Source organism: Doryrhamphus excisus, linkage group LG2 (assembly GCF_037039965.1).
Source record: "Doryrhamphus excisus strain RoL-2023G ecotype Guam linkage group LG2, RoL_Dexc_Guam_v1.1, whole genome shotgun sequence".
NCBI lineage: Eukaryota > Metazoa > Chordata > Actinopteri > Syngnathiformes > Syngnathidae > Doryrhamphus > Doryrhamphus excisus.
This window is the reverse complement of record NC_136358.1, coordinates 6,783,157-6,986,194: the sequence shown is the minus strand read 5'-3', so window position 1 is coordinate 6,986,194 and position 203,038 is coordinate 6,783,157. Positions and strand designations below refer to the sequence as shown.

General features: G+C 40.7%; 6 protein-coding genes across 8 annotated transcripts; 2 read left to right on the top strand and 4 right to left on the bottom strand.

Moving 5' to 3' along the window:
* The first annotated feature begins 6,820 nt into the window (after nt 1–6,820).
* On the top strand, nt 6,821–7,931 carry rpl34 (ribosomal protein L34). Its single transcript, XM_058067103.2, has 5 exons — nt 6,821–6,909; nt 7,302–7,373; nt 7,446–7,545; nt 7,619–7,722; nt 7,794–7,931. Exons 2-5 carry the CDS (start codon nt 7,309–7,311, stop codon nt 7,876–7,878), a joined length of 354 nt encoding a protein of 117 aa, XP_057923086.1. The 5' UTR covers nt 6,821–6,909; nt 7,302–7,308; the 3' UTR covers nt 7,879–7,931.
* Nucleotides 7,932–13,710: 5,779 nt separating this feature from the next.
* On the top strand, nt 13,711–14,892 carry ostc (oligosaccharyltransferase complex subunit). The gene is made up of 4 exons (XM_058067598.2): nt 13,711–13,918; nt 14,191–14,284; nt 14,382–14,579; nt 14,658–14,892. The coding sequence occupies exons 1-4, from the start codon at nt 13,780–13,782 to the stop codon at nt 14,674–14,676; spliced, it is 450 nt and encodes a 149-aa protein (XP_057923581.1). The 5' UTR covers nt 13,711–13,779; the 3' UTR covers nt 14,677–14,892.
* A 372-nt stretch (nt 14,893–15,264) lies between these two features.
* etnppl (ethanolamine-phosphate phospho-lyase) lies at nt 15,265–22,922 on the bottom strand. The gene is made up of 12 exons (XM_058067131.2): nt 22,756–22,922; nt 22,506–22,624; nt 21,624–21,783; nt 19,931–20,005; nt 19,750–19,843; nt 19,360–19,476; nt 19,093–19,175; nt 18,800–19,025; nt 17,657–17,811; nt 17,367–17,587; nt 17,235–17,290; nt 15,265–16,402 (listed from the first exon to the last, which is right to left on the bottom strand). Exons 1-12 carry the CDS (start codon nt 22,812–22,814, stop codon nt 16,355–16,357), a joined length of 1,413 nt encoding a protein of 470 aa, XP_057923114.2. The 5' UTR covers nt 22,815–22,922; the 3' UTR covers nt 15,265–16,354.
* Nucleotides 22,923–23,779: 857 nt separating this feature from the next.
* col25a1 (collagen type XXV alpha 1 chain) lies at nt 23,780–124,071 on the bottom strand. The gene is made up of 37 exons (XM_058067133.2): nt 123,330–124,071; nt 123,171–123,240; nt 76,895–76,939; nt 74,599–74,606; nt 67,128–67,154; nt 65,667–65,693; nt 58,142–58,213; nt 57,356–57,472; nt 56,641–56,676; nt 51,564–51,590; nt 48,275–48,319; nt 47,350–47,394; nt 47,003–47,029; nt 45,631–45,675; nt 42,755–42,787; nt 42,607–42,642; nt 41,085–41,129; nt 40,075–40,137; nt 39,524–39,592; nt 37,947–37,991; nt 37,798–37,842; nt 37,112–37,189; nt 36,934–36,957; nt 35,816–35,860; nt 35,694–35,738; nt 35,531–35,611; nt 35,406–35,468; nt 34,882–34,932; nt 34,102–34,128; nt 33,930–34,010; nt 32,781–32,834; nt 32,656–32,709; nt 31,963–31,989; nt 31,111–31,164; nt 29,121–29,198; nt 26,725–26,763; nt 23,780–26,374 (listed from the first exon to the last, which is right to left on the bottom strand). Exons 1-37 carry the CDS (start codon nt 123,600–123,602, stop codon nt 26,372–26,374), a joined length of 2,004 nt encoding a protein of 667 aa, XP_057923116.2. The 5' UTR covers nt 123,603–124,071; the 3' UTR covers nt 23,780–26,371.
* Nucleotides 124,072–124,159: 88 nt separating this feature from the next.
* Nucleotides 124,160–132,056, bottom strand: larp7 (La ribonucleoprotein 7, transcriptional regulator). The gene is made up of 13 exons (XM_058067017.2): nt 131,898–132,056; nt 131,520–131,716; nt 131,355–131,455; nt 130,497–130,580; nt 129,506–129,670; nt 129,333–129,435; nt 129,016–129,270; nt 128,594–128,741; nt 128,377–128,519; nt 128,202–128,293; nt 126,892–127,051; nt 126,732–126,823; nt 124,160–126,662 (listed from the first exon to the last, which is right to left on the bottom strand). Exons 2-13 carry the CDS (start codon nt 131,713–131,715, stop codon nt 126,585–126,587), a joined length of 1,617 nt encoding a protein of 538 aa, XP_057923000.2. The 5' UTR covers nt 131,716; nt 131,898–132,056; the 3' UTR covers nt 124,160–126,584.
* An 897-nt stretch (nt 132,057–132,953) lies between these two features.
* adamtsl3 (ADAMTS-like 3) lies at nt 132,954–195,734 on the bottom strand. 3 transcript variants are annotated; one of them, XM_058067028.2, is made up of 25 exons: nt 195,382–195,734; nt 165,627–165,743; nt 152,769–152,896; nt 149,666–149,711; nt 149,351–149,590; nt 148,977–149,103; nt 148,807–148,881; nt 147,385–147,542; nt 147,025–147,136; nt 146,817–146,955; nt 146,694–146,744; nt 145,987–146,194; nt 145,769–145,916; nt 144,759–144,843; nt 142,525–142,820; nt 141,355–141,487; nt 138,877–139,264; nt 138,205–138,358; nt 137,348–138,134; nt 137,147–137,274; nt 136,326–136,410; nt 135,586–135,790; nt 135,067–135,176; nt 134,750–134,970; nt 132,954–134,683 (listed from the first exon to the last, which is right to left on the bottom strand). In XM_058067028.2, exons 1-25 carry the CDS (start codon nt 195,445–195,447, stop codon nt 134,574–134,576), a joined length of 4,317 nt encoding a protein of 1,438 aa, XP_057923011.2. In that variant the 5' UTR covers nt 195,448–195,734; the 3' UTR covers nt 132,954–134,573. The 3 variants fall into 3 exon arrangements, with proteins under 3 accessions (XP_057923011.2, XP_057923013.2, XP_057923012.2); XM_058067030.2 differs by lacking the exons at nt 165,627–165,743; nt 195,382–195,734 and adding an exon at nt 155,078–155,133; XM_058067029.2 differs by lacking the exons at nt 165,627–165,743; nt 195,382–195,734 and adding an exon at nt 155,078–155,114 and having other exon boundaries at nt 152,769–152,917.
* Between the last annotated feature and the right edge of the window lie 7,304 nt (nt 195,735–203,038).

Below are 203,038 nucleotides of genomic sequence, written 5' to 3'. Positions count from 1 at the left end.
CCTGGTTCATAGAGATGGAGAGAATAAAATTCAAGAGAAATTGGTCAAGGATACAGGAGTGGGGCACACAGGTGGACTCCCCAGGGCCGTATCCCTCCCAGTCGACCCGATACTGCACCCCCCCCAACCCCTCCTTCTAAACTAAAGTCTAATATGATCTTCATCGTGTAATCTGGCAGGCCATCGATCATGTGTGGCGGAGGCGGAGCTTCAACTAGCGGACACAGTAGGCTTGTGGAGATAGGTTTCTCGGGGAGACATGATGGAAGACTGGGTGAACCTTGAGTCATGGTGGCAGCTTGAGATGGACAGAGGAGGGGAAGATGATGGAGTCGATGACAAAGGTCTTACAAATGTAAGTGCCAGCTCCTTACAGGTACCTGGTAAGTGTAAGTTTTGTGACGATCCTGTGACGATCTTCCAACTGACTGGCCGTTGAACTGAGGGTGGTACCCTGACGCCTTGCAGATCGACGTCCCCACCCAGGAGGCTTACTTAGGTCCCCTGTCCGAGACCAAGTTTACAGGGATGGCATGAAGACAAAAGATGTGCCTCATCAATAGTTGGGCTGTTTCCATGGATGACGGAAATTTTGGCCGGGCGGTGAAGTTTGGCCAACCTTGAGAATCAGTCGATGACATGGAGGATGACTGTTTTGCCACGAGAAGGTGGGAGACGAGTGACAAGGTCCAAAGCAATGTGTGACCTCTCGACAGGAGGGAATGGGCAATGGGAGGACCTGTTCTTGGCACAGACAGAACAGACCGCCACAAACACCTTGCTGTCCTGTCTGATGCCATAGAAGGCCACCAAAACCTCTTAGCCACTACAAAGTGGGTGCGCCAACTTACATTAGCATCTCCACTGAAGAACCTCCAGTCTCCGCCAGCATTAATAGCTGCCGGACATCCCTGCAGTAACTCCACTCCAACTGCCGCTGCAAAGACCCAAAGGCATCAGGCTTGACATTACGTGAACAAGGTCTGTAGACCAGAAAGCTAACAAACACAAGGGTAAAAAAAAGAGGCACAGGGTGCAGGTAAGGAACAATCTGCACAGAACAAGTTCCATCAACTAGCATATGAAGGCCAGGTGTGCAATGGTGGCTCCACCGCCACCTCCCGGACAACATGCACTGCAATAAAGGGCGAAAAGGCGGCAACAGAGCAATCACACAGAAGATGACAAATCAGATAATGATGGAGCTTTGAGAGCATTCAAAATTAATCAATGAACCCATGATTGGATTCTCATAATAAACAAAAAGCAAAAAAATCTCATAAATCATGTGTTTGCATGTTACACCACTATTTTTGTCCTTACCCCTGCTGGAAAGGTCCAATTGTGCACCATTGGGTGACAATGAAGTCACATTGAGGCCTTTGTGGCCTGCTATTTAAAGCTATGCCAATGGCCATGCATGCTCTATAGGCCTAACATTGCTCCTTGGCAGAGCCTCTCCCCCTCTGGAAACCCTTGGCATTAGGGCCAAACACTGTGACTTGGATTCGCAGTGCGGGTGTGTGTGTGTGTATGAGACACTAATGGCCTGCTGCTGTATAATAAATCATGATTCACTGACCTCATTGATTGACCCTCTCCCTGCTCCTCCCGACTGGCCTCCTGTTATCTAACAGAGAGCGCGCGGGGTGATTGCATTAAAGAGCGTTACCTGGCACCCCATCAATGTTTTGTCACCTTTGCAGTTATTAGCATGAATTTAAAAAGGTCCCATATTTAAAGGGACAACTGGCTCAAGATGGTTCACATGTTACCGTAAGCACACTATTAAAAAGTCAATTTTGCATAATAGGGCACATTGGAACTGCATTCCTTCAATAAAAAGTTTGCAGATGTAATCGTCCAAAGCCCAGAGGAGCCTCAGAGGACTGTTGTGATTCACTTCGGTGCTCAAGCCGCGGGGCCTCCCTCATCAACTATCCTCTTGATTCAACTGACTGGTGAGCGGACACATAAGTCAATGAGAGGCCCGAGGAATCTTTATGTCACTGACACTATTTTTCTTAATTAAATGTACTAAACGTGACGTCTGTGGTTTCTCAGAAAAGTCCATCTAATCAGCACGCTTTGTCCTCGTGCCAGCAACCCATCAATAGTTTTCTCATTTAACCAGATCCCTCCAGGCTGTCAGCTGTTTTTTTTTTTTTTTTTACCCCGACAATGGCCCGTCACCACTCCCGATGTGGCCAGCATAAAAGTGATGACTTGTCATGGGTTATGGAGGAAGGGGGGGGGGGGGGGGATTTGGACGGGGTGATGCTTGTTTTGATTTGACAAAAAGAGAAATTTCCATGGCGGCGCTGCCTCGCCAAGCCCCTCCATGCCCGGCCCATCACTCGCCTAAATCCGAGCCTTTGTGCTCCACATAGTTGTATGGATTTGTCAGCAGTGGGGCAGGGGGCAGCGGGGGGTAGATAGAGCGATGATAAGCAAGCAAGTTTTTCCGGTGAACAGGGAAGGACAATTGACCTCAGCTGGACATCGAGCTAGCGTGATTGCAAAAGTCTATCAATAACTATTTTCAGTCACAAGTGAAGCTTCCCCCATGGATTAAATACTGGAAACCTCACATCAGCCAACCAAATAGGGCGGGGGGTGTCCAAAGAGCGGCCCAGGGGCCATCTTTGGCACACTGCTCATTTTTTAATGGCCCTCAACATATTCTGAAATTAAAATTCCTTAAATATTAACTCATTCAATACCAAAGACGTAGTTAAATATTTTTATCAACCGGAACGCCGGACCCCAACAATGTATTTATACATCTTTAACCTATTTTTAAAGCAGGAGGCAAAAAGAGGTGATGGTCCAACCCGCCACTAATGCATTTGGCTGCAGAGCAATTTTAAGCCATAAAAACAGCCACTGGGTGGCAGAAGTGCATTTGTTAAGAGCCCAGCAGAGGTCATGTGGACGGAAACAACACATGACAGGAACTGGGAGTGCGTGGAGAAGTGTAGCATGCAGAAGGACATGCATTAGAGGAAAATTCTAACACATGCACGCTCACACATGTACACACTGTTAGATTGTAAATGGTTCATGGTGTTATATTTATAATCATTTTGATGTAATAAAAACTTGGTATAGTTGTTTAGATATTTGTATATTTTCACAAAAAGCTGTTTTTCTCCCTTTTGTATTCAGGAAACGATATTTTCCTAAAATGTACATAGGTTTTACTGCTGATGACAGGCAGTAATAGCAGATTTTACAATAAGGCAAATGGTGCTAACATGAGAGCCATTGTTGGCTGCAGTATTAACAACAAAGGACGTGCTAACTTTGCCGTAGCTGCTGTGTTGAGAAAATGAGACATTCATTCAAAGTTATTGCATGCTGTGTGTGCCAATGGGTCTGAATATTAGTAGTTTCTCCCTTTGATGAAATAACCACTTAACTGCAAATTGTCATTTTCATCCTTTCATGCAGCCAAACTTTCAAGCGCTTGTGCCGCATGGGTGACATGTTGACATAGTGACTGGTGAATAACTTGGCCATACACTTTGCACAGCTTGCGTGGTGATTGATAAGTGGCAAACGGCTCAGAAGAATTGCCAAGGAAATGCCTGTGTAGACTGCATTTAGAGGTGAAAACAACATAAAAAAACAGAGAGCTGTTAATGGCTGAAAAAGACTGATGGCAGTCTTTGGAGTGGAGTTTGCATGTTCTTCCTCTTTGTGCGTGGGTTTTCTCCGGGTACTCCGGTTTCCTTCCCACATTCCAAAAACATGCTAGGTTAACTGGTGACTCCAAATTGTCCATAGGTATGAATGTGAGTGTGAATGGTTGTTTGTCTATATGTGCCCTGTGATTGGCTGGCGACCACCCGCCTCTAACCAGAAGACAGCTGGGATAGGCTCCAGCATACCTGAGACCCTAGAGAGGATAAGCGACTTGAATTCACTTATCAAGGTCAAGTCTGGAACCAATTAACCGCGATAAACGAGGGATTACTATATTCACAATGACAAATGTGTGCTGCCTTGGAGTATTTAAATGGCTGTAGGAAAAGTGAAAGCTGAAGGACGGATAAAACAGTTGCGTCGGAGAGATTAACAAATTGATAATCCTCCAGCAGGTTTGATGGCTAAGTGCTGGAGCTGATTAGACAGCAGTTGAAAGTGAGATCCTGCTTTTAGAAAACATATTTAAAAAATACCCTATTATGCAAATGTGACATTTTATGATGTTCCAACCATAATATGTGTCCCTTGAGCATGTTTATAAGTACATTTATCATCTTGTTGACTTGTTTGCTCAACTTTTGACGGAAAAGGCAATCAAATACTTGCTTTTTTATTATGTCATGAAGAAAAAAAATCTCCTACCTCATGGACGTGATATTGTCTCTGACCCACCCACCAATCTAAATAATTACTATTTTTTGTAATTTTTTGTTATTTTTCTGATGATCCGTGTTTCAGATCATCAAACTAATTTACATATCAGTCATTGACAACACAACTGAAATGTTTCATTTCTGTATTTTGTGTTCAGTTGTGTTGTCATTGACTGATATGTAAATTAGTTTGATGATCTGAAACACGGATCATCAGAAAAATAACAAAAAATTACAAAAAACTTTTACATATATAATATTTACATTTTTTTGATTATATGAAACATTTAAGTGCGACAAACCTCACACCACCATGAACTAACCCACCTGTCACACACAAACACACACACACACACACACTGTAGTCTACCCTTAGGTTGTTTTATGAATTGTGTTATTTTAAGTTGTTGTCTTGTTTAAAGTAATACACATAACATAAACAGTATAGGGAAGTTTATCTGTTCCGTTGACCATCTGAAGCAACCAATAAATACTGTGTTATCAATCTGATTCACCACTCCGTCTCTTCATTATTCTCTACCTCACTCCACCACAGCTAACACAACAGCGTCCTGTAGCTGCTGACTGATGGAGCAACTCTGCCCCCCATATGTTCAGACCTTGTACACATGACAGTGAGGCGGAATACCACATTGTATGGACTCTGTCTGAGAGCAGTGAATAGAACATTGAGAAGAGACGGCAAACAGTAGCAGAGGTTGTTACCTGCTCACACTATGTACTATGTGCATCTATGTACTATGGTAAGCAGGTGCAGAGGTACAGTATGCACCCGAAAAATTGAATTAAGTGCACAATAGAGCTTCTTGGAGACATACACTTAAACACAGCTCATTAGCATTAAAGTTGCAGAACAGCATGTTCTCACTCGGACTTACTAAAACCACTTTTATTGTCTAAATTCCAGCATATTCGGACACACTTTCAATTCACTACTGGCATCTCTGACAATTCTTTAAAGTGAGTGAAAAATACTAATTTTGGACCTTTAAAACTCTCTAATTTGTAATAGCAAACATTATTTGGGTGCCACAGTCTCCACTAAATTCCGAGAATATGCATCTTGTGACTACCTGTCTTTAAAAGGACAAAAACAGCAAAAGTATTGACCTGGTTTCTCCATCCTTCAGTTCACATGCCACGTCTTTATGACCTCTGACTCCCTGAAAATGGACATTCAATATTTCATGGGCGTGTGAAGGGAGGGGCTACCACAATCTTATGTGCGAGGGAAAATGGCTCTGAGACAGGATACATCAAAAGGTTAATCCTGATGTCATCTGCCCCACTGGTGCAAGTAGGACAGACGGGGTCGAAATATGCACCAGCTTGGATGACAAAACAGGAAGGAAAAAAATGGAAGGGGCGGAGCTCGACTGGAAAAATATTTCATTCCGCTCTGATGTCATCCTGGAAGGCAAAAGTTGAGCTGTAATTCTATTTTAATCGCAGTGGATTTATTAAACAGGAGCAGCAGGTTTAAATCTCAGCAGATTACATAGTATACCCAAGGAGAAGTGCAGGGGAGGAGGGGGAGTAGAGTTGGTGTGTGTGTGGGGTCGCTGTGGATTGCATAATGGGGTGTACTTTAGGTGAAGCGCTTCACTAATCAGCAAGCCCCTCCCCAAAAAGGAAACAGTGAAGCGTAACATAAAACAGCAGAAAATACCTTGGATAACAATCTAAAAGGGATGTTCAATTAAGACACGGATTAAGTTTGCAGATGTTACTTAGGTTAATCCCACATCTGGATCTAATCATGTCTGTGCCTTTATAGATAGGGCGTGGCATGTTGCCACCTCTAGAGGTCACCGGCATTGATGCAAAAAACCCACTAATAATTCATCATAAGTTATCATTATGTAATATACACTCATGATCAAAATCTTAAGACGTGATGAAAAATTGCAAGATTGTATATTTTACACTGATTAACAAGAATGACACAGCTGTTTGTTCCTGACTCCTTTTGGGAAGATTTTATTTCTATTTTTAGGGGGGGTTTCAGGGTGTTTTGGAGGCTATCTTCTTAAACATTGATTAGCTGGTGAACAGCCTATTTCACTTTAATACTTGTTTACAATAAATGTCTTCTTTTTGCATCTTGAAGCTGTATTAGATCCTCCTTAAGATCCAACGCTGCGATTTTTCAACTGGTCTTCAGATTTGCATCAGGAATATATATATGGACTAAAAGATAATAGCGTTAAGGGTTAAAAATTACTGTTTTTGCTGTGTAAATTTCTTCACAGTATATTTAAATAATTTACATAAATCTAACATTTTAATATGTTTTATTTCAATAGAACATTATTTCATTATTTGTTTTATTTTACTCATTACCATTATTAATTTAACTTATTATTTTAGTAGCATATTCTGATACCCGTGCATTAAATGCAAGAACACCATGCAGTGCGCTACTCCGTTCGTCAGGGGGCAGTGCAACAACCTGGCATCGCCTGGTCGCTTAAACATTCCCCTTCAGTCTTTGCTCTTCCTCTTCCGGTCGCGGCGACAGCAGGTATGGCGGCTCGGAGAACGCTGTGATACACAACAGTATATGAATCCGCTTTAATCCGGCATTTAGGCATGGTCACTGTTATTACATTAAAACGAGATATTTAGCCTTACATAAGTTCTTTTGATTGTGGTGACAATTTTTCCGTTTGGTGGGTTATAAGTGTTAGTATTGACGTGACTCTTCTGGTTCGATACGAGCGTTACCAAGTCACAATATTAGCTTTTCGTAGAAGCTTTATGTGGTTAAAACTACTGTCACTGGTGTATCTGAGTGTAATTAAACGCGTACATATATATATTCATGCTGCGTACAACTGACAACAGTTGGCATTGCTATCGTTTACTGTTGTTAGCATGTTAGCATCACAGTAACATAAGTGTGTTGATTCGCAGCTTCAAGATGGTGCAGCGTCTAACATACCGACGTAGGCTGTCCTATAACACAGCATCCAACAAGACCAGACTGTAAGCGGCATCCTTCCATTGGAGTCTGCAGCACGCAACAGCGTGTGACATTTCCCCATTGGTTTCTTGCAGGTCCCGGACGCCTGGTAACCGCATTGTGTACCTCTACACCAAGAAGGTTGGCAAAGCCCCCAAGTCAGCTTGTGGCATCTGCCCAGGAAGACTCCGTGGAGTAAGTTGCTAGTATAACACAGGTTGAAATTATGATGAAAGCAATTTGGCAATAACATATCCCCCCTTACTAGATCCGGGCTGTTAGACCTCAGGTTCTAATGAGACTCTCCAAGACCAAGAAGCACGTCAGCAGGGCTTATGGAGGCTCCATGTGCGCCAAATGTGTGCGCGACAGGTAAGTCAGTCAAAAGTGAACATAAACATTGCGGGTGATTCAAGGATTCTAACTTTTTATTTATTTTTTAGGATCAAGCGGGCTTTTTTGATTGAGGAGCAGAAGATCGTGGTCAAGGTGCTCAAGGCCCAAGCGCAGAGCCAAAAGTCAAAGTAAAGCGTGTATTTGTGTTGCTACGATATTAATAAAAAAACAAAAATTACAATACACTTTCTTGGTTTGGATTATTTGTTAGCTCTAATACTTGAAGAGCAAGGAATGCTTTTCCAATTTTAAGATGCTAAAACTGGAATGGAGATCAGAGATTTTTTAAAAAGCACTTGAATTGTAGGAAGTGTGGCATTTGTTAGTAAATATGTTGAATGTACATTATATATTTAAACTTTCTTGGTTTCCCAATTTTGTGTAACATTTAATTTATCTTTCACACACGTTTCCAAATGTTCAATAATTGGCATCATCTTTGGCACACATTTGATATGACAGGATGTCCACTTGCAATAAAACGTGCTTCAATTTTGGGTATACACAAATTTAAAAAGTGGGTTTTTAAAGCTGTACTTTTGTTTTCCGTTTTTTTAAATAAAAAATACAGAATAGGAACTACTACTGTACATGGAGAAAATATATAATTCATACATATTTAAACAATCTTCCCAAGTTGCCAGTTATATAATTTGTTTTAAATATATTTCAATAGTTATATAGAACCATAAAACACGTTGTACACGTTTAAAAATCGTGCTATCCAAATAACGCGAATTGGTACGTTTTTTTACATATTAGCCTTAGAGCGGGAAATACTGTACATGTACACATATGAGATATTTAGTACTGATGAATAATATATGGACGTGAATATTTTGGTCCATTTGTGTTGGTAATAATCTGTTGTTTTAAATTAGGTTTGTGGTTCTATTTTATTCCCCACATTTAATCTAAAGAGGATAAACGGTAGAAAATGAATGTACGAAGAGCCAAGATTAACCAGTCCGGGCCAAAGAAAGGAAGCGCCATTCACTTCACTTCCGGTGTTGTGCCGAGTTTTGCATGCCTGCCGGATTTTGCATCCACCTCGCGGGAGCGCGCACGCTCAGTTAAAACCGAAAATATGTGACGCTGCGGGGTTTTTTCGCCACAGGACTTCACGATAATGAAGATATTATACTTTGTGTCTCCTTTATCAGTTACTATGAGATACCTAAAGCACACAGTATATGAAAACTTCGATTTATTGGCTTGGTATTTGTTTGGTATGTCAAGCATTCGACGCATGCGTATCCAGGAATACGGTGAGTGGAGCGGGTTAGACATTTACAATGTAATTGTGGCGCTTTGTAACACATTTCTTCCGCCAATAATATATTTCTGCATAACTAATGACAAATATGAAATGTGCAAGTATTTACCTATTCATTTTGTGGCCAGGAGCTGACGTAATTTCTATGAGGCAGTCGATCTCACCCGTTTGACATACTTTGGACTGTAAAATGACAAATAAAAGTGTTGAACTTGGGGGCTCCACTCATTCATTCATTATGTGGCAACACCATGGTTATTTGGTGAATTTTAAATTCCCCATCAGCAAATATGGGTGCATGCATTTTATGGCAGGGCTGATTTTTGACCTGCCGAGATTTGCATGCACCCCTATTTGGACTAAGATGAGTTCTACATGTCTATCATTTGAACAAAAAAGTTCCCCAATAGCAAATATGGGGTGCATGCATTCTACAGCGGGTGGATTTTGACCTGCCGAGATTTGCATGCACCCTCCACTTGGACCAGTATAACTTCTACATATCTATAGTTCACATGATTTACTTTAAAGACATCCACCTCTCATGTGGATGTCATCATTTGAAAAAAAAAGTTTCCATATTGGAAATATTCTATGGCAGGGCAGATTTTTGTCCTGCCGAGATTTGCATGCACCCCCTATTTGGACTAAGATAACTTCTACATGTCTATAGTTCACATGATTTACTTTAAAGACACCCACCTGTCATGTGGACTTCATCTTTGGACCAAAAAAATTCCCATATAGAAAATATGGGGTGCATGCATTTTACGGCAGGGCAGATTTTTGACCTGCCGAGATTTGCATGCACCCCCTAGTTGGACTAAGATAACTTCTACATGTCTATAGTTCACATGGTTTACTTTAAAGACATCCATCTCTCATGTGGACTTCATCTTTGGATCAAAAAAGTTCCCATATTAGAAATATGGGGTGCATGCATTTTACGGCAGGGCAGATTTTGACCTGCCGAGATTTGCATGCACCCCCTATTTGGACTAAGATAACTTCTACATGTCTATAATTTGAACAAATAAGTTCCCCAATAGCAAATATGGGGTGCATGCATTCTACAGCGGGTGGATTTTGACCTGCCGAGATTTGCATGCACCCCCTAGTTGGACTAAGATAACTTCTACATGTCTATAGTTCACATGATTTACTTTAAAGACATCCACCTCTCATGTGGATGTCATCATTTGAAGAAAAAAGTTCCCATATTGGAAATATGGGGTGCATGCATTTTACGGCAGGGCAGATTTTTGACCTGCCGAGATTTGCATGCACCCCCTATTTGGACCAGCGTAATTTCTACATGTCTGTAGTTCACATGATTTACTTTAAAGACATCCATCTCTCATGTGGACTTCATCTTTGGACCAAAAAAGTTCCCATATTAGAAATATGGGGTGCATGCATTTTACGGCAGGGCAGATTTTTGACCTGCCGAGATTTGCATGCACCCCTATTTGGACTAAGATAACTTCTACATGTCTGTAGTTCACATGATTTACTTTAAAGACATCCATCTCTCATGTGGACTTCATCTTTGGACCAAAAAAGTTCCCTAACAGCAAATATGGGGTGCATGCATTTTACGGCAGGGCGGATTTTGTGCCTGCCGAGATTTGCATGCACCCCCTATTTGGACCAGCGTAACTTCTACATGTCTAAACAATGGATGGTGTAGATCATTACCAAGCACACAACAGGGGGTGCATGCAAATTTCAGCAGGCCAAAATCCGCCCTGCCGTAAAATGCATGCACCCCATATTTCCTATATTGGAACTTTTTTGGTCCAAAGATGAAGTCCACATGAGAGATGGATGTCTTTAAAGTAAATCATGTGAACTATAGACATGTAGAAGTTATCTTAGTCCAAATAGGGGGTGCATGCAAATCTCGGCAGGCACAAAATCCGCCCTGCCCTAAAATGCATGCACCCCATATTTGCTGTTAGGTAACTTTTTTGGTCCAAAGATGAAGTCCACATGAGAGATGGATGTCTTTAAAGTAAATCATGTGAACTATAGGCATGTAGAAGTTACGCTGGTCCAAATAGGGGGTGCATGCAAATCTCGGCAGGTCAAAATCCGCCCTGCCGTAAAATGCATGCACCCCATATTTCCTATATGGGAACTTTTTTGCTGAAAAGATGAAGTCCACATGAGAGATGGATGTCTTTAAAGTAAATCATGTGAACTATAGGCATGTAGAAGTTATGCTGGTCCAAATAGGGGGTGCATGCAAATCTCGGCAGGCACAAAATCCGCCCTGCCGTAAAATGCATGCACCCCATATTTGCTGTTAGGGAACTTTTTTGTTCAAATGATGAAGTCCACATGACAGGTGGATGTCTTTAAAGTAAATCATGTGAACTATAGACATGTAGCAGTTATCCTGTTCCAAGTAGGGGGTGCATGCAAATCTTGGCAGGTCAAACATATGACCTGCCGTAAAATGCATGCACCCCATATTTCCAATATGGGAACTTTTTTGGTCCAAAGATGAAGTCCACATGAGAGATGGATGTCCTTAAAGTAAATCCTGTGAACTATAGACATGTAGAAGTTATCTCAGCCCAAATAGGGGGTGCATGCAAATCTCGGCAGGTCAAATATCCGCCCTGCCGTAAAATGCATTCACCCCATATTTCTAATATGGGAACTTTTTTGGTCCAAAGATGAAGTCCACATGACAGGTGGGTGTCTTTAAAGTAAATAATGTGAACTATAGACATGTAGAAGTTATCTTAGTCCAAGTAGGGGGTGCATGCAAATCTCGGCAGGTCAAAAATCCGCCCTGCCGTAAAATGCATGCACCCCATATTTCCAATTGGGGAACTTTTTTGTTCAAATGATGAAGTCCACATGACAGATGGATGTCTTTAAAGTAAACCATGTGAACTATAGACATGTAGAAATTACGCTGGTCCAAATAGGGGTGGATGCAAATCTCGGCAGGTCAAAAATCTGCCCTGCCATAAAATGCATGCACCCCATATTTCCAATATGGGAACTTTTTTGTTCAAATGATGACATCCACATGAGAGATGGATGTCTTAAAAGTAAATAATGTGAACTATAGACATGTAGCAGTTATCCTGGTCCAAATAGGGGGTGCATGCAAATCTCGGCAGGTCAAAATCCACCCGCTGTGGAATGCATGCACCCTATATTTCCAATTGGGGAACTTTTTTGTTCAAATTATAGACATGTAGAAGTTATCTTAGTCCAAATAGGGGGTGCATGCAAATCTCGGCAGGCACAAAATCCGCCCTGCCGTAAAATGCATGCACCCCATATTTCCTGTATGGGAACTTTTTTGTTCAAATGATGAAGTCCACATGAAAGGTGGGTGTCTTCAAAGTAAATCATGTGAACTATAGACATGTAGAAGTTATCTCAGTCCAAATAGGGGTGGATGCAAATCTCGGCAGGTCAAAAATCTGACCTGCCGTAAAATGCATGCACCCCATATTTCCAATATGGGAACTTTTGTGGTCCAAAGATGAAGTCCACATGAGAGATGGATGTCTTTAGGGTAATTCCTGTGAACTATAGACATGTAGAAGTTATCTCAGCCCAAATAGGGGGTGCATGCAAATCTCGGCAGGTCAAAATCTGCCCTGCCGTAAAATGCATGCACCCCATATTTCCAATATGGGAACTTTTTTTTTCAAATGATGACATCCACATGAGAGATGGATGTCTTTAAAGTAAATCACGTGAACTATAGACATGTAGCAGTTATCCTGGTCCAAGTAGGGGTGGATGCAAATCTCGGCAGGTCAAAATCCACCCGCTGTGGAATGCATGCACCCCATATTTCCAATTGGGGAACTTTTTTGTTCAAATGATAGACATGTAGAAGTTATCTTAGTCCAAATAGGGGGTGCATGCAAATCTCGGCAGGTCAAAATCCGCCCTGCCGTAAAATGCATGCACCCATATTTCCTATATGGGAACTTTTATGTTCAAGTGATGACATCCACATGAGAGATGGATGTCTTTAAAGTAAATCATGTGAACTATAGACATGTAGAAGTTATCTCAGTCCAAATAGGGGTGGATGCAAATCTCGGCAGGTCAAAAATCAGCCCTGCCATAAAATGCATGCACCCATATTTGCTGATGGGGAATTTAAAATTCACCAAATAACCATGGTGTTGCCACATAATGAATGAATGAGTGGAGCCCCCAAGTTCAACACTTTTATTTGTCATTTTACAGTCCAAAGTATGTCAAACGGGTGAGATCGACTGCCTCATAGAAATTACGTCAGCTCCTGGCCACAAAATGAATAGGTAAATACTTGCACATTTCATATTTGTCATTAGTTATGCAGAAATATATTATTGGCGGAAGAAATGTGTTACAAAGCGCCACAATTACATTGTAAATGTCTAACCCGCTCCACTCACCGTATTCCTGGATACGCATGCGTCAAATGCTTGACATACCAAACAAATACCAAGCCAATAAATCGAAGTTTTCATATACTGTGTGCTTTAGGTATCTCATAGTAACTGATAAAGGAGACACAAAGTATAATATCTTCATTATCGTGAAGTCCTGTGGCGAAAAAACCCCGCAGCGTCACATATTTTCGGTTTTAACTGAGCGTGCGCGCTCCCGCGAGGTGGATGCAAAATCCGGCAGGCATGCAAAACTCGGCACAACACCGGGACACGTCGCCGAAGTGCACACCAACGAAGAAGAGGAGGAAGCCGGAGCTGCAAGAATAGGACGTTATCATGGAGACCTTGTATAGCATACCTTTTACTGTGCTGGAATGTCCCAATGTAAAACTAAAGAAGCCTTCCTGGCTGCATATGCCGTCAGCCATGACAGTGTATGCGGTTGTTATTGTTTCCTACTTCCTCATCACTGGAGGTAAGGCTCGCTTGCTAACGGGCTGTAGTAAGCTAGCATGCTAACAGGCTTGTAAACGTTGCATTATGTGTAGAAACCAGTCTTATCTACGTCGGCAAATTGTTAACGTCAAGCATAAAATATAAAGAGAGCGAACGTTGGAACCAAGGTGGCATATGACACCGAGTTAACTAATTCAACTTTTACACTGTGTTAAATTAAATAAGATTGTGTTCGAAGTCTTGCTTGAATATTTGTGTTTAAAATAATTTAAAATGGCGTCTTCCTCACAGGCATAATCTATGACGTCATTGTGGAGCCTCCAAGTGTGGGCTCAATGACTGATGAGCATGGACACCAAAGACCTGTAGCCTTCCTTGCGTACAGGTAGCAACGTTTTTAAGTCTTGCGGTTTGTAATATAGACCGTACACTTAATTAGCCACATAAACGCTCATATCATCATCATAATGTGTTTTTTGTAGGGTGAACGGGCAATACATTATGGAAGGACTGGCGTCCAGCTTCCTTTTCACAATGGGCGGCCTGGGCTTCATCATCCTGGATCGCTCCAACGCACCCAATATCCCCAAACTTAACCGCTTCCTGTTACTCTTCATCGGTTTCGTCAGTGTGCTCCTCAGCTTCTTTATGGCCCGTGTGTTCATGCGTATGAAGCTACCGTAAGTACATATTTCAAATTCAGCAGCATTCCTTTTGAATTTGACTTACTTTTTCTCATGTCCCCCCCCCCTCTGTAGCGGTTATCTTATGGGATAAATACAACCCTCTCTCCTGGATTCATTCAGCATGGACTGATCTTGCTGATAAAATTTTGGTGTTTGGACTCCAAACACAAACAACTAGCATTGGAGATGTGCCAATCATAAAGTGGGAAGTAGGTTTGTTTTCTAAAAAAAAAAAACAAAAAAGGAATTCTATCGCCAGTTGCATTTTTGTACACAATCCTAAAAATAAATCTTTGTTTTCAGAACATCTCGCAGTGTTTTGTCCTTGAGGAACTACACCAGGGGTGTTTAAAATATAGCATGGGCCATTTTCAGCCTGTTAATTGTTAGTATTATGGAAATAAAATAATGACGAATGAGATTTATGATAACACTTTGCTCAGCATCTTCTAAATTTGAAAATAAGAGTAAATTGACTTGTAAGACAGCGCCCTCTGCTGGATTCATAACTGCAGAACACCTTATTTAAATAACCATCAAGAAAACCTAATTTAAAATTTGTGAAAAACTTTGCCCCCTTCCTGGTTTCTGACTTATGTTTGTCACACTTCAATATTTCAGATCTTCAAAAAAAAAATCAATATTCGTGACAACACAACTGAACAAAATGCAATTTCAAAATTAAGCTTTTTATTATATGGGAGAAAAAAAAATCATGGCCCTGTGTGAAACCTAAACCTAATAACTGGTTGGGCAATCCTTAGCATCAGACAAGCTGCAATCAAGCATATGCGATAATTTGCAATGTCTTTTACAGCGCTGTGCAGGAATTTTTGCAGAATTGTTGTAATTCAGCCACATTGGAGGGTTTTCCAGCATGAAGCGCATTTTTAAATTAAATGGGAACTGCATTTTTTTTTTGTTGCCCGTCATTCACAATTTTTATTTGAATCACAAACACACATTTCCCTTTTCTGTGCATTATAATGCGAAAATTAACAACGTTCTTATCTTGTTAGTAGAATGTGTGTTTTATGATGACTTCATTCAATAACACAAAAATACATTTCAAGGAATAAAGTGGCCCCCGATGCATAAGTGACTGATGTAACACAACTGCACTCCTCCATTTTTCTGTACTATGCAGCCCTCATAGTAGTCTTGCAGTTTGTAATATAAAAATGTTTGTGTTCCTGCAGTACCGGATACTGTCCACAAAGGGGAGCCATCAAATGTCAATAAGATATTTTTGCACACACGCTGCATTTAAATACAATCTTTCAATCACTTCAAGGAGAACAAAAGTGGCAAAAAGCAGCCTTTATAAATATGAATGAATGTAAATTATTCACCAATTACACATAAAAGCCACATATTGCACAAGCACTTGTAAATCATTAAAACCATACCAGATTTATATTATTAGCAGCACTCACAGAAATTAAATGCTGTAAAATAAGTTCATTGTTAAAATGCTATTATATGGCAGCCAATTCAGCGTGTACCTTGCCTCCCAAAGACAGCTGGGATAGGCTCCAGCTTACCTGTGACCCTAATAAGGACAAGCGGTCTGTAGAAGACAGATGGATGGATATTCAAAATGTTTCAAGTTCTCCTCTTGACTTCCCTCATCATGACACTTGCAATATTAGTTAGAGCAACAACAACCAAAAAAGCCAAGGTATTAAACCTGTGCAAGCCTTGCCTGTTCTCTTAATTGTGTAGCTTATTATTATTATTAATATCTATTAAAATGAAGGATTGTGGTCTCATGAAGTGTGCGTCAGCTCGCCCTGATGATGAATTATCGGTGGAACCTGAAGACAAAAAAAATATTCTTACAGTCACCAAACCATATTTCCTCATTTAACGAGCAGTGGATTTGCTCAATGCTCAATTGCTTATTTGTCCCATCACATTTGAATTGAAATGTTAATATTTTGTTCCACAAATAATATGCTGCTAAAATCATGTTCTTTTTATTGATTTTGAAATGTCTTTATTTGGGATACGATGTTCATTTGTATCAATTCATTTACTTTTTAATTTTTAATGGTTCACAAATCACGATAGTCCATTGCCAATAAAATATGTATTATAATAAATATAAGGTGTTTATTTGGGGTAAGGCTTTTAGTTGTACCAATGCAGTTTTATTTGTTATTAATATGTTGGTACACAAATCATGATACTTAATTTACAATAAAATGTGTACCATAAATAACATAAAAATGTTATATTGTTTATTTGGGGTAAGGTGTTTATTTCTGCCAAGGTGTTTTTTTCATAATTAACAATATTTTAATATTTTCTTAAATCATACTTTATTTAGAATTAAATATGTATTTGTACCAATACAGTTTATTTTTTCATTCAGATTTTGGTGCAAAATTAATGCTAATTGATTTCCAATAAAATAATGATAAATATAATCAGACACAGGCCTTATTTATATTTATTATTCATACCAGTGTTTTTTTTGTCAGTTAAATTTACATTGGAAATTACATTTTCATTATATTAATATAATTTTAGTTTGACAAATAAATAGTACTATTGTGGATATCGTAGCACCATCCCAAAGTATTTCATAAAGGAAAAGAAAATATTTGCAATTTTTTTCCAAAACTGCTTGAGGAAATATGTTACCTTTTTACCGTCATTCAGTATGCCGGACGTCTTCATTCCTGTTGCCACTTCTATATCTGTGAATAAAGAAAAAGTACATTGTATAGCAAACCCCCATTGATGCTTGATGACAGTGATGACTTCCTGTTGCACCTGTCAGAATGCCGTCAATTTTGTCCACCACAAAGTCTACGTCCTCCGTGCTGAAGCACATGGGCGGCTTAAATTTGAGGACATTGCGATGAGGTCCGTCTGCACTGAGGAGCACTTGCTTCTCCTTCAAGCGATATATGACCTCTTGGGCCTCTGCTGTGGCTGGGGTCAGCTTCAAGTGGTCCTTCACGAGCTCCACCCCCACAAACAGGCCGCAACCCCTGCATGGCGGTCCTACGTTTAATACCGCCCTCCTCCCCAGCGTGGTTGATGAAGGTGATGCTCTTTACCTGACATCACCTATGAGAGGGTGCTTCTCTTTCTGAGCCTCCAGCTGAGAGGTCAGGTACTCGCCCACTTGCAAGGCTTTTGTCTGCAGATCCTCCTTGACGATCACGTCCAGGACGGCCAGACCGATGGCACACGACACCGGGTTGCCTCCAAACTGAGAAACGGAAATCAATTGATGACAAAATTGTCATTACTTCTTAAATATAAAATTCATTACTCAATATTGAATATTGCATACACTAATACCACAAAAGTCTTAACAAAATAGTCACAACTACTAATACTATATATATATATATATATTTCAATCATAAAATATATAAATATTGTAATAACATAATACAGTGGAACCTTGGTTAGTGTCATGAATTAATTTCAGAAGGTCTGACTCTAACCAAATCAATTCTACCGGTGATAAATAATTCATTAATTCCAGAAAGAATGAATGAAAGAGATAACAGAATATTTAAGACATTATTCCTGACGTGCCTGTGCCCAAAGACACAATGTGAGATCAACACAGACACCACCTTCTTGTTTTGCCATGAGTTATATCTTTGAATTCAATTGTGTTTCTCGCCTCAATAACCCAAAATGGAGCCAGCATTTTGATAAAGAAGGTGAGAAACACGAGGCAGATGTTGATCTCACTGCCACATTGTGTCTTTGGGAACGTAAAGTAACCTTAAATGTTCATTTAGCATTTACAATGGATGTTAAGTATAATTGTAAAACTACAAAATGTGTTTTATGTTAGAGTCAACCACTGATGACATCACACACGAGCGACATAGACGGTTGCCATTTTAGACCCTATGATAAAAAAAAACAAAACATTAAGAACACCATAAGATGCAGGCTGTATTGTATGCTAACTGAATAATGCACACAAAGTGAGGCAAATTTTTGTAATTTTGGATGTTACCTAAAAACACGCTAATATAGGTACTAATATAATATATAATATATATATAAATACTTTATCCTATTATTACAAATAGTTTAACAACATTAAAAGCAACTAACTAAGATAATGTAATAACTTTGATTAAATTGAGTTATTTGATCCTATGTATTGTTGACACGCTATTTATTTCCTAATATTCTCATCAATAATAGTAAGAAGAATAGAAAACTCGTACTGTGTTGAAGTACTCCATTCCTGACGCCATGAAGGTCTGGGCCACCTTCCTGCTCGTGACCACACATGACATGGGGTGCCCGTTCCCTATGGGTTTCCCCATGGTAACGATGTCGGGCACAAAGTCGTCACCCTGAAGCTGGAAGCCCCAAAAGTGGGTGCCCACGCGACCAAAACCCACTTGGACTTCATCTGCAATGAAAAGACCTCCTGCTCCACGGACATGCCTGCAGAGAAGAGAGAATCAGCAAACAAAGAGACGGTCTGAAGGTGAACGTGTCTTTCGTAACGTACTGGGCCACTTGCTGGAAGTAGCCTGCAGGGGGGATGACTTGTCCACCACAGCTCTGCAATGACTCAGCAATAAAGGCGGCTATCTGCGGAAGAACGTCAATGAAGAGTGTGCATCATTTGGATTCATGCAAAACTCCCTTTGCAAAACTGTCGCGTGTCTGCTGGTTTGGGCTTGTACGAAAAATATGTGTCACAGTATCGAGTGGTTGTGATGCAGGCTGTGAACACTGGTGGCTCATTTTTTGATGGGAAGATCAACAACGGTACCTTGCCTCCATTTTTTTGCACTTGCTCTATGATATTTCTGACTTCATCCGCATAGGCTGTTGCAGGATCCGGGTGGTCTCTTCTGTATTTGCCTCGGTACACATCCGGGCTCGAGGCCTAAGGAAGAAAAACAAACAAAAAAAAAAACCCAGCATATTAACCTGTATCCAGACTTGCGCCGAAGAGTTGGAAAACTGTGTTGTCCTGAAGGTGGCAGTAATCCAACACATTGTTTTTGCATAATCATTTAAGAAGTAGCAGTAAAGAAAATGTACTCATCAACTAGTATCTAACTTGTATTTTACATTTCCCACAATGCATCTGCTGTTGTCCTATGCAGCCACAGGTATCCATATTCCGGATCCAGCTGAGTCATGGTGTTTCACTCACCACGTGCACAAACGGACTGGGCGGTGCGTCTGACAGATGGTGTAACTTATAGGGGCTGATTTCGATGAGCGATGTCACATGACCGTGATAGGCGCTGTGGGTGGTGGTGGAGGGGTTCGGGGTGTTAAATGAAAAAAATAAAAAAAGCTCCGCTCAAATTTGTCCACCAAAGGGCGCTCACTTGTCCAGGGTGATGATATCTTGGCTTGCCGCATACTGTCGGGCGAGGCGTAGCGCCAGGTCGTTGGCTTCGGATCTACAGATGAAAGGAGGGCAAAGGTCAGTGGAGTTACTTAGTCACCATTAAACACACAGTGGCAGCCTGCCGTAAAAACAAACTCATCTTTCACTCCTATTGACAAGTCGGAATGATGCTGCCCCTGGTGGTGGGAGGTGTCATGCACTTAATTCATGATGTAACAAAACTTAGTATAACCTCAGGTAATCATCATGTTTGTCAGCTTGCAGTGGTTACTTATTGACGCTGCTTTATCTCAGTTCATGGTCACCACAATGACTTTTATTAGAGCTTACATGCATGCTATACATCTTTTCAGATAAGTAATAAACCTGCCATGCCATCTTTATCTTTTATTGTCAGCTTTTCTGCTTTGGGGAGGAGAAATATGAAATAATTCATTTTAAAGTAAGGGATTCATTCTAAGAAGCTGGGTCAAGTTAGTGTTTAGCATAAGCTTTGTTTTCTTACAGAACATCATTTGGTATTATTATTGAATTGTCCAGTGGAATACATTGTGGTCGTCTACGACTAAACATTCATTATCCACAAATGGTGAAAATGTAGAGCATTAATGAACCAAAATGAAACAAGAGGTCACAAAAGACCCCACAATAACATCCTGCAGGCCTCACCTGCCTATAGTAAATTCATAACTCCACCATAAGAAAGATATACACAAATAGCATTAAAGCTCATTTAAATTTTGCCAGAAAACATCTTGATGATTCCCAAGATCTTTAGGAAAACACTGATGGTCTGATGAGACAAAAGTTGAACTTCTTGGAAGATGTGTGTCCCATTACATCTGGTGTAAAAGTGAAGCTGCATTTCAGAAAAAGAGCATCATACCAACAGTAAAATATGGTGGTGGTAGTGTGATGGTCTTGGGCTGTTTTGTTGCTTCAGGACCTGGAAGACTTGCTCTTATAAATGGAACCATGAATTCTGCTGTCTACCTAAAAATCCTAAAGGAGAATGTCTGCCCATCTGTTGGTGACCTCAAGCTGAAACCAACTTGGGTTCTGCAGCAGGACGATGATCCTAAACACAGCAGTTAATCCACCGCTGAAGAAAAACCAAATGAAGACTTTGTAGTGGCCTTGTCAAAATCCTGAACTGAATCCTACTGAGATGCTGTGGTATGATCTTAAAAAGGTGCTTTGTGTTCAAAAACCCTCCAATGTGGCTGAATGACAACAATTCTGCAAAGATGAGCGGGACAAAATTCCTCCACAGTGCTGTAAGAGACTCATTGCAAGTTATCACAAACTTGATTGCAGTTGTTACTGGTAAGGGGGGCCCAAACCAGTTATTATCACTTTTTTTCAGCTTTTTGTGTTCACTTGTGTTGTCATTGACTAATATTTACATTTCTTTGATGATCTGAAACATTTAAATGTGACAAACATGCAAAAAGGTGAGAAATCAGTAAGTGTGCAAACACTTTTTCACATCAGCGTATCAGTGCCTGATTGGCTGAATTTGATTGACTTTTCTGAGTGACATCTTGGAAATATGCCCATTTCCAAAGAGTCCTGGAATGCAGCATCTCTTGAAGGTGCAAGTGAGGTGAACAACAACAACAACAAAAGCGTGCTGCATATCATGTGCTAATGTGCGTACCGCGCCTTACCCAGAGTTGACAAAGTAGAAGACAGACAGCTCCTCTGGCAGCGTGGCCTGCAGTTTTTGGGCGTAGAGCACCAGGTTGTCGTGCAAGAAGCGTGAGTTTGTGTTGAGCAGCTCCATCTGCTGCGCACCCGCTTTTACCACGTCTGGGTGGCAGTGACCCACTAGTGGGGGAACCCAAAACAGGATCATGTTAAAAGTGAGCTTGGGAGGCGTGCTGCTGAGAAATAAGACAACGTCGATCTTACGAGATGTAAACATATGAAATAAGGACAGTAGCTTTTATGATGCATAAAAACATGAAACATAAGTAACACTAGATGGAAAATATCCAAAAAATAAACCAGACATTTCTTGTTCTTTGCTTTAAATATTTTTGTATGTGCATAAAATCACACACAAAGTACCAAAGGATTATTTAAACCGGTCTGTGGCATTGTGTTGTGCTATTAAAGCATTATAATTAGACTAATTAAAAGCTTGCTTTTGCAATGCTGCATTTAAGACGGATGGGAAATACAAAAATATGCCTGATGACCTTGATGAACTAGAATTTAATTGTAAGATAAACCCATTTTAAAAACACAATTAATCTTTTTATGCTGCTTTTTGATAGAAAACATCAAAAATTATTTTTTTTGCCTAAAAAGCCAATTTAACCACAAAATAAGTAACATCACTTATGCACATGTTTGATGTAAAACTAAATATTAAAAAGTAAATAACTAAAACTAAATTTCAAACCAGCGGTTTTCCATATGTTGCATTCAATGCCGTCACACATTCCATTTTGCATTGCACTTGCAGGCAAGGCAAACTGTATTCGTCAACACATTCCTATATCATATTAAGTGTGTGTGTGTATGTGTGTGTTTGATGTGTTCACCATGAGCCACATTGTTGATACAGTCCAGGTAGCGTTGCCCCGTCTCGTCATACATGTACTGACCCCTGGCTCGTACTATCTTAATGGGGTCATCACTGAAGAAGATCTTGCACGAAGGCCTGCATTAATGCACATGGATACACACACACACACACACACACATACACATGCATGCAATGTGGTTGGACAGGTTATTTGGACAGCAAAAAAAACCTTTTCAAAGTTAATAAACATTTCAAAAGTGTCTTACCCAATGTGCTTCTTCCTCAAGTCAATAGTTTGCTTTTTGTCCAACTTCTCAGCACACATTGTGGAGGTGTCCCGGAGGTTGTCCGACACTATTTTGGCTCCCCGTGTCCTCTGACGATCCAAGCGGCCGATTTATGAGCGACGCGTATGCAGCGGACGCTTGAGGACGCTCACCACACCTCTCTTTCTCTGGAACTTCCTCTGCTGCCATCTAGTGGTAATGAGCATTTTCGCAAGCCTGGTCATTTTAAAGAAACAGTGCTCTATGTATTATTGGTGGCTCCAAATTGTCCATAGGTAGGAATTTGTTAATATGTGCCCTGTGATTGGCTGGCCACCAGTCCAGGGTGTAAGCCGCCTCTCGACTAAAGACAGCTGGGATAGGCTCCAGCACCCCCGCGACCCTCGTGAGGAAAAGAGGTAGAAAATGAATGAATGAATGAATGAATGCTCTATGTATTAATTGGTGACTCCAAATTGTCCATAGGTAGGAATTTGTTAATATGTGCCCTGTGATTGGCTGGCCACCAGTCTGGGGTGTACCCCGCCTCTCGACTAAAGACAGCTGGGATAGGCTCCAGCACCCCCCGCAACCCTCGTGAAGATAAGCGGTAGAAAATGAATGAATGAAAAGTTATTAAAAATGTGGGTAGATGTGGATATTGTTGGGATGTTTTGGGAAATTCAGGGAATTGCGACATCGAATTAGGGCCACAATGAAAAAAAATTAATATTTCTAGAATAAAGTTGTAATTTCATGTAAAAAATGCAATGTTACCAATGTTACCACGTCATATGTGCAGTTCAAATGTTATATACTTTTTAATATTTCAGTTCATTTTGCCATTTTCTATACAATATTGCTGTAAGACTAAATGGTATCTAATTGAAGTGTTATTTTTATCCATTTAAAGACATTAATTAAATGGATGAAATCAAGAAAAGTAACATTTTCAATCACAAAGCACCCCGCCCCCCCACCATATAAGGACATTTTTGGTCATGTTGTGAGTTTGGTACCAGTGATGTATTTGAAAGACCGTTTATTTGGCTCTGACAGTACAGTCATATAAATGTACAGAGTTTGAAATGAAGAAAATGCCAATCAAGTGGGTAAAAAAAAAAACAATACAAATGCATGAACAGAAACTCAACCACAATCAAAAATAATACAAAAAGATTTTAACTCATGCGACAAATTCTCAGCAAATTGAAGTGTTTTTTTGGGAGGGGACAAATACACACATGTCGTCTTACATTCCTTTTTTTTTTTTTAGGGATTTTTTTCCCATCATGATGTAACTGTCCAGATTTTAGCACCCCCAAAACAAAACAAAACAGGGAATTGAAATCTACCAAAAAAATAGCTGCACATGCTAACGATACAGCACCTTGTGAGGACCAAGACAATAAAAGACACTAAAAGTCATTAATGGAAAGGAGTATTTGATTTGCCTTTTAAAAGTGGTATATTCAAACTTGGGGTAGCACGACTGAAGAAACAGAGCCACAGAAATCACACAAAAATGTGACCTTCCAGCTGGATGCTACACACAAACACACAAAATGGTGAATAAAAATTGCACTTCTTATGTCAACAGTACATGAAGTCATCCACAATACATACACATATTTATATCTATATATATATCAAACTACATTCAATGCAAACCAGGGAAACAAACAAACATGGCACTGACTGACCCAACGACAACATTCAGGCCGCCCTCAAGAAAAAAGTGTTGTCATGGCGACACTCCAACGCTGCAATGGTCCACGGAAATAAGCCACTACTCCTTAAAGCATCAATTTTTTTTCTACACAAATGGCAACACGACGTAGAGGAATGCCGCTTACAACCCAATAAATCATAGAAAAATAAATTATGTCATATAAAATACAACACTTATATGCAAAGAAATTATTTGAAAAACAACTGGTGAGACCGCTGTGCAGATTTGTGAAGAGACATTGCATAGCAGCGACTTAAAAACAATAATACTGCACTAAAATGTGTTTGTTGACGAGCCACTGTACTGTTAATATGCTACATATAACACTGGTTCTCAAACTACGGCATGGGTACCACTGGTGGTACATGACGCTCCAGCTGACGGTACCCAAGAACACCAGAAATTAAATGATATTGGATAATATATACATACAATATGCATCAAATAATTGTACAATTACACAATAACCCGATATTTTTGCGGAAGTTGAAAATCACCACGAGCCAAAATCTGAAAGTACAAGCCACTTTTTTGAAAGCTGAACCACGATGGCAAGCGGAGGTAGCACAAACGGTGGTAAAAAAAAATGTTTTAGGCGCTACTTGGTGTAAAACGTTTGAGAACCACTGTCATATAATCATTGCTTCCCTTGTACACAAGCAGTCAACTGACATTAAAACAGCTGAAAACTGTAATAAACAAACAAAGATAAATGATGAAAATGTGATATATAAAGTTTTCTGGTAAAGGAATGAATAAAAGCTTCAGGCACCAAATGGCTATCAGACACAAAATATAAACAAATAAGCGCAAAACAACTAAAAAAAAATGTCCTGTCACTTGATATTTCATGTGTTTTCTCCATTATCGTTTGGTGTCATGACAGCGCTGGAAAACATCCGCTAAGAGCTTTTATTTGACATGCCAGTCAAGTTGATTTTTGACCCTGGAATCTAAATCCCTCCCCCATAAAAACCATAGTGATATGATAACTATCAAGTGACAAATTGAATGCAGGGCTGGAACACACGCATCAAGAGCTTAAATTTGATGTGCAAGTGCATGTGGTTTGTTGCAGGTTGACTTTCGACCCTGGATGTTAAAAAACAAACAAACATCATGCCGAAGAAGCTATATGGTGACCATCAGGTGTGAGAAAAATCACATGACAAACAAACACAAAGAAACGATATGTCGCTCTTTGGCAAATAAACATAATTGCATCCTATCATCCACGTTCTCAGTAGATCCTTCTGCCTCGTCTCTATGGAGACTGTCCCCCTGGCTCAGAGGGGGGGCACCGTCCCAGCTTAAAAAAAAAAAAAGAAAACCCCTCATGGATTCTTTTATCAGTGCAGCCGGGCGCGGAGAGGCCAGCCAACGCCTTTTGCAGGCGTGATAAAGCAACGATCTTTCATTTTTAGGGGGAGCGGGGGGGACGTTTCAGGCTACCAGCCATGGCGTGACTCCCTTGGGAAGATTCAGGAAAAGCCAAAATTATATTTATAATAAATGTCTTTTTTTTTTGTTAGTTTGTCTCTGTAGGAGCCATGACAGTGTGCGCACACAACACATTTGTGGAACATGCTTGTGTCTTTGAAAAAGCGTGACGACACACAGAAAACTAACAAAATCACAGAGCGTCAGTCCTTCCACTTCCTGTTTCTAAAAATCCAGCCCCAGCTAGCGCCCTCTTGTGGTGCTCCAGGCAGCCTTAAAAAGCTCCAAACACACGGCGATGTGAGTAGAAGCATGAGGGTTGTTGTTTTTCTTGTTGTTTTTGCATCATTATACGCATAGACCTCTTCCATTGAAAAATAAAACATTATAAATACCATAAAAGAAGCATTATTTACAAACTCCATGCGTTTCAGGTTAGCGTGATCACTGCAAGAAAAAAAAAACAAAAACAACATGAAGTAGCCTCACATGTCCAAAATAACATGCATGTGACACAACAATACTAAAAATGCTCTAAATGTATTATTTACATAAACCACAAATAGGACAGGCTATCCTGATTTAGGCTTTAAAACTGTTTTGGGGTGCACGGGAAAGCGGAATGTTAAAAACACTCTTTGACCGCACGGCCATTTTTCTCCACAACACAAAACACAACAACAACAGAACCGTTATATGCTTTTGTAGCGACTCAATATGGCGGTTAACTGATTAAAAGCGTTAATTGGAGCTTTTTTTGGTATTTTAACATTCAATGGTCTGTTTTCGTGGCTTACCTTCTGCCAGCATCCAGGCATTGGTAATCCATCAGGGCCCTGTGCAGACAACAAACACACAATGACGACTGAAACAGCACTGGAAATGCTAAATTATTAGTAGCTAATGAAGCCAAACCCTAAGAACTAGCAACTACAACTAGACAACACAGCACTACTAATGAATTTATTTGTATAATAAAATAGAACTTCCACAAATGTTAGCTAATATGTGGCTAACATGCTAAAGCTGCACTACATAGCTCCCGCAAGGTAAAGTTAGCATTATACTGGAAATGGGAGCCAGTCTGGCAATGTTAAAACAAAACACAAGATATTACACAAATATTACACAAGTTTTTAATATGCCTGGTGAGTCATATAGTAGCATTTTAATGCAAACGTGTGTGCTACCTTAGCAAGTGCTACAAAATACAATGGAACCAGTTAGCGTCCATTCCAGTTAGCATGTTTTTTTGTTAACAAAATTTACACCACAGATTTGCCTTGGTTTGCACCCATTTTCAGGTTAACGTATAATACGGCGCACATATTGTGTTATTAATATACTGTGTGAGTCTGTATTCTTTACTATTATTATTATATTTTTTTTAATCAGAAAATGTCGTTCCTGTTAGCATTCTACCAGATAGCAAACAAAATGGCAACCGGAACCGGACGTTGCATCACCCGTCTATGATGTCATCATGATTGATGACAAATATGTTAATACAAAACATCTTTTTACAGTTTTGTAATTGTTTTACATGCATGAAACAATTCTAAATGCATATAAATGAAGAATGAAAGGGATAAACAAATGTTTAAGGTTAATTATAAATTAATTATTCATTGTAAATAAATTATAAATAAATTATAAATTATACTTTGTAGTTTTGTTGAAGACATTCTGCTTGTTTTTACTTTGACATAAAAAAACATACTGCAATTCATGCACATAATTCACATCAAAACAAACATGCATGTGTCCAATTTTATGGTGCCTGAATATGGGGAGTGATGATATTTGTGTAAATATAAAATATGAATGTAAATGAGGTTCACTGCTGACAACCTTTATTTCCCTGCAGTTTGGTAAATTAAATAGAAGATACAATTTTTTTAGCCAAATATGGCCCACGGGTGTGATGACCAACCTGTGATTTAACATGATTAAATGTTGGTTAAACATCTTGGCAGCAACAGCAAATAATGTAATGTTCCCCTCTTGATGTGATGGTCTGGCCCAATTGGTACAAGGACAGGGAGTTAATAGTAGAATACAGTTAATAGTGGTGGGAAGGAGGGATCCAGTATAGGTTCATTAGCGTCAGATTAAAGGAGTAACCAGCTTGAAGACAAGAGGATTTGGGATTTTTTTTTAATGGGGTATGAAAGGGGATTGCGTTAAAGGAACAAGGTCATGTGTACTTTTTTGGGGGAGGGTTCTATATTTACCAATTGTTGCAAAAAGGCTGCTTGCAGTCAGGAGGTTAGTGTCATGCAGTGGATGTTGATGGGTCATGATAACAATACTACTTCTATAATATATAATATGAATGATAATACCGTAAATTCCCCAATTAACACCTCTATTAAATGAACCACTTGACTGTTCGGTGTCACATACTGTATGTTACACTTGCCGTATTGTTTACCATGACCGCATCAGCGATGTTAATGCTGGCGGAGCAGTTTGCCCCTTGCAGCTTTCACAGCAGTGGTTCTCAATTATTTTCTGCCATCCCCCCTAGGGGCCAGAAATCCCCAGTTTGAGAAACTATTGAGAAATTGATATAATCTATTTATTTATCTGTACTGTATGACTGAACTAAACAGAAAAGTGAGTTTTCAAACAGTTTTGCATCTACGGCTGCTTCTAATTGCGCTTTAGGTAAATGAACGCCCCGACAATAAGTAAAGCATTTACAGTGCAACACACTGTAATGACACACATATGATCCAGTAGCTGATTTTGAAATATGAGCTGCTTTATCTATCTCTGCATGCGCTTTAAAATTTTGCTACTCAGCTGAAAATTATGCATGTTACACTTGGTATACTTTTGTTTACAACCGTGCTATTAATACTGGCTGTTGCTCCTTACCACTACTACAACATTGGTTCTGTTGCTGCTGTGTACTTGTTAATAAAATGATGTGGTCATAGAGAACTACGCTTTCCTTTTTCCTTCTTCCACTTTTTCCTGAACCCCAAATTAAAGTTTAAGTATATAACTTGTTATGTATAACAACAGCCTCGGTTCAATTATTGCCTGTTTCCAATTACCTAATTTTGAGGTTTTGGTAAGTTAAAGCCATGGCTATAATTAGAGCATTTACGGTAACAGTGTGTGGTTTGGGTGGAAGGGTGCATGCAAGGGTGAGTGCCGAGAGGAAAAGAGAGGAATACTGTACCAATTGGCATGGGGCATCCAGCCCGTCCAGACCTGGCTGCCCTGGTTCCCCCTTTTCACCCTTAAATCCCCGGAAACCCTGTTTGCAAAGATGACCTAGGAGTGTTACTGGGAGAGAGGTGGACCACCCTTCACGCACTATAAGGAGGGGCCACCTTGCAAGCGAGCCAACGCCACTATCTACTGTTAATGCTTTTTAGGTTCAGGTGGCATCGGTGTAGCTACAAGGTGGACCTCTCCTTGCTGGGGGCAGACCACCCTGACTTGGGACATACCAATGGGCAGGGTGCATCTAATCCAGGGGCACCCTGTTCTCCTTTCTCGCCCTTAGGCCCTTTTTTGCCCTTCTTTCCCTTCTCCCCCTGCGGATACAACCATGTCGTTAAACATCACTGACTTAAAGCATTGCTATTAGGAGGAGGAGAGGGGAGATTAAAGCCCACCAAGGAGAGGAGGGGTTAGATAAAGTAAGGGAAATATTACAGTTGGAAGCTTTAAAGGGCACAAAGGAGGAGAAAGTGTAGCAGGGGAGGTACCTCCACAAAGAAATCACACATTTAATCCATGACAGAACATGCATATGTGAGACATAATAATCAAGAAGTGTTCACAATTGGCGATTTGCAAAGCAGGAAGTGATAAATCTTTGAAAGCCTCAGAGGTGTCCAAAGTCCTGCCAAAGAGCCATCTGTGGTGTGCAACTTTTATTTTTATTTTTTACTGTCATTTTATTTTGAATCTAAAAATTAACTGGCTGACATTAGAACATGACAAGAAAAGATTAGCACAACACTGCAAAGAAAAAAAAGTTATGTTACATTACCGGATGATTAAACATGCTACAGTTTTGCTGGTAAAAGATATAAATAAAGAAAATCAACTATATATTAATGCAAGACAATGCATATTTTTATTAAATCTGAAAGATGTGATTATATTTGGGGGGTTACATTGGCTGCATCAGATTTTTGCCCCTGTGCATATTACATAGACTTTCTTTATTGTCATTGCACAATAATGCAGCAGTGAAATTGCCAATGAAATGTCGTTGCCTGGCTCTCGTGTAATAATAAATAATAAATAATAATGTGGAGAATAAATAGATGACATCAAATATGAACAATGTACAGCGTGAACAGTAATTTGTACAAATAATTTAAATAATTTAGAAGAAATAACAATAATTTATTATTATATAATACGTGCTTGTGTACTTGTGTACTACCTTTCATGTGCTTTTAAAACTTAACTTTCTATTTAATTTTTGGTTTCAGTGTTAGAATTAAATTTTTAATGCGTTTTAATTAAATGTTTACTGTAATTACAATTAAATTCTCTATGTACATTAATTGTACTAAAATTGTAATGTGATTTTCAATTCAGTAATTATATATTTGATTTAAATTAAATTTTAATTAGATCTTTTCACTGTTAATAAAACAGTATAATCCCCTCAAGGGCAATTACCTGTACATTGATTCAATTGAATGAAACTTCTTCCCTTATGGTTTCTGCTGTTATTGTAACATTGGTAATGGCGTTGTGACCTAAATCCACCTCTTCAAGTGAATCATGGCGTTCAGACTATAGTTTGCTCATTCAAGTGTGAACCGCCTAACAATCTATCATTTGTTTAAACAGGGAGTCCACACTTCTATAAGTAGTTACTGCAAAAGGAAAAGTTAGTGTCAAGTTAATAGAAAGTGAACAAAGGAAGTTGGAGGATGCAAGGAAACAATCAAAGATGGATTCTACTGTAAGAGCCTGCTGTCAATGGACTTCGGTGGAAATGATGATGGCTGGCTGAAGATGATGGACTAGTGAGGAGCTTGATCATGAAGCATGAACAAATCCTATTTCTAATTATTGTTACAGCAATAGTCCTATCGCCCTCCTGTCCATTGACACCAGTCCCCTATTGTTGTTATTATATATCGTATGTACAATATATACAGTAGTACTGTATATAAGTGCAGCACATCTACATCTACCTTTTCTCCTCTTTCCCCAACGTCGCCTTTCTCTCCTCTTAAACCTGGCAACCCCTGGAAGAGGGCAACTTTATTAACTCAATAAAAGAAAAAGATAAAGATGCAAAATGTGTGGAATGAAGTTTGGAATGAAAATGTAATTTGCTTTTCTTGGGGATTATTACTGATAAAAAAAACATATTTTCAAGTCTTTAAAGTATACCTTACATTATTTATAAACTTTGCTTATATACACTACCGGTCAAAAGTTGTAGAACACTCCAATTTCCTTGGAGGACGAAAACTACATTTTTAAGTGTTAAGATGGTCTTTGACTTCCCCTTTTTGTTGCCATTTTTGTAGCAACAAATAACTTTATTATTATTATTATTATTATAATTATATCATTATATCATTTTCCAGTAATGCTTTTCAACTGATGTTCACCCAGGCAATAGTAATTGTTTTGTAATTATGTTCTACATCGTACGATTTGTTTAAAGCCAACGTTGCAGTCACAAAAATGACATTTACAGTTCATGGTGCGAGCCCTTCAATCCCAAGTCTCGAGTCAAGTCCAAAGTAAAAAGATGCAAGTCCAAATCACATCTAAAGTCAGGACATGACAATTCCAGTCAAGTCCTCAGTCATAGGCTTGGAATTGGAGTCCTTACAAGTCAAAAGCCTTGTTTAGTCTTTAGCATTCAGGATTTAGCCAAAATAGAAAAACAACAAATATACAGTTTACCTTCCTACCTAACTTTCTACCACTCTCAGCAGTCTATCCTTCCTTCCTACATATAACCATATTTTTATTAAAATAATTAATATCCTTCCTGTGTCTATCCATAGCCACAAAATAAAGACACTTACATCCAAGCCCGGCGTTCCTGCTGCTCCCTGCAAAAAAAAAAACAAAACAATAAAATCAAACATGGCCGTTGTTGAGACAATTACGGCTATGTGTTGACTCATTTCCAGTGGATATAAATCTATACGGTACTGTATACGGTACACCAACTACTCTAAAGTACAACTTTTGAGACACATTTTCAGTGTGTCTAAACTTTTGACCAAAACTGCAAACATTATCTAAAACAACACAAACTCACAGATAATCTGTTTTGTCCTCTTTGTACGTATGCAGTACCAGTTCAAAGTTTCAAGACTCTTTTCACGTTATTGATTGAGAAGGCGTGTCTACATTTTTGACCAGTACTGTATATATTATCATACAAAGCACACCTCCTTATGGTCAAATTGTATTTAAATACAAACTCACTATGTCCCCCTTTGTCCAGTTTAAGGTTTTGAGGGGTTTTTTTAGAGACACTTTTTGTTATTATTAAATGCTAAGGTGTGTCCAAATGTTTGTCAAGTGCTGCACACATACAAAACACACCTAGCTATGAAAAAATATTTTCCATTTGGCCGGTTTGTCAAAGGTTTCTCATGGTATTGAACACAAAGGTGTGTCCAAACTTTTGACTGGTACTGTTGTAATACACTATATCAATGCAAAACACACCTATTAATGGTAAAATAGCAGCTGAAACAAAAACTCACAGGTAATCCGTATGGCCCCCTTGGTCCAGGCTCACCCAGTGCTCCCTGCTCCCCCTTATAAAAGAGAAAAAAAAATCACTGTACTGCGTGGTCAACGGAACGTAAAAGTGCCATAATTGTCTTACTCTGTCCCCCTTTGGGCCGGCCGGACCAGCTGGACCCGAAGGCCCGTCAGTGCCCTGCAAAGAGAACCAATGGAATCACTGGTGCTGTTTCCAAATATAACTCCCAATCATGAGCAAATGGAAGCATAGGACACCCATATGTGAACACTATACAGGGTCTGGGAGTTAATATATGAGTGTGTCTTCATGCCTAATTTCATTTCACAGCACAATGAGGGTGGAAAATAGGAAGTGGGGAGGGTGGAAAAGCTGTAGAGGGAAGAGACAAGACAACAATTCCTCTTGTGACACTCACCCTCATTCCGGGCTTGCCGTCCAAGCCGGAGGCTCCCTGTGCCGGTTATGGATGTATGAGTGACATGGACAAGGCGGAGATTAGTACCAGATGTTATTACCACTGTTATTACTGGATAGTCTTAATTACACGCTGGGTTACTGGGATGCTGACAAACCAATCGGGGCAAATGAATGAGCCACACATGTGGAAGGCAAACACACACACACATATTGTACATATAGTATATGACAAAAGAGAGTACAACCCTCATAACCATTATATATTCCCAGAGGACAATACTGTACTATAGAAAGTGATATATTTTAGTGTAGTCGGTGTACAGCTTGTAAAACAGCATAGATTTAATATTCGCTTAAAATGAGTCAACACACCTCATAATTGTCTAAATACTAACATAAGGGAATAGAAACATAAGCATGTCTTAAAGGCTACACGAATGGTGTTGGCACTGGGGGAGCTTCATATTTTTCTTTTTGTGCCATGTTTATTTTAGCCATGTCTATTCTTTTTATATGTAAAATTTTGTTGAAATTCTGTTGGAATTTGTATTTTCCTTCAATGAACTTCAGCTCCTTCAGTGCCAGCAACACTCCTGCAGCCTCAGACCATGACACGACCAGCACCATACTTCGTGACTGATTTTCAGTGGATAGCGAATCACACAAGCTGTGCTCTGACTACTCTAAAGTACAGTGCAATATATCCAAGTTACTTTCCAGAGTATTTCCCTGATAGAAAATGAACTGTGATAGAAAACAGCTGCTGAAATGTGAGGGGTGTAGTCGCTTTTGCAAGATACTGTATACTGTAAACACAACAATGCAAACAAATAATGAGTATACTGCACTTACAGGGAGGCCTAATGGTCCTCTGTCACCCTTGTGGCCGGGTTCCCCACGTGCACCCTTGGCACCATGCAAACCAGCTTCCCCCTTCATGATAAAGTTGCAAGAAAAACTGGTTAGCATGTATGCTAAAAATCATAAGCAACAACTGGCAAAAAAGGGCAGAGGCATTAATTACCTTTGGTCCAGGGAAACCATGTGGTCCCTAGAGGAAAAAACATATATAAAAAATAAGTAGACAAATAAACAGTGAACACAGGTGTCCACAATTCACCTTTTTAATATAATAAGGAACATGTATTTATGTATTTATGCTCCAAGTTGAGCATACTTGTACATGTCTGACATGTTGCATTGCGATCAGGGGCGCAGCCTGGATTTCTGGGCCCTAAGGGTGTCACAAGATACTCGGTTCATGAGAGACGATACATGAGATTGGGTCTACGACAACAGGACAAAACAAAATTTTAGCCTTTTTCTTAAGAAAAGTACAATGACAACATAAAAAATATACGACAGTATTTTGCAATCTTACTACTTAATTTCTATTACTGTATGTTACACTCTTCTGCACTCTGTGTGTATGTTACCAGGTACCTCCACCCACTGAGACAAATAGACTGTATGACTGTCAAAAGGGCTCATTCCGTTCATGCCATTGTTCAATAGAACAAACATGCCAAGATTCTGAAAGCAATGCACAGAATGAACCCTATTCCTGCCTCTTTGGAGACGAGAGACACGCATGATCAAATTCTTTTCATTCGATGCTTGATTAATGAATTCAATTATTATTGTCTGCCCATGAGAAATCTTGTCACGCATCAATCTCACAAGATCTTGTGACACCCCTACTGGTCAAAGATTCTCTAGGTTTGTAGGAACCTGTTGGTTCTGAACTGAACTTGCTGATGTCATTGATCAGTCGGATTTGGCCAGTTGATTACCCCAAACTCACCATAGGTCCGGGAGGCCCATGTGGTCCTGGTGCCCCTGGTGTGCCAATAATCTAGAAACCGACACATTAAAAGGGTTAAAGCGGGTGGTGGTGTGTTTATATGCAGTGGTAACATTTCATGAAGGAAATGTATATAATTCAGCACTTTCACACGCTATGCTACATTTGCATCTAAATGTCCAGCGGGAGACAGTTGGAAGAAGGCACGTCAAGAGATACCTCCCAAAAGTCAGCAGCAACTCCGTGTATGCAGCTGACACGCTAACTGGACTTTAGCCTTGCTGCTACTTGAGCAATGCTGAGGAACGGAAAACCATTCACAGATGACAAAACTTGACAAAACATTCATGCTTGATGCGGCGAATTCACTTTTTGATGACTTTTCAGATAAAGACAAGTTAGTCAATAACTAATAACAGAGATGCCTCTCTCTTTCAGCAAGTACTGTCCACGGTCGTACCATCATGATGGCATGTTTCCTTTTAAACAGGGTTATCATTCTGAAGACTTTTAAGGACACTCACTGAGGAGCCTTGAGGGCCGGGCAGACCTGGATCTCCCTTGTCTCCCTTCACCCCATTGACACCCTAAAAGGAAAAAAAAACTTTCAGAACTATAACACGTCTCTGAGGCGATGTTTGTTTCTTACAGGTAATCCAGGTAAACCGGTCGCTCCTTTGTCTCCAGACGCTCCAGGCATTCCCATGTCTCCCTTGGAGCCTTTATAGCCCTGAGAGAAAAATGCACAAAAATGTGATTTTGTTTTTTTTCTGTTTGAAATTAAATCATTATCATCATTATCATTATCTTACTCTTTCGCCATCAAGTCCAGGGAGGCCAGGCATGCCACGGTCCCCCTGGTGTAGCACAATGAGGACATGGCATCACTTTTAGTTATTTTAAAACAACAAGTGTTAAATTCTGGACAATTTACCTTGATACCCTGTGGTCCTATAGGCCCAGGAGGACCTGGAGGGCCCTGCAGGCAAACAGAGACGTCACTTTTTCATCAAAGGCATTGATTAGTGTCAACCAATCGGGGGAAAAAAGAATTAAAAAAAAAAAAGTAGCACTTGGTTAAGAAATGAACACCAAGCTGGTGAACATGCCAAAGATGACCACAACATGTTAGCCACAAGACATGAATTGCATTATATGTTAAATAAATGAAAAATATGTCAAGTATTTCAATGAAAAGCTGTTTCAAAGTTAAATAAACATTAAAAATCATTTAAAAACAAAAACATGGGTCATATTTTGTGTTGTTTTCCCAATTAAAAACCCACACAATCCAAAAATAAGGGTTATCTTGTGGCCTTAAAAGTCAAATAATGAATGCAAACATTAAAAAAAAAAACATTTTTAACGTTTTGCATTCCTGACAACATTCATTCATTCATTGATTTTCTACCGCTTATCCTCACGAGGGTCGCGGGGGTGCTGGAGCCTATCCCAGCCGTATTTGGGCAAGAGGCGGGGTACACCCTGGACTGGTGGCCAGCCAATCACAGGGCACATATAGACAAACAACCATTCACACTCACATTCATACCTATGGACAATTTGGAGTCACCAATTAACCTAGCATGTTTTTGCAATGTGGGAGGAAACCAGAGTACCCAGAGAAAACCGACGCATGCGCGGGGAGAACATGCAAACTCCACACAGAGATGGCCAAGGGTGGAATTGAAGTCGGGTCTCCTAGCTGTGAGGCCTGCATGCTAAACACTCGACCGCCGTGCAGCCTCCTGACAACAGAACATGGGTAAAAAAAAACCCACATCTATGATTCCCTTGACAAATAGCACCAGAGTCATTTTAATCCCAGTGGTCACAAAGGACTTGTATACCATACATGCCCAACTTGTTTGTTTGGGTCACATCCTGTTAATCAATTAGAGCTGCTGGCACTTGTGTTGATTTATTTAAGGTTTTCATTCAGTGTTATGCATGTTGCTGGCAGAGGTGGCTCATGCGATCAAAAACAGATTATTAATAGTGATGTCTGAGAACACACAAGGCACACACAGTACTGGAGCCTAGCATAATTACCGTCACTGTGACAGTGGTAATCTTCTGCAGCAGGCCAAACGAGTGGAACAAGGAGAGGAGAGAAAGAAATAACATTGCAGAGGAAACAAACCTTTGTGTCAGCATTTTGCACAGACACACCCTAAGTGCAGTATTTGTATTCACTTTATTTAAGAACAAACATCATTCACTGTCTGACCTGTAAAGCTTCCTGAATATTCCCATTGTAGTCGATGATTTCTGTGGTCCCTTGGTCTCCTTTTTGTCCCGGTGGGCCCTGCATGGACATAGTCGCTTGGTGCATCATTTCATTCATGAATTGTGAATGTAAATATGTAATATTTACATATTGTACATAATGTACATATTGTAAATGTGTGAATGGATGAATAGAAGTAATGTTTGAATGGTAAGGGTTTTAGTTATTTATAGTATAGCATAGTATATAACTATATATTAGCATATAACATACGTACATCTCATATTTACAGTTACAAAATTCAACATGATGGAAGAGAAGTAGCAAGAAGCAGATCTTATTTATTCATACACCTTCACAGTATCACAGCAATTTGTAATATATCTGTTCACTTCCTGTGTTTAATATATACCGATTACCAATTTTTTGTAATTAAAGAGAAGGATAACTGTAATTCTGACGCTGTAAACCTGAAATTTCCCCTTGTGGGATTAATAAAGGCATGTTGTCTTATCCATGAATAACTAAGCGCTGCTTCCTAGTCCTTTTCGCACAAATGAATTGTACAAGTATAAATAGCCTAGCGTCGCACAGGCGTAGCTGCACGTCATACGCTTTAAAATCGCTTCTATTTTAATCAGTCTGGTTTGTGGTTAACTTGTATGCAGGTGTAATAAAATGCTCACCTTAGGCCCGACAGGCCCATAATCTCCTTTATCGCCAGTCTCGCCCTAATGCAGGATATACATAGTTATTAATGATTTATTTTACATCATGGGATTACAAAAAATGGCACAAAAAGCCAAACATGTAATCAGGTCATCAGGTAGCTCACCTTTGACCCTTTAAGACCAGGTGTACCTGTCTCTCCCTGTGAACCCTGCAGAGAATATGCCAAGTATGATTAGATAAAAAGTGTTTTTTATTCTATTCTTCTTGATTGTCATAACCATGATGACTGGGAGGTGGGAGTGGTGGTGGTGGGGATTTGGGGTGGTGGTCCTGTTTCCCCCTCTCCAGGGAACACCCCTTTGGTTAAAACAACCAAAGCTCCAGAGTGTTTATATGAAGTCTGTGGCTGATAAAGGTGGGGTTTCACATTTGTCAAATCCATCTGTGGGGGTCATCTGAGTTTAAAGTGGAGTTTAAAAGATAAAAAAACTACCTGCTGGGTCAAAGTCAGACATAAACAATAAACGACAAAGTTTTCCAAAATGCGGCTCAAGGGCAATTTGTGCCACACAGCTCATTTTTTAATTGGCCTGCGGCATATTGTACAAACATAATTAAACATACATAAGAAGATTATACACAACGTGCACTGCAAACCAACCAAAGTTTAAAAAGCTGTAGGCTTCATGGAAGTGGACAGAGACAATCGCTGCAGGCCAACTTTCTGTTATGATACTACTTTTATTCCTGACTATTTTTGTACTATTTGACACAAACCTGCACTTGTGTTGTTTTTGTTGTTCTATTTTTTTGTTCATGAAAACAAAATTACCAGAAAAAATAATACAAATCTTTATGAAATAGAAATCTATCTGGCTTAACTTAAAAGAGAATAAATTCAGTGACCAGGTTTTACCATTTACCAAGTAGATCTCCACTCACACTGTGGCTATTTGTCATTATATGAAGGCACAATGTTTGAAGTCACTAGTTCTAATAAAAAATAATAAAAAACTACCAAGAGTTGAAGCAAATATTCTTCTTTGGGGGGTAAACCACTACGACAGTCTCCCCATCATAAGGCTGGACACACTATGTGTTTGTGTTCATCAAAAAACCACATACAAATAGTGTTTTGAGGACAAGACATAATTCATGTTATTACAACATGAAGAAAAAATGTTCAGTGACACTTGAAAAAGTTAGTACATACCCCATGAATGTGATATCCACAAAAACAAGCTCTGAACTAAGCACATTGCTCTTCATTCACATTAGGAGAACGAAGACTATTTGTGTATTCAAAAATATAACTATTGTTAATGTATTTTTTGATTCAGTCAAAAATGGATGCCAAAATGTTTCCTCAGGTCGCTTACATTCCTTGTTCTTGCCTCCAATACGGCAAACGTCTTTTTGTTATTTCTTTTTTTGCCATAATATGTCAACAAAGGGTGAATAGGTACATCCTATCACCCATTTACTTTTTCCGCTTGTCCTCATTAGGGTCGCTGGCATGCTGCAACCTATCTCAGCTGACATTGGACGAGAGGCGGGGTACACCCTGGACTGGTTTGAATAGGTATATCTAATTGTTATGTTTGGTAAACTTCTTTTTACACTTGTATGCCAATGAAAGTTAAATGTTACCTAAAACACACAGCTTGACAGTGGAGTGTTCTATTTGTGTTCTATATTTGGGAATACATAAAAGGCCCTCTTGATGGCGGCACAACTGACCTTTGGCCCCACAGGCCCGATATCTCCTTGTTCACCTTTTCCAGGTGGCCCGTGCTCGCCTCTCTCGCCCTGTAAACATAAAAAACAGCTGTTCAAAGTAAAACGTGACGCAACAGAGGCTGCTTTAACCTAAGGAGGATAACCTAGAAGGATAACCTAAGTGGCATAGCAGAAGCAGCCAACAGATGGCGGTATGGTGCCACTGATATGCTTTGCTGACCATGAACCTAAACATGAATTCAACATACAAAAAAGTCTGTCAGTGTGAGTATGCAAATATACCATATTAAATGTGCTGTCACTGCCCGGTTCTGTCTACTCTATGGCATCAACGTGTGTATTATGGACTGCATTTAGATGAGCTCGACATAAAACAATGACAAGGTCATTAATTAGAATCTAATGTGTGTGTATGTGTGTATTATCACAGCTGGCTTCTCAGTGTGATAATGTCATGGCTCAAAGGGAAGCTCTTTCCAAGTGACATTTTGGAAGCCAGAAGTGTTCTAGGGACTTGTTCTTGATGGTGTACCTAATGTTGCGTCACCCACCTTGGTTCCTGGCAGGCCCGGGAGACCTGGCTCTCCCTGGGGGCCAAGGAATCCTGGCTCCCCCTGATTAAAAAGAAAAAAAAATTATAAAAGAGAATGAGCAGCTACAAATACCGCTTTATAATTTAACCCCCTAAGAGCAAAATGTACCGACAGACCCTACTGGAATCCGCATTTTGACGTACGAGGTGCTCGATTTGATTTTTAAAAAAGCTTAACAATATCGCTAAACCATCTGTGGTACTTCAGTCACTCGGGAAAGTCTGACGGAAAGACAGCAGGACAAACGATGCGTTAAGCTTAGAAGTGGTGCTATGTTAGCAAAATGTTAGATTCATCGAGCATCGAAAAAGCTACATTCAGTGCAGTGTTATTAGCATCACCTTGCAGCATTATGCAGGAGGAGCCAGCAGTTTATTTTTATACAAAAGGCATGCGACATTCCAGGCTTGAAATGAAGAAAGGTAGAGCACAGGAAGTCATCAATTTACGACACTGACAATTGTGAGCCCCGATTCCCAGCTTTTAGTCTAAGTTAGCAAATGCATCATCAGTAATGAGCAACCGGCATTAATACTGCTGATGATTTCTTTGTAAACAACAGTTGAGTAGCAATATTTTAAAGTGCATGCACAGGTTGCTCATGTTGCATCATACATCAAATGCAGCTTCTGCCACCTAGTGGAGTTAATAAAATGACATCAGGAGATTTTCTACAGCCAAAACTGCAAATGCTAATGTTTTTTTCTTTTTACCAACTTAGAGCCTTTAGCGATTATTCGCTTTTTGACCATATAGGACACTCTGCTGTTAATTTAATCGCAGAGTTAATTGGAGCATTTATGGTTGAAGACCAATATAATGGAAAGTCAATGTGGTCGTAAATGGGCGATGACTTTTCTGATGCAGATGGAACCTTGAAACACGTTAATGAAAAGACCTTCTGAGCTGTTGATTGCCGATGGGCAACAGCAGGTAGGGAGAGGGTTTAAAAACAGCAGAGCATTTACCTTTATTCCTGGTAGTCCAGGCAGCCCTGGAAGTCCTGGCTCTCCCTACACAGGAAGAGTTGTGACATTGTTACAGCCAAGCTAATCTATAGCTTATCTGTATCTTTGGGCTTCTAGTCTAGCTTTGCATCTTCTCTGTGATGGTGGCTCATGATGGTGGTCATTAGTAACCAGGAGAAGGTAATGAACATGCACTTTTATTGCATGCCGTTTGTCCTCATTGATTAGTGCTTGTTATGTCACTCATATCTGCAGCCTGGAGTGCGGTTATTTTGTTGGTGAAAGGTTGAAAAAGACCAGTTTTTGTGAGATGATTTGGCAAAGCTCCCAATCAATAGGTGGAACAATGGTGTCCCAAGGGTGAGACCTCTTATAGAGACTTTCCAAACAACATCTCTTGACTGTGTGTGATTTATAGCTGTATTAAAAATGGCCGTAGTTATGGTGCATGAGAGAAGGAATGATTAGCTGCGCACGAGAGCGATCGGGCGTAACAGCACTCAAGGGATCAGTGCGAGGTTGTAAATTTACACCGTGGAAAATGAAAGCATTGTAATGAACTAAAAGCTTCACCAAACAATGTCCAAGGGTGGCGTTTAATGCGGGACAATAAGTTAATGTGAAGAAGAGCAGAGGGGTAATCATTTGTCAGCATGTCAACACTGGTGGAGTGGCTGTAAATAGTGCAGTAAGAGGACACGAGTGTTTGCTAAAAACTCAGTGGTGCAGCTTTTTGCTCCTTTGAAAGGTCCCATATTATAGCATTTTTCACCATTTTAAATAAAAGGTCCCAAAACAGTGTATTAGAAGGGCCAAAATTTAGCCTTGATGCGGTAATCTAATGATTTTAGTAAGACCGATTCGGAACATGCCATGTTGTGTCTGTAGCTTTAATGCTAATGAGCTGTGCTTGTCTAGTGAGACGCCAAGAAGCCTACTGTGCACTTTATTCTCTTAGTACAAATGACGGAGTACGACACGGACGTAATATAGCTCTACTTCAAAAGTGCGTGTTTCAGCTCCTCTTGTAGCAAAAATGGTACAAAGAAGCGAAGGAAATAATCAATTTTTGGTGCCCATAAAGAGGCTTGGACAGGATATTTAAAAACATGGTATTTAAAAAGTCACTTTTGCATCGGAAACCTTTAAAAGGGACACTGGCACATTGTGATAGTTAAATCAAATAATATAAGTTGAAGCATTTGCTATGTGCAAAGCTATTTCAAACTTTAAGCCAAAAAAAATGAAAAGCGACACTGCCAAGATGCTCCAAAGCTCAAAATTCAAGTGTCAGGTTCTGCAAACGGCCCCCCATGGATCATGGAGTCCTGGTTATGTACTTTCAACAGCAAGGGTCAACTGAGATTGGAATTCGCTTGTCAAAACTCGATCTGCAGCTATTTAATCTTGCACAATGGACGCTCTAGCTACTATGGTGTCCAGCAGCACATGGCTCCATTAGAAGCTGGAGGCTTGAAGTATTATTATTAGTGACGTATGAAAGTTTGGTTCTGAGTATTACCTTTTGTCCACTTCTTCCAGGTTCTCCAGGTTCACCCTGTAATGTAAGCAAACAGATATCCCATTAAAATAGCTTAAATTTAAAAAAACATTATTTATTAATCTTGTTAATTAAAAAAATGCAACAAGTACAGAACATTATAATTTACCTTGATGCCTGCTGCGGAGGAGCCAGCATCTCCCTGAATGGCAAAAAAAAAAAAAACCCAACCAAAAATAAATTAATTTCTTTTATAAAAATGAATAGTCAGAAATCAATTTCGCAATGCAGACAGCTTGTTATTCCACCCACAAAGTCCCTCTTTAACTACTGTACTGGGACTTGTTTCATTATTTTAAACACTGTCAGGCTGCAGCTGCAATCAAGTGATGAAGTCATGAGGCAATTCCCTCACGGTCCACAAATTCACAACAGGCTGCTTCTGTATTCATGCAAATTCCTTTTTTTTTTACCACCTCTCCAGGTAAGCCTTCCAGACATTAAGAAGTCTGACTTTTCCTCTAGTATGTGGCACCTCAAAGCAGACACAAAAACAAAAAGGCCTGATTATATGAGCCTTGTGGTTTTGTTGCGCCTGATCCTTAAAGGTGGCTGAATAAAAATCCTCCACAGCGCTGCTGACTTTTTCTTTTTATGGCCAACAGTATGCAAAAGCATGGCACATGAGGCGTTATAAGATTTTTCAGTATGGAACATTGGGTACGATACAGGTGTACCGAGTTCCCACATGGTGCACATTTAGTGAGGGTCAGGCGTCACGCATCTACTCTGCAAACAGTGCAGCCCTGCTTTTGGCTAAAATCGTAACCTGTCATATACTATATGTTTTCATATTTGTGAATATTTTATTCATTTGGTTGGAGAATTACCTGCTAGCAGTTTACAGTTCATTATGTTTCCTTTTCAAAAACTAGGACATTTTGTTCCATTACTGCATTGCAAATAAACCAAACCGGTACCTACTGAACCGTTACGTTACACTTCCATTAACTGTACATGGATGCATTTTTGCAAATATGACACTTAAATTAAGGGTGTCCAATATATTTCCATGGCATGCAGAAATGAAAGCTGTATGGAGCAACTTTGATATATTTTGTTTATTAAAGATGCTAAAACCAGTCCAAGTATATCTGAACAAAAACAATCATCTTGGCTTCGTTTCAAAGCAAAATAATATTTTTTTATTAATATATATATATATTAATATCTAATAATATATTTTCTGAATAATTTCATTCTTAGAAAAGCCAAACTTTGATGTGCACCTTTTAGCTGTGGCGTGGCTAAGCAAGAACACTTATACAAAGATGCTACACACGTACCACCATGCTGATGTGGAATTCACTGGGATGCATTTTGCTGCATTTCTATGGACTGGTTGATTTAATGTCCGAATGAGTAGGATGCAAAGAGGCGGTGGTGACGATGTGTGTGGTGCAACGAGCGAGCTGAAATGTCCCAACCGGGCCAATTAGCATACTGAGGTTACATCCTGCCATTAAAACAAGCACTTGGAAGTTAAAAGATACTGCAAAGGGCCGCTTGGCAAATTGGACAATTTGCCAGCTATTTTCCTGCATGACAAGATCTGAATTGAGCAGAGAAATGAAGCAGAACCTTCCCAAGAGACTGTACAATTCCGGAATTGAACCTTAATAGATTCTTAAATATTTTTTGGTGACAAAAAGGGGAAGAACCTGAAAAATATAGACAGGATGTTACAGTTGAAATGATATGCCCCCTCGGAACTTTTCAACATTTCTCTAAAAATAGTGCCCAATGTTAGCAATATTCCTAACATTTATCAAAAATATGGCCCCATTTTGGTATACTTTTGAATCTACAGTACAATTAGGTCTGAGTTACTTCTAAATGTTGTGAAGAAGTGACAGCATGATGCTAAAAAGTAAGGAAATCAGTCTGCATCCTACGAGGGATTTTCTAAATGTTTGACAGTCTTTAGAAGAGGTGTGCATTGCGTCACTGCAAAGCAAAAAGAAATGAATTCTGTCAAAAATAAGCCGTGACATGGTTGAAAATGCAAGATTTCCATAACTTTGGAGATAAAAATTTGCACTACTCAGTCATTGCAATATATTTTCCTTTACTGTTAAATATACCTATACTGTTAAATATCTTCAGTGCCTACTTTTACTGTACTTTCTTACATACTTGGTCATCTCATACTTGATTTACTTGGATAGGTTTTATGTTGCCGGTTTATTGTATATTGTTAATATGTTTATAGTAGATTTTCTTCATAGTAGATAGCTTTCTTGTATAGGTATTTGGTAAATTGTGCTTTTTGTATCTTTCCACTACTCTAGCGTCTAAATGTCCCCGTTGTGTACAATCTATCCCTGCAAAGGTGATTATCACTGAACTGGCTTCCACTGGACTTGATGTTTCACATGAAATTGTCACGAGACCTTCATGGCTTCATGGCCATCATCCAAAAAAAACCCATTTGCTCTCTCAAAGAGACATCCAAGCTTGACTGAAGTTTGCACGAGAGAATCTAAAACCTGGTGATGAGTTTTCGAAGTCGCTCCTTTGGTCTGATGAAACCTAACTTGAGCTGTTTGGGTGTATGGATGCTGATTTGGTTTGGCGAAAGAAGGATGAAGGCTTCAATCCTAAAAACATTGTTCCCACAGTGAAGCATGGCGGTCGGAGCATAATGCTGGGGAGCTGTTCTGCTGCTTCAGGCACAGGAAGTTTTGTTCATTTGCAAGGGACCATGGCTAAAAAAATGATGCATTTTGAAGAATACATCAAAAAGTCCGCTTTCAGTTTAGGTTTGGGCCGCTGCTGTCAGATCAATGTTGGAAGAATGTTAAAATTACCATTTTTTTCAAGTGGACTATATTGGACTATAGTGCGTGAGGGAATTTACATCATAAAAAACTTCATTGCACCCGAGTCACCCTATATTACCTTCAACCACAAGAATGTTCTTAATTGTTTGTTTTCCAGAATTTTGTTGATTTATTTCATTTTTAAAAGATGTAATGAATGTACCTTCTCTCCAATTTCACCTTTTGGTCCTTCTTCACCCATGTCGCCCTGTAATCAAATGGATAAAGAAAAATAAATAAAACATTCAAAAACACATAATAAGGAAGAGTGTGCTGTGCTGGAAAAGACATTTTAAAGTGCATCTTAAGAGAAAACTGCACTTTTTTCAGAATTTTGAGACTTGAACACATTTGTCGTTCTCCTTTCTGTGCGTTCTAAAGATATAAAAAGATATATTTCTATATTTCCACGTACACAACAGGCCCATTTATGTCAAAAGATGTTCACAAATCTGTTTAAATATGTTAGTGAGCATTTCTCATTTGCTGAGATAATCAATCCACCTTACAGGTATGGTATATCAAGATGCTGATTAGACAGTGTGATTATTGCACAGGTGTGTCTTGGACTGGCCACAATAAAAGGCCAATCTAAAATGTGCAGTTTTATCACACAACACGGTGTCAGAAGAGTTGAAGGAGCCTGCAATAGACACGCTGACTACAGGAATGCCCACAAGAAGTGTTGCCCATGAATTTAATGTTCATTTCTCCACCATAAGCTGTCTCCAAAGGCGTTCAGAGAATTTGGCAGTACATCTAACTGGCCTCACAACCGCAGACCACCGTACCACGTGTACCCACACCAGCTCAGGACCTCCAGATCCAGCATCTTCACCTCCAAGATCGTATAAGACCAGCCACCCGGACAGCTGGTGCAACCATTGGTTTGCATAACCAAATAATTTCTCCAGAAACTGTCAGAAGCCGTCTCAGGGAAGCACATTTGCATGCTCCTCATCAGGGTCTAGACTTGACTGCTGTTCATCGTCGTAACCGACTTGAGTGGGCAAATGCTCTGTTCATGGATGAATGCCGGTTTTCACTGCACAGGATAAATGCCAGACAGCATAGATGCTGGCGTGGGGGTGAGTGGTTTGTTGACGTCAATATTGACGTCAACTTAACGCACACCTGTAATAACCTCTGTCTAATCGGCATCTTGATGCCACAGCTGTGAGATGGATGCATTATCTTGGCAAAGAAGAAGTGTTCCTTAGTACAGATTTATACTAATTTGTAAAAACACTTGTCAGAGATCTCAATGCTGCTGCTACAAAAGTGCTACATCAAACATTTCCTATATGACTGGAGCACTCAGTCATATTTCTCAGGACCCACCGCCAAAACACTAGTCAAAGATCTTCTATATGACAAGTCATTCTGCTGTTTGCAAGGATCTAATGCAAAAACACTGGTAAAAGATCCTCTCTGTGTAAATAATAGTCGTTGCTCACTGGATTTCCTCTTGAGGGAGCTCAGACAAATTAACCCAAGAGGACAATCATGGCTAAAGATCAAAATGAACATCTTACCTTTTCACCCCGCTCTCCCATTTCACCCTGTTGGCAAAAGAAAGCAGAGCGTCACAGCTTCAGGAATGGTGGAAGCCACAGTAGGTCAGATTGTATCGGGGGGGCGGGGTTGGGGAGATTATGGCAGATTCCCCCCGCAAACCAGACAGACAAAACATCAGATTTTTCCCCCAGTCATAACAAGAAGTATCAGGAGGTTACCCAATAAAATGATTACATGCATGCTGGGCATAATGAAAACACAGTGCACATAAAGGGGGTTAAATGATTATTTTGTGTGGTAAAAATATAAATCAAATGGAAAAAAATCGGATGGCATGATGACACGGAATACGTGTGCACCAGACCTTGGCTCCGGGGATGCCATCCAGTCCTGGGATGCCAAGATCCCCCTATGGAACAGCAAAGATGGATATATCCTGCACATTAAAGTCACAAAAGCTTGCAAAAAAATAAAAAAACTAGAAATGGTGGTCGCAATGCATCTCAGTGAGCCTCTTGTCTGCTGTTAAGTTTGTATTATACATTTCAAAAGACCTGTATGGTGCTAGACAACCGCAATGCATCCTAGTGGGCATCCTCTGAATTGTTATGGTGGAGAAATTGGTACATTTTGACAAAATAAATAAATAAATAAATATATATATATATATGATGTGCTGGCTTTGCTAAATCCAGGTGGTCAGTTGACTATAATACTGTGTATTCACTCTGTGTACAAAACAGACCTTCAAAATGCACCATATTGTGTAAAATACAGCAGTAAAACACAATTTCAAATTAAAGGGGACCTATTATGCTTTTCCACAATGTTGTATTATCATGTTAAACTATGAATTTCATATAGAAACAGTGTGCAACTACTACCAAAATGTTCGTTGTTATGTAAAATAGCAGTGAAATCCAACTTTAAATGAACCTAACGTGAGTAAGCCTCTCCACTCTGGTTCCTATTAAAGTGATGAAAGCGCTCATATTCGTGATGCAGGATTCAGATAATGGCACATAAGATGGCATCTCTTAAATGATTCCCCATTCTGGAATAAATTGGCTAGCTGTTTCAAGGCTTTTTTAGCCTCCCTGTTGCGAAACACCTGCAGCGTGTCCTCTTTGTTTGCTTTGGGAATTGGATGCAGATCGGAATTGCATACACAGTAACACGTTTTTACGAGGCAGGATATATGGCAGGACTTTTCTCTCATGTGAAAAAAACCAAAGGTTGAGAATAAACAAATACAGCACTTAAATGTGTTTTTACTGGAATGAACTCACCTTCAGTCCATCAACACCTGGAATACCAGGAGGCCCCAGTGAACCCTGGGAAAATAATTATGAAAGGCTTTAGGCACACTGGAATTACACAGCAGACAGCAATAAGACAAATGATCACACTCACTCTGTTTCAGCACTGTTTAAATATACAGTATACAGTATGGACACATTCAACTAAATTGTTGTAGGAAACGCGAAGGACCGAAGGGGATTTCTCCCTTCACTATTATTCTTATGTTGTATATAATGTCAACAAAATTGATACATAGTCATAAATAAACCCATAAAGTTATACCTTCAAACACAAAGAATACATTTACACAAGTTCTTCGAACCTGCTGCCAAAACACAAGTCAATGATCTTTTACAGCTTAGGTTCGTTAAGTGAGGTACACGTACCCCCGGGAATACGCCAATACTAATGGTGGTACGTGAATAAAAATGAAAAACAATTAGCAAGTGTCAATCAACCTTGTCTGAAATGGTTTGTGGACATTATCCTGAGCTTCTCAATGGGTAATACATGGGTTTTTCAACAAAATGCAGTCCTATAGAGGAATATCTGTGACGATATAGCAGTCTTCATAGACAAGACAAGTAAATAGACATGTTCGAGTAGAACGAACATGGTGAGAAGTGATCCTGATGCAAGGAACAGATGTTGGCCCTATCCAGCCATCAGGTAGCTGCCAGTGTTTGTTCAGTGTAACCCAATCACACACTTCCTGTCTGCATGTCATGTGGAGGAGGGGAGTGTGTCTCACGCCAAAGAGGTCAACGATGACACACTAGTGTGTTAATGACTTACAAGCTGCACCCTGAGGCACTACTCGATTAAATTAGATTGTTTAGCTGCTATTCAGGAGGCGTTTAAATGACGGAGGTGAACACAGCACTTTGTTTTGACTTTTTTTGTGGGATTTATTATCAAAACAACAGTCATCATGGCAACAGCAGGTGGACACCTCTCCAAGTGGAAACCAGAACTATCCAAGCTGGCCAAATCCAAGGCTAAAACTAGCATATTAGCATTCCTACTTTTATTGGTGAACACAACTAAACACTCAATTTATATTGAGATTTTGTAAATGCTATTCTAATTGTTAAATTTTGTTTTAGCATTGGAAATGAAATGCTAATTGCAAAGCTCGAAGCTGCAAAGGTTATTAAAGTCCTTCCCTGCTCAAAAACTAATTACTCGATTTAAATCGAGTAAATTGTTTGTTCTTCGGTCCAATTATCAGAGTTTGTATGAATTGATGATTATTTTGGTTAAACAGCGGATAATTGAGAGGCAGCATTGAAAGCTAGGTGCTAATAGCAAAAAGCCAGGGGTGTTCTGAAAAGTCAAATCAGCCATTTAATTTAGTAAGCAGGCTAAAACCAATTTAATGTTGATGGATATATACTGTAATTTCTGGGCTAGAGACCATAACAGTATGTGAGCGGCAAGCACTTTATATATTCCGATCTGGGTTTTATGCTGCTGATACCGATAATGCATGAGTGAAATTGTCCGATACTGATAGCCAAGAGCTACTCATTTTTGTAACATTTATTTTCATAGCTTATTTCAAGCCAACAAAGCCAATATGCTTGTTTTACCAGAACAAGTTGTGGTATCCACAACTCACGTTTTCTATTTCACAATGCATTATATCTAGTCTTCTCACATTATTAACTAAAAACCTGAATGAAAAGCAGGTTTATCCAACTCTGCTAGTTCGCTCCAGCCGCATGCACTCCCTTCTGAAGCAGATGCAGCCGACTCCCTCTTCTGTGGCCGGAGAAAAGATCGTGTCATCAGTGTTCACAACGGCCATTTCAAGCACAACGCAAATGCTCACTCGTCACACACGTGTGCGCGTCACACATCATACGGAGTCGCGGCACACAACAAAAGTTCCTCCTGCTACAGTGTTCGCATGCTCCCAAATCCATACAGAGGCGGTACTCATCCCCAAATTTTGCCCACACTTGCAAGTACGGCGAGTTGGGACCGGGCTTTAGCCGCTGCCTGACGGATGATGACATTGAGAGCCTCAAACTCACCACACCCTGCCAAGTGTTCAGCCCCAAATGCCGCACCAATCTAAAGCTTTTCAAAGCGCCACCACGGTGAGACATTGAGACATATGTATATGTCTCAATATATATATTTCCCAACGTTTGTGCTGGCTATATGCAAAAATGGGGAAAACTGCAAGACACCCCCAGGAACATGAGACAGCATGCAAAGCCTGTAGAAATAAAATTGAGATGTAAATTATTGTCTGTGTGCACAAAGGAAAACCTTGCACATAGTCAGGCCACACGGGCAAGGCGGGGAAGGAGTGTGTACATTGTGTATATTGGCCAGCCACAGCAGCAGCTTCTCCCGCTGTACACTGTGGTTCTCCTAGTCACGGCAACCATAGGAAGCCAGTTTGAGCATACCAGCAGCTGTTGTGGCAAAGGAGGAGGAATGACACAGGTCGGTGCGTCAACTGGAATGTTGCATATTGTTCAATATAACGAACCGTGACCCCTGTATCGAACGGTATCGATGCAAATACGAGTATAGTTGCACCCTCCATCCATCCATCTTCTCTACCACTTATACTCACTAGGGTCGCCGAGGTATACTGGAGCTTCGAATGCCTTTTCTCCTCCCTCATTTGCCACTTGCGCCGCTGGGAGGGATGGAGGCGTGGGTGCGCTGCACAAGACTGCGCTGCTCATGAAAATAATGTAAAGTGCACTAGCCACAACTCGTTAGCTGAATGCAGGTGTGCTGTGGCTGCGCCTGGGCTATGGAAATAGAGCCCTTTGTGTCACTTTTGTCCCAAGTCATTAGCTTGACCTTAAGTTCTTCATCACGCACTAGTCCAGTCTTTCAAAACCAGTGGTGATACTAGACAGTTCTAGTAACTTATCTTGTATCAGTATCTAGTATCTTAGTAGGTAAGATGTGTCAGAGATCACTGCATAAGACTTCAAAATAATATCTTCCACTTCATTCGTCCATGTCACTATTTCCTAAAGGTGCACTCTAAACCTCAAGTTAGTTTCTAGATCTAAATCAGCTGCATCATTGCACAAGGGTTCAAAACATGAGAAAAACGTAGTGGCTTATATACCGGTAACTACAGTATATTGATTAAACATTAAGATGCAGCACTGAAAGCTACATGCCTAATATGAAGCAAATTAGTATCCTGTGTCTACTACCTGTGGGGTATAATTTAATAAAATGTTTTTTCATCATCTCCAAACAAAAAAAACACAGAAACAGTACAAGGTAACCTACCTTGAGTCCTTGAGGCCCCTCAGGTCCCTGTCAAACAACAGTGAGAGTTACACAAGAGTTAATTTTTTTGCAAAAGTCAGTCCTGGATGGAATAATATACAGTACATTTTCGTGCCAATGCTACACTGGCAAGGAAGTGTGAGCATACACCCTGTTTTCAAGGCAGAACACAATTAAAACTGAAACCTTTTTTTGACAAAGACTCAACATAAACCCACCATATTTTCATTACATGTCTAATGACAACAACATTATCTTGGTTTGTTTTACTGTCTATAGGTTTACGACCCTAATGAGGCAATGGTTGGACAGCCTGAGTTCAATCAGTGAGTCCAAGCAGCAGAACATTCTGGAACAGTGATTGAAACCAAGGTTGAATGTGGCTTATTATATTTTATTTTACGTGACTTTGCACACTCAATGCAACGTAAGGCCATGTTGGCTATTGCTGGACAATTAAAGCCCCCCGAAAACCCAATTATGTAGAAAGAAACATTTTGAGGACTATATCCTGACTGGCAAAGGACGGTACCTAAAATATTCTAACCAATAGAACTTGGTATTGCTGATACCAATACTAATATAGTTGGAGAGATAAATACTGTCTTGACAGCAATATAATACCCTTCCTTTACAAAACCCATTTTTGGAAAATATTAGGGGTGCATCAATAGTATCAAACACAGCGGTGTTTTTGCGATCGACTACTCTGAACAATTTTGTGTATTGTTGCACCCCTAAAATATATATATATTTTTTCGGACAAACCATGTATAAATTCAGACTTTTTTTCCATGGGGGAAAAAACCAAAAACATATTGTGCATTCCAACCCAAACCATCAATGACCAACATCCATTAACACGACAAAAGGGCTTCCCTTCAGGAGCCTCTGTTAAGCTCTCCTCAGCGGGCCGTGGTAAACATCTTTACGAGCCACCACTATGCTGCAATGTGAGTGCTAATTAGCTTGGCTACATCTGAGAACACTCAGGGGCTACTAGTGGAAAAAAAAATCAAGAGGAACGCTTTTGTTGCAGCCCAATTGAGGATAAAAAGCCAAATGTTTTAATTTGGTACACTCGGAAACGGCAAACAATGAGGAAATAACTGCGCCGGGTCCAGATTAGCAGCTTGCACAGTACTTGTTTCCATTAGCAAAATCTATCCAATATCATTGTTTTTATTTTAATTAAGTGATTTTTACGCTTTAGCGCCAATTTGGATGTTAGTAATGTAGCTGTAGGTTAGCATAACAGTGAGGAGCAGTGTCTACTTTATTTAAAGAGACAACACTGCAATGATAAAGCTATAATTGCTGTTAGACAGCAGCTTCTTTTGCAACATGAGTGGATCACTGGTGCATTGTGGGTAGTTTGGCAATGAATGCATGAGGAGCAACAGTAAAAAAAGATGATTTTTGTCACTTTTTCCTCTTTAGTTCACCCCACAGAGGACCTTATGGCACTGATGACTTTGAATCCATTCCTGCGAAATAAAATCAAAATATTCCCCCCACTCTTTTCTTTCCCCCTAGCCCACCTCCCTCCCCATTTACCCCCACAAGAACTTAATCCCTCTAACCAGCACCATATGTCCTTTCAAGGCTGCTGCTGCTGGAAAACTCTGGAATCTTCTCTTGCCGTCTTAAACAACAATAGCAATGCATCAAAGTGGTCCAACATATTACAGATGATTGTTCTAATTTTTTATGCATCTTCAAGGACCAAACTTGTCATAACCTTGGGGTCATCAAATGGTTTAACAGGATTGAGTTCCACATTTATTCCCAGTTAAAAGAACATTGGCACAGTTAATAGACAAATACGCCTCATTTCAGGAATTACAGCCATGATTTTTTTTATTTTTCATTTTTGATGGAAAACCATGCAGCTTGGACACTTATAGTGGGATAAAACACTAAAGAGAAGCCATGAGGAGGATTAAGTTGAAGATATTTGACAAACATTTTTTTTTAAAAACTGCAAAGCGCTCTTATCAAATATAGAGTCTCCTTAAGTTATTTTTTAAAAACACCAGCTGTCGTATAAAGCATCTTTGAATAGCATTTTTGGGGTTGTTCTTTAAAATAGCAGCTCGCATACAGAGGATCGTTGATCTATGAGGAGAATTAAGTGATCGAAAAATGATTGACAACTATTTTTTAGACAAGGTACAATATTTCGGCTTCAAGCTAGTTTTCAGTGCTAGCATAATAAAATGCGTTATTTACCACAAGCCCTACATCCAATTGCTGTTAACTGGAACAATATGCCCTTAGGGTAGAGGTTTTGAAGAGGTTTTGTTGCGGGAACGCCAACCTTTTTTTTGTGGCTGAATAATAACAAGTGTGAGTCATTCTCGCCATTCGCCAGAGTGTAAATATCTTGTAAATTTAATCCACTTTTTGTGTGTGTGTGTGTGTGTTATACATCGCAAGTGTAACACACATGACTTGGCTGGCAACATTCTAAAGAGCATGTAGAGATAGCTAGTGACCACTCATGTCACATCAAATGCAGTCACAGCCAACCTGTGTAGTTAAAAAAAATAATACATTAGGAGGTTACCTACAGCCGCAGCTGTTAATGCCAGTGTTTTCTGCCCTGGCACTAATTAGAGGCGCTACTAATTTTATGTTGTGAACCACCCGGCGACACTGCCGTTAAATGAATAGAGGTGTTAATTGGAGCATCTATGGCAAGTACTATCAAAGGTGCTGTCGCTAACTTTCATATATGCTGTTAGCATTATTTCCTGCCCTCTTCCTGCGCTGACATTGCTAGTAACACATGCAAACCAATTATGTTTATGCTAATTTTCGTCCCTTTGTATTGAGTTGTGGACTCCTATAGGGCAGCTACACATTATAAACCGCACAGAGAGCTTTCTAGATCTCCCAGAATCTGCACCTATTCAAAGTGTATTTCCTTAGATTTTCAAAATGGTCTGTTTTAATTTATTGCAGATATGCCCGTTCCACTGTGATTGGTCGCACCCAGCTTGAACAGCTTGTATCCGGGCACACCCATATAAGGAAATCTGTCTCACTGTGATGTCACAGGTAGCCGGTATTGGAAAATAATCACAGAAACCGAGCTTTCAGAGCCATCCCAAACTTTTTTGAGGGCACACCAACTGTGCAAACTGCATTATCTGAAACTTTGGCATCATTTAACACGAGAATACAACCTTGTGACTACATTTATAGGTCAGAAAAGTGGAAAAAGCATAATCGGTCCCATTTAAAAAAGTGTCATCTGAAGCAGAAGAGGGACAGCAACTTATTTACTTTTATTTATTTTTCAACTCTATTACCTATACTGTACATGTAATCACAAAGGTAAGAAAACAGCAGAAGCAGATATAAACCAAAAGAAACACTCTGAACATAAATCTAACCGTGACTACAGCCACTTACACTAAATGTATACACAGACTCTGCAGTGTTTGTAATCTCAAACCAATAAAACCTAATACAGCTGTGTGATTAGCTTTGGCTTTTGTAACACAAACACACGGCCGCAAGCGGCTACATCAGACCCATTCTCCTTTAAATTTCTTTTTATACGACTTTGTCTAAAATACTGTTTGTACTATGGCTTTGGCTAGAGATTAGGTGCTTACATGTGCCTAAACTGTCTCCTATTGTGCGGTAATCAAGATTGACTATTGCTAGACACCCGCTAGGTGGCTAATATTTTAGTCTTAGCAGTTCGCAGTCCACATTGGCAAGTTAAGACTACCAAATAGTCAGTAAAAAGTTATGTTCTGTTCCAATTTACGGCTGCATTCTTTTAGCCACTGAGTCTCCTATATAACTGCAATGAACATTGAAAAAACTGTGCATGGAAATCTGACTTAAAGTTTGCATACGGTAGATCCTCAATAATATGGCTTCACTATAAATGGCCAATGTAAAGTGTCTCAGGAATGCGGCATCCATATTTAATGACCCCCCATGCATGTCACGCACATTGGAAAGGCGGAGGCCCATAAAAACATCATATTTGGAGGACAGAGGTGGAAGAGGAATATGAGCAAACTACAACTAGAATTATTTGTTTGTGAACGTGTTTCGACATTTTTCCCAACTGATGATATTTTAGATTTCAGCTTAGCAAAATCTGTTTCATTTACGTAAATGTGGATGCAATGATTCAAAATGAAGTTCAAATCAGTAGGATAGTTTCAAAATATTTAACTCGATAATGACATTAACTCCATTAAAATATTATATTCTCATTATTTTATGAGGTTATGTCAAAGTGTAACAAAAGAAAACATCATCATTTGTGGAAAAGGAAAAAGTTTGTTTATGCACATGGTGCTGACACTCCAAGACAAATAAATGTTATTATTGATGACATATGCCAAAAAACAAATATTTTTTTATTTTATTATTTAACTGACAAACTGGTGTTTGTTATAATAAAAATTAATTGAACACATAATATTATCATGATTATAAAATAAAATGTTGAAACATTCAAGTGCTGTTTTATGTTTTTCATGTATCTTTTAGTCTGGATACCATTCACTCGTGCGTAATATGTTTATGAAAAAATGACATATGATATCCATCAGTGCCATGTCAAATAACAACGCTTTCCACAAATGTTTGAAGTCAATAATGGCGTGATGTTTTCATGCAATGATGGATAAATCTTTATTGGCTTCCATTGCATGTTTATTTCTACCATATGATTTCACTTTACTGATGCTTAAAATGTGCATTGTCTTTTTACCATGTCTCCAGAAGGTGCATACGCCAACTACAAAGGTGGTGTAATGGTGAGCATTCTCACGTCAACTTGTGTTTTTATAGGTACCATACTTTGTGTGGAAAAGGGCGTATGCAGCATTTCGGCTTCATTTTGTGTGCACATAAGCTTTATAAGTAAGGTCCCTGGACATTAGAGCTCTCCTGTCACAAAGAAGATCTTTGACTCATGTTTTTGCAGTAGGCCCTGACAAATAGCAAAGCGCTCCTGCCACAGAGAGGATTTTTGACAAGCACTGTCATATCATTTACGGACAGTTTTCTATGAGGCAATCAAACAAAAGTGTGTTCTTACCATAGGTCCTTTTTCTCCTGGCTGCCCTTGATCACCCTATGGGAAAAAGGATGTTATTGTTATAAAAACCTGATTTTATTTATTGCCACATGCTCTTCCTTCTAGTTGACCAACACTTTATTTTTGCCTCAGTGATCCATTTTGTTTCTTCAAAGCCAGGTGAGGAGGACAAGGATTTATTTTTGTGTAAGTGGTGGTGGTGGTGGTACACAAGGGGTGTAACCACTAACAACAAACTAACAACTAACCACTTACAACAAAAAAATACATCAACTGAAAGAGCCCACAACAATCATCATTGGAGCAAAGGAGACGGCACTTCATTTTTCTGCACCAGTACAATCAAGATCATGCAGGCAAGGAGAGAACATAAATGATGCCAAGTGACGGGACATGGAAAATGTTATGTTCGATATGAAACACAGCCAAGTGTATGTAAAGCTACACCGTCAGCTCTTCTAGTGGGAGAACAATCATGCTTGTCTAGCCTTCATTGAGAACCTTTGACTTGTGTATACAAGTTCTCTTGTTAGGAACAAAACTACATGGACCAAAGTATTGGGACACAACATACATGCACTTTGACATGAACGCTGTGCTCTTCATCTATTTTGACAAAAATATTGGGACACAACCTTCATGTTCACTTACTGATGGTGTCTCGAAACGTTTCCTGTGTTTTGACATGAATTATGTCATCTATATTAGTACTTACTGGTTGGCCTTGGATGCCCCTTGGCCCATCCTTGCCTGTGTCTCCTGGGGGCCCTCGTGGGCCAGGGGGACCCGGTGGCCCCGGAGGCCCAGGTGGTCCCGCTTGCCCCTGATCCCCCTATCGTGCAAAACAAAACATTTCAATATCAGTATGCCACAATCATGTTAAATCCATAAACAGACTGTAGTTGCACTACTGTTAAATACATATACTGACTTCTAAAGCAGATAAACAAGCAGGAAACATACTATAGCGCTATTCAACTGGCTGGATGACATCACAGTTAGTTAAATTCAAAGCTAGCGAGTGGCAAATGTTTTTTCAGCAGGTTCCTAAAAACAGCAGTCTTGTCATATAGAGCATCTTTGACAAGCATTTTCGCAGTTGGTGCTTAAAAACAGAAGAGCGCTCCTGTCATTTAGAGGATCTTTGACTTGCATTTTTGCAGGTTGTCAAAACTAGCAAAGCGATCCTGTTATAGAGAGGATCTTTGACTGTTGTCTTTGCAGTAGGTGCTCCTGTTATATGGAGGATCCTTGACTTGCGTTATTTCTGTAAAAAAGTGTTCCTGTCATATAGGAAATCTTTGACTATTTTTTTAGCAGTATGTCCTCGTTGTCTCATTGTTGTTGTAAATAAAATAACAGTGCTACTATCAAATACATAGGCGATCTTTGCCAGTTCAGTTGAATAGCGCTGCTGTACAATGAAGTCCCTTGAGCAACAAAAGATGCGTGCAAAGAGATGGAGCCTCAGTGCCAGCGCATTGCCACTAGCTACAGCTACCTTGATAAGACGGCGCTTTATGAGCTGCTGGTCAGCGGAAAGAAAGCCATGATTGATCTTAGGGAAGACCATCTGAGCAGGTGTGTGAGGTCGAAGGTCAGAGGTGAGAGAAGGTTGAAGAAGGACGAGGCCCCCCGCAGGAAGCAGAAGAAGCAGGAAAGTCGATGCAGGAAAAAAAAAAGATTTATTCAAAGAGATTTCTATTCAGGGATGCATGAGGAGCATCTTCATAGATAAATCAGAGAAATCCACACTTTTACAACCACACAGCATTGGAAGTCTTTCCTTATTTTTCGGCTGTAATTTTACATAATTTAAGTGTGTGGACTGAGTGGGAAGTTCTCATTCTGTGAAAATGCTGTCATCATCAACATCATCATCATCATCATCATTATCATTATCATCATCATCAATGTCCCTGCAGCAGAGTGGGAACCCCATGAGCAGCAGCTTCTACAAGTTGTCTTACAGTCCAGGAGGCAACATTAATGGATTTACGGATTTCATGGTGAAACTTTGGCATGAACTTGAAAAAAAAACACTTTGCCACATAGGTTCACCAGTATGGTATTTTTCTTGGAGGTTCCTCCCTTCTATGGACATAAACCAGACCACGTCTTCTGGTTCTCGTTCTGGAGGCCAGGCTGTAAAAAGGGCCACCAATATAGTTATATATGGCTTTCAATATAGTTTTAGTCGTAAGCGTGTGCCGCCGCTGAGGAGTCCCACTGTGCGGCGAGGTAACACGCCGCCACCGACAAACCTTGACGGTCAGGATCTGATTGCTGTGCAAAGCGGCTAGCGTGGGGAGACCAGGCAATCCCTACAGGACAAATATGGCACAGTGCACACCAGACCTTCAAACAGTTACAGCATTGAACAGGCATTTACACCAATACTTTTTTGGTATCTTTCTTTTGTTCGGAATTTTAAAATAATAAGAAAAGTGTCCCAGAGTTGACACCATGGTGCGGATGGAGCAAAACAGTACACTGAAAATATTTATTTTGTTTTTGACATTGCCAATCATCATGAAGACAAGGACTGGGAAAACTTAATTGTCAAGATGAAGATATGATAGATAGGGTTTCAGAGATTATGCATAGACTGGACACCTATATTTGTAATATTTAACATTTTGTGCCATTCAGTTTTTTTTCATGACTTTCAAGACAGGTTTTGGTTATGTTGAATTAATATAGGTCAGATTTTAATTTTTTTCATTTTGCCCCTTAAATTAGACAAAAAGATGTTCCATTGAAAACAAGTGAAAATGAGCCAACATTTATCATAACATAAACTAATATGATCCTGGAATAACTGGATTTCTACTTTCAATTATTAATTGTCTGATTGTCAAATCATGCTACAAACTTCCGCACACAATTTTACTGTTTTGCATTGTTGTGCAGTCCATTTGTCCCCTTAATGGCACAATCATGTTTCATTTGATGCTGCTATTCAATTAACTGCAGTGTCTCCCATAGTCACCGCGTTTCCAAATGCATGGTGGTTATAGGCAACCTCCGAATGTTGTTAAGGTGCCAGTAGCTGCTTTTAAAGCAGTAATTCTCAACTGGTGGGTCCCGACCGCCACCACAAGGTGCATGCCGTGTTTATAGGCCACTTGGTCAAGCTTGAGCGGGAGGAGAAGGACATCAGGGGTGGACTTAATCTACTGTAGATATCGACTGTACTGGAGAAGAGCACAGCATAAAGCAAAAGCTGACGTTGTGTTACATAGGAATTATGCTTACAATGCAGACGACCAGGTAAGGTATGAAGGTATTAAGGTATGTTTTATGCCCAATTTTATCTATTAGCCCAGACAAAGAGATTTTTGACTCTTGTTTCACTTCTCATTCAGCTCAATGTGCAAATGCTCTGATGGAACTCTCTAGATACAAGATGTACTGAAAACCTTCATACACAAAAAAAACATTGGTCATAATAGCTGGAGCTGTAGTCCACAAGACGGCAGTAGCTGTATTTCAATATTCGTGCAATATACTTGTTAATAAGTGACCAATCCCCACAATCACAGCACAGTACATGCCTTCCCCTAATGGTACTGAAAGGATGGAAGCTTTCCATCAAAGTCCGATTATTGCATTCATCATTTTCAAAACATTCAACATTTTGTCCCCACAATAAAACCCTTCCTCATTGTTTCTGCCATACGCTATAAACAGATGAGGGTGTTTGTTGACATAATTATCACACAACAGACTTTCAACTTTGAACACAGTGGTAAATTGTTCCAACATTAAAGGAAGTTCAAGCTTACAGCTTTTCCAAACATCCCCCCCCTCGAGCAAGTGTCTTGACAACAGACACGATCCACGAACAAAACATGGGCCGTTAGAGTTTAGAAGTGGACTTTAATCTGACTCCAGGCCTTTTTTTTTTTTTTAATAGAATTGTTTTTAACATGTTTTGTTCTATTAAAAGCTCATTGAGATTCACTCGCAAGAAGAAGAAATGTTCGGAACGGGGGAAATTGGGTTGCTTTATATTATAATAACCAGTGCATCTTAACAATTGCACATCAGCAATGGCATCTGTAAATCTGATGTTCACAGTGTCCTGGGCACAAATAAAGCCATTAGAAACACAGCACCTATAATAGATACTTGTGATTTAGCAGTTGCAAAAACAAACACTTCTGGCCCCACATTAAATACGGTACAACCTTGCATAGATTTTATGCAGTAGATTTCCTTTAAAAAATCCTTTAAATTTGGTAAAACAATAGCTTCAGCAAATTTACTCAAATAATGGCCTCTGTTTGAATATGTACGCCAATTAATAGTCACTCTAATACTGTAAATAAACACAGCACCTCAAATAAATGCCTCCTATTAGGTGTATTTTTATTTCCTAGACTATGAATTAGAATTTGGACTATAAAGTTAAAAATGCTGAACATATATATACCCTCGTGAAGATAAGCAGTAAAAAATGAATGAATGAATGAATGAATGAATGAATAATTTCACAAATACAGGCCTCACAGTTTAGAAACAATAGTTTCATAGCAGACCTCTGTTACTTTATGCAGTCGAGTAAATCAATGCATATTTGCATTATTTTAGTTTTGTGGCTTCATTTTATAAGCCTTTTGGGAGCAGCCATGTGATAAGCAACATTCTTTTTAGTCATTTGGTTTATTATTGTTTAAAATGGCATATAAGTCGATGCGTTGCTGTCAGTGTGGTGTTCTGTGAGCACGTCTGACCACAAAGAAGTTCCTCTGGTTTCCAGTTATTTTACTTTCATTCAAAGATGGCTTGCTCACTCACCCATACATTTCTAATCTGGCCAATCCAAACAAATCGTCTTTGGTGCCATCATTCTGGTTTTTGTAAAGAATGATTCAAAAAGCACGCTTCATTAGGAAGATGGCTGTTCAAGGGCAGGCCCTGCAGACGCAAACCATGGCTGGTATTGATGTGAAAATATTTCTCACGTTATTGACAACCTCAAACATCTTGAAGACAGGAAAAGGGAAACCTGGATTATGGTCAAGGCGAAGACACGATACATATGAGTTAAAGATGAGAGATGTTTTATGGGCTTTAGCTTTTTTTATGATTATATTTTTCCCACTCTAAGCATGCAGCAAAGTTACACTATTTTTACTGTTTTCTGCAAGGCTGCATATCACTGTTGATGTAGAGTTATGCAAATATATCAGGTTTTAAAAGGGTTGAATGCGTCCATTCACAAAAATGCATTCATCAATCCAATACGCCGCTTGTCGTCATTGGGGTCACGGGTAAGCTGGAACCTATCCCAGATGACTTCGCGATAAGCGGTGTATATAAAATACAGTATTTTTACTGCAGTTTGTGGGAATCTGGCATTAGTATGTCATTTAGGACAAATGAGTGAGGATATTTAAAAACTTCTGGCCCCAAAGGATTCAGTATGAGCCCAGAGTAATTGCGGTGAAAGAAATGGTTGACCAGGTGTGGCGTATCTGTACTCAAAGGGCAAAGGACAAACTACAAACAGATTGGCCTTGTCCATCCATCCATTTTCTATTACGCTTATCCTCACTAGGGTTAGAGGGGTATGCTGGACCCTATCCCAGCTGTTTTTGGGCGAGAGGCGATGTACACCTTAGACTGGTCGTAGATTTGCCTAGCTTTGCTGCAAAAAGGCAAAAAACAGGGCTTTTAGTTATTAGCCGATTGTCCTGCAGCGAGACGCGGTAAACAGCAAAGCAGATACAAGGACAATCAGCAACAGCCAGCACAGAGGGACGGCAGCCAGAAGGCACATCCTTTCAACCACACCAGAAACATGTCTGCATATGCGGCGTGGATTAGCAGCCATGTGCACAGATGGCTTCAATACATTTTCGGGGACTCCGATTTGACATGGATGTGATGCATTTTATCTCCACTAGAGCTCAATGACATATGTACTCAGACCCAGATTAGAAAGAAAACGACAAGATTCTTTGCATTCAGGTATTTTTCCAACTCGTGTAAATTGCCACCCAGGAGCCATGACAGCTGAAGCTTGTGCTTACTTGGAGAATGACCACACACCGTCCCATGGTGCACACTTCCAGTCACAGGCTGTTTGTTGACTGGACTATTCTTTACGAGTTGCTTGGTTAACCTTCTATGAGAGAACTTGGCCTTTTCCCTGTTTGTAACCAACAATTGGTCGACCCTGACATGTGGAAGGCAGGCACTGTGGACACTGAGTTAAAACAAAAACTCACACTCAAGGTCCAAAGGGCAAAAAATGTCCACTTCCCAACAGCTGCTGTAAAAATATTATACAGTAATCTCTCATTTATCGTGGTTAATTGGTTCCAAACTCAACTGGGGTTGGAGTAGGAGTCCTTATTTAAAATTCAAATATTTTTGTAGTTACACCTGTATAGTGACTTTTAAACATGTACAGTGTTCACTCTATCGTGGTTCACTTCTCACAGAGTCGCTGTTTTACTGAGTTTTTTTGGGCTTTTTAAATATTTTTATTACAGTGTAACACTGTTACAGGCTGAGCTGACACCAAGCAATCAGTATAAAATACTACAATTTCAGTGTCTTTTCGGCAATCATTGGTGCCTGCTGGGGTGCTGCAATGACGTCAGCCTCCTTCTGGGAATGGCACAAAATGTCTCTTGTATCTCTTAATATTTGACTTAATTCTTATGCCTGACCTAATTTGTGAATACAATTAATCTATGCAAATTAATCCATGCAAGTACAACTTTGAAATTTCGAATAACAAATAAACACCCAACTGAAACAAATGGCATTTCAAAGTCGCACTGGGCAGATTTCAAATTTTAAGCCTCTAAGTCCCAAATTGAAATGTTTTATGTTCTTGGTTTATGGTAAAGGTGGTAAAGGTAAAGGTAATGGTATGGTAAAGGTAGCTAAACTGCTAACATTAACTGACAACAAATACAACTAATGCATGTGTGTTATGTGGGCCGTGGTGTCGATGGATATTATCCAGCAAATTTGACCTATGTTCATTCAACACAGCCAAAATGGCTTGAAAATTACAAATAAATGAATGGCACAACATGATCTCTAAGGGTCTTAATTCAAAATGAACCAACATGCTTTCTGTTTATACATCTGTGCGATGAAGTACTTGCTCTACCTTGACTATTTGCATGAGGAAAAAGCAGTAGAAAATGAATGAATGAATGAATAAACACCAAACTCAAACAGATCAAAGCCCAAAGAAGTCAAGAAATTAACCAAGGGATCCCAGACTTCACAAAAAATCATCTGTTTTGCCATAAATTAGCAGTCTGTGCGTTGTGGGCTCCCAGATCAACTGAAGGTCAGGAAGCCCTTGTCTCGTTCCATCATTTTTCACTGCCAAAAACTTTCCTCCAGCTATATTTACCAACCCAAATCAATAAGCCACTCTGGGGAGGTAATATGATTTGGATTAGAGTCCCCCTGTCGTCCTTCATATGCCACTGGATGTTAGTTTCTTACCCAATTGGAGGACAGTGCGGCCGTTTAATGAATTTGTACGTGTGAGTGGACAGTTTATTTATTGATTCTGGAAGACAAATAGCGCTTGGCTGGTCCTCGTTACAAAGCCGTCAGCCCCCACTCTCTCGCCGAGAGCCGTGAATCATCTAACTGATAGAAACAGATGACTCCATTTCCGAGGTTAAAAGGGTACAAATTACAAGCGAAACCGTGAAATCCGAGCCTTAAAGACGGAGGCTGAGCTTCTGTATTGCTCCAGTCTTTCAAAATGGACTAAAGGGACAGCAATTACGTGTGAAGTCGAAAGGAGATCCAGTGAGTCTATGAAACACAAGATGCATGCCGTGTCACATTGAGAATGCAAATTCAATTTCATAGCGAAGGCCATTTGTATTGACAAGTGTGCCTGCAGAGACAAAGTTAATGGTGACGTTTAGGGTGGGAGCCAGTGAGGAACTGAGATCAAATCCGCTTCTGGTGACAAGACGGGGCACTGTGTATGCTTCTAAACTCCAGGAAGAACAATTAGGGGCATTTTGAGGACATGATGAGGAAGTGACAAATATGTGAGTTAATGCATTCCAGTGTAAACAAAACCTGGACCAGCAGAAAAATTCAAGCACTCACGCAGTCATCAGTCACAAGCGTGACTTTTGGAAAGATGGGAATGATTACAGCTCAGGATTTTCTTGGTACAATCCAAAAAAATAAGCTTGGATAGCAATAAACATTTACTATTGACTGAAAATAACAGCCATTATTGTACAGGGCATGGACAGGTTATTACTGGAATCCTCCTTTACTCCTCCATGATGCAATCACTGGTGGATTTGGTACTTGTTCGACACTTTCCTCCACCTTGAGGATGCCCCAGAGGTGCTTAATCGGGTTCAGATGTGGAGGAGACATACACCTTAAGCTTCCTCAGCGAGGCGCTTGTTGTCTTGGAGGTGTGTTTGGGCTCCTTGTCATGTTGGTAAACTGCCATGCAGCCCAGTTTCTGGTTTGCAATGTCAAAGTACATCTTGGAATTGGTTCCCTTAATGAACAGGAGCTCCTATAGTAGTGGTAGCACTTGTGCCATCACAGACAGAGACGCTACTACCACCTGGATTGACAGTAGACAAGACACTATTGTCTTGCAACTCGCTTGAGTTGGACTTCACCAAAGAAAGCTACTCACTTGTGTTGCCAGCTATTTAGACAATAATAATGTGACATTTTCAGTGGATAGTAAATATATACACGCTGTACACTGATATACTGTAAAGTATATACATTTCGGTAGTATTATCCCTTGAGAAAATATGTCATAAAATGCTTGCTGACATGTGAGGGGTGTACTCACGTTTGTCAGATACCATATTTTGCAAGTTTGAGACCCATTTCGTTGTCAAAATAAGCAGTTTTTGTTGTATTTGGCCAGATGTGCTACACACGATCCCAAGAATTCCATTCATCCCAAGCTTTTTTCCCCCACAATCCTGCCTAGAGAGACGTGTAAAGTCATCAGCTCATCATAAAAGAAGTAAGGCACATACCCGTGGTCCCTGGTCGCCTTGATCCCCCTGCAACACAGACACATTTTGTCACGTTGAGATACACTCAATGATGGTTACTGATGAGCCAAGACTAACAATAAAATGGCTGAGACAAGAACACGTTGGATGAAGTGGAGTAATGCAGTTAACCCGCAACTATGCCTGGCGATGGAGAGTGTTATGATAACACAGGGCATGTGAGACAAAGATGTGGGGAAAGGTTTTGGCTTTGGAGGAGTGTTGGTGTAAAAACCAGTTTGGTGTAACAGTGCATGGATTCAGGGATCTAATGATTGCATCTCCTCTGTAAAAAAAAAATACAGTGCAGCCCATCCTTTGGTGAGCTGGAGTTATGGCTTGTGATAGCGCCGTAGTGAGACGAGAGCTTTAAAGTCTTGGTTTTCCTGGTCACACTAACTATTTTATTCTCTTTATTTTAAATGCTTCTGCAAGTCACATTGGTTATTAAGGGAAAAAAAATATTTATCTTCACACACAACTCATGCAGTTGTCTTTCAGCATTTGCTGCTATTCAAGGGACGGAGTATTTAAAATTCATTGGCAAAGCCATAGTGGTGAAAATGTATGACTGAAAGCCAGCTGAAGCCCTTTAATGCTCCACTAAGCATTCCTCTGCCAAACAGCAGTAAAGCCAGCGACATTAACCACATTATGTGCAGGACTTTTTTTTTGGTGGGGGGGATAATATGTGACAAATGTTTGGCTTGGAAAGAAGGCTAAATAAATAAAACTAAGGACAGGACAGTTTACGTATTAGTGTTATGTGTTAAAGCACTCATTTAAGCAAGGGATGATTACTTGAAGATTAAAACAGTTTAAGCAAGAAAACAAAGAAAAAAATCTGTTGCATTTTTTCGCTAACTTCTCGCGGTTAGCAATGATTCGTGAAACAGAAGCACAAAGACGCACTGCCAGATTCGGCTGTTCGCTGAGCATCCGCTATGGAAATAAGCGGCTTGATATTCATGCCTGTCCTGTGAACCTCTTGATCTGCACAAATGAAAAACAACTGTGTTGCACGGCCTCCCACCCAAGACGTGTGCAGGCAGCGGGGCCTTTTTTTCCCTGTAAAATCTGTCTCTAATGAAGCGTACGGTTCCAGAAAAAGTCCCATCCAAAACTGACACTTTGCTTGGTTGACAGTGGCTAGTGAGGAGAAACGCACTGCCTTACAAGGTGTTAAAGTGGCGCCTTTGTGTAACGGTACGCCATCATCACGGTTCACTAAATACGGTGGTTTGCATGCCACATTTTGGTTCATTTTAGGTATAGTAAGGGAACGCATTAAAAAACCGTGAAAGTGGCTACCGGGAAAACCTGATTACGAATCCATGCACGTTACACCCCTTGTGTTTATTACATATAGTAATTCTCGAAATAATCTTCACACTTTTGTCCTAATTACCAATGAAGTTGAAGATCAATAAATCAAATACTTGCCTTTTCACCCTTTGGGCCTGGAGGACCCTGTGGAAAGGAAACAAAAACACTAGTTTAACAATAAATGACAAGGATTGCAATAAATAACACAAAGCAAGTAAAAGCAAACAGTAGCTTAATGACAATATGCAAGCTATACATTTGAAACAGTGAGTTTGTGTTCTTGTTGGAAACTTTTGGTTGGTTGGATTACCCTAGCTAGCTCAACTTGCTCTTTTTTAGCCAGTTGGTGTCTTAAAGGGACAGTACACTCAGCAAATGATACAAAGAAGAGGACTTGGACAAACGAATAAGCAATAAAAAGAGGATTATCATTCACAAGAATAAAAAACATTAAAAAAAAAAAAAGGAATGACAAAATGTGCAGACTAAACATTTTTAACAGTGGGTTAGTGTTCTTGCTGGCAACCGGCTTGTTTGATAAGAATCTTAGCGCAGTAGCTAGCCAGCTTTGTAGTGTCTCAAAGAAAGAGTACGTTCTGTGCAAACTACACAAACAAGAGGATTTGGAACATAAATATAATCCAAAATAACATTATCGCAATAAATAATGAGGGTCATAATGAGCAACATTAGTAAACACTAAAAGTAATGACAAAATACGCAAGCTAAACATTTTAAACAGTGAATTTGGATTTTAGCATTTTAGCTAGCTATTATAGTACATTTTGGGGGAGACAATAGACTCTCTAAAAACTATATAAAACATTTTATTTTCATTACGAAAGACATTTGCTCTGAGGTTTTGGCAACTCTTCTATTGGATGAGTGCAACAAGCTGACTAATTGACCACCCACTTAAACACAAGGACGAAGACAAGATTAAAGGGGACTTATTATTTGACCTCCATGGAACCAGCATTGCTTCTGACAATGTGTGTCCGACAATGAGTGGTTCTCCTTGGGCGGGCGAGGGTGGAGACAAGCCCACCCGCCTGGCTTCTCCTGAGCTACCACTCTGAGTTCATACACGGTAAGTCGGGGCTCTCCAGCCAGTAGCTCCTAAAAATTAGCTCTCCAAAGACTTTATTCAGTTATTATAACTACGATACCCACTATATTAGAAAGTGGGTTCGTTCAAAGTGTGATAGTGGGTGTGTGATCAATCACAAAGGAGTGGGTGTGCGGGCTGTTGGTGGAAAAAATTTAAACAGTCCATTTTGGTGGGAATCACAAATCCAAGGAAATACAGCAGGAATAGGTGCAGATTCTGGAATATCTAGAAAGCTTTCTGTGAGGGTTATTGTGTGGAGCTACTCTATAGGAGTCCACAACTGGGCTGAAAAATGAGTATAATAGGTCCCCTTTAATGCACCCACCATATACGTCTATAACTGAGGTATGCAACTTCACTTTGTGTCACCATATTGTGCACAGAATGCAAGCAGATATTTTTTGTCCAGTTGTAGATTGTATTTATATAGGTTGTATTTTGCTGATTGGATCCTTTTTGTTGGTAAAAGAGTGAACCTGACCCACCACCACCATCATCCCCTATGAATTGAAAAGCAGCCCACACAATAGTGAATGCAGCTTGAAGGTCTGCTACTGTTTTCTTCACCACATTCAGTGTAGAAACACTTGCAAACATAATACTGTGCCATTATGAAAGCGCTGCAATCAAACATGTGTGTTCAATAGGAAATTGCACAGTTTGTACAATGGGAATTTATTGACGCGCTGCAAATGACCGCCACTTCAGTTTTTCATGCATTGGGGACGGGACTGGGAAGATTAACAATCGACAGAGTGTGTGGTAAGAAAGGTTGCTACTTTAGGTGCCTCAACAAAAAAAAACTGAGTGGTGTGCTGTTTTTTTTAAGGTGCTACAGCAAAATCACAGGTCAACAATTTTATGTCACATGGGGGTCGTCCCCCCTTATTGTGGTTGACTGGTGCCAGACTCGACTGCTGTAAGTTAAATTCCATGACTTAGGAAGCATTGCTTTTTAAATCAAAGATCCTCTATACGTAAGGAGAACTATGCGTTTTAAGTACTTGCTGCAAAAATGCAAATCAAACAACCACTATTGAATGTATGGATAACTCTGGAAAAAAAAAAGGTAATCCATTACTATCGAGCAAACGTTCCATAACTATTCCAATTCAAATGAGCATCATTTGCTTTCGCTGTGACTTTAATTAACCTGCACCAGGAACAAGAAATGGCACATTGATGCTCAAGGCATACATCTTCTGCTGCAACAATCTGGGAAATGGAAATGGAAGGATGATTTGGAACAGAGCATCTTCCTGTCTCTTTGTCATGTGACTTTTATGGTGGGATGCTCCTGATTATGCTTCTTTTCCTATCCAGATACAAATCTAGCTTCTCGTCTCTCTCGATTGCAGCCAAACCGTGACCACTGTCTCCTGTCATGGACCGAGCAAGCTGTTGATGTACAAAAATTAAAAAAAAACTATACCACCTTTTAAAAAAATGAAAACCTTAAAAAGAAGGAAAATGTGAAAGGCCAAAACCACATGGAGAGAATCCCTGTTGAAAGCAGGACAATGTGACGGCCTTCACTTTATATTACTGCCTGGGACTAAATGATGCCTAATGAAACCATCCTGGCACACATGACTCAAAGAAATATTTTTATGCGGTGCCTGTGTGTTTACCTTTTATTCATATTAACAAGCTGCTTTTACTCTGATTTTGTGTGCTTTGGTCTTCGGCCACTGCTGTTTAAAGTGCCATTAGCTGGTCTGGATAGTAAACATTAATATGGGGACTATTTGGAAAATAATCTCAATCACAGACTATTTTATACCAAAACAGAGCTACAACTAGATTGGATTTACTATGTTTGTAATGGAAACTGTCAAAAGGTAGACACAAAATAATAGCATATGTAAAAACTAAATTAAATACTAAGTTTATTTCCTGGTCAATTCATTTTTAGTTATTTAATGACACTTTTATTAATTTAAATTAATTTTTCAACCTGACTCTATAAATACCAAAGACATATGACATTTTTTTTGAAAGAAGTGATGATGCGACACCATAGTAGAAGGGATCATGTTTGGTGGCTATTATTAATGATTGAAAAATCATTACAACTCTGAAGGAAACATTTCAATAAAAATACTCTTCTTTTTACACTTTTGTGAGGTTTAATGGTGCAAAAACGTGAGACACAGGGGACAGCCCATCATACTTATTAACAGTTATTACACTTATTTAGAGATTGTGACAGCTCAAAATGTATAAATGCTCTTTGAAAATTGCCTTTAGTGCTCATAAAGGTTCTTAACAGGAACTGGAACTAATTATTTTTTCATTTTCACTCTTGGATTGTATGAATTATTTAATTCTAATACATTCTTTTATTTATATTTATTTTCTTATTATTTATCTTTATTTCCACAAATGGATAATAATGCTCCAGCTGAGCTGTAGTTAAAGACAAAAGCAAAATCATTCTTTTTGGATCAGTCAAAAACCCGACCCGGTTGGACCTGCTTTGTAGTCCCTGTCATCACAGTGACCCGGTGAGCGTGTCCAGGTCCAGAAAGCCCATCCATCACATCAGAGCTTGCCTCCTTATTGGAGGAAGCGAGCCAGCAAAGCGACCTGCCAGCATTTTAGGAGTTCACATGGATCCAATCAGCTTACTGTGGAGCGCTGGCATCCCTGACGATGACTACTAGCACTTTTTTATAACGCCTGCGTGGTCTTTGCAGCTACACAACATTAATAAGCATGTGTGTGCGCAGGAAGCGAAACAAAGCGGTCCTCAAGGCGGCGGGTGTTGACAGCAAATGAGCACCCGGAGAAGGGGAGGGCCCTGCAGGCCAGGAGTTCTTCTTCAGGTTTTGATCAACTAAACATCTCAGAACTCTTTGGGGGCAACATAGGTAATAACTACTGACAGCAGCAGGAGATATACTGTATGTCAAAACTCGTATGGAATTATGCTTCATGACATGTCAACACCACGGTGAGGGATATAACATATTCTATGAAGGTAATTACTCCCTGATGCTAAAGGTGCCCTTCCCTGTCATATTTGCAATCATAAAAGCACATGGTTAATGTTAGGAGTTGATGGAGACGTGACTGAAGGCAGGAGAGGACATGGGAAGCACCTTGTGGTTGGAAAAGCGGAGGGAGGAAGCAACTCGCGGCCGCCAAACATGTGGACGTCACCTTACTCATCTTAAGCGTAATTCCTCCAGCCACTAGAGGGCACTGTTAATAGTCTGAAAAGGCACCGGTACTATACGATACTAGTTTATGGAACATTAGTCCGCTGTGGGGATGCCGTAATCAGGAAAAAGCCAAAAGAAGAAGTCAATTATCCTCAATATTATTATTATTATATTAGATTATAATATTATTATATATAATATTATTATTATTTTGCCTCATCAATATATTACATCCAAATGTGAACAGACATTATTTTGAGGGAAGAGCTGCTGCCTTTACCGTATCGGAAATGAAGTCTTAGACAGTATTGGTATAGCGGATGTTGGTATGAAAGCCAATGTCAAGCCAATATCATCTCCAGATAAAAGGGCTCTGCTGTTTTTCAGAATCTTCCACAAAAATGCACCCTTGTTTTTGAACTGCACTCGTGGTCTGCCAGTTGAATAGTCCTGCCACTACTTGTATATTTGTTATACATGACTTTTACAACTTCCCAAAATGTTTCACATTCACTCCAAGATCAGACTTTTCCACACAATGGCAGCGCCTGTTTCCAATCTTCATGCAGCTACTGGTTATCTCCCATGGAGTCTTTTCAGCCTCATCTCCACCTTCTCCTCTACCTCTTGGCAAGCAAAGTCCATGCACAAATTTCCCAGAGTGTCAAACTACTAGTGCAAATTTACAACCTTGGGATGATTTTAGAACAACAAAAAAAAAACAACAACCCATCTGGATGTAGCAAAGTGTAAAAGTGGCGGTTGGTGGAACAACTTTGCATATAAAAAGCTGCTGTGGGCATCATTAGTGGAGAAACTGCTCCATCTTGGACTACTACAAGCTTATGCAGTTAAAAAAAAAAGAAACAAAGGCAATTTATACACCTCCATCTGTTACTAGTGCACAGGAAGACATTTTTTTTAACAATTGTAGGACACGCATGCAAGCAATCACAGCAGAATAGGCACAGGCGTACAACCACAAGCGGCTGGTGCTGCTCGGCGGACGTGGAGGTTAGGCGGGGATAAGGAAACCACACTGAAAAAGACACTTGGAAGGAAAGGCATCTGGTTCTCATATCCACAGTGTGTAACAATTAGCCCCTATGAAATAGCTACACTGTAATGTGTGTGTTGGAACTTTCTAATGAGATTTGTCGTCTTTCATATGCAAACACGGGAGTCATTCCACATTTGACGGGCGGAGACCTTTGAATAACTAGGAGAGCGTGGCCTAAGAGCTGCAGAATTATTACGCGGCTTTTTTTCCTCAAGCAAAATGGGCCAAAAGGTCTGCACTTTTGGAATTGATCAAATACTGGCAAATACTAATAATTGTCCAATAATTGTGCACACAAATAGTTGTCCAATAACTGTGGACATGAATAGTTGCCAAGCAACTGTACAAACTATACTTTGCCCGATAAACATGCATACTGGCATAAGGCTGGACCCCAATTCAAACCCCTTTACCCCTAGGTTTAGCTAAGGGGTATTCACCCTTTGAAACCGAATGGTCAGCACATCACATTATCATTGATCCATTCATTCATTTTCTACTGCTTATCCTCACAAGGGTCGCGGGCATGCTGGAGCCTATCCCAGCTGTTTTCGGGCGAGAGGCAGGGTACACCCTGGACTGGTCACCAGCCAATCACTGGGCACGTATAGACAAACAACCATTCACACTCACATATGGACAATTTGCAGTCACCAATTAACCTAGCATGTTTTTGGAATGTGGGAGGAACCCATGCAAGCACTTGATTTATTTAACTTTTGGAATCTAACCTTTTCCCATCACTATTACTGTACTACTATTACTATTATTGCATTTACAATGAGTTAATAGTTGAATTGTTTTCTGACTTTATAAATGATGTTACATTGCTGTTATTTATTGTTTGTTTGTTATCGTTTGTTGTATTTCAATACATATCACAATATGCACCTTACTATGGAAAAAAAATATATTATGAACAATTTCATTCTCACCTGCTTCTGTCAAAGCCAGCCAGCAGTGAAGAGTGATGATGTAATGAGAATCAAGTGGTGTCCCATTTCCTAGTGGCCTCTTCCCCTTGACCCTAGGTTTTAATGGCTAGGCGAAGGCTTAAGACGAAGAGGAAGGGCCAAGGGGTAGAATTGGGGATTCAGGCCAAGAGTTGCCTGGTAATTGTGCACAAAAATTTATCTTTTTATCTAACAGTTTACTAATAATAGTGCATACCAATAATTGCCCAACACTTGTTGCTCAATAGCTTAAGCAAATTTCCTCACTGAGGGACGAATAATGGCATATCTTAATCTTAATCTTAAGTGCGCACACTACCAGTTGCCCAATGTGTATAATAGTTGCCAAATTACGACGCTCACTAATTATTGCCCGATAACTGCATTAATTGTTGCCCAGTAATTATGCACACTAAATAATGTGCACACTTATAGTTCCCCAATAACTGTGTACACAGTGTTGTATAACACACACTCCTTTATAATAATATGAGATACAGTTGTTCCATTGGAGGCCATTGATGTGTGCAGGTGTCCCATGTTAGTAAGTTAGCAGCAGACGCCACAGCCCAAAGCGCACAAACACACGGAAATCCACCAGTAAAACTGGAAAAGCCGTCATGGACTAAGACCATTAAGTTGGCCCGAGGCCAGTTTGTGAGTGAGCTCATCGTCTGATTTTATTTGTCAGATACAGAACCCCCCCAAATCCCCCACCCTACCACTTCTCCAACAGCCGAGAGGGTCTGAGAGGCGAGACCACCTGGGCTTACTTACTTCCCAGGACCCCGGCAGCGAGCGTCTGAGGATTAACTTACGACTTTTACAGCTAAGTCAGCACACGTCAATGATAGCCATTCAATCACACTCGCCTCTGAAGCATAAATAATGCAAAGTACTCTCTCACTCACACACACACACACACACACACACACACACACACACACTCACAGTTCTCCCCTTCAAGCTATGCTGCACTATCATAAGCTCTGCAGCATTTATATTATATTATATTATATTACATTTATGGATTTGTCTTCATCTTCAAGTAAAGTTTTCCATCTGTTCCCTAACCGTGAAGTATGTATGATGAGGTGAGATAATAGCTGCATTCTGGCACCAAATTTGTTAGAATAAAACCTTTTTTGTTGCCGCTTTAACGCATTTAAGGTGGTCTGCACTCATTCTAGGATGGAGGTCTTCTAAGATCTTCCACACCAAACTTATTCAAGCATGCCTTTATTTTTTTTTTTTACCTTCTTGTGTCGTTGAAGTAGAAGGGAGGAATGATACTTACAGGAGGTCCTGCAAAAGACACAAAGGAGACAAAATTCATTAAACAGTGTTAATACAGACCAAGCATATTGGACTAAATTGTTCTGTGCAACACGTTTTTAGAAATGAAGAACCCAAAGGGCCTCACTTTGACGGGAACACTGCTGTTTTTAGGAATTTACAGCAAAAACACTAGTCAAAGATTCTCCACCTCAATGGTTCTCAACTGGTCACAAATGGTGACCCAAATTAAGTTTATCAACTTAAACTTCCCAAATATCTGATATTTTAAAAGGAACAGAGCGCTATTTCTGTATCGCTCACTCTTCTCCAGCAGGTATCTACAGCTGTGTGTCGGGTGGATGGCAAGTTAAAGTCTCCACTCTATGTCCTTACTCTCCAACTTAAGCTTGACAGTTGCTCAAATATCACGGCAGTGTAGTAAGCGAATAGCGTGGACAAGAATGTGAGGTGCATTCACAGACAATGGGTTATTAAATGATTTGTTTATATTTTGATACTGATCAACTAATAGTGACTATCATTTAAGCCAGTGGTTCCCAAACTATGTTTTGCAGTGTCCCCGTTTCGGAGATGAAAATATCTTCAGACAAGAGCCCTACCCGCCCCCCCTAACACCGGGTCCCCCCTAAAAACGTCTGATTTAAGCTAAAAACATTCACTGTGCGTTCACTGACTCTGTTTAGTCGACACATTAGGAGCATAATGGAGATCGAAAAATCTTGGTTTCAGTGGCCACCCGGACTGGCAAAGACATTTGTAGCCGTCTCCACTTTTATAACTACAAGAGGACTGTGCGGTAGTTAAAAAGCACCCCCTCCCAGACACACACACTCCGTCCCCTGTGTTTTTTTGTGAGGTGACACACGTCTTTTTCCCCTTAATTAGCGCACCTCAAACGAGTGCGCAATGCCTCTGAGCCTTGCAAATCGCTGCAAGTTATCGGGCTTGAAGGCCACTTGCTTTTTAAAAAAAGATTTTAAAATTCCCACGTCCTTGAAATGTTCTTGTTCACAGCCAAGAAAAGAGTGCGAGCTGTACTTTGTTCTATGGATCATTGGGTTTCAGTGCACCACTTAGCTTTTTAATAAACCTGCACCACACTGTGTGCTTTTTTCACATTTGCAATAATGGCATACAAATGTCTATTAAACGAAAGGACAGAGTAGCCTGTGTGTCAAGTTTATTCCACATATTTGAAATGTGTGTGCTGGTAATTACTGCAATGTGACGAAGGATCACTTTGGGCGGAAAGCTATGAACAAACAGCTCTTGTAAGTCACATTAAACTGCTCAAAACAGCCAATTTGACTCAGACATCGAGAATATTGGAGGAAACTAGTACTTTCCATTTCCTAGATACTTAAAAACTGTCATGTTACCCACAAAACATCACTGTTAATATGTTGTTGTCATGTCGCATTACCACAGTGCATGTATGCAGCAGTGGAACAATGCAATATATTTACACTGAGTAACTTTCTATAGGATGACAGAATTGCACTTGTTTCTGTCACGTCATTGCTTCTGGGCAGAATTCAGCAATAAAAGTCAATGGAACAGTGAATTAAGTGAAGGAGCTATAATATCGTGTTTTTTGTCATTTAACACAAAGAGGTTAAAAGAAAAAAACAGAAATAGTGCTTCAAGTAAGCCTTATTAATAAAGCTCTCCAGACATGAATGGTTGCCATTGTTTGCCAAATGCAGCAAGCGAATGAAAGGAAATGAAATGTTGCACAACGTCGCAATTGAAAAGACGCTGGCATGCAGGATGTTTACGGAGAGTCCGTAAACAAAGGCTGGCAAGCTGTTGTCTGGTTGGCACTGGGAGTCCTGCTTCTGTAACTGCATTATAACACCTCTTGTTACCCTCTCCTGTGGTGAAAAAAATGCACTAAGGTACCTAAAAATTGAGCTAGTTCATTGAACAGATTATTCATAATCCGTTCCAAAAAATTTGGGAACAGTACACTCCAAAGTTGCACTGAAACATCAGCTTTTGAACCGCCATTATCATCATCCGATGAGGGACCGACAGCTAATGCTAGTCTAAGTCTGTTGGGTTTTTAAAGGGTGAAAAGTGAGCGTTCCTATGGCAACCGAAACGGAGCAGTCCAACCACTAATTACACATCACATAAACCTCACCGGCCTCCGAAGATATACAGTCAACTTTGACATTATTGTAAATACAACTCTGATGTCCTCCTGAATCATTCTTTTAATAAGATGACATCGGAAGAAGCCAACAGTGGCCACGCATGCACACACACACACACACACACACTTCACATACCAGGGTCTCCATTGCGGCCACGCCTTCCTCTCTTCCCTGGAGGTCCTGCAAAAGAGCGGAGAAAGCACACGTTTTAATGACTGATTAGATTTTGTACTTTTTTTCCAAGTCTCAGAAGAAATAAGAAGAATAGCATCTTCAAAATCAAAGATTGGCAGCCATTTCAGTTTCCATGGGAAACCCCAACGCCACTAGTTAACTAGACACGTCATTGCAGCAGGTCCTTGGAAACCGTAGCACACTCCTGTCAAATAGAGGATCTTTGCAGTAGGTCCCAAAATGCAGTAAAGCACTCCTATACACGAGTCATACTTGCAGTAGGAGCTACTGTCATATAGACAATCTTTGACTGGCATTTTTGCAAAGCCATTCTTGGATTTCATGGATCCATCATGAAATCAATGTCTTGCACGTGTTCCATGCTTGCTTCTGGAATGTAGGAATGCTGTCATATCTTGCCCACAAGCCTCGGATCTACTTCTGGGTGCCTGATTGTCACATGACATCTCTAAAGCTGTTTCCATTGGTCCTGGTCAGATTATTCTTTCATTTGGAAGTGATACACTGAATTTTTCAGTCCCTAATCAGAAATGGTGTGAATAAAATGGTGGCTTTAGTCTGGCTGAGGTTTGCTCACCATGGCGTCGTACCAGAGGTGTCAGCTGTCTCTTCAAAGACCGGTCTTTAAAAACACTTCATAACAAAGCAGGATTTGATGAGAACGCCACCGAAGTGGTGTCCGCTCGTGGTTAAACCGCCGAGGACCCCTCTTGTTGGCAGCATTTCACATTGTCCAGAAAGACGGCCAAAAGGAGAAGAGCTGGAAGCCAAAAAGGCTGGGATCAAAGCGAGTGTTGTTGTAAAGAAGGAGAAGCAACATAAGCTTGCTTTTTGCGTCCCGGTCAGTAAGACGTCTCAGAGGGACATAGATCAGCCTGACTCTCTGTTGCTGATGTGATAAAATGCTGGAGGAGAAACGAGCGAGGCCCAGATTAAGTCCAGTCACCCCGATTGATGCTGTCTTCCAGAAGAAAGTGAAGAAAGTCACTGCTGGAAAATGTGCTTCAATAGCACTTTTTTTAATGTGGCGGGAAATTTAGGAGAAAAATACCTTACTCAGGTTGCAGCATGCTGGAGCCTATCCCAGTTGTCTTTGAGTGAGAGGCGGTGGATACCCTGGACTGGTTGCCATTCAAACGCAAGGCACACATAGACAAAGTTCAAGTATGTCAGTATGTCTCGTTCATGAGCGAGGGTAGGTGGAGGCGTGAGGTTCATAGGCGGATCAGCGCAGTTGCAGTAATGCGGAATCGGACCGTCGCGGGAAACTGAGCTTCAATTTATGGTCATGAGCTTTGGGTCATGACTGAAAGAACAAGATCGCCGATACAAGCGGTTGAAATTAGTTTCATCTCGTCTGGATGTCTCCCGGAGGTGTTCCGGGTATGCAAAGCCGGCAGAAGGCTCCGGGGCAGACCGAGGACACGCTGGAGGGGATTATGTCTCACAGCTGGGAACGCCTTGGTGTCCTCCCTTAGGAGCCGGAGAAAGTGGCTGGGGACCGGGAAGTCTGGGCTTCACTCTTGAGACTTCTGACCCCGCAACCCGGATTCGGATAAGCGTAGGAGAATGGAATAGCCATGCATGCATTAACACTCTGATGCAGAGCCATTAGCGTGTCTTCACCTTGTGTGACGGCTGCATCCCTCTGCTGTTTGCTGTAATTGGATATTTTATGTGCTGCACATTTCTTTTTTTCTTCTCGTTGCATTGACTTCCATTCTGCTATACCAAGCTGACAGGTCCATTAGCATTGCGTGTGCCGTAAAGTGCACCCTCGGGTTCTTGTGTCATTCTTCTGAGCACAAATGCTCAAATTTCAATTTGGAAAGTGACACAATCTGAAAATGACTTTGAATTAAAACACACACACACACACACACACACACAAACAAACAAACAGCATTTTCGTGGTGGAGGTCATTTTGGTAGAAATGCTCCAGGAGTGAAAACCATCTCGTACAAATACAAGCCACACAGCGTATAAAAGTCAGCAAAGCGTGTAATTGTCTTATTTCTCCAGCAGGCTGCTCGGGAAAATGGTAAATCAGAAAAACATCCAAAAGATAAACAAAATTCTGTGAAGTGAAGTGGAGCGACATAAATAAATATTCAGTTCAGATTCTGGGATTGACAAAACATTTTTGCAGCGAATTCCCAATAACAGCATATACCATGACCCTTATAGCAGGGGTGTCCAAAGTTTTTCCACCTAGAACCGCAAACTGAAAAACCAAAGTGTGCGAGTGGACCATTTCTATTTTCTATATAGAATTTTTTCATTTTGTTAAAAGGCTACCCACCACATTATGGATGCATTTTAAAGACAGACCTCTGTGTTATTACCAGTAAGTATCGATATTTCAACATTTTCCAGAAAGGGTGGCTTACCAAAAAAAAAAAAGAAAAAGCAACACAACTGGAAACACTAAGAAGTTATATTTTTTTAAAGAAAAAACAGCAAGCTTTTTAAACATTGCAATAATAATTATAATAATATTTATATTAAAGGTACAGTGAAGTGAACCCATTATTCATTCACTCCTCAGTCACACGCTGTTGATGGTAATCTACATCTGTAAGCACAGCTGCCCGGGGGTAGACTGATATATGGAAATATGGCTGCCAGTTCCTGCCCCGGCTTCTCTGGCCACCACTAAACATTCATCAGCATCCATACAGCAGTGGAGGCAAGATGGGTGAATGTCATGTCCTGGGATTGGACACACAGGGATGGGCTGTAGGGTTTCTGGATGACCTGTTCTACTTCTTGAGCCCCATTACTGCTGTTTTTATTAGTTTTGTTGTTGAATTACATTACATGGCAACGGGCTACCAATGGCCCCCGGGCTGCAGTTTGGACACCACTGCCATAGGGCATTCCAAAGTAGAGGCAGCCACTCTTACTATGATATCTAAAAGATCCTCAATGTCACATTTAAAAACGTCCCATACACACACCGTAATCATCATCTCTTAGTTCCTGAAGGTGTCCCAACACTTTTGTCCACATCCTCTTGGCTCGACATAATCGAAGATTATTTAGAACCACTCTGTATGAGTGTATTCCAAGATAAAACAATCAGAAGCTCATTGTCACTGGCAAGTGTTGCCAACTCAAACATATTTGTCGTCTTTTCATTGGAATACATGTTGAATAGTTCTCTCATCCAAGAGTAACATCTTTGACAGAGCTGACGGTCCAGCTCCGATTGAAATAATCGGCCAATCAATGGGCTCATTACTGGCTGTGCCTGTTATGTCTCTCAAGTATGTCTTTGCCAGAGGACAACAAATCTCAGAGAGACTTCCTACTGTTGTGGTCGTGACACTGGAAAAAATCAGCAGGATCCTTAAACGCCTCGCAGCATTAGAACAGTAGATCATAGCAGCTTGAGTGTTTGATCATTCCCAGCGCGTTCAAACGCAGCATTATCAATACAGTCTATTCCCCCCCCACGTTCCTTTATTCCATTTTGAGCCTTCTTCTTTCCTTTTCTTCTCTTCTTTGACTATGATCACTTTTGTTTCCGGATTCCTTCATCCCCCCTTTCGTTAATTCCTTGTTTTTTTTTCTTCTTCCCATTCCTTTTTGTATTTTCTTCCTTCTTTTTTCAGTAGAAAAAAGAAGTCACTTTAACTTCCAGGTTCCTTTATTTACCTTTTCATTCCCCTCCATCCTTAATTCTATCCTTTCTTCTTCCCGTTTCATACATCTTTTACTTCCTACTTTCTTACTGCCTTCCCTGCTTGTCTTCTGTCAAATGCTTTTTCTTTTATTCATCCCCCTTGGCTGATCTCCTTTTCATGTTCATTTCTAGATTCCTAAATTTTCCTTTTCCTTCCCCTCCTTTCTGATTCAATGCCTTCCCATCCTGTCTTTTCACATTTCTTTCTTTCTATCATACTTTGTTTTCTTTCCTGCCTCTTCTTTGTTTCCTTGGCCACTCTGCCTTTCATTCTGCCTATCATTTCAGAGTTCCTTAATTTGCCTTTTCCTTTCTCTACTGAATTTAATCCCTTCTTATCCTTTCTTCTTCCCTTGGAAAAATCAGCATTCTCGTAGCAAGGTTTTTCCACAAAGTTCAAGTGGGAATTTTCCATTTTTGTCAACAAACACGCTTGCAGGTTGACCTGTGATCCTTCACTCCAAAGACGGTTGAGACACAGTCCAGAGCTTTGTCTCTGATTTTTTTTTCCAATGGTTAATTTGGAATTTCATGTTCCGTCACCTCCAAAAAAAACTCATGAGTCTGGAGTACTACTCAAATAGTCCCATATTAAACGAATTTTAACGGTTGGCGGTCCAAACAGATTACAACTTACTTAAGAAGCTTCAGATGAAAACACAATATTATCATCCACTTAACTACATCCTGAAACTGCAGTCTAAGCATCATGGGAACTGTAGTATTAGCCATAAAACAGTCGTACAAGCTGCAGGATTCAAATAGTGAGAAAAGAAATACAGTAGAAATTGCAGTATTACTGATAGAACTTCACTAAAAAAAGTTACTTTTGCTTAATAGTAGATCTTTAAGGGTTAGTTCCACGACAAAAACATGTTGCTTTTGCCATTTACAAGCGAAAAATGGATGACATGTTATGTCATACCAATGGCAACCAGAACAACAATTGAAGACCCCAGTGCCAACTATTGGCGTTGTGTGAGTATTAGAGTATTTCCTGTTCTTTCTAGATGACGTTGCCTGGCAACAACCAGCATCACAGTTGAAGAAAGGTAATATTATTAACAGCGACTTAAGGTTAGAAAGTCACAATTTATTGCCTTCTGTTTTTTTATGTCAAGATTTATTCGTTGTCATGCGCCGCAATCATGATCTTGGATCAAAACTGTTATCCACATTGCCAGACGTTTCCACAAGAATCCACGGGAAAAGCCTCACGATGCAACTTTGGTTCTGTTTGACCTGGACATTCAAGTTTTGGCAACTTAGATTTGGGCATCCCACAGTGTTTTGGGATTTAAGAAGACATGTTTAAGTCCGTCTCCTCCGGAAATTCTTACATTGTGTTTGGTTAGATATTTCGGAAATGAGCAAGTCAACCAAAGCGTCATAAAAGGTTAGCAAAGAGTAGATTTAAATCATTTTTAGACCTCCCACCATGACCTTAAAGTCAAGACTGAGGGATAACTATTTCTTCTGTTGAACCACAGTGTGAAATTCACTATCCGAGTCTGAAAAGGAAACTAATAAAGTCGTCATATGGCTCTTCACCATGCATCCACACTGAGGACACTGTTGCTTTATAGTGGAGCAGCAGGAAAAAGAGTCAAGTTTGGGAAAAAGTTGCACACCAGAAAGACCAAAAGCAGTCCAAAAGCGCACTTTGGGCTCTAAAAATGCTGACACAGCCATCATATAATTGCACTAGACCTTTTTTGAACAAAAGGACCTTCTCCATGATGCCACCATTAATACTCTTTTTTGTGAAGCAAACAAAGCCTTTCCAGCGCTCTTCCAACCTGATTGATGCTCCTTAGGGTTTTTACGCTCATACCCCAAGTTTGCTATTTTTGGCAAAGATCTGTTGGATCACTTTCGAGAGAAAGGCTTCATGAAATGATGCCGGTGTTTGTCCAGGGAATCTGGCCGGGCCTCAGTGTGGTTTTGTTGGGAGCAGAAGTGTAGTATTGTTACTTGTTAGAAGCGTGACAATTTGTAAGGATGTTTCATCGGGGGAAAGGCCAAGAGAAGGCCAAAAAATGGAATAATGAACACATTTTGTGGACTCAATGTAACCACCCAATTAACATTGCATAACGTTTTAACCAACATAAACAACAAACAGAGTACCTAGTATTTAGTACCTAGTATTTATCTGTTCCTTTTGTTGCTGTTTTGATATGTAAATGATGGCCAAACACTGTCAATTTAGTTTATCACAAAATCACGCTTAACCAATTCCTGGGCTCTTAGTGCTTATTTTAGCTTTTTAAAAATACAACGTGGTTAGTGCGCAGACCTCACAGCTAGGAGACCAGGGTTCAATTCCACCCTCGGCCATCTCTGTGTGGAGTTTGCATGTTCTCCCCGTGCATGTGTGGGTTTCCTCCCACATTCCAAAAACATGCTAGGTTAATTGGCCACTCCAAATTGTCCATAGGTATGAATGTGAGTGTGAATGGTTGTTTGTCTATATGTGCCCTGTGATTGGCTGGCGACCAGTCCAGGGTGTACCCCGCCTCTCGCCCGAAGACAGCTGGGATAGGCTCCAGCACCCCCCGCGACCCTCGTGAGGAAAAAGCGGTAGAAAATGAATGAATGAAAAATACAAGGTCATTGAATTATCCTGGTGTAGCATGTGTTATTAACTTAACGTGATTTGTAGCATTAATCTGTCATTACTGTTCATTAAGCCAGGCAAAGCAAGACACCATTGATCAGCACCCTGCTACTTTGTTAATAAACACACACTGAGGCACAGGCAAGAACATCCTCAGCATTGCAGCTTTCAAAATGTCTAGCATGAATATCAAAGACTATGTGGACACACAAGCCCGCCAAGCCTCCCGGGAGTGCTTTTGAAGCTCAGCGAAGGGTATGTGTGCTGAATACTGCACCTAGCATACCCACGGGCGACAGTATCATGTAGACTTGCGTGCACATGTTAATGCCATCCTTCCTACACCAGCTTGCTAAAATCAGGACAAGACGGCAACAGCAATTGCACCGAGCGACCCACTCTTGTTCTATAGTTCGCATCAAATACTTTGTATGTGTTTAAGACTTGAGTGGCTATTGGATGTCGAACACCTGTGGCCTCAGGACGCTGTGACTGCTGGCCGACCTCGGCGGCGAGGATATGTGCCCGTGTGTCTGCGGCCGGGGGAAGTTTAAGACACCCAAAAGTCATAAAAAGTGGGACCGCAGGGGCCCCCAGAACTGCTAAAGGACAGTTGTTGGAGGCCCTCAAATGGAATCCATTATCAACAATACACATACGTACGTATTCTAGAAATTGTCTTATCTAAAGTATACAGCGTTCTACTCGAAACCGACAATTTCCACACGCTGGGTGGCTTCAATCTCGCTCTCATCTGTTTTCTCATCCCCGCAGCATCGTAAGGGCATCACTGGGACCAAACCTGCAAAATATCAGCCAGAGCCGGTGGTCCGAGGCCGCTGTTTACTTGACCCATGTGGGATTACTTTGCCAAGCAGTTTGCGCACGCGAGCGTGACGAGCACGGGCCCTTATGTCATGGATACGCCGTCTTGTCAACAGCACGGGATCGTGTAGGATGAAGGAGAATTTCATTGGAAAGAAACATGGAAGGTTCAAGTCATGCAGCAAACTCATTTTTTCTAATAAAAAATGAGTAAAAGAATCTTGCATATCTTAGTACTAAAAATTGATTATCTTATGTCTTGGCCAACAGTCACACATTTTGGCTGTTCCCCAAAGAGTTTGCGTTTTTCTTTTTTTGTTTGTGGAGAGTATAGTTGTAGCATATCCAACGTGCAACCTCCAAGTTGAACATGCGTACCTCACATGCAATCTGAGGCGGTTTGGACGTACTGCTGCCGATTCATTCATACAGCCAAAGCACGTAAGTAGTAAGACTAACGTCCTTCAAACTTGCAATAAAAGTACTGACATTGCGTTCCATTCCATTCGTTCCAGAACGTTTTAAGAACCGCGCACGATCTGTACGTTGTGCGTACCAATGACCTTAGAGTCATATTCGTAACACACATGCGCAAGACCTACGTCATTTCGGTTCTATGTCATATTTATTTTTGAATGAATGAGCACAAATGGCCAATAAGCATACTTAATATACATAATACAGGGTCAGGTAAATGATGACACATTTGTAGGTTCAATAAAAGGCAAATAAAGTAAAGTAAATAAAGTAAAGAAAATTCATTGTGGAAACGTTTGTCAAAACAAACAAATCTGTAACTGCAACACAAGGAGCGTTCCATTTGCACTTCAGTCTTGGTAGACATGATCCCGTACCAGGTCGAAAACCCGATCTTGTTATAGGTTACCAACTTCAGAGCTACTGGATCTGCATTGAAACAAAAATCAACCGGCTGACCTTGCAACGTTAGAACTGATTTAATTTTTAAAACATAATGAAAGACATTTATTTTACTTTTACTTTATTTGCCTTTTATTTAACCTACAAATGCGTCAGATCATTTTGCCTGACCCTGTATATCATGGGTTCGATTCCTTAATGAGGCTAATTCAAAAAACTTTTTAGCATTTATTCTGTCTAGACAACGCACAAACATGGACGAAAAAAATTGTAAGCACCCATAAAGTTTGTTTGCATTGACTCGCCTTCTGAGTGTTTCTTGCCCATACACCAGCCATATGACCCCGCACGACTGGTTGTGGTTTAGGCATTACAGTAAATTGTGTCCAAATTGTGAATATTTACTGTGAACCTCTTGCCTCTTTGCCATGGAATTCAGAGCTGCACAGTTTGTTACCGGAATCCTCTTCCACTCCTCCATGATGACATCACTGGCCGAGCTGATGGATTTTCAACATCTTGCACTCCTCTGACTTTCTTTTTTCGGCTTGAGGATTCCCCAGAGGTGCTCAATTGCCTTCAGGTCTGACCACTCCATCACCTTCAGCTTCCTCATCAAGGTTCTTGGAGGCGTGTTTGGGCTTCTTATGTTGAAAACCTTCCATGCAGTCCAGTCTCTGCTTCACAATATCGGAGTAATTCCCTCAAAGACACACAGTGACAACAGCACAGTCTAGACCACGATGCTAGAGACAGTTATCTTGATACTCACTTGTTTTGTTTTGTAAGCTATTTCGACTATAATGGCTTTGTTGATAGTAAATCTGTACATAAATACTGCTATGGAAGCTGTACACTGACTAGTCTAAAGCCATTTCATTTCTATAGTGTTGTTCATTCAGAAGACTTGCTGTAATAAAAATACTTGGGCTGCACTCACTTTTGTCAGATACTGCAGACCCCCCCCCCGATAGCCCAATAACCGTAAAAATCACAATAAGGACTTCTTTCATGGTCTGCAGTGGAAATGAAAACAAGAGTGTCATCAGTGCAGGCTTGCCAACTCACACAGTTTATTTTTCCCAATCTGGGAAAACCCTTAACCAGCTCCGGGGGGGAAGTTCACTACTGCCTCTTGAAGCCCACGTCGTCACTCAGGAGTACATTATATGATGCACTTTGGACAGGCTTGTGATCAAAAGGACAGTAAAAAAAAAAAAAACACAGAATTGCAAATCTGTGCCAGAAATAGCAACACAAAGGTTTCTCAAACTTTATATCTCCTTTCAAAAAAAGCTTCTTGAGTCATAGCAGTGAACAATAAGTGTGTCGGTGATTAACGCAAGCACCAAAAAGCCCAAAAGAAGATTTTTCCGACTGGTAAGAAAAGACAACAAAGTGTGTTTTTGCAGCATTGACCTCGCCACATCATGTTTCCTCCTCAAACTGACCAGGTCAAAAAGGCCAAAGGGGGTAAAGAAGGCTGGAGGGGTCGTCCTCTTGGGATGATTTGTAATCCTGAGCGTGTAGTTTCAGGTGGACGACCGGACCATATCGAAACTGACAGTGGCATGACTCTTTGTCAGTGCACCTTGTTCACATTAGGGGTTTGATCCCTGAGGATTATTAACGGAAGGACACAGCAAAGCTAACAAAAGGACGGTAGCTAACAAAGAAATCTCAAAGATGCTTTAACAGTCTGCATTAAAAGTAAATTACATCCATTTTTGGTTCACATATGTCATCGTCGTCCAAGTGAGACATCTGCAGACGTTTCCAATTAAGCCGGATAATCATCTCCACTTACGTTGCCTTGTAATGAGCGAGATTAGAGCGGCGAATCAGTCCCCCCAGTCCATATAAATCAAAAGAAGACACGCAAGATTTCAAATAGTGACGTGTGCTTAACCTCCGTAGCCGAGGAACTGCACGCCAGCCTTCTTAACAATGGATGTATGAAAGATGGGATGAAACAAACTTTTGGTATTAACATCTTATGTTCAAAGGTTCTAACAGTAATAGACTCCAGGTCAACATTTTAAGACCAGTTGAAAAATCTTGCACTGTTGGTTCTTAAGGAGGTTCTTAGTGGAGCTTCAAAATGCAAGTGCAAGAAATCCTTTGTCAGGCGGGCATTGTGAACTGCAGCGTTGTCTTGTTGACAAAGCCAGTCATTACCACACAGATGAGGACCTTCAGTCATGAGGGATGCCCCCTGCAAAATCTCCACATAGCCAGCTGCCGTTTGACACCCCTGCACAACCTGAAGCGCCACTGTAAAAGAACACCCTCCTCCATTGTGCCGTATGGAAAACATCCCGGTAACGTTGGAAGAACATTTTGAGAAGAGGTCTGCAAACACTCTCTTTTGAAATTCAGGCTTCACTACACATCTTAAAACAAAGTTCTACTAACTATTCGTAAGTCAGCTATAGATGAGCGAGCTGTTTGATTATTTCTCATTAATAAATAGTCATAAACGTAGCATGATGCTGTTAAAATGTGACACTACTCGTCTGAAGTCAGCTGGGATAGGCTCCAGCATACCCCCGCCAGCCCAGTGACGATAAGCAGTATAGAAAATGGATGGATGAATGAATGAATGACTTTGCTTTTGTGTAAACAGCATTAATTAATTCATTCATTCATTTTCTACCGCTTATGCTCACAAGGGTTGCAGGGTTGCTGGAGCCTATCCCAGCTGTCTTCAGGTGAGAGGCGGGGTACACCTTGGACTGGTGGCCAGCCAATCACAGGGCACATATAGACAAACAACCATTCACACTCACATTCATACCTATGGACAATTTGGAGTCGCTAATTAACCTGGCATGTACGGGGAGAACAAACTCCACAAACTCCACACAGAGATGGCCGAGGGTGGAATTGAACTCAGATCTCCTAGCTGTGAGGCCTGCGTGCTCACCACTTGTAAAGTAATTATTATTAAAATGAAGCATAAAAATCCAACACAATGCAGTACACATGTACCTTTACTCCACCCTGTTTATTAGTTTAGGTTTGTGAGCCTTGGATCTTTTGCAGTTTTGTTGGCCAAATGTTGAGCACAAAGCACAAAAAAGCATGAAAGGACAAATCTATTGCGACACCGCTTGGACAGAGTTGTACTTGAACAAATCGCCTCCATTACACTCAAGTAATTCAATCCTGGCATTGAACACTTGGAAGGAGTTTTATTCCTGCAAATGGGTCAGTGATTGTGGAGTGGCAGCATGTTGTTCACATTACAGCTCCATGAGAACTTGTCAATGACGGCCAATTGTGGGCAGCAGATGAAAGGCGACGTGTTAGCAGACTATGAAAGAGAGCTTCAATGATGGCTGCATTTGAGGATGCTCTGCACCCGGCCATCCCTGACATGCCTCGTCTATGAAATCTTGTGACGCTATATGGTTGGAGCACGAGTGCCGCTGTCAAATCCACGTGCCGTTTGAATGACTGTCCTCACTGGGAGCGCACGACACCTTCGCCTGGAAGACCGCCTTTTCCACTAGATCCACTTTATCAATCTTTCCCCCGTGAAGGAGGCCTTCTGCGGCAAGGCAGTGGGATAATGTGCGTGCTATGCCGGCCGCCATTTTAAACTTTTACAGATGGCCGTCATTAAAAACAGGTGACTTCAAGTTTTTTAATATGGATGGGCTTATCCAAAACTTTCTGGGATGTAACTATAAATACTGTTTGGAAGCCCGACCTGGAGATTATTTCGGCTGCAGGCGGATTGTACGCATTTAAAAATGGATGCATTTATGTTTAATAGCTTGTAACGGAGATCCATGTGCATACAAAGATTGCACCTTTAAGAGGTGCAATATAGCTTGGTAGTGGGGTAAAACCCTCAAAACACTAGTCAAAGATGATCTATGCAGTTTTTCATACTCATCTACTACAAAATGCTAGTCAAAGATTTTCTATATGACTGTAGCGCTCTGGACGGCATGGTGGTCGAGTGGTTGGTGCCTGGACCTCACAGCTAGGAGACCAGGGTTCAATTCCACCCTCGGCCATCTCTGTGTGGAGTTTGCATGTTCTCCTCGTGCATGCTTGGGTTTTCTCCGGTTTCCTCCCACATTCCAAAAACATGCTAGGTTAATTGGTGACTCCAAATTGTCCATAGATATGAATGTGAGTGTGAATGGTTGTTTGTCTATATGTGCCCTGTGATTGGCTGGCCACCAGTCCAGGGTGTACCCCGCCTCTCGCCCAAAGACAGCTGGGATAGGCTCCAGACCCTCGTGAGGAAAAAGCGGTAGAAAATGAATGAATGAATGTTTTTGAGGATCTGACAAGGGTCGTGGGGGTATGCTGGAGCCTATCCCAACTCACACAACCTGGACTGGTCGCCAGCCAATCACAGGGCTGTTTTTGAGAATGTACTGTGAAAAAAACCCTTAAAAAAAACTTCCAATAACTATTTTTTGAAGTCAAAGATCCACACAGATGTTTTTAAACATTAGTGCAAGAGAGAGAAACATTCTGACACAGTATGCTGAGGAATTGTAGCATCTTCTCTGATGTCTGAGTCGATGGAGTCTGATGTGAAATTATGCAAAATGTACCTTGAGGTTGCAGCAATATTTAAGAACCCAAAGACTATCCAATGATTGTCTGTGGTTTCCTTGACTTGAGACATGTCAAAGTGCACAAAGCCGCTATTGTTCCTGCATTGTTGGACAAATGCTAGTTGGGTCATTAGGCTGTCACATGACATGGGACAGGCGTTATGCCGCCAGAGGATGTTGCACGCATGCGAAGCGTTACCGCAAAAAGGGGCACACGAGAAGGGCTGTTGATGTTGTTTGGATAAAAGAACTTGGTCTTAAGTCAGCGTTCATCCCGACCCTGACATCCTGGGACGGGTGTGGACATACAAGAGGACATATCTGCCTTTCATCATCTTCTTCTCATTTCAACACATGTAGAAGCAGAAGCAGGGGAAGAAAAAAATAGGAACTAAAAGTAACAAAGCCCCCCCCCCTTCCCACTGGCTGCATCTGGACTACCTCAAGGCCACATTCAAGGCCGAGGGGTGACGTCCGGTGTGTTTTTTAAATGCCTAAGAGACAGGTGCTTCCGACTGCCCAGCACATGTGAGGTGAGACGAGCTGTTTTGTCTTCAGCGCTCTGTCGCTACCAACGTTTTTATCAGATGCTGACAGCTGCATGTAAGCAAGGGAGACCTCAAAAGGGGTCCAAAGGTCTCAGAGGTGGAGGAGGGTGAAGATCATTCTCTGAGCCCTTTGCCTTGAAATCCAGTACTATGGCTACTAGAGTAGGAAAAACTAAGTATAACTGTCTTTTAAATAAGGTCTTTTTAATAATAGGGTTGGATTTTATGCTGTTGATGCTGATGCCAATCAGCCAATACCAATACCAATTTGTCAATGAGCGATTCAAAATCACCTGGTGAGGTATTTATTGGCATACGCCTTTTTTTTTTTTTTACAAAAAATTGGCACTGATCAACACTAATCGGTGGCTGATCAAAACCTAAACCTAACCTAAAACCTGTTTAAGAGCACCAAACATAACAAAAATATATAATCTCCCTTATTTGTTTGTGCCACACAGGCTTCACTACACATATTAAAATAACATTGCAGCATATTTAAGCCATAATAGCTTGAAATTGGGAACATAAAGGCACTTTAATGAAGGCAAGGTCATGAAAGTGTCTAATACAGCTTTTCCATATGAAGCTCTGTATGTACTTTTATTCATAATTACAGCAAATTAGCACCAATTACACATGTGTTTAACTACAGTTATTTCATTATCAAATAACCCCTCTTATGCAAAACATATGACAATATTAATATATATAAGTTCCCTATTTTCATGATGAAAAAACCTCCTTCCTCATGGACAAGATACCACCTCTGACCCACCCCTGGCTAGATAAGCCTTCCTGTGTACACGCCCACCACACTGTAAAAAGCAGGCTTCGCTACATGTCTTAAAATAAAGACTTCGGCCAAGTATCTAATAATTCAGCCAATGAGTGGGAGCTGTAAGTTTGAACACATGTCCAATAAACTCTTGTTGGGTTGCACGTGATGTCAAAGGTTCTGGTCAATGGGGGACAAATAAACGTATTCATAGCTAGTAGTCATGTAAAGTATGTAAAGTATGTAAAGTAATGCTCATGAAAATGGCAAATGTAGAAAGAATTGCCTCAGAATAGAAATCCACAAACATTTCTTCATAAACACTTCATAAATGCTCCATCTATAGGAGTGTCCATAAATACATCGCCAAGATTACAAACGTTTGAAAAAAAAAAAAAAAGATAAAAAAGTAACATGTAAAAGAGCGTAAAAAGTCGGCACGAGCTGTAGCTCAAACCTGTGTGTGAACGCTCTGGTCATTAAACTAGACTGCCACACACCATCAGAAGGGGAAGGTAAGCTTGCTGTTTGATCACCTTGTCTTTATGCAACACACCATGCACACTCACACAATTGGAACAAATCATTTTAATGGCATGGATAGTTATTTGCTATCATCTGCCAAACATTGTACAAAGATAGGAAGTGTATACGTGGTCATAATCTATGTTTGACCCCCATATAATCACTGTAAGTGATGCAAACTGCCTTTAGCCGGACATCAGGTACTTGAGTCTTAACCCTGTTCACCTGGAGCCTACCATATGAACTACCATTTCATGAACAAAACCAACAAATGCCCTTTTGTACATTAACAAAGTTAGCAAGTCCTCCAGAATCCAATTTCTCAGTTTGGAAAAATGTTAAATCCGCCTTGACATTTCAATTCCCTGAGGTAATTGCCGTGTTTTGTCTCTTCACAGAGAGGCCCGCTAGTGGAGGTAATAACGTGCCAAATCATCTATCCCTCACACGGCAATGAAATTACAAGACTGTGCATTAAACCTCATGACAGGCCCGAGTTGGTTTTACAATGCCCTCTACGGACCACTGCTGGGCTTTTGCAAGTACAAGAAGCACACAATTCCCTAATCCTGACTCCCCACTAAACACGGAGGCTGACGGGCAAACTAGCCCAAGACGATAACCACAGATCAAATGCTCATGGCTGATGTGCTTTAAGGGTTCATTATTATTGTATTTGTCACCAATTTTAAAGAAGCCTTGATGCTGAAATTTAATTCATTCATTCATCATTCATTCATTTTCTACCGCTTTTTCCTCACGAGGATCGCGGGGGTGCTGGAGCCTATCCCAGCTGTCTTGGGTACATCCTGGACTGGTCGCCAACCAATCACAGGGCACATATAAACAAACAACCATTCACACTCACATTCATACCTATGGACAATTTGGAGTCGCCAATTAACCTAGCATGTTTTTGGAATGTGGGAGGAAACCGGAGTACCCGGAGAAAACCCACGCATGCACGGGGAGAACATGCAAACTCCACACAGAGATGGCCGAGGGTGGAATTGAACACTGGTCTCCTAGCTGTGAGGTCTGCCCGCTAACCACTCGACTGCCGTGCCGCCCGATGCAGAAATTTACACATCTTAAACATCTTTTTAGTTTAGACACTAGTTTGTGCGTTGTAGCTTTAATGCTAATGAGCTTTGTTTGTCCAAGACGGTCTCTGAAAAAGTGTGTCAATTACTTTTTATATAAACTGCAACTGGCCGTACAGTGGAGTAGTGGTTAGGATGTTGGCCACACACCTGGGTTCGATTCTCTGCTTAGGTATCTCTGTGTTGACTTTGCATGTTCTCCGTATGCTCACATGGGTTCCTCCCACATTCCAAAAACATGCAAGTTAATTGGCGACTCCAAATTGTCCATAGGTATGAATGTGAGTGTGAATGGTTGTTTGTCTGTATGTGCCCTGTGATTGGCTGGCGACCAGTCAGGGTGTACCCCAAAGTCAGCTGGGATAGACTCCAGCATACCCTTATCCAGGATAAGCGTCATGGACATTAACTGTAGTAACACTTCTGTAAGAGGGGACCTGTTATTGTGTTTCAGGCTTGAGAGCGTTAAACAAACAGGATCATATTGTAGTTCATGAAGTGGTTTTGCTACTGCTGCAGCTTTCGGGGGGTCTCCTCACAGCATACTTTAACCATAAACCATCTTATTTTACGACGAGTTTAGCACTTTAACCACAACGGATTATAAAACCAGGGACTTAGGCATTCGTGTGAGGTTCTTCACCTCCTAAATGATATGAAAAGGAAGGCAGGATGTCTCCAATTGATGATTAAATTGTGCTTATGTGTGATTGTTGTTATTGTACAAGGAGCACCACACACTACAACAACACTCGGGGAGCTGTGGGAGAAAAATTCAACTAGGAATCCATTTTTTAAGTCTTTGTTGATGTTGTTTTGGGGTCATTGAAAGGTCCCTTATCATGCAAAAGTGACAACCAAAAATCTCACTTGTTTGCCTCACTTTTGAGACAGGAGGCACTCAAACGTTCACGTCTAAAGTTGTGACTTTTCATGACGTCATGAAGAACAAACCTCCTTCCTCATGGATATGATACCACCTCTGACCAAACCCAAGTTAGACTGGGTACTCACCGCTGTGTAGAAACAAAAATAATTCAAACCATGCTTCATTACACATCTTTAAATAAAGCCTGAAGCTCAGCCAACTATCTGTCGTTCAACTACAGACATAGAAGCTGGAATAAATTACACAGAAAATGACTATTATTTGACTACTATTTGACCTGACATAATATTAAACTGGAATAACATTGTGCAAAATGTAGAGATGCTTGATATTGGCTTTCTTACCAACATCCATGATGGCGGCAGTAGCTCTTCCCTCAAATTGATGTTGTGTAACGAACATATTATGCATCTTATATTGGACAAGATGACAAAAATATGGACAAACATCCATCCATTCATTTTCAATACCGCTTATCCTCACTAGGGTCATGGGAATGCTGGAGCCTATCCCAGCTGTCTTCGAGTGAGAAGCGGGGTTACTTCCGTTTCTGCTTGGATCTGAACTCTGCGGTGATACTCTGATAAACAAAAGCAGCACCTGCCTGAGCAAACAAGTGACTCTGACAAAACCAGAGGCTAGCATGGATTGCAAGGTTTATAGTGCTGCGCAAATCACCTAATGTCCGGTTCCAATTCCGCCTCGAGCACTGCCACCTCCATATGACTACCATCTCTTGTGCTCCTATTTTGGTTTTCTGTTTCCTGTCTGGCGCAGAGTACGGTCTCACAGACACATCCATCCATCCTCTATGCTGCTAGTCTCGGGTATGCTGGAGCCTATCCCAGCTGTTTTTGGGCGAGTTACCATACTAACCGATCCAACAGTAATGTGTACCTATGGATGTGAAATGATGTGAAAAAGTAAAAATTAATCATCTCCCACACTTGTTTGCTCTACTTTTCAAACAATATGCATAGGCTTCGCTACACATGTTAAAATAAAGCACATCTATCCATCAGTCAGCTACAGATGTCAGTCAGTATAATATGGGTTCTTTAAGGTAATAGCGTGGGCGGTCCATTCAACATATGGAAGGACAAGTATAGTTAAATTAATTAAAGTAGCACTTGTGCGAAATTTACCAAAACCAGATGCGGCTTCTTCATTTTTACAAGTGCACAAGAGTCTGAGCACCCTTTCAGGCAGCATTTTCATCAAGTTTTCCAAAAGAAGAATGTGCTGTGTCGCAGAAAACGCCATTAAGTTTTGGCAAGTAAGCAGCACCGAGTTGAAGCGCGGAGCGTCGCGACGCCCTTTTTAAATCAGACTAGCGATGCATAAAAAAAAAGTGGCAGCACGCTCCTCCAATATGGTTTGCAAAGCAGGTTCTCCACGACTCGAGAAGTCATGAATTTAAAAAGCAGAGGAAAGTGCAGCGTGTGCAAAAGTCAATAAAGAAAAAAAACACAGCCAGCACTGAGAGGTTCCCATCCACACGTGTTTGCTTGAGTGATGAGAAATGTCAAATATGCAACACTCAGGGTTCCACCGTTGGACTCAGTACAAACTAATAGTCACATTTTGCGGCTTCTCCAAAGAGGAGTGTTCAATTCCAGTCAGCTGTCAAAGAAGCACCCAGAAAGTAGCCAGCCAGAAGGCTTGGGGAAGCCTCCAGGAATCAATGAATCAATCAATACATCCATGTCCAAACGCATTCCTATGGGCCTACGTGATGCGTATCACTTTTACTCAATGCTGCAATGAAACGATCACACCGGTTCTCATTTTTGACAGCACGAACTAAATGGAAACTAACATCCATGATTAGTCACTACCCAGCATGACTGGTTAGCGTGTGCATCACTCAAACCCGTCAGCGATGCAAAAGCGTGCCAACACCTAGCGCGTTCGTCTCTACGGTGACTTTACTGCAGTAAAATACAAACCTGTTGAAACAGTTTTCTGAAGGAGCAGGGTCGGGAAAGTCATTAGAGAGTACATAAAACAAAAAAAGCAGCATCTCTCTGATTCCAACATCTGGGCTTGATTGATTCACAGAGGTATTGTATACATGCCCGAGTGCAACAATATGCAAACAAGGCTAATGAACAAAAGAAGAAAAGACTTTGCAGGATGCATGCAGTAAACAAACAAAGCAAATGGGGAGAACACCGGCGCAATTAGGCGTCTATTTTTACAAGCAGATGCTCACCTCCTCAGGAAGTCAATTTACGAAAAAAACTTTGGTTACTTATTAATGATTATAGTACGTCATCGCTACTAGATACTAGATATTACAGCTATGTAATACAGTTGGGATGGCTTTAGCTGTCTTTGCTGCAAAAGACATACCAGAAAGTAAACAAAGGACAACAATGGAGGACATCCAGCATTCTTTCATTTTAGCATGCGAACATGTTTCAGAAAAGTTGCGTTTAGTAGTATCAAAACACATTTTATTTGCTGTCACAGAAGTAAACAAAAATAAAAGCGATTTCATATGGCCTTCCTAAAGTAGACATTTCACCCAAAAAGGTTCCTATAGTGAAGTTTCAAGGCTACATACTAAGTAAGGTTTTCATTCATTCATTCATTTTCTACCGCTTTTCCTCACGAGGGTCGCAGGGGTGCTGGAGCCTATCCCAGCTGTCTTCGAGGCGAGAGGCGGGGTACACCCTGGACTGGTGGCCAGCCAATCACAGGGCACATATAGACAAACAACCATTCACACTCACATTCATACCTATGGACAATTTGGAGTTGCTAATTAACCTAGCATGTTTTTTGGAATGTGGGAGGAAACCGGAGTACCCGGAGAAAACCCACGCATGCACGGGGAGAACATGCAAACTCTACACAGAGATGGCCGAGGGTGGGAATTGAACCCAGGTTTCCTAGCTGTGAGGTCTGTGCGCTAACCACTAGACCGCCGTGCAGGTTTTGTTTTTTTCCTGCAGCAATGTTTTTTCTTAATTTTCCAAACTCAACAACCCGATGAATAGAAAAGTAACCCCCGTAGCGTAAACAACAGAAACGCAATGCACCTCTTAAACAATGGCTCTGGTTCAAGGACTTCAAGGATCCCCCAAAAAAAAGACAGAGAAGAGAAAGTGAGGGCTCAGGTCAGGAATTCGTCAGTCCAGTAATTGTGTCCATATTTGTGATGTAGGCAACAAAAGGTGTCCATATGGTTTCTAAAGTCTGTAGTTTGTCCCCAAGACTACAGTATATTAAGTTATCCGTTCCAGTGGTCACACTGACAGCATTTGATTCATCCATTGTTTTGTTGCAAGTCTGTAATTACACTTGCACTGCAGTGCAGCACATCTCTTCCCGTCACTAAGCCAAAACCTATGATATCTCTTTGTAGCCGTTTGTAACATTCTCAGAAAACAAAAAGGCTCAGTTGGCAGTGCGTAATTTTAAGATGTGTAGCGTAGCCTACTTTTTTTTTTTAGCCTATGTTTTTTTTCCCTCCAAAGCTGAACGAGAAAAGAGGATTCAGCCAAGTGAAATCAGCATGCGGTCATTTGAGAACCTATTTTTCATGCATTTTTGCGCCATGTAAACATCTGTAAAGAATCATATTCCTGTGTCTTCTCAAGGGCTCACTGAAGCCCTTGTGATTATTTCATTACAGGGGAATGACGGTGTCATTTATTTACTGATGAAATGAAAAGCCTATTTGCATCTTTTGACATTCTCTGGCAAGGAGTGGCAGAGAGGGAGACCACACAGTCAAAAAGTGTGAAGAACAAGAGGAGGGGGGGTTTTGGATTTGCTTGCATGAGGAATGATCAACATTCCTCCAAATGAGATGCAGAATATAAACATGCATGGAAAACAACAAAGGGCTTGCTAACTTGGAATGGTAACATCGGTGGAATGCCTCATTAGCCCAATTTCCCAAAGGAGTCCAAGCACATGCTGCCCGTGGACTGCCCCGGGAATGGGGTGGGCGTCTGGATTAAATGCACCGCCAGAGAAGGTGATAGTGTCTGGCGAAGACACCCAATTCCAGGCAGGCACGCAGACACCAAAATGCAGCCAAGTCAAGTTAATGCTGCTTGTTTGTTTCCAGTTCCCCAGCTGGTGCCTTTAGACCAGGTCTGAAATGGCAAAGGGGGTCGCTGGTTTGGGACTGGGTTTTGGGTTCTTGTCTGTACACATCACATCACATGGTTTATCAATTAAACTTTTATGAAGTGACGTGTCGACAATAACGAATCTCGATTATATCGAAAAATCGCTAACAATACTACTTTTTGGCAGCACGACGGTCTAGTGGTTAGCGCGCAGACCTCACAGCTAGGAGACTAGGGTTCAATTCCACCCTCGGCCATCTCTGTGTGGAGTTTGCATGTTCTCCCCGTGCATGCGTGGGTTTTCTCCGGGTACTCCGGTTTTCCTCCCACATTCCAAAAACATGCTAGGTTAATTGGTTACATCAAATTGTCCATTCATAGGGATGAATGTGAGTGTGAATGGTTGTTTGTCTGTATGTGCCCTGTGATTGGCTGGCAACCAGTCCAGGGTGTACCCCGCCTCATGCCTGAAGACAGCTGGGATAGGCTCCAGCACCCCCCGCGACCCTCGTGAGAAAAAGCCGTAGAAAATGAGTGAATGAATGAATGAATACTACTTTTCGTTTCTGTCCCAGGGTGAACAATCCTAAAGTTACTCAAAACATCAAATTATGACAATAAAATCCTCTACCAAAAAAGGAGACAATTGTGGACGGCTACACATTTTTTAGCTCGTAGGCTGCTTTCCCAGTCCCATGACCCAAATAACACCAAGTCAATCTAATGCGACGTGTTTGTGAGCAGTTCCCCAGCTAGTGTCTTCAGACCAGAGGTCTGAAGTGGTAAAAGGGGGCGCTGTTTTTTGCAGATTAGGTTTCAACAGCTTTGCTAGGCTTTTTTCATGGTGTGACATTCACCACTAAACAGCACATGAAAAGTCAAAAGTGAACCCGGGATAAAAAAGAAGCTCGTCACTGTCTTATTAGCATAGTTGGACAGAGCTGTTGGATTTTTTGTGGTGAGCTGTGTCTTGTCATTATGGTGCTAGAGCGCCATTTTAGCACACTAGGAGGGAAGGGGGGAAAAAGTTGGGAAAGCCACCAGAGCGTGTCAGCAAGAGGGCTTTTCTCTCTCATCCTAAAGTGGGAATGGATGATGGGAATGACTAGTGGGGATGCCTGCGGGTTTTGGGTTTCCTTGCCGGGTCACCGAGAAGCATTTTAATGAATCATAGAAAAAGGTTGCTGTGAGTGTGAAGTCAGTCAAAACGAAGCACAATCACAATATTTTATGGCACAAATATATATAAACGTAACCTTAGAGTCAAAAAGCAGGCGCTCTCTACTGATTATAATAATAATTAGACACCGGAATCGGCAACGTAAAGATAAAAAACTGTACCTTCTGGCGGTGGATGGGTAAAGGAAGAAATAGTATTATGCAAGATGTGCATAGAAGAATTGATATTTTACTCTACAGGCAGGGCTGATCCACCCGCCAGACATGTTTGGGATTGTTGGAAGGGTCCTTTACCCAATTTGTTCTGCAGGAAAATTGGCACGTAGGAATATCGAGAGTGCCAAAAAACACAAATACTAGCTCTAATGCGGTCAGTTGCCATGTTTTTTTATTTATAGTCACCTAGCAGGACTTGACATAATATGTCATGCATGGAAATGGTTTGGATACATTCGGTATACAGGACTGACAGTAAAAAACACAAACTAAACAAACGCTAGTGCTAATGCGTCGTTTGCCATAGTTTATGTTTACATCAGCCTGCATTTCATCGATTCTATACCACAAAATGAGCTTCCCATTGTTCTGAATGTCGGGCGGCAGATAAATGTGGGTCGACAAAGCCCCCCTCTTTTTTTTTTTAGTTTTGAACCTGCATGACTGCCTCGGCTTTGGAATCTGTGCCGCTACTAATGAGGCCCCCCCCAAAAAAATACAAAGAAAATAATTCATGATGAACTCATGTGACTTACATTTATCCTAAAGTACAGCAGGTAGCTGTACCTAATTATGTGTCTTTGCGGCACATGCGAATAATTCATGAGAAGCATGCCTGCAAATTGGCAGATATTCATGAAAAATATTTTTTTTCTTCCTCCCCCCTTCTACATAACTTCTGATAAATAAGATCTGCAAGCAGACACCAAGAATACGAATGATTTTATTTACATTAACTACCACAAGGCTACTTTTGTGAGGGAAACCGGCGGCTAATGAAACATTGATGGCAATGAAAGGTTAACCGCTTGTCTCTGAGGGACATTTGATGAGTAATTGATTCAGTTCCCCTTTGAAGGGGAAAATGAAGCGTATGCTTTTGTGCAACAGCGCCCTTGAGTCTTGTTCGACACAATGTGTGGACCTCCGCCGAGGAAGCAGAAGTAATTTGTGCTCATCTAATTGTTGCTGTTGTTAGCGTGCTGTTTCCTGTTTGATGTTGTGTACTCACGATTTACTTCCTGTTTGCTCTTCATACGGGTCCGTTTGCTACGGGCAGTATTATATGAGCAGTCCACTTCCTGTCAGCCGCCATATGCTTGCACGCTACTTCCTTTTTACAGCTATTTATTAGCAATAATTTCCTGGTTTGCTGTTCTAAATTAGCAATGTACTTCCTGTATGTGTGTCATATATTTCCAGATCAATTGGTGTTTTCTGTTGTATATTAGCCAGCTACTTCCTGCTTGCTGTCATATAATAAGAGGACACTTCCTGTTTGCTGTCATGTGTACATATGAGCAATTCACGTCCTGTCAGCTGTCACATGTTAGCAGGCTACTTCCTGTTAGGTTCCATATATTAACAACCTACTTCCTGCTTGGCATCATATGGTCTGTGGTCGTATATTAGTCATGTTATTATACATTATATAATATTATATAATATATATTATAATACTATGATTATATACTATGATTATATTATAATGACTAATATTATATCTATATAATATTAATATAATATTATAATATTATATTATGTCATTTCTGTTTGCTGTCGAATATTTGCAGGTCACTTCCTGGTTGCTGTAGTATGTTAGCAAGCTACTTCCTGTTTGTCTACTGTTGATGTATATTAACAATCATTTCCTATATGTCAGTCAAATCACTGCAGGTTACAGCCTGTTTTACAAAGATTGATGTCAGATGATGGGACTCCAATGTCTTTAAATTCGGGAGAAGGTGAAACGTCCCATGGTGAAAACTTTAGAGTGGGATATTATCCGTTCGGTAGTTAGCAGATTACGTCCTGGTTCACAGAGGATAGTATAAGACAACAGGTCTAAAAATGAAAATCAGTTAATTATAATTATAATTAAAAAATTTAAATTATAAAATTATAAAATAATTATAAAATAATAAAAATTATAATAAAAAATGAATCAGTTGTGTAGTTTATGCTTAACGGAAGTAATCAAGACTTGCTTGGGTTATGTTTTGCTGCTTAGCACATTACGTCATGAATCCTCACTACAATCTTACAGAAATGAAGCAAGCTCCTACTCTGTTCATGGCATCATTGCACGCTCGTAAGCCCGTCCTTCGTCGTCGTCTCAAAAATAGCCGAACACCTGACATGACAACTGTGTCTGACGGAGAGTTGTGGCATGCAAAGAGCCTGGTCCAGAATGCATGGGCAGCCAACGACGCCTCCCGTTTCAAAGACACCAGGCCGTTCGTACCCGCCAGGGGTTATTTGAGAGTGCTGCCCTCCGACCCTGAGCTTCCGCACCCTGATCACATCCCACTGTGCATGCTTTCATGCTCCCTTTAAACCACTCTGCACCAGGACCTTGCACTCGTAACGCTATAAATTGGCATTGGAGAGGTTATATTTATGTATGTAACCCATTATTATGATGAAGCCATTAATTAAATGAACAGATAAATAATAACTTGGACGTTGTTTAGTTTTCTAGTATGACTATTCAAAAATATTAAAAGAAAAAGGTTCCGCCATACTTTGTCATTAGGAAGAGTAAATACAATTTTGGTGCAGATCCCAAAGAGGCAGTCAGGGTGCACCGGGTCAGTGCCCCACCCAGTCCAGCAGATGGCACTGTAGGAACACGCTCATAATAATATGAATTACTGCCCCCTACGGGAAAGGAATAAACCATTTGTACCCAGTAATATCATGATTTTTCAATCAAACGAGGCTCCCAAAAAAGAAAAAGACAAGCTCTAATGCTGTTGTTTGTAATTTCTTTACCTGACCCTAACTTTCAGACCTGAATGCAGCATTATTTTAAATTCTTTATACAAATAATTGTATTCCACAATTATTTCATAGTACAGACGACTCAGCTTGTTAACCTTGGCCTTGATGCTCCACAGTGAGTCAACCCTTCGGCTTCTTGAGCCAGAGCGTGAGTCATGTATGCGGCATGACTTGACTGACAAAGGGATGTCCTTCTTACGGCCTTATAGGTCGGCAGAACACATGGAAAGGAGAGGTGTTGAAAGAACATGAGGGAAGTAAGGATGAGGCCAGAAAAAAAGAATCCGAGAAGAACGACACATTTAGCAAAAGATGACAGAGGAGGATTTTGGCAGCATGTAAACAACATGAGGTTAAATTAGGAAAAGAGGGAGTTGTAAATCTTTGCTGTAACAGCAGCTTCCTCCCTGCTGGAAGCTCAAATAATCAAACATAATTAGACCGTGTGTGGAGATGCTCCACATGCGCCCATGGTGTATATTTTATGAGGTTTTAAAGGCAGCCAGATGAGCTCTGAAATAATATTTTTTAAATTAAATAAATTATTTATTATTATTATTAAATACATTAATAAATTATAAATAAATTAATAAAATTATAAATAAATAAATTATAAATTAATTAATTAATTAATTAGGTAAATTATTTTTTGAGAGTTAAATGAATTAATTCACATATTTTTAAATTAATTAATTGCTTATGTAAATGCATCTTTTAATTTTGCCATGAAATAATTTCACACTTTTAATTATTTTTCAATCACGAGTGAAAAAAAAACTGCATTTTTTTTTATTTAGCATATTTCTAAATATTTTTAGAGCAAGCTGCTGTGTTGCTTCATTTTAATAAATTAGTAGTTGTCTGATGACTAATTCGCCCTCTTGGACGTCTGCAACAAAGCATTTCGCACACCTTGCCAGGCTTGTAAAACAAACATAGCCGGTGCTGTAAATGCAGACAAGTGAATGTCAGCTTTAATTATATGCTAACATGTTTTATGACATCGTTTGCTGATGTTTTCTCTCTGGGATCAATTATGACACGTTACAGTGGACGACTGGGTTCAATTAAGCAGACAGACGTCCCCCCTAAAATTTAGCAAACGGAACCACAAAAAAAACAGTCAAGGGGTGTAACCGTACTTATAATCATGATTTATACGTTACTGGATAATTACCTGATAACAATTTGCAGTCCTTTTATGTTTCCTTTTAGAAATCGTTTAGGTTATTGACACAATAAACAATGAAAGAAGTAGATTAAATGGATGTCGCTTCAGCTGAGCAACAAATTGCCAACTTTATACATTCGAAGGTGTTGAACGTAGACCGCTACATCTGTCATTATCGTTAAGTTCACAAATAGGAATTTCCACATCGCAATGCTGACATTGCCAAAAAAAGCACAAGACATAAGGAAGCAGGGAAACATTCAAGGCACTTGGGATGCTAACTGCAAAATCTATATCAAGCTTAAATGGAGAACCAGAAGCCAGAGTGCTGGAAAAATACTAAAGATCATATCAACAAGACAACAAAAAGGGACACGACTCACAAACAACAACGATGCAGACGGCAGGATCACATTCGTTATGATTTCACATCATCAGCAGGCTACAATGGGACTGATCAACATGAAGCATTGCATTCATGCAACTAGAACTTTTGTTTGTTCACATCGGCAACTCTCGTGTTGACGCTTGATGATGCCAGAGTTGTACAAGCTAGCTCGTAGCTGGGAGTGCAGCTGCACTAGCTGACATCGAGCTGACTATCCATCTCATTAGACGGATACTGCAGTGCGATGCAGGAAAGATGACTATTCTCTGACATGCAAGTGCTGTCCCATATATGCTCTAAAATACTTTTTTCCACATTTTTATGGAATTCCCATGCTGCGTGCATTGCTCATTTACTCATCACAAGAGGCTCGTCGCTGGAGCACAACTCTACAAGTCCACTGTGGAAGCCTGACTGTAAACACAGCATGGATTTACGCATTTGTTAACAGCACTCACGCCCCTTTGACATATAGGGCAAATTATGTGCATGAAGCACATGAAGACTTTGGAAATATTTGCATGAAATCATACAATTAGAACTGTGAGAGAATTGTCTGACAAGCAAAAGAAGAGAAATCAGACGTGGATGACAAAGGGACTGCAAAATGTACATATACTTATACTGTTTATTCTGTATATTTTGTATTTTTCATTCTTTTTTAATAGATGTGTCTGCACCTATTTCACCAAAACAAATTCCTAGTATGTGTTTGATCATACCTGGCAATAAACCCTTTTCTGATTCTGAAAATGCATTTAAGGAGAAAAACACATTATATAGGAGTTGCATCATGCAAAAATCGAAAGAAGCAGAAAAAGCTGGTGTTATTTTCAGACGATACTACTGCATTTTGTTCTATAGAAAGTACAGAAGCGCTAATTAAAAAAAATGCTATATGGGAATAGCAAAAGCATACTAATGCGCAAATACATTCATTCCGAAGTAACTTGTATGCATGTTCAAAAATAAATGAAACCATTACCAGAAGCTAAGCAGTTTTACGTTTTGCATTTGGTTCTTTTACTGTACCCAAAATGAACTGAGCCATGACCTTAAAACTGAGGTTTTATGGCGTACACCCCAAGTTAGGCCTGGTTTACAATGTGTCCTTCAGTGGGACACACACACACACACACACACACACACACATCCCAGACCCCAAAAGGGCTTTCATCATCCCTGGGTGACACTATGCAGTTATTGGTGCTCCCTCACGCCTTAAGGCCCACAGCCACATGCAAGAAGCGGCATTGTGATTTACATGGCGGCCTTCCCTTATTACGCACTAACTTCAGCGGCCACCGTTGCTTGTGGGAGCTGAGGCGTCATCAATCAACTTCCTCTCGATAGCCGCACCGCAGGATAAACAAAAAAAAAAAGTGTCTTTCATTTTTAGTACCACTTTGGTGGGCACCATAAATCAAGCTCTGAGGAGGCAGTGGCTTTAGTCAAAGAATCCTTTTGTTCCATGAGCATCTCGTATGAAGCGCAAAAACCCTCAGAGGTAATGAGGTACACAGCTGAGCAACACTCCATAACAGTTCACTCTAGTTCACTTCTCTCTATTGTTTTGATTATTATTATGATGAAGATGGTTTATTTAGAAACAGCCTGGAGATGCTTTTAAGACACGTTTGTTTCTCTCTTCTCTATTAAATCTTAATTGCGAGTCTTCATCAAATTAAAATCAAGAACAGCTAAAGATGCACGGTTAGAAGGACGCTCTTCCCCATTGCATGGTACCTTCTTGATTTGACTCTACCCCCTATTGACTGACTTGGGACTTTCTCTGCTGCAAACACAGTGCAACCCATAGTCTCCACTTTGCTGTAGTAGCCAGTTTTTTTTTACTGCCCATAGTCTCCTCTTGGATAAAACATCACATGTACTTAGTCCTGTCACAATAATCAATCGCACGATAATTTTTCCCGCCTTGTGTTTGCTTTCCTCCTCTCTCTTTAAACTCAACACCTGGGCGTGTTGGTTCTATAGCGGAATGACCAGAGTGAGGGAACCCTCCTGTCAGTCATTCAATCCTTTTGTCCCAGTGGGGGGAAACGGAGCCCATTGCAAGTGCTGCAGCCTGCAAGTAAGGATGAATGATGACACAGAAGCGATGATTTCTAACCTTAAAGATAACCAATCCATAGTCTCCACTTTGCTGTAGTAGCCAGTTTTTTTACTGCCCATAGTCTCCTCTTGGATAAAACATCTCATGTACTTAGTCCTGTCACAATAATCAATCGCACGATAATTTTTACAGCCATGTGTTTGCTTTCCTCCTCTCTCTTTAAACTCAACACCTGGGCGTGTTGGTTCTATAGCGGAATGACCAGAGTGAGGGAACCCTCCTGTCAGTCATTCAATCCTTTTGTCCCAGTGGGGGGAAACGGAGCCCATTGCGAGTGCTGCAGCCTGCAAGTAAGGAAAACCTTAAGGATGAATGACGACACAGAAGCGATGATTTCTAACCTTAAAGATAACCAACCAGTCCAGTTTTCCCAACTGGGAATAAAAAACCACAGCGGAGCCTTTGCCCCAACAGTCAACGCTTACTGAGGCATTTGGTAAATGAGAGTAAATATAAACAAAACATCACGAAACGAGGCACGTTCCTGTTAAGGAACAGTACTTTATTAATTTGGTGTACTAGCATTACTACGCCACATATCATTTGTAGATTATCGTCCGGCAAAATCTGTTAGTGTGACAGGCGTATATGTACAAACGCGTCAGCTGCCATTGTTGTTGGAATAAATTATGACAAATAGCATCTGGAAATGTTAAATGGCACTTTTTATTTCATTTCAGTGTGGCCCTTAGTCTCCTCTTGGATAGAACCTCTCATTACCACAAATTTACCATAAGAGCTTACACATTGTAATATAATTTAACTTTTTCTTTAGACATTGAATACTTCAGCTTTTTCTTCCAACTTGTGTCACAATGTGGCCTTGAGTCTTCAATTTGGAATAAAACAAACATCCACTATTTGTGTGGAATAAGGAAAAGCTACTATTTACAACCTTAATTGATTACTACTGTAAAAGGAGGAAAATCCATCAAGAGTTTGGATCCAAGCCTACAACACGTCAGGTCCCCTATGATGTAAAATCAATATTTTAATGATGTTCGAACAGTAATGTGTGTCACTAGAGGCTGTTTCTGAGCACCAAATGTGAGAAAAATCACTTCCCACACCGGTGTTGCCAAGTCCACTTATTATAAGCGACTTTGGGCTTGCCTTATTTTTTGGGGTAAAGTATCTTGCAAATCTTGTAAGTCGTGGTTTGACTTTTTTTGGGGGCTTGCTTTTGAAAGTGCAAAACACAAGTGTGGTCAGTAGTTTGTCCACTTTAGCACATGGCACATTCACTATAACAGCAGAGTCCAGAGTGACAGGAAAATGCGTGACAATAAGACAACGTTGGAAAATTGTCCGGTATTTTTTTTTTTTCCAAGTGCCGTGAGATATATGCAGAAATGCTGAAATTCCTTTAAAAAAAATCCAGACAGTGATCTGAAGCACCCCCAAAATTTAATACCCCATTTCCGATAATTCCTGAATATTTCGTCCAAATCCATTCAGAACTTTTCCATAACCTCCGCACTACGATTTGTGGAGGTAAATTTAATAAACAGTAGGTGAAAGAGAAAAATACTATCATATGGGTACTTTGATTTTCTTTTTAAAATATGCAGTGGGCCAGTAAATAATGAGTTGTGAGCCACAAATGGCCCCTGTGCCAACATTAGAAACTCCAATATGCCTTTAAAGTCCATTAATGAGTCTCTATTCGCTGACACCCAACATTTAATGTCAATGCTTTAGCATTAAAGCTTAGGAAGTGTTGCTACAGGCAACAAAATGTTAAATAATGCTTAAATGAGAGGCTACGAAGAGTAGCTAATTGTGTAAAATGAACACACTACAAAGTCTCCACTGGGAGCTCATTTGCAAGCCCATACTTGAAATTCTTGCTAAATTAAAAACTAGAACAAGTGAAGCAATGGCGGGCTGGGGCGCTGCCCTTCAAGGGGAGCCAATTTGCCTCGCGAGACATCTTGTTTGTTTTTGCACCACTGGAAGGTACCGCAGGCCACACAAGCGGATGCTTGACAAGTGCAACTGAACAATAACAAACGACGGCTTGCAGCATAAGGGCTTTTCTTGCCTCACTGCCTATGAGCAAGTGGTTTCAACTAACTTGCATGGTTTACATTTAGGGCAATGATGGTGCATGTGATGAATGTTCACACTCAGTTGCTAGGGAGGAAGTATAACTGCCCATCGTTAAGACTGGTAAAGTCTCTTCTGTTAATTGCCTCGCACTTCAGTCGGACGGGTGATTTAAGTGCACTCGCTTTGACCGGTTGGAGGACTCATCGATCAATGTGACTAAGCACCTCCAACACAGTAAAATAAAGAAGTGCTGTGGTCACTGCTCAGCTCACAGTACTGAAGAAATACCAAATGTTTATTAATATTCCAACTGTGTTTAAATAAGCCAAATATAATAAACCTTAGCTTTATTTGTGGGCCAGCCAATAAAACGTCCTGGCAAAAGAAGTCAACTTGAAACCACAAAGCTCCCCAACCCGAAATACTGTGCTGCCATTTGAGAAATTTAAATGTAATTCGAGCATGTGGTTACATTTATAAAGTACACAACAGTGAAGAATAAATTAGGTCAAAGTCCGCACAACGTTATGGACGTGAGGTCAACTTTCCTGAGACACTTTCCCATATAATCACATGACAAAGTGTCTCCAAACTTTTGATTGGGTGTTGAATTTCACAACAGCATCTACAGTAGTAAGTGGGCAGCCCGGAAGCGCCGCCAGTTTTCCAAGCATAGACTCTCGCCAATAGCATAGCATCGAATACATGACAGTTGTCTCGACTCATCATCCGAGGCGACAAAGATCCTGTAAGAGAGACTAGCTGGCAGTCCGGCGAATAAAAGCCCAGTCGAGACCCTCATAAAGGCCTCCCGTGGTGAATCGACAAACACGCTGTCTTGTGGACATGATGAGACAAGAAGACACGTCGGCACACAATGGGATCATTCGGAAAAGCACAATGTCAGTCTTTCACTACCGTTGCCATGACGCTAAAAATAAGAACCAAGTAATGCCTGACGGGATGTGATTCACAGAGATTCGACCGCCATGTCACACTCATTGGACAATTCATTAGGTACACCAACATTGTGCATTTTTTTCATTGTGTGCGCCAATAAAAACAAAAAAAACAGCCTTGGGCTGTATATCCGGGGCTCCGGGGCCACACTTTGGACACCCCTGTTTATTTGCAGACATTTCAACATATCCAGATAGAAGTAGGAAGAAGCAGAGTTTTACGTCACAACAGAGGGCTGAGTTGACGCTGCCCAGATTGAGCTGACCTTGCTTACAAAGCACTCAGAGCTTCCTGTGGGATCAATTCAATATGCGGAAATATCAATATTTTGCAAAGGTTTATGGTGGGATAACGCGGTCTGGCGCTAAGAAATAAAGAAGCTAGTTTTGACAGATAGGAAGCAAGCTCATGTGTCTTTTTTGCTTTGAAAAGTAATCTTTCCCAGACCTTGATTTTGAAGTATTATTTGGCTGAAATAAATCAAATAAAACAGAAGCTAAAGTAAAGAACAATAATTAGCCTGGTGCTTTATAGCAGGTGAATTGACATCAATAGATTTGCCCTAGTTTTAGATTAAGCTCGTATTCCAGTGCAAAAATCCCAGTGTGGCTTTATTTTTGATCCCGAGATCAGCAGCCAATATAAATTGCGGCTTTAGCTTAGAGCTAAAGCAGGAAAGGGCTACTGTTGTGGCATGCATGTTCACAGCTTAATCTTTCAAAATCTGTTGAGCATCGTTGAGATGCGAAGTGAACGGGGTGTAACGTAAGCCATAAAGAAATTTGGCTACGTATCTCGGTGTTACGGTCACGGTTATTTTGGGTAAAGTATGAAAATGAAAACATAAACTGACAGCAGGTAATTATTCAATTAATGCAATAAAATGACGGTTGACAAGGTGGAAAGATGTAATGTCTATGAGAAGCATATTACTGGATTTGGAATATCAAAAATAACATCCGTTATCTCAGTCTTTTAGCATTTATGGGGAAGAACTTCACTTTGAGCTGCACGGTGTTCAAGTGGTTAGTGAGCAGGCCACACATCTAGGAGACCCAAGTTCGATTCCACCGTCAACCATCTCTGTGTGGAGTTTGCATGTTCTCCCCGTGCATGTGTGGGTTTTCTCCGGGTGCTCCGGTTTCCTCACACATTCCAAAAATGTTAATTTAATTGGCAACTCCAAATTATCCATAGGTATGAATGTGAGTGTGAATGGTTGTTTGTCTATATGTGCTCTTTGATTGGCTGGCCACCAGTCCAGGGTGTACCCCACCTCTCCCTGAAGACAGCTGCGATAGGCGTTTGAACGTAACCTCTGAGTGAGTGAGTACTATTGAACATCAGGACCTCATTAAAGCTACGTATGGGCTCCTATGGTTGGCCTGTGTGATGGTTTTCAAGCCCCAAACTGGCCGCAGAGGTTCTTAACAGACTCTATGCACACATTTTGTGCCTTTCATTCATACTTTTTGGGTAAAATGTTGTTTTTTTTCCATCCGTCACACTTGAGGACTCCTATGTGTATGTGCATCCCGCATATGTAATTACTGCACCCATGCATGTTCAGATATTTCATTCGTCCTCCATACGTCTTGAGATCTTAATCCTTCATGATCACCACAACTATGTTTGCCATGAAGAAGAGAGGAAAAAAAAAGGCAACGATTGGTGAACGACAAAAAACGCATAACCACAAAATCTTACATGGAATTGTGAGCTAGGCTTAAGGGTAATGCATTGGCTTGCCTGAAGGGTGCCTTAAGCAGGACTACATTAGAGGTTTTGCACCAGGCAATGGGATCAAATACAAGCATAATCCACAGGGATCCGAGTCCAGTTGCCATGGACTGGGATCTGGAAGTGCCAACAGGTGCGTGTTGAAGTCATCCATCATCTGGTTTGGGATTAGCTGCCGAATGACCAAATTTGCGCCATGATATGCAGTTGTTAGGGGGTCTTTTTTAACCACTGGTATCTTTATATACCTTGAACGGATAGACTTCTTCCGGTTTATCTTTCATGGCGCAAGAAACAAGAACCTGTCTGGACTACAGTTGTGTTCTCCGTGCTAATATTCACAGCTATCGCATTACGTTTTACAAATCGGACTCCCTGAAGCAGCTGCCAGACTGTAAAAACTCGCCATACGCCGCATCCATGTTGCTTATAGTTCCCACGTTGTAAAAGATTTCACCGCAAGCCTTTCTAACCGGGAGGAGGAAATGTTCCCTCCAGCAATCCCACGGTACCAGAGTGTGTTTTGGCCTGGAGGTGTTGGTAACTGTAGAGTGAGAAGGAACCACAAAGACACCCTACATGAAGCATGTTCTTGGGTTGAAAACAACCCGGTAACGCTGGTCTGACATACAAATACTGACGTCCTTGAACAATTTGCTTATTTGAGGACATTTAAAGAAGGAATGTGTGTGTACTGGCGAGAAGACATCAGTCATTTCCCTATAAAGTCTATATTATACGATTATTCAACAATTTTAAAGAAGCGGTTCCAAAATAGTGTATTACAATTGCCAAAACCTAGCCTTGATGGTGGCGTTTAGACAGTTTAAAACTGCGTTTATTAAGCCCTACAGGGACCACCATACCGTTTTGTGTGTCTGTAGCTTTAATGAGGCACTGTTCTGCACATACATTACACTGGAACTCTGCATTTGTCTAATGTAATATACGTACTGTAAGTCATATATCACATAAAACAACAATAGCAACACTCAGCTCCCCTGGAGTTGGCAGAACCATGTTTTAAGATGTGTAGAGAAGCCTATACTTCCAACATGACCATTTGACAACCTCTTCTGTCATATTTTCCTCACATTTCCTGCTCACTTTTGCATAATAGGCATCAATTAAAATGAATTTAAAGGCATCAAGAGATAGCAGGTGAACAATGGCTGCAGTGCATGAAAGTTGTCCCTATTTAAATTAGTAGGCAAACATAGAAGAGAATTGTTTCTCATCATGACAGATGTCCCAGAATCTCAAGTTTCCTTGCTAATGTTGCTATTTTTATCTCAGATGTTGTTCTCTAGGCTCTGACCAAAGTCCCCTGAGGTCAAAAGGCCTCATGCACTCAGAAGTACCTCCACCATAAACAAGCCAGTAGCTACCACATTTTTGTTTGTGAAAGCTGACGTCAGCTGGTGGAGGTATCTTTGGCATCCCCGCAAGAGCCTTGAGGTTTCGGCAGGGTGTTGACTGATAGGCAAGCTGGTGGTCAAGAGTGGTCAAAACATGGCTCAGACGTCCGTCTGTCTGCCCGAGTGGGCTTTACTGACAACTGAGGTCAGAGTTTTAGCACGTGTGGACAAGCCATCAGTTCTCAGATAGTGTGGAAAGGTCTACCTTGGATTGAAGAACTTTAAAATTAGTGGCCTGCAACTTTGGATGCTTTTTGCATTCAGTTCTGGTTGGCTTTGCACTGATTTACACTGCTCAAGTGACCCTAAACTGATCCAAATCAGACCTTGATCATAGTGCATGGAAACAAAACAAACTCTTTGTAAAATGATGAATCAATAAATGCTGATAGTGACACAGCAATGTTCAAACACCTGATGTAGAGACGGACTACAGTTTAAAACCCTTTCTTAAGTTAAGAATAAATCAATTGGAGGCTAACTAATTAGCTCGTTAGCATACTATGCAGCCACGCTAAGCCGTGGCTGTATGTTGTATCCCTGCTGTGAACCCGTATGTTGCACATTAGCAATGTGGCATATGTACAGGGCTCTAATAATGGTAAAAAAACATATTTAGAACATCATAAACAGGTTTTCTAGGTTCCAACTATGAAAATATTCTATTTATTAATATTGTGGTATATACAGTCATCACAAGAGGATGCAATATGGCAGGGGTCTCAAACTCAATTTACTTGGGGGCCACTGGAGCTCGGGTCTGGGTGAGACTGGGCCGCATCAGGTTTAAAAAAAAAACAAAAAAACAAAACGCATTTATTAAAAACAAAAAAAAATTAAAAACTTGGTTCCAATTTTCTACAAGAAAACATTCTGATAAAACATTCCACTGTTCTCAAATATCTTACTTTTTATTTTACACAAAATAAGATGAAAAATAAATAAACAAATCAAGAATAAAGAAAATCAATCAATCAGTAATAAATAAATAAATATAATAATAATAATAATAAAACGGCAAATAAAAAATTCAGAAACCACATATAGTTGGTGGTAGACAAATTATTTTTTCAGATTAAAATTAAATCATTATTAGAGCCCTGTAGACATGACAAAACACGACTATAGTCACATTTATACTCTTTTTATTTACAACATATTGTGCAACTGCAGGGTCTTGAGACACATGCTAACTCGCAGACTAGTGAGCTAGCGACCTAAACGGTAGCCTTCAAGTTATTTCCTTTAAACTTAAATAGCCAAAAACTTACCACTTCCACACGGATAGGGAGGATAACTATTAACAGTTATTTAACCTTTAACATGAACATTAATCAAACATAATAATTTTTTCTGGGTACATGATACCATACAGCATCCATATCAAACTTGCGCGGGCCGCACTAACATTAAACTTTCATATCTAGGCGGGGGCCTAAACACGCGGCCCGCGGGCCAAATGTGGTGTTTGAGACCCCTGCTATATGGATTGCAATACCGACTTTAGGTCAGGACCCCCATGCCTAATTACTACATATCTGCTGTGTGGAAAAGTTTTTGCTTTGTGAGACACACTTCCATATGCAGACATCCATACAACCATGCTTGCCTGTACAGAACAATTCTTATAATATTATTAAAGCATACAATGCTGTGGTATCCAAATAACATTGGCATTGGTAGATTATCACTCAGTTATCAGGATCGGAAGTGGGAAAAAAAGGTGGCTTGGATACGTATGGTTTGGTGCGCAATATGGTAGCTTTAACCTAGTGACACCCCTCCAGGGTAAACACAGACAAAGAACAGAAGGAGGCCTTTCAGCACCACGTCGATGCCCCCCACAACCCACTCCCCCTCCTGTACGCCTTGTCATCTGGTTTCTGTTTCTCTCTGGCAGATCTTCAACACTCTCACCTTCGCTAATATCCAGCCTAAACCCTTCCACAGAAGGCCCTCCCCGAAGGTGCTGCAGACAAGCACCTGTCTATGGGGAATCCTTTAGCGTCTGCAAGCCCCCTACAGCAGCACTGTTGTTGGACAAATCTGTTTTTGTTTTGTTTTTCTATTGCAAAAAAGCAATCCCAAATGATTGTTTGCCTGCACATGAAAGCAACCTGGAGGAAGTGTTTTTTTTTTTTTTTTCTGCCAAAGCTTAACCAGACTTCAACCACAGTGTTGACACATCATAAAACGTCATATTTTAAGAGGGAAATGCTCCTAACTGGGTGATAAAACCTTCTTTGGCAACTAACAACATGAAAAAACTGTATGGTAACTTTAAAATTATCTGACTTTGTAGATTTTTTTTCTTAGGTCTTGTTATTACCTCTTGCCAAGTGCAGCACGGAGGTTAAATACCTATCTTGGAAGTTCTGAATGGATTTGGATTACATTTTTCAGGAATTATCGGAAATGGGATATGGAAGAACTGATAAAATTTTGGGAGTGATCCAGCTCACCGTCTTCTTTAACATGGCAAGATAGATAATAACTCCACAATAAATGGACAGAGCACTTGTTCGGGACATGCTCATACTAGATGTTAGCATGCTAATACTAGAATGTTAGCATTTAGTTAACATTAGTTAGCATTGCTAACATTTTTATACAAACTAGCATTGTTTTGCTATTTTTGGCTTTTGGGCTTTTTTATGAATATAAACTTAAGCAGACACATAGCGCTATAATGCTAGTTGTTAGTATGCTAACATAATTATACTAACATTTTTTGCATTTTCAGGAGGTAGGCACTTATATAAAAAAACAAGGAATCTAAATATGTTTATATTTGTTCTTACTTTTGTTGTCCCATGTTTGTGATATACTTTGGAAGGAACAAATAAGTTTGACTCTTACAAGTTGGTATTACTTACTGCCACCTACTGCTTGGGAGTATGAAATACACATTTTAAACCTCGTGTACTGCAGAAATTGCTATGAATATCATTAAATAATACATTTGACATTCTATGAAGGCTTTATAATTATAAAACGAGGCCACAGCTGGACACCACTAGGATTTCCTAGTGTCATATCTGCCCCCCCCCCACCAAACAGAGCCTGTGTTGTTTCTGTCTTTTTTTTTTTTTTATGGAAACGACTTCCTTCGCCTCTTGGAAGACTGCAAAAAAAGGAAGTCAAAAGGCAATAAAGTGCTTTTTTTTTTTAAATAGGATGTAGAGTGCTCAAAGATTGTTTACTGCTGAGTCTGATCATTTGCTTTGTGCAATCAGCGCTGCATTGGCCAGAATCAGCACCTCCTTTAGCAAATGACCCAAAAATGTGTGGCGAGTGGATGGTTTTGATGAAGAGACAGCATGAGTACACAAGGAGGAGTCAGACTTAAAATAAAATAAGGTGAAGAGGACTAAATGGGCGGTGTAAGTGATGTGGCTTGTGGTGGATGTACGGTACATACACATCATGCATTAATATTGCAGTAAGGACACTTGAAGGTGCAGTAGGTGAGAGTGGAACCACCACCTAAAATATCCTTCAACGGCAATGGTGATGTTCATTTCAATCATGCTTAAAGCGACATTTAAGTACATCATGTTTAGTTCACACTTGCACAAATTGTTTTTTGTTTTTTTTTTGTTACCTAGTAACACAAAAATACCAAATATTTTGGTATTGTATTGTACAGACGAACAAACCATGGCTTTGTATGACTTGACTTAGACTTACTGTCTCATACTGCCTGGGAAAGTAAAATACAGAGCCTTTGCATCATGTTAATGACTTAAAAATAATTGCTAAATCATTGCTAATCAATCTTTGTGGATGGAGCGCATCCCAACATGTCCTGGTGGAACGTTGGACAAACTGTGTCTTCATGTACAACAGAACTGGCTTTGATAGCAAGTGCAAATATTGACTTCTCCAGGATGGTTTCACTGCTGGTAGGGGGAAGCATTTAAGGAAGGGGGAGGCGTCCCCAAGAGATGGAATTTGTGTGTGTGCGTGCCCTGAATACACAACAGTGATGCATCCCATATGAAAATGAAAATATTTTTTTCAAAGATTATTGAAAAGAAAAGTTGAAAAAAAAGTGGAAAATTAACAAAACAAAAAGGGCAAAGACCAAAGTTTATACTAAGACTATACTTTTTCACTAACATCACAAAGCTGAGATGCAGTTTTATCTTGAAATATACACTGTATAACTTATAAAACGTATATATTGCTTTACAAAATACCAAAGTGGCCCTTGTACCTTGAAATTATTCATGGTAGGTGAAATGGAGATGCTGTGGGACACGCCACATTTAGAATCAATAACATTAGCATGCTAATACTAGAATGTTAGCATTGCTAACATTTTTTATACAAACTAGCATTGTTTTGCTATTTTTGGATTTTGTCTTTTTTTATGAATATAAACTTAAGCAGAAACATAATTATACTAACATTTTTAGCATTTTCAGGAGGTGGGCACTTATATAAAACAACAAGGAATCTAAATATGTTGATAAAAGTATGTAGGACTAATATTTATGGTCTAAATCCCAATATGGCGTTTGGCAGAGGTCTACGCTCTCTGAGTGTTTTCTAGCAGTAACCAATAAATATTCAAAAATATAAACAAATAAACATATTTGTTCTTACTTTTGTTGTCCAATGTTTGTAATATACTTTGGAAGGAACAAATAAGTTTGACTCTTACAGGTTGGTATTACTTACTGCCACCTACTGCCTGGGAGTATGAAATACACATTTTAAGATTAAGATGCCTTTGAGTTGAAAGTCGACACAAATGCACCTGAAGTCCTATTCAAAAGATGAACCATTTTGCTTTTTCTTCAGCTTTATGAGTGGCTTGGTTACGTAGTAGGAGCTCTCATAATTAATTACCTTATTTTGGTCTGTAAACAGGAGATTTGGTGGTGCACTGCGGAAGAATACGCGCCGTCTACTACCTACTATCTCTTTTTTGCAAAAAAAACAAATAAAACAAAAAAAGGCTACTATCCACCGAACCACACCAAAACAACATCAGCAAACTCGACATTCCTCTCTGCACGCAGCCACTCTCAGGACCCATGTCATGTTCTTAAGCAGTCACAAATCACAGAACTCTTGAACACTACAGTACACATATAACTGCCAGGTCAGGAATGGAACTTATACGCAACACGAGAACCACCTGCAGATGTCCGCTATTCACAGGGGTTACGTTCCAAGCCCCCTTGTGAATGACAATAATAATATGGACGCACCCATAAAAAGCCCGAAAAATGCCTATTTTTGACACTCTATATACCAGATTTAGGGAACCTATGGCTCATGAGCCAGATGCATCTATTTCTTAAATGATGTTTTTTTTTTTCATTTTTCTGAATCATAATTGTTGTTAGAATGTCGTATTCTGGTGTTAAACGATGCCAAAGTTTCAGATAATGAGGTTTGTGCATTTGGATGGATTATAATATATAATATAGGACTCGAGTAGCTCTCCAAAGGGTTTATTTATTCATTTATTATCAACTATACTGACAAAATTAGAAAGTGGGGTTTGGCAGTAGTCTGGAAGTCTTTGGGAACGCTTGGGAGTGTTATCAATCACAGCAGAGTGGGCGTGTCTGGAGGTGGGCCGTGGGTGGAATACATTTTAGGAAATACAGCTGGAATAGGTGCAGATTCTGGATGATCTAGAAAGCTTTGAGTTATCGTGTGTTCACAATAGGTCCCCTTTAACAAAATAACATTTCCTTTTTTCTTGCCGACATTTAAAGTAAAACATCAGTGTTAAAAATAACATTTGAAATATAGAATATTCTTACGCATTTTAATCCAGCCACCGTCTACTGCAGTAGACAATAATCAAAACTTGATTATTGGATAATGCTTCCCAAGTCATTAAGATGTCAAGAAATAAAGTTTCCCTACTTTTAATGAAACAGTCAGTTAGCTGATTCTGCAGAACAACATATTAATGCACCCCCCCAATTTTAAATATTAAACATTTTCAAGCATAAAAATTATCAAATGACTTAAAGTTTACAGTTTAAGGCAATACAAGACCATGAACTGTACTACACTGGCCACTAGGTGTCACTAGTAACATGTACCAGACTTGATTCAACGCTTTTTTCGAGGTACTTATCTCACAACAGGCATAATAATAGTCATCAACATCACAAAAACATAACCTATTGTTGTGGCCGTACACCAGCTAAAACTCAACTCTGAATCCCTGATGTCACTTCCTGTGCACACACACGAGCATTCTTTTCTTTGATCATATCTACTATATTTAGTAATAAAAATATAGGGGTGTTATTTCATGTTTTCTATGCTCTAACTACAAAAATATTGAGTTGAAACATTGATTTCTACTTTGCAGAAATGCACTTTTGGTCGGGTCTGGATCCAATTAACAGCAATAAACGAGGGAGTCCTGTACATCCAAAATAATTAAAGTTATTTTCTGTTGATTGGCTGGGAGAAGTCACATGCTTCTGCTGTTACAAAACACAGTAAAACACAACAATTGTGTTCTACTTGTTAAAGCTATGTTCTACTGTATAAAATATTCTCATTTACGTTAAGTTAAGAAAGCTGCATTATTTCTCTAACATTACAAGGCAGACGAGTGCAATCAGAGGTGATACTCTACGTACAACAACCACGTTGCCCACACAACCAAATAAATAATAGTGGAATATCAAATTAGGGAATGCAGAAACCCAAATTGCGGATTGGATTTCAGCTTCAGCATGCGCTTGCTGTCATCTCCAATATCCCCCTGCTTTCATGTAACATAATAAATGACGAGGAAACACATGTGTCGGTATTCCGAGCGGAATATGCCACAGACTGGGTTGTTATTCCACCAGTGGCTCTCAGGTGGAGGTCCAGTCTTACAGGACCCGCTGTCCGACCGCAAATGTCACAGTCCAGTGACTGCGGCGGTGTCGCTTTTCATTTTCTTGCTAGTGAAGGTCACTGAGGTCACCCTAATGTACAGTACGCTGGAAAATGCAGCAAATTAATTTCTTCCCCCTGAGGAATTCTTGGCTGCTGTTTTTCTTTCCTTGCTCGGTGGCCAGGCCAAATGAACCAGCCGGATATGAAGCCACATCTGAGGCACCCGACTGTTTTGGATTGTAATGCCAGGCCTGCCTAGATGGGCATGAGAGAGAGCGAGGATAGCGACTGTGTAGTAATAGTCAAACACTAATCAATTCCAGGACAATTCAAATAATCAGTTCCAGAGTCAAACTGTGGCCATCATATAGTATTAACACTAGAAGCATCACCATACTTCCCAGTTAAACTCCACTCTTGTATTGCTTCTTTTCACGGCGCTTAACTTCTTCTTACACTTGTATAACTGTTCAGAATATACCGCAAGTGTGACAAGAGGTAAACCACAGCTTTACATTTACTACACTAGATTTCATTTCAGTGCTGTGTATACATAGAATTAAAGGCTTGTAGCGCTCATAAGCTATTTTAGGGTTGTTGTTTTAACTCAATTTACCTGGGGGCCACTGGAGCTAGGGTCTGGGTAAGGCTGGGCCGCATCAGGTTTCCCCCCCCCCAAAAAACGCATTTATTAAAAACAGAAAAATATACAAACTTTTTCAGTGCTTTGGTTCTGATTTTCTACAAGAAAAGCTCTGATAAAACATTCCACTGTTCTCATATATCTTAATTTTTATTTTTCTGCACAAAAAAAGATGAAAAATAAATAAACAAATCAAGAATAAAGAAAATCAATCAGTAATAAATAAATATAATAATAATAATAAAACGGCAAATAATAAAAACTTAAGAAACCACATATAGTTGGTGGGTAGACAAATTATTTTCTTCAGATTAAAATGAACAAAGCATTATTAGAGCCCTGTAGACATGACAAAACACGACTATAGTCACATTTATACTCTTTTTATTTACAACATATTGCGCAACTGCAGGGTCTTGAGACACATGCTAACTCGCAAACTAGAGAGCTAGCGACCTAAACGGTAGCCTTCAAGTCATTTCCTTTAAACTTAAATAGCCAAAAACTTACCACTTCCACACGGATAGGGAGGATAACTATTAACAGTTATTTAACCTTTAACATGAACATTAATCAAACGTAATAATTTTTTCTGGGTACATGATACCATAAAGCATCCATATCAAACTTGCGCGGCCCGCACTAATATTAAACTTTTATATCAAGGCGGGGGCCTCAAACTAGTGTCCTGCGGTCCACATTTGGCCCGCGGGCCGCGTGTTTGAGACCACTGTCCTAAAGTAACACTTCAAGCCTGTTTTGGATTATATCAAGTCCCTGGCAGATTGAATTAAAAGAGCAAATACTGTATCTGTGGGCGTCCACAGATGTTGCCCTGAACTGAAACAGTCATTTCTTTTAGATGTAACAAAATTCACACGATTTCCCCCGTCAATGCTAATTGCAGGTACCACACAGCGTCGTCTGGGACATTTTTATGACTTCCTGTATGGTTTCTTGCAGGGTTTTTTTTTTTCTATAAAAAATGGCTCCCATCTGAAGACTGACTCACAAAGCCAGTCGACTTTATGTAAATGGCCGATATATATAAGACCGTAGACGACCACAGAAAATCCCACTGGCTACCGTTGGTAATACTTAGGGTCTAATAATAAATTGGGCTCATATGAAACTGTCCTAAGATGTGATAAAAGTACTGTACCATTATCAAACAAAAGCCCGGCTGTGCCCTGAAGTGGGGGTGGGACATTAACATTAAAGACCCCCCCACACACACACATTAAACTTTCACTGAATAGCAGTGTAGGAAGTGAACTTAAAGGACAGCCTCAGTCGCAGGATGAGCGGGTGTCAGAGGGCACCAGCAGATGAGACGTAGAGTCTGTGAGCTGGCTTTTGTGGTTGGTCTGAATCCCACCACCCCCCCCCAAGACAACCCACAACCTCACCCCAGAGAGGGGACATCAAGGGATCCAACAGATGCTATTTGAAAGTGCAAAATAACTGGACAAAGATTGCACTCGAATGAGCCAAACAAGAACATTACAATACAGACACTATAGATAGCAACTTAGTATATGGAAATTACCAGGGATGGCTTGAAGTTTGCAAAACTATTTTCAGGTAGTTATTAATCGTTAAAAGGAAGCCATTTGACCACAAATGAAAACATCAGAAGCATATGATTTTTTGGGTTGTTATCAGTAGTTTTTACATTGCTTTTGTGTGAAAACAGCTAAAGCATTGATAAAAAAAAAAAAAAAAGCTAAGAGTGTAATTTTGGATTAAATCTATAATACGAAATGAAAGCACCCGCTAAACACGAAAAAAAAACAAACATAAGAAGGTGTTTTCCAATGGCTCAAAACAGCGATAATAATACTGAAAATTATAACAATATTACTCAAAAATGAATAATTCTATAATAAATGGAATAAATATAAAACATCGCAATAAAACAAAAGATGTCCTGGCTGGTCCACTGTGTATATGTGTAATATGTAAACATATTATCATTACATGTAATATTATACAATTAGACACTATTATTAGGGCTGTAAAAATTTTTTTTACTTTACATCAAATTAATCTTGATTAATCACCATTTGCCACTGTGTGTTTTCTGTATTTTATGAACAGAAAATGAAATGACAACACATATTTATACATATTTGTATGTATTAACATCTAAATGAACTGACAATTGTAATCAAGCTAACACTTGTCTGAAAATCACACTGTAAAAGTGTTATTGGAAGCAATGAGGGGTTGTGTTCAAAGACAGCGGGTCATTTAAGTTGAATGCACATGCACGCACAATTACAGTATATCTTGTGATGTTCGTAGTGTCCCTGAATGTACAAAATGTGGACACCCAAGTGATGGATGTGGAGTCACCATTTTCTAATATTACAAGCTTGCACTTTCATTTTGAACCCAAATTATGACTTATTGTGGCTTTAATTAGCCCCCCCACACAAGGAGCCGGGCTTTCAACTTCCTTTTTGTACTGAAAAAGCCAACGGAAAATGTTAGGGACACGTGAGAAGAAGCGGGGGGACTTCTCCATTCAGAGAATGCCCTCAGGTTGACATGCAAGGATAAAAGAAGGAAAAGTGTGCCAGCCTTTTTTCAAAAAGATTCACTGCCGCTCCTTTCAGCCGCTCCATCCGCATCCATAGACTAACAACATAAAAAGAGGAAAAAAAAGGTACATCTGCGCTATTTCTAGCTTTTTGCCCTCCATAATGAACCTTCACATCGAGAACCACTCATGATGAGTCATCAGGATGATCCAATCTGAAGGCTTTTCATGCTTTAAAATGAGTCGCTATATTCCAATCAAAAGTCTAATTGCACTGCAAACTTTTCCAGGCCTCCTAACGTCTAACCAGAAGCACCTGGAAGTCTGCTCAGCGTTCCCCACCACTCACTAATTAGGGCACAACCAAAGAAACCGCACAGACGCTTTAATTCAAAAGAAGCTGACACTTATTAATTCTGTGCATGGACTGTAACTGTAGCTGGAGCCCCTGTGGGATTACACACCTTGTCTGGTACACTTTGGCCACTAGGGGGAGACAAGGCTGGATCTATTTTAGCAGGAATTATTTTATGTTGATATATAACATTTACAGTCAACATTTTCACCAATAAGGGAACACTAAGTGGAGACTACCTAAAGTGAAGATATGTTTGCTCAAAAGTATGGATGATTACCTGCGAACAAAAAGCCTGGGGACACAGGATCTGCCCCGTTATGATGCAAAGTTTCGTACTTTGCATAGGCATAATAATTATTGTAATAATAAACACATTATAATCAAAGTTTATCTTGTCAACAGAACACAACACTCACCACCAAAGCACAGTCTGCTACTTAATCCATCAACAATGGAAGGTTGAATTTCATACACAGTAACGGCCACTAGAGGGCAGTCTGCCATAGAGGTAATTAAACACAGAGAAGTAGGAGTATTTTCGGGTTTTTTTAGCTGTAGTGCACAACGGCTGCCACCAGAGGGCAGTCAGCAGTTAAGGGTACTTTTTTGTGTAATCATGTCAACAGAGCGTTTGATAAAAACGTTAAGTTTCAAACTATATTTGTAGTGCACAAGAGCCGCCACTAGAGGGCAGTGTTCTACAGAAGCATTTAAATGAATGGAAATGAAATCTGTGCAAACGTATCAAACAATCGGAAAATAATTATGTAGCGCACAAAAACCGCCACCAGGGGGCAGTCAGCAGCCACAATGCTAGCAATGCTAATAACACACATTTCCCGCACATGTGTATAATCTTGTTTTTCGTTAATTACACACTGCTGTCAATGTGATACACAACCAAAACAAAACATTTGTCCACACACATCAGAGGTGCCTACAATCTGCATTCATGGTTCGCTTTTAAGCTTATTTTTAGCCTCCAAACATCTAGTATAAGCTGTCAATCACCATGCCAGGACTTGAATGAAGTGAATCATGACTACAACTTCAAAAAAAAAGAAGAAACATACACCAATGCCATCTCATGTGTCTGCTTTTCAATCCAACAACATGCCACTCAGCGCCTCTATGTATAGAAGGGCCGCTGTTGTTCAAATGTTAACTGTCAGCTGCCTGCATCCATCAGAGTGCACCAATGTGTCATTGAATGCAGCACAAGTCTTACCTGGAGGGCAGTTGCATTCAGGTGATGCTTGTCTGGCCGTCCTGATCTTGGCAAATTGCTCATAAGAACGCTGTGTGGGGTTCAATGAAGAGGTGATGTCAGCATGGTTTGATTGACATGTGCATTGATTCATACAGGGGATGAGGGTGGGGGGGTTACCTGGGTGAACATCTGGTTGAGTTTTTGCTCAATCAATGCGTCCAGATCAGCAGGGGCGCGCGTAAAGGTGTCCGCTCCATGCTCCAAGCCCACCAGCCGGCGCCTGACGTCGGCGGCGTGGATGCTGAGCACGATGCAGAAGGCGACGGACGCCACGGAGCACACCGACGGGATGGCGCTCAGGCCAGCCTCTGCTGCACGACTCCTTTTCCGTGGGTCCACTTTGGTGTCCATGTTCCCCGCGGATGCTCCTCTCTCCCCCTCCAGCTCCATTGGAATAACCGGTGCAGCTTCAATGACGTGCAACCTTTTTTTCCCTGCAGTGAGGCGTTCACTTGCTGCAAAACTTGTTGCTCAGAGAAAGGGGTTGAGGAATTGCGTGGAAGTGAAGGCAGCGTGGGCACTCGGAGGTTTTCCACGCATACACACCCCCCACCCTCCCTTTGCAACCTCGTTATGGCAACAACACGCCCCCAACTCCTGCGCTGCACAATTCAATCGTGCTGCTTTGCAATAAAATAAAATAAATAAAAGTGGCATTTAAATATCCAACTTTGAAAAAAAAACTCACCATTAAAGTCGAATACCTTTCCCCCTAACCTAATCTAACAGTTGCATTAAAAAACGGCATTTAGGACAACATTTTTGTGGCATGTCAAGAGCATCGACGATAGAAATAAATAACGATTACGTTATTCACGTTTTAAATCTACTCGGGAAAATGTCGCCATCTAGTGGACAGGATGAGTAGAGCAATGCTCTTTACTGCACATTGTATCTTAAAAAGGGACATACGCTTCTTTAACAAGCTGAGGGTGAAATGCTACATAACATGTTATCATTTAACAACACAATTAAATATACAGATGATTGCAAAGGCTATAAAGAAAATCCATCAGAATTTGTGCAAAAAGGCTGCCATCAGTGGGCAGTCTGCATTTTGGGTGCAAATACTATTATGTTAAATTACATACAATACCAAAACATATCTAATACAAATGATAATGTAGGTATTCTCTAATTATTCTACATCCTAAAGTAATGTTAGTGGTAGTACTGACAGAGGGCAGGTAGGGAGTAGATGCATGTAAACGTGGGAACATTGAATTATTGTTCTGGGTAACAGGAAAAAAAAAAATATAAACAAGACAGATGGTGAAAGAAAATTATTTTAAAAGTTGGGAATTTTTTAAACGTTTGTCTCCAAGTGCACATGACACACGTTATTGGAAGGCAGTCTAGTGGGTGGGCTGTGAAGGATTTGAATATATGTATGTGTCTATGAATCATGCATACACAGGTCAGGTCAGCTCTTCTGCGTCAGCAAGCAAAACACCCACCAAAAGATGTGAGCACATTTCAAAATATTTAAAAATGTTAAACAATAGGAGGAAGTCAAATTTGTGCGTGGGAGCGCTCAACACTACTATATACTCTCTAACAATTCAGTACTTATGTGTATAAAAAAGTACTTATACACAGTGCAAGTAAACAAAAACAACATATCTACAGCAAGTTAACACATCACATAAATCAACTTCTACTTCCACATGGGTGATAAACAGCTAAGAGGTAAACAACACAAACTGTTATTTACAAGTACTGCAAAGCATGCTGGGTAATCAAACAGAAAAAAATATGAGCTATGAATAATGAAACATCAATTCCACCCTCAGCCATCTCTGTGTGGAGTTCTCCCCGTGCATGCGTGGGTTTTCTCCAGGGAAACCGGTTTCCTCCCACATTCCAAAAACATGCTAGATTAATTGGTGCCTCCAAATTGTCCATAGGTATGAATGTGAGTGTGAATGGTTGTTTGTCTATATGTGCCCTGTGATTGGCTGGCGACCAGTCCAGGGTGTACCCCGCCTCTTGCTCAAAGACAGCTAGGATAGGCTTCAGCACCCCCCGCGACCCTCGTGAGGAAAAGCGGTAGAATAAGAATGAATGAATAATGAAACATTGGATATCAAGAGTATGTTATGTCCTTGTTTACATCCCTGACGACGACCTCCACATATTTTGCAATTAGCAAAAATTAAACATGGCAAAATGTTACGAGACAGAGTACAAGCCACCCAGCATGTCTTGCGGCAAAACTATAGGTGGAATTTTGGCATGGGTAATTTGCATATATATCTGCATGCACCCGTTTAAAAAAAGGACACAGCTGGTGGATCACATTAAGATTCTCATATAAAACATATAAAATACAAACATTAATGTTTATCCATAACATTAAATATTTAATATTTTTTCCCTCAACTCATCATTTTTTAATGAATTTTCTGTTTTAAATTTTAGTGCATCGTTTTGCACACTACAATAATCAATTCTCTATTTGCGCGCATTATTAATCAAAATGCTTGTTTCCTTTAATGCAGAGGTAGGGAACCTATGGCTCGGGAGCCAGGTAGGGCTCTTTTGATGACTGTATCTGGCTCTCAAGCATTTTTTACCACAATAAAAATGTATTTTTGCTAACATTTTAAAGTAAACCATCACAGAAATGACTGTTAAAAATAATATTCAAAATCAACAACTTTCTTATGCATTTTAATTCGTCCATCTATATTCTGCTGCAATACAGCCAACCATATCTATCTTTCCTGATGATATTTTCCAGGTCAAACACCGAAACTTGATTATTACTGGGTAATGCTGTAGTCTACCTCGGTCATTGAGATGTCAAAAAAACATGTAAATGTAAACTTTCCTCCTTTAGTCAAATAGCTAAAGCTACAGAACCAAGCCTTCTGGCGAAGATGGCCAAAAGAATGAAATAAGTCTACGGAGTACAGTGCAAAACTATACAGCAGCAGAAGTTGTATTAATGGCAACAAGTATTTGATTTATTATTAGACACTGCGCTGGCCACACCCCATTGGCGTGGGGTAGTGTGCCTGGTCTACGTAATTAGAGCCCATTATATCTAAAACTGTTGGTCTTACATAAAAATGCACACATTTTATTGCATTCAATGTTTAAAAAAATGTATATGGTTCTCACAGATACACATTTTAAAATATCTGGCCTTCATGGCTCTCTTAGCCAAAAAGGTTCCCGACCCCTGCTTTAATGCATACTCCAGACATGCACCTTTTTAATGATTAATTAAATAGCCTTACTGTAAAATTACATTAAAAAAAAACAAATTGTCACATCTCCGCTGGGGGAATCAATCACAGAAATCTATCATGTTCGATACAGACCACTGCCATAGGAAAAACCTGCTGGCGTGTAAAAGTAGAGCAATCAGTCATCTTGGAAGCGAATGTGCTTATGAGCCTCCTTTGCCCGAGCCATGATGATCTTCTCCGCTTTGGATATGAGCTGAAATGAAAGCGTAAAGTTTAAAGTGAGCATTGGCTACAGTGTTCAAAGTGGATCGTGTCATCTCACCTTCTCTATGCCCCTCTTCTTATCCCTGGGACGGTTCAGTCTGCCCTGACGATCCACAAGGATCTTCTGCCAGTATCTTTGTTCGTGGTCACCTTTGGCACAAAACACATTTGTGTCCTGTCAACAAATTCCATGGAATAGAAGAAAATATGTTTCCCACCTGAGAGGATCTCCAGTTGCCAACTATGTTCTCTCTGCAGGTCAGCCCCGGCATCGCTGACAGCCTGTGCTTCCTCCGAGCTGTGGAAGCGCACAAAGCCCTCGGCATCTCCTTCCAGGACGTCCACATAAGCAACAGGGGAGATTTTGGAAAGCGTATCCTACGTGGAAGGTAAAAGTCGGCAATGCAAACGTTGCAAGCACCACAGTAAAAAAAAACAAAACAATTTCTTTGCGGCCTACTTCAACAACAAACTAAAATACACAGATTTTCTCTAAACGGAGAAAGTTCAGCACAGTTGCTTCACTTCCAAGGAGTGGCTGTCCTGTGAAGATGACTGCAAGAGCACAGCAGATAATTTTCAGTGAGGTAAGAAAAAGAACCTTTTGAGTGTCAACTGAAGACATGCTGACAAATCTACCATACGCGAGACATGACACAAGAATGGGGATCATGTGGGAGAACACCAAGGAGGACGCCATTGCTGCACATTTGAAGTTTGCTAAAGAGCATTTTGATGTTCCACAGCACTACTGACAAAATATTCTATGGACAGAAGGAAAGTCGAATTGTTTGGTAGGGACACACATCATTTGTGGGGGAAAAATGGCACAGCACACCAACTTCAAAACCTTGTCCCAACCATGGACTCTGGTGGAGGGAGCATGATTTTATGGGCATGCCTCGTAAATGAAAATGCTATAATCAATGGGAAATTAATTAATTTTATAATCAAATATTTATACTGATAGACTTTGCTGAAGAACCAAAGGTTGAAGCTCAAAAGAGGATGGGTGGATACACTATGACAATGATCCAAATACAGAAGCAAATCAACAGAATGGCTTCAGAAGAAGAAAGTACGTGTTCGAGTGGCCCAGTCGTGACCTTAAGAGACATATTCACACCAGACATCCCAGGAATCTTGCTGAAGTGCAACAGTTTTGGAAACAATGTAGTTCCTAAATTCATCCTGATGGTTGTCTGTGTGTGTCTGATCTGCAACTACAGAAAACGTTTGGTTGAGGTCATTGCTGCCCACGCAATTATTGCTCCAACCAGTTATTAAATCCCAAGGGTTCACTTTCTTTTTCCTCCCTGCCCTGTGAATGTTTACATGTTATTTTCAATGAAAATGTAAAAGCATTTGTTTGGGTGGTATTAGTTTATGCAAACTGTTTTGTTTATTCTTAGATTAGACTAAATTTTAAAACCAATTCATGTAGAAATGTAAGAAGTTTGAAAGGGTTCAGATACATTTCCCTTCCACTGTGTATATCCAAGACATCCTGGCTTAAATAGTACTCTACCTTGATCATCTTCCTCCCAGGAAGCGCCTTGTTGTCTGTAATCTTTAAGATGACGCCGCTGGTGAACTGGGGACCCTGACTCGCAGCCTCCACTGTACGAAAGGCAAGAAATGCAACTTTATTGTCATGTTCCCACTGGTTGAAATGGAAGTGAAGCCGGTGCTTGATGACTCACTCGTCTCAATCCGAGTCTCGCCTTCGCCCCCTGTCGCTGTGCAGCGATCTTCGCCGTCCAGCTCTGTCATGCGTTTCTTCAAAGATGACATGCTGCATTTTTGGAGCCTCAGGTACTCCGCTTTGAGGTCAAGCCACACTTTCCTGAAAAAATAAACCAAAGGTTTCTGTGTAACATGAACATGATATCATTTAGCTCATATCATTCCGACTCGTACTTGGATAGCACTCTGAGTGGAATGACCTCCTCTTCAATTTTCAGCTTTTCCTTATGTTTCTTTTTTCTCTTGCGCTTCACTTTGACCAGAGAGTCGTCTTGGTTTTCTTTGCCATCCTCCACGCCCCTCTTGCCTTCCATAGGAGCATCTGTAAAGCACAAAGTTGACATTTTCAAACACCCACTACCGTAAATGTTATATAATTTTTTAAAAAACTGATGCGGCAAGTTAGTACACAACAGTGGATGGTGCCAATTTTCAATGAAGCAAGAATCAAAGAACTTTTGTGCAGCTAAGACAAATTATGTACTTTTCTTTTCATTTCAATCTACCAGTTATTGTCTTTTGAAAAGAGGCATTGAAAAGGTGGTGTCATCTTATATTCTGGGTCAATAGTGCTTTTGTGTATTATACAAACTCACTGCTTCCTGAGGCGTCGTCATCTTTCTTCCTCATCTTGGAGGGCACTTCCGTTTCTGATTCGTCCGCTGAGTGCGAACGTCGTCTTTTTTTCTCCGATATTTCACCGGCATCTGAGTGCTGCTTCTTCTTCTTCTTCTTCAGCTGCTGCTGACCCGTCAAATCAGCTTCCATCGGCAGCACTTTGGTATCTTCAGCCGGCGTCTCCACCTTCCTTTTCTTCTTCTTGCGTTTTTTCTTCTCCTCTTCAGCTCCACCTGCAGATATTGCGCAAAGAAATAAGGAAAATTGCTTTTGTATGACAACTAAGAGGTCGTACCAGAAGGTGGATTGTCTGGTGGCAGCTGAAGTGCCTTCCCGTGTAGCGTCTTGGGAAAAATTCCAGCCTTCCTAGGCGCATCTTCAGGAGGGTTGTTCAGCATCTTAATTGAAAACCTTTGTCAGTATTAAATAGTGTCAAATATCAGCCAGGAAAACATATTAAATGATCACCTCAATGGCTTTATTTGCTTGTTCAGACGACTCAAACTCCACAAAGGCGAAACCCTTGGAGTGTCCGCTGCTTTTGTACCTTGGGATGCTCACATAAAGAACATTTCCGCATTTAGAGAAGACCTTCTCGATCCAGCTGTGAGTCACATCTTTGGGCAGAAGTTCCTTATTAAAAGAAATGGGGGTGAAAACATTAAATAAAAAAAATACAAAATTAATTAATATTAATTTATGTTATATTTGTATATAAAAGGCTTAGCACATGGAGAATGGATATTCACATAAACATCTTCCCGATATCAATGAGTCATATTTACTAGCCATTGAAACTTCCATGTTTGCATGTTCTCCCCGGGCATGAGTGGGTTTTTTCCGGGTACTCCGGTTTCCTCCCACATTCCAAAAACATGCTAGGTTAATTGAGGACTCCAAATTGTCCATAGGTATGAATGTGAGTGTGAATGGTTGTTTGTGGCCTGTGATTGACTGGCGACCAGTCCAGGGTGTACCCCATCTCTCATCCGAAGACAGCTGGCATAGGCTCCAGCACCTCCCGCGGCCCTCGTGACGATAAGCGGTAGAAAATGAATGACTGAATGAATTTAACTTCCATCTGCAGCCACTGAGTATTTGCAAAATATATCGGCCCAACAATATATCAGCCGGGCTCTAGAGTTGTTCGCGCTCACTCTCAGGAAAACACCGCCCTTATTATTTTGGCAGAGAATTTTAAGTCACAGGGCCACCTCACTCCAAAGACCATGACAGAATCAAGACACCATCAAGAGGGCCGATTTAAAAAACAAAACAAAATTACAAATGAGGTATAAACAAAAAAAAACACAAAAAATACTATGGAATAACAATTAAGCAACAGCAAATTAAAAAAAACTATTAGTAGAAAACATACAATTATGAATACTCAAAAAATAGGGGCTATAACAACTATTAGAAATATACAAAATACAGAACATAAAAACAAAATGCTTACCACATAGACTGTGCGGCTGTCCACATCATTTGGTAAATCTCCAATCGGTTTCTGCCGCCTTACTTTATCACCCTCTAAATTAACCTGAAACACAATAAAGGACCAAAAACATTTCTACCACAGTCCATTTAGGCAGCAAACAGAACACCCTGATACTTGGGGCATATATTTACTCTGCTGCAGAAAGAACAATGGATCTATTAAGAATAAGGTCTGCATTGCGGGTTTTTTTTTAATAATGATGAATACTATACAGTGGTATCTTGGTTTAATTTATCAATCTGTCCCATAAGGTCTGTCCAAAACCAAATCTCTACAAAACCTGGGGTGTAAGAAAACTGAGGTACCATTGTATTTGTTTCTTTTCCCTTCTATACCTATAAACTGTTCACAAGTGACCTGTACACAGGGTGTACTGTACACAGGGTGTACTGTAAATTGGTAAATCTACAATCAGAAGCTGTCTTCTTACTTTACCGCCCTCTAAATCACCCTAAAATACAAAATAAGAACAAAAACATTTTCGACCACAGCCCGCTGAGGCAGAAAATAACAGTAGTTCGTCATATAGCTGCCTGGGAAGTATATTTACTCCACGACAGAAAGTACAGGCCGCACGGTGAACAAGTGGTTAGCACATTAGGCACACCGTGGGGAAGCCTTCCAATTATTAGTCACAATTATTTATGTTTCACTTCTACATATCTGTAATTGATATTTGAAAATAAACCTGCATCTGTCATTTAGTAAATCTCCAATCAGAAGCTGTCTTACATTTATTGCCTTCTAAATTAACCAAAAATACTTTGTTTGTTTGTCACATTGACCAAGGAGTGTTATGGATGCATTCCCATTTACCTGGACCACGGATGAGTTTTTCAGTGCCCTGGCGATGAGCTTGGTGTCACTTGTCAGCTTCTTCATGCGATTGAAGCTTGCCAGCACACATAAGTCAACATCTAGAACACATAGCAGACGTTTCTGGATCATACGAACATTTAAGACGAATTTAGTGTGACTTACATCCATCTTCTGACTCCTCAATGAGCTTTTTCAAGAAGCGGTCCTTGCTTAAGTTTGCATCTCCGAACCAGAACTCCACTTGTTTCTTGACTTCACCCAAAAGTTGCTTCACCCTGGATCTTTTCTTCTTGTCCGTCTCATTGGTTTTACTTCTGGGCTCCGCACAACCTTCAACACCCCTCTGAGAGTCATCCATGCTGTATGGAAAATACCAAAAGAAGATTTAAAATCAAATATCTGGGCTCAGCAATGTTGGTGTTGATCAGTTTGCGACTTCGCGGGCTGGGGCCTTTTTAAAAAATACATAACAGTCCCTGCCCACTATACGTTTACTAACACGCAAAACACGGAATTAATACCAGAATAAACTCAACATACCCAAATTAAAGAGGACGAACGTGTCCAGTTAAAAACGTAGCATGTAAAAATCAAAGTGTTGCGCAAGTAGCCGCTAACTTCATCCTCAACGAATACATTTAATGCAGTCGAACAATATATACGTCACACATATGCGCCAGCCATGTGAGCGACGTCCGGTGGATCTTTCAAAATCAAAGACAAAAATTGAAAATATGGCGTGTCAGTCAAAAATGTTTATACAGTAATTTAACATACCAATAAAAGCAAAGTAAATGAAATGTGGTTAGAGTATCATTTCATTCTTTATGGCAGGGAACCTATGACTCGGAGCCGACATGGCCCTTTAATGACTGCATCCGGTTCTCAGATCTTAACACAGTACAATGCACGTTTGTTTTTCTGGGGACATTTTAAAGTTAAACCTTTTAATGTTCTACTGCAATGCCGGTCTCCAGAGCCAATGCCAGCTGTGCCACACATGAAAAGAAAAATAATCATCTGAGATTTCAAGAATAAAGTTGTAAATTTATACAAAAATACATAAATTCTGGTAAAGTTACAACAATAAAGTCGTAATATTATGTGTCATTGTGTCATAAGTAAAAATAGAGCATGAAGGAAGGAAATAAACTTTCTTTTTGTTTCAGGCAAGATTTTATTCATAATGCGGTACCAGAACAGAGCAGTTCAGCACCAGCATGTTAGCATGGCTCGCCTTCACTTCCGCCTTCACTTCCGCCTTTACTTCTGCCTTCACTTCCGCCTTCACTTCCGTCTTCCTTATCCCGCCCCTCCCATATGACCAAGGCCAAAGGTCACATAAATCCCCACTTTTCATAGCTTTCATTCTGAGAATTAATGTTCAGTTTTTACAAAGGGCGAGCATGGAATGTAATTACATAGCATGTTTATTTTCATTTTTCGTTTCTCAGCCTCATCTCCAGAACTACTGCATTCTCCACAGCTGTCAGTGACAGCAGTGCTGTTTTCTTCAACGATAGCTAAACTGCTGCCATTGTCATTTTGTGGTCAAATTAAATGAATATTAATTTTATGTTATCTTATTTGTTTGAATTTTCTGTTACCCTTCAAAGAAAACACAGTATGTTATAAAAGGAATGTGCTTCTTTTTATTACATATATAAAAAACACGGCTTGACCAGCAGAGGGAGCCCTCTGCATGTACACACAACAAGTACAACCAGCTGTAAGGACAAGAAAATATTTAAAAACCCAACCATGTATTTATTTACAAAACTATACACAAAACACATGGAAAATAAATAATGAAAACAAAAATACATATCTACACAAAGTAAGCGTATACATTATATGATGCTTTCTTCTCTTAAATCACACAAACAAAAAGCCAAGTAGTCTAACATTGCCCATAGAAATAAATAAAGAACATAATATATAACATTGCTGCTTTAATAGGCCTGATTTTATTTCCTTTAATTTGTCAATATTTGACATATTTTTAAGGGGATTATTGCAGCTAGGTGTCATTACCAGGTGACTAAACGTGCAAAAGCATACAAAGTGGTTAAGTGGATGTATGGGCAAATATCACCATGAAACACATAAAAAAGTAACTTAACCATAAGTCCTGTTCTTAACAAAAACTTAAGGAGTGCAAAACAATGGTCTTTTTTTTAATCCTCATCATATCCCCTGAATTAGTGCAAGCCCAGCAGGACTATGTTAAAATGTCAGTCAAACCAACTTCCCTACGATTTAATGTTCTTTTTTCATGACGTATGGGATGATTATACACTAAAAAAAAAGAAATACATTGGCCTTCAAAGGCAACTTTGAATGAACACCCAACTGTGTAACTGTTTTGATAAGGAGTAGCGGGAAAGCGGGTCAAAACAGCGGCGTTTTAAACTAAGTGAGTCATGTCGCTTTGCTTATCAAGTCAATATTGTGTGTGAAAGGACAGACAAGTGCTCAAAATGACTAAATGGTTCATGAGTGTGTTAAACTGTAATCACATGCCAAATTAAATATGTACTGTAAATACAGTGGCCATCAAGAATGACTTGACTTACCACATAGACTAAAACACATTATGTGAAGGGACAGAAAAATACACGCTGGGAACTTTGCTGGCTTTACAGGGTCATAAAACTGCATAAATACGGTGGCCTTTGAAGGTCTGTATTTTCAGGCAAAGTTAGTGACTTGGCTGATAAAACTGATATTATGTGTGAATTGACAAACAAATACGCAAAGTGATGCCATTTGGTAGAAATACAGTGACCTTCAGGGTGAGCCGGCGAGTGCTTTATAATGTGCTTTGATAATGTATGTGAATGGACCAAAAGTGTTATCATATTCCTTTTGCTTTGCTGATCAAACTCATATTGTTTGTGAATGGAAAAACTGACAACAATGGATAAATGGCATGTGGTTGTGCAACTGATAATTCATTTTGACACATGCTAATGGGAAATTAAGCGGCCTTAAAAAGGTTTTAAAAAAAGGCTGCATTTTAAGCCACAGCCATTTGATATTGTGTGTGAATGGACCAACAATCTGAGCACTCAGATTGGAGTTTATGGCCTACCCAAAAATGCAATGACACCCTTCCAGTGGTTCATGCATGGGTTCAGAGATGAAAGGTCCTCACCGGACCTTCTCAGCGTCCACTGAGCAGGAATGTCCATAGTCCTCGCATCCCCACGCCCCTCAAGAGTTGAGACATGACTGACAGCAGCGACTCTTAAATTGAGGCAGCGTGCACAGCTCCAACTGTCGAACCTTCTCGCAGTACCTGGTGCTGTCTCTGCACTCGCCGGCTAAAGCAATGAAAGCATCCATTACAGTAATGATACCTCTCTAAAATGTCAATAAAATGTTCTTACCTCTGCCACAAGAGGAGAGATTACAGCGCTGCCAGCTGGGAGGACGAGGCTTCCATAAGCACTGATGCTCCAGAGTCGGCCTTCCAGTCGCCTGTTGCGTGCAGACGACCCGGCGCGACTGGAAACCGTGCCGCCCGCAGGTAGCAGTGCACTGGGTCCACGGCCCGACTCGCCACTGGAGGGCGCAGGCATCTGTGGAGCAATTCCTAGTGGAACTGGGCCTGTACAGCAACACACACACACATAGAACAAAAATGAGAAACACTAAAAATGTAAAAAAACAGGAAGACATTGAGTCTTAGAGATGTTATGTTTACAGTTGAAGACCGCTGCACATCCTGTAGGCCACTTTGGTGCCATTTGAGTCTTGGCAGTAAACACGGCGATGCTGTGCAGCCAAACTGGGACCCACGCACTGACTGTTACACTGAAAGCAAATAATTAAAAATGGCTTTAGCACAAATATAATAACAAATATAATACTTCAACAGCTTTTTTTCACTTACTGTGAAATTAAATTTTCAACTCATATTGGCATATGTTTGTATATTTTTCAAGTATAGTGCTCAAGTGTTAAGTAGCTGTCTGATGAATTTAGTATGTGAATGGACAGAGTGTGTGACTTTGCTTACACTATCAAATTGACATTGTGTGTGAATGGCCAGACAAATACGTAAGGCGAGAAATACTGTAATTATACATCAAGTTGTTTGGTTTACTCCAGCTTTGTCAAACAAGAGATGCAAATACTGTGGCCTTTAATGGTGAAAAGCATACATTTTAAGCTAAAATATTACCTGAATAAATTGATATTATTATTGATTATAGAGCATTACCAGTCCCCAGGCGGTTGTAGCCCAACTGGCACAGGGCAGAATGTTACATATCCTGGTATCAGGAGGTCTCCGCCCCACACCAAAGCAATGGTGGTTCTCCATCTCCCTCAACTTGTCCTCGGGACCCCTCATGCAGCGGACACGTCTGGTCTGGGAACCTCCACCACAGCTGGCCGAACATGGCTCCCAAGGGTCCACACGCCACCTAAATACAGAGCACCGTAGTTTCATGCAGGTTTAAGATTTTCAAGTAAATTGTTTCAGAGGCGGGTGACACATTTTCTGTCAAAGATCAGCAAAAAGGTCCTTTGTGTGACGGGAACGTTGCTGCTGTTTTTAAGGGGTAGCAGCTACAGAAGTGTAATTATAAAAGGAGCGCTCTGAGAGTTCAAGAGCTTGTGCATATTGCCGTGGCAACTCCAAACTGAAATTACAAACGTGTACCTGGCGAGCAACGAAACATACAATCGTAATTAAAGGTCAAACATAAGTGGCAAGTACAAAATTATGACATTTTGGCAGGTCTGCAACTGAACGTCTTGAAGCTTTGATGGCCCACATATTTTGGGGCGGCCCTCTAGGTTAAGAATTGCTGTTCTATATCACAGGAGTTCTCTGTTGCTAATAGGAATCTGTTGCAAAAAACGCAAGTCGCTCCCAAGTTTTGCGGTCTGATTTCATCCGTTGCCAATTGTTCTGCTTTAAGAGAAAAATAAATTCATTCAATAACAGCCACCAACCTGAGGAAGCAGTCTTGTCCACTGCAAAGAGACTGGTTGCTCCTATCAGAGCAAACACCTTGGACACAGTTTCTTCCCTTGCTTCCTGAAAAAGACAAAGAATAAAAAAAGTTCTTCCCTTGACAGCCTCCTTATCCTTTTTTTCACTCAAATTAAGCATCCCAGCAGCCTATCGTCTTTGAAAACTTCCTTTCAGAGCCGTCTAATTGTTGTCATATGAGTGAGAAAAGTGCCAGAACGTAAGAACGTAAGTGGTGGTGGATGAGGCTTTGATGGCGATCCAGAAAGGTCATGCTTGGAGGAGAGAGCGGAACTCTGAGGGGACTGCACATTCCCTAATGCTGACCGAGACAGACGAGCCATTGCACTGCAATGACTTCCTGGAATCTCCAAGCCAACAAAACTGGCCCAAAAATGGCTTGCTGTTGGGGTTGTACCAGCAAAAGTAATGTTTTGGTACAGTTGATACTTGATTTTGACAGCCTGGGAACATACCCGAATCTTTTTGGTAGAGGAAAAATGTGCCTTGATGTCTAAGAAGGCGAGTGAGAAAACAGGCCTCTGCAGCAAAATGGGGGCTGTGTGGCTAACACAACTAACACGAGTGCATGCGTTGTATTTTCTGTTATTTTCTATTTATCCTGGAGGAGACGGAACAACAGTGAGCAAACAGGCCACCACAGCCAAGTGGAGACTGAAATATAATGCTGTATCTGTCTTTATTTTTGTTATTTATTTGAGAGGACATAGTAGGCATCATGAAAAGGATGGTTTAGAGTCTAATAAGTATACCAAAGAGGTACAGTAGATAAGCTTCTTACCTGTAACTTGCAACCAAGATGAGAGCGACGATGATCCGAGGCGGTTCCTGGCAGTGCAGGTGTAGAGTCCCTCATCCGCCCGGTTTGGAGACTGGATCCTAAGTGAGCCAGTCGGCAACAGGTCTATTCTGCAAAGATCAGATCTTTGCTCAATCCAATAATGATGCTTCTTTTTGTTAATGTCATCTTAATTATCCATACCTGCTGTTATAATGCAGCTGTTTTCCATTTTTCATCCAACTCAGGAAAGGTTTCGGGTACCCGAGAGTTTCACACTTCATTTCTAAAGTGGCAACAGGCTTCCGGAGCAAAACAGGAGATCCTATGTGGACTACAACATCGGAAGAGGTCACCATTCCAACTTTCCTGGATCTCTGAATTATGACAGGGATTCTGGATCTAGTCGAGTGTGTTTTTCGAAGGGGAATCTGCGGATGGTGTAAAGGAGACCCATTGGTTTCATAGTGGGGCAGCTGACTGACTAATTGACCAATGAGTTGCTCCCCTTGTTGTCTTCTCAGGTTCTCCTCAAGCTTCTGGCTATCAAGAATGAGGACATTTGGAATGGAAAGATCATCTTCCGAGGCAGATTTGACTTGGAGCAAATGCTCAACAAAACGGTCATAAGGGTGTGTGTCTTCTGTAACGGACGTCTTTCGCTTGTTGCCAATGACCTGCATGACTAAATGTTCCTGAGCTTGGCCTGCCACACATGTATACGTGCCGGTGTCAGATTCTCCAATTTGTTGGATCTTCACTAATCCCACAGAGGTGACGGACAGTTGCGGGAGACTCATCATGGGTTTCCCGTCTTTCAACCATCGTATGTTCCCCTTATGGATGTGGCGGGTAGGACAACGAAGGAGGACAGTGGTCCAGGGGAGTAGATAGGCACTCCCACCCACTACCAAATGGACCTTCTTGCTCTTCCTCCATTGAATATAGACATTCCTCTGGGCCAGTATGGTGGGTCCGGGCTTCAGAGAATCTGTGAACAAAGATTTTGGTCAGTGTCAACACAATCTTTGAAAACTCAAGCATTAGGAGTCGTCACTTACTCTTGCAGAGGCTGAGAGAACAAGGTCGGACCCTGCTGGGCCGCGCCAGAGAGGAGCAGTTGTTTGAATCGATGGTGTGATATCGTCCATCCTCGCCTTGTTTCCTGCAGACGGCCTCTAGCCTTTGGATACCATTTCCACAAGTCACCGAACACTAGACAAAGACATAAATGGTCATTTATTAAAAAAAAAAAAAAACGGCCACTGTAGTAAAGTGAATACTGTGGAGTACTAATATAGCGCAGCAAAAGGGTAAGCAGACTTTAGCATGTGTGCTAACTTCTGTTATTTATTCAGGAGGAGAATAAGGCCAATAAGGAAACGGGTCTCTGCAGCGAAGTGGAGACTGTAGACTATAACTTAACGACTGTACAGGAGCAGAGTAAACCAACGTTCACTTTTTTTTCTATGTATTTGAGAGGACACTGGAGGCATCAAGAAAATGGTCTATGACAGTGTGGAGACTGTGGACTAATCCTGCACAGGACTATACTCTGTCTCTCTGCATTACAGTTATTTACTCGAGAGGAACAAGAAAATGCATCCAAGAAAATTCTGGAAATTTCTTCAGCAACTATAAATAATACTTGGCAATGCTAATAGGGAGTAGAACCATGTCAAGCTGTGCAGGAGCCGTTCAATGGAAAAGGAGCATTACCAGACAAAGCCTACCTGGGACCAGCTAGTGACCCACTGAGGTGGACACTGCTGCTGAGTACATGTCCTCTGATTAGCTGGACTCTTGGATGGACAAAAAGTGTCAGGCAGTTCCAGGATGCTACCATCAGCCAAGCGCTGTTTGCACTGAACCAGCCTCCTCTGAAGTCCATTACCGCAGCTACCAGAGCACTGCCCCCAGTCCTGCGCTTCCCACATGGGAGGGCAGTCAAAACGGTTGCAGGCTTGGATGGGGTTTGGTTTGGGGTCATGGCAGTCATCATTCCTCAAAATCTCAGTGCTGTTGCTGTCCCGTGAGGGCTGGTGCGTACACGTCACAGTGCGGGACATCAGGCCAACACCACAGGAAGCGGAACAGGAGCTCCACTGCCCGGTTTCCCACCTATGAAGACCAAATGTTATCGTTACACGGCAAAAAAAATAGGAATAATTCAACTGTTTGTATGACAACTGGTACTGTTTCTTTGTACAGTTTATTGCTCTTTCTTAAAAATGGCAGCCTATTTTAACACAGCAGTTAGATATTGGATTCTCCAATATTCATCTAATTATATCTATCAAATAATGATGGTTGTTTCTATCCCGTTTTGAGATGTGGCAGGCGTTTGTTGGTGGGCCGGAGCTGACCCTCAACCACTGAGCAATCGCAACAGAGTAGCCTTGGTTGCGGGAGGAGGCTGCCAAATCTGACAGTTTTAGCCAAGAGAAGAAGAATGCAGATTTAATCACACAACTTGAGATTTATGGAGTATTTTATTATAGGAAACTTACTATAATGCCCCACTGGGATTCAACATCACTTTAAAAGCCCCTGAAATGAGCAGGATGGGGCCACTTTAAAAGTTTTTAACACCAAATTTGTCATGGATGACAGGATTTTGACTGCCATTTTACCAGCCAAAAAAACATCTGAAGCCTTCCATCTAGAAACCAACAACCAAAACAACTGGCAGCTACATTTCTTATAGTATCCGGTCACTTATTTATATAAGATTTTAGCTTGTTAAACTGTACATGGATTTTATTTAGTTATTGAATACAAATCAAACCAACAGTGTTGAATTTTGAATGGGCCCAGGGCCACGACAAACAGGAAAAGTTGGGCCTTGAGGTCAACAAGGTTAAGAACCCCTACGCTATTTGACAGGGAATACTATCCACAAAATGTATCCTAACGTGACTCAGTGATGCCAAAGAAAACACATCCAATATGTTTGTTGTGCATGAATACAAGACTCCAGATCAGAAAAAAAGCCTCCCAGCCTTTGGGTTTGTGTGATGCTCAGCAAGTCCAAGTGCTCCTCTCTTGCTGTCATTAAAAAATAAAGCCCTATTGTTATTTCCTGTCATGTCATAGGATGGGATGCAATCAGATGGATTGCATGTTTTCTCACAGTCCAGCAGATGCAGGTGCGAGATTTAAGGAGGCCTTAAGGAGGCACAGGAGATTGATGTGTACATCCCAGCTGTCACTGCACATTACAGTCTTAGCTAAGTAAATCAATGCAAGGCCAAGTCTTAAAAAATGAAAAAAAAAATCCTAAAATAAAATACTGAAGATGAGGAGGTGGGCTGTACGCCCTCTGAAGGAGTCATATACATGAAGGAAATAAGCTGACAAATCAAAGCCTTGCAACCTTCATCACTAAAGGGGGAGTTAGAATTACATGCTCCGACAGTATGTGCACCAACACTCTGGTTCTCCCAAATCCAACATTTAATGCACCTGATCCAGCCACGATGGGAGGAACATGCCGCTGTACACTCTGGCTCTCCTGGTCATAATAGCCGTAGGTACCCAGGAAGCCTTTACACCCATTTTGCAATTGAAGTGACTGGGCTTCACGAGCCTCATACGATGCCCACACATGTACGGACGCAGTGACTGAAACGTACGGCAGCCTTAAATGAAGCCCACCCAGCACACATGAGTCGCATGCTGCACTCGCTATCTAAAAGCTACCAATTTTTGGCAGAGCTGAGTGTCACAAATCACTTGTTCCATAACTTATACTCCATACACTTGCAACCCGTCCGACTACTCTACTTCTTCTACGTGCTGGCCAAGGGCAACAAATTTCCCCCAAATTGTGGAGCCCATGCATGGGATTTAGGTCAAAATTAAGTCCCACTTAACCACGAGGAATAATCCTGGTGTCAGAGACTGAACTCCAAACTGAAACAGGTACATGTAACAAAATGCACACCTGTGTGCAGAGGACGACAATGTTGGCAGGTCTGCACTGTGCTAATAACTGTGCATATACTAACATAAATAGCATTGGGGCTAATGACTAGCATTGAAACAACAACAAAATAGTTTTCACTTTGAGTTTCGAGTCTAAGCTACACATTTTAACACTGAACAACATTAGCATACGGTAACATAACATTATAACTTTTTTTCTCAAACAACTATTCATTTTAATTGAAAATGACTGGATACAAATAATTTTGCTCAGTGTTTTTCACCTGGGGGGACAAGGTTGTGTTTTGCAGTCCTGAAGAAGTGGTGGAGGTCTGCGGGCACTCACACACAAGCTCTGGTCCGAAGCTGCCTCCTTGGTCTGCTTGTTCATGCAGATGACCACTGCCTCCTGCACACCTGACAACATCCGAGAACATCCGAGAACCATTAAAATATGTCATGTATCCTGCAACAACAAGGCGCCTTGAAACTAAACTTGGTCCTGTGGCATGACCTAAAAAGGCATCTGGTGATGAGTTCATTGAGCAGGAGTTACCCCTTCATCATTGCTTTCAGGTTCATTTTGGCCTGTAATGATAGCACCTGCTCAGGGTCCCAGCCATGGGTAAATGGTGATGATGAGAGTTGCTATGATACACATGTACACCAGATAAGCAAGGGAGCGGCTATAAAGTAGAGGGTTCAGTGCTAAGTGGAAAACAAATTTGGTTAGTCAAGCATCACGCGGCTTCGGCGGCGGTCGATGCAAAAACCTAGGTTTGGGGCAGAGTTCAGTGAGGCCATGGAGCACAACTTTCAGGAGGCCTCATAGAGGTTCTGGCACATGTAGGTGCATCTTATGTATTCCATTGTTTTCACTCAGTGATCCGTTCCCATCTGGATGCAACTATTTCGTAATTTGACACAGTGTGGACACAATTTTTTTTCAACCCGCCAAGCCCCAAGTTTTCTATAGCTGGCAGGTTCTACAAATAACCACTAGGGGTCTCTAATTAGCAGCAGTTGTGGCTGTTGGCAACCTCCTGATGTCATTTTATAGTATTTTTTTCTAGCTACTCAGTTGTCAGTGTGAAAGCCATGCATGTTACACTTGCTGTACTGTGTGTAACATGTACTATGTACAATAAACCTATTAGCGTATTAATGTTAATAAAGTTAAGTTATTAAATTAAATTAAATTAAATTAAATTAAATTAAATTAAATTAAATTAAATTAAATTAAATTAAATTAAATTAAATTAAATTAAATTAAGTTAAATTAAATTAAATTAAATTAAATTAAATTAAATTAAATTAAATTAAATTAAATTAAATTAAAAAAAACTTATCATATAGAGCTGGGATAGGCTCCAGCACCCCTGCGACTCTTGTGATGATAAGCAATAGAAAATGAATGAATGAATGAACTTGTCATATACACAGTGGTTCCATACCTCCTCCACAGCTCTCGGAGCACTGGGTGAACCCGTCATATTCCCACTCATGCAGCCCCTCTCCTTGGACCATCTCCTCCATCTCGTCCTCCTCCACATCATCACCTCCTTCTGTCTTGTGGCATGGAGTACGGTAGCAGGGTTGGCTCTCTGGAGGTTTGACACCTACGCATTCGTCATCAGGGAGGTCAGCCACAGTCTGGGAGAAGGGCAGCAACAGCTGACACTTGACGGTGCGCCGTTGCGTGCCGGTGCCGCATGTTCTGCTGCAGGGTTGCCAGGGAGATGGGATGAAGCTGGGAATGACATTAGCAGATTTGGTTTTACATTATTAATATGGCTCAAAACATCAGCTGTCAATAAATATATTACCATGGACACAGATTAACCCTTTAAGTGTTTAGTCCTGTTGACATTATTTCCTATGAGAACGGAATAGGACAAGACAACCATTCAGTCTTTTTGACTGAAATTAAGACATGAATATTGTTGAAAGCCGACCGTCCAATCCAATAGATTTTCTTGCGCTTAGTAAATGGAACAGCTGTGACACATTAGGAATGGCAGATTTAAAAAAGCACTTTCATGTGCGAAAAGGAAGAGGAAATGCTTGTATATCATGGGAATCCGTCAAGGTCTTTTCAACAGCTCGGGGGAAAGTAGAAATATTAAAACCTCATTCCGGCTCAAAGACTTCCTGAGGAATAAAACGTGTCAGATTAAATTAAAACTCCTTGAAGGAAATGATTTATTTTCAGATGAATATGTCTTCAAGGTGATGACTTAATGATGAGCTGCAAAACTAAGCAATGTTAGTGCCTTAGCAAGGTTGTCTTTTGTGCACAAGAGATGTTTGTGACTTACTTCAGTGGAAATATATGATTTAGAGCGTTTTTTTGGACCGTAAGCAAAAACATGACTTGTCTCCGTTTTTGATTCTCTTGTCCCATATGGTTGCCAGATATGTTTTTATGCAGCTTTCACACAGATGTTTAGAATTGGCGAACACACTTGCTAATGCGAGTCATGCAAACGTGTTAGGCCGCGCTCCAAAAGGACGGTCTATTATTATTAGTCAATGAACATGTGGGACATCTTGAACATCAGTGAGTGTGGTGAGGCAACACTTTTAGCTTTTGACAGAAGAGGCGGATGCTTTTTTTTGTGACCTTAAATGACCTCCCATACATCACATTTATGACAAGGCAGGTGTTCAGCAGAGGAAAAGCAGCATGAAAAACATCAAACTCCTGGACAAGATGAACAATGAACACACTGAAATTCCCTCTGGGCTACACTCTCAATGTTATATTCTTCTACTCCTGAACCGCTACTAAAAAGTGAAAATTTGGAGGCACTTAGGACTTGAAACTTCTCACACTGCTCAATGCGCGCTATACAAAACACTCCATTTAACTCTATAACTTTAGTGTGTTTAGCTCAATCGCCACGAAATTTGGCATACAGCTTTAGGAGATTGACAAATATATGTCTGTAACATCTTTGCAGGGGTACCTCCAGCATTTAATTCATTCAATACCAGCCATTTTTCAAAAGCTGTCCCTCTCGGTACCGGATCATTTTTGATAATTTTGGCAGATTTTTCTAGTCACACAGAATATTGTTCTTGGGATATAGAGACATGCCATGTACCAAAAGAAAGATTAGACTCTCAACTTTCATCGGAAAAAGGGTTGCCTTATTCTACCTGTTTTTTGGTAATCAGCAGTAGAACAGAGGAAAGTTTCAGCAAAATATCATGTCTCAAAAATGTCTTTTTGTGATTTCAATTCAAGCACTATCACTGTCACTTTTTTCGTCTCAAAACTGCACCAATCATGCTCTCTTCTATTGTAGAGTTCCATCATCACCACCTCGTGTCTCTCATGCAAAAAACATAAAAGACGTATAAATAAGTGTTTGGGGGGGGTGCGTGGTCAGGTTAAAAAAACACCTTATTGACCTTGTATATTCTTTGGTAGCAAATGCAAAAGCTTGATCATGATTATTCAACTTTGAATATGTTTGTATTACATGTATGCTTGCATATCTTGCAAAGTGTTTTCAATACAAACCATAGGTGACCCTACAAATGTAATTTACATTAACTTTTGGACAAACTATGGTCTACTGCAGACCCCCCCCCCCCCCCTCCTCCTCCCAAAAATAAAATAAATAAATATAAAAATAAAATAAATAAAAAACTCAACTAAAACTTTAAAAAGTTCCATTACTTGGGTTCCTCTGTTACGGCAATCTCCTCTTCCAGCTCAATGGCCTGCTTGTGCCACGGAGGTTTAGCTTCAACAGGTAGCGTATCTAAAGAAAGGGCAGAACAAACAAGTTGGTTTGAGGATATTTGTTTTGCATAATCTTGGTAACATTGTGGTCCTGAGTAAGATTTTCTCAAAGAAGGTACTAGAGCAGGGGTGGGCAAATATTTTGACTCGTGGGCCGCATTGAGTTAACAAAATTGTCCAGGGGGCCAGAACATGTATTTAACACACACATTTTCCTTGAATGATTTGTCTAATTGTAGCTGTATGTTCTCATGTCGCTTTTTTCAGGTGCACTTTAAACATCAAACTATGTCACTAAATTTTACATTTAAAAAAAAAAATGACTAAATAAGACATGTTGCCAGTTTGTATGTTAAAAGTTGAAATACTGAAAAAGCAACTGGCGGGCCGGATTCAAACACTTGGTGGGCCGCATGTGGCCCCCGGGCCGTAGTTTGCCCACCACTGTACTAGAGTATAGCTTGCATATGTTATTATATTTTTACGATTGCTATCGTCAACAGGGGTTAACTTACATTTACACAAAAGACATACTTTAACCCTGGAACTGACCATTTCGATTATTTAAAATTGGGAATAAAGTTCACATATTACATGTATATATCTATACAACAGTAACTGGTTAGCTTCTTTTTATACTTACCGATGTGAATGAAAATGTGAATGAGTGAAAATTCGATTTGACCCTTGATTTGACAATTTCCGTTATTTTCATCTGGTAAAAACAACGTATTCACTCTGAAAAATTCATAAAATAAAGTCTATCTATCTACTATATATATATATATATATATATATATATATATATATATATATATATATATACATATATATATATATATATATATATATATATATATATATATATATATATATATATATATATATATATATATATATATATATATATATTGTCGTTTAGTCAAGCATGCATAAAAACCCACCAAGAGCCTTGTAGCAGGGAACAGTCACCAGGCACTCCTCTTTGATGTGGGGCTTGGTGCTGGGGTTGCATCCTCCAGCATGGAGCCCCCTGTGGTCAATGCACAGCACCACCCTGTAGCGTAGACCCTGACCACAAGTCACTGTGCACTGGAGGATGGTATGATGTATATGTAATTTGGCCTTTAAGCTGATATAATGTAATGTGTCAGACACCTACAGGAGACCAATCCTGGGCCAGCCAGGTGGGGCAGTCAAAAGTGTTGCAGGGCTGTAGGATGGCCGTCTTGGGGGCGTAGAGACACTTCCACTCCTCGGTTGCCGTGATGGTGCCTTGCATGTCCTCCTCCACACAGGAGACGGAGCGACTCTGGATGCCGCCCCCGCCGCAGGAAGTGGAGCAGGCAGTCCAGGGGCTACTCTCCCACCTATGTAGACAGTACACACATATACACAGTCAAACCTCGTTTTTTCTATGTATATTTGCCAAAACTTTGCCTTGTTTTTTGTATGATAACTTGGTTTTCATAGACTAATGCAGGTGATAAACCGATTTGCCCTGAACTGTATTGCAACCTACGCGTTGCTGACATTTAAAAAAAACCTACCATGGGGGAAACGAAAGTTGTAGGTGCCGGCAATTTGAAGAAGAAAGTGAGAAACATAATTAAATGAGTTTGTTATGTATGTAATGCAAAACTATAATTAGTGAAACAAAAATTTATTCTTTGTTAATATTTTTGGGTGTCACTTTTTGGGTTGCATTGTTGAGGGGTGTATGCAACTTTCAGACCTGCATTGTACGGCAGTACAGAGGTGGCGCTCCTCTCTGCTTGTAAATTGAGAGACTCGATGGTTAAAGGTGCAGACAATATGTACTATACATGTATGTATGTTCATTTATATTTAATTTAAAGCAGGACATACCTCGGCAAAGGGTGGTAGAGGTCATACGGCATAATCTGCTTGTAACCATCACTGTAAGACAACATGTAAGACAATTTAAGTGTGGTTTTAATGTGAAAGGTAGCTAAAAAAGTATGTTCTTACCTGGCAAGACAAGGCTCCATGTTGCACTCCTGCAGTTTGGGTTTGGGTTTGATGTTCTCAGGGTAATAATGGCAGTACTGGTCCACAACCACACGGCCACTGCGCATATCGAAGCACTCTGCAGACGTCAACTGGTACCCTAAAGCAGAAAAGAAATGCTGATTTCATGTTTTTATGATCATAATAGTGCATCATTTTGGCGGTCTACCTCCTCCACAAGTGACAGAGCAAGGGAAGAAGTCAGTTTCCCTCCAACGGTGGATGATAGGCTGGTAGAAGATATACTGGATGACGCTGTCTGCTCCACTTGCAAATTGGACCTGCAGGAAATATACTACAATATTTTCATCATACACTGGAAATACATGGTTGTAGACAAAAACCATGTACCCCACAGGACATCTTTAAGGTTGTCTCATACATTCCTATGAAGGAGTAGCAGGAGCACACTGAAAAGTTGCCATATTGTGAAAATAGAGTTGCAACTTTGACAGAATAAAACATATTTTAAAGTATTTTAAAAAACAAAAAACTTGTTCCTATGGGCACAGGATATTTGAGCTCTTACCTGGATGGTAAAATCAGCCCTTAGTGGCCCAGGAATTCTCAGAACCTCCTTATCAGCAAGTTTTTGGTAATCCAAGGTGGTATTTTCCAGGTGGTACTGCCCTGATTTATTCAGGGCAACTTGGCTTTTTACCCCTTGTAAAGTCTTACTCTCCACAGCTAAAGAAGGAACACAAAATCGTACATCTGTTAATAATAGTTAAGTGTTTGAAGAGATTGTACACACACCAATGGAAAACCAATTTACAGAATGACAACATGAAGCAAAATGAGGCAAACAAGTCAACAAAGCCGCAGGTGGCCAACTTTCTGCAAACAAAGGGATGGATGTGGACAACATTGATTCATGCCTTCCAATGTCTGGGAGGAAAGGAACAAACATCAATAAAATGCAACGTCCCCATTGTAGAGAAAGCATGTAACTTAGAGAAGCAGGAGAAACAAATACACAAAGCAAAAAATCTACATCAAGTCAAATGAGAACCGGAGAAAGGCAAACAGATTGAAGATGACATCATTTAGACTACAACTCACTTGATCTTCTTCTTCTTTCGCTTTGGGCTTTTCCCTTCAGGGGTCGCCACAGCAAATCAATCTCCTCCATCCAACCCTGTCTTCTGCATCTGTCTCTCTCACACCAACTACCCTTCACTATCTTCACTATCTCTCCTTTGGACATGGCCGCTATGACTTTATCTCCAAGGCCTCTAACATGTAATGTCCCTCTGATGTACCTGTTCCTGATCCTATCCATCCTGGTCACTCCCAATGAGAACCTCAGCATCCTCACCTCTGCTACCTCCAGTTCCACTTCCTGTCTCTACACAACTCACTTGATGACTCTTGGAAGTCATCAACAATTTATTTACTCAATTACCATAACTTCCGGTGTAGACGCACCCACTAAATTTAAAGAGAAAAACAGATCTGTACATATATAAGACGCACCGGACTATAAGCCACACATGTCCACATCATTAAATAGCATATTGTGGAGTGCATGTGTCTATGAGGACCAGGCAGCTCTTTATTTGACAGGAACCAATCATGATCTATCGCAGGAAGTCATTACTCAATATAACAGTCTGACTCACTGTGTCATCTGATGAATGCTAAACTCATCACACAGCAACTTAACAGTCAGCTAAGTATTTCATTGTACAAGGCTGCCAGGGGAGAGGGAGCCAGAAAAGTGGACAGTAGCAGGTGATGAATCACATGCATCCCGGCAGCTATTTAACAAAATGCATGATGGGAAGCCATTAAAATTGTTGTTTTTTTATTTTAAACTCGTTTTGGTACTTTTGTCATCATCCCAAATGTAAGACAACTCTAAAACTTTCTTATATTTGGTTCAATACAATAGAAAAAGTATTTATCCACCCTAAACAATGAAAGGCACCCTGGACCTACCAGGACTTACACAAGTGATCCGGGCCTTTGAGGACAAGACGCACGTGTCGACTCTTAAAGGGGATGATCACCACTGTGTCCTCAACTGAAGTTGGAGAGAAATGGACAACACATTAGATGTATTTGAATCAAGCTATTCAACCAGCACACGTCACAATTCAGTTCTATGGGAGAACCTACTTTTTCCTGAGGCATGCTGGGATTTGTAGTTTCCTCGTACCAGTCTGCAGGAGGAGCCGTCTCCACTGCACACGCCACAGTTGTCTTCTTTTGCTGCACTTCCCAACTCGTGGTCACAGCCAACAATCTGGAATGTGAAAACAATATGGACATATTAGATAAACATGATAATAGCAAATAACAGTCTAATCCTACATGTAACACACACATTGAGTGATTTGTGAGGTCTGATTTTTTCACGTAGGTATTTTTGGGATGGTAATGTATTGGTCTTTTGAATGCATATTGCTTTGAGAAGCCAAACTCTGAAATCTCTTAACTGAAATCCAACCAGAACTGGACCAAATTATCCGAACTATCAGTTTAAGAACTACCTGGCATGCTCCACTGATGCACATGTCCAGGGACTCGGTGTAGCACCGCGTCCCATCCAGAACCTTGGGCGCCAACTCCACCACCAGCCCTGATGAGCCCTTGGCTTTGCACTTCAGGGCGCACGGGTTCTCTGGGTCATTGTAGACAGGCAACCAATCGTGGTATCGGCCCTGGTAGCGCACATCGGCATGGGCTGAACACTGCTGAGCTCGGAAGTCCCCGGCGTCCAAGGGGCAATCCTTAAAGGGAAATATAGACATAGTAAGAGCAAAGCATTCTGAAGAACAATACTACATTATAGATGCACAGCTTACCACATTACTGCATGTGCGATACTTGATATTCTGCCCTTCACACGTCCTGCAGGGGTATGGAAGAAAATTGTGTGAGCTTACTTCTTGTGGTGTTGAATGATGAGGCAAACCACAATACATGAGCATAAGTGCCGGCAGTGAGCTCGACATTCAGCAACCACAAGTGGCGCTAAGACATAATAAAGTCCCTTCATTGTGACTATAAGGGAAAAGCCAGAGTGGATTTATCATAACTGGAAATCTGACGTGGAATCCACCTACATTTCATGTTTTAACCCATTGAAGCCAAAATAAAACTTGAAAAAACTATCAATGCACAATGGTAGAGAACAATCATGTAGCACCTACCAAAAGAACCCTCCTCCGTTTTTTTTATGTCTTGAAACTGATATAACAGTGATCTCTTTTAGTGTGCAGCTGCATCATCACCTAAGGTTCCGTCTCAAGCAAAAAAATATGCACAATATGTCTTTAGGATTGGGCATTCGGGTTTATTAAAAACGTATAAATATGTCTTTGCTATTGAATGAGTTAATAAATACACAATTGACAGTTGAGAATGCCACTGGAAATGTCAGAGAAATAAACCTGTAAAGTTGTACAAAATACCTCAGCTCAGTGAACGGCAAAGGATTGCTTTTTCTTTGGCTTATGCATTCGAAAATAACACATAATAATGATGCTACAGTAAGTGAAGATAAACCATGAATGGGGGTCAATTATGCACCTTGACTCCAGTCAAAGTATATTGTGTTGACTTTGGAAGACTTTTAGAGGATTTCAAGCGACATCATAGCTGTTTTTTTTGTTTGGTTGGTTGACACAGGACCAAATTCAGGCTTAAAGGTTTGTGTTATTCGAGCAGAGAGTGTGTGGCATGGCAAGAACATTAGTCAGATCCTTCCAGACTGATCGGCCGGCCAAGACAAACAGCGGTGAGTGGCTTGAGTGTGGACAAAAATCAAGAGACAGGTAACAAATCAGACAAGGATGAGCAACATATCATCATAGAAATATACATTTCCTCCCGCATTCTGAACTTGCTGGAAACTTGTTGAAATATCGGATTTTTAAAGAAAAAAAAACAGCAAAACTGTTATTATAATAGTACTATTGCAAAAACTAAAAAACAGAGAGGGTAGGTGCCTTGTTACATAAATCAACTGAAATTGTGAGCTGGTTTATGCCAGAAAGAATGTTGTAATTACAAATAATTTCCCTTTAAATAAGAAGAAAAAGATTATGTACTTGTATTCAGGGTTGTGTTATATATTTTTTTGTTGTTTGCATTGCTATCAACCCTTTTGCTATTTGAGAGACCTCAGCGTGATTGGTGTTGACATGCATATTCAGTGTCAACTTTTTATTCGGGTAACTTTTTAGGGGTTTCATTGCATTCATATGAGCATTTCCCTTTGCTTGTTATGGGACCTGAGCTTTTACTGGCTGTTAAAGCAACTGACACGTTACGAGGTGTTTGGCGTCGCTGGTTTAGATATGCAGACGGCCGTGCTTACAACTTCTTACAGCCCGGTAGTGGTAATGTATGAGGCTGGAGCGTCTGTCACCTCTCCTCATCTCACATCACCTTGCTGTTGGCGTGGGAACAAGTGGGCCCTCCTCCCATTTTGGAAAATGAAAGAGCATCATTAAAAAAAAGCACAAGGCCCCAGTGTATGTGTATGTGTCTCTTTTCAAACCTAAAAAAAAAATGCCTGCAACACCCTCTGAGCCAATGGCAACGTGCTGACCCCTAAATGCCAACACATACAAAGAAGACCAACGCAAAAAAAAAAAAGTACAGACTAAACAGATCGCGTCGCCTTCAGTAGCCCCTTGATCACATCACATAGCGAGTTGATTTGCACACTGAATTGGATGAACTACAGGGAAACACCCCGTAATGGAACTCTTCTGCTCCTGAACTGCTGCTCACGGGTGAATAATGTGTTAAATCATGGAACCCTACTGTTGTTGTTGACATTCTGATGTATTTTGTTTTTTACTCAGCAAGATGGCAGTGGCTGCATTTGCCGTATTTGCATTTACTTGCCTCTGGATGCGCTTTAAAATGTTGCTACCTAGCTTTTGGTGTTAAATTTGTTCTTGTTACATTTGTCATACAGCAGCAGAACATACAGGTTTCATGAAAATATCAGTTCCTGACTAAAAAACAACTTTTTGAGAAAAGATGTATTTAATTTAAAGCATAACTTTCACTTAACACAAATATTTGTTGCTTTGTGTCAGCTGAAATATCTAAACCAAGACAAAAAATTGCTTGTTTTACATCAAAATAACAATTTATTTACAAATGTGACACCATGAACTTTACAATTGTCACATTTGGAACTGAATTATGTGTCTGTGTGCATGCATGCGGGCATGTGTTAAAATTTCCCTCCAATGTATAACCTTCTGCACGCTGCATGCTCCCTTACTTCCAACTTCCTGTCATGTGTAATTCTTCCACTGAACTGCCACCTTCTGGACATTTTTTTATGGTTTTTGCTCTAAAAGTATCATCCATTAGTAGGGAGTTGAGTCATCACCTCTTTTTGCCTCTTGTGTAATAATTACACGAAAAACACGAAAAGATTGGGTTTAATAAAAACGCAATGCTATTGAATGAGTTAATGCTGATTGAGCAGTTTGCGCCTTACCGCGATTACACCACTGGTTCTTTGCTGCTGGGTTGTGCAATATTGAAGAGAGGTACATTTTAATTTCCACTTTCTCACAGACCTCAACTGTAACTTAAGGGCATTCCGCCAAAAAGTGAGGAGCATGTGTGTAAAATTAGAGTAAAATTGGCCGCCATCACGCAAAATGTCTGAGCAAATTAGCGACTAATTGTCCATAAATCACTCGCCATGTGTCTAATGATTATAAACTTTAAGCAAATCTGGATTACATGCATGCTAGCTTCCCCACCCAAGAATTTTGAGCAGAAGCCATAGGGGGGAGCCACAAATGACATTTACAGTGATGACAGAATTAGCACACTTAAAGACATGTACAGTACTCAAGGCTGACATTATTTGATGGTTCCTATTTTTGTCTACAATCCATTATATCACTGTATTTCTGTGTTAAGTCCTACTTGGAAGTGAGGCATCGTCTCAGGGAATAGGATGCTCCTCCTCCGCAGGTACGGGAACATTCACTCCATGAGCCCCAGGCATCCCAAAGAGTGTCTCGGTCCTCTTCTGAGCGGGCTATCCGGGAGCTCTGCACACATAGAGAGGCCATCTGAGGAGGGATGTAAATAAAAACTACAGTGTCCACAAACGTCTGTGGACAGTGTTGCCCACGACATGGCAAACCAGATCACAGTATAAAGGGTACATACTTGATTATATTTGTACTTGAATGTCTATCTCTCTATCCATTTGTCCTAACTGGGGTTGCGGGGTATGCGGGAGCCTATCACAGCTGAGTCATCTTATATTCTTATAGTCTGATACTCTTGAATTCAGTCAAAATAGTAATCAAAAAATTTACTTCAATGACATAACCTTAAGAAACTTTGAAAATGGTTCAAATTTAGAAGAACGAAGAAAAAAAAACAAAAGGGCAGATTGCTTAAAATGTAAAACAAGGTGTGTATTTTGAAAAAGGCTGGCATGGTCATGTGATATGTGTCAGCGCCGCCTGACTGCGTACGAGCTATGTTTCTTTCTTTTGGCTTTGAGCGATGCTGGAAGGTGAGAAGAAAAGTTGGCATTTCACACTCTGGGAAAAGCAACTAACTGTGGGACAAATCATCCGCCTCCCAAGGCCGTAGGAATGTGGCTTTAAAGGAATCAAAACCACATTCAATAAAATAATCTGCCATTCATTTGGACGTTTGAAGATTAGAGGAGCCATGAAAAGATGCAAAGAAGGACAAAAAAAAAATAGCATTTCATGCAATTTCCTCAACATAAAGACAAAGTCTTTGGTAGAAAAGCTTCTCTGCATTTGCATGCTCTGCAGATTTGTAATCATGAGGACTAGGATCCCAAAGAGGGGAACGCGTATGCCAATTGTCATGGTACTTCACTAATCTTTTTGCAGTAAATCATTAAAAAGTAGAGGTCTCCTAATCGAGCATCTTTGACCAGCAATTGTGCAGGAAAAATGTCAGCATCATCCAAGTTCCAAGTCAGGGTGATTTCTGATTAATAGTACGAGCGTTAACTTTTTTTTTTTTTTACACTCGTTAGACAAACATTGCCTCTGCTGGCCACAGTATGACCCTGGAAGAGATTAATTCAATTAACTCCTATGAGAGCCATTGATTATTGAGGTTATACAACAGTGATGAAGCGGTCTTTCATTGGACAGCAGCAGATATGTAATAATGATCTGATTATTTTCAGTAGCAAAAACACCCCGCAGAGCAGCTCGGGGCGGCGAGTTCAGCTTATTAAAAATGTGTGCGCAGCGCTATAAACGCCAAAGAACAACAGAGGGGGAATGGCAGCACCTAAAACACACACAGAGTCAACAGAGCAAGCGGCCAACGCCATGGCGCTACTTTAGACTTTGTGCATAGGGCCAACTATTCCTGTGTTTGGATCCATGGTAAATAAATAAAACAGCCTGTTAGAATCCTCCTCCTTTTTGGATGGCGGTCAGGGAGGCTGGTGAAAGAGAGTAGAAGATGAAGGACAAGAAGGATGGAGATGATGGAGGCCAGCTTTGGCTCAGGGCACTGCTATTGTTCTCAATGAAGGCTTGCAGGGCTTTGACTCTAATAGCTCGGTATGTCACTAGAAAAAAAACAGAGGAGCTTTTTTTTTGCACACATCCAGTATGAGGTGCACTCACTTGTACTGCAATTCATGCCTCCGGCAATAAACCGCAGCTCTAGCAGTGGTGGCAGCACTCATGCAGATGATAACATGAAAACAATGGCTGTGTTCATAGTACTACCCAAGCTGTACACTGACTACTCTAAAATATATCCATTAGTCCTATAGTAAAGTCCCTTGAGAGGGCTCATATGTCCACCGTTCATCCTGCTTGCTCACTATTTGATTCAAGAGATGAGAAAAACAGAGCTTCTCCTTCCCATGTGGTCCATCAAGCATAAAGAAGGAAATGAGCAAGATGTCCGCTGATGGACAATACAAGTCACCTGTCAAGCAAGGGAGGACATTTTCCAGAGAAACCTGACCATTGAATACTCACACTGTACCTCGTTTTTTCAGGCTGACATGTGATATGTGCACATCTGCTCTAGCCCTTGTCTTGTGCATCTTCACAAAAAGAACTACAGCTGAAAGGATGCCTATAGAAGCCTCCTCGAGTCACATGCCACATAGTAAACAACATCATGTGACACTGGAGGATGCAAACACAACAGACTATAATAAAGAATGAGAATATAGACTATAAAATAAAGAAGGAGAGATGTTACAATACCACAATAAGAAGAAGAACTGTTAGCAGTAGCTTGCAGGATGAGGAACACTCCATGGCTTCACAGCAGCTGTCCTCTCTGGGTCAGTCCTGTACGCCTGCAGTCCTCTTCTCTGCCTCCTCAAGAGGGACTTGGATTAAAGGGGAGGTTAAGGAAGGAGCGGGGGTGGGAGGTATTTTCTATGTGCAATGTGAGGACAGAAGGAGGGGTCCCATGATGTCTGGCCAATCAATAAATGGTCTTCAGTCAAGCATTCAAACAAGGAGTTGGACTGGACACCATATGAAAAATCACACCTTTAAGTCTTATTGTTTTATTTCTGTCTCCTCTTTGCTCGTGTCTTGGCCTCCCTTTTTGTCCTCTCATGTGGTTTCTGGCAGTATATCTTCTCAAGAGACAATATGTACAGAAATTAATCTTATATACTTTATATACTAGTATACTAGTCAGTGTGCAGTGTGTATAACAGTAGATAATTACTGTCCTTGTTTTTGCATTAAGTCTCTCAAAATAGCTAAGCACTCTTGTCATTTAGACCAGTGATTCTCAGCTGGTGGGTCTCGGAGCTGTTTTCAGTGGGTCTTTGCTTGGGGAAAAAAACATGTAATAATTACCCAATGTCTGTGAATGCACCTCATGTTCTTGTTTGCGCTATTGGCTTGTTATGCCCTTGCGAGGTGCAAGCCATGTTGCTGGGCGACTTTGTCAAGCTTGAGTGGGAGAGGAAAGACATCACATGGAGATTCAAGATGCCGTTCATCCTAAACACAGCGGCAGATATCTGCTGGAGCGTGCCATCAAGAGACAGCGTCTCAGCGTTGCTGCTCACTAGCTCAATATCTGAGAAGTTTAGTTGAAAAATTCCCGGAATTTGGGTCACTGCAGCCCAACCAGTTGAGAACAAATGGAGGATACAAATTGGACATGTTTACTCTGAGATGCACTCAATGAAAGCAGCTCCTCAAGTGCTGGCGGCTCTCATGCAGCCCTTACGCTACCACCTCCATGTTTAACTGTAGTCAAGACACAATTGCTGCTCACTAATGTTATTTACACTTGTTCTATTTATTTTGTTGTCATTGTATAGTAAATATATGCTGCTATACAAGCTACACAGCAACTACTTGGAAGTATGCACATTTCAATAGTATTGTCCCTTTATATATTATAAGTATACTGTATATGCTAGCTGAAATGTGAAGGGTGTCACAAAAGCATTATTCCATTTAAGAGTGACTAACTTCAGTGGAGCCTTTTATAACATCTGGCGCTTTAGGCCCACTGGATATTTCCTCACTGCAGTGGAGGTGGGGGCAGGTGGAGGGACAATTCTGGAAGAAAACAACCAGCAAGATGGACAGCTCTTGGCGCACAAGGACTGTATCATAAACTGAGCGACTTTCCAGTTTCTGCTATGGCACGAAATAACAAATTATAGAAAAATGGTGCCAGTGTGCGATCACATAATGCAGCCCGGATTCTGCTCCAAAGACAATACTCAAGAGTTGTGCTCAATGCAAATATGTTACAGAATGGACATCCACTTGACCTTTATCCATAATCTGCAAATATTTGCTTTCTGAAAAAATCCTTCTCATATTTTGCAAGTGTAAAATGTTCAGAAAATAAACTGCTGTGTTGGCTTGGAACGATTAATATGCTTGAGTGACACCCAATTGGAAACAATCCACTGCACACCATAACGTCCCTGGATGAGCCTAGTTAGTCCATGCACATGCTCACCCACAACTTTGTATGATGTTGCATCACAAGTAGATTTCACGACCTTGCAGCAGAATATCAGCACGTTTCCCAAATCGTGGCGCAAAACCGTTGGAATAGAGATGGCGTTTCCTGGGGTATTTCATATTGGAAACCCTAAAAAATCAATATTGCTGCAAACCCTTGATGTTCTCCCAATGAGCTTCATGAGGTACTCACCTGAAATGGTTTTCACTTCACAGGTGTGCCATGTCAGGGTTACTGAGTGGAATTCCTTGCCTTATTAATGTGGTCGGGACCATGGGGTTGTGTCATGTGTGTCCGAACATTTGGCCTGTACTGTAGATGTTTAGTCTGGATCAAATTGGGCCTGATACTCTCATGCAGAACTCCACGGAAAAATGCTACCATTTAGCACACCTGTGTGGAGACTGAGATTCTAATGCAGAATTACTTAATGCAGAATTATAAACTGGGCCTGATGCCGATGAGACCGTGCTTTATCTTTTTGTGCACATTCCGTGAACAGAAGACCGTGTGGCGCACATCCTGCCCTTTTGATCCCATCCCCCGGACACTTTCCTGTCTGAGTAACTAATTTGTTTTGGATTCCTGATGTACTTCAAGCTACATTAGGATAAAATGATAAATGCTCTGTTGCTGGGGAGAGAGTCCGTATTTTTTTTGTTCATGGTATGCTCAATACTGAACTTCAAGGTCAACATTGACGAAAAGCTTGTTTAAAGTATAAATCTTGGGTTATACTGAGAAACAGTGAGCTTTGGCTCAATCGGGACTACAGATCAGTAAATATCTTCAGACTAGGACTAGACTTGTTTGGGTGGACAGCGCCTCTAAAAGGTGCACCATTCATCAAAGGGAAAGCTGAAGCTGCTATAACCACCAACCAAAAAACAGACCTGATCCGCTCTGAAGGCTCTAGAGCCACGGTTTCGCTTTTCAACCTGAAAATTGAGTCACACAGCTAACATGTGTTTTCCATTGTTGGGAATGTATCGCCTGTTGTCTTTGGCGCCCAGCTGGAACGCGATAGTAACGTGATAAAGGTGGTCAAAGGCAGGGTCTGGAACATCCTTTCGTGTGACGTTTTTTACTGTAGATAATGATGCCGCAATCAGAAGAAACCGCTGCAGGTTCGTTATCGTGACCTGTTACTGACCTACAACTATGGCATCACTTAAAAGAAGTAGACAAAGTGCCAATTTTTTTTCTTTGAGAAAGTTGAATATTCATGGGGGTTGATATGCGTACAATTATGTTTTCAACAAGGCATGAATCAAACAGTGAAGAACATAAAGGATATTCTGTGGGTTGTAGCAAAGTTCAAATAAGAACTTACTTTACTTTAGAAGGAACGCCTTGCGCCACATACAAAACGGTCTGAAAAAAGAGGGTTTTCTTTTATTTGTTGTGTAGAGATTTATGCGTGAACAACCTCTTCCTAAGTATTACCACTACGACTATTACTGCTACTACAACTTTAGTTTATTTAACTCCACTACAGCTGAGAAATTAGAGAATTTGGTTGTTTATAGTCATGAGTTTGATATTTATACAGCTTCAAACATCACTCGCTCGCTCGACAGTCATCTGTTGTTCATAGCAGTTACTATATGATTCAATAATAATCAATTAAATTTTTTCATAGCGCGCAGAAAACCTCTTTATGATTATGACATTACCAGAGCCCTGTAGACATGAACACCCCTGTAGTCACCTTTACACACCTCATTGTTTGCAACAGATTGCGCAACTTTTATGCTGCACGGACTTGTGACGCCCGCGAGCTAGGGAGCTAATAGCTGACGAAGCAAGCTAACCAGCAAGCCTCAAGTGCATTTCTTATTAACTTAAGAATCCAAAAACTAACCACTTCCACACAGAATGGGAGGATAACAATTTTTCACTCTTATGTTGGACATGCCATGGCTGACTTAAATTTTTGTGTCATTACTGCCATCTATTGACCAGAATATTACATATTACTTGTATTCAAAAATGTTTTGATAAATAGTAAACCATAGACCACCAACTGGAACGTGATATTGCTAGGGAGCAATAATCGAACCGTCAGACTTATAAAAAGTGGCACGTATGCAACTCGACCTCATGTCCCACGTCTTCCCACGTCTCAACTTCATCACAGAGGGTTAAAGCACAGTGACTCATGAATGCGGAGCCCATATTAAACAACACTTGAGTGCATTGTTCTGACATTCTGAATCATGGCTGGTGAGAAGTCAATAAGGACAAACAAGTGGAATTTCATTGAAATGGATGTGGAAATGCTGGTTGGAGGCCCGTAGAAGCATAATATTTGGAGGACATAGCAGTGGCATAACAAATAAAAGACTAACTGAGAGGTAGCACATCAACTGTAAATGGTGTCAAAAGAACAGAGTGCATTATGGCAGAATGTGAAAAAAATTGTCGGATATCAATTGCGTTTATCATTTATCTGACTTGTTAGTACTGCCAAAACAATTATTAAAGGTGTTTTGCGCATTCAAAAGTTAAAGGTTGTCTTGTGTTTTTTCGCTACAGTATCTTACCATGTCAGGACTGTTCATACAGTATAACCAACTACTTGATGGGAGGGGAGATAAAATGTGGATGCGTGACTAAAGCGCTCCCCCGCTGGCCTAACAGCTGTCTAAATACGCTACTGTATTGCAGTAAAGAAAGGAACATTTAAATGCGATTCTGCATGTGCGTTAAGGATAATGGTGGCACCCAGTGGTTGGTATGAGTTGCTACATGAACCCTCAAGACACCAAGCAACCATCAGTCATTCGTGCACTTCGTCCCTTGTCATTATCCCCAAAGTGAGGTCACTGACAATCTGGTGAGGAATGCTGACATTTTGCTTGTGGTCCAACCTGGGAAACCCCAGACGCTGCAAATAATTACCCTGCACTTTACAGTCTAAACAAATCCTTTTCTTATCGCAATTATCGCACAGATGGCGAAGAATGTGAGTTTGCCTGCTTTTGGAGCAGATCGAGTGATGAATGGCTTCAGCACCCACACTGATATTTGCTTCCAATCGCAGAATCCATAGCAGCACGTTTCATCTCGAAGATTGATCTTTATTGTGCACAACAAGCCATACATTTTCTTTAACATCCTGCTGGGTCTCCTCCTTTTGCGATTTGGGGATGGAACTAATAGGTGGAAAGTTAAGGAAACACATGTTTGCAGGAGGATGTATAGTTCCTCAAGAAGACATCATTTTATAGCAATTGGCTGGTTTGTAAAATGTGGTTATGCACTAGACTGGACTGCTTTTGATATGCTTGTCGTCCCGGAGTTGCATGAACTAAACTGCCAATTTTTGGAAAGGGAGTCTGACTAATTAGATTTTCTGGTTTTGTATAAATACCGTACTGGCCCGAATATAAGACGACCCTGAATATAATACAACCCATAGCACACAAGGGGAACCGTTAACATAAAGACGACTCAAACCACATACAATGGTGTATCATGTGTTTTGTATGTTTGAATTTCTAGACCTCGAATATAAGATGACCCCGTTAAGACCACTCGTAGCACATAAGACAATGTGTTTTGTGATTTGCATAAATAATTTATTTGGCCCTGAATGCAAGACAACCCATAGCACATAAAATGTGATAAGATGATGTAGCTTGCCTCTATAAATATCTAAATTCTGAATATAACATGTCGCATAATGGTTTTAACATATAAATCTCTAGACCCCGAATATAAGACATCCCATCACACACATAAGATGTTGCATGCATAGTAGACCCCGAATGTAAGATGATTATAGGACAAACATAGCACATCAAACAATGTGTTACATGATTTGTATGTATAAATGTCTACAACTTGAATATAAGACAACCCCTAGAATCCCTAGAATTTCAATATAAGATGAACATGAATACATTCTAAAGGCATTACTCTAAAAGCAGCATTATAAGGACATAAGGTGATTATGTACATTAGTAATAGTTAGAAAGTAATAATTAAAATAAAATAATTAAAATAATTAGTAGAAATATGAACAGTGATCCCCTATAGTGGTCTTTTCAACAAGCAACAAGAAACTCTTACCTACAATTTGCAGCTATAGCGTGCCAATCGGACTTCTACATGACATTTCCGGACTGGAGTAATTCTCCACTGCAGTGTGGTCCTTTCCCAGCCGCTAACATGCACAACCATTAGAGCCCACATTAAAAGATATAGATACGGTTTTGGTTGCATGTTACCCAGCGGTTAACCTAAATGGTGCGCCGCATGGGTGGCGGGTGGCTGGCGGGGCGAAGAGGGGGAATCTTTCAGCGGCAGGTAATTACAGGCAGGATAACACTGTTGCTTACACTGGAGATTACAGCGGGCCTTCTGAGCCAAGTGGCCACAATGAGGGAGTCATGCAGAAGCTCACACCAACCGCAGTGCTTCTGTGGTTATTAAAGTTTATTAAAGTACCACCCTGTGATAAACAGCTAAGGGCTTATAGGTGGAGCTGCACTTAAAATGTCCACATGCCTGACGTTGGGGAATTCCCTTAAAATACACAAACTTTGCTCTCCCAACACAACAAGAACAACAGTGACAACAGAACAACAAAAATATGAACCAAAGATCATCCATGTGACAGGAGAGCCCTGCTCTCTTTAAAGGATACTGACATTATTGAATGTAAGAAAACAGTAACAGACACACTGCTAGTTCTGTACACAAACCCACAGTTGTTATGTGGTGAAGTCTTGACCCTCGGTAGCATAACTCCAGTACCCACAGTGCAATGGCGCGAGACCACATCAAGCTGGGGGGGTGGTCACAGCATTAGCCAAGGATTTACTGAGCGAATATGTTGACGGAACAAACACAGGAGTGTGGTGGGGGATGATAGAAAAGCTCCAAGGAGCCAATGCCACGTGGCCTACACCAAACTAACCAATGTTTCCCTACAACACTTATACACATACACATAATACAAACAATACAATACAATACAAATAATAATGGGGTGTTACAGGACACCAGATTTGGTCTACGAGTACAAGACCATACAAGATTTTTACTGTAAGGGCAAAAATTGAAAAAAATGACAATACATTGCAATCTTCTAAAGTAATTTCTACTACGTTACTCTCTTCTGCAGTCTGCAAGAGACTGTGACTGAGACTGTGCCCTATGGAAGAGATTTCATAGGGCCTTAGTATATGACAAAGTGTATATATTAAAAAAAAAATATGTTGGCAGAAAAGGCAGTATAAATGTAATGGATTCATTTCTAGAGCCCGAGATGATCTGTTTTTGTTGGAATTTTCACCAGGGGGAAATTACTGGCTGATATTAACAGTAATTTATTGACAAAGATAATAATATATGGAACTCACCATGCCCCCACCTGGCTTCTTGAGCTTCAGGGAACATCGCTGAGTGTCTTAAATTTTAAACTATGTGAGCCAGTTGGTCGTGAAATCTAAACATTCCTATGTTATATCACGCAGAAGACAGAAATTCTTAAACAGTGGGGGGACAAAAAAGAACCTGAACCTAAACATCCTCACCGCCTGCCAAAACTAACAAGCACAGCGGCCTAATGAAGATAAATGAAGTGTTTAATTGGGCATGCATGCCGTTGCCCCCTTTTTCCACCTTGAGATGGAGGCTAAACACAGCTGCAGAGGTCACCAAGTGCACTCCCCATCACGCCCTTTGCCCCATTTGCCCAACCCCCATTTACTCTGTTGACAACAGGCCGTCACGTCTACGCTACGGTTCGTAAAAGATGAAAAATGTCAGTTCTTGCCTAAGGTGCCATTGGAAAAACAATACGGCACAAGGCCACATTTGCGTAAAAGCATGCAAAGACATGCAAAGTGGAAGTGAAAAACGGTTCACCCAAACGTGCACAAATCAGTGCACCACAAAGAACTCAAAGATTTGGGATGCCAAGTGATATTTGGTGTTAAGATACCATAGTATTTTGTAGTATTCTGTTGTCTCAGAGGTCCAAAAATAGTGTACTACTTAAATTTAGATCCTACTCATAAATCGCTGATCCATGACTATTGTGCACTTTGTTTACTTTTTACATATAGAGCAGAACGTTTGGTGGCAAACTGCTCAATTTTTGTATTATTTAACCAACATTTTGCCTCGTTTCTTGTACACCGTCTCAGTTACAGTACAATATTGCGAGGTACGTAACACCAAATCTCACAATACATAGTTTTATGACAGTATCATTACAAAATGTGCCTGTCCACTCATTGTCCCCCAGCTCAGTCGACCCTCTATGATGCTTGATTCTGTAATTCTTAGCACAGTTACACCACAAATCTGCGTTTAGGCTCCAAGATAACCTACGATGGAGCCAATGGTTTTATATTTTGAATCTATCACAAATATGTGGTTATAATGGGAGTCAATGGGAACAAATCAGTCTTGTTGGGAAAGAGTTTAGGAGGATATGGTAAAATTCAATTGATAATATAATGAAAACAAAATCCTGATCACGTTTCAAAGTAGTAGCCTTAAAACTCACCAATATATTGATATTCAAAAGAATCTAATAAGCAAGTTTGATCCCCAAAGGAGCGAGACAGGATGACACAAATGTGCTATCTGAAAAGTGTATGAAACAAGTGAGGGTGTTTTTTTCTCAGATTTGGTGGTCAAACATCGATTCCAGATTCCACTTCATCACATCATTAAAAAGTCACTATTGTGCAATAGGGAACCTTTAAAAATTTTGCATACATGCCGTGGCCGATAACAGCGCTGCTGGGAACCTCTGACTCCAAAGAGGCTAAATGAGAGATCACCTTTCAGTGAGTCGGCTGCTGACAGCACGATTGTATTTGCCGTCTAGACGGTAGCCGGCTGAGGAGAAAACCACACGTCTTAGATCCTGTCACCACCTTGCTCCTCTTTTGTCCTGAGTTTATTCAACATTTTTCTGACATCTCCTCCCTCAGGAAATCCATCACCTTTTTATCACCAAGTCTTTACTCCTTGATCATGGCAGACCTTTATTTTTAAGCTGACGTTTATTTTTGCAGGTTCTAACCTTGAAAAACTGCAGCAAATTGTCTGGAAAATTTCACCATCTGGGATATTATCTCATAATCTTTACTCATTTGAGGAAGCCAAAAACTCAGTCATCAGACCCCCGCACTCTTTGATTAGGAAGCTGAATAGACTCAATGTTTGTCTCTGGAACTTTACATTATATATATTGGTGTGAGTTCCACTGTTCTTAAATGGGGCTGCCAGGAAAAACAGGAGATGAAACCCCGGTCCCGAGGGACGAGGTAAAGTGTCCGGTTGAGGTCAGTCCTAATGCTGCACCAACCTGACCCTGGCACGGACGTCAAAGCCAATACTTGTCGGAGTGCCGAGATCCGCCTCCTGGAGCGCTCCTTAATTAAGTTTATCTTGGCTGTGAATCAAGCTCAATATTGAAAAACACGGAACAGCGAGTCAGAGAGCGGCGTGAGTGCTGAAAGGAATCGCAAATATGGCTCCTGGGAGTCTGCGGCTTCCTGGTTTTAAGACATATTAGCGTGAGACATGAGGCGGCTTTTGGTGATGTCACTCGGTTTTGTTGTCCGACAAAAAATGACCACGCACATTTGAGTCCATAATTCCAAAATTACAAAGTGATTATTCCACCAAGAATCCAACATGAGTCCTGCGGTATGATCCTCCTTTCAGTAACACAAGAGGTCACCTGAAGTGTAATACAAAAAATGGAGTACTGTAATCCTGTACAATCATCACCTACAAAGCCCTCCACGATCTGACCCCCCCATATCTCACAGACCTGCTCCATCCACACAATCCCCTGCGTCCCCTTCGACTCAAACCTCCTGGCACTCCCCTGTAAGACCAAGCTCCGAACCTGGGGAGACAGAGCCTTCTCCATCGCTGCCCCCACCCTCTGGAACTCTTTGCCCCGTTCACTCCGTGCTTGCCCTGACCTTCCCACCTTCAAAAAACAACTCAAAACCCACCTCTTTAAATCTGTTTTTAATGTCTAACTTTTTATATCTGACTGCCGTGCCCCGCCCCGCTTTTACTCATGTTTTAACTGTGTATTAAGCAATGAATGTTGTATTTTGGTGTGTCTTCTATTCTGTTTACTTGCTTTATTCAACTTCAAGTGTCTTTGAGTATTTTGAAAAGCGCTATACAAATAAAATGTATTATGATTATTATAATACATCATCACTATTTGTTTGAGTACCATCCCACAACCACCAGCAAATAACAAATAAATTGAATGTTTACTTTTGACCTCTAATTAAGCCTGGACTATAATGCTACATTGTTTGCTATGTCGCTTTGCTCCACCCCCTTCTGCTCCCTTGTCCTCCAATTTTAGATTATTTTATTTTACATTTTTACAGACTACCGATCATACAATTGATGAAAATGTTTTCAGTGACTTTTTGTTTGTCGTACCTTTACCCTAGTAAAGTGCAACTAGCTAGCTAGCATCATGCCACTGCGATTTTGTCTGGTGTAAAGTCTCTTTGAGGTAAAAGCTATACAAAACAATGTCAGATTTGTGTTCAAAATGGCTGCCAAATATTCTAATAGATCAAATAAAAAAAAAAACTACAGTCGCATTACGCCACCGCCAACATTGTGCCACCGTCATCGTTCACATGCATTAATTAGCGAGCCGAACAGCCACCACCGATTAGTCACTCCTCCCTTGTGTAAACACATTTGATTTGTTGGCCGATTTAATACGCATTTTCCATGGGAATTATTAAGGAATGTATACAAACACTTGGAATTAAAAGCACTTACTGGGTCTTCGGGTTTTAGGCCAGCATCATGGAGAGGCTCCTCTGAGAGGTGGTCTCGGCGAATGAGGGTGAACTCTCGGATGAACACTGCATCGTCGTGATCGGCCCTCGCAACAACCTGGAAACCAGAGAAGCCATTAATTACACTGTGTAGACAACCACAGTGTATCCCGCCGGGCATCACCTGATTGTTTATGACGTGGTACATGTAGCATAAAAGTTTTCCTGTTGGTAGAATGTGATGTCACATAGGACAACACACACACGGGGATGGGACGGGGGGTGGGAGGAATGTTGAATGGGGCCTATTAGCAATACAGCAGGACCCACATTCTCGAGCAAGGGGGCTCACAGCTGCTTGCCGCGGGTCATAAACACCGAGTAATGACTCGGGTCAACTGCGCTGGGACAAGTGAGAGCGAGGGAAAAAGATACTTGGATGGCCACATTTTGTATCTCCTGTAGCCGCTTAATCTATCAGCATATGCTTTCAAATGCTAGTCGAATTGTGCTCACAATGAGCCAGGTGTGCTCCTGGCATTTCAGAATAGAGACCAATGAAGCATGGAGCGTTTAAGATGCTTGCTAACAACATGGCAGCCTTCCAATAATTTGACTGGCTAGCAGCCAGATGAAGTCAAGGATCAAGAATGCCACCGATTAAGGAAAGTCGTAGTGCATTTTGTTTCATATTTGAAAGCAGGCGCTAGGCACTGATTGGGCAGTAACCGCAGACTCTGGATTTGAGCATGGCGATTGTTGCTGCTGGCAAATGACGTTCAGCGGAACAAATTTGTTGGCTCCTGTGTGAGAATCTTCACCAATTTTTGCAATTTCTTTTTTTAATGGCGCCTTTTCTTTATAGTGCCAAGATTTCCTTTCCTTCAGTCATGTGTGGTCACGATCGAAGCCAAATGCTTGCCACTTTTGTTCTTTGTGTATTTCAAAGAAAACAGCAACGACTGAATTGGTCTTCTGGGAGGTCTGGCATGCATATGTTTGGGGAACTGCCATGTGTAATTCTACAGAGACTTGCATTGCGATGGAACATAAATGGATAGCATTAAATACATTGAAGTGTGGAGCATATCAACTGCACGGTTAAGCTTGGAGTGATAAAACCAAACTGCAGAAATGCCTTATTCAAGGTAACTTTTTTTAAAGGGAACATCTATTCAGTTATCTGTCAGGTCAGTATGAACTCGTGGAGAGACTCCTACTCATTACTGGATGGTAAACCTGATTTTTATACACTGTTTAAAACTATAACATGCCTCAACCTGACACATTTCAAGGGCAATCATCAATCATCCTGTGACAATCACCTTTTGCAAACAGTAAAGTCATTGTCCTAATCAGTGCCAAACCAGCTGTCAATTTTAATCCTGCAACGAGGCGCCATGAGGAAAGAGGACAGATGTTTCATGCCTCTTTGCATGTGGTTATGAATAAAACTCAGAATTAGATTGCACCGCTTAATTGTGGCTTTTCTTAAGCGCACCGCTACACCATCCATCTTTGTCGCTGCCATGCGGCCTCTGTGTTCACAGGCTCATAACTGCACCCTGCTTCGTTATTGATTGTAGTCTGTGATTATGGGGATTCAGTGCAGCCGCAATGAGTCAATTTGGAGAGCTGGAACACAGAGTTTTGGTAGGTTTCCAGTGGTTTGATGCTTCAAGTGCTTCCAGCGTTGTGTTAATAGTGATGGACTGCCCTGAATACCACCATTTACTACACATATTAAGAGAGCGGCATCAAGAAACCCGAGGCTCAGAGTTAACCAAGCCAACTGTAATAAAATAAAATTAATATTATACACAGTTAGCAAGTTTGCATCTAAAAGTGTGTCAATAGTGTCAACATGCTAACTTAGCAAAAAAAACTTTACTTTCTAATACCTTGATAAATTCCATGATATACAGTCATGGCTAATAAGTTTTGAGAATGGCATCAATATTAATTATCATGAAAATGAACTTAATCTCACAAAAAAAAATTTCCACTGCATTTCAGCCCTGCCACTGAAGGACCAGCTGACATCTTAGTGATTTTCTAGTTAACATACTGTAGGTAAGAGACAGTTGACAGGCACAAAAGGCTGTGATAACTGTCATCCTGACTGAGTGAGAATAACAGACAGGAAGCTTAAGCTCTGTTAACCATAGTTAGCAAGGAAGCACATGCAATCATCATTGCTAAAAAGGCTTCGTGGGTAAGGATATTACTGCTAGTAAGATTGCAACTAAGCCAACTAGTCATCAGATCATTAAGAACTTCAGGGAGAGAGGTTCAATTGTTGTGAAGGAGGTTTCAGGGCACCCAAGAAAGTCCAGTAAGCGTCAGTACTGTCTCCAAAAGTTAATTTAGCTGCGGGATCAGTGAGGTGAAGACTTGAAAGATGGCCTAGTATCAATGAAGGTGAAAAGAAGCCACTTCTCTTCAAGACAAACATCATGGGCAGATAGGCATTCTGCAAAAAAGTACAGGTATTGGACTTATGAGGACTGAGAAAGTCATGAAACCCCACAAAAATCACAAATATGAATGATTTGAGTGTAAATAATTTGATGCCCCTTGTTTGGGGCATCCTGAAGCAAAGCTTATCCAGAGAAGAACAGGTGAGTGAGCGCTACCATTAGTCTTGTGCTGTGCCAACAGAAAAGCATCCAGAAATCATTTAGGTGTGGCTTTACTCACTCACAATTTTGCCTAAAAAACTCAGCCATGAATAAAGAATGGTAACGAAACAACCTCCGAAAGCAAATTTTCCCAACTTTCCAACAACCGTTCGCATTACCAGCAGTAAGTCGAGCCCGTTTTGAGTGAACATTGACCTACGCCAAGGCTGCCCTTTATCACTGATTCTATTCATTATTTTTATGGACAGCATTTGTAGCCGCAGCCAAGGCGTGGACACAGTCCAGTTTGGGGGCCTTAGGATCTCGTCTCTGCTATTTGCAGATGATGTGGTCATGATGGCCTCATCGGGCTGTGATCTACAGCGTTTATTGGTGCGGTTTGCAGCTGAATGTGAAGCTTCAGAGTCTCAGCACCTCCAAATCCGAGGCCATCCGAGACTGCTGGGTGGAGGGATGCTTGTCAGATGGACACATGGCATGTACACCGTCATTTAACACATAATAATGAGCAATATTTAAAAAAAATGAATAAAAAGTACAGGAACTGCCGCAATCTTAGCGCTAACCAATCAAACTGTAACTACACATATAATCATATGAAGTGTTAGCATATTGTTTAAGTACCATACTGAAGTAATTGCACTCTCAGCTGGTTGCTACCATCCATTAACCTTTAAGACTATGCAACATTCAGTCACACCAGGCACTTGCTTCCATGGTAACTAGTACAAAACATTGAGTGACACATGGAGACACAAATGAGTTTTTATGTGCAACTCAGTGTTTTCATTGAAATGACAAGTGGCATTTATTGCTCAAGAAGCAATAACAGCTGCAATTTCAACTCATTGCATCATCGGATCTTTATTTAATTACAATTTTTATGACTCAAATCCTTCCCGGTTTACCTTATTTATATTTGCCTCCCCCATTCATAATAAATAACATTTTCAGTCTCATCTTGGCAGGAATCTAAATGATGGATTTGCAAGGACCAAGATGGACTCGAAGAGAGCGAAAGATGGGGGTGAGGAGCGGGGGGGACAAAACGCTGTTTTGCTTGAGTTTCACATTCTTACATAATCTCCCCCTTGCCTGTATTACATGCTGCAATCGACTGAAAACACAGCACCAAGGCCATCAATCATGGGCAAGAGCCAGTAGTCAAGAAAACTTGTGGCTTTTTTTCAGGTCTTTAAGTGGGTGTGATGGAGGATGCATATTGGGTGCATGTCAAAGCCAGAAGCCTTCCAGTTGCTGCTCTTTGATAGCCGAGGGAAGAACATCAACACGGCAATGCAAATGACTTCAAAGAAACACAAGCCTCGACATCAACATCTGGGATTTTACCTCTTTAATACATTCATGCAGCCACCCCCCGCCCCCCACATTAGGAGCTCTCACGTTAGAGCTCTGCAGAAACAGAAACTTCACTGACATCACCGTGAGAACTAACGCAGGACTTCCTGCTGCTGATATGCACTTGACGGAACCAAAAAGGGCCAAAAGTGTCAATTTCCTTAGCGACACATGAAAGAGTGCAGATTAAAACAATTGCAATCAATGGCATTTGTTTTCCTGCTTGTCTGTATAAGCAGCTTGAATGTTTTAAGTTCAAATCAAGAGAATAACATCTTGAGCATGTTGGCTTGTTTCATGTTTGTTATTTTGTTTACGGTTTTCACAATACTTTTGGATTAGCCACCTGTTTTAGAGCATAATTTTTAGAGCATTTTGACTGTGTGAAATATGTGGAATTTGCCAGTAATTTTTAAATGTTCCCTGCATTTTGCCTAAAACTTGTGTAAAACTACACAAAGAATAATATTCTTAGAAATTTTTGTTTTATTTTATATTCTCACATTTATCTTTGCTAAAACAAATGCAGTCCTACCAGGACTACCGGGCTTCAGTATGTAATTATTAGATGTGTTCACCAGATAGCACATATTGCATAGTACAGTGGACCCTCTGACCCATTGTTCCCTGAAATGTACAGACTGTTGAGTGATAGGTTGTTTACACTATTGTTAACAGAAGAGGCGTTGTCTTAGCCTTTTGTTTACATACTAACCGTGGTTTGGCACATTAAGGCACTTAAAATCTAGTCTGTGTAGACATTTTTGAAAATGTTCTTTTCCTGTCTCAACGGTGAAAACTAATACTATAATTAAAAAAAAACATCTGTTTATTAATATTTAATCATACTTTGCAGAAATTCACTTATTGCATTCGGGTCTGGAACCAATTAACCATGAAAAACAAGGGACTACTGTATTTTTAAATGGGAAAGCTTCACACAAATTAACATTTTTGTTTTTTGTGATGAAAAATGTTCCATGAAAACCACTGAAAATGACATTTTTGACTCAACTTTTATATTAAAACAAACCATTGCTGGATCTCAATTCCATTTTTGAGTTTGCCCACCAGATGGCACAACTTTTTTCCCATACAAAACATGATGCAAAAAAAAACAAAAGCAAAATTTCTTAGGCCTTACTCTCCCCAAGTATAACAAGTGATTTACCCATGTGGAAGAATAGCTCCAAGTCTGATGCACAGTTTAATGTAAGCGGTAAATCCTATTTTTATCATGTGACGTTTGCTGTCTAATGTCGTCTAAATGCCTCATTGCTCAAGTATCTTGTTTGTATTTTACCACCACATGATCAACTTGTGGAATCACGGTGGCCACACACATGGTCAGCAGCGAAAGCTCCAAGGAAATACCGCTTATGTTACATTCTTAGCTGAAGTGTTGGCTTTTTGTCAGCTCCACAGTGATGAGCCATGATTTATTGCGAAGGCACAGCCGCTATGAACATTACAGTAGTCACTCTGTGTTTGCATTACAGGCAGATATTGTGTGCTTTCTAAAAGACCAAAGATAGTTAAAAAAAAAAAAAAAAGGGCTGCCGACAACATTCGTATATATAAATGATGAATGGCAAGGTATCCAGTTCACTTGTAGTATGTTTGAGCTAAAGCGCTATGGCTAATATGGTTTCATGCATGTTTGTGGCTACAACTGCTTTGACCATTAGCACTGAGGGGGTCTGGTTTTTGGATTTGTGTTGTGGTTTGGCTTACAGTCTTATTTCTGGTTCAAAAGTGTCACTTACCTATGTTAATCAAAGATCGTCTATATAACAGGAACACTCTGCTGTTTTAAAGCACCGAGTGTACTGAACTGGTCAAGGATCCTCTAAATGAGAATCAGAATCGACTGCAAAAAAGTTTTGATGTGATGTCATTCGCTGTCCAGTTTAGACCACAGGTCAAAGGTTGACAAAATATTGAGGGATTTTTGATGTCTGATTTTTTCTAGTAGGCATTTTTGTGATCCAATGTGTTAGTCTTTTGAATGGAAATCTCACCAGAACCGGACTTTGGACACCAAGTGGGGAGTGAATTGCTGTTGGTGGACAACACTGCTGATGGGGATGTCATCCAACTTCATGTCAAAAGATATAAACTATCCCTTTAAGAATGAGAGAAGTGGCTTTCTCGGAGCAAAGGTGTTGCAGTGATCCGTGTGCAAAGCAAACATTGTAACCAGGAGTGTCCTTGCTTCGTGCGGCCAACAAAGACTCCATCATGGACTTCATTACTCCTATCAATCCCGTAAATTACAGAGTAGCCACGCGTTTTTGTTTGGTACCAGAACATATTAACTACAAGAGGGTTTGCCTGTAAATATTCTCATTCATCAAGGTCATTGTATTGAAGATAGATACTTTATTCATCCCCAAACAAAATTTATTGAGTCATTCAATCGATTGCAACTGGACTCTTAGAACAGTGCTTCTCAACTGGTTTGGCTGCAGGGCCCCAATTGCTCATCACTACATCCATTTTCTATACTGCTTATTCTCATTAGGGTTGCGGGGGTATGCTGGAGCCTATGTCAGCTGACATGAGGTGAGGTACACCCTGTAATGGTCGCCAGTCAAGCATACGAGCATAATTTCCATGCTGGTGTATGCTATTTTTTTTCAGCAAGGCTGGTCACTAGGCGGCAGTAATGGCACAAAGTAGTAAGGCATGCCTTTACCTTAACACTGTATGAAGTCAGCCATGGGATGTCCTCCCATTCCATGTGGAAGTGGTATGTTTTTGTCTTCTTAACTTTAAAAGAAATACATTTTAAATGTCCTCTAATAATAAAGGCATATCTTATCTTGAAGCTAACTGGTTAGCTTGCTAGAGCCCTAGCTTTTTAGCTTGCTAGATTGCAAACTTGGTAGCTGCAAGCTAGCGTCTGTTTGGAGACCCAGCAGCATAAGAGATGAGCAATGTGTTGTAAAAAAAATAATAATTAGAGTCTGAAGGTGACTATGTGGGTGTTATTTCGTGTGTACAGGGCTCTAATAATGTCCAAAAAATGCTAAAAATGTCATTTACAAAGTCTACCAGTTTTTCTATCCTGCAAGTTTGAAAATATTTCATTTATTAACATCCTATATTGCGGAAATTCATTTATTGTTTGCGGTCTGGAACGACTGTACCCCTAATATGTACGGCAACAGTCCTGAGAAAAGAGAGGAAAAAAAGCTGCTTTTTATTTTATTTTCTATGAATAGACGAGCGATGAGGGAGAGGAAAAGAAGGCCACAATGTTTCCTCTTCCAAAATGTGTTAAGTGAATACTCGCATAAATCCCCTTGAAGGCGGATTAGCAAAAATATCTCTTCCTCTTAGGTTTCATTCAGACAGGAGCCAGTCTTGGAAAAAAAAAAGGGGGAGCCTGTCCTTGTTTAAACATTGGATGTCAACTTAATCAAAGGCAGACACCAGCGTAAGTCAAGTCCAGCTTTTGGGGCTTTTTCTTAGGACAAACACTGGCACTGCATATGAGGACGACTCACTTCAACAACACAAGGCTGCTGTTATTGCTGTTGATTAGTTCTTTTTGAACTTAACCCCAAGGTTACTTCCTCCGCAAACATCCTCAGAGGTTAATGAATCATCGACCTGGTTGTCTGTTTTACTTTCACCCTTGACCTTTTCTCGCACTGACATAAAGACATGTATGGGAGAGGAGTGGTTGTTTTCTTAACCTCTTGTCTGTCAGTGCTCGTATAAAACAGGCTTATTAACATAGAGCACAATGCTGCAGGGTGTCTACCTATGACCATGATCTGTTGCAAGTAAAATATTGTCACCATAAAATTTCCATTTTACCAAATATGAATATCTGTTATTGTTTAAAATCATGTTTAAAATCACTTTTGTCTTTTTTTTCTGTGTGTTTTCCCAGGTCACTAGTGAGTGTGTGTGTGTGAGTGACAGGAAGAAAAGCACTGATTTATTTGGGGAGAGGTCCTTTGGCGCCACTTGTTGGTTTGTAGGTATAAATCTTTAGATGCGTCATCTTTTCCACAGTTATTTGACTTCCCCCCCCCAAAGTGAGTCTCACACACACGCACATACACACGCACACACAATGTTTTTAGCAAGTTATCAAACAACAGAGGAGTTATGATGCTAATTTGAAGATAATGGTGATGGATGAAGGAGGTTCATCTAGAACTGTCAAGGGCCTGAGAAATATGATATCCTTATTTATTTATTCTGGCAGTTGTTAATTTACTGATATTGAATACATGATTTTAAAAAAGGAAATTTAGTATTTGATTTTGTCTACAATAAGAGGGCTCGCCTTTTATTATGGGTTTTGTTACATCCGGGTCAATATGGTACAGTATATCCTTCCCAAAGAGGAAGTAGCACCATCTAATAATTTCTGGCTATTTCTAGACCTCATCGGTCCCAACTATCTAAGTTCAGAATGGTTGACACTTCACACTTCACCACTAAACCACTGCCTTGTTTTCTTCAAGATGATCCCATTGTTTGTTGTCATGCACAATTTAAGCAGAGCAGAGCAGAGGATGATGGATTGTCTCTGGAAGGTAGCCACTGGGTCACCGGACACTGAGCATATATACATATCCAGGTGCCTTGGGATCCGGAATAAGTGTGACAGGGGGTGGCTATGAGCTATTATATCCCGTCACAACACTGTCATTTACACAATGCACGTGCCTTGCGAGCAGGAATGAATATAAAAGACTCGCGTTCACCGATGCAATTCATCATTTCACCACATTCCACAATGTGAAGATTGCGAGAGGAGGAACAACAGAGGCAGACCGAGATGTTCCAGGCAGGCAGAACACAAGCCGACACCACAAGTCAACTGGTGTCTCACAGGAACCGCTACAATACCACTGGACGGGTCCAGGATAGGCCTCGCAGTGGTTGACCAAGCATATCCTCACCCGCAATCTTGGTGATTGACAACAAAAAGCCACAAAACTGCAGGACTTACACAGGCATTCCACTGTCAGACTCATCTCCATGTGGCAGGCCTTACAGCACGGGGACCATACATCCCATTCTTCCTATAAACTGTCACCGGCAGGTACTTAGTGTCTGGTGTTGTCATCATTCGCTATGGCAAAGGGTCTGTTATAGGGTGTGGGGTTGCATCACAATAGTAGGCAGGACCGATCTCCAAATTTGCCAAGGGAGAGTCATGGATGTGTATTACCGTGACAACATCATCACGCCACACGTCTTGCATTCACTATGGCCAAGGTTTCATCTTCCAGGATGACAATGCCAGGGCTGACCGTCTCCTGCAGAACCAAATTCAAACTTTATGGTGGCCAGCCATGTCCCCAGACCTCTGCCCTGTAGAGCAAGTGTGGGATATCCTTGACTTCATTATAAACAGTTGGGAAAGAATAACATGCTCAAGTTTCACAGCTCACTAGCCACATTTTAAAGTGCATGCTGAGGTAGTTAATGATGTTTGTGCTTAATTTGGGGTCGTCTTCCATTTGGATCAGTGTGATAAATCCTTGCTAAAGGGGAATATAGATACAATATGTTGTAGGGGTGCACCGATTTGGATAGTCCGATATCAGTGAAAAAGCACAGAATTGATATCAGCAGATATTTATTTCATAACGCCGAGCCCATCCGCCGATTAGCCCCGCCCCCGCTGCAGCATCCAGAACAAGCATATCTGCTGCAGCATGCAGATACTACTTTTAGTGCAGGAGGAACTTTTGTTGTGTCGGACCTCGGATGATGTGTGGCAAGTGAGCGTGATGCCCACTTGAAAAGGGCATTGTGCACACTGATATCACACTGACGTTTGATCTCCTCTATGAGCACAGAAGAGGGAGTCAGCTGCATTGTGCTTCAGAAGGCAGCGGATGCAGCTGGAGGGACCCAGCAGAGGTGGATAAACCTGCTTTTCATCAGGTTTTCAGTTAATAATGTGAGAAGACTAGGAATAAATGTATTGTGAAATACTAAACATGAGTTGTGGATACCAGCATTTTGGTAAAACAAGCATACTGGCTTTGTTTGGCTTGAAATAAGCTATAAAAATAAATGTTACCAAAAGGAGTAGCTCTGGGCCATTTTCACTCACTCAAACCAGATCAGAACATCCCTAGTATGGAGACCTCATCAGTCTGTAATAGCTACGTTGAGAATGGCTTATATTTGACACCAGCACTGAGCCATATTCTTAGGGAATATCTCGTTATTAGCTGTCATGTACTCAAGTCCATCCTCAACTCCAATCATAGATGGGAAATCTTGGAATATATTTACACACCGGTGGCAGGGACGACGTGCTCCAGTGCAATGTTGTCGGTCAAGATCTCACCTCGTATTTTGAGAAGGCCGCCCCCTTTTTGCTTTTCCCATGCAAGCCCCATTAAATGTGCACTGATATGTTGCGTGGGGGTCTTTCAAAACTCTTGAGACAAGTTGAGAAACAAGCAGCACCATTAGTTATTTTTCTCATGTGTCTATAATGGATTTTTGTAGCGATATTTCAGATCCTACTGGCAGGACTCCAACATGGAGCCATAATGCTGGTGGCTATAATGAATAATCAACATTATTGTTTTAATACACCCTTACACTTAAGGGAGACTGGATCCAACCTACACAATAGCATATTACAGTATATTTTTCCATGTACAGTAGGTAACATTTGAAATATATCACCTTTCTTTGTCAGTGTTTTAGTTTTTAAAGAAATTATCTACCAATGAATAAAGTCATACATTTCGGCACGATTGGAGCATTGACAGTATTCTGCAATAAAATAACAGTTTTCCACAAATTACCATCATCAAAAACCTTGACCTACTTTGAAGGAGATAACTTGCCTCGTTATAGCTGACAGTGATAAAGGAGAAGAATTACTGCAACAATTGTCACAAGCCTTTCAAACATCCCTGCAAGAGCAACCCCACATTTTAAAAGTCCCATATTACAGAATATTTTAAATACTATAAATCTCAGAAGTCCCAAAATAGCATTATTGGAAGTGTGGAAGCATTTTCACATTCATCTATTCATTTTCTACACCGCTTATCTTCACGAGGGTCGCGGGGGTGCTGGAGCTTACCCCAGCTGTCTTTGGGCGAGAGGCGAGGTACACGCTGGACTGGTTGCCAGCCAATCACAGGGCACATATAGACAAACAACCATTCACACTCACATCCATACTTACTATGGATAATTTGGAGTTGCCAATTAACCTAGCATGTTTTTCGAATGTGGGAGGAAACCGGAGTACCCGGAGAAGACCCGAGGGTGGAATTGAACTTGGGTCTCCTAGCTGTGTAGCCTATGCGCTAACCAGCCCGCATTTTAACATTCATTCATTCATTTTCTACCGCTTTTTCCTCATGAGGGTCGCGGGGGTGTTGGAGCCTAACCCAGCTGTCTTCAAGACAGGCGAGGTACACGCTGGACTGGTTGCCAGCCAATCACAGGGCACATATAGACAAACAACCATTCACACTCACATTCATACCTATGGATAATTTGGAGTTGCCAATTAACCTAGCATGTTTTTGGAATGTGGGAGGAAACCGGAGTACCCGGGGAAGACCCGAGGGTGGAATTGAACTTGGGTCTCCTAGCTGTGTGGCCTGTGCGCTAACCAGCCCGCATTTTAACAAATTTTATATAATTTTGTTATGTTTTTCTTTTGTTGTATGAACTGTATTAGCTTGACACCTCAACATACAGTACAGTATGCTTTGTTATTATTTATGCTACGAGCGATGCTTTGATATGAAATACATTACTTTGCCAGACATATTTTGTGTATTTGCACAAAATACCGGTATTGTATCGGTATAATTTAATATAATATAATGAAAGTTTATTTTAAGATGAGGAGTGAAGCCTTTTTCCTGCAAAGCTCGCCTCCAGTTGGGAAGGTTTAACGTGAGGGGACCTGAACCCCATAAAACACCTTTTGGGTGTCAAGCCAGATCCTCCCTTATAAAATTATGAATGCTCCCCTGGATGAAAGATTCTCCAACTGGTGATAAACGACTACAGGGTTATTGAAGATAACAAACCTGCCTGGGAGTTTGTGTTCATATGGGTTGGACTCTTAGCAGCCTGCTGTTTAGTCGACGACGTATCGTGCTCATGTTTGCATCCCCTCCCTGTTGACTTTGGTGTTTCTCCTTTGACACATACCACGCACGAAAGAGCAAAAGCCGATGGCGCGGTGTGTATTTGTCAGCCTTGTTTAGCCTGGCCGTGAATGTGAATGTGCGCTACTGAAATATTAAGCAAAAAAATTCTCAAGGCTCGCTAAATAATTGGATTTGGCTCAGCTTAAACGCGAGAGTGTGTTCCGCAATCGGGACGTGTTTGTACAGCTGCAGCGTATGCCCAGGGTCATCTCAGCGGGGAGCGGGGTTTGGCAACGTCGGGCATAGCTACAGAACAAGCGTGCTGAAGAATCCCTGGCTTCCATCCCTAAAAACCCCTGGCCTTTGCCTTTACACAAACAAGCAGGTTAAAACTGACAAAAAGGCTCACAGGATGAGAATAATTTAAGCAGTACAGGAAAAAAAAGAGCTACATTTTAAAGTCACGGCTACAAGGACATGACTGAAAGAGTATCTTCAGCATGGAAATAAATTCAAGCTCGGACTTGCTCTGGCATCTCAGGTTTTAATCTGATAGGTCCCACATTGCTTCAAAACTCTAAAAATGTGGTCCACAGTTGCAGTGTAGCATATCAGTCATTGGATTCTGTGGATTTGGCATACATATATCAACACACCTGAGGGTATAGCTGAAAACAAAACATTCTACTAACCTCTGCATCCTAATAATATGGTCCAAATAGTATTTAAGGAATAGTCTCTGATGGGCCTCTTGAGGGTTCTCCGACAATTGTCAGGACCCTTGAGATAATCTCAACTCTTGTAAGTGTGATGCCTTCAGCAGGTGGTCAGCAGTGTGGTGTTTTAAGTGTTAGGTAGGCAGGAAGAAGCTGACTTCCACATATACTGAGTAGCAGGTGGTTATAGGACAACTTTAAATAGCTCTAAGCGACAAGGGCTTATCTTGGGAAATGTTTCAGACCAGCAAGGGTACGGACTAACAAGAGGTAGAAGACCCAGCCAAGGATGTTGGGATTAAGTAACGCTGTTAGTGCTAAATACCCAGTCCCCAGTACCGGGTCTGGCCTTTAACATATTAAAGGGATGACCTCAATAGTGTCCTTTGGTCTTGAGTTTCCATTTACTCTTGTAAATGTGATGCTTTAAACAGGTGGTGAGCATTGTGGCGTTAATCCCTAAGGCTTAGGTGGACACAAACAAGCTGATTTACGTACACTGACTCTTTGAAGGGTTAGATATTTAATAAAAGTTTGAAACCACATATGGACCAAAACAAGGTAAAACACCCAAATTAAGAGGGCACTAAGTCCCTGGTGCCCAGTACTTTTCCTGTGCCAAAGCGCACAGGTTTTAATTTGGCAACTGCAAAGACTTCCCACTGTTCCTGTCCAGCAACACGGACACTGTGAGGAGATGGAAGAAATATGGCAACAGCTGGGTGTGTGTGCCTGAAACCGATGAGAAACAAGTGGTGGATCTGCCCTAAATTGTCTTGCGTCATGCAGATAACTGAGCCCTTAAACTTTATAGAGGGCCCATCAGCCAACATCCTTCACTCTAGTGTAATTGTAACAACCTGGCATGGACTGTGGAGGCTAAAAAAACATCCCGATGTGACCTGAGGATTAAGTCTCCTGGGCCTGCAAAAGAACTGGTCATGCGTCCGGAGAGTCCTACCAGTGCAGGAAGCCAGGAAAAGGGAGAGGTTTGCATGATGAAATGAAGGCAGTGTCTATGACGTAAATACATCTGCTTGCTGTCAAATAGGCGTGAAAAACGTCCTTCAAACAAATAAACTTTTGACAATTACCCTCTTGCTCCAAATATAAGAAAGTATTTTTCCTAAAATCTGAAAAAGATTAATTCAGGGGTCTAAAGTTTTATATATACAAACCAGGAAGATTAACCCCCCACAAATCTTCCTTCACAAAACAGTTCTTCGGTGAGTCAAATGATGCCCTATTCAACATCTGCTGTATAAATTGGCCGCATGCAGTCTGACTCAGATTTTTAAAGGAACATATCGCCACGGATTAGCCACAAGCGTTTACAACCACGTGTTGCAATATTAGGGACAGCCGCAAGAGCGTTCACTCCTTGGAAAAAAAAATGCAATAAAAAAGACCCGTTGCCAACTCTATTTAGAAGTCCTGTAACCAGCTGGGAGGATTTTGCCGCTAATTAGCATGTTTTGTGCTCACTTCTGCAGATTTCTTGCAATTATATTAACCGGCGTGCATTATAAAAGTTTAATGTCACCCCGCTAGTTAAAGGAAAAGCCCATTATAGGCGTATTCGTGTGCCAAGTCCATAAATGACACCTCTGTTTGAAAAAATAGGATGAAAATCAAAATTAAAAAATAAAGTACAGTTACAGTAATACACTGTAATTACAGATAGAGTTACATTGTAATTACATTGTAATACAGTTACCAGTACGCTGATGAAATGGCAGTGGAATTTCTTCTGAGTGCTGATCAACTATCTTGATACTAATACTAGCGCGATAAATCTTTATACATCTGATGGTATCATAATACAGCTGATACTACCATGATGTAGTTGCTAGTCTCAGAATAGTTGATAGTATTATGATGCAGTTGATAGTATCCGTCTCACAATAAATGACTTTGTCAACATACAGTCCATAGTATTGTGATGTAGTAGTTACATCCATTTTCTGTACTGCTTATCCTCACGAGGGTCACGGGGGTGCTGGAGCCTATCCCAGCTGTCTTCGGGCGAGAGGCGGGGTACACCCTGGACTGGTCGCCAGCCAATCACAGGGCACATATAGACAAACAACCATTCACACTCACATTCATACCTATGGACAATTTGGAGTCGCCAATTAACCTAGCATGTTTTTGGAATGTGGGAGGAAACTGGAGTACCCGGAATAAACCCACACATGCACAGGGAGAACATGCAAACTCCACACAGAGATGCCCGAGCAGGGACTCGAACCCTAGGTCTCCTAGCAGTGTGGCTGCACGCTAACCACCCATTCACCGTACAGCCTACATGACAACTCATTGCGAAAAATTCTGTTGTCTCAGGGACTGGAGGCGGGGACGCTAGCGTACACACAGAGTGAGGAACAGTGTAATAGTAGAAATTAAATTTCATTAAGTTTCATTTCATTTGTTGAAATTTGTTTGGCAAAGTAAAAAAGTGCAAAATTGTGCGCGTTCAAGGAAAGTTATTGCAAAATAAATGCCACTTTTTTGAAAAATGCTGCAAATGTTAGCACAAATTGCCATTCCAAATGGCAATTCCAAACATTACAGAGTGAAAGAAGATGTAATCCATGATGTATTCCATCATGATGGACAAAAGGCGGGGCAAACACTGGACGACCCTTGTGAGGACAAACGGTGTAGAAAATGAATGAATGAATGTTTTGTCCATCCATCCATTTTCTATGCCACTTAATATCATTAAGGTTGCAGGGGTATGCTGGATCCTATCCTGGCTGACTAAATCTCATCTCGTCTTGCTCTCATGTACCCAATCTCGGCATCGTCTCTGTATGAGCCAGTCAATTGTAGAGTTTATTTATGCTATGATGCACACCTTAAATATTGTTTGAAATATGAAAGGGGAATATTTCTTTTCATCAATTGTTGTTGCTGTTTTTGTTTCAAATAATGGTGCTGCTTATTATAAAAACTCCATTCAGGTGTGCGGCCAGACACATGTTGGGGGAGGTGCTGTGTCACACGGTGAGGTGGAAGCTTTGGACGGCTGTGGAGGCACACGGTTTTCTTTTACCGTGTCTGATTTGAGTTATCTTTTTTGAACAATAGAACCTTTTTGTCATAGCATTCTATAAAATAAAACATTTCATTTTTTGCAACTATATGGACTTTGTGTGGATCTCATCGATTGGACACGAGTAAACCAGGGCCTCACACAGAGGTGTCAATCTGCACCTACAATAGTAAAAGAAAACCCTCTCCTCACGGCCTTTACATGTGGAACAAACTTTTGGAACACCAGGACTTTGGAAGAGGACTTCGCTAAGGAAAGGTGGGAGCTCCTCAACGCAACCTATTGAAACACCTTGCTGTGTCAAGCTAACTGCAGCTAGCAAGTGGAAAAGGCTTCTAAATCATGGAGGATGATAAAGATTCAGCCACAGTGGAAAAGCGGCAGGTGAAACCAACAGTCAAAGCGATGGAGGATGCATTGCAAAGAAAAATAGGTGCAAGGACGTCCATGTTGGCTCAACTGACAAGAAAAAAGAATGAGTTGCTTCATTTAATGGATCATGATGGAAATTTGGAGTTGATAAAGACTGAACTGAGTGTCAATTTTAACAAGCTTTTTGAAGAGTTTTGTAAACTCAACATTTCTGTGAAGGAAATATTTCAGCGACTTTCATCTGAAGATGCTATGAACAGTGATCAACAGAACTGGTTTAAACCAAAGGCAGATTCATTTAAGGACTTTATTAAGCAGGTTACTGGTTGGATGGAAGATGTTCATAAACGTATGGAGGAAGCAAGGAAAGTCAATGAAAATGTCCACCCTTCAGATAGCATATCAGAAGCAGCGTCGACAAGGTCAAAAAGGTCAAAGGGCACTGCTGGTGGCTCTTCATGTTCTGCAACTTCAATACGTCTGACTGCAGAGCTGGAAAGGGCTGCACTTCTGGCAAAGGCAGCAGCTCTGAAGAAAAGGCAAGCTTTGGAGGAGCAACAGAATAAGCTCAAGGCTGAGAGGGAGGAGCTTGAGATTCAAATTGCTCTGGCTGCTGCAGATGCTAAACTTAAGGTCTTACAGATGTTTGAGGACACAAAGACACCCCAAAAGGATGACATCCTCTTAGATTCACAAGAAAATCAGCAAAATGTGAAAGATGAAAATGATGAAGCAAGCCAACAAGCAACCACTAAGCATCAACAAAATAAAAGCAATAAAACGCCATGCCCTGGTACTGCTGCACAGCCACATTTAGCTTCACGTGGCAGCAGTATCCATGGTTCCTCTTCAGGCAGCAGTAGTGGTGGAAGCTCAGCAAGCTCTGAAGCCTTGCTCAATATAATGCAGCGCCAAAATGATATTACAGAATTCCTGGTAAAGCAACAGAGACTTTTTACCTTACCCCCACAACACATTCCTATCTTCAAAGGAGATCCGTTGGACTACAGACTTTTTATAAGTGCATTTGAACATGGTGTGGAGAGCAAAACGGAGAGCAGCAAGGATCGATTGTATTTCATGGAACAATACACCAGTGGACAGCCTCGGGAGTTAATCCGAAGTTGCCTTCACAAGGATCCAGACAAGGGCTACAGTGAAGCAAAAAGACTTTTAAAAGAACATTTTGGAAATGAATATAGGATCTCTGTAGCATACATAAACAAAGCTTTGAACTGGTCAACAATCAAGGCAGATGATGGTGAGGCTCTCAATGCACTTGCTCTCTTCCTCACCAGCTGCAGCAATGCCATGACCGACATGGAGTATATGGAGGAGCTGGATCACGTTTCTAACATGCGTGCCATTATTAATAAGCTTCCATATAAGCTGAGGGAGAGGTGGAGGAGTGTTGCTTATGAAATCCAACAGAAGCAAACTAAAAGACCCAAGTTCAAGGACCTCGTCAAGTTTGTCAACACACAAGCTAAAATTGCGCTACATCCGTTGTTTGGAGACATAAAGGACAACAGCAAAGCTCAAGAGAAGACTCCAATAAACCTCACAACACAAAGAAAGAGTGCTAAAACAATTTTCACCACAACAGTGACACCAGTGCGCAACCCATCAAGTGCCAGTACAGATTTAAAGTCAAGTCAAAGGAATTCTCATGGTCCTGCCCATGCTTACACCCAGCCATGTCTCTTTTGTCAAGGTCAACACAGCATGGTGGAATGTAAAAAAATGAGAAAGGCTTTGCACAAAGAGAAGATAGACTTCCTTCGTGGAAAGGGGCTGTGCTTCAGCTGCTTAAAACAAGGACACATGAGCAAGTTGTGTGAAGACAAATTAAATTGTGAAGTCTGTTCAATGACTCATCCCACTTTGTTGCACATTAAAAGCAAAGACAAAATTTCACCGAAGGAAGGATCATCCGACGATGGAGAGAAACAATCTGTGATCAGTGGATTTGTCAACAGTACAAACAAAATATGTTCCGGCACTGGGGCCGGGGAAATGGACAGTATTCTTGCCATCGTACCAGTCCAAGTAAAGGCGAAGAACGGTACCAAAGTTGTAAATTCGTATGCCTTCCTGGATCCGGGCAGCACTGCAACCTTTTGCACTGAAAGGCTGATGAATGACCTCAACCTGAATGGGAAAAGGATCAACATTTTATTAACAACTATGGGAGAGCAAAAGACTGTTCCCAGTCATGTTGTCACGGACTTAGAAGTGAGCGATGTTGAAGGCCGCAGCTTCATTGAACTAAAGGAAGTATTCTCTCAAAGGATCATCCCAGCAAACAAAAGGAACATCCCACGACAAGAGGACGTAAACAGGTGGCCTCATCTGGAGCAAGTGCGGATTCCCCACATTGATGCAGAAATAGGTCTGCTGATTGGGACCAATGTGCCAAAGGCTATGGAACCAGAAGAGGTGATCAGGAGTGTGGATGATGGACCTTATGCAGTCAAAACTGCACTTGGGTGGACAGTTAATGGCCCATTGAGAGAAGGCAACTGTGAAGCAATTGGTGATGTAACATGTGTTACATCAAACAGAATAACTGTGGCCAAACTGGATGAGCTATGGAACCAACAGTTCAAATATGACTTCCCTGAAGGTAGCCAAGAGGAACAGATGGAAATGTCCCAAGAAGACCTCCAATTCATGGAAAGTGTGTCACAGTCTACCAGATTGAAACAGGGGCATTATTGCATTGGTTTGCCACTAAAAAATATAAAGCTTAAAATGCCTAACAACCGTGCTATTGCAGAACAGCGAGCATTGAACTTGAAAAAAAGATTCCTTAAGAATCCCATCTTTCAAGAGGAGTACATCACCTTCATGAGTGATATGATCTCCAAAGGCTATGCAACAAAGGTTGCTGAAGAGGACTTAAGTCGTAACGATGGAAGAGTTTGGTACATTCCGCACCATGGTGTGTATCACCCCAAAAAACACAAGCTTCGTGTTGTATTTGACTGTGGTGCCTCTTATCAAGGAACGTCTTTAAATGCACAGCTTCTCCAGGGGCCAGACCTCACAAGCACCTTGATTGGAGTCCTCACAAGATTTCGCCAAGAACCAGTGGCTATAATGGCTGACGTAGAAGCCATGTTCCACCAAGTTAGAGTGCCACCTGAAGATGCTGACCTACTTAGGTTTCTATGGTGGCTTGACGGAGACATCAGCCAAACACTGGTGGACTACAAGATGGTTGTCCACCTGTTCGGTGCTACTTCATCACCAAGTTGTGCCAGCTATGCTCTCAGGAAATGTGCTGAAGACAACAGGAACCTGTTTGATGCTTCAGTAGTTAGCACAATACTGCATAATTTTTATGTAGATGACTGCCTCAAGTCAGTCAGCTCTGAAGACAAAGCAATGTTGCTATGCCACAATCTGAAAACCATCTGTCAGAAAGGAGGCTTCCATTTAACTAAATGGATTAGCAACAGTAGAGTGGTGCTCGCAGCCATACCTGATAAGGAAAGGGCAGGTGAGGTGAAAGACCTTGACCTGGACAAAGACTTACTTCCTATGGACAGAGCCTTGGGAGTACAATGGTGTGTTGAGTCTGATCAGTTCAGATTCCGAATAGTCATCCCACACAGACCACCCACCAGAAGAAACATTCTCTCCGTGGTGAGCTCCATCTACGATCCGTTAGGGATCTTGGCTCCGGTGGTGCTCTCAGCAAAGAAGATCTTGCAAGAACTATGTAGGATGAAACTCGGATGGGATGACACAATTCCAAATCATCTCACACAGCAGTGGCTAGACTGGATTAAGGAACTGCAGCTACTCACCGACTTTGCAGTTGACCGATGTTACAAGCCAGCAGACTTTGGAAGGTCTACATTCGCTCAGCTGCATCATTTTTGTGATGCTAGCGAAGACGGCTATGGCACAGTCACCTACTTAGTCCAACATAACAATCAAAATCAAGTCCACTGCAGCTTTGTCATGGGAAAGGCAAGAGTTACACCGCTTAAGCCAACCACCATCCCACGGCTGGAATTGACAGCAGCAACTATGGCAGGGCGCATGGACAGGATGTTGAAGAAGGAACTGGAGCTGCAGGCTGTGGATTCAATGTTTTGGACAGACAGCACAGCAGTGCTTAAGTACATTAATAACGAGACAACAAGATTTCGCACATTCGTGGCAAATAGAATAACAGAAATACGCAAAGCGTCTACAGTAAGTCAGTGGAGGCATGTCAGCTCACACTTGAACCCAGCTGATCATGCATCAAGGGGACAGAAGGTGGAGTCCTTTCTACAAAACAAGGTCTGGATCTCTGGACCCACCTTTCTCACCCAGTCAACGGACAACTGGCCAGAGAACCCTGATCATTTAAAATACCTCACTTCAGGAGATCCCGAGATGAAGAAAACTGCCATCATTAATGTTCTCACATTGAAGGAAATAGATGCAATGCAGCAACTAATCAACCACTACTCCTCATGGATGCACCTTAAAAAGGCAGTGGCATGGATTCTAAAGGTTCGGAACACATTGCTAAGTCTGGTTCAAAAGAGAAAGGAGCATAGTCCAAGGTCTAGCTCTGATGAGAATCAACAGAAAAGACTGCAACATAAACCCAAATTAACAGAAAAAACAATCATAACCAAAGGAACCCTCACAGTAGATGAGCTGACGGAGGCTGAGATGGAAATCATACGCCACTGCCAGCGCAAGAAATTCCAAAATGAGATTAGCGCTCTACAGAAGGGTGAGGCTGTTAAAAGAAGCAGCCACATATACAAACTCAACCCAGTCCTTCAAGATGGAATCCTGAGGGTTGGAGGACGGCTCAATCGCGCAGCCATGCCAGAGGAAACCAAACATCCTGTCATCCTGGCCAAGGACCTAAGGGTGTCAGACCTCATTCTACAGAAAATCCATCAAGACACTGGTCACAGCGGCCGCAATCATATTTTATCGAAACTGCGTCTGAAATACTGGATCCCCAATGCCAGTGCAACAATTAGGAGAATCCTGTCCAAATGCATAGTTTGTCGACGACTACATGGCGTTACTGGACAGCAACAGATGGCAGAATTGCCGCGGAGCAGAGTCATACCTGATGAACCGCCCTTCACCAGAACTGGTGTGGACTATTTTGGTCCCTTTGATGTTAAACGTGGAAGATCCACTATAAAGAGGTATGGTGTTATCTTCACCTGTCTAGCAATCCGAGCTGTGCACTTAGAAGTGGCAGCATCCCTGGATACAGACTCCTTCATCAATGCTCTGCGACGGTTTGTTGCAAGAAGAGGTCAAGTGATGGAATTACGATCTGACAATGGTACCAATTTTATTGGAGCAGAGCGGGAGCTCAAAAGGGCCATGCAAGAGTGGAACGTCTTCAAAATTGAGGACACTATGCTACAACGAGGCATTAAGTGGATGTTTAACCCCCCAGCCGCTCCTCACCATGGAGGAGTTTGGGAACGCTTAATCAGACTCATCAAACAAATTCTCAATGCCACCTTAAAGACACAGAATCTGGATGAGGAGAATCTGCAAACATTTTTGTGTGAAGCTGAGGCTATCATCAATGGACGACCCATTACGACACCTACTAGTGACCCCAACGACCTGGAGGCGCTTAGCCCAAATCATCTTCTGCTACTGAAGACCAAGCCCTCTCTGCCTCCAGGAGTCTTCCAAAAGGAGGACCTCTACGCACGCAGAAGGTGGAGGCAGGTCCAGTATATGGCAGACCTTTTTTGGAAACGATGGATGAGGGAATACTTGCCTGAGTTGCAAGTACGTCAGAAGTGGACAGAGAAGAAGCGAAACTTTGTGTCAGGAGACATCGTTTTGCTGGTGGATGAGACTGCGCCAAGAAACTCATGGGTCATTGGTAAGATCATTGAGGCCGTGCCAGATGAACATGGACTTGTTCGGCGTGTTCGTGTAAAGACAAAGAGCAGCGAACTAGATAGACCCATCACCAAGGTCAGTCTCCTCCTTGAAGCAGTATGAGACAGATGTTGAGAACACTGCGTGCAGGTATGAGACGCTTCAAAGTGAACAAAAGGTGAAGGATAGGATTTAAGTTTAACAACAATATATGTACCTTTGTATATTGTTATATTGTATATGTTTGGTAATTGTTTCTAAGTTTAGAAAACAATTAGGGGCCGGTGTGTATGAGCCAGTCAATTGTAGAGTTTATTTATGCTATGATGCACACCTTAAATATTGTTTGAAATATGAAAGGGGAATATTTCTTTTCATCAATTGTTGTTGCTGTTTTTGTTTCAAATAATGGTGCTGCTTATTATAAAAACTCCATTCAGGTGTGCGGCCAGACACATGTTGGGGGAGGTGCTGTGTCACACGGTGAGGTGGAAGCTTTGGACGGCTGTGGAGGCACACGGTTTTCTTTTACCGTGTCTGATTTGAGTTATCTTTTTTGAACAATAGAACCTTTTTGTCATAGCATTCTATAAAATAAAACATTTCATTTTTTGCAACTATATGGACTTTGTGTGGATCTCATCGATTGGACACGAGTAAACCAGGGCCTCACACAGAGGTGTCAATCTGCACCTACAGTCTCGTCTTTTGAATTGGGTGTCTGAAATGAGTGATAAATATGTAAGCATATATTACATATGTATGCATATGTAAGCATTCATTCAAAGTGCATTTCATAGTGCAGAAAAGAGGCCAGCTCCTTGATTAATACTTAAGGGTGAACTATAAACTTAACATGACCTTTATAAAATGTGATTTCTTTTCCATGTAGGAAGGATGTTGTTTTATGCTGAGCAGTGATGAATGTTTGACGTGTGTGATGACAAATAAAAGAAACAGAGCACCCGGAGGGGACTACTGTTGTTGTTTCAAGCCATCAACATCATTTGACCGCCTTTTGTCTTGGCAGCACGGCGTTAAATTTGAAGTGCCACTGTGGAATTTCGGCACGGCATACCATGGCTATGCAATGACATCACACAAAAACATCTCTCTTGGCTATGCGTGCTTCAATTTTCATTTAATTCTGATTGACAAAGAAGGAATGTTTCCAAAAATGTACCCTCGAGAATGCATGTGTCGTCTTGTGTGAAGCGTTTGCCGTTGCTGATTAGTGGGAGGACGCAACTGGAATGCAGCGTCTTACAAAGTATGTAAGCTGTATCAGCCTAATTGTTAAGGGCAAATCATTACATGATCTGCAGGAAGCCAGTGGGTGTCAAAAGAGCAGAGGACTTGAGTGTTTTGTTTGTAAAATAGTCAACAAAAGTGTGATACGGGCTTCTATTATATTGATATCACCTTCAAATGCAGTGTCAACTGTATGTATTTAAATCAAATATCAATATTTTATTACCGTTTTAAGGAGTCAAAAGGAAATATACTGATACTTGCAACTGTATCGACATACTATTAACTCCTGTGATAGTATCAACTGTATCATGATACTAAGAACTTTATTGTGATACGATACTTTCAGCGCTATTGTGACAATAACAAGTGTATCATAATATTACAAAAGGTATCACTCAAGGGTTTATGCTGTTGTTTTTTTTGTTTTAATTTTTTTTTAATTTGGGCAAATATAGTATGAAACATTACAGTGCATTTCTTACATCAATCAAAATATAACTTTCCATTATTTACATTTGTATTCAGCTATCTGATCACAAGCCCAAAAGGAGTGTTCATGCCACTGTCTTGTTTTCCCCTGTTATTATAATCATCATTATTATTGTTATTATCATTATCATTATAATCTCTCTCATTATTACCATCATTATAATCATGATTAATATTATTATATTATATTATATTATATTATATTATATTATATTATATTATATTATATTATATTATATTATATTATATTATATTATATTATATTATAATAATAAATATATTATAATAATATTTCATCATTATAGTTGTAACAATTTTTGGATTTTTTTTAAATTATTTAATTTTACAGACTTCATTGCTTCTTGTAGAGTGCTGTATCATTCCATCTGTTGTTTTCTGAAATCCGCAGTATTTGTGCTTTTATTGTCAATTTATTAGCTCACTTTTTCCGCCTAAGTGTAACATTTACATATCATTTTCTGGATCGCATATGTCTAGCAAGGAAATTAAGTCATTTGTTGTGTGATGAATTAATTAATTTACTATCAAGCCAGGCCTCAGACATGTTTAAATGTCTAAACATGTCAACAAACACCACCGGAAGCACAAGCCGAAGCAATAGTGGCCTGTAAGTGGTAATAAATGTAAAACATAAGTCTTGGTTTACTTCAATTGCAGTTGGCACTTGGCAACATTACTCAACCGTCACACATCAACTTAACACGCAATGGGTTTCCACTCTTTTGTTTATTGATTCATGTTGGAACATGTAAAAAAAAGCTGCAATATCAGCTCAGTTATTAAAACTACCAATAGATTTGCACCAGCTAAATATTGTATGATGACTGGGACATGTTTAGGGCCACACGCTACAAAATAAACACTTCATTCTAATCCAATAATTAATGACTTCTGCATTCGCCCTATTGTTAGCCACCCAACTGGTTAGACAGCATTTTCGTCTTTTTCAACCCATCATGGAATCAGTTCTTACCACTTCCCTCATCCCAGAATCTACTTATTGCAAGAGATTTTCATGTTTTCTCCACTTGGCCTTTTTGCTCCAAGGATATCCTTCATGGGACTCTTCCCCTCACACTCCATTAATATCCTGCTCTCTCCGCCAATTTCACGATTTTACTACTTACTGTAAGTTCAAGAAAAAAAACGCACCCCCTTCACCATGTTTAAACATCCTTATTGACCTTTTCATCCCTTCTTTGCTCTGAAGCATCAAATCGGGCCCTTGAGCTTTAAAACTCTGTCAAGTACCATTTTCAACACTTTACACAAACCTCCCACCCCTCTAATTAGACATAACACAAGGGGGGAGGGGGGGGGGTTGTGATCTTCCCCTCTTGTTAGCACCGCTCCTGTACGGTGCTGCCCTGGGAAGAGGATCTGAGGTCAAAACTGGGCCGGCGCAGAAGCTCAACTCAGCTTAGTCTTGTTTCCAGCTCGTGAACTGTGTGAGAAAATATGGCGGCCAGATGATGCAGCATTTGGGACAAAACAACATGGGGATAAATCAATAATGCTCCATTACGTTTTCATGGAAGGAGAGAGATTCCAAGGAGTGTTTCATCGGGACAGGATGCCAGAGGGCTCGGCAGTGGGAAACAAAGCGTCCCAATGAGGGAGCAAATGAAGTCGCGAGGGGTTCTGGAGAGGAAGTGGAAAGGGGATGGAGGGCAGCCACCTGCAAAAATCACATTACCACTGGACTACACAGCCTTCTGCTGAAAGGTTGCCGTCTACTGACACCCCATAGGCATTACATGGTATAATATCACCCCTGAATTCTCTTAAAAAGTACTCTGTACCTTTTATTCACCAGGTTACCAAGAGCAGTATGGAGTTACACCATTTTCAGCCAAGCTCTGGCGGAATAAATGCCTGCTCGCCAAAATTTTGGAACAGTAGCTTCCCACCAGCACACCTACAAACGAGTCGCTCATGGAAGAAAAGCTACCACAGAGGAAACGGGAATTCAATTTTTAAATAGCCTACTTGATCAAATTGAAGACTTTTTGCAAACTCACATGTTTTCTAAGCGTTGCCACACTCAGCAGCTCATCGCTCGGAAGATTAAGACCAGATGGCAACAATGAGATGAGAATGAAGGCTTTTGTTGTGTAACTGAAAACAGTCCTTCTTGTTAGCAGCTTCCAAAAACTTGCTACATCTATCCATCACGGGCCAGATGTTTCTCAGGGCTTTTCTCCTTTAACTCCTCGATTGGGGCCCGCTCCTTCTGGAAATTAATTTACTTCCCGTTCCGTGCCACAACAAAGGCGCTCATGAAAAACATGGCGCACTGCACAAATATTCAGAAGTGAGAAGTACTAGATAATACTAGAATGAAGAATTAAGTGCCTGGTGAAAAATAAACCCAGAAGAACCTGAGGCTCCGAGCTAATCTCCTTTGGATCTTGGTATACTAACTTAAGTTGAGATAAACAATGTGTCAGAATGTTATGCAGACACATTCTGTCCAGTAAGAGACAGCATCCACTTTGTTGGTAAAAATGTTAGCTTCTTTGGCTTGGGAACATCATTCTATTCAATTATTGCTAGATTTATGTCATGAATTATTGAGCAAAACAATGCAGACGCATTTTTAAATGTTTATTGTCCCCCAAATTATTATGTAAACAATATTATTATCATCTTATAATAGCTGGATTGGATATATTCAATATGTGATAGCTGACACCTACAATTCTGCCTTTAATTGTGCTGAAGTTTGCTCATGTATCATCTTCTTCTTCATTCTCCTCATCTGACAGCCAGACTGGCCTTGTTCCTGATTTTGAATCCGGATTTCCAGGGTCAGTATGGTTTTTGTGTTTGGCATTGTTGCTCGGCAACAGCTTTGCACTTTAGCAGTCAGCCACTTAGCTTGGCTTGCTTCTTGTGTTTGGGAATGTAGTCAGGAACGAACATTCATTCATTCATTTTCTACCGCTTTTTCCTCACGAGGGTCGCGGGGGGTGCTGGAGCCTATCTCAGCTGTCTTCGGACGAAAGGCGGGGTACACCCTGGACTGTTCGACAGCCAATCACAGGGCACATATAGACAAACAACCATTCACACTCACATTCATACCTATGGACAATTTGGAGTCGCCAATTAACCTAGCATGTTTTTGGAATGTGGGAGGAAACCGGAGTACCCGGAGAAAACCCACGCATGCACGGGGAGAACATGCAAACTCCACACAGAGATGGCTGAGGGTGGAATCGAATCCTGGTCTCCTAGCTGTGAGGTCTGTGCGCTAACCACTAGACCGCCGTGCCGCCCCTAGGAACGAACAAAATAGTTCAAAATTTTGCTATCGACCACAGAGCTTTGACCATGTCAGTCAATGTCAGTCAAAAGGAAAAAAACAAACAAAAATTCAACAAAACCAAAAAAAAGTCTACTTTCATATGCTTAGATAGAAATCGTATACAGCGACCGTGTTCGATTTGACAAATTTGATTAAATGTAGAATTACTACAACATCTAATGAGCGAAAGAGCTGTTAGCAAATCTTCTTGGATCATTGTGAATCGATTTATTATGACAAAAGTAACTGTAACTACCCTCTTAGTACAGATGTTAGCTTCGTCAGAATCAGGAACCTCACTCCTTTCACTTTCCAGCATCCATACAATGGATGAGTTTTACATTTTTATTGTAAACAATTCTTGCTTTAGTCCTTTTTTGTTAGCAATTATTGGTTGCCAAATAATCTTTAGGCCCTCCATGAAAGCTAAACATCTTTACGATGTTGTCGGGACCATTTAAACGATTCAACTCCACTGGATCCTGTCCCGTCCGTGAGAGGCGCCCTTAAAGCTTTAAGTGGGGACCATTTCCTTGAATAAACAACAGAATTTGTTTCTTTTTGCTACCAACTTCCTTGTGAGAATTCCAACAGAATAATTAAAAGGAACACTAGGGGAGAGGTTGGTGGGTTTTTTTTTTTTGTTGTTTTTTTGCAGGATTCCACACTGCTGCACAAATCAAGGGGATGGCGTGAGAGCCCTCCCAAGAACCACTCAAGGTATGCTATTATGTCACCCACAAAGGAAGGTCTATTCCATTTAGGGTCAGAGCCACAGGCCACTTGGCCCACACACGCAAATCACAAGGAGGAGGACTTCCAAAGACCAAATACACAACTATAGACCCATTTTTCTTCACATTGACCCCCAAGTCTAACATGAAAAAAGGACCTGGGACCACTTGTTGATCCCTGGTCTCTGAAGTGAGGACTCACAGGTCAATGCTGGTTGAGCAAATATGCTGACTCATGCTCCGCTTGTACAAATGCTTGTCAGCAAAAACCTTGCATTGCAGTTGTCAGAAATAGAAGAAGGCCATGCCCATCACTTTGGATACAGTCTATCATGGTATACCAGTCATATACCAGTTCTTGGGCCATAATGTTCCCATGCTGGACAAGTGTTAAGAGTGCTAAAGTGCGACCCTGATGAAAAGCCATAGTACCCCTAAGGTAGGGGTTTCCAGATATTTTCCAACAAGGGGCTGCATTTCGAAGAAATAAAGAATGTGAGGGGCCACTTTGAAAATTCAGTGTAGGACAAGCTAAGCTATTTGAAGAACACATTGTCATCTTAGCTTTGGATTACAGGTGACAAATCAAATACTTTTATTTTATTGTCTGATTAGATATCTAATTTATAAGGGAGTCATTCAATCATTCATTCAGCCTATAAAATATGCTGGACACCCTTGCTTTAAAGCTCCAGTCATGTGTCCGGTACCATTTACTTAAATATGAGACTTCTAGGACTGAATCTGGGAAAGAATGGAATGGAATGGAATGGCCTTTATTGTCATTATACACGATGTACAACGACATTGGAGAGCTTCTCCTTTCAGTGCAGTAGTCAAGTTTAAAAAGAAAAAAAGTATATAAAAGTAGAGTAAAAAATACAATTTAACAAGATATATACAAGATATCCAAAATATACACATAGTATTGCACAAGAGCATATGCAGGAGCAGATATATTAATTTTAGCACCGTGATAAATGGGTCATAGTGCAAATAATGACTGGTGTATACAGATGAGTAAAGTCACATACGATTGTATTGTATTGGGTTGTTTAATAAATAAATATGATTGAGGTAGTGACAGAGGCAGTGATGGAAATATAGCACATTTGCATTATGCTAATGACCGGGTGCGGTGACTGACACCCCAGTGACAAAGCATTGTACCCTGGATGTTTACATGTTTCAGTCCCTCAATGTACCATATAATGCAATACTAATTACTGGGTAGAAAAGTGCTACCTCCAACCATCGTACTCTGGAGGCTACAGTCATATTACAGTCGTCTAAGGCATTGAGTACTCTAAGGTAAGTACTCCAAGGAAACGGTTTATACTGGTTGGAGGCACAAAAAGGTACAGGTGTGTACCCAAGTTGTACAAAAAGTACAAAAGTGTTACATTCAATGGGACTACCCAACCATTGCATCCTAATTCAAGGCTTCCAATGTTTGGGCCGTTAATTTGAATTCATTGATTTGAAAACCTTGCAGGAATAAAGTTACAGCAGGAATCGATCCCTATCTTTCAGAATACCACATTATGGTAGATTATTGAACACCAAAGTACTACAGACCAAAGTGTCATGGGTGCTAAAGTGCTACCCTTCAATGGAACTACCCAGTGACAAGTGCTGCTTAGTCTCTAAACATATTCCAAGGTAATCGATTCATTCCAAAAATATTATACTGCATATGATATTGTTATGATGTAGTACAAAAAACTGCTTCCTTTTCAATTGACTCAAAGTTGTCATGAACATCCATCTTCCCATAGAACTATGTTAATCAGAACTTTCCTACCTTAGCCCAGACCGCCAACAGAACCAGTCCAGTCGCTCCCCAGCTGCCCCCCGTCATTTCTCCCATAAATTCCCCCCCGTTTGCAGACTGAATGAAGACAGTGTCTCTTGTCCCTCTGAGTGCTGCTGGTGGTTGAGTGATGGGGTGGTTAAAGCCCCCTCAGCTCAGCTCCAAGCCGCTCTCCGACACCACTGGGCCGGCAATGAAACGACCCTCCTCGGGCTCAAAAGTGGCGGGGCAAGCAAGATGTGACATTTCCAACCCCCAGGCTGCTTACAGATATGTTGTTCCCGGTGCAAACACGTTGCTGCTAAATTTATGTTTGCATACCAGGCGTGCGTCAGGAAAGAGGAAAAAAAGAAAAAGAAGAAGGGGGCTCAACCCAACTGACATTCTTAAAGAAACACACGCTCCTTACGCCCTGACAGGTAGCACATTAAGGACACTTGCATGTATTATATTTCCTGCCCACTTCCATTCCTCAGCATTTTTGTCAACTACCTATCAAAGTTTGGTAGCATAGGCATTTCAAGCCTAATTTATCTCTAGTTTTATTTTGGTGGTGAAAATGTGGTCAAACATTTCAATATATACATCAACAGATGATTTTGTTCATATACTACATACTGTATATAAAGAAATGTTTACCCCCGTTCTGATTTCTTGTGGTATTTGCATGTTTGTCACACTTGAATAAAGGTTTCAGATTAGCAAATAAATTTAAATTTGAGTCAATGACAAAATTCAGTTTTTAAATTAAACGTTTTATTATTGAGAAAGGAAAGAAAGGAAAAAAATCCAAACCTGTGTGAAAAAGTCCCCAGAAAGAAAGTAACTGAAAGCTATCACGCTAGAAAAAGTTATAAAGCCATTTCTAGAGGTTTGGGATTCCAGCAAACCATTATCCGCAAATGGAGAAAACATGGAACAACAATGAATCTTGCCAGGAGTGGCCGGACAACAAAAATTACCCCAAGACAGCAGCGACGACCCATCGAAGAGGTCACAAAAGACCCCACAACAACATCCTAAGAACTGCAGGTCTCACTTGCCTTGAGTTAAAGGCTACCTATTATTGTCATTTTCAGTTCTTTGTATTGAGTTGTGGACTCCGATAGAGTACCTCCAAACAATAACCTGCACAGAAGGATTTCTAGATCTTGCAGAATCTGCACCTACTCCACCCATGGCCTGACTCCGGGCATTCCGACTCCACTGTGATTGGTCATACTACGTGCTTACATGCTGAAATCTTCACAGTGCGGCAGATCGGGGGTAGGGCAGGTCTACAGCTTGGCAGGACATTTTCTCCAAAAAAGTTACTAATAAAATACAATAAAACTACAAGAAAGGATTGTAATAAACTTGTGTTTGATTTATCTCCTTTCCAATAAAAAATCATTATTGTGGTCTTCTTCCATGTACAGTTATACTGAGGGTCTGGATGATGTCTTTGGACATGGATGCTCTCCCACAAACATGTAGGCGAGGTCAAATGTCAACTTGACCTGCTTTAATAAATTCTAAGCATGAGATAAGACCAATTTCTAATGATGCACTTGTACTTTTGCATTATAAACTAGACTCCTCACCCTTTCATTAAACCGAAGGACGTTCTTTGAAGCAGTCCAGTGCCACCATAATGACAAAGTTACTTGAAAAGCACAAAGTCATGTCCTCATCTTCAGCTCAAGGAGGCTCACAATAGCGCAGGTATGTGTGGTATGAGCTACCTGAATTGCTGCCTGACATGCAGTCTCCAATTCGGGTTAATCTCCATTAACACGCCGGGCGCAGGAATGCTTGTGTTTATTCCAGAAGAAAATGGGAGGGAAAAAAAAAACCTGAAGTTGTGGGGGAAAAAAGCCAAGTTGACCTTTAACCAGCTAATACAGTTTACATGGAAAGTGAGTGCAGTCACAACTAGGAGTATAAAAAATATTGCTATTGCAGTATATTGCATTGTCATCTCGTGCTATACAGGATCAATACATTGCCATCATATGTGTATTGTCACTTTTACAAAAAAGGGAACTAAATGTATAATAAAATATAGTGTCCTATTTTGTCTGCATCAACAACAAACACTGCAGCCGTAGAACAAATTTGTGGCACAAAATATCGATGTTCAATGTCATCACCTTGTGGGATACAGTATGCATACATCTACATAAAGTATGCATACTGTGGCATCAAACATCAATACTGTTGCAATACAACTAAGGGTGGCGCAAAAAGTCGATATTGTGAGGTGGGGTGTCCTTTGAGTGTCAAATCTGATTGTTGATTGTTGTTAAATGTTTTTTTTTAGAACACACCTAATGGGGATCCGTACAGGTAAACAGATCTCATTTGCAACTTTTTCTACCTCAAGGAAAATGGCAAAATAAATATGGTAGGTGTGACACAACATAACCTTTATTAATTTAGTAACACAGAAAGTACGATAAAGAAATACCGAAGCCTAGAGCCCACAGGGAGGCTGATGTCATCGCAGGGCCCAAATGAATGCATTGCTCGGATGCATGTATAAAGAGTTGTTTTCAACTCGTATTGGTACATGTTTGTATATTTATCATTCCTCAGTTAGGGCCTACCTTTTCTTTACTGATTCACAAACGGCACAGTATTTCAACAATTAGTAGTCTTTCTGAAGTAAAGGAAATGTCACAAGACCGTAAATTAGCCAGGGATCAAAGAGTTGCAGTTTATTCACCAGAAATTACGGTAGCTTAACAGATAAAATCCTCCTGGTCAGACGTAATTGTGTGTCATCACTTACAATGACATAATACATATAGTATAAAATATTGCTGTACAAGTAGAGGCTCGGGTACAGCGCAGGTATGTGTGGTATGAACAACCTGAATTGCCACCTGACACGCAGGCTCCAATTTGGATTAATGTCCATCGACACGCCAGGGGCAAGAATGCAAATGTTTATTCCATGCGAGAAAAGAGAGAGAAAAAAAATCAAAAGTTATATAAAAAAAAAAAAGCCTTGTTGACCTTTGACTGGCTAGTATTGTGAATAGTTTACAGTGAAAGTGAGTGCTTGGCTCCCTCCTCATGTTACAAAGTGGGATCACGGGTGGCTCAAAATGAACTTTCCTAGGTTTATTTTTAGCCATTTGAGATGTTTAATAGCTGTTTGTGTATGCAATGAATGCAACCGTATCCTGACGTTTATTTTCACGCAACTTTACACGGACTGCACTATGTACAGGCCATGCTAGCTAAACATTCTCCACACAGTTCTTCACACAGTTCGACCCTATATGAGTAACCCCCTTGTCTTGCCTTACGTAGGTTGACACCAAACAGAGCTGTCTCATCAGTCGTAGTCAAAGTGCTGCTTGTCGCAAGTGTTCAAAGAGCTACATGCCTCTTCAGGGGACACCGGTTGGTTTGTTTTTTGCACCACCAGGCATGTTGGATGTGCAACCGTGTGTTGTATCGTCACCTCTTAACTCTCATTTTGTGTTCATTTAATGTTAAAAAAATGTTTTGTTCCCAGTGAAAAGTGACCAATCCTTTGAAACTCATCATAACAATATAGTTGTAATATAAAATAATTTTGTTGATTTGATTGTCACACGGGCGGCATGGCGGTCTAGTGGTTAGCGCGCAGACCTCACAGCTAGGAGACCGGGGTTCAATTCCACCCTCGGCCAGGGTGGTTCAATTCCACCCTCGGCCATCTCTGTGTGGAGTTTGCCTGTTCTCCGGTTTCTTCCCACATTCCAAAAACATGCTAGGTTAATTGGCGACTCCAAATTGTCCATAGGTACGAATGTGAGTGTGAATGGTTGTTTGTCTATATGTGCCCTGTGATTGGCTGGCGACCAGTCCAGGGTGTACCCCGCCTCACGCCCGAAGACAACTGGGATAGGCTCCAGCACCCCTGCGACCCTCGTGAGGAAAAGCGGTAAAAAATGAATGACTGAATGAATGAATGATTGTCACACTTTGTTTCAGCTCATCAAACAAATGTGAATATTACTCAGGGACAACACAACTGAACATAATAATATAATGCAGTTGTTAAATGAAATTAAAAGAGAAAAAATTTCAAAGCTACATGGTCCTGTTTGAAACCCCAATAACAGTTGCAACAACTGCAATCAAACATTTGTAATAACTTGCAATGAGTCTCTTACAGCAGGTTTTCCAGGTCCTCTGTCAAAGATGCCCTTTGTCACTGGTTTTGTTGATTATTTTTATGGACAGAATTTCTACTGGGCACTGGGGAAGTCCGGTTTGGGGACATTAGGATCTCATCTTTGCTTTATTTGCAGATGATGTGGGGGCAGGGTCAGGGGTTAAGGGTTAGCGTTTGGGCACCTGTTGCAAAGCACCTGTTACTGTTTCACAAAAATAAAGCACTTGGATCGTGAAATACAACCCAAAATCTACTCAAAACTGGAAAACACTGTATAATATAAGCATTTTTCATATTCATCAGGCTGTCACCTTCACCATATACTTTTTGCTTACGTTTGCAGCTGAGTGTGATAAATCTGGGATGAGGCCGTTGTTGAGGCCAGTGAGTGAGGTCTTGCTCCAGGTGGAGAAGTTCAAGATTTTTTCACGAGTCAGGGAAAGCTGAACCAACAGGTGAAGCTGTGCAACATCTGCCGTAATGACCGTCATGGTGGTGAGAGAGCTGAGCTGCGTCTTTCAGCTAAGCACAGATTTAAATTCAATCTATGTTCCTTCCCTCACCTATGGCCATGAACTTTGGCTAGCAACAGAAAGAGCAAGATTGCGCATACAAGTGGCCAAAATGAGTTCCCTCTGTACAGTGGCTTGAATCAACTTTGTGAGGAGCTCTGGGAGGAGCTTTGAGAAGAGCCGCTGATCCTTCATGACAGGAGCCAGTTGAGGTGTCTCAGGCATTTAGTTTGTATGCTCCCTTAATGGCTCCCTGGAGAGATGTTCCAAGCATGCCCAGCTAGTATGAAGCCCCAGGGTAGACACAGGGCATGCTGGAGGGATTACGTCGAGCAGTTTTTCATAGGAACGGCTCTGTGTCTCCCCGGGGAAACTGGAACAAGTGGCCTGAGACTAGGAAGTCTCGGCTTTCCTACTGAGGTGAAAGGATGGAACCTGACTTACAATATATGGACCTGTCATGACACTGCCACACAATGATCTGTGAGCAAGGCTTCAAAAAAAGCATAATATACCAAAGCCCCTAGAAAAGTTTGACATTACTGAAACAAACGGTCTGTGACAACTGCCAGCAGGTGTTCTCATGGGAGAGAGACTCTTCTGGGCAAAGTTGGTGCGTGTATGTGTGTGTGTGCACGCACATGGGCGAATAGCATCACTCTTTTGGACCATACTGCATGTTCCCCTGTTCTAAATCCAATTGAGAACATTTGGGGATGGATGGCAAGGGAAGTTTACAAAAATTCCAGACAGTGGATGCCCTCTGTGAAGCCATCTGTACCACCTGGAGCAACATACCCAGTAGCCTCTGGAAACACTGACATCAAGCATAAAGAATCTAATTTTTGAGGCGACTAACAAGAACGACATAGGTTTTTTTTTAGTTGAGTTCTTTAACTTTTGATCAGTTCGTGAACGGTCTATTCCAGTTTAATAGTTTGGAATAAATTGGCATTGATTTTTTTGTCTTACTACCATTTCTTTTTTTTTGCACTATTTTGCTTTTTTTTTAATTATTGCCATTTTTCAACTAGTCTTAACATTTTGATCAAAAGTGTATAACTAAAAACACAAATTCCAAAGGAAGAACATTCAAAAATTAGCAGGAAAACTTTTTCAAAAACAGAACAACATAGGAACCAGTGGCCAAATGGTTTTTATGTTTTGGAATGTAACACATATTTTTGAGAAAAAATTGCCCTCTAAAGTAGCAGGCACTTGGGAATTTGAGCCGCCATCAATATTAATTTCGCGAGACTTCAACTCAGCAAGCGTCAAGGATTATCTGCATATGTGCATTTGTTTTGCTTCATTGACTTTTTGGCAACCATAATTCAAAAAGACCCTCACAGTGCAGCCTCTCAGGGACTACAGTATGTCACCTGCAAAGAAAACCATGACATTTTTATCACTTTCTAAAAGAAAAAGGGTGTGGAAAAAATGACAACAGGACCTTACCTCTTACATTGCATGTAAGACACTATAAGACAATAGTTGTAGGTCCTTTTTATGGTAATGGCAATGGTTTTATTTCATTTGAACATGCATCAGATTACAATTGAATGCATCACATAATCAGTTCACAGTTCCACATGTCCAAAAGGAGTAGGAAGAAGCAAAGCCTATTAAATCCTACCCCTCCATCTGGTACTTTTACAATCAGTAACTGTTACATTTGTTCACTTCCTGCTTTCATAATATAGTTTAAGTTTTTTTTTTTTTTAATTTTAAAATTTTTTGTCACGTACCGAAGTACGAGGTGATACAATGACATAATGGGTACCATAGTAACTGTCAATATAGTGATATACGTATATAGAACATCATGACTGGTTCAAGACTCTTCATCCTTGTATTTAGAAAACATCAACTGCTTGTATTGTTTCTTGAATTCGCTCATCGAAAAGTTGTTCTTGGCTCCTGCCTGCCCACTGAGAGTCTTAATCACACAGGTGCCTGAAAAATACCCACAAAAAATGTCATTGTAATTCCCTCTAAGTGTCTATTTAAGCAGCTGTTTTCTGTAAACATCAACTCGCATTAACAGCAATCCCTTCCTATATGAATGTGTGTAATCCAAAAACCTGTGACGGCTAATTTGTGGTCAAGTAACCGCCCACTTGACCTATTTTGCTCCTTCGAGGGCAAAGCAACTGGAGACTTTTCCACTGAAAAATTATTACCAGTGTGCAAGTGAGGTCAAAACACGGCCCCCACCATGCAAGAAATAAAACTGCCGATTTATTTTCTCAGTGGGAAATGTGTACAGTTAACTCCGAGTCATTACTTAAGGATTACAACAATCAACAGGTGCAGAAAGCACTGAAGTACACACTTGCCATTGTTTAGTAAAGACTGAAAGCTACAGTATTTAAAGAGGAGGTCTCCATCGGCACATAAATATTATTTATTATTATCAACAATATTCCTCACATGTTTTGCCCTTCCAGTACAATACTGTATACATATACCAAAGGATGAAACACAAACGTTTATTACATGTCCAATAACTGCGACTGTACAAGTGCTTTACAAGTACATGTGCCCCAAATATCAATATTATAGTATTGTTACTTATGTATTTATTTTTACAATACACCATCTATATTTTAATCCAATGCATTAATTATCCTAATTTCTGAGTGCAGATCTTTCTATGCTATTATTATCAAAATATCATAAGTATATTGTGTGATACTACCTTGAATGCTGGACACTCGAATGAGTCCAGCAGTATAATAAGCTGTTGTGACAACAAGAGCTGCAGTGTCGAGTTAACCAAAGCATACCTTAGCACCACAGACATGTCACCGGCTTTCTCCCATGATCTAAAGGTCTATCAATGGGCTGCATCACCTCTAACAGTGGGGGGGACACTTTCCCAGGAGATATCCATTACTCTGTTAGGGGCCCTTGGCCTGCAGCCCACTGTCCATCAAGCTGATTCTGGTGGAAAACAAGAGAGCAGAATCCAGCTATTTTT

What these genes read in the sequence shown, in the direction of transcription:
- col25a1 (XM_058067133.2), bottom strand. Translation starts at nt 123,602, where the DNA reads ATGGAGCTGGAGGGGGAGAGAGGAGCATCCGCGGGGAACATGGACACC. An exon ending in CCTCCGCAGCAGGCATCAAG is followed by an intron (nt 42,643 to 42,754) that starts GTAAATTATAAT and finishes CTTACATTACAG; the next exon opens with GGTGAACCTGGAGAACCTGG. An exon ending in ATATTCAGGAAGCTTTACAG is followed by an intron (nt 36,958 to 37,111) that starts GTCAGACAGTGA and finishes GGCCTGCTGCAG; the next exon opens with AAGATTACCACTGTCACAGT.
- ostc (XM_058067598.2), top strand. Translation starts at nt 13,780, where the DNA reads ATGGAGACCTTGTATAGCATACCTTTTACTGTGCTGGAATGTCCCAAT. An exon ending in CTACTTCCTCATCACTGGAG is followed by an intron (nt 13,919 to 14,190) that starts GTAAGGCTCGCT and finishes TCTTCCTCACAG; the next exon opens with GCATAATCTATGACGTCATT. An exon ending in GTAGCCTTCCTTGCGTACAG is followed by an intron (nt 14,285 to 14,381) that starts GTAGCAACGTTT and finishes TGTTTTTTGTAG; the next exon opens with GGTGAACGGGCAATACATTA.
- etnppl (XM_058067131.2), bottom strand. Translation starts at nt 22,814, where the DNA reads ATGTGTGCTGAGAAGTTGGACAAAAAGCAAACTATTGACTTGAGGAAG. An exon ending in TTGAGGAAGAAGCACATTGG is followed by an intron (nt 22,625 to 22,755) that starts GTAAGACACTTT and finishes GCATTAATGCAG; the next exon opens with GCCTTCGTGCAAGATCTTCT. An exon ending in GAATGGAGTACTTCAACACA is followed by an intron (nt 17,812 to 18,799) that starts GTACGAGTTTTC and finishes TCCGTTTCTCAG; the next exon opens with TTTGGAGGCAACCCGGTGTC.
- adamtsl3 (XM_058067028.2), bottom strand. Translation starts at nt 195,447, where the DNA reads ATGGGAGAAATGACGGGGGGCAGCTGGGGAGCGACTGGACTGGTTCTG. An exon ending in GCCTAAAACCCGAAGACCCA is followed by an intron (nt 152,897 to 165,626) that starts GTAAGTGCTTTT and finishes CTATGTGTGCAG; the next exon opens with AGCTCCCGGATAGCCCGCTC. An exon ending in TCTCTCCTCTTGTGGCAGAG is followed by an intron (nt 134,684 to 134,749) that starts GTAAGAACATTT and finishes TCATTGCTTTAG; the next exon opens with CCGGCGAGTGCAGAGACAGC.
- rpl34 (XM_058067103.2), top strand. Translation starts at nt 7,309, where the DNA reads ATGGTGCAGCGTCTAACATACCGACGTAGGCTGTCCTATAACACAGCA. An exon ending in GCATCCAACAAGACCAGACT is followed by an intron (nt 7,374 to 7,445) that starts GTAAGCGGCATC and finishes GGTTTCTTGCAG; the next exon opens with GTCCCGGACGCCTGGTAACC. An exon ending in GCCAAATGTGTGCGCGACAG is followed by an intron (nt 7,723 to 7,793) that starts GTAAGTCAGTCA and finishes TTTATTTTTTAG; the next exon opens with GATCAAGCGGGCTTTTTTGA.
- larp7 (XM_058067017.2), bottom strand. Translation starts at nt 131,715, where the DNA reads ATGGATGACTCTCAGAGGGGTGTTGAAGGTTGTGCGGAGCCCAGAAGT. An exon ending in AAAACTCATCCGTGGTCCAG is followed by an intron (nt 130,581 to 131,354) that starts GTAAATGGGAAT and finishes ATTGTGTTTCAG; the next exon opens with GTTAATTTAGAGGGTGATAA. An exon ending in GCAACTGGAGATCCTCTCAG is followed by an intron (nt 126,824 to 126,891) that starts GTGGGAAACATA and finishes TTTGTGCCAAAG; the next exon opens with GTGACCACGAACAAAGATAC.